At 35.9% G+C, this 239,230-nt stretch overlaps 3 protein-coding genes across 4 annotated transcripts; 1 reads left to right on the forward strand and 2 right to left on the reverse strand.

Annotated features, from left to right (window-relative positions):
* The first annotated feature begins 39,556 nt into the window (after positions 1-39,556).
* Positions 39,557-55,780, forward strand: LOC128987232 (BTB/POZ domain-containing adapter for CUL3-mediated RhoA degradation protein 3-like). The gene is made up of 5 exons (XM_054407982.1): positions 39,557-40,005; positions 46,298-46,557; positions 50,131-50,183; positions 51,353-51,551; positions 54,931-55,780. The coding sequence occupies exons 1-5, from the start codon at positions 39,840-39,842 to the stop codon at positions 55,129-55,131; spliced, it is 879 nt and encodes a 292-aa protein (XP_054263957.1). The 5' UTR covers positions 39,557-39,839; the 3' UTR covers positions 55,132-55,780.
* A 19,033-nt stretch (positions 55,781-74,813) lies between these two features.
* On the reverse strand, positions 74,814-214,212 carry LOC128987130 (uncharacterized). Of its 2 annotated transcripts, XM_054407848.1 has the most exons (14): positions 214,098-214,212; positions 208,355-208,589; positions 186,275-186,496; positions 185,821-185,915; positions 172,892-172,961; positions 152,587-152,751; positions 139,976-140,268; positions 138,444-138,640; positions 136,010-136,123; positions 134,521-134,843; positions 131,676-131,816; positions 95,262-95,356; positions 86,920-87,095; positions 74,814-80,066 (listed from the first exon to the last, which is right to left on the reverse strand). In XM_054407848.1, exons 1-13 carry the CDS (start codon positions 214,103-214,105, stop codon positions 86,921-86,923), a joined length of 2,133 nt encoding a protein of 710 aa, XP_054263823.1. In that variant the 5' UTR covers positions 214,106-214,212; the 3' UTR covers positions 74,814-80,066; position 86,920. The 2 variants fall into 2 exon arrangements, with proteins under 2 accessions (XP_054263823.1, XP_054263824.1); XM_054407849.1 differs by lacking the exon at positions 136,010-136,123.
* Positions 214,213-231,080: 16,868 nt separating this feature from the next.
* Positions 231,081-232,166, reverse strand: LOC128986764 (uncharacterized). Its single transcript, XM_054407279.1, has one exon. It carries the CDS (start codon positions 232,164-232,166, stop codon positions 231,081-231,083), a length of 1,086 nt encoding a protein of 361 aa, XP_054263254.1.
* Between the last annotated feature and the right edge of the window lie 7,064 nt (positions 232,167-239,230).

The following is a 239,230-nucleotide window of genomic DNA, read 5'->3' on the forward strand; positions in this document are numbered from 1 at the left end:
GACATTAATGCGTTACCAACAGACATACACACAACAATCCAAAAAAGGCCACGAACTATTGATACATAAACAATATAAATGCGTAAACAATTCATGATGGTTTGCCCAACAAATGTTTTACTCAAATAGGTTATCATTTTCTTAGCATACCGGGTAAGCTAAGATTTGGAATCCAGACAGAAAAAGCAAAACTTATACAGAGTTAAGACATCACTTAAATTGAATACGGACGGCTCTAATAAATAAGGTGCAACACCAACGATAACTAATTTGTAAACTACAGTGATGTGTTGGTACCTACGTAAAAATGATTCTAGCAGCTACCAACGGTTCTAAGGAAAAGAACCAGTACCTACGTAAGAACCTACCTAAGAACTATAGTACATCCGACCAATTAAATACATTAATATCTAGTCCCGAGGTTATTGATCTCTTGCTTTTGGATTTTCTCGTAAAAAGTTATAGCGTAAACTTATCGGTGTCAGTTTGAAAAAAAAACCTTACCCAAACAACTTTTTGTTATTTAATAGATTACGCATTCTCTAAACAATGATTAGTATATCTATTAACATTAGAAGGAAATGTGACGAAAATCACACAATGTTGGGGTTTTGGTCATTTGTAATTATATTTCTTAAGTAGGTAGGCCATGTATTCTATGGAAAAGTACCGGTATCAAGGATCGTCGTCAAAAAGGTTGTTATGAATAAATATGAAGGCTTACGTACCCAAGATATGAGCTATGGGCCTATTGGCTGTATGGTCCAGCGATTGCATCACACGGTGAGTAGAAACAGAAAGTGACACATTGGAAAAGCGAGTTTAGCACTTCCTCTGTTAAACCTCTGTTACAATCACCCACTGCAGTTGTGATTTTTTTACTTTACACTTTACACAACCGCCATTGAAGCGCCGTCAATGAGTGGAAACCTTTTTTGTAAGCTATTGGCGACGATCATTTCAGTGTCCAGCCCTATACAACACTGATTCAAGGTCTTCTTTCAGGTTGTCAAAACTCAAGAAACATTTTATACTCAGAGAATTTCTGGTTCCGATTTGGACGATGTCTAGTTATTTAATTTCATTTACGGTTACACTATTAGACTATATTATTGCACTTGCGATTAATTAAATCCGTTATGTAAGAAAAACTTTTTTATTCTCACTTGGTTGGGATTTGCTTTCAAAACGTGATTCGAAATGGTTGCGTATTTGTAAACAACATTTGTAAACATATCATTGACAGCTAGAAAAAATAATCTTGATCCGAACAGCTGTTCGTTATTTCATAGACGATTATGTGATAAAAATTGAACGAAAATTTGACCAAAATCGCACAAAACTGCATTTTTGAACGTCCGTAATTTTATTTACAAAGTAGTGAGGCTATATTTAAATATTTAAATCACTAAAGTCACTCTCGCCAATCCAGTGAATACATTAAAATGACTTGGATCTTGATAGGTACTCTGGTTTTCACGGAGAAGATTGCGTAAAATGCCATCTTGAGTGTTACAGACAAAGGGAAAGACAGACAGACAGACAGACAGACAGACAGAAATAGAGATAAGACTCGTTTCTGCTTCTTTAATGCATAAAACGTAAAAATAACCTTAAAGTATATAATTCTGAGCAAAGTACAGACAAAACTCTAATTTTATCTATCTATATACTTATTTAATACGCAAGCAGGTTTTTTGTGACAATTACTCCTCCGAAACTACTGAACCGATTTACATGTTCTTGGTGTCATTGGAAAGAGCGTAACGTGAAGTTGTGCAGGAAACTTTCTTTTTAGGGAAATAATTAGAGGGTGAGGCCCTGGGGCCCTTTAAAGTTTCGTATTTCTCCATAAGATTAACATGGGAAACAAATATTGTTATGAAACTCCAGCTGTTGTCAGAAATTAAAAGTGAGAAGATGAACATATGTTAATTGTAAACAGTCAATAAGTTTGCTAATTTAACAGTTAGTTTGCCACAAACATTTACTTACTCGGTTGAAATGAAATAGTTACTATTTGAATTTGGGTTAATTATTACAATGGGAAAAAAACGAGAGAGCCTGGATAAATTGATATACTAAAAAGAAAACTGAATTAACACTGTGCTGCATTTCTTAGTAATCATTGAATGAGACGATTTGCAAACTATGGAAACATAGGAAAGTCATAGAACACCACCAAGGGGAAGAAATAGAAATAATGTGTGTTATAAACACTAAAAAACAAAATCAGCTTTTGAAAAATGATAAGATATTTACAAGAAATGTTGATTATATCGATCTGTTATGTACATCTTGAGTATTCCATAATCTTTGAGTCGAATCTTTTATAGTCATAAAAAATATGACTGTTATTCGTTTTAAAATAACGCCTGTAATACTTAGCAATTGCTCGATTTCGAGCAACAGGGACACTAGTACTTATTTAATACGCAAGCAGGATTTTTGTGACAATTACTCCTCCGGAACTAATGAACCGATTGACATGTTTTTGGTGTCATTGGAAAGAGCGTAACGTGAAGTTGTGCAGGAAACTTTCTTTTTAGGGAAATAACTAGAGAGTGAGGCCCTGGGGCCCTTTAAAGTTTTGTATTTCTCCATAAGATTAACATGGGAAACAAACATTGTTTTGAAACTTCAGCTGTTGTCAGAAATTAAATATTAAAAATTGGTCTCCATGGAAGCATGAGAAAATTCACAATGTTTACATTTGCTTTGACATTTAAATGTAAACAACCAGAACCGTCAAATGTCTATTTCACAATTTCAGACAGCTGATCCAAAAAATAAAACAACTATGTGGTAGGTTTATTTATTTAATCTTAAAACTTTATGATGGACTAGCTGTACCCGCGGGCTTTGCCCCGTTTAACTTCATATGTGAGCTCGTTCGCATGGCTCAATCACGTCCTGGTTGAAGTTCGTTCGCTACGCTCACTCACCTTTACGGTTGGAGCTCGTTCGCTGCGCTCACTTGCCTTCAGGTTAGCTCGTTCGCTACGCTAACTCGCCTCCGGGTTGAAGTTCGCTCGCTACGCTCACTCACCTTTTGGTTGCAAATTAGCTGTTGTCATTAATTTAAAAAAAATAATAGTGCTGCACTCTGTTGGTAATCCTTGTAACTTTAATGCTATTGAATATCACAGAACAGAACCAACTTGTTAAATTGAAACAGCTGTTATGATTCATTAATTCCATTTAAATATGAGTACTCATTAGGTTAACATGGGAAACTCCAGAGCCACTGGGGCGGAGCCCGAGAGTCCGATCAGAATAAAAACCACTTAGTTTTCCTATTTAATGCCTAAAGAATCAGTGTACCAAATTTCAGCCTCCTAGGTAAGTGGGAAGTGGGAGAATTAGTGATGAGTGAGTGAGTGAGTCAGTCAGTCAGTCAGTCAGTCAGCCAGTCAGTGAGGGCTTTGCCTTTTATATATTTAGATTATTTATTATAAATCTACTTCAATGATTATGAAACATATTTTTCCCGTTGCGAACCAAAAATTAAAAGTGAGAAGAAGAACATTTGTTAATTGTAAACAGTCAATGTGCAAATGATCTATGTTGTATTAAAAATGGGCATAGTTTTGAATGTTGGTTTGTGTTTAATGATATAAGTTATTAATTATTGAATTTTTATTTTAATGATTTGGCATATGAATATGCTTATGATAAATAACACCATTTCAGAGTTCTTCCAGATTTTGCCTAACTCTGTTCTGTAGAGTTTAAAGTAGCCTACACCTTATTGTCTACAAATTGTCTAAATAACTTAGGTACGGTACATTATAAAAGCTGACAGCCTTTTTACGTTGACTTAAATTGTTAGCTTACCATTTCCCGTCCATGGACAGTTTGATAGTAAACAATTAACCCTTTAAACTGGAATAGGACTGTTATGTAAATTGTGAGTATTTCCATTAGTTAATAATCTTTTAGTCGACTCTTTAAAAAAAATCGGAAATTATGACTGTTATTAGTTTTTAAACAAGTCATTTGTTTATAGATAGCTCCTGTACTTCTTTGCAATTGCTCGATTTCGAGCAACATGTACACTAGTTTATATAGATACGCTACATGAAACTTTGTCGGTTGAACTCCTCCGCCATTTCTTAACCGATTTTATCCATTGACGTCTCATTGGAAAGAGCGTGTCACGTAGATTTGCAAACTGACCTTACATTTTTGAAAAAAAGTCCCTTGGGCTCTGCCCCAGTGGCTTTGAAAGTTCCCATGTTATCCTTATGAAGAACATAATTGTTTACATTTTGATCAGCTGTATAATGTAATTGCTGTTATTTATTTTTTAATTCAACGAAACGCGTTGAGCGAAACGGCACACGGAAGATTTCGCAGGTGCCGTTTGATGTCACTAACTGCTGACGTCACTTTGAGGGAACACCAATACCGCAACGATACGGTTTTGAGCCATCGGCCTCGGTGGTGCAGTGGATAGCGTTGCGGGCTGATAATCCGAATGTTCCGGGTTCGAATCCCACCAGTGGCACTAACTTTTTATCAACATTTTTTTCATATCAGCAAGTTTGGTTGGTTTGGTTAGGTTATTACAGTTTAATTTTATAATTAAAAAATTATAAAATTGAATTTTAGGCAATTATAATTTTATTTTATGAACAAAACTATTTTTTAGATTAGTAAACCTTTATTCGATTTTTCCATTATCAGCACGTTTGGTTAGGTTATGACAGTTTAATTTAATAATAGAAAATTATAAAATTGTCTGTTTCTTCAGACGCATGTTTTATCTATGGCAGCAGTTAGTGACGTCAGCAGTTAGTGACGTCAAACGGCACCTAAGAAATCTTCCGTGTGCCCCACCGACGCATTGAGTACTTTACTATTTGAGTTTGTGTAAACATAACCCCCAAGATGGGATCATGTTAGTATGGTTGTAGCTTAAATTTGTGTAATTATCGTTGTTTTGTGTCGCTATGACGGATCGTGTTGGGACCGCGCCGAACTTGGACAACGACACACGCGGACAACGTTAAAGTTGGACAGATTAAGTTTCCAGGGTTGTCGTTTGCGTTCAACGTTACCCTTGGACACATTTGAATGTGTCCAGATTCGTCGTGTCGTGCAACGCCACCCCTGGACAACTTAAAAACTTGTCCATGTTCGTCGTTTGCATGCAACGTTAAACTTGGATACATTTGAATGTGTCCAGATTCGTCGTGTCGTGCAGCACCACCCCTGGACAACTTAAAAACTTGTCCAGGTTCGTCGTTTGCATGCAACGTTAAACTTGGACACATTTGAATGTGTCCAGATTCGTCGTGTCGTGCAACGCCACCCCTGGACAACTTATAAATGTGTCCAGGTTCGTCGTTTGCGTGCAACGTTAAGCTTGGACACATTTGAATATGTCCAGTTTCGTCGTGTCGTGCAACGACGAATCTGGACATTTGTCTTAAGTCTCTTGTTTTGGGACCTGACTGTACATACTACCTGTCAAAGTCCATTGTTTGGGATTTCGACCAAGGCCCCACTAGAAAAACACGCCATGCTGAAGGTTCATGACGTCACACTAGTGGATAGATTCACTGCAATATCCCATATGTTTTAGGTAATAAAGCTGGCTGTTTTCAGATTTTACGGTTACATTTTCGTACAACTATCCACCACTGTGACGTAGTGTTGCACATAGTCGGTATTTTTGCATACATAAAAGTAAACGAATATTTTCTACTCCCTACGGACGGAAAAACTAACACTTGCTCGGAAAACAACACATGTGTGTTGTATAAGTCTACTTTTTAATCGGTGAATAGCAAGACAACTAAATCGCTGAACGTTAATATTTCGTGCTTGGTGACTGGCGCATGTCTGGAACCGCCTTTAGGATAAAGACAATGCATCCCTCAGGCTTTTGTTTTGCGTTGTCCATGTTCGTCGCCAATCTTTCAGATCAGTTGAACTATACTTTTTCAGTTTTCATAGCTTAGTATTATTTTTAATTTTCCGGATATTATGGATTAAATATGAATGAAATAATCATGACAGTATTAATAAGATTACATATACGTCTAACGTTGCCAATCGTAATATAGTTTCGGGCGACTATTTCAAAATATCTGTTTGGTTTTCAAGCCTCTTCATTTCACATAAAATTATTTTTGATTGGAATGTGTGTATTAAGACCAGACTTTCTATTTATTAGCATGTAAATATTGTATATGTTGTCCATACATAACTAATATGAAACGTAGCTTTTATCTTCAAACGTGACTTAATAAAAAATAAATAGTAGTTCAGGTTTATTTAAAAAGTATCGGTGCTATTTGCACATTTTCACACATTTTGTGTGACTGCACAAAAAACGAGTCATTCGTATTTCGTTCCTCTCAAGTTGAATTGAAAACCATTGTAGGCCTAAATAAACTCGCATTATTGACACAGCAAAAATTACCAACATAAAAATTCAGCATTTAAAAATGGTATCATTACAGTATTATAATTTTTAAAGCTGCACCAAATTATAGGCCTAAGACTTGATGTTATATAATGGTTAATCACATATTATATAGTTTATTGGCCTATATTTAACATCGGATTTCCTCTACCAATTAGACGCATCGTACAGTTTTGTGTTAGGCCAAAAAAGGTTACGTTCATTCAAAACTAATGAATTCCCCTCACTGATAATAAATCTAATGTTAGAAATAAGTATTTTTGTATACATAAAACTGCAAATAAACACTCCGAAGACTCTAAGATGTGATTTTCAGCTGTATAATGTATTTTCTAATGCTGATTTTAAGGACTTGCAAAAAAATGTCATGGTCTTTACTTTATGCTCTTGAGTCTGGAGCATATTTTTATACAAGTGTTAAGAGGTTAGTTTTCTTACTGAATCTCATTAAAAATATGTCTAACGAAAATAAAACAATCACGTTTAAGGTAAACTAAACTATTAATCTGGAACTCTAGTTAACCTATAAAACATAACCTTGTTTTACGTGTAAATCATGTTTATTTAAAACTAGCTAAGTACCCGTTCTACGCACGGCGATAGTGTAGTCCTCACCATTGAACACTTTATCCAATTTGACATTTTCATTAACAAAAGTGCTCTTGACTTTTTCGTGAAACACTGAGTAAAAAAGACATTAATGCGTCACAAACAGACATACACACGAAAATGCAGAATTTAATTAGTTAAGGAATTTGCTACGGTTTAACCATAGCAAAGTACATATAAAATCAGTAAGCGCCGTCAATGAGTGGAAACCTAATTTGTGTAAGCTAGTGACGACAATGATTAAAAAAAATGTAAGTTTCCCAGCCCTAAACAACACTGATTCAAGGTTTTTCCCGGTTATCAAAAATCAGGAACAATTTGATACCCAAAGAATCTCCGGTTCCTGCCGTGGATGATGCCAAGTTATTTAATTTAATTTGCGGTTACACATTATTGCACTTGCGATATTAAATCCGTTATGTAAGGACAATTTTTTTAATGTCACTTGGTTTGGCTTTTATTTCAAAACGTGATTGAAATTGTTGCGGTATTTGTAAACAACATAATGTAAACATATCAGTGGCAGCTATATTTACAAAGTAGTGAGGCAATATTTTAATGGCTAAAGACACTCACGCCAATCCTGTGAATACATTAAAATGATTTGAATCTTGATTTTATGTACTCTCGTTTTTCCGGAGATGGCCGCGTAAAATGCCTTCTGGGCCGTGACAGACGGACAGAAATCTTGCAACACTCGTAAGTAAGCTAGAAGCCCAAACGATCGCTTACCAGAGTTCCTCTCTGCGGCCAGCTACAGATAAGATCGCAATCGTCAGCGTCAGCAGAGGAGAGCTATGTCGAAGAGGAGGAGACGCCTGATGGCGAGGTTGACTTGGGGCCTTTGGACGCTCAATTGGAAACCATCCGTAAGTAAGAATAGAATTCTTACTATACTATTATTCTTTACTCTAGCAGACTACAGAGGAGTGACCTAGGTGGTCAATGGTAATCAATTGACTCGTTTACTAAAAAATTGTATTTACCTTTTGTCTACAGCTCAATAAGTTGTAACTTCCGTTACGGCCGTTTCGGCATTAACATGCCATCGTCACACGTCTTCGGCTGAAGTAGCGTCGTCACAGTAGAAACACATAGCACGAACACGAACACATTTTACGAATACAAATATACAAAAATAAAACTAACAGGCCTGTCGCACACACGTTACCGGTTGACATGATCAGAGCTAGATGCCGACACCTACCGACACCGACCTTTGAGTCGGCATCTAGCTCTGATCGTGTCAACCGGTAACGTGTGTGCGACAGGCCTGTTAGTTTTATTTTTGTATATTTGTATTCGTAAAATGTGTTCGTGTTCGTGCTATGTGTTTCTACTGTGACGACGCTACTTCAGCCGAAGACGTCTGACGATGGCATGTTAATGCCGAAACGGCCGTAACGGAAGTTACAACTTATCGAGCTGTAGACAAAAGGTAAATACAATATTTTATTTACATCACAGCTCAGGGGCTAAATATATGGATTTTAATTGACTCGTTCAATTTTCAAGTTCACGTTCTATTCAATTTACATTTTTAATTGTGTGAAGACTAAAAATATTTAAAGTACTTTTTGGTGTTTTTACAATTAAAACTTGGTATTTACCTTTGTATACAGCTCAAACTATTGTGACTCGCGTTATGATGCCGTAATCACAAAGAAGATTCAGCTAAAGCAGCGTTGTCACAGTAGAAACGCATTACACGAACATGGACTAATATTTTACACTTAACGAAACTACAAATATTAATTGTAACAGGTCTTTCACACACACGGCCCAACATTACACACGGTTGACATGATCTGAACTGGATGCCTACTGGTAACAAGTACAGTATTGGAGTGCTTAAATAAAAAATTGAAACATTTTATGATGTCTCCAATATTTATTTTAGCATTGTTTTTATGTATTTTTTGCTTTCTACAGTGCTATTAGTTATTTTTAGATGATTACCAAAGCAATTAACTATCATTGATAATTCTTTTTGGATTGAAATTAACAAGGACGAAATAAATAAAATAAAAGTAATCGAAATACTCATTTGAAAGAAATAATGTAACTCAAACAGATTATTGTAAGTGGTGACTGTGATACTGTTTCCATCATTGCATTTTTGACAACAGTTACCAATTCGGTTTATAATTGCTGCACGTTTAACAGAGGGACAACTATTTATTCATGTCTTTACGATTCTAAGTACTTAGTATATTCAAATGCTCTTGTATTAAATTATTTGTACGTTTTCAATTATTTTCAGAAGAAGCAATTTGCCAATCCATACAGTGACTACTTGGATGTCCCTACACAGCTTCGGGAAGATTTTATGTCCATTGAAGATGTGATTAAGCAGCGTTAACTTGATACGTTGTCTGCCGGCTGTAGAGGAGAGTGAACAGCCGGCAGAAGATGGAGGACCCGTGTGCCTAATTTGCACAACACAAAAACCAACGAGGTTATGCAGTACCTGTGGCCACGTAGTGTTGTGCAGCACTTGTGCCATGGGCCTCGCAGGGCAGGAGATGTTTTACCGTGTCACTCTGGCAAGTGGCGAAATTGGTGAAACAGACATTCGATTGCTAATCACCTGCCCGGCATGTCGTGCCATAGTGGGGAAGTTTGTAAAAGCTTTTATTTTGTAAAAATGTAAATATTTCTTTGTCTTTTTGTAATAATTTTTAGATATGTATTGATTTGTATATTTGTTTTTGTATTAAGATTTTTTTACGTTTTGGGAGAGGGAAATAAATTCTTTGATATTTAAAAGTCTATTCTTGAACTTCCACGCTGTTTTTGTCCAATATGTAAGATAAGTTTCTCTCAGTTAGTTACTGTTTTTTTGGCTAGGATTGAAAGTTTATACTTGGAATCTCTGATATTTCTCATAATTAATTTTACTTATTTAAGTTCTTCATTTTTGTGTTTGAATGCAAGCAAGACACTTCTCTCGCTACAATAGAAGGCCTAGTCGTAAATAATTATTAATTCTTCCAAATACATTATGAGCTATTTAAATGTATGATTAATTGGCCAGAAGTCAAACAGCATCTTAAAGATTTTTAGTCTCAAATGCAACATCTCTTATGATCTGGAACTAAGTTTATATTTTCCCCTACAATTTTCTTACAAATTCTAATAACCTTTTAAGCTTTTAGTATTTTGTTAGCCATTTCATGACTGACACTTTTACTTTTGTATGCTGAGGTGGCCACTTGGCAATGGTAGGTTTAAACTACTAGGTGGCGTTTGCAGAAGCATCCACAAAATTGAGCGGAATCGTCAAGGGTTCATAATATATTGTTTTTGTCATACTACATAAAAACTGTCGTTTTTAATGCATGCGTTGCGGGTCTTAAGTAGCATTTTTACTCTTTAGGGAGTAAGAATCATTTTTAGCCTTTGTGGAGTAAAAATCAGCTGTTGTCAACTCAGTTGTAAATTTCTATTGTTAACAATTGTATATATATCGAAAATATGTATCGATTCGTGCTTCGTAACCATTTTAACCTACAGTATACAGTATAGCATTGCAGATACATTAATCAATTCCCACACTCAACACTGCTCACCTTTATTACTTCCTTCACCACCCCCTACGTCCGTGCTATATCCGTGCTTCGCAATGAGAGAGATTGATTATTATGTTCCATAGATATACTGGATGAAAAGAAACAACGAATAAATAAACACAATGTCGATAGTTCAGCAGCCTGATCATTTTCAAATTACTTTTCGTATAAATTTATACGATATAATGAAATAAATTACGTTATACAATTTGAAAATTCCAATATTAAGCGTATAAGCGTAGAAACGTTTAAGGCAGGCAGGGCAGAGCCCTAGGAGAGTACTCTTATGGAGAATAAGTGAACTGTTATTGTTTATAAACAAAATTTGATCAAATTTGGAAAATGTATTTATTTATACTATACTGTCAACATTGAACTATAAAAACACCTTACAGCCTTCCCTGTAGCAACATACATAAAAACTCGTTAAACTAATGTTATAGTAATAGGGAATAAATATTTCATTTTTAAGGAGATATTTTATTGACAACACAGTCGGACTAAAGTAAAGTAGCTTTTAGTCTGCAGGATCGTTGTGGCGGGGTAGTTATAGTTACGTAACTGTTTTGCAAAGTATTACCCGTAGTGGATTCACTAACGATCTCAAATACACGCCTGATATGTTGTCATTGTGTATCACTGCTATTTTGCTGCTTTGTTCAAATAATCCTCAAACGAATCAGTATTATTATTTCAACCTATGTAGGTACGATATGTGATCGTAGGATACGATAGACTGCACATTGTGAAACAGGTTTAGTCGAGCAGGATCCATTTACACATAATTAAATAATCCATAACATTTTGACTGCTCTATTGCAGTTGTTTCGCCACGAAAACTTTAAAATCTAAGGCATTTGTTTGCTTCATTTTGTTAGTTTATCCATGTTAGAGGTCGACGACTGTTCAATCATTGAAAACCCAAGGACAAACCCCCAGACAAAAACACTCCACATATTTCGTTTCTATAAACCATTAACAAATTTTGATTTCAGCCGCAGCTCCATATTGCAAATGTATGTTTTGAAGATACAAATGTGCCAAAAACAATGGACAGCTAATTACTATTGAAGGGCACTAAAAATCACTAAAACATGGCAGTTTTAAAATGAGCCTTAATTAACTTTTCTACGACACTTAGCAACACGTATATTGAACAAAATCTGTAGATTTGAACCATCCATTTGGGACACGGTTTATCCAGGTCCCATAGGTTTTAATTTGTTATTAATATCCAGCAAACATTTACAACGACCAAATAAACATGCAATTAAATTTCCGAATTTATAATGTGCAATGTGTTTCGCGGACTATGAGTCACTACAACACAGTGTATTAGTAACAGTGTGTTAGAAAGAAGCCTTGTAGCAATAAGGCGTATTCACGGCATTTCTGTTTTAGGAAGCTCATTCAGAGTTTACCAACCGAGCGAGACTGAGAATTTGACGAGCCTGGTGTACAGTCTGTTAAAAAACTAAGAGTGTCCAGGTTCGTCGTTTGCGTGCAACGTTACCCTTGGACACTTTTGAATGTGTCCAGTTTCGTCGTGTCGTGCAACGCCACCCCTGGACAACTTAAAAACTTGTCCATGTTCGTCGTTGTCTGCTTTTATCGTTGTCTGATTGAGGCGGTGTCTGCTTTTAACGTAGTCCACGTTTAACGTTGTCCAACTTCGACATCGTCCCATCGTGTTAGCATGATTGTAAATCAAATTTGTGCATTTATCGTTGTGTTTTTGTAGCTATAATTTGTGTATTTGTTGTTATTTCTTTTAAATGCCTGCGATGCGACGAAAACGAAAGGGACAATGTCGAAAAACGAAACATTTTTTTTTTTTTAGGGAGAGGAGGGAAAATGCTTTTACGCACACAGGTAGCCAGCCTATAGTGTGAGACTCCTGAAAATTGTCAGACTACTCACTAAAAAACCCCCTCTACTCTGTTGGACACAGACCTGGAATTGTTTGTCACATTACTTCAAGTCAGGCCAACATGTGACCTAACACCTAAGCCCTCAGGGCTCGCACCGTTTCTGGCATTTCGATTCTTAATGACCTACAACCGCATCCCGGTCAAGGTCGATCTTCTTGGCGCGGAGAATACCCTGTATATAATGTGACAAACAGGTCCAATTGTCCTCACCCTCCGTCATAATCGGTATGACCGTGTCCACCGACAGCAGTCCTATTAATTGTTGAGCCTCCAGGCGGGGCCTTTCCCAGCGCTGGCAGTGGAAAAATGTATGTTCCACGTCATCGAGAATGCCTGGGCAGTATATGCAGTCGGGTGACACGGCTTTGCCCATCCTGAACAGGTACGACCGGAAAAAGCCGTGTCCCGTCAGAAATTGGGTGAGGTAGAAGTCCACCTCTCCGTACCGCCGATCAACCCAAGGTTGGACTTGCTGTATCAGTCGCCTGGTCTAGAGTCCCCGTGTCTCCTGTTCCCAGCCCTCCTGCCACAGCTGGTAGGTGCGGGTGCGTTCCTCTGTTCGTGCCTCGTCCTCCCCACGGCGCCGGTAAATTGCCTTTCTCTCCGCCGCCAAAAGTTTGACGGGGATGACTCCAGCAATCACCAGGACGGCGGGCTCGGACACTGTTCGGTAGGCAGATGCTACCCTCAGTGCTGCCTGACGCTGCACTCGGGCGAGCCGCATCCTGTATGCCTCCTTATTTAGTGCGTCTGCCCACACCTCCGCACCGTACAAGAGTACGGACTAGACCGAAGACATTAACAGCCTTCTACGACTGGACCGAGGCCCTCCGACATTGGCCATCAACCGGCTAAGAGAAGAAACCACCCTAGCGGTCTTGTCCGCTGTACGGAAGATCTGATCCCGCCAGCTAAGCTTGCTGTCTACCATGACCCCAAGATACTTGGCAGAACGAACAGTTTGAACCTCGACGGCTCCCACCCTCAACGGCACGATGGTGTCAATCCGTTTTTTTGTCAAAATCACGATCTCGGTTTTGCTCAGAGCAAGCGAGAGACCGTGGTCTGCCATCCATGCGTTTATGGTACGCATAACTCGGTTTAGCTGTAGCTGAGCCAGCTCAACGCTACGTGCAGCTATCAAAGCTGCAACGTCGTCTGCGTACCCAACCAAGACTGTTTCCTCAGGCATTTCAGACCTCAGAAGGCTGTCATAAGCGACGTTCCAGAGGTCTGGGCCGAGTATGGAACCTTGGGCAGCACCAGAAGTGACACTCATCGTCCGCGGGCCCTCCGCAGTGTCATACGTTAGGAGGCGAACCGGAGATAATCCTCTATGATGCGCATGAGGTATGCCGGCACGTGGAAGGTGTTCTCCAGAGCATCCAGCATATCGCACTACCTCGCCGAATTAAATGCATTTCGCACATCGAGCGTTACGAGCAGCACAACCCTGCGAGAGTAGTGGGTAAAATCCTCAGCTCTCATCATGGCTTGCTTCACCTCCTCAATCGCATCAATCGTTGATCGCCCCATCCTGAATCCATACTGACGAGGGGAGAGGTCCCCCGCAGCGACAACGGCTGAATTTAGCCGGGAACGGATCAATTTCTCGAGGACTTTGCCAGCCGTATCCAACATACACAGAGGTCTGTAAGAGGATGGCAGATCTGGTTCTCCCTTGCCCTTCCCAACAAGCACAAGCCTAGCTGTCTTCCAGCACAAGGGGAAAACCCCTTCAACCAGGCAGGCGTTATACATGCTCAAAAGGATCAAGGGGTTGGTAGTCAAAACCTTCTTGAGGACTTCACCGGGCACCCCATCGGGACCAGGAGCCTTGATGTTCTTCAGGGATATGACGGCCGCCACCAGCTCTTCAGGGCTGAAAAGTGGGACGTCGTCCACCCTTCCATAATCCCGCAGTGGGCGCAACGCGTGAGCCGGGAAAAGGGACTATCCTCTCCATAGTGACCCTGTCCATGACGGAAGGTGGAGAGCGGGTTCCAAGTTTCTTGGTTACAAGTTTGTAACCCAGGCCCCACGGGTTGGAATCAACATCGTCTCTTAATTCGAAAAACGAAACATAGACAGGAGGCGTAATCGTGATAACGACCGCAGCAACAGAACAGTGGCGCGTAGGCTTAACTCATCACAGTCAGCACCTGACCCTGGACAATCTCAACTACAGTATTAGGTTACAAATGCGCCCTAACACTACCACAAAACGAAAACTAAATTTTTGTTCTCAATTGGCCCTCTATCAATGACCTGTGTTGCCTGTACAGCGAAGCATTTTGAGAAGGAGAAAACCGACCGGAATGCTTTAGATTTATCAATAACGAAGATAAACATGGACAACCTTATATGGCTATAAGTTAGACGTTTGTACAAAGAGTAATACATGACATGATAAAGAGGAAAATCAATTTTAAAATCAGAAAATGACATTGCAAATACTTATTTGGTAGAATTCAGTAACTCCCAATAAATATGTGTTGTTTGAGATACAATTTAAAAAGGAACAGCTGTTTTATTAAAAAGTATTATTCACATGGCCAAAATGTAAACAACTCTGTGGAGGGATCTTTAAAGGCTTCTGGGGTAGAGCCCTAAGTGATTTTGCTTAGTTTTTCTTTTGATAACTCATCTACAGACCAAGACCTTTCTTTGGACACCCCTACCAAGTTCCTACGCCCAGCCGATCTCTCAAATTAGTGGGGACAACGTTTCCAATAAAATATTTCAATTCCCCCATGTTAATCTTACGACGGGAGAAAATCCAACTTTGATGGCCTGTAAGGCAAACCCCGAGGATTTGTATTACAGGAATTTGGTTAAAGGGGGCGTCTACACAAAAAATGCTTTATTTTGACACGTTGTTTGTAAAAATCCGTCCATTATTAACGGAGGAGTAGTGTTTTGTAGAAATCGCCTTCACGTATTATATATAAGGATTCCTTTGATTGGAGCCATCTCTATGATTCTACTACTTATCATACGCTTATAGGCTAAGTTTTAAATGTATGTTACATAACCACATAAGGTCTGCTGTGTTAATGTTCATGACTCTGTTACATTTTTTATTTTATAGTTTTCTTTGACAATGTCTATTGCACAACTGTGTCTAATGACAATAAAGGATTCTTATTCTTATTCTTAACTCATTTACTTAAAAACACACAAGTTTGCCAATTGCACAGTAAAATAATTGATTTCAACGTAACTAAAAAGTATTTATTATTATAGGTAGGCCTAAAGTTATCCCTGGTTTTATATAGTATACAGTACATTGCAGAATTGACTGGCAAATGAGTAATCCAAATTTAATATTGCTTACTGGTTTGATGATTAATCTCGATCAGCTGTATTGAATTAAACAGTAAACAAAAATGAGCAGTAAATGGCTTCTAATGCATTTCTTATGGAGAACATTTTACGTTAGTTAGGGCCGGTACGTTGGGTGTAACATGGGCTCTTATGGAGAATAGATTTACAGCCTTATCTAATGTAAATCAGGGGTGCCCATCCCCCCCTAGACTCATGACGCACCCCCCCCCCCCAATTGAGCAACAGCCCCCCCCACCATAAATTATGTACACAACAAATGAGAAACATTATTCCCCCGCCCAGCACTATTTGTAAAACTATAAAAGAAGTTTTATAATTTTTTTAGATATTTAAAATTCAAACCCAGTTGATATGAATAAAGTTATAGGTTTGTCTGTACATTGCTCAGAATTATACATATTTTGGGTTATTTATGTTTTATACATTGAAGAAGTTGAAACATGTCTTATCTCAATTTATGTTCGTCTGTCACGGCCCAGAAGGCATTTTATGCAGCCTACTCTAAAGAAAACTAGAGTACCAATTATGATTCTAATGGTTTTTGGCAAGAGAGTCCTTATAACCATTAAAATATGGCCTCACTATGGAAATAAAATAACGGACGATCAAAAACACAATTTTGTGTGATTTTTCTAGTTTATTTTCTCCATGTTTACTACATCGTCATTAATTTATGAAATACTAGCTGTAACCCGCGGGCTTTGCCCCGTTTAACTTCTTAATTTTCAAGATTATCTCGTTCGCATGGCTCAATCACGTCCTGGTTGAAGTTTGTTCGCTACGCTCACTCACCTTTAGGTTGGAGCTCGTTCGCTACGCTCACTCACCTTTAGGTTGGAGCTCGTTCGCTGCGCTCACTTGCCTTCAGGTTAGCTCGTTCGCTACGCTAACTCGCCTCCAGGTTGAAGTTCGTTCGCTACGCTCACTCACCTTTTGGTTGCAAATTAGCTGTTGTCATAAATGTAAAAGAAATAATAGTGCTGCACCCTGTTGGTAATCCTTGTAACTTTAATGCTATTGAACATCATAGAACAGAACCAATTTAATTGAAACAGCTGTTAAGATTCAATAATTCCATTTCTCATAAGTTTAACATGGGAAACTCGAGAGCCACTGGGGCGGAGCCCGAAAGGATTTTTGAAATAAGAATATGCCTATATGTTAATCGGGAATGTGAGCTATCATCATGCCAAATTTTAGCCCAATCCGACCAGTATTTTTCGAGTTTACTTTTCCCATACACACATACAGCAACCACCTCTTTTTTATAATAGTATAGACTAATAATCTGTTAAGAGAACACGTACTATATGAAATTACGAACAGCTGTTTTGATAAAGATTTCTTTTCCTAGCTGTCACTGATATGTTTACATAAATGTTGTTTACGAATACTGTGTAGGCCCTAACCATTTCCGATCACGTTTGTAAGCAAATCCAAAACCAAGTGAGATTAATAACCGTGTGTGGCTTTGGCTTACATAACGGGTTTGATTTATCACGGGTACTAATATGTAACTGTAAATTAAATTAAATAACTAGCCATCATCCAGGTCGGGAACCGGAGATTCTGTGTGTATCAAGTTGTACTTAAATTTTGATTACAGGGAAAAGACCGTGAATCAGTGTTGTACAGGACTGGAAAACTTATCTTTCTATATAAATAAAATTAGAGTTTTATAAGTCACCTCAATTTAAGGAATTTTTTATTGCCAGAATATCCATATAGCGTTCGTAACCTCTGCTTAACGAATTGTCAGCGTCTTTCTCGATATAACGATCCCCTCTCCCTCCCTTTAGAAACATCACAGCTCCTTTGATGAAAATGAAATGGAAACAACGCTTGCGCCAACAATCGTCTGCTCCGTTTTACACTTCTGTCTGTTGTGCGCTGTTACATCAGATTTCAGATACAACAGCTGGGGAATGATGACGATATAATGTTTAGTAAATTGTGATTGAGTGATTAGTAACCATGGTAACTTTAGTAAGGCTGTGATTGGCCAATGAGTAGGCCTAAATGTGGCGACTTGTTGAATTTGTGTATGAATTGAAGAGAAACCTAACAAAGAAAAAGAATAACAAGATTGTTCTCGTTACATTCTTTTTTAAGAGTGTTTTAATTATCTCTAAATATAATTTTACACTTTTTAGCGAATTTCCCTATAGGGAAGTAGCTATTACCGTAGGTCTCATGGTAAGACTTAGGCCTGGGACCGATTTACTTTTTCATTTTGATGTCCCCAGAGGCCAAAAACACCATTCGTTAAAATTTTTATATATATATATATATATATATATATATATATAGATTTATATATATATGTGTCCGTGAACACGATAACTTGAGTAATTTTTATCCGATTTTGATGAAATTTGGTTTGAAGGTGTAAGGCAGGATAAACTTGAATGAGTTCGCGATCCAGCATGATCGGACCATGGGAACAGGATTTTATGGGGGGTTTTATGGGGTAAAAATTGGTTTTTCTCACTTTTGACCCTCAAAACACAAAATTTTCCAATTTTTCTCCAAAACCTTCTTAAAGAGCTTAAAAAAAACAAACAATTCAGTATATCAAAGTGTTTTTGTACGGTTATTGGTTACGGAGAAAACTAAAAAAATTTTAAATTAAAAATTCCCATGTTATTCTTATGGAGAATATTGTAAAATGTTGTAGTTTGCTTTTTTATGGATATCTTTTGATCAAACTTGGCAAATATATTCATTTTATACTAAGCAATAATTATTTTACTTAAAACACACACTTTATTAGTTTCCTTGTAGCAGCAAACCTAGGTACTCGTTAAACCTAATGTTATTTAAATAGATCAATTGAAAATCAATTCAGCCAAATGGAAATTCGCTTAGACGGCAGGTTTGCTGCGGCGGGGGTATATTATTTATTACTTATATATCAATTCCTACGCTGTGATACAGCACCTATTGGTAGCCTATCTGTCTATCATGAGCAGTACCTTATAACACTTTCTAAAGGTTCCTTTAATATTTACGTTATTTATAGCAATGCAATGTTTGGCTGGTGATTAGTAGAGTAATTAATTATGCTGCTTAGTAATTAGAGCTGGTGATTAGCTATAATTTTAAACGTTGCCGTTTGTACAACTGAACCAAGATAAATGATATGAAATTTACAATAATAATGTTATTGCACAATAATAATGATTGTGCAATATTGAATTTTGTTTATAAAAATGATAATCGTGACGTTAATGGCTGTTTACAGCGTTTTAATGAGTTTGTCATCTGTTTTTATAATAATATATTGGATTAACCGTATTTTTCATTACCCCCCCCCCCCTCTCGCTATTAACTCAGGTAATCTAGTATCTACACAATAGTGTAAAGTATTGTAGCCTATGCTACTTGATTGTATTTTAACGAGATTTATGTCAACAAAGCGTTCTGTCACAGAAAATATGGTTCTGTGCTAAATCGCGGTGTAGCTGGACGTGTCTGTACCACGCGTTATCTTTTATCTATCACAGCAGTTGAGCCATTCCGTGCCCTCCCTCTTAGATCTCACGTCTTGCTAATCTTTAATAATAACCTCCTACACGAATCCTAAACTATCCTAAAATCCTATTTTAACTAATTGAATTCAATAATATAACTATTGTCATTAATTAATCAACTTACTATCTGGTGACTTCGTAATATATTTTGGATTGTCGTCACGTTGAACACTGTTGCAATTAGCTTCAGCCCCCCCTCCCCCCCATTTGAATATTTTGAGCCCCCCCCCCAAGAATTTCAATGACGCAGTCTGCGTCACAGCCCCCCCCCTTGTGGGCACCCCTGCCTTAATCTAATCGTCATAAACAGTTCCCACACTCCGAACTACTCGCCTTGACTACTTCCTTCACCACTTCCTACGTCACGGACCTGTTTTTCTCCCTTCCTATAGCATTTTAGGATTGCAGATACCCTAATCTTATCGTCATAAACAGTCCCCACACTCCGGACTGCTCGCCTTTACTACAGTACTTCCTTCATCACTTCCTACCTCACGGACCTGTTTCCCTCTATTCCCATAGCATTTTATGATTGCCTTTACTACTTCCTTCACCACTTCCTACGTCACGGACCTGTTTCCTTCCCTTCCCATTGCATTTTAGGATTGCAGATACCTTAATCTATTCGTCATAAACAGATCCTAGACTCCGCATTGCTACCCTTGACTACTATATATCGAGTAATCTTAAGTATAATCTTTGCTCAATATTAACAAGTGATGTTTTTCCTTTTGTACTGTATTTGTAATTTGCTAGTATACTGTGGGTAGTTGGCTTATGAACACATGCTACAACTTCAAGTCTTTTGTTTACTTTTTCCTTGTTATTTAATTCAGCCAACATGGTTACCTAGCAACCCATAAGACTAATGTTAAAAACATGTGATTTTCAGTTTCATTTTTCTACGTAATTAGATTTTTGTTGGCTTCTTCAGGCATTAAATAGGAAAACTAAGTAGTTTTTATCCTGATCCGACTTTTGGGCTCCACCCAAGTGGTTCTGGAGTTTCCGTGTTAACCTTATAAGTATCTATATTATTAAAAGACTTTGTTGGATTTTGTGTGCAGCAAATTGACCCATAAGTTTGAATGTTTAGAGGCATATTGGGTATCTATATATTAAATATATATACCCAAAATATTTTCCGGGGATATATATGTTGGTATATATATCCCCCCTTTTCCCCTACCCATAACTTGTTTTTTTAATAGCAAGGTACCCGCCCTTGTGACATATCAAATGAAAAATAAATTTCACCAAACATTTTCTTTTTTCATGCTCTTTTATTTAATACTAGTGAACCTGTGCGGCTCAATGCCCCGCAAAATAACAAATATGGATTTAGAAAACAAATTCATCGTATTAGGCCTATATATTGACTCGACGTCAAAAATTAAATACAGTAATAATGAAGCCTTGGAAGGGAAGCAGTCCAGCCATGTTCTAGCTGTATATGTATTATATTTAGTAAATTAATAAGTGTTCAAGTTCAAGTATGTTATAGGCAGCGAGCAAGGTTGTAGGGTAGTAATTTTTTAAAGATTTTTAAAACACATTTAACAAAACATTTGATCATATCAAACAAATAGGCCTATGTAGCATATTTTGAGGGTCATAAAAATGCTGCTTGAAGAAAACACACTTTTAAAAATAAACACTAAAAAACTATATTTTTATCACAAAAGCACTTCCATGAATACTACGATTTTAGCCTTAAAGTTACCTTCAGGAAGATTACCCTGGTCAGAGATTTCCGTAACGAATATGCATATCCTATTAAAAGATGTAGCCTTACTTAAAACAACACATAACATAGCGCTGCAAATGCCAAAGGTAACAGAAATTAGCATCTTTCCATGTTAAAAGGTAAGTTTGTTTCAGACGGTTAATTTTTATCCTCGAAATCAAAATATGTCCCAACTCACTTGTTCCACTTGTAAGACTTTACATTCTATTACGTTGTTAACCATTCTGATCTCATGAAGCCTTGTGCCATTATTGAGGCCCTTTTTGATGTATTGATATTCCTCATCAATAAAACCACTGCCCCCTTTTATTAGTCTAATCTGTGTCTTGGGAATCTACTGACCTCTATATTTAAACACTCAGTTGGATTTTCTAGATGGGTGTCTCCGCCTTCGTCTGTTTTCAAGGACCCACTATTCTTCCCCTTCGTATACTGACAATTAATTACCTGACTTGTCAAGTTCATGTAGTAATTCATTAATACTGTTAGTTTGAAAAGAAAATTAGATAAAATACTTGACTTGGTGCTTTCATAACTGCAAACTCAAAATACACCCACAAATAAAAAAGATTCAAGATATTGGTTAAAAAAAAAAACTATGTTTGTGTAATAACATTATTCACATGAAGTAGATGATTTGTTTGATTTGTCGATCAGCTGTTTAGTTTCAAATGAATTAATAATGTCAAAGATTTGTGATTTAAATACACAAATTATTATAGTAAAGTTTTCTAAATCATGGTAACTTATCCTCCACTAAATTTTACTATTCCCAGCATTAAAATAAAGTAGTAAGATCCATTATGGGTAAACTTTAAGGCACACAATCCTCGATTGAAATGTAGTAGATATACATTAAGAGTCATAATACACAGAAATTATTATGTAGTAGACTTTGACTATTTTCAAGTAACAAACATATGTTTCTGTAAATACAAATTATCTCCCATGTTATCCTTATGGAGAAATACGAAACTTTAAAGGGCTCCAGGGCCTCAATCTCTCATTATTTCCCTAAAATGAAAGTTTCCTGCACAACTTCACGTTACCCTCTTTCCAATGACACCAAAAACATGTCAATCGGTTCAGTAGTTTCGGAGGAGTAATTGTCACAAAAAACCTGCTTGCGTATTAAATAAGTATAGATGTCACAAGGGGTACCTTGCTAATAAAAAAAATTAAGTTCCGGGGGGAGGGGGGAAATATCTCACAAATTTAGGAACCGATTTTCAATTTTTTTTCATCAAACATTTTATTTTTTCATGCTTTTTTCTTTGATATGTCACAAGGGGTACCTTGCTATTTAAAAAAAATAAGTTGGGGGCAGGGGGGAAAGGGGGAATGTGAATATAACGTAGAATTCAAAAAAATGTGCCCCCTACGTCAATAGATGATTCCCGCCAACTGCATATTTCTATCTATTGCGGGTTTTACGTAAATAAAGATGCAAGATTAAAAAAAAACACCCTGTATATTGATCTACGGTATTCCCAAGTAGCACACATCAACATCGTTGGCCCAACGTTGGGAAATGGTCGGCACGGTTGGCAGAAATTTTGGGTAGACCCGTACTGCGCCAGGTCTAAATAATTCCTCTTCAGCAAACGCCCGTACTGCGCCAGCACTAGTCCAGGTAGGCGAGGGGGCGCCTTCTGGTTAACCCACACCCTTACGCATCATTGGTATTGCGAATGTAAACAAACATCACAGCTTTCGTTATTTCACCTAGGTCAACACCCCTTGTCGCTAATTTAACAAATCTTGCTCTTTACCTCAGTGCCATTGAGGAATCACAATTAGATACATGTTTATCAATCAACGGTGCTTTGGAAAATGAAAAAAGTACAAGAAAGAAAGCCACGCTTCTTCGACAACAGTTTGTCAAAACAAAAATTAATCAATTAAGAACCGGTGACTTGGACCTACTTTGTTTCTTGAAGTGTGTTGCTATCAATTTTGCACCCATTTAGGCCTAAACAAAAACATTACTTTTTTGCTACACTACTGTGAAATGGCCTTTACACCATATACAGAAGCAGGTACTTTTCCATCGGTACTTTTCTTACGACTATTCTCCATTTTTAGGCGTTTCCGTGATAGCAAGTAATAATATCGGTCGTTTCTGTCATCACAGAAAATTGTCACGGATGTTACGCACGCATTTGCTTCCCATTTTATCACTTTAGCTAGTGGGATGGTGCTCAGAATGTTTACTTAACTAATTTGCTTTAGTTGAACGCTTAATTAATTATTTTACCGTGGAAAGCGTGACATTATATCTCAATTGAAATTTTAGTTTTTCATACAACCGATTTATTTTTGTTACCATGGATATTGAAAACTGCATTTATATTAATTCAATCAATGCACGCAGTAATTTCAACGAAACATACTTTAATAAAAATATGCCTATATAAGTAACTTCTTTGTATAAACAAGTGGATCTGTCATCTCCTAAGAACATTGTTCAACCCAGAAGACATGGGATCTGACCTCTCAACGTTCAAGAGTAAGAGATTGTCACGTCACGTCAAATATTTGGATATACACGGCTACGTTGTACTATTTGATTGAGTAAGTACACGTCTATGGAGTGTTAATATAAGAGCAATAGCCTACATATAAATAGAATGTAATTGTTCAATTAATGTTAATAGAACTAAATCTAAAGCAATACAAATCGCTCGAAATGTATAGAGTAATTTGTAGTTTTAAATACAAACTTAGCACACAACATCTACAGAAGGAAGTAAAACGTTAGGAAGCAATACATTATTTTGAGACTTTGAAGTTGGACGACAAAGATACCAATTTGGTAAATTTGATGCGTAATAATAACGTAATCTATTTGATTAGTAATATCAATAAGGTCGTAATACTATGTGTTGGGCATCACCCTACACTAGATCCAAACATCTACAGTATCTAGAAAACAAAACAAGGATAGATATATTAGACGATAAGTTATTCCTAGATATTAGGTACTTAAGCCCCTCCATTATGATTATGTTGATTAAATTAAATCAAATATTTTGTTATCCAATTTGTAAACTCAAATCTCTCTGGATTTTGAAATTTGGATTACTTAACCACGTCGTATTGTCATCAGATTTCATGTTAAATATTATCCTTTTTTTAAATTGAGAGAAAATTTCCGGTTAAACGTTTGCATTATAGAAATAACTTAGTTCTAAGTTATTGTCAAAGGATATCTCATTGAGACATAAGAGGTCGACTAATGTGTGTGATATGTTTACTTCCGAATCTTTCATATTACCTTCAGTTGTAATATGTTACGAGTTGGGGAAATTATGCTTTATAAATGTAAACTGTTACTTCTAAAGGAAATATTGTTGAAAAAGATTACTAAATTTAAATGCTAATATAAACGTCAGAAATTAAAATAAAATATGATTTGTCTCAGATTTAACGCAGGAGTGGGATTGGACTAGGGACTTGAGGAGACAGTATACAAGTACGGTATATTATGTTATTTTCTCTAAATTATCATTATGAATTTTAAGCCGCTCCTCGACCCGGGCGAGTCAGAGTCACAGCTTGGCAGAGAATAAGCTTTTGATACCACGACCACACCAATGGGATGGACACAGCAATGTTATCCATACTCTCATATGGATGTATTAATTCACTTACATCCCTGCGAGAGGCAAATGCAATTACTTACATTTTATGTATTTTAGTAAAAAAAAACTTCTTATGAGTTTAATAAATATAATAGTAAAAAGTTAAGTAGCTTTTAAAATTTATATAAACGATAGCAGAAGTTTGTTTAAATTGTATAACTTGTATAAAACAGAGCTCTCACAATGCAAAATATTGCTTTGTTTACATTGGGCCTGCAATAGTCCAGGGGTTTACCACCAGATGGCATTGGGGTATATCTCTGGCGGCTAGTTTAAGAATTAGCTACCCATACAAATTACCATCTAAAGATTGATGTGGTCAATAAGGATTCAATTAATACAGAAACGAAGATATATATATTTATAGAAATATGAAATGAAACATTTTCTCAATTTGAGTAAACCCTAATACACTTTTATTATTTCATGTTTGTGTACGTATGTTGAGAGTTGCTAAGAATATTCACACCAAAACTGCAGCATCGATGGAAGTGTTGAAAACTTGACTAATGATGTAAATTTGAAAGCAACACATTTCTGAACTGAACCTTAGGTGAGTTACATTAACTTTAATCCTCAATTTTATTACAGATAATACTGATATAATTATTGTATTAAATGAATTAACATTCACACAACTTTCAGAAGTCAAACTTTACCTCCTTCCATAACCCATTCATGCGTAGCCTAAAAATACAATATTGAATGTTATCACAGCCAATAGACCATTGGACTATGCTATAATAGTCTGTGATGTGTTATATATTTACAGAATTTATATTAAGTTTACATTAGACCTGCATTTCAGCAGTTAAAAATAAATATGAGATAAAAATATATATATATAAATAAAAATAAATATGAGATAAATACGCACTATTAAACACTGTACAATTGTGTTTCGTATTTTAATAATGCTATTTTCAAACGCCTTCCAGTAAGCATGTTAATAACACTTGAGTTGCTTTTCTATGGTAAATTTAAACTTTACAACACATATTTAACACGACAAATGCAACAAAATGTTTAATAGTGGTGGTACGATTGGCGTTTCATGAACAAACAGAACAGGCAAACAATCACAAATTTTACAATTAGAACTACTGACAGGTTCTGTAAATCCATATAAGTTTAATTCTTAATATTTCAAAGCGCAGTAGCATCTATCTATCTATCTATATATATAATACGCTAAGCCGATTTTTGTAAACAGAACTCCTCCCTCATTTTTGGACCGATTTTGATGATTAAAGTGTCAAATGAATGGCCCTGACCTGTAGTTTTGCAAAGTCTTTTTCGTTTTTTGGAATCTTTATTAGTTTGGGCAGGATCTTCCATCAAAGTTGGATTTTCTCCCATAAGATTAACATGGGGGAATCTAAATATTTAATTGGAAACTTTGTTTCCAGAGAACGACTGGGCGTAGAAACTTGGTAGAGGGGTCCAAAGAAAGGTCTTGGTCTCTAGATGAGTTACCAAAAGAAAAACTAAGTGAATCCCGTTAGGGCTCTGCCCCAGAAGCCCTTAAAGATCCCTCCACAGATTTGTTTACATTTTGTCCATGTGGATAATACTTTTTAATGAAACAGCTGTTAATTTTTGAATTGTATTTTAAACAACACATATTTATTAGGAGTTACTGAATTGTCCAAAAGAAGTATTTGCAATGTTATTTTCTGATTTTAAAATTGATTTTCTTCTGTATAATGTCATATTTTGCAATATAACGTTCCATTACGAAATCAGTGGAAAATCCTTTTATCACAGTAACTCTTATTTAACAATAATTATTTCTTATTGAACTATCTTATATCTATTGTACGGGTTGGTGTCTGATTTTTTCACCACTTTTGGCTATATTTTATCATATTATTCTAGACAGATCATCATGTTCGTGAGATTATTGTCATACATGTTTTCAATCATTGAAAAATCTTCGATTGTGTAATACAATACAAAATAATACAATACAAGTGCAGAAGTGTCTTTTAGCTTTAACATTAACCCCACAACCGATTTCTCAAAACTATACTAGAGGGTAATTCATTGGCACAGAAGTACGATATGAACTGATGCGACGTGACGAAGGAAAACTCAAACTTACACTGTGACGGATGGACCTCCCTTTCAAGTTAGAACGTGTCTCCTCAACAAGCAGATACCGGTACTTTCTCTCAAATAAAATGATAGATTAATCTTTATTACACTGATGAAATCGGGGAAGTTTTTAACTAATAAAAAAGATCCACCAATACGGTTTTAATACTATTTAAAGGTTCTTCCAAAGTATCCTATGGGAAATATCTTATTCGTTGAATGATCAACCATATTTGGTAACTAACGCAATTAATATCATTATTATTTTTACACTTATTACTCTTTAAACGATGCTAAATGCTCAAAATATGTATAATTTCACTCAATTTATCGCAGTTAGATGAATTAGCGTAAGCCTTGAAAGAAACCGTCGATTTCGACGGGTTTCACCTAGTTGAAATTATATTACCCTACATAAAGTGTGTCCCCAGTGAAAACTGTGTTAATTTAGAAGATTAAACAGTAGATAGCTACTTGCGTACTGCTAACTTCTTACTGTGTAAATGATTTTCCCAAGATGGCTTTGTAATCGGACATTGCAATTGTATTGAATGATCCTCAATTTCAACGGAAACACCTAAATGAACCAGAGAAGAAATATTTCTTGAGCCATCACAGTCACTAGGTGGGTCGACAACTGGGCATGTACCGTACATACAACGGATTGTTGGGAATGAAATGAAAGGTTTGCCAAACTATACATGGTGTGTATAGCGTCTAGAGAAAGCTTCTTTCAAGAACTTTGAAAATCCTAGAACCTTGAAAAATTCAAGTTGAACCTTAATTTGTATTCCAAAAATGAAATATATGCGTTTCAATATAGTATCAAGGTATTGTTTTAGTCTAGCACTTAAATCAAATAGCATACTCTTCTTGGAATAAAATTCGCATTATCAAATTAAATTGAATCAAACCGACAACCTAATATCAGCCTGAGAGTGTACTGCTGTCCATAATTTGATTTGTGTCATTTTAACTGCAGTACTTTTTAACCTAGCCAATTCAGGAAAACATGTTGGAACTATAACTTCTTGTCAATGTCATCACCATAGTATAGAACTCAAGTGACAATAATATAATTTGTACTGTGCTCTCTGAATTTTTGTATTCGTTTCGGTAAATAAAAAGTAATTATTCCAATGAAAAATTTACATTTGTTTTCTAATTAACAATTCAAAACCAGCAACGTAAGTATTTCCATCCATTATTTCCATTATTTTGGAATACGGAATGGGCACACGGAAGGGACTAAGGCCAAAGGTGTAGTGACGTCATATCTCTAGTGGCTAATGTCTTCTCTTGAGGCGACACAATTACCGTAACGAAACGATGTGATTTCAGCGGCGTTCGTGGCATAGTTGGTAGCATCTTCTTGATTTAATCACAAGATGCGTTTAAAACTAAAGACATTGTCGTCACGACGTTAAGGACAATTTTTTGTAAAGAGATTAATACAAATGTGAAATAAGGAGGTGGATTTGGAATAAATTGAGAGGCAAAACATACACACACCTACGCGGTACCATGATAACTGCACACTTGTGAACAAATATAGAGAAGTAAAATATTCTTTAAGCTGGGTTTTCCTAGACGCGGAGTCGGCCAGCGGAGAGCGGACAACGGAGAGCGGAATTGAAATTAACATGGCATTCCGCTCCGCTGCTAGGAAAACAGTAACATTAAATTACCTAAGACAAGCTGAGTCCGCTCTCCGTTGTCCGCTCTCCGCTGGCCGACTCCGCGCCTAGGAAAACCCAGCTTTACTGGTGAGGATCTAGTGCTCAAGAGAATATACAGGGTGTTGAAAATGTCTGGAACCAACATTATATCTGGTGAGTGGTTAAAGAAAAACAACTGATATTTTGTGTACGGATATACTATGGTTTTACCTATCTTTTGGTGCCTTATGAAATTTTTTACCACTTATAGGGAACGTCCTGTGGAGGATGCAGTAAAAAGTTTTAATGGAAGCCTATGGTAAATGATACATCATTTTAAAGGCCATTTTTTTCTGAGTAAGGAGCCACAAGTTTCATCTCAAAAGGACCACCCTAGCAAAAATGGCGACTGCTTGAAATTTAAAAACCCACTCATATGGAACGTCCTGTGGAGGATGCAGTAAAAAGTGTTAATGTAAAAAGTATTTTTAAACAAATAATACAGTTATAAAACATAATTGTCTTGCTGTACATTTACTAAACACTTACTGAAAAAAAACATTTAACTAAATTGTTTGTGTTGTTTTACTAAACTTATTTTTAACAGAAATACCAATTATTAAGCTTTCTATTTTCAAAAACTTCAAACAGTCGCCATTTTCGCTAGGGTGGTCCTTTTGAGATGAAACTTATGGCTCCTTACTCAGAAAAGAATGGCCTTTAAAATGATGTATCATTTACCATAGGCTTCCATTAAAACTTTTTACTGCATCCTCCACAGGACGTTCCCTATAAGTGGTAAAAAATTTCATAAGGCACCAAAAGATAGGTAAAACCATAGTATATCCGTACACAAAATATCAGTTGTTTTTCTTTAACCACTCACCAGATATAATGTTGGTTCCAGACATTTTCAACACCCTGTATATGAGGGTTCTCCTATCTTGCCTGAATTTAACATGTAATTATTATAAGTAGACTTTCGGTCAATTGTGTCTTATTTACGCCGGGGGCATTTTTTATGCAATAACTAAAAGGATAAAGAATGCGTAGAAGGGGAAGTGGTTCAATCCTCTTAAGGTTTGTTGTGGCATTAGTCAAATTTTACCATTTTTTTTTTTAAATTTTGAAGTTGAGTAAGACTAGTTGAGTATTAGGCCAGTTGCTAGTAAATTTTCGAAAAATCTGATCCATCAGACAAAAAAGCTGGATGAAATTAAGCTATTTATTGAATAGTTTAAACGCTTAGATATGTTGCGAAATTAAAGGAAAAAATATTTCCCTACTGATTTGTTTAATTCGCTCTGAATATCTTTAGGTGAGGGATGATATCGTGGCAAAGCGCGGGGCTTTAGTCCGCAAGGTCCCAGGTTCAAATAATTTCAATAACTAATGGGATTTTGCTATGTAATAGAGCCATGACCATCATGGCCTAGCATAAATTAATAGGTGGAACTTTTCGGGTTCCAAAAGAAATCTAAGTTGCCTAACAGCATTGAGGAAACTAAACTAATGTGTTACAAACCTCAAATCCCAAACCTACAATTATTTATCTGGCTCTGAAAAATCAACTTCGAATCAAGCTCGAATCCAACAAATCATTAAAAAAATCATTAAAATCGATCCAGCCGGTCTCGAGTTACAAACTGTTGAACTAAAACGACTTTGTTATATATATATTATATAATATATTAGGATATATAATAGTTTAGTTATATAATATTAGTAGGATAAGTCACAGAGTGTTTATATAACACTAAATGAACTCTCAGATTCATTAGGGTAGTTTCTCTCAGAACTATTATTACAAAGAAAAGGCCGCTCTGGCGCAGTACAGGTCTGATTTTGGGTGGTAGATTTTAGTGCTGGCGCAGTACGGGCCTGCTACCTGGACTCTCTGTCGCAATACGGGCGCCCCGGAAATTTTAACGATTTGCCAACGTTGGCCCAACGGAAACTGGTATTCGTTGGCCCTACAAAGGAAAGAATCGTTGAGCCTTCGTTGGGTTTAAGTATAAAACATTCTAAAACGAATTTTAACGAATTGATTTATTTAAAAGTATATGTACATAAATGGCAGCAGAATATAAGACAAATATTGTAAAAATTTGGATCTATAAAAAATGTAGTCACATGATGTGTTGTGATACGAGATACAGTGGGGAACACCTGCTTAACATATAATAATTATTATAATTCCATTTTTTTAAAACAATATTCTTTAACTTATTTAAGCAATTTTTTAATAGTTATAGGGGAAAGATTAATTAATAACAATAAATTACAACAGTAGCCTACTAATCTAATGGTAATTAAATAATCTATATTCAAATACTAGTATCCTCTCCAACTACCAGAAAAACAATTCAACTTGAGGCCTAAACAGATTAACAGAATCATATAGTAGCATCAAAAATATTTTAAGTATTGTGACCATTGCACCTGTCAGCTACTCTTTCACCACTTGAAAACACTCATAAACAACAAGCACAGTTAGCTTGGAGGTAAGGCGTGAGGCTCACAAGGCGAAGTTACCGGGTTCGAGACCCGTTCCGGCCAAAAGATTTTATCTGGTTTTTTTTTTAATAAGTTTTAATGAACTATTTAATCAATTTACTCAACTCATAATTATGCTTTTCAGACAAAATCTTTATTATTTTGCGTTTTTTATGTTTAGGCCCAATGGGATGGTTGGCCCTTCCGCAAAAATTGGTTGGTTGGCCAACCGTAAGACTGATTGCCAAAACATACCGTTGGCCAACGATCGAAAGAAACGTTGGGCCAACGATTTGCCAACGATTTTTGCTACTTGGGAATACAGCTATTTCTCAATTACCTGTAAATGGATTTGAGTAGACAATGTAATTTTCGTGTTCTACATTAAATTTTGAATAAGAATAATATAAAATGACGGAGTATCAGTTGTAAAAACTCCATTGTAAATAGATTCAAAGATAAAAATTAAGATGTTTGGAAAAAATTTAAAAAACATTGGTCTATTGTATTTGTTCACACCCTGTATACAAGAAAGTGTCCGAATATGTTAAAAACTGCGCCATTTTATAAGCTTTCTAACCATATGCTACACTATTGAGGTTTAGATATTCTGTTGTTTGTTTTAGTGGTTTGAATACCAGAAAACAGGGTGTCTTTAACATTTAAAACATAGAAAGCCGGTATGTATTAAGCAGTGTTGGGAAGTAGCGCGCTACAAGTAGCGACGCTACAGTAGCGCGCTACTTTTTTTGTAGCGTTAGCTGTAGCTACGCTACTTTTAAAATTTTGTAGCTTTAGCTGTAGCTAGCTACATTTTTGAAGTAGTTGTAGCGGAATTTTAGCTACTTTTCTCGCTACATTAACATTGTTTGAGATAGTGATTTTTATCTTAACCTCAACCTTACGTGAAACAACCTCTTTCAAACTGAGATTTTCAAAAAAATTAGGCCTTACTTTCTTGGCTTCATACAGCTGGTTGCAGCCGTTTCATTCCCTATTAAAACGTTGTGTGGACATGGAGGCCATTAAATTAGTGTTATCCACATTTTTGGCTCTCATTTCCTTAATTTACTACTCTATGATTACTGTCAGATAAAATAAAATCGCTAGATGCAGACGACGTTTAAACGTTACCGGTGACAAGAGAAGCTATTGAATGCTTGCAAGTGATTGACAGGGAAATTAGTAATCAATTTAGTTAGTTTATTATACCGATAGTGTTTCAACTTGGATTTTATGGAAACCAACACTAAACCTTAAAATAATGAGAAAGCTGGTCTATCAACCTTTGCTTCTGCTGTTGATTGTGGTTTATCATCACAAGCTCTTCCTTGGTTAGATTACGAAGATTTTTCAAAGGTTTACTAAATTAACAAAGAGGAAATTACCTGATGTGATTTAAGATATGCCTAGACTAAATGATAATTGTAACGAAAAAATCTCCATATAACATGAAACTTACATTGAAAAATAGCATGGTTTGCTCCTGGTAACAGCTCTTGTATAGGACTATTAATTCCTAGGCTATGCTATGGTTTAAGACGAATACCCACTTCCAAATTCAATTATTAGGAATATATCTGTTTAGTCCTTGCAAGAACAAGCCTACTATAGCCAACTTGTTACATAGCCAAGTAGGCCTACATGTTATTTTTACTTTACAAATTTCAACATGTTTAAATTAAAAGCCGATTTCAGGATAAGTTACTGGATACTGCGTGTTCTGTACCAACTAGGTTGAAGCACAATTTGCCCTATGCATAATGACAATAAAGGACGATTTCTTGACATTGAAAAGTGTTATTCATAGAACAAGCAACTTATCACTTTAAAAGTTTATAGCAATGTCGTTTTTAACATTAAAAGTAAAAAAAGGCAATAAACTCCAATTTCAGTAGGCTAGGCTCTGTAACACAAAAAAGTATTTTTATGTTTGTTCAGTAAAAATGTAGTTGCAATTAATTTTACATTTACCTAATGTGCGTGGAATAAAAAGTAACGTCTTTGGAAAAGTAGCTAAAATTGTAGCTGTAGCTACATTTCATTGTAGCTGTAGTTGTAGCTAGCTACTTTTTCGGATCTGTAGCTGTAGCTGTAGCTAAGCTACTTTTTTGGAAATGTAGCAGTAGTTGTAGCTAGCTACATTTTAAAAGTAGCTTCCCCAACACTGGTATTAAGCACAAGTTGTATTTTTGTTTCAGCTTTAACAGTAAAAACAGTAAAAAAGTTCCCTGTTTTCTGGTATTCAAACCACTAAAACAAACAACAGAATATCTAAACCTCAATAGTGTAGCATATGGTTGGTGGAAAGCTTATAAAATGACGCAGTTTTTAACATATTCGGACACTTTCTTGTATACAGGGTGTGAACAAATACAATAGACCAATGTTTTTTTAATTTTTTTTCATACATCTTAATTTTTATCTTTGAATCTATTTACAATGGAGTTTTTACAATTGATCCTCTGTCATTTTCTATTATTCTTATTCAAAATTTAATGTAGAACACGAAAATGACATTGTCTACTCAAATCCATTTACAGGTAATTGAGAAATAGCTGTATTAAGTTTCAAAACATAGTTATTTTTGAAAAACATAAAATAATTCTTTGGGAAGCTAATTTTTGGACTTGGAACCTTTTATATGCATCATTACACTGCATTTACTTAGTACTTACGCCAAAAAATTTTGTAACACTGATGACCAGCCACCCTGTATAAACCTTCGCAAATGCAAATACAGTATCTGACAGTTACAAGCCAAAACAAAATGCTTCGCAATTAAATGTCACCCGGATCGTGTTAGTCCATATTTTAAATCCAATGATTAAACTAAAAATGCTTTATAGATCTATAAGGCATAGCCCTAGGGTAAGCATGTAATTGAAAGTTACTTTCCACAATGGTTAAACGTAGTTAAGCTACTACCTCAACCTCATAATTTAACATTTTATTCGTGTTGACATTTTCATTATCAAGGTGCTCTTGTCCTTTCCTTGAAACACTGATAAATATAAGGGCATTAATGCGTTACCAACAGACATACACACAAAAATACAGAACTTAATTAGGGAATTTGCTACGCGTTAAGCATAACATAGTACATATAAAATTAGTATTTAAAATCTTTGTTAATATCATCTCAGTGCCACTCAGTGCCAGCAGAATCAGAGCACATTCAGAACATTCTGAGATCGTTCTGGGAATAATATGTGCTGCTGTATGGGTTTTTATGGATCGCCATGACAACAACAACAGAAAACAAAACAATCAACAACAAAACAATCAACAAAAGAACAAGTTAACAAAAGAATCAAGGCATCTGCCGCACCTGTTGCCGGCTCTGTTGCTGTTTAGGCAAATTAACGCATTTTTTTTCATTTCCACATTTCCGGTGTAAGTTGCTGAAACAAATGTACTACGACTCATTTAATATTTCAATGAGTAACAATAAACAACGTAAAATTCATTCATTCATACATTCATTCATTCAATTCATTCATTCAATTCATTCATTCATACTTTCATACATTCATACATTCATTCATTAATTCATTCATTCATTCATTTGGTTAATCTGTTTTAACACTAAGCTAGCAAGTTAATGAAAAAGCTATGTACTACTATATCATTATATATTTCAAATAGATTTATGATTGAAAAAACTTTGGATGGATACGATGTCCATAATCATTTTCAAGCAAAGTTTGGCCTAGGTATGAAAAAAAAACAGTAAAATAAATCATAATACAAGTAGTGTGACAGATGTCAAATTATTGTAAAGCCTTCAAACGGCAGAACACATATTATATACACAAGATAGTTGACATAGCATTGACAAATTTGAAGGAGACTGCAAGTGCCGTGAATATAAGTCGTTCAGAGTTTAAAAAAGAACGACTCTCATTATAATATGCATCCGGACTCAACCGAGCTGTTCAGCAAGAACTGCTCCTTCAATTTGAATCTCCCGCTCTTTGTCGATCTATTTTGCTTGTTGACATTCCAGTGTCGATAAAGTGGGAAAATTTACACAACCATCCCACTTTGTCGACATCCCACATAACCGACATCCCACTTTACAGACATCCCATATTACCGACACTGTCGACATTTTGAGTTGTCGACAATATGGGACTATTTCAGTGTCGATCTTTTGGGATGTCGATAAACTTGGACCCCACGTGTTTTATCTATGGTAATATCGTTGTTATTTATTTCAATTTGTCTATGTATGGCCGTATGGTCGTGGATAGCGCTGGGTTCACAACGATATGGTAGGCATACGGTTAAGTATCGATCATCGTAGTATGAAAACAACTACTATATCGAATATCGTAAATCGATTGGCTTCCATTGCGAGCGCAACCAACCAACCAAAACGTGAACAAACGAGTTTAGCTGCTAACTCATGTTTTCAAATTTTTTATTATTTATTTATAAAAATGTCATCGTATCAATGTTATTGTTTAATGTAAGACAGATTGTAAAAAAACCAAACCAACCTACACCATACACCGACAGACAAAAGAAAGAGGACAGAGACAACAAAAACTACTAGCACTAGCCTAAAAGAAGAGGAAAATATTTGATTTAATTATGTTATTTAATTTATTCCAACTTTGTTCCTTTTGATCAGTTTCATGGTGCCTGCAAAGGCACCAACAAAAAAACAAGGCATCTAAACGTCATAAAGTAAGGGGCGGGGGGGGGGGGGCGGTAATTTATCTGGCGTTAATTGCGCAAGTTACTGGAATATTAATTTTAAAATTCCTCCGTAATTTAAGTTCTTATATATTCATCATGCTGGTTATTAGCCTTACTGTAATTGGATAATAAACATTTTCATTGGCAAATTTTATGCCAGGTTCAGATATTATGTTGTACTTATTTATTTGCATTCACTCTCACTGATTGTGAATTAAATTATGGCCTTCCGTCGTCAAGGCCACATTATGACGTTTGACGACAGACATATGAGCTAGGAGCAGCTGCAGCAGAAGGCACCAAGGCAATAGTTTACTTCCACCATGAGACAGCCGGTGAGCCAGAGCCGATTCGTAAAAGATTAACCCTTGCCGACAGACCGCCACCGCCCACCACCACCCACCACTGCTCGAGCGAACACCATTACCGCTAGCTCAGTGACCGCAACGATACGTTGAACAGCCGTAGGTCGGTGGTCTAGGTCTGAAGGTCTCGTCTAAAAAGTCGATGTCTGTCATCCGGTAGAAAACAAGCTCGATATTTAACCGAATGCCTACCATATCGTTGTGAACCCAGCGCTATCCTATGGTCGTCCGTCGTCTTGGTTTTGGTCCAGTTAGTGGTTAGTCGGTTCGGTATTCGGTTTCAGTTTGGGTTTGGAGAATGTAATGAATAGAATAATGAAGTGAAAATCAAAATGAATAGTTTTTTTTAGTTTTAGTTTTGTCGTATGTCTTGTTCATTGTATCGTATCGTATGTTTAGTAGTCGTAGAAGAGGAGACCTTGCCGTCAGACCGTCACCGCCCTTTTTTTCGTCTGTCTAGAAACGGGACAGCGGAATTTGAAATCGGAACAACGCTTCCCCCACTACTGCACTGTGCCGAACGCTTCCGAATCTTACCGAGCAATGCCGAACTTAAACGTCAAATTCAATGCTGTCTGTCGCGTGGTCGCGTGGTGTACTATCGTTTTGGCTTGTCTTGTCAACAATGCATGTATGCCAGTGCTCAGTTTTGTGATAAGAGTTTTGTTAATCGGTGGGTTTTGTCTCGACACCTTCGTGAAATACACGAATTCATTGAGGGGGAAAAGTATAAGTATAAGTAAAAAATAAGTACTCATACTGTGAGTACTTATTTAGGCTACCTACGATACAAAACCAATGATAGATTTTAAGGTACAATAAAAGAACGTGTTAAATGGTTTGCAATGTAAACAAAAAAACTATCACAACAGTTACAAACCGAAAAATAGAAACAAATAGGAAAATTGAAATAAATATGAAGAATAGGGTAATTTTTTTAACATATTTTATCGAAATTATAATCAGGTAAATGGAAATTCACTAAGTCTATAAATTTGCTGCGGAAGGGGGATTATATTGCTGTTTACACAAAAATAAAAATAAACCTCATAAAACTCAGGATAATGGCTTGGCAATGATTATAGAATCTTAATTATTTCCTATATCCATGAATGATTTCTTTTACAACGAATTATTGCCTGTAAAATATTATTACAGCATTTCACAAATATTAGAACAGACTCAGTATAATAGATCATAAACATAAACAAATGGTGTAACTGATGAAATTATATTAACATATTGTTTGACAGCTCCATTTAAGTAATGTTAAATAATGTTTACATTCTAGCTAGTGACATCATTATTTTAAATTTATAATCCTTACCCTCTCTGTTTTAATATTCGTGCAGTATTTAATATGTTTGAACCAGCTGTGTGGAGTGGAATTGTGAAATCAAAACTCATTTGACAGTTAGTTCTGCTTGTTTATATTTTTAAACTTTGTAGGTTTGTTCTTTGTTACCATGGATATACCATCAATCAATATTTACTTTTAAATCTCTCACCTCAAATTTTTGAAAGCCCACTGGGCAGAGCCCTAGGACAATATCGAAGCGGGAATAGTTCTATATGTATCCTCGGAACTGTAGCTTCATGTGTGTGCAATTTGAGCCCAGTCGGTTCAGTAATTTTTGCGTTATTGAGTAGCAGACAGACACACAAACACACACCATCTCATTTTTATATATTAGTATGGATAATACATTTTAATAATTTTTCCCCCAATTTTAATTTAATTTATATAAATGTCATCATATTTACTTACCGTTTAATTTAAAACAGATTGTAAATAAAACTTTACAAAAAAAATATATTTAATAATTTGTAATCATTAGGTAATAATCAACCATCAATTATAAATTAAATGAAATTGTAACAGCTGACACATTCTTATTTTCTAAGTTAAAGTTCTTGTTCTTCACATTTTTTTACTTGCCTTGAATTTTCATAATTTGAGTATTTACTTGAACAGAAGTGAATAAGCATGAGTATTTACTTGCACTTCTAAAAAAGCCTTTCCAAGGAAGTATATACCCTCATAAACCTATAAATTTGGTGTGAATAACCACCAGCAAATACTTGCCTAAAGAGTAAATACTTGTTTTTCAACTAGTTATCAATAACCCATGCTTGTTTAAATTTACTTGTTGATAAATGCATGTAACACATTCAGTATAGTGTAATACACTTATTTAAATTATGTGTGACTCTAGTAATTTCCGCAAAATAATGCTTGGGTAATTGAACATGGAACCTTTGTGGTATTCCTTCGTTATGTTCAAGCTATTTTGTTAATGAAAATCCATCCACAAGTCTCAATAATGCAAAACCTTCACATTTTACATGTTTAAATGAAGGCCTTAGACCTTCAACAATATATATATTTATCTATATTTATTTATTTAATATATATATATACTTGTACTGTATAATGTTTACTTTAAAATGGAGTACATACTTGCAAGTATACCCTCATCTCCGATAGATCAGTGAGTATACCATCTCATTTAGGAAGTATTTACTTGCAAGTAAAGAGTCGCTTTTATTCACAAGAGATTACTTGAACGACGAATACTCGCAAGTATTTACTCACAAGTAAATACTTGCTGTACTTGTATTCACTCGGCCCAGTGGTATGCTAGTGAAATCTTTTACTGAAATAAAAGCTTTTGAACTTGAACACACACACTGACATCCCAGATATTTTCACAGAGATACTGGTACCTACAAACATAAACGTAGACCCATGCTGAGTAACTTGTGACACTGACAAACAAACAAAATAAACAAGTAGGCCTATAGAAAATTCATAATAAGATATTTCTCATTTAAAATAGCCAAATTTTTGTGTTCATTTTGTTGTTACAGTTTCCAAGAGGAAGAAAATATGTTGTAAATAAATGTAAATATTATTTGTGTGTGTGAGTGTGTATCAATATATGTGTTAAATTGTTACATTTTAAGAAAAATTTATTTTGAAGACCAGGAATTTTAACACGAGGTATGTTACTAGTTTTAAAATGTTCACAGCTGAAAATAGGCCTACCTGTTAGCTATAATTTAGAACGACATGGAATTAAACTTTTTCTTTCTATACTTTTGTTATTTAAACAGTGTAAACAACAATTAATAATAGTTAGGATTTTTATGTAATTCATCTTTATTTGGACTTTCATAGTTTTTTGTAATTTTTTTATAATTATTCTAGAAATAATTTTCAATTAACATATTTAGACTTATATTTAACATTAAACGGCTACTGTACTTTGTTCCCGCGTAATTTAAAACAGGCTCGGTGATGACAGAAACCCGCGATCAGATGTTCAGTTCGGATTTCAATTCCGCTGTCCCGTTTCTAGACAGACGAAGGTGGGCGGTGACGGTCTGACGGCAAGGTCTCGTTAGTAGAAGTAGTATGAGCACTTAGATTTACATTTACATTTAGGCCCCAAGAAATCAGTAGAATTTAGAATTAGTGTGGTGATCTAAATAGACATATATTACTTTGTAATTATCAATCATTATTATGTTGTAAAACGGAATGCAATAGTTGGTATTTAATTGAATGTAAGTTCGGTTAAATCCTAATTTTTAGGCCTAACTACGATGAAGCATCGATCGATGAAGCAATATATTTCTACTGTTGAATCGTTGCTATGACTAGAGATTACCAAAGTATTTGTTTGAAAGATAATGTCTGGTGATCATAAAACTGTAATCAAAGGCAATCCTTCCCAGTACGTTAAACTAAATATTGGTGGTTCATTGCACTACACGACGATTGGAACACTAACCAAACATGACACTATGCTTAGAGCTATGTTTAGTGGAAGAATGGAGGTTCTGACTGACTCTGAAGGTAAGACAGGCTAGATTGGTAAGCATTAATTGGTCTAGGCTACTGCCAATTGGCCTATGTAACTTAATAGGCCAGTTCCTAAACAATAAGGTTAGGCCTAGGATTGGCCACTAATGTTGTAGCCTACCACTGGTACCTTTTTGGCCTAAATTTCTCTAAACTAGATTATTTTTCAGTAAAAAATGATTCAAATGATTTATTTGGCCATTCAGTTCATGCAGACAATAGGCTACGTCAAACAATAGGCCTACAATAAATAATAAATAAACATGCCAAGCTTCTTCTTGCACTCTTGACTAACAAAATTAAATTAAAAGCTGAAATAAACACATGCAGGATCTCAATCAATATAAAACATGCAAAGCAATGCATGCATACTAAAAATGAAAAAAAATGAAAACTACATGCTGCAAGCCATGCAAGGCAGAGAAAAATAAATACCCCCGCCGCAGCAAACCTGCAGACTTAGCGAATTTCCATTTGCCTGATTGGATTTAAACTAAAATGTCTCCTTAAAAATATCACATTTATTCCCTATTTAAACAGAATTAGTTTAATGAGTACTTAGGTTTGCTGCAACAGGGAGGGTGAAAAGGTTTTTTTTATGTAGAATATTAAAAGTTACTGTGGTTTAGTAAGAAATTAATGTATTTTCCAACTTTTATCAAAATATGTTCATAAACAAGCAAACTACAACAGTTGACTTATTCTCCATAAGAATAACATGGGAATTTTAAAATTACAATTTTTTTGAATTTTCTCCGTAACAATTAGGCGCATAATAATACTTCAATATACTAAATTATTTGTTTTTTTAAGCTCTACAAAATGGTTTGAAAAGAAATTGCAAAATTTTGTGTTTTTAGGGTCAAAAATGGGAAAAACCTATTTTTACCCCATAAAACCCCCCATAAACCCCCGTTCCCATAGTCCGATCATGCTGGTTCGCGAACTCATTCAAGTTTATCCCGCCTTACACCTTCAAACCAAATTTTATCAAAATCGGACAACAATTACTCAAGTTATCGTGCGGATGGACACATATATATATATATATATATATATATATATATATATATATCTATATATAGATATATAAAAATTTGAACGAATGGTGTTTTTGGCCTCTGGGGACATCAAAATGAAAAAGTAAATCGGTCCCGGGCTTAAGCCCCGTGTACACGTAGCTAGTTTACTAGCAGCTAGTATTCGCTGCTAGCACTAGCTGGGCACACTAGCGCGAAAATTCCCATCTACACGTGGCTAGTTACTAGCGCTTATTATTAGCGCTAGTCATGTAGAAGTGAAGTGTTCATTGGTCGCAATAGTCATTTTAGTTTAGCACAAAATGTCTTCTGTCCCCTTAAATCGAAATGTTTTGAGACAAATTTTAAGAATTGGTGTACAAGAGTTGTGTGAACATGAACTTAATAAAAAGAGACGATCTGTGTGGGTTCGAAAGTGGATTAGGAGGCGAGAACTTCTTGGTGCGTCCAATTCTCTTTTGGTATTTGGCAACAGGAGATTCATTTCCTTCTTTACAATACACAAACTGGCCACAACACACAACCACAACAACACACACAACAACAAACTGATCACCGGCGTGTGGCGAGTGGCGATTAGCACTAGCAGAAGTGCAAATGCCCCGCTAGTACCGCGCTAGTTCGCTAGCGCTAGTGGTCACGTGACCACCCCCACCACTTATTAGCGCTAGTAATATCAAACATGTTCAAAACGACTAGCAGCGAGTAAAATGCTAGCGTGCTAGTAATTTTTTACGCTAGTAGACCGTTTACACGGAGCGAATTTACTAGCGCTAATCAACTAGCTGCTAGTACTAGCCTCGTGTACACGGGGCTTTAGGTCTTACCATGAGACCTACGGTAATAGCTACTTCCCTATAGGGAAATTCGCTAATACAGCACTTCTCCCTTGTTATACTGTTATTAAGTTAAACAGGTCATGGCAATTATAGGCCTAGGCCATACCTTAAAGAATAATTCATAACTTACCAGTAGGCCTATGTTCAAATTTAGCTTTAGCTTAAATGACATAACATGAAAACAAATTATTTGTGTTGTAGCTTAACTTACAACCAGTGAATCCACACGACCAACACCTAAATCCTGATTACCGGGTCGTTACAAAAAATAGTTGGGTAGCTGGAAGGTCAATAATAAGGCATGTCTAGTTTACTTATCCATATAAGGTTGCTCGTTAGAACCTGAGAATATTATGTAGCTTTTTGATGGTTCGAAACTGGTTATTTTTATCAAATAACCTATCAACTTGATATTTACAAACAACAATCCCTTCCTTGATATTTATTTATTTATTCATATCAACGGATACACCATTTACAAAATATGTCGTGTTTTAAGCACATGAGCAGAATGAAAAGATAACAAAAAAAAATACAAGATAAGTAACATAATGACCATGAAACAAAGCAGCTTTGCAACAAAATTATAACAAGAAAACAACAACGTGGCAAAAAATTACAGATAATAACATTAACAAAGTATTGTACAGATAATAACAAAAAAAAAAATTAATATTAATTTGGACTTCAGAAAAAGCATATGATTTTGAAAGCAACAACAACAAATATCTCCTCAAGATTTAACAAAATATAAACTATGATGACATTAAGTTCAACGTGAAAAAATAACAACAAACAACAATAGCCTAAATCTATGAATGAATAACAAGAATGAAAGAGATTTAGGAAAAACAAACAAACATCAGCTACAAAACAGGCCCAACAAAGATAATGTTGGAGCATTTTCTTCTGAAGGAAGACAACTGTTCATTGAAGAAGTCAACTTGTGACCCGACTTCGTTTCCAAGACGCTGCAATCTGGCCAATCCACAATTGAGAGAGTAGTTAGTTGGTAAGTACAGGTGAGCAAATGTATCCGAAGATCGTGTTCCTCTCGGTATAAGGAAATTAATTCCCTCCAGTAGATCGGTAGAATCGATCTCACTACGGACCAGTTTAAACAAAAAAAGGATGTCGTGCAGCTTTCTTCTGAGATGGAGAGGTTGGACGTTGAAGCGCTCCTGAAGCTCCAAGATTGGTGGGGCACGATACTCATAGCCCAGTCGGACACCTAGGACTCGGAGGAAGCGTAACTGTACTTTATTTATCATTTCAATATGGCCAAGCTGATATGGTGACCAGATAATAGAGCCATACTCCAAAACTGGTCGCACTAGGGTCTTATATAACACTAGAAGTGACTGTGGGGACTTGAAGTCTCTTGATGATCTAAGGATGAATCCTAAGATGGAATTAGCTCTTGCGATAATATGAATGATGTGCTCAGCAGGACTCAAGGTAGAAGTAAGTATGACACCAAGATCCCTCACACGATCCTCACGTCTCAGAATATCACCACCAATTTTGTAGTCGAAGGTGCTACATGTTACAAGTCTTGTGAATGAGACAACATGACACTTAGAAACATTGAGTTCCATTGCATTTTCATTGCACCACGTCTCAACGTTGGTGAGAGATCGTTGGAGATGTTCATGGTCTAAGGATGAGGAGATCCGGGAAAATATCTTGAGGTCATCAGCAAACATCAAGCAGTCCGACGTCAGTACACCAATTATGTCATTTATGAATGTATTAAAAAGTAGTGGACCGAGGTGAGAGCCCTGAGGAACACCGGAGAGAACATTGAAGGGCGAAGAGAAGGTGCCACTACACTTGACAATCAAGTGACGAACTTTTAGGTAGCTTTCCAACCATTTGATCAATGGACCACTAATGCCATAACCAGCAAGTTTGGCGATCAACAAACCATGATGAACCTTATCAAAAGCCTTGGAAAAATCCAAGTATATGCAGTCAACCTGCCTTGAACTAGTGAATCCTGATGAAACATATTCTTGAAATGATAGTAGGTTAGTAATGGTGGAGCGGCCTCTTAGAAAACCATGCTGATTACGAGTAATATATTTTTTCAAATAAGCATAGAGATGGTCCAAGACCAAAGACTCATAAACCTTGGCCAAAGCCGATTGGATCACAATTGGTCTATAATTTGAAATACTACTTCGGTCACCAGACTTGTAGATCGGTACGACAAAGCCTTGTTTTAAGGCTGATGGAAAGATACCAGAGAAAAGTAGGGCATTGAATAGGACGGCCAAATGAGCGGCAAGAACAGGAGAGCAGAGTTTCAGAACAGCTGGGGGTATGCCATCTGGACCAGGGCCTTTGGATGGGTCGAGTTCGTCAAGCCTCGATTGAACCTCAGTGGCTGATATTTTGATCAAAGAAAGGGAGTCACTAGTAGCGAAATTGAAGACAGGAATTGGAACATCACTGACACCAAACACTGAAGAAAAGTGACCAGCAAAAAGGTTGCATTTTTCACTTGGGTCTTCAGCCACTCTATCATTTAGGGCCATCTTCGGTGGGAGACTGGATGCGCCTTTCAGGCTGGAGACATGCGACCAAAAGGATTTGATGTTATGAGGAATGCTGTCCTCAACCCTACCAATGTAACATGCATAGCAATTTCCAGCCAGGAGTTTGCATTGCCTCCGCATACATCGAAACCGTTCTAGATCAATAGGGTTTCCAGAAGTCTTGAAATTCCTATGGGCAATCTTCTTCATGATGACTAGATTTCTCAGGTCCTTGGAAAACCATTTAGGGAAACTAGATGTTTGAACTCTCTTCATGGGTGTATTCAGCGTTATGATGTGAGACAGCTGACTGCAAAAAAGGCTGAATGACTGTTCGCAGTCATGCAAGTCATCTAATACGGGCAATGTAAGAGCTTGCACTTGGTTAAATATTGATTCGTTGTTACATCTTCTAAAGTCATGAACAGTTTTTGAAAAAAAAATTTTACATCAGTAAGAACTTCATAAGACACTGGCTTGATGTCCATGAGTCCTAAGCCCAAAACACAAAAACTTTCTTCATATGTTTTTACTATGTTTTAAGCCTCACTTTTATTTCCGCCTGGGCCCATTTAACATGTGGAGATTTTACTTTGAGTTTTACTTTTACTGGCATAGAAGTGAGAACATAACCAAGTTAGCCTATAGAACTAACTTCATTTTACAATAAATTATTTAGAAAAAAAAATTTTACATCAGTAAGAACTTCATAAGACACTGGCTTGATGTCCATGAGTCCTAAGCCCAAAACACAAAAACTTTCTTGTTACAAATAAATAAATAGTAAAGTCTTACCTTAGCAATCCTTGTTATGGTGGTCCGACCATAACAAGGATTGCTAAGGTAAGACTTTACTATTTATTTATTTGATTATATAAGCAATCCAGAGGCTGAAATGATAGATTTCTCAGTTACTATGCAAAAACTTGCATTAATTTAATTCAAACCATATGTTTATGTGAAGTCCAAATGTAAAAATATAGGCTAAATACTATTTCTTGACATTTTTTGTTTAGGCCTTTATCCAATAGTCAATGCTTATGGTCTAATGGCAATTTTGGTAACTTATACCTATGAAATAAATAAATTTGATAAATTTTATCAAAATTTATCCATTAACAAGCCAACTATAGGCCTAACACTAAAACAGTTAACTTTTCTATAAGAATAAGAATTTTAAATGTGCAATTTTTTGGAATTTTATCCCTAACCTTAAATAATAACGCTTCAATATAATAGGCCTAAATCCTTTGTTTTTGTTAGCTCTACACGATGGCTGCAATGAAATTATATTTTTATATGTTAAGGGCATAAATTATGATAAAAACAATTTTTGGAAATTTTTAAATCCCCTATAACACTCCATTCAATGCCCAATCTTGCTAGTTCGCGAACACATTCAAGTTTATCCATCCTTAAACATTCATACAAAATTTAATCAAAATCGTACAGAAATTACTTGATTTATATTGTTCACGGACTCATAGGGCCTGTAGGCCTACATATATAAAAACTTAAACAAATAAATAGTGACATCAAAATGAGAAAGTAAATTGGCCCTGGGTCTAGGTCTAAACGTGCCAACTACAATAATAGCTTTTCCCTAATGGCAAAATTCTATAAAAAGGAAAGATTGAATTCTCCTTTTATTCTAACCCTGCTTATAACATTTTCTTCTAATCAAAGTTAGAAACTTGTAAACATTTAAAGTAAAATTACATTTAGCTCAGTAGAAGAATAATTGTTTTTAAATCACAGACATTTAAAACACAGCAGTCACTTCTCATAACCCTTAGAATCTATCTCAGCAAAGAATGCATAGCCTTTTGCATATTTGAACTATGCTATCATATAGTATATTTTGCAGGGTGGATTTTGATTGATCGCTGTGGAAAACATTTCGGAGCAATTTTGAATTTTCTTAGAGACGGTTTAGTACCACTTCCAGACAACTGCAAAGAAATGGCTGAACTACTTGCAGAGGCTAAGTATTACTGTATATCTGAGCTAGCTGGTGCCTGTGAACAAGCTTTGCTAAAAAAAGAACGAGAGGCAGAGCCAATATGCAGAGTGCCTCTGATAACATCTCAAAAAGAGGAACAGATTCTGATCAATTCAACTCCTAAAGTAAGTATTGAATTTAGACTCACAAAGTTATGGTAGATATACCTGGATTTTAGCTTAATTTCGTAGAGGTTTAATTATTTAGTAAGAATTAAACTGAGTTTTATACTGATGGCATTTATATTAAAGATCAAAACCATAAACATTTAATTGATCATTGTACAGTTAAATTAAAAAAAACACTTTTTCATTATTTTTTTATTCTCTTTGAATTACTTTGGGCTAGTTATCTGTTAAAAGTGGAATTGATAACAAAAAACAATAACATTTACTGTATCTTCATTGACACTGACATTTTGAAATACAGCAGTGTACGATTATTTCGTTGTACAAGGTTGGCAACGCTCCATGCAGTGGGCGCGGCCGGGTTAGCAACTTCCAGAGTTAGCGAATTCCGCTGCGGGACAAAATCGAGTAAGCGGGTTCCGGAGTTAGTAGTTTGTGCTCTCATTTCCATCTCGTCAACTTCACTTTCACTAACTGACATTTTAAAATTAGTTTAATCTACCTTCCTTTAACTTCCACCAACTTAGGTAAGAATACCCGAGTATCAACAGGAACAAGTCGGATCAACTATTAAAATTGTCAACTGATCAGCTGATCAATTGATTAATTGACGTTTGAAACATTACAATTTTACTTCTTTTCTCCCAAATCCTTGAACCTCATTGGTCCGTTACCCGTGTTGTTATGAGAAAAACTATGCTGTTATGAAATGAAACTATACTGTTATGAAAGTAAACAGCTGTTAAGTGAAACTTTTCAATTCTAAGAACTGGACTGAAATGGCTACTTTAAAAAACGGTCGTAGGTAAAATACTTTACTCCAGTAAACTTTTGTAATATGTCATCTATTCTCTCAGTCCTTTGACAATCATTAACTAAATTCTTATTCAAATTTCTGGCATCAATACATAACCTAACACTTAAATCGTTTTTAACTACACAAACCAAAGGATTTGAATATGGACTATTTGACTCTTCTATGACACCTATTTTTTTCATTCTACTCAATTCAGCTTCCACAGCTTTGCGTTTACTAAAAGGTACTGGGTAAGGTTTCCCCCAAAACACTTTATCATCTTTCAAATTTAAAACTATCTCTGTGTCTTTGTAACGTGCCTATTTTGAGGGGGGGGGGGGTCAAACTGGCCTATTTGTTGGTCTAGCCTATCCCTAGGCATAGCCTACCAGTCCTAACCAAGGTTATAGGTTAGAAGGCTAACCTTAGTTATAACATCATCAGTAAGGTATAGGCATGATACACTGTTGTGTTTGGTAATAATTAAGTGTAGAACGAGAGTTATTAATACTGTATGAGCGTGATATAAACCTTATACAGTGTTTTATAGCTTATTGACTCACCAGCTATGTGTTTCGCAAGCTAGTGCTCAACCCGGCTTGGTACTTCGAAGAAACTTTCTACACTTAATAAACCTTAGGCTAATAATCCGTCTCAAAGACGTGAGGAAATGCGGAGTGAATAATATAAACCGACAACTTAAAGTTAAAACTCATTGTCGTGTGAAACAAACACAATATAACCTACAGTCAACACAACAACAAGAAGCTCGAGTGTATGACTATTTAGCGGCTGCAGACAACGGCGGCCGGCTAGCTTTTTTCGGGTTAGCAAACAGCAGACGTTCCGGATCAGCTGAGCCCCCTACTTTGCTAGAGAGGGCAGCGAGAGGGATGAGCCGAGGAACCCTCAGACGGCAACTAGGAAAGTTAGTTCCTCACCAGCCACGAGATAGGAGAGTTCCTCACCAGCTACGATAGCGATCATGCAAGGGCTCTTACCGTGCTAGAGTACCGAGTTCGTAATAGTTCATTGGTTGGAAGTAATAGTTAGCTCGTGTGACACTTCAATACACATTGTAAGTCTTATATTTCAATAGATATAAGGTAAACCGAGTTATTTATTTCCAGGGTGTAAAATACTAGTTTTTAAAATCAGTTTTACTAGATTTTATATTTTCACTCCTGTTAAAAACCAATGGACTTAGGACGTAGACATAGACGTAGACATACTTTATTTGCTCAAAACATTCCATACATGTCATAACATTTAGAATAGGTGCATGGTCAAAAGTTTTTTTTTATTTTTTTAAAGAGGTTGGTGGCCTCTTTTAACCTTGCATTTGCCTGTCCACATAGACTACAGATCTGTACATAGACTACAGATCTGTGTGTGGAACATATCCAGCAAAGCAAGGGGTGAGCCGGTACAGTACAAAGGTGAACTGTACTGATAAAAGTTAGAGGAAGTGACCAGGATCCGAACCCACGACACTACTGCCTTGGGCCCGAATTCCGCGACGCTACCGACTGAGCCACCGACTCACCTAAAAAATTAAATCCATACATAAAATATTTAACATTAAAACTTAACTTAAAATTAAACACTTAAAATAAAAATACAATTTTCTAAATTGTAGTTCTGTAAAAATTCTTAGACACAGCTGTTAATTAATATAGCCCATACAGCTAATGGCAACTAAGGGACCTACAGTTTATTGTGGAATCCGAACCACATTTTTTCCTTGTAATTAACGAATTCGTCTAATTATTAGGATAGTACTGCGGATAGGCGTAGTACTCACTAGTGCGGATGTTAATCCACACCAGGTAGCATCGCATCCACAGTGCATCCCTATAATTATCCACAACTCATAGCCGCATTATGTTGTCCATAATAACGATTATAAATAATAAAAAAAACATTATACAAATTTCTTCTCTTTGGTGGTGTTCTATGACGTTCCTTTTTTTCCATAGTTTGCAAATCGGCTCCTTCAGTGATAACAAAGAAATGCAGCCCAGTGTTAATTCAGTTTTCTTTTTAGTGTATCAATTTATCCAGGCTCTCTTGCTTTTTTCCATTGTAATATTTACGCCAACCCAAATTCAAATAGTAAATATTTCATTTCAACCATGTCAGTAAATGTTTGTAACAAACTGTTGAATTAGCAAACTTATTGACTGTTTACAATTAATATATGTTCTTCTTCTCACTTTTAATTTCTGACAACAGCTGAAGTTTCATAACAATGTTTGTTTCCCATCTTAATCTTATGGAGAAATACGAAACTTTAAAGGGCCCCAGGACTTCACTCCCTAATTATTTCCCTAAAAGAAAGTTTCCTGCACAACTTCACGTTGCGCTCTTTCCAATGACACCAAAAACATGTCAATCGGTTCAGTAGTTTCGGAGGAGTAAATGTCACAAAAAACCTGCTTGTGTATTAAATAATTATAGATTATATTTTTATGATGTAAAAGGCAAATTAATTATGACATTAATGCCCATTTATATGCAGTTTTATGGGTTTGTATGTATAGGCCCTATGCCCTTATAAGTTTTGGATTAACTGGTTTTCAGTTACCCGTGGTCTCCCAACCTCTTATTACCCTGTACAATGGTTCTACTGTACTCTTATAACTAATGGTTTTACCCCACACATAGCTCAGTCTCCAGGTACTACATTATTGCAAACAGAAAAGAGTAAAAACAAGACACATTTATGAGAAATTGTTTTGAAATGGCTTTTTAACATTGAATGTTTTTTTCAGCCCGTAGTCAAACTACTTATCAACAGGCACAACAACAAATATTCATATACAAGGTAATGTGATATCTTAATTATAGGATTATAGGATAAGCAATAAGTTTATAGTTCATATGATTTCATGTCTGATCAAGTGGAAATATTGTTTAGATAATAGCATAGACTATTGGATACTGAAGTCTACAATCCCCAAATCTCCAAATTAGTTTGTTTTTATAAATAGATTAGCTTATGTAAAATATATATTCCATACACATTGTTAGTATATCTGATAGGTAATTTAAAGTTTATATGTTGTCTTGGTAAATTTACAAAAATTTCCAGTGTTTTTATTAATGTTGCCAAATAGCTAAAACTGTAATGATCCTGAACTTTGTTATATTATTCCTCAATAAAACACACCATATCACTATACATTTTGACGAATGCAAGACGAAGGGGCGTACGTTGCAGTCTGGTATCAATCAAACACAAGTTTTGCTAACACACCATTTATTAATTTTAACAGCACAAGCACATTGATGAACATTTAGCCATGATCACATATCAGACCGGAAGACCTCCGTTTCTCGCTCTTGGGTCTACATACCTACTACCATGATCAATTACATAATAATACACCATATAAAATATACACCAGCGTAAGTACAGATGATGATAAGCCTATGTACGTACGCCCTTCGTCTTGCAAGCCTTGTACTTCTGCTCCTTTTCAGATGCTTTCTCATAATTTTGTTGAGGTCCTTAACATTGTATTAATTAATTATTTATTTATAATTTTTAATCCTAACATTTTATTAATAGGTTTTTGCCTTGTGATACCATCATTGCTATATCCTTGTTACCAATCAGCATTAAAGAACAAAAAACGTAAAGCTTTTGCAACAATGCTTATTCCAATATTGCTGCCACCAATCGCTATTGTAATGATAAAATTTGATTACATTGTAAAGAGAATCCAAGTGTTAAAGACTCATTCCAGTAAACATAATTGATGAAAATGCACATGTGGTGATAACTTGGATTTCAAGATTTATATTGAAAATTTGATCCTCGTTATTTTAATAACTGAAATAACAAATTCCTTGTGTCTTTTAAGAATCAATATATTCAGATTTTATTGGATATGTTTTCCTCACAACTTTGGATTTTAGAGATATTTAGGTCATTAAACCCTCAGTAAATATTTTGTTTAATGTAACATTGTACAGTAACATTTTTTACAGCACATCTGATGACAATTTGCTCAAGAATATAGAGCTTTTTGACAAGTTGTCATTGCGGTTTAGTGGCCGGGTTCTGTTCATCAAAGACGTCATTGGATCCAGTGAGATTTGCTGCTGGAGTTTTTATGGACATGGTAAAAAGGTTGCTGAAGTTTGTTGTACGTCAATTGTTTATGCCACTGATAAGAAGCACACCAAAGTAAGTGATTCCATTTAGATAGGTCCTACTATTAAATAGGTCCTAAATAGGATTAAATAAGTCCTACTATTCAAACAATGTCACAAATTTCAAGTAAACACTATTTGCTAGTGTGCTAGCTTGTTTCTCATAAGACATCATTGTCGTAGATCACATGGATGCTTTTATGTGAAAACTGCACAACCACGCATAATGATAATGCCAATCAACCTAATAGCTGGCAAGCCTATTAACATGTTCAATGTGGCACCGAAATTGGCTATATCACTCGTACGGCTAAGATATTAAAACTCAAATTATTTCCCAAAGGTTGTTTCTTTTTGACTTGATATATTATGTCATCATTCGTAACAGGAATACTCGTCATGCGCCGCATCGTCTGGCTGCCATGTAGAACCAACGCACGTGACACTAAAGTAATCCTTGGTTTGTGTTGTAAACGGTTGTTGTCCGTATCTCCTAGTTCACCTTCTGTGAGAATGTCATCAATCCGTGAAAAATTAGCCACAATATAACATTCAATATTGCACAACACTTAGTCATAGCCTATAACACACTAAAACACAAAAACATACACACAAATAACAAAAACCATGCACGATGGAAACGACGCTGCCCGTGGTAAAAGTTGACTGTCAGAGATGGCTCTTAATATAAATTTCATTTTTATGGTATATCCTCTGGATCACTGATTTTTACAATAAAAGGTTAAAATTATCTGTATCTGTCAAGTGACCATGGTTTGTAGTTGGTTGACTACAGCTGTTTCATGTTAATATTAACACATCTTCAGATCAAAATGTTGCATTGATTTATTCCATAGAATGGTCGTCATAAGGTTTAAAGTTCACTAAATAACACAAACACGTACACGAAACATTTAACACTGATTGGCCAAAACACAAAACAAAAAAACGCGTAATAAACATCGGACACGTACGGCGCCGGTAGAAGGAAGGTCATGACTGCCGTGTGCCGGAAGTGATAGCCCCCCACCCACTATCAGCTGTTATCTATTGTGGTCTAAGATGCGTATGGCGGCACTGTAAATAATATTCGACTCGAACGAGAGTTTTTCATTTAAGATTTTTTCAGGCTGTTTTTGTTTTTGAAGCACGGTATATTTCGAATTCTTCTAATGTGTCCATGTATTTTCCTTTGTTGCATGAATAAAGAACGTTGAGATTATTGTTTATATCTGTATAATTGTGGTTGGAATTAATTAAATGGTTGGAAAATGCTGACTTGGAGGATATTTTAGGCAGGTGTTCTTTAAACGGGTGGTGAATAATCGTGTCGTCTGGCCGATGAAGCTTGGGCAGTCGTTGCAAGACAATTTATAGACTCCGGTTTTATTGAACTTGTTGTATACCCTTTCTTGTTTCTTTCTTAATTTGAGCATCGAATCAAGTTTATTTTACTTCTTGAATGCCACAACAATGTTGCTTTTTGTCATTTCGCTTCTTAAGGTGTTATTAAGAGCAACGCCATACTCAGCACTGACGTATTTTTTATTATTCCCACCCAAACTCGGTCTGGTTGTGTTGGTGTGTTTGTTAATGAGTTTGTCGATTATGGAAGGTTTGTAACCGTTGGAAACAGCGATGTACTTTAATATGCAAACCTCATTTTCGTAGTCAGTATTGCAGAGAGGAATGGACAATAGGCGGTGGATGAAACTATTATAAGCAGCAATCTTGTGGCTGTATGGATGGTGTGAAGATATGTGTATTGTCTGATCAGTCGTGGTTGGTTTCCGGTATATCTTAAATTGCAAACTATTTTCGTTCTTTGTGATAGTAAGAAATTTATTGAATTGTTGTTTTCGGTTCTGGAGTGAAGCTTATGTTGGGGTGGATACTGTTTAAGAATGTGCCAAATAGTTTTAACTGTCTCTCATTGCCATCAAACAAGATCAAAGTATCATCGGCAATACAATGAAAACTTCACTGTAAAGAAAAATAAAAAACTCTACAATAAACACATTCAAATATAAATATTTAAATATGTTTATTTGTCAAGAAAAAACCTTTGACTTCTATTTTTATATATTTAAATATTATTTAAATATATTTTTCACTCTCCTTGTTATCACCTCAATAACTCTCTAACAATTTAATCTTTACAAATTTTGGTTGCCCATGGGCTTGAAGAACTGAGAATAATATAAACAACAGAGCGTTGGCAGTGGAAGCTTAATGTTAAAATAATATTTGAGTGGGCCCTGTAGAATAAAATAATCCCCAGAAGTCCTTATGGGACGTCCCTGGCACTGTTTGAACGATTTGGTCAAACGAACGTGAATTTTCAATGGCGGTCTGTGTTTGCCGGTAAAGTTACGTTAACACTTTCTTGTTCAAAAACTGATTTTATTTACACCACGCGCGGCAAATATATCCCTGCGGGATATAGGCTTAACGATTGATGGAAATAATTTTGTCCGGACAAACACCGCGGATTGAATTTAATTTGCACGATCGATTTTTGATAGCTCAGCTAATACGCGTCGGAAGGGTAGAAGGAAACAAGAACGACTGCGAGACTAGAACTAACCCATGGCTGCCCAATTTACCCCCACTGGGTGCTTGCTTATTGTTCCAAACAGCTGATTATCTGTATAAAAACACGCAAATCGGTACATCATGTTTTGTGTTTTGGCCAATCAGTGTTAAATGCTTTGTGTACGTGTATGTGTTATTTTTTTGTGAACTTTAAACCTTATGACGACCATTCTATGGAATAAATCAATGCAACATTTTGACCTGAAGATGTGTTAATATTAACATGAAACAGTTGTAGTCAACCAACTACAAACCAGGATCACTTGACGGATACAGGTAATTTAAACCTTTTATTGCTTAATATAAATTTATTGTATCAAATTCTTTAAAATATCTTTTGAAACCTTGGTATTATCTGCTTATAGCTAGAGGTGGGCGTTATTTAACGTAGGAGGACAAATAATAGTATTACTGAAGAATCACCTTGGTAATAGATTACTGAAAATATCCTATTATTTTTGTAACTTCTGAATAGTTAGAACGAGCAATTGAAACAACACTGATCATGTATTTCTGATTTTCTATTAATAAATACAGTATATAAGATTTACTGACTTGTAAGTATCGAGTATTTTATGTATTGTACTCCATGCATTGGGCCGATGCCTCTAGCTCAGAATAAAGCAAGATGTCGAGCAACTAAGATAAATGTTTTAATAAAGCCCTACAAGTACGACTAGCCATATTTCACGGGGCGCAGTCGGTGAAAAAAATGTATTAGATGTATTAGACCCTTTAAGGGTTAGTTTTACCTGACCATTTTTTATACTCACTGGCTATGAAGCCAGATACAATGTTTTAGGATTTTTTTATTTCAGGTTGAGTTTCCTGAGGCTCGGATATATGAGGAGACCCTGAACATTTTGCTGTACGAGAACCGCAATGCCCCAGATCAGGAGCTAATGCAAGCGACATCCACCAGGGGCGCTGTCGCTGGCATGTCTTCTTACACTAGTGATGAGGAGGAAGAACGATCTGGTCTTGCGAGACTGAGGTCCAACAAGCAGAACAATCAGTGAGCGTTGTACAAGCCCGGGCGCTAGGAACAACAGTGCTTTGGGACAAGACCAATTCTGGGGGGCTAAATGGTTTTGATGAGTGAAGAACAGTGTTTTTCAGTATTTTTACATGATAAAAAGGGGTTACTAGTGATATTATGATTGAAATGGAATGAAGAGTTTATGATACAGTGTGATGGGTAAATAAAATAACCCGGTGATTTTTAGACTAAAATGATATTTTGTAAAATGCTGGATCATTACATTAAGTTTGCTTAAGTGTTTGGAGTTAAGACTCAGGAGAGTTTTGTATTGTCAGGATATACAAGAGCTCATCGTTATAAGTGAAGTTGGTATAGATCTAGTCTTTGTACAATCGTCTGTTTCAGTTTTTAGCATGGACAACATGAAAAATTGTAAATTGTTATAAACATATGGTTCATAAAAATAACTTAATATTGTGAGTGGTCAGTACAACATCAAACAGAGACAAATTAGTGATTCCAGGGGAATTAATTACTCCTATATAAAATTGAATTTTTATAAACATAAGATCTATAATACTAACTAGATTAAACGAAACCAGTGATTAATCCCTTGTAGGTATGATAAGATAAATAATTTAATCAAAAAAAACCTATCCTCAATATAATGATTTTATAATCCTGTAGCAATGTGTTTCATGTTTCCAAAATGCAATTTAAGTGTTGTGTCCTTGCTTCATTAAGTCCAAAACTAAATGTTTTGTAAACTCAGGCATTTTTTACTAAAATGGTCTGTTCTGATCTCCAACTCATGGTTTGTAAATGCTCAATCCTTAACTGCCAAAATCAACACATGTCGTGCAAATCTGTTGACTCAATGAACTGCTGGACATAATCAATTGAATTATTGTAACTACGAGGGCGGTTTTTTTACTAAGGGCCAGTTTCGCGTATAAATCTGTAGTTCGCTTGTACGCTGCAACAAGAATCATCACTATTTACTGGCATCATTTGTGAACAAAATGACACAAATTTCAGCTCTGTAGCTGTCATATACGCTTTGCTGTGTGTTTGAAATTTTTGTAAACAATCAAATCTCCCGCCGCGTCTAAGTTAAGGTCAGTGATAAGTTTTTTGATTACAATAAACATATCCGATGCTGACGTTCATCGCCAAATGACTGAAGGTGATGTCCCTAATACAATGAGTGAGGGTAAAGCACGGAAATGGGTGTGAAAATTCAAATTGCTGTGAAATCCTTTTTTCGTAGTGGTCTTCTTTGAGAAGTCTGGGTACCCACCAAACACACAATTCCCTTACGAAATGAGCATTTTCATGGCCATTTTTGAACTCCCTAGCCTATGTCTGCACTTTCCACTCTGAAAGAAAATTCGACTACGGGAACAAGAAACAAATTGTAAACTTTAAACTAAACTACTAAACTTTATTCAACTAACTAAATTTATATACACGCTTCCACAATGAAATTTCTTACTGGTCAAGAAAAAACTCAATCCTCACCTATAATTACGCTGACTCACCTTTGGGTTGGAGCTTGTTCGCTGCGCTCACTTGCTTTCAGGTTAGCTCGTTCGCTACGGTAACTCGCCTCCAGGTTGAAGTCTGTTCGCTACGCTCACTCACCTTTTGGTTGCAAATTAGCTATTGTCATAAATATAAAAAAAATTGTTCTGCACCCTGTTGGTAAACCTATTAACATTTTAATGCTATTGAACATCACATAATCAAACTGTTTAGTTGAACCAGCTGTTAAGATTCTTCAATTCCATTTAAATATGAGTACTCATAAGATTAACATGTGAAACTCCAGAGCCACTGGGGTGGAGCCCTTTTGACAGATCTGCACCAAACTTCACACAAACCATCCTTGAATAATGCTTAATAATGCCTGAAAGTTTCATTACAATCTGTCGAGTGGTTTCGGAGTCCATAAAGGACAAACAAACAAACAAACATACATTGGATTTGATATATACAGGGTGTATATAAAGTCCCGCACGGGCTTAATTAATATTTTCTAAACGACAACAGATAAACTAATAAGATTTGGTACATCAACACCACACCTAAAAATCTACTTTTTCAAGGAACTATGAATTTTCTGTCGTATCATGGGGACGAGGAGTCAGAAGGAAATCTTAAATAGGAGCATAGGTCAATATGCACATCAGTTTAAAGGTCTTTACTAGCAGAATATAATGCCGCAAATTTGAACTCAAACGGACAACCGAGCCAAGAATGACAGTTGTTCAAATATTCATTTAATTAGCATTCCTATTATACACTTACTCCTCAGGGGGCACAGCCCTAGGAATCGGAAGAAAATTGTTAACGTAAGCATAGGTCGATACGCACATCAAATTAAAGGTCTTCACTAGTAGATTACAATGCCGTAAATTCAAGCTCAAAAGAACGCCTGAGTAAAAAATGGCAGTCGTTCAAAGATTCAAAATGGCAGATTCAAGAAATCTTTGAACGGCTGCCATTTTGCGTAGGATCAACCTTTTGAAGTGCGATTTGCGGCATTGTATTCTACTAAAAAAGACCTTTCATTTGATGTGCATATTGACCTATGCTTCCATTTAAGATTTTCTTCCGACTCCTTGCGGGACGTCCCCATGATATGACAGAAAATTCATAGTTCCTTGAAAAAGTAGATTTTTTTTGTGTGATGTACCAAATCTTATTGATTTATCTGTTGTCGCTTAGAAAATATTAAGCTCGTGCGGGACTTTATATACACCCTGTATAGATAATGTCTAAAGTTATATCCTATACTCTAATACGAGCAATGTTTGCTTGTATGTATGTATGTATGTATGCTTGCTTGCACAAAGATCTCGAAAACGGTTCCGACGATTTTCTTCAAATGTTGTAAATAGTTTAATTCTGGCCTAAAAATGAGTTTACTGCAGTTAGAACAGCCAACAAAAATCTAATTACGTAGAAAAATGAAACTGAAAATCACATTTTTTTAACATTAGTCTTATGGGTTGCTAGGTAACCTTGTTGGCTGAATTAAATAACAAGGAAAAAGTAAACAAAAGACTTGAAGTTGTAGCGTGTGTTCATAATAAGCCAACTACCCACAGTATACTAGCAAATTACAAATACAGTACAAAAGGAAAAACACCATTTAGCAAAGATTATACTGAAGATTACTCGATACATTGTCTATGATTGTAGTCAAGGGTAGCAGTGAGAAGTCTGGGATCTGTTTATGACGATTAGATAAGGGTATGGGCAATCCAAAAATGCTATGGGAAGGGAGGGAAACAGGTCCGTGACGTAGGAAGTGGTGAAGGACATAGTCAAGGCGAGTAGTCCGGAGCGTGGGAACTGTTCATGACGATTAGATAAGGGTATGGGCAATCCTAAAATGCTATGGGAAGGGAGGGAAACAGGTCCGTGACGAAGGAAGGTGTTAAGGAAGTAGTCAAGGCGAGCTGTCCGGAGTGTGGGAACTGTTCATGATGATTGGATAAGGGTATGGGCAATCCTAAAATGCTATGGGAATGGAGGGAAACAGGTCCGTGACGTAGGAAGTGATGAAGGAAGTAGTAAAGGCGACCAGTCCGGAGTGTGGGGACTGTTTATGACGATAAGATCAGGGTATCTGCAATCCTAAAATGCTATGGGAAGGGAGGGAAACAGGTCCGCGACGTAGGAAGTGGTGAAGGAAGTAGTCAAGGCGAGTAGTCCGGAGTGTGGGAACTGTTTATGACGATTAGATTAAGGTATCAGCAATCCTAAAATGCTATGGGAAGGAAGGAAAACAGGTCCGCGACGTAGGAAGGTGTTGAGGAAGTAGTCAAGGCGAGCTGTCCGGAGTGTGGGAACTGTTTATGACGACTAGATTAAGGTTTCTACAATCCTAAAATGCTATGGGAAGGGAGGAAAACAGGTCCGCGACGTAGGAAGTGGTGAAGGAAGTAGTCAAGGCGAGTAGTCCGGAGCGTGGGAACTGTTTATGACGATTAGATAAGGGTATGGGCAATCCTAAAATGCTATGGGAAGGGAGGGAAACAGGTCCGTGACGAAGGAAGTAGTCAAGGTGAGCTGTCTGGAGCGTGGGAACTGTTTATGATGATTGGATTAAGGTATTTGCAATCCAAAAATGCTATGGAAAGGGAGGAAAACAGGTCCGCGACGTAGGAAGTGGTGAAGGAAGTAGTCAAGGCGAGTAGCCGGAGTGTTGGAACTGTTTATGATGATTAGATTAAAGTATTTGCAATCCAAAAATGCTATGGAAAGGGAGGAAAACAGGTCCGCGACGTAGGAAGTGGTGAAGGAAGTAGTCAAGGCGAGTAGTCCGGAGTGTGGGAACTGTTTATGACGATTAGATTAAGGTTTCTACAGTCCTAAAATGCTATGGGAAGGGAGGAAAACGGGTCCGCGACGTAGGAAGTGGTGAAGGATGTAGTCAAAGGCGAGCTGTCCGGAGTGTGGGAACTGTTTATGACGATTAGATTAAGGTATCTATAATCCTAAAATGCTATGGGAAGGGAGGAAAACAGGTCCGCGACGTAGGAAGTGGCGAAGGAAGTAGTCAAGGCGAGCTGTCCGTAGTGTGGGAACTGTTTATGACGATTAGATTAAGGTATCTGCAATTCTGAAATGCTATGGGAAGGGAGGGAAGCAGGTCAATGACGTAGGAAATGGTGTAGGACGTAGTAAAGACGAGCTTTCCGGAGTGTGGGAACTGTTAATAACGATTAGATTAATTTATCTACAATCCTAAAGTGCTATGGAAATGGAGGGAAACAGGTCCATGACGTAGGAAATGGTGTAGGACGTAGTAAAGGCAAGCCGTGTGGAGTTTGGGAATGGATCTATGTGTCTCCAATACAGTACTAAGACTGCTTTCAGAGTGGACTAATGATTTCCCCCGAGCAAAGCTCGGTCCCCAGGTACTATAATTTAAGGCTCTTGCTCCACAAAACAAAATATGTTGTAATTTTTCATAAACCTGTTTATATTTTAACTAGCTATTACCCACGGGCTTCATCCCGTTTGACTTCATAAGTATTAATTAAACTATTGATCGGTTATTTAAGCTGAAATAAACAAAACAGAATACAGTAATACAAACAAATAATCACACCTGATTTTAATAAGGTAATAAATTATTGAAAGAATAACATACAAATAAGTACAGCTGAGGTATTTTTAACATAGGTATATGGAAAGATCCCTTTAGAAAGGAATTACGACCTTAAAGGGCAATTTATGAAATAATGGATAGTTAGTTTTGCAAAAGGTTTCTCGCCATAACGAACATTTTAAGTATACGGTTTATGGGGGTGTGACTTGTAGTTGTTCAAAAGTTAATACTTTGGGATTTATATATGGATTTGAAAGGACAAGACTCATGTTTTGAAGACTACTAAACATGTTTTATTCTTCAAAATCCCTTAAAGGCCTAGGAAGGATAAGATTTGTTTCGGATTAAAATATTTTATCTAGGCTTTATAAATTATTATTTTTTATATTCCATTATTTTATCCAAATTAATCGTTCTTTATATGTTACATACTGTTCTCCAATTTTTGTAGTTTCCTATATTATGCTATGTTCTCTGGTCTTTTAGTTGCATTCATTTATAAAAACAATTCAATGATGTTAAAAAGAAATATTTGCACATTTTGTCAAATTCTTACGCAGTATGATATTCCTCAAGGACTCTAAACATAAAAATAATCTTGTGTGCAGATTTCATTGTAAAATATATTGTAATTATGTTTTTAGAGTTCCTTGTTTTATCTAACACTTTACTTACTTAACACCTTTATGTTAAAATCTAGTCGTTATGATTTTAATATATTAATTAAATGTATATCCGACGGCGACATGTATGTATAATTCTGTATAATAATAGAATAAATGTTTCATATGTGAACTTCGCCTGTTTTACATTGAGAGATTACAAAATAGTTAGCTATTGCTTGTAATTGAAGATTCTAAACATCTATATTATTAAAAGAATTTTTAGGATTTTTGTGTGCAGCAAATCAACCCCTAATTATTTTTTTTTTATAGGCACTAGTAGTGTGACTATTGAAAGCCTCTTTTATGTCACATCAAATTTCTGAGTAAAGAAAACTATAAGGTAAAAAACCTTTTTTCCTATATGGGAAATTCGCTAAAAGAATCTTGTACTATAATGCATTCTGTTAGTGGCTCATTAAACTATAATTTAAAATTGTTACTAGCAGCCTGCGTCACTTCGTGATTTCAAAATCCGTGCTATATTTCATACCGGTTAGTAATTTTCTTCTGTACATTTCAAACAAATAGCATTACAATTTTTTACTTGAATTCCCTAATACCTCAAGAAAATATACTATGCAAATCCTATCACAACACAAGATCCAACGTAAGTCATTTTCTTCTTTACATTTTATACAAATAACATTACAATATTTTACTTGAATATACTGAAACATCACCAACTACAGATAACCCAATTTTTGTATGGATGTAATGAAAATAGCGTGGGGTCCCAGATTATCGACATCCCATATGATCGACACTGAAATCGTCGCATCTTGTCGACATCAGTAGCGGTGCAGGGGGGCCCGTGAGCCTTGATCGGGATTTTCGGTAAATTTTACCGGCACACGGGCCCGCGATAGTGTGACAGGCTCAGCCACACGGGTCCCCTATCATAACAATAATTATATGAGAATTAAAATAGGCAACGTTTTTTTATGATGAAAATTTGTTCAAACCTATAGTTCAAGTAGTTTACAACAACTAAACTAACACTATTACTTGACCGATCAATATAAATTATCTACCAACCTAAGTAAAAGAATTGTCATCAGTCATGCGGGTTGCATTAAACTGTCCTCGTGGATTGTGTGAAGGCGCAGTCAAAATTGGTTGCATAATAATAGGGCCGTATTTATAACCAAATTGGCCTCTGTCATCGTCACCCGCGGGGAAAGGTTCTCGTCGATATCCGCGATCGCGGCAAAAGCGTAGGCCTAATCTTTCAATTTCGTGAGCGTGATCCTTACGGATATAAAAGCTTTTACTTTCAATTGTGCATTATTGTATTGAATACTGAGAAAATCGGCTCGTGCTTGATTTTCTGACTTTGTGCTTGATCTCTCAAGCTTGTAGTCCAGGCTCTGCTCGGCTCGAAAATCGACATTATAGGCCTATTATAAAAATCAACCGTTTCCAAAGCAACCCAATCTTGAACACACTAAAAATGTAACTAAGGGCCTCAGGACAAATCAGATCGGTTCAAAATCGGGTTGTTTTGGAAACGGTTGATTTTTATAATAGGCCTATAATGTCGATTTTCGAGCCGAGCAGAGCCTGGACTACAAGCTTGAGAGATCAAGCACAAAGTCAGAAACTCAAGCTCAAAAAATATTTGATTTTTTTCTCTTTGCCACCAGTTAATAAAACTATTAACTGACTATTTCCACAGAAAACATACTACCATTGACTATTGGACACAGAAGTTGTTGTATTAATAGTCAAAGATACTACTATAACCCAGAATGCCAACCGCATGGTAAAAAGCATTAAGTGTTTTGAGAGAGCTTTGCCTGTCAATCGTAGGCAGCGCCACCAACGTTGCCATGCACTCAGCATAGCAAAGCTGGTGGCGCTGCCTACGATTGACAGGCAAAGCTCTCTCAAAACACTTAATGCTTTTTACCACGCGGTTGGCATTCTGGGTTATAGTAGTATGTTTTCTGTGCTATTTCACTCCTAAAAAAGGTCCTTTTTGAAATATTTTATTTTAGAAAGTGTCGTCAAGCGGAAGCAGAGTCGTTTTAACTCTTTCTATTCGTGGCTAAGAACATTAGCTGAGAACTGTGAATTCAAAGACTTGGATTAGTCCAAGAGTTTTAGGGATAAAAATGCCATTCGACCTAACAAATTCGGACTAAGTGGAAACTTTTCACAGTTGTTTTGTAAGCCTAGATAAATTAAATTTTCAAAAGTCCCCATAAATCCTGGCTGTGCTTCAGCCGCCATCTTGGAAAATGGCGGCTAATTTTCACTTTTTGACATTATTTCACAAACTATTAGTAATAGAGAATTTTGGTAAATACAAAAGTTAAAGAACATCTAAAAATACATCTTTTAGCGAATTTCCCATATAGGGATTAAGCTATTACCGTAGTACTCATGGTAAGACCTGGACGCGGGACCGATTTTTTTTTTCGTTTCGAGGTCCCTAGAGGCCAAAAACACCATCCGTTCAAATTCATATATATATATATATATTTATATATTTATATATTTATATATATATATATATATATATATGTGTCCGTCAGCACGATAACTCGAGCAAAAATGATCCGATTTTGATTAAATTTGGTACAAACGTGTAAACGTACGTTTATTCGAACGAGTTCGCGATCCAGCATGATCGGACCATGGTAACGGGGGTTTACGGGGGGTTTTATGGGGTAAAAATAGGTTTTTCCCATTTTTGACCCAAAAAACATAAAATTTAGCAATTTCTTTCCAAACCATTTTGTAGAGCTTAAAAAAACAAATAATTTAGTATATTGAAGCGTTATTATGCGCCTAATGGTTACGGAGAAAATTCAAAAAAATTGTAAATTTAAAATTCCCATGTGATTCTTATGGAGAATAAGTAAACTGTTGTAGTTTGCTTGTTTGTGAACATATTTCGATCAAATTTGGAAAATGTTTTTATTTCTTACTAACTATTCACATTTTACAAAAAAAAAAAACAGTTTTACCATCCCTGATGCAGCAAACCTAAGTACTTGTTAAACTAATTCTATTTAAATCAAGAATAAATGTTATATTTTTAAGTAGACATTTCAGTGTAAATCCAATCAGTCAAATGGAAATTCGCTTAGTCTGCAGGTTTGCTGCGGCGGGGGTATTTTATATTACAATTAAGGTTTGCTCTATTTCCAACGGTTATTGAGATAAATAATAAAAAGTTAGTACTAAATTAAAAATTCCCATGTTATTCTTATGGAGAAAAATAAAATTGTTGCCGTTTGCTTATTTATGGATACACTTTGATCAAACTTATAAAAATTTATTTATTTTATACTAAGCTAATGATATTTAACATAAATACACACTTTATTACTCTCCCCATAGCAGTAAACCTAGTACTCGTTAAATTTAAAATTATTTAAATAGGGAATCTCTATCTTACATTTTTAGTAATGATCCAGTCAGGCAAATAGTAATTTATTTTTTAGACATATTAGCAATAGTTTTCCCTTTAGTATTAAAGTTAATAGCCCACTCACTATCTTTTCACTACTATGTAACTACTTACATGGTATTTTTACTCCCGGTATAATTATTTTCTCGGTGAATTTTAGGAAATTCAAACTTAAAATCCGGACTAAATGCGGCTGAGGCACAGCCGGAATTTGTGGGGACTTTTGTCATTTTCATCAACTAGGCTTACTGTGCACAATTTTAATTTAGTCTGTATTTTAAGGTTCAATTTCCTAATATTTACCGACAAAAAATTATACCGGGAGTAATAACATACCATGTGAGTTTTGAGTAGTTATATAGTAGTAACAAGATAGTAAGTGGGCTTTAAATCATAATACTAATCTATCTATACTTATTTAATACGCAAGCATGTTTTTTGTGACAATTACTCCTCCGAAACTTCTGAACCGATTGACATGTTTTTGGTGTCATTGGAAAGAGCGTAACGTGAAGTTGTGCAGGAAACTTTCTTTTTAGGGAAATTATCAGAAAGTGAGGCCCTGGGGCCCTTTAAAGATTCTTATTTCTCCATAAGATTAACATTGGAAACAAAAATTGTTATGCAACTCCAGCTGTTGTCAGAAATTAAAAGTGAGAAGAAGAACATATGTTAATTTTAAACAGTCAATAAGTTTACTAATCTTAAAGTTTGCTACAAACATTTACTGACTTGGTTGAAATGAAATATTTACTATTTGAATTCGGGTTGGCGTAAATATTACAATGGAAAAAAGTGAGAGAGCCTGGATAAATTTATATATTCTGTTATGTACATCTGGAATATTTCCATAATCTTTGGGTCGAATCTTTTAAAAGTCATCAGAAATTATGAACGTTATTCCTTTTAAAATAACACCTCTATAATACTTAGAAATTGCTCGAATTCGAGCAACAGGGACACTAGTACTTATTTAATACGCAAGCACGATTTTTGTGACAATTACTCCTCCGAAACTACTGAACCGATTGACATGTTTTTGGTGTCATTGGAAAGAGCGTAACGTGAAGTTGTGCAGGAAACCTTCTTTTTAAGGAAATAATTAGAGAGTGAGGCCCTGGGGCCCTTCAAAGTATCGTATTTCTCCATAAGGATAACAAGAGGGATAATTTTTATTTACAGAAACATATGGTTTTTACTTGAAAATAGTCAAAGTCTACTACATAATAATTGCTGTGTGTTATGACTGTTAATGTATACTACATTTCAATCAAGGATTGTGTGCCTTAAACTTTACTCATAATGGATCTCACTACTTTATTTTCGTGCTGGGAATAGTAAAATTTAGTTGAGAATAAGTTACCATATTTAGAAAACTTTACTATAATAATTGATGTATTTAAAATCACAAATCTTTGACATTATTAATTCATTAGAAACGAAACAGCTGATCGAGAAATCAAACAAATCATCTATTTCATGGGAATGGGCACACGGGAGGGACTAAGGCTAAGGTGTAGTGACGTCATTTCTCTAGTGGCTAATGTCTTCTCTTGAGGCAACACGATTACCGTAACGAAACAATGTGATTTCAGCGGCGTTCGTGGCATAGTTGGTAGCGTTACGGATTGATGTTCAAGAGGTCCCGGGTTCGAATTCCGCTGGCAACTCAAACTTTTTGTCAACAAATTTTTCATATCAGCAAGTTTGGTTGGTTAGGTTAGGTTATAACAGTTTAATTTTATAATACTAAATTTTAAAATTAATTTTATAATTAATTAAAAATTAAAAGTACTGTAATCATTGATTAGATTTGTATCTTATATAGTTGTTGTTACATGTTGGCTACATCTTTTAATAGTAGGATAAGCATATTTATTACGGAAAATTCTGACCAGGGTAATATTCCTGAAGGTGACTTTAAGACTAAAATCGTAGTATTTATGGAAGTGCTTTTGTGAAAAAAATATTGTTAAAAGTGTTTTCTTCAAGCAGCATTTTATGACCCTCAAAATATGCTACATAGGTATATGCTACATTCACTGCCTATTGGTTTGATATGATAAAATGTTTTGTTAAATGTGTTTTTAAATCTCTTAAAAAAATAACTACCCTGTAACACACTTGAACTTGAACACTTATTAATTTACTAAATATAATAGGCATACAGCTAGAAAACGGCTGGATTCCTTCCCTTCTAATGCTTTATTATTACTGTATTTAATTTTTGACGAGTCAATATATAACACGATGAATTTGTTTTCTAAATTCATAATATGTTTTTGCGGGGCATTGAGCCGCACAGGTTCACTAGTAAGAAAAAATGATCGACAAAAATTTAAAATAGCGGTGGAATGAAAAACATAAACTTGCTTTCAATGCTTCAAAAAAACTCCTTTCTTCCGATAGTATACTGGCTCATTACAATCCCTCCAGCTACCTTATACTCACTTGTGATGCATCTCTTAATGGTATTGGTTGTGTGCCAAGTCAGGTTCGAGGGGAAAAGGAAGTTCCAATTGCGTTTTATTCCAGGACAATGAGTCAAGTCAGAACGAAGATATGTAGATAGGGAAGCACTTTCCATCATCAGAGGGGTTAAAAAATTTCACAATCACTTATATGGGCGGCATTTTGATTGAAATGAGAACAGATCATAAGCCACTTCTGGGTCTTTTCACTGTGGATAAACAAACCCCAAACACACTGTCACCTCGAATGATTCGCTGGAGTATCCATTTAAATATGATCTTGTATGATCTTTGGATATGATCTTGTATACAAACCAGGGATTTCTATTCCAAATGCTGATGGTTTGAGTCGTCTCCCATGTTCCTTCTTTCAGACATGTCAGATCATGTTTCAGATCATGTTTATGTTTATGATCCATACTGAGTCTGTTCTAATATTTGTGAAATGCTGTTATCAGATTTTACGGGGAATAAGTCATTGTAAAATATATAGGAAATAATTAAGATTCTACAGGGTGAGTTTTAAATGAGTTCCCCCCCTACTTGTTTCTAAATTTCTTAAGATATCAACTCCGGAACACGTCAGATCATTGTAGTACTGTACTTAATTATTCAGTATGTTCTTACACAGTACTTCATTTTGACTGGGTATAAATTTTTGGCCGCCATCTTGGATCCGCCATATTGGATACAAAGTTTTTTTTTTCCGATGTTAAGGTAGGGTTGTGACCCATCGTTTCAAACTAGATTTTTACGCTGAATACGATGCTGCAATCCGTTTAAAAAAAATCTTTATCCATTCTAAAGTTATGAGAACTTTTTATAACTTTGTTTTTAGCCCATTTTAACAAAGTGCATTTACAAACTAAGACCATAATCCCAAAATATTGCTAGATAAAGATAAGTATACACCACCAGTCAACCTATTTTCACTTGGTTATAAAGGATGTATTTTGTTCGGGCGCCATCATGGATCCGCAATTTGAAATGAGATATATTATTTTTTATATGAAGGCGGAATTGTGACCTATCATTTTGAATTACGTTTTTATGGGAAACTCAATGGCACAATCCATTTTTCATTTTCATATTGTGTTTTTGAAATACTGAAATTTTAAATAAAATAATTGTAATATTTCATCAAAGAAAGCTTGATAACAAAAAACAGATTGCGGCATTGAGTTCAGCATAAAAAAGTCTTGTACATTAGGTAATATACAACTTACAGCTTAAAGGCAAGACAATATTTTCTAATGAAGTTTTTACGCATGCCATTTAGATTAAAGAACGCAGGTCAAACCTTCCAACGCTTCATTCACCATGTTTTGCGAGACCTTACGTTTGTATATTCCTATCTAGCTGACATCTTAATTGCTTCTGAATCAGAAAAGGAACACGAGCAACATGTTCACCTTCTTTTTGAATGCCTATCCAAACACGGCCTATGCAATAACGCATCATAATGTTAGTTTTCTGTCTCAAAGATTTCATTCCTAGGCTATCGAATCAACAAAAGTAGAATATTTCCATTGCCTGAATGTGTTCAAACAATACTAAACAGTTCCTCTTCCTGACGCACAGTTGATCAACATAGAAGAAATTTAGGAATCGTCAATTTCTATAGGAGATCACTACCAAATTCAGCAAAAATACAGCAAAAGAGGTTCTCATCGGTTTTTGACCAGGTCCCCGAGACACTAGTAGTATAACATGGGAACTTTGAAGCCACTGGGGCAGAGCCCAAGGGACTTTTTCAAAAATGGAAGGTCAGTTTGCAAATCTACACACCTAGACTAACATGTTGGTAAATAATATGTGAGGTTAAATCGTAAAACAAAAACGCCTTATTGTTTACAAAGTTTCATGTAGCGTATAATAATAATATAGACGGTAAACAGTATAGTGGACACAAACACACACACAGAAAGGACCAAGGGTAGCGACATGACTGATATAAGGTGAAAATCCAACACTAGACCTACATTATATCTCCTATAGGATTCGAGCCCTACATCTAATGTGTTGCCTCCTGGCTTAAAAGACACAACCTTAGATCACTTGGCCATTCATCAGATAAAAATAGTGTAGGCCTACTATATCAACACTGGTCAACCAAAACCACAAGCATAATAGTCCCGGGGCTATAGAATACATGAATGTATTCTATAGCCCCGTAATAGTCCTAAACTTGACGCCAGGTTGCAGTACATTAGACTCTTCATCCCATTGTAAAATTTGAAGCTTGTTTTTCGTGTCTAGTTCATGTACATCCACACTGATCACTGGGGTGGACGAAATTTTGTTTCTATTATTTTAGCATTATTTTCATGATTTGTGCTGTATTATTTTGCTTTATAAATAGGAGAACAGTTATTGTTTATGATTATATAGTTTTGTTTGGTTAAATGAAGTTTTAAATTACTAAAATAACAAGAAACAAATTGTAAACAAAACACAACCTCTACAGTTGGACGTAAAGAACTAACAATAAAATTGGCTTCGGCTGTTCCATAAGGATGACAAATCTACTGTTATACTAGCAAATATGGGACAATACGAAACCAACAAGTAACAACACTGGTCAACCAAAAGCACTGCACAAGCACAACAGTCCTAAACTTGACGCCAGAGGTTGCAGTATCAATTATCAATCAATCAATCATTGAGATGGGGACGCCACCTAGGTGCGTTTTACCAAAATATGAGTGAAGGATGAGTGTAGAATGTTGTGTGATGACCTGTGTAGCTTTCAGTACATTCAAGTATAGCTTTCAGCCGTTTTTGATGAGTTAAACTAGCAAATATGGGACAATAGGAAACCTACAAGTAACAACACTGGTCAACCTAAAGCTCAAGTAGTTCGGTGTTGAAGATAGGTACTTATTATGTTTTTTTTTTACTTATTGACTTAAATGTTGCCGATCAGTGACGGTGTGATAATGGTAACACCCCCGCCGCAGCAAACCTGCAGACTAAGCAAATTTCCATTTGACTGATTGGATTTACACTGAAATGTCTACTTAAAAATATAACATTTATTCCCAATTTAAATAGAATTAGTTTAACAAGTACTTAGGTTTGCTGCATCAGGGAGGGTAAAATTGTGTTTTTTTTTGTAAAATGTTAATAGTTAGTAAGAAATAAAATAATTTTCCAAATTTGATCAAAATACGTTCATAAACAAGCAAACTACAACAGTTTACTTATTCTCCATAAGAATAACATGGGAATTTTAAATTTACAATTTTTTGGAATTTTCTCCGTAACCGTTAATCGCATAATAACGCTTCAGTATACTAAATTATTTGTTTTTTTAAGCTCTACAAAATGGTTTGGAAAAAAATTGCAAAATTTTAAGTTTTTTGGGTCAAAAATGGGAAAAACCTATTTTTACCCCATAAAACCCCCCGTAAACACCCGTTCCCATGGTCCGATCATGCTGGATCGCGAACTCGTTCAAATAAACGTAGGTTTACACGTTTGTACCAAATTTAATCAAAATCGGATCATTTTTGCTTGAGTTATTGTGCTGACGGACACATATATATATAAATATATATATACTAGCTGACCCGGCGAACTTCGTATCGCCTAAGTTATAGGTTTCCCCTAAGACAGACCGATGGAAAGAAAGTACCGTTACGTTTAATTTTCAAGATGATCTCGTTCGCATCGCTCAATCACGTCCTGGTTGAAGTGCGTTCGCTACGCTCACTCACCGTTGGGTTGGAGCTCGTTCGCTACGCTCACTCACCTTTAGGTTGGAGCTCGTACGCTGCGCTCACTTGCCTTCAGGTTAGCTCGTTCGCTACGCTAACTCGCCTCCAGGTTGAAGTTCGTTCGCTACGCTCACTCACCTTTGGGTTGGAGCTCGTTCGCTGCGCTCACTTGCCTTCAGGTTAGCTCGTTCGCTACGCTAACTCGCCTCCAGGTTGAAGTTCATTCGCTACGCTCACTCACCTTTTGGTTGCAAATTAGCTGTTGTCATAAATGTAAAAGAAATAATAGTGCTGCACCCTGTTGGTAATCCTTGTAACTTTAATGCTATTGAACATCATAGAACAGAACCAACTTGTTTAATTGAAACAGCTGTTAAGATTCATTAATTCCATTTCTCATAAGGTTAACATGGGAAACTCCAGAGCCACTGGGGCGGAGCCCTTTTAAGAATTTCGAAACGGGAAATAGTTTACGTCCGATTCGCATACCTACAGAATTTACACACCAAATTTCATAACGATCGGTGAAGTCGTTCCGGAGGAGTTTGCAGACAAACACTGTGACACGAGAATTTTATATATTAGATATATATATATATGAATTTGAACGGATGGTGTTTTTGGCCTCTGGTGTTTTTGGCCTCTAGGGACCTCAAAACAAAAAAAAAAAAACGGTCCCGCGTCCAGGTCTTACCATGAGTACTACGGTAATAGCTTATTCCCTATATGGGAAATTCGCTAAAAAGAGCAATAATTTAGTTTAAACGAAATTCCAGCAAAAGCAGCTAACGTTAAGTGTTCAGTAGACTGGAAAACCCAAGAATTGTGCTTGAATTTTGATGACCAGAAAAAAGGCTGGGTAGCCGAGAGGTTGTGTACTCCCCTTCAAATATGAAGGTCGCTGGTTTGATTCCAAGCAAGATTGTTTCCAGACGGTTTGGACCGTTCCCTTTTTAAATCTAAAAAATTTGACTCGTAGAAAACCTCACAAAATTAAATCTGATAACTGCAGGTAAAAAACTATTCTGTTTCCACTAAACTAAAATTGTTTTGAACAAATGCCAGAGTTAAATTTAGGTGGATTCAGTTAACAATGACGACTGTTCTCAGCAATTGTAGTTCCCTGATAAGTTACCTAATAACCATTGAGGATAAGCCTTATATTTTGCACCTTCATCATGCTAATGCAAAGTTTGGTTAACAAGAATAGTGAACCATCCGTAAGAAAATGACAGTTGTTTAAAGATTTAAAAGTGTTTTAATTTAAAGAAATTGGCTAATTTTGAAAATCTTCGAACATCTGCCATTTTGCGCAGGATCAACCTTTTGAAGTGCGGTTTGCGGCATTGTATTCTACTAAAAAAGACCTTTAATTTGATGTGCATATTGACCTATGCTTCTATTTAAGATTTTCTTCCGACTCCTAGTGGGCCGTCCCCCTGAAGAGTTATTGGATCACTGAATATGTGTTAAAATAGAGTTTTATGCCCTGTAACTTTGTACCAAGTATTGTAGCTCTATCTGCATTATTTTTTAAAATATTTAACTGTCCAGGGACTTTTTTACCACCCTGTATATATGTATGCCCAAGGGTCACCCCCGGTCACCTCCTTCGCCTCCCCCCACTCTGGATCCGCCACTGTCCTCAATTTGATCCATTATTTATTTAAGTAACCCAACAGGAAAAAGATTGTTTAGAATTTTCAAGTTCATTTTAGAACAAACTGTTTGCTCCGCCTCCCAGTTAACTGAGAATTTCATGAAGTAGAAACATTTTAAATAAATAATAAGTGAAGTTAAATAAAACTCATCGTGTTTTTAAAAAACATTACACAAACTTCACGGATGCCAATATATTTCCAACCATTCTAGGAATTTCCTAAAATTGATATTGTAAGTTTAAATAGGTTTATCATACTAATATTATAAATGTGAAAGTTTGTGCGTTTGTTTGTTTATTTGTTTGTTTGTTTGAAGTTCAATCACGCATTAATTACTAGTCGGATTGAGTTGAAATTTTGTATGATAATAGCTCACATTCCCGATTAAACATATAGAGACATATTCTTACCTCAAAAATCCTTTCGGGTTCCGCCCCAGCGGCTCTAGAGTTCCCCATGTTAACCTTATGAGTATTCATATTTAAAAGGAATTAAATAATTTTGCCAGCTGTTTCAACTACACAATTTGTTTCTATGATGTTCAATAGCATTAAAAGGTTATACGGTTTACCAACAGGGTGCAGCACCATTAGTTCTTTATACATTTATGACAACAGCTAATTTTAACCAAGCAGCAACAAAACCTGAGTGTGTGAACTTTACTTCTTTCTATTGTTTAGGTGAAGTGGTAGAACATTATGGCTATGGTAGATGTTCTATATACTATAGTATACCGTAGATTATAGTAAACCAAATTTTCTCAAAACGTGTCCTCTCTCATTGCAAATGCAAAGCACGAGTATTTAACTACAATAAGTATTGTATACCATCCCCGTACGAAGGACGGGTACTCAGCTAGTTATTAATAAAGTTGAGAATACTAAAGGTTCTACAAAACAAAACATTGAATAATAGAAATACATTTGTATTTAAAGTAACAGATAGATTGACAAAATTGTAAAACGATTGTATAATATCAAGCAATATCAAATTATTTACAGTTTCACGGTTACAACTTTTAAACTACTCTTGTTATGACTCAAAGTTAACCTCTTTAGGACCTTTCATTTTATGCTTTTGTTAGTGGGGACTGGTTAAAACAGCACAGTAGGTTTTGCAAATATGATTGTGAGATGATATATAATCTGAACTAATTTATGCGTGTTGATAATAATATGTATTTAAATTTAAGTACTTAAATTGGTTCGATTATATGTTTACCTCATATAACATTTGAACATGGATTGAAACATTAGATGTCTTTGGAATACTCTGAGAGTGAGAAGCAAGACATAACTTTCAGCAATGATGCATCAAAATCTACCTTTACTGAGTGATTCAGAAATGTAATTGTAAAATATTTTGTCAACATGACTAGAATGTTAATAAAATAGATGTATCAGCACGAAATAGTTTGTAAGATAAAAAATTGCAGCATAGGGCAACTTATATAGTGATCTAACCAAAAACATTGTTATTGTTTCAATGTAAAAATTCAATTGATACAAAGTAACTACGTTACCAATTTATGTTTGTAAACAAAAATAAATTTTTTAATGGCGGCATAAAAACAATTTAAATAATAATTTACTACACAAATTATTTGTAATGTAAAACATTGTTCACCACTCGGAGCAAAAGTATATTATTTATGGTACTTAAACTGTTTTATAGTAAGTGGCAGTACAGTGTATTATTAGTTGCTTGTTGCACTGTTCTACACACTGCTCAAGCGCTACTACTCATTAAGTGGCATCCTGTCCACACACTGTTGATGTATACTGAATTGCGGCATGGTGCCACTATTTAGAGTGTAGGCTGGCGCGAGAATTGGCAACATAGCATTAGGGAAGTTATAATTCCGGCGGACGGCATGAGGCGCGCTAGCTACCGGTGTGGTTTCGTGTTCCACAATTCGGCGTGTACCTGCGCTGCTTAAACTCACATCAACGAGTTCAAAAATACTCAATTGTGGCATGTGATGTTTAAACTACGTAATAATGCTGGAAAACCCCAAAAATGATCGAATTAGCTGTGGCAGAAAAAGGTGCCACAATTTTTTAAGGTGCCACAGTACGGCCGTGTGCCTGTGAAGGATGCCACTATTCGGTGAATACAGACACACTCACACACACACGCTCAGAAATCACTTCGAAAACCACTTTTTTGCAGATATAAAACGGATATATCCACTCAAAACTCAAACTCGAAAGTTTTGACAAAAACAATACTTTCTCCATATACTATGGTATAGTGGGAGAAAGTAAAAATTCCTTATATTTATCTTTCTGTTTCTATGAGTTGAATACATGTTTTAGTAAGAGAAGAAATTGCTGTTAGATTTTCAAGTGAAAGCGTGCAGGTTCCCCTAGTACTTTAAGGATAAAAATCACCACATTTACTACTAAAATATAAATTTATTTTTCTAAAATATAAAAAAGTTCCACGTCCACATTTTTTAAATGTCAAAAACCAAAAACTAATAAGTAAAACTAATATGTAAAATATATTACAATAAAAGGTACTCGTAGTTAAATTTTATAAATGCAAATGAACAGTTCTTATAACTAAACTGTGGAATAAATAGAACACAGGAAATAGTAGTTTATGCAACAATTGCGTAAACATAGTCCTAAGAAACAAGTATATTTTTACCTTATAACTACTACAAGTGTCGTAAAAGCTAATTACGCAAGTTGCTTACACAACTTACCTATGACCGTTTATTAATTATGTTCGTAAAACTGTATTACCTTTACTCTTTTGGTTACTTTTTTCAGGTAACAGGTAATGCTAGCAGCATTATTACCATAGGTAACCTCTCAAGTACAAGTAGGCTAAATGTAATTTTTTAGCAATACTGAATGTATTGAAACCGTTCAAGAACAATCTTGCATTTTCAAAATCTTTTAATAAACCTTCCTGCAACTGTTGGTTAGCAAATCATTTAGTTCTCTTAGGATAAGTAAGGAATGTGTGAGTTTCCAGAGGAAGTCAGCAGCTCAACAATTGAATTGTTTGTTACCAGTTGATAAATTGCCATTCAAAGCATTAACATTTTACTTATTTTCTCTTAATCCTTGAACCCAATTGGTCCTTTTTATTGCACTAGGGCTGTAAAGAAAGCAAACCATGTGGTAAAGTGAATCTTTTTGATTCTAAAAATCAAACTGAAAAAGCTAGTTTGAAAAAAACGATCGTAGGTAAATGTTGTTTACAACACAGTTATTGTTACTACATCACTAACAAACTAGCACAGTTAGATTATACTAGACACAGTCCATAAATAGAGAATTTAGGTCTTGTACATTATGAGCAGTAGACTATTAGGATTGTGGGTTTCACCAAAGAGTTAATTCCGTAACTAAACCTTTATAGTCTTAACGTCATCGTCTCCGAACTGGGCAAATAAACACTGCTCTGATGAGCATGTAACAATGGAAATCCCAAACTTTTAGTAGGACTAGCTTGTAAGCTCAGAAATAAAGAAAAATCAACCTGTCCTCAGCCGAAAAATACAGAGAAGTGTGTGACAGGATACTTGGATTTCCATATTACATAAATAATTAAATAACATAAAAAAATTATCTGTTATAAGTTTCGTTTTTAAACACTTCATTGGTGTTTACAAGTTTCAAAAGTGTTCAATCTGTGGGTACTCTGTTCAACTTTATTTATGGTCTGTGATAGTATTAGCACCTATCTAATGCAATAATAATAATATGTCTTATAACTAACTGGTAATCTCGAAAACTTAATAAAATGTAATTCATATCACAGTGCAACTTAAGTATACTCAATAAGAATAAGTGTTTAAGCAAAAGGAAATGTGTTTACAAAACTTAATTTGGCACATTGTCTTATGTTTTGTAACTCTACCCCATTCCCATGTCTCCTTTAAGAACCCCTTTTTACAGCAAATCAAATAAATATCTGAAGTCAATCAATCAAGCATTTCACAAATGGTACCAAACTCCATGATTGCCTTGATAAAAAAAATCAGACAACACTAACAGGGAAGTAGACATCTAGATAAAACAACCAGCCCATGAGACAATCATCAACCCAAAGCATTCGATACAAATTCCAATAAAATGTGTTCCTATTACGATGGATGCCTATTGCATGCTATACTTTGAGCTCATGCAATACAACCAAAATAACCATTTTAGGACATTCTCTTGTGAGTAGAGGTTAGTGAAAAGTCCTATTCAAATTTCAATATTTTATTTTGAAATGTGAATTTGTTTTGAGAAATGTACAGACTTTGAAAAACTTGGATGCCTGCAAAATCGCCTCAATTTATTTATCGTAGGAGGCAAGTTAATAAGACACACTTTTGTTTCTTAAATTTTACATTTTTTGCTACACACAATATGTGAAATTTGTATGGTTAGCAATCTTGAGATCAACTCTTGTGAGGCAGCCCATAGCTTCATTAAGAATAGAGTAATCTATACCCTCTCTTTAAATCTCTTTAAAAATAAGTTGTATGATAATAAGAGTGCTCTCTTACTGTTTCTACAATTACACTACTATCCTTACCTCTAAACATAATTTAATTTAAGTACGGTACCTATAGTTCTATGTTTAGCTAATACATAGCTTCAGTGTTACAATTGCTGGAGCAGCACGGTTTTGGTGTACAAAATTACAAATTAAAATAAATCTACTTCAACCTATACTAATTATGTTTTAAAAGCATTGTTTGTTTCTGACTTAGAAAAAAGCACCTTTTTTTCATTCTAATTCCAATCATTTCTTTAACAACACATTTATTTTTCAAAATATCAACTATGTTTGCCTTTTTTTTCAACAGCAGGAAATATCCGTAATTTAGGGCACCTTGTTGTTGGACAGCATTGATAATCTTTTTGTGGCTTCATCAGGCCCAATTTCGTATATGAGCTGACTAGGCTGTAGCCCAGATCGCCAAAATTTTAATGGGCAAAAAATATAAAACAAGTTCTCAAAGTTCCATTATTTACTTATCACAAGTCCCATTGTTTAATTTTTTGTTCAATCTTTCTCACTGCCCAATGACAATTAATTGTTAGTGAGAAAGATTGAACAAAAAATTAAACAATGGGACTTGTGATACGTAAATAATGGATCCAAACTTAGGACCCAAAATTAATTGTTAAACAAAGGTAAAGACAGATTGACATGAGATGAAAAGGCTGCACAACTGACAAATACCTAGATACTGTGAAGTTTTGTTTGAGTAAACATTTGGCCCTAATCATAACCTTACAAATAGAATAATCATTGTAATGGAAAGCATTTAGTTGGTAACGGCATTATGCACGTAGAACAATCTCTGCCACATCGCTATTTCCTTTTAAATAGCTTTTTGATATGCATTGTACCTGTTATTAAATTTAGAGAAAGTACTGTGAATGGAAATATGTCTAATAACAATAACACTCTGTGAAACATATATTTACTCGTACAATCTGTTGGCCCATCCTACGTACGGGAATCGAGTAGTAATTAAAACTGAATATAATCTAATAACAATAACACTCTGTGAAACATATATTTACCCGTACAATTTGTTGGCCCATCCTACGTACGGGAATCGAGTAGTAATTAAAACTGAATATAATTCAGAACAGCTAGTTTACACTCGTACACAAATGCTGGCAGTTTTAATGGGGAAAATCATCTCATAAACAAATGTCTTGTGACCACCTATATCTTAAATCAGATTATACGCCTATACAATATGCATTTTAAATCTGATAATTTTAAAATAAAATAGCAATTGTGTTGATTTGAAAAGCCTTGAAGTGAGATTGGCGGCCAATTCACACACACTGGTCTTGAGTACAGTAGCTGCACACCAATATTTTACAACCCATAGTCGTGAGCGAAACATGTAGCACTCAAATCACCTGATTTGTTTACTCGCCTCTCGTGATATACAGCAGAGTTTTACACATCCTGTATGTTTAGATTGCAATCATTGACAGTTGTACATTAGAACAAATAAAAAATACATAGAACAAATAGGAGAAGCTTAACTGTAGGACTATACAATAGTGAAAGTATATTATACACACTTTTGGGACAACATAATGTACAATAACGTTTCAACCAGGTTTTCCATACAAAATATACTAAGACGAATGCGAGTTGTATAACTATACAATATACAGCGATGTGTATTATACACAGGTGTTGGACCGAGTGTGTGGTAACGGCTCAAGCTAGAGCTTCATCTCATTAACAGTTGCGAATATAAATCACTTCCGCACCCGGTGATCCCACCTCGCGAAATCTACAGCCTCTGCATTCATCGAGAACCATTCTCAACCCAGTGTGTGATAACACTATATGAAATGTATTTACATAATTCTTAAATCGATGGACAAAACTGCTCTCTTAATGTTGCCGATGACATGTTTTGAAAAAGTGCTCTAAACATAATATTTATCGAATAAAATCCATCGTGTTTTACGATATTGAGCTTAGATACTTACCGTACCTTATCGTACTTGATCTGAGGTACCTTACTATACCTCCATGGCCACTGAAATCTTAAGGGGATTCTGGCTTCCCATTCTCTTTTATCCCCTGCCTCTTCTAATGTAGATCCTAGTCTGGAGATGTATTTCATTACTTGGTCTTTCCACTTCATTCTTGGTCTTCCAAGTGGTTGTCTACCTTGTAGTACTCCTTGGAATACATGTTTTAAAGTCGTCTCCACCACGCATAGCCTGCATCCGAGCCTTTTACTTTTGGAAAGCACCCTGAATCAATTTTGGTTTCTACTGACATCCTGCAGCTAATTTGGCAGTTTTCTAGAGACCGGCTAAACCGGTTGACATTTTAATTACTAACAATAATTTTGGTTTTTTTGGTATGCCGACAAACACACATTTAAACATCAAGAAAAGAAGTATCAACACATAAACTACTTAAACGGTTAAGCGATAGTTTGCTTAGTAAAATATTTTAGCGTGAGTTAAAATTTTAGTTAATGACATAAACTTATACTTACACAGATTGCAGTTACGACGAAACTTGATTATACACAAATGTTTGAGATGTGTTGCTAAAAATCACACATTTCCTAAAAACGCAGATCCTTTACAGTAAGAAAAAAATATGTTTTTAAGTGAAATAGTATGTAGGCATAACTTTTAATATCTTGTAAAATAAACATTCCAATGAATGTTTGAAACCATCTGTCAGTTAAACCAGCACTGAAACAACTTCAACATTCTCTCCTCTCCCTCTTAAAATTATCTTTCTTTTAACACAAAATCTGTCAAGTGGTTGATTCAGAATTGTGAAATAAAAAATCCCTGTAATATATAAGAAGAAGATACTGATAACTGACAAGACGGTAAATACAGTACATATAAAAGATGGCGCAACCATGATCAGACGCAGTAAGCACCTATGGGTCTGATGATTGGTCTTGAGTGTCCAATTGAAATCAATCACACCTTACCATCTTTTGTAATATGTAAAGCCTTGCGAGTTAACAGTATAAGTAAAAATATATGTTTCAAGAGTGTTATTAGACATATTTTGATTACTTTCAGAATATTCTTGTAACATTTCAAACATTTTCTACCACTAATGTGTGTGATGAACACTTGCACATTTCTTCAATAATTTATCATGAAATTGTTTCTACAAGTAGTTAAAGCTTTATAAATAAACTATTCCGGGTTAAAACAATTTGTAACACTTACAACAATCTTACACTTGTAACTTAGCTTAGGAAATATAGCCTATTATTATCACATCATACACTGCGCTTTTAGTAATCCCAACTTACAAGACAAAATCCAATTTTTGACTGTAATAATTTTCCAATTCTAGCCTGGATGATGAATCTTCTTTTTTGCTTCAGCACGATTCACATAATCTTCTTAATTGTTTTGTTCATAATCAATCTAAAAATACAACATCTTTTTAAACAGAGGCACAATAAATTTATTTGATTTTATCAACAGATCATTTTAACATAACTTAACTCTTCCCGGTTGGGAAACTTGTGGCTGTAGATGTGCCGATTCTGCAGACAGCTGGTTAGTGATTGTTCAGTAACAAGCTGGTTTGTGCCACTTTGGCACTACTTTCCTGCGCTCTGCAGAATCACTGTGACCTTGTACCAACTATGCTTCACAACTTAAACTTGCATTTTTAATTTAACTGAAACATCTTTCTTCAGGGCATAAATCTTCCAATTTACCATACAAGGTTCCTTTTCAAATAAAATCTTGCCCAATAAATAATTTATTAAGACTTTTTATCCATTATTTATAATCTGTTGTAATATTTTGAAAGAAGAGTTGAAGATTTATCTGCCATTTTAATTTAAATGCACAACCAGGTAGCAGAAATAACTGTTTTAGTAAGAAAATATTTTATGCACTACAGTGCACTATTTTTACCCAACTTAAAGTAAAGAAGTATGGCCCGCAGACCCCTACTTAAAATTCACAAAAACACCCCATTTGCCTCTAAGAGCTACAAAACAAAAGCTAAATGAACTTGAATTAGAACTAAAGCTCTCAAACATCAAGGAAATAAATAGGGAAATATAGACTAAAACAGAACAAATCTAAATAACGTGCAGAAAAATACCACTCTACTAACTCATCTGTAGTGAACTCAACTTATTTACAACTAAGCTTAAAGTAATTTTATTTAACCCTTGAGGAGGCGCTTCACCAGTAAAACAGGAGCGGGCGCATGCAGAGTTTTATTCCGCAACACTAAATAACATAAATTTTACCCATTTTACTTGTTTTTATAACGAAATATAATATGTAAATGTTGAATAACCTAATCATAAACCTAGTTTCTTTGTTCATAACATTCTTATATATTAAAACGTGACAGGGTTTTTTTATTTCACGATTCTGAATCAACCACTCGACGGATTTTCATGATTTTTGTGTTGAAAGAAAGATAAATTTGAGAACTAAGGAATGTCGAAGCCATAATTTTAATTTAGGGACCCAGTTTTTTACAAATTAAGTTTTAATTTTTGAAAATTCTAGCAGCCGACGCTTAAGTTCTAAATTAGCTTTTGGTATATAATATAATTTGCTTAACATAACAGCGTTTGTGGCACAAATTCAGCATTTGGATAAAAATTTAAAGACATACTTAGGGTTGACTTATTTATCCTATGTGTAATTCTATAGGCCTAATGATTGATACGTTTATTTATTTGGTAGATTATTTAAATATACATAGTAAAATACTAGACGTTCAAAATTATTTTTTAAAGCAGTCTTTAAAGTCTTAAGTTTGTTTTAGTGGAATATCATTTGTTTTAACTCACAGCTGGTTGAATACAAAAATATTCTATATAACTATGAGGTTAGTTTCGTTACTCTGTGATTTGTCATTGATTATAGGAAATAAGTAATTTGATTATATAACCATTGCTGTATACAAATCGGAAGCTCACGAGTCTTTAAATGAAAGCTTTTGCAAATTATTGTGACGCAGGGCCCCATAATTTCCCCGCGTCTGGGCAATTATCCCGCCACCGGGGATAACTTCTGTACCTAGGAGTACCTGGTTGACGAGAGTCTACAGTAGTCAGTCGTCAGTCGCCACGGGGAGCTTGTAGAAGACGGTCCATGGACACGACGGGAGTGTCGGGTCGAGATGGTAACATGATTTGGGGTTGCCGGAGACCACAGGTCTAAATATAGTAAAGGAGGGTCCGAAGTAGAGCGTTAATTGATTAATATTTTGTGTGAGTTTTATTGATGATACGTTAAGTTGTTTTTTCTTGGTTTTGTGTCAAATTAAAGTTTGTTTTGAGCAACTGAGCGTCTCTTCACTTCAGTCCACCCCACGCCCCGAAGGGATAAAAGGTAAAACAAATATTTAATCTCATTGTAAGCCAAGCGAGTAGCTAAGGGGGGTGTGACAAGCTGGTGGAGGCGCCGGGTATTCCTGAGGTGTTTAGAATGTTTAGATCCTGAGACGGAATACGGACAGGTATATAAAAGAAAAATGGTTTGTAAGAGATAGAAGGAGTTTATTTTAAGGTCATTTGAATTAGAATTTAAGTAACAATGGTGGATGAAGGTCATTCTTGGTACCGGTAGGGAGGGGCAGTATATAGCCATTATCTTTTAAATTTGTAATATAAATTTGAGTTTTGTAGTTAAAAAGTAAGATAAATTGTGTTGAGTTTTGTTACTGCTGATATCAATTAGAGTGACTTATACCCAGGTCAAACTCCTTGAGAATGACTGCAATCTCCATCTCCTAGTAAATAGCTAATAGTGTAGTCTGTAGCTTTTGCCCACTCAATTTCTGGTGACTTTGAGGACGAAAGACAGATGAGTAGAGGTGTTGCTCTTGCCTTCAGAAAGAAATTTGGCCGACCTTTACGTTCAGAGTGCCTAAACAGCCATGTTACTCTCCAGAACAAGCAAGGTGCCGCAATTTATGGGCTTGTGACCAAGGATATTTATAGGAGTAAACCCACAGTCATGGACTATAACCTAGCTTTCAAGAAATTCACAGAGGAATTCAAAAAGAAAAACTGCAAAAGACTTCTTTGTTCTCCATTGGGCTGTGTGAGGGACAAAATATCACTAAATATTTTCTCCAAAAATATAGTGGATTTCCACTACATCACTGGGGCAAGGGTGGAAATAATTGCTCAGAAGGAGAAACCAACAAAAGTGCTAAAGAATGGGCTAGAATATGAAACATTTTTAGCTATGCTACGGAGCTGCATCACAAGAGAGATGAATTTAAGAGTTCCTGCGAGCCTACCTGAAGATGCTCAGACTCTATCTCAGAAGAGTGTCAAAATAGCAAGTACACCTGTTGCTGTTCTACATGACCACCCATCTAAGGAACAAGTGAACTGTAGTAATGTCATAATAGACCATAAATCACCTACATCACTTGAGCACAAAAACTCTGAAGATTGCCAGACACTTACTGGAATGTCATCTGATTCCCTTTTCCATGGATTCAAAACTCCTGACAAAAGTAAAGCTCGAGAATTTATGAGGAGACTACGCTCAATCGAAGAAAATTTCATAGGAACAAGAACTGAAACTGATAATGTAAATAATAAGTTAATTAATCATAAGAAGTATTTTTTAAGAAACAAAAAACCAAAACAAACACTAATTTAGCACCTGTTTCAAAAGCCAGTAAGAGTAAGAAATTATATATTTTCCATCAAAACATACAATGTTTAAGTAGCAGAATTGATTCTTTAGAAATCACAATTGATGAAATTAAACCAGATGTTGTTATTTTATCAGAGCACAAATTAACATTAACTGAAATTGAAAATTTTGAATTGATTGGCTATAATACTGTGAGTTATTATGTAAGGAATGTGAATCAAGGAGGCGGGGTATTAATTTTAGTTAAAAAAGAAATTCGATGTAAAAAACTAACTAATTCATTAATAGATCATTTAAACACAGATAAGATTTTTGAATCTTGTACAGTCGAATTAGAATTGAACAATGTTAAGGTTATTGTAGCTGGCATTTATAGAACTCCTTCAAGAAATATTGCTGGTTTTTTAGAAAACCTGGACAAACTTTTATGTTTTCTATCAAGTTTTAGTACTAATTTATGCATTGGAGGAGATTTTAATATTGATGTATTGACCGATGATTGTAAAAAATTTGATTTTGTTAGTTTACTTAAGACACATAACATGTATTACACAGTAAATATTCCTACTAGAATAACTGATAGTTGTGAATCGGCAATAGATAACTTTGTTACAAATATTAATAAGACATATGTAAGGGTAATTTGTCTTGTAACTGCACTCTCTGACCACGATGGGCAAATTCTTGAATTGGATAATGTCAAAAATACAAATAAAAATATAAGGCTGTGGGAAATGAAACGTTGTTTTAAAAAACCAAATATTGAAAACTTTGTGAATGATTTGACAAATGAAAATTGGGACAAACTATATCAAACACCAATTGATAACAAATTTTCATATTTTTATAATGTATTGAACTATCATTTTGATAAAAACTTTCCAAAAATAAATGTTAGAAGTAACCCCCAAAGAAAAAATTGGATTGATTGGGAAATAAAACATGAACGGACTAAGCTCATAGATAACTATAGACAAAAAAGGAGAAATAAAAATGTTTGTGTAAAAAAAAAACTTAAAAATGCAAAAAAGGAAATACAGAAATCTTGTAATACAAAAGAAAAAGCAATATTTTGAAAACATAATAAATAAATCAGATAACCCTACAAAATCTATTTGGCAATTGATCAAAAAGGAACTGTACAGTAGCAAGGATCAATCAAAAACAGAGCTATTTTTAAACCACGAAGGTAAATGTGTCACTGATCCTTATAAAGTAGTCAACATATTGAATAATTTGTATGCTGACCTTGTAGAGAATATAATTATTCCTGAAATTAAAATGAATAAGAGAATAATAAATAGACCAATAACAGATGCAGTATTAACTAATCATACTTTTAGGTTCAAAACCATTTCAGAAGAGGAGTTGATTCAAATAATAAATTCAATCAAAAGCAAATGGTCCTCTGGGTGTGATGATATCCCAACAAAAATAATTAAAGATGCTAAGTGGGCAATTCTCAAACCACTTCTTCATGTTATAAATGCATGCCTCATTTCAGGTGTTTTTCCTTCTCAGTTAAAAATATCCAAAATAATTCCATTATATAAAAAAGGAAACAAAAATGAACCGTCTAATTATAGGCCTCTTTCAATTCTACCCTCTTTGTCAAAATTCTTTGAAAAATGCATGTTATTACAATTGACAGAATATTTGGAAAATAATAATTTGTTATTTTCCAATCACACTGAACAGCATGGTTTTAGGCAAAAAAAATCCACTGTAACAGCTATAATAGCCTTTGTTGAAAATGTGATTAACAAACTGGATGAAGGTAACCAAGCAGTAGCTGCTTTTTTAGATTTAACAAAGGCTTTTGATAGTGTTTCCCATTCACTTTTATTAAAAAAAATAACTTTCTTTGGTATATCTGGCAAAGAATTAGCTTTGTTGGAATCTTATTTAACAGATCGCCAAAAATATGTAGAAATATCACACATTGAAAATAATAAAGCTTTTAAAATCAATTCAAAAACCAGATCTATTAATTATTCTGTACCACAAGGTTCTGTCCTTGGACCATTTTTGTTTCTTTGCTATTTGGGAAAGTTGCCAAACTGTCTACATACACTTACAGCTAATAACAATTTCAGTATTTTTGCCGATGATATTAATTTAACAATCTCTGACCGAAATATTAATAAAGTTTTTTCTGAAATTGGCACTGCAATCAATATAATTAATGACCAACTAAATAGCTTAAATTTATTAATTAATAAAAATAAAACAAAAATTATTAAATTTTCTTGCAGGAAGTCAAAATCTATTACTTCAACAGCGCCACCTTTCAACCTTTGTGAAAATACTAATTTTTTAGGTTTAGCGTTGGACTGTACTCTTAATTGGACAGGTCACGTTAATAAAGTCTGCTCTAAAATAAGTTCTGGGATCTTTGCTATAAAGAGACTGTCAAATTTCTGTGATTTGAAAACAATTAAATCGGTTTATTATTCAGTAATTCATTCACACATAACATATGGCATTGAAGTCTATGGAGCTACTTCAAATTTTAACATGAATAGAATTTTATATTGGCAAGAAAAAGCATTAAGAACTATGTTAAAACTAAAATATGACACTCCTTGTAAAACTTATTTTTCAGAATTAGGGATAATGACAGTTTACAGCCTTTATATTTTTAACACTATTCTCTATATAAAGAACATAATTGGCACATTATCAAAAAATCTCGACAAACATGAATATAATACTAGACGAAGACATGATTTTCAAATTACAAAACATAACAAAGAGTTTTTTTTAAAAGAAGCCAAGCTATAATGGGATTATCTTTTTTAACAGCCTACCAATTTCAATTAAAAATAAAATAACCTCTGGCAATTTTAAAAATGTTTTAAAATCTTTTCTAATTGAAGGTGCATTTTATAGTTTTAATGAATTCCATACAAAAACTAAGCAACACTATGTTAGTCTTTAAGTTTAGTAATAGTTTTATATTGACGCCATTTATGTATACATATTGTATATAAAAATGAATAAAGATGATTTTGATTTGATTTGATTTGATACAATAATGTTGTTCTGAACCACACGTTATTCATTAGTGTTGATTGAGTTATTTAAGTTTAATTTGTGTTGATTTTGATTCTGAGTAGTATATTTGGTCGATATTTTTGTGTTTATAAACTAAATAATACATTTAAACATGTTTATAATTTTGTATGTATAAAATATACACGCAGTTTGACAATAGCGCATGAGAAAATAAACTTTGCGCTAAGGACTTACGCGATAGGGCGCACGTGGAGTAAACCTCTGCAAACTGACACCGCGTCACTGAATTGCAACTGACAACAAAATGAGGAAGAATTCGGGGGTAAAAATAGCTTAGGGGCATTCCCAGGATGACGTGCGTGAAGTGTAGAGCTGGACACGATGCCGACACCCATTATGCATATTTATATTAACAAAAACTACAAGCGCCCGCTCGAGGGTTAATGATACATCACTAAAACAACTTTTCTGAATTTTAGATAAGTACGAGGATTGTATATAAATGGTATCTATCAAGATACCATCAGCTCCCCATTGTTCAGCATCTAAAATTTTATATTTTATGAATGTAAATATAAATAAATGATGATACATAAACTTGTCTCACCTTACAACAAGACAATGCTATGGTCCCTCTCCAGACGACGCTTGGCCTTCAGTGCTACCACCCCCATGAGATCTGAGGGAGCAGGCAATCCTGCCAACACAGCGCCACTACAAGGCTGGTGGTAGAACACCTGCATTCCTCCACAGTTGTAGCCGAAAGTTATACTGTCGTTTGCTCTGTAGACATGTCCCATTTATTAACTCAATATTGTAAAAATAATATCCAAGAGGTGAATTCAAAATCTTTGACTAATCAAAATATTGAAATGAAATGAAAAAGATACAATACTACATTATTGCCAAGAAATGAAATAAGTTGACAATGTCACAAAAAACTTAAGTACTTTTACTTGAAGTAAAATACAAAATACATTTACAGTACTTAAAATTTTAATACATTCAGAAAGTGAAAATTATTTTTTTAACTAACATGTTGAACGTCCTTTGTCCAAGGTTGGCGACATTTGTAACGTTCTTAATGCATTCGTTCTTTCCCATGCTTTGCATTAGCAATAGGGGGGGGGGGGGGGAGCGGGAAGAGGAAAATGTTCTTAAATTTACAGTATCAAATGGTTACACATATAATATTGATTTTAGACACTGTAATGACTCAAAAACCAATGTTTACAAATATATTCATTAGGCCTAATTAAATTCTAAACTAAATCTTGTTATATTTTTAATATCTATTCATGTTCATTGTTAATATTACTAAAACCATATTGTCTCAACATATATATAAATATACAGGGTGGTAAAAAAGTCCCTGGACAGTAAAATATTTTAAAAAATAATGCAGATAGAGCTACAATACTTGGTACAAAGTTACAGGGCATAAAACTCTATTTTAACACATATTCAGTGATCCAATAACTCTTCAGGGGGACGGCCCACAAGGAGTCGGAAGAAAATCTTAAATGGAAGCATAGGTCAATATGCACATCAAATTAAAGGTCTTTTTTAGTAGAATACAATGCCACAAACCGCACTTCAAAAGGTTGACCCTGCACAAAATGACAGTTGTTCAAAGATTCATTTAATTTACATTGCTATTATACGCTTTATCCTCAGGGGGCACAGCCCTAGGAATCGGAAGAAAATTGTTAACGTAAGCATAGGTCGATATGCACATCAAATTAAAGGTCTTCACTAGTAGATTACGATGCCGTAAATTGAAGCTCAAAAGAATGCCTGAGTAAAAAATGGCAGTCGTTCAAAGATTCAAAATGGCGGATTCAAGAAATCTTTGAACATCTGCCATTTTGCGCAGGATCAACCTTTTGAAGTGCGGTTTGCGGCATTGTATTCTACTAAAGAAGACCTTTAATTTAATGTGCATATTGACCTATGCTTCCATTTAAGATTTTCTTCCGACTCCTTGTGGGCCGTCCCCCTGAAGAGTTATTGGATCACTGAATATGTGTTAAAATAGAGTTTTATGCACTGTAACTTTGTACCAAGTATTGCAGCTCTATCTGCATTATTTCTTTTAATGTTTAACTGTCCAGGGACTTTTTTACCACCCTGTATATATATATATATATATATTTTTTAAAATCAAAATTTATTCATTGACTTATCAAATTATTTTTATTCAAAACAATTCCTCCATTTAAAATACAGTACATCTGGGTTCAAGATTATCACTAAAATTCAACCATGTTTTTATTTATGTGAACCCCATAATTTACAAAATTATTTACAACAATGAACAGTGACAGTGCAGTTAAGGCATCCAAGAAGAACATACAGAAACACAGTTGTGATAAATAAATTGTGAAATTATGAAATGAAGTATTGTCAAAATATCCAAATTAACTGAAGAAAGGAGGATTTAAGCCTATCCAGAAGAAAATTATTATTATAGAAGATTGGTGAGAACATTCCATTTATTATTAACTCAAACTATAGACATCTCCAGGATCCATTTTGGGACTAAAACTACCTCAATTTCATTAACAGTAACAAAAGAAAAGAAAATTAATAATCTTACTAAAATATTGTTTCAAAATTATTGTTCAATTTACATCCTTATTGTAGGTATTTTATAATAAATCTTTTGATTCACAGTCTAGACACGAATCCCACCCCCTGAAAAATTGTTGTAACCACTTATTTACCATTGAAAATTGTATTCAATAACATCTGTACCTCATCATTTCTATTATTAGTGTATGACAAAAATAAAATAACAACAACATATTTAGAGGTTTATTTCATCACAAAATTCAATTTTATAACTTAATTTAATCAAAGTCTGTTTTTTTTTTTTTTTTTTTTTTTTTTTTTTTTTAAAGTAAACCCTAGAAACTTATTTGCCAACTTAGTACGAAATATAGCAGATAGCCTACAGAAATGAAAAACTGTACTGATATGATTTAATTGTCAAAGATACACTGACTTATCCCTAGTTGGGTGTTGCATGTAAATTTGACGTAGGGCGAGTTATTTTTAGCGTCCACCCCCCCTCCCCAAAACCAATGCTACCCTCCTTCCAGCGGTGGTCTCAGCAGTCATTTGCCTTGTGATGGCTGCCTTGGTTTGGTCGTGGTGTATTCAGGCTGTCTAGTTTATTTCCATTTTCAAATTCAAGACTAATTCCTGACTTTTCAAGACTAATTCCAGATTTTTCAAGATTATTTTTTTTTTCAACAAATAGTGAGTGTTGATACCAAAATGTAACAATTCTCGTTTCTTGATACCAATACCAATTTTTATTCATAGTTTAACCAAATTTTCTAAATAATTTGGTTGTAATACACACACCCTGTCTTTATGTCATAACGATTATTAAGATAATGGTTAAAAAAAAGACAAAATGCAGCAATGCAAAATTCTAAATAGCCAATTATGGTTTTTTTTATCATGAAATCTTCCAGGGACGTGTAGACATCACCATTGACTGCCGCACTCACGGAAGCGTCATCGTCGTCGTCCCCGATCTCAGCAAAATCAGGAACATTTCCTGCGGCAGTTTAGACATCGTCGTCGTTTCAATACCCTTTGTGTATAGTAAAATGGCCGGCATTTCGTCAAATTTACGTATTGATACCCTTAGCGTCACACTGTATGACAATACATTACTGTATGCAATTCTTATGCACTTCAAACTTACGTATTGATACCCTTAGCATCATACTGTATGACAATGTCTTTCTCGAGTTTAAATTGTTTCACCTTGAAAAACCTACCTATATTTGAAGCCAACATGTAAAGAAGAATCTTACAACGTGTACTAAATAAATGTAATTGAAAGATTTCACTACCTTACACTGTTGACAAATATTCCAATTTTTAACTAAATCATCAATGTATTGTAAATCTAACATCAACCAACAACATATTTGTTATGGAACGTGTTAGGTTCACACAACACGTTTTACTTTTCTAGAGAGACCTCATGATCAATATGGTAGTGCTGTTTTTGCCAGGCCATACAATGACATCACCTCAGCTTCGCTGACTGAGAGGAACAATACTGAGATACTAATGGTCAGGACACCACAGTACAGTGTCACCTCTTTGTATAAGCCTCCCGAATCTTACAGAGCCCGATAATCTATGCAATGATGACATTAATTTCGTCTTGGGGGATTTTAATTGTCAGAGCATTGCTTGGGGATACAAAGAGACAAGTGAAAATGGGACAAAACTTGAAACCTAGGCTGAGGCAAATGACCTGCAGCTCATACACGATCCTAAGCTCCCTTGCTCCTTTAACAGCGGTAGATGGAAGAGGGGTTATAACCCTGACAACATCTTTTTGAGTAGCAGGATTGCCTCCCAGTGTGAAAAGTCTGTAAGTGATCCGATTCCCCGAACTCAACATAAACCTATAGTATGCACCGTTAGTGCTGTTGTTAAACCTTAAGTTGTTCCTCTAAGGCACAGGTTTAATTTCAAAAAGGCCAACTGGACGGGTTTTAGGGAGATCATTGACAGAGAAATCGCCAATATCCCTCCACAACCTGATATGTATGACTCCTTCGTTAAGCTTGTCCAGCAGGTCTCGAGAAAAATTATACCTAGAGGCTGTCGAACCCATTACATCGCAGGACTCTCTGAAGAGGCAAAGCCACTGCTAGAACGATACCAAGGTCTCTTTGACAATGATCCCTTTGCTGAGGACACACTTCTAGCAGGTGAAGAGCTTATGTCAGTCATTGCCGAAAATCGCAAAACTAAGTGGTGTGATCTTGTGGAGAGTTTAGATATGCAGGGGAACAGCACCCGATCTACTTAGTTTGCCCGTCAGACCCAACATCACTGCCAGGCCATCAGGGTTTCCCAAAAGGAGGCAGGTATAGAAGTGGAACCCACCCGGATGAACCTATCCACCAGAGGTGGCGACACCCTTGACTCAATTGAGGTTCCGGGAAGAACCCCCCACACTCAAGATAACCATACCGTCCGTGATCAGAGACAGGGATTGGTTTGCATAAGTGCCTACAAACCTAGCCAACAGCTGATCGGGGATTCGGTCTAGTTATCGTCTGTTATCGTCAATCAACAAACACCAGTTTTAGGTTATGTCGCCGTTGTCCGTGATAAATACTTGTAAAATCGGTCGGTTTAACTTTGTACGGTGAAAAAGAGTGCCATTATGAATAAATATGTAGTTGTGGGTGTGTTTGTGTACTTCACTGTTATTAAAAGTAGGCCTACGTTCTTTGGCCCATAGCCCAAGCTATGGCCAACACATAGGCCTAGGAGTAGGATGTTGTGGATAAAAATCGGGTAAGTTATGGTGTTTGTTGACTATCAATACGTTTTTTTACCCCCCTCAAAATTTGGTACCTCACAGTGCAGACGTGACATCCGAGTTGAAAACACTTCATTAGACACATACATCAACATTGAATGGTAAAACTGTCTATTTAAGACTTTCGCACTGCCCTAGATGCCGGACTAATAGGCGTTTTTGCGCCAAAATAGGTGTTTTTATGAGATTTATATAGTTTCTTAACGTATTCTTTTGAGTAAAACATATTAAATTTGGTAATTTTGTAAAGCTGTTTAAATGTTCTACAATTTTTTTTTATTGGTGGTTTTTGATATATTGTATCAATAAAAGGTTAAAAACAAAAATAACACAAAAATATTTAAAAAAAATACAGGTTTTTGCAAAATTACGAAAAATGTACTAAACATACAACAAATGTGTAAATGTAAAAGAGATAGCATTCAAACTCTTTCAAACAAAAAAAAGTTCATTCCGATCCAACAAATAATTTGCGAAATATACGCTTTAAAAAAATCAACGGCCGCCATTATGATGTCGTCATAGCCGGAAAACGTGGGGGGTAGGAGGTAAACACCCAGGTTTTTTAAACTCCCTAGACATCAAACTAAAACGTTATGCAAGAATATTGAGTATACGCAAGTTTGCACACTAAAGTATAGCTAGCTGCTGGACTAATGGGTTTTTTTTATGGGAAATTAACAGAATTTACAATAACTCTTGAACCATAATCTTTACAGCAATGTGGGGAGGGTTGCACTATGTTGTTAAGAATAAGGACCATCACATACTAATTTAAATCAAAACCGGCTTTTTTTAAATATGATATTCTCTTATTTTGTGGGTTTTTATGGGAAAATAACATAATTTACAATAACTTTGAATCAAAGAATGTGACTAGTATGAAAAGTAATGTAGCAGAACACATGCTTAATGAGAATCATAAATTCACTAAAGTAGAAACAGATATGACAGTTTTGGACTATGGATCAAAAGGAAATAAATTAGATACAAAAGAAGAATATCATATATACTGCAGCTACAAGAATGATCCAACAAATATAATCAATACGATGCAAGTTAAGAAACAAAATCCTATATATGAAAAAATTTTAAAATTAAAGAATATTTAACACAAACATCAAGAGGAGGATAAATTAAACAACCATAATAAAATTTTATATATATATATGACAAAATTCCATGACCAAAGATTATTTTACTATACATTTTAAGAAAAAAGAAAATCATATGTAAAGATCATCACATGATGTTTATTTGTTAATTAATTTGTTTGTGTTTGAAGTGAGGTTAAATGTTACTCTTTGTAAAGGTATTTACTCAGGGGAGGTATAGAAGAGGCTATGATGACAGCTGTGGGCTTCTTATTAGCTGAGGGAACGCCATTACCATAGCAAAACGATCAGTAGTCATCGGCCTCGGTGGTCTAATGGTTAGCGTGCCGGGCTGATATGCTGAAGGTCCCGGGTTCAAATCCCGCTCGTGGCATTAACTTTTTGTCCAAGATTTTTTTTATTATCAGCAAGTTTGGTTGGTTTGGTTTTGGGTATGACAGTTTAATTTTATTATTAAGTCATTATAAAATTTTAGTAGAGCAATTTCTAGTTTTATTATTTTTATAACAGAATTATTTTTTCTATTAATAAACTTTTGTTATATTATTTCATTAACAGCAAGTTTGGTTAGTTCGGTTAGGTTATGATGGTTTAATTTTATAATTAAAAAATAATAAAATTGAATTTGAGGCATTTATAATTTTATTTTATGAACAGAACTATTTTTGCGATTAGTAAACCTTCTTTGCCAAAGTACTCTCTACTACAGCGCTGTTCACGGAGGAATTTTGAACTAATGCCTCATTCGTACCTCCCCTAAGTCAGACCCCTTTGTAAATGGCCTAAAGGTCGAAACATGTAGAGTTTTAAAAATAAAAATAATTTCAGGGTACTGAGTTAATATGCTTTCTTCATTATATATATATATATATGTGTGTGTCCGTCAGCACGATAACTCGAGCAAAAATGATCCGATTTTGATGAAATTTGGTACAAACGTGTAAACGTACGTTTATTCGAACGAGTTCGCGATCCAGCATGATCGGACCATGGGAACGGGGGTTTACGGGGGGTTTTATGGGGTAAAAATAGGTTTTTCCCATTTTTGACCCAAAAAACATAAAATTTAGCAATTTCTTTCCAAACCATCTTGTAGAGCTTAAAAAAACGAATAATTTAGTATATTGAAGCGTTATTATGCGCCTAATGGTTACGGAGAAAATTCAAAAAAATTGTAAATTTAAAATTCCCATGTTATTCTTATGGAGAATAAGTAAACTGTTGTAGTTTGCTTGTTTGTGAACATATTTTGATCAAATTTGGAAAATATTTTCATTTCTTACTAACTATTCACATTTAACAAAAAAAAAAACAAAAAACAAAAAAACAGTTTTACCCTCCCTGATGCAGCAAACCTAAGTACTTGTTAAACTAATTCTATTTAAATCAAGAATAAATGTTATATTTTTAAGTAGACATTTCAGTGTGAATCCAATCAGTCAAATGGAAATTCGCTTAGTCTGCAGGTTTGCTGCGGCGGGGGTATTATTTTGTTATTTTATGGGTTTTTATGGGAAATCACCATTAAAAATTAAAATTTCTAAAAATGGAAAAACGCCTGGAGATATCATGGATTAGTACCTACATATCAAATTGGATTAGTACCTACATATCAAATTTTATTAAAATCGGACCACAGGTGTAGTCTGTAGCTCTGTACACATCCGCACATACAGACACAGACACACACACACACACAGAGAAGTAAAAAGGTGGAAGTCGTTTTGAGAGGTTATCTTTACATACTTTTTGTTTTGTGATTTTGTTTGCTCAAATATTCAATAACACAAAAAATATAGGTAGTTCTTCACATGGGCAAAAAGTTTCTTTTCAACTTTTTGCTCATTTTCAGTGAAACTGGAGCTTGAGATGAGAAGAAGTCATTTTACGCCCTAGTGGTAAATTATAACTATTACACATCCAACAACTCATACAAATGTAATAGCCATCATACAATAATTATTAATAACATTTGACATGATAAAGTATGTTTGAAATTACATGATTGATCAAAGGAACTACTAGTCTTGATTCAAGTACTTTTAAACACTTGAATAATTACTCAACCCTCCAACATGATAGGAGTGGAATGTCTTCAATCTAAAGTTGAAGATTCAACTGATTCCAAAAGTTAAGGGAAACAAGTAAAGTCAGCAGTACAAATAAAATTTTTTCGGCACATACATTGTTACTGTAAAAATAACATCATCTGTGGTTAGACAGTGATCCTGTTAAAGTAGCTTATAAAAGGAACTTTCATTAAAGGGTATCAATCAAGGGGGGTATGCAATGTTATCAGTGCATTCAACGTTTAACCAGCAACAGCATGTATTTGTTTCAATATTGTTTTATTGCGTTGTTACACTTAAGCTCTGGAGCGTCAGAACTACCACTACCGTAAAGTAGGTACTCCTTCAGGTATGAGCTTCTTTCCACTACAACTAAAACTTAACACAAGAAACACACCTAACAATTGTCTCGGTGATGTCCGACCTGGTGTTGAACTGGTTATGAAGGTCGGTCAACAGCTCCAAGTCAGGTCCCGCCCACACACCACCTCGCTGTTAAACAATAATGCTCATTACTAGGGCAAATAAATTCAGGGCAAATAAATTCAATGTTGTATTCTAGCAACTAGCTTATAAGAAATGTTATCCCCTGTGCATTTTTTTGGGTTAGAATAGGACCGCAGCCTTCTGAGGCTTGTCGTAAGAGGTGACTAAAAGGGTGACTGACTCTGTCACTGGGTATTGTAGTGACAGCTGGTTTATTAATTGTATTTAATTGGTCAACACATGTTTGGAATCTATTGTTTGCGGGAACTCCTTCAATAAAATTTCCCATCGATGTTGACCATATGTGTTGAAATTTGTTCCAACCACTAGTATATATTAGGCTACATCAGGTTAGACACCCACACTTTTTACCCCGTAATCAAAACATGTAGCTCTTTTACGTTGTGTCTTCTGTTGTAGTTTTGTGTTTTCGTTCGCTGAACTGTCCATTGCTTTCCAAGTCTGGCCACTTAGGCTTCAATGATTCGTCTGAAATAGGAACAGTGATCCTGGTTTTCCTATAAAAAAGGAGCTCAGCAGACTGTAACCGCAGCTTAGTGGAGTAGAACGATATGCTAATAAGTCCTCATAAGGATCTTGATTTTCCTTCAGAATGTTTTTAGCAATTTAACTGCACGCTCAGCCTGTCCATTGCTTTAAAAGTTTAGCAAGGTCTTTGTTCTCTTTGAAGAAATCTTGTTCATTCATAAAATAGGTTTTTACGAACTAAGAAATAGTCATTATATTTGTTTTTCACCTGTTCATAAGTCTTCCTTTTATCAGGAGTCCAAGAGATGTGAGTTATAAATCAGCTTCACTTCCTAGACCTGTTGGTTCTCCTCTTTCTTTGATAATCCCGATGCTGAGCGATAAACTTCAATTCCTTGTATCCATTGAGACCATTTTGAAGGTTCCTGGGTATCAAAAGGCTCTGGTGGCTCTAAATGAACATTACTCACAGGTGGAGATGGCTTCTGTTTTGTCAATTTATTAATTTCCGACAATTCTGACATTATGGTACTAAACCGCTGCCACCACATGAAGCGAGAAAATAAATGGAAATAAAATTAGAGAAGGGAGGGTGTATTGACAGCTGGTTTATTAATTGTATTTAGTTTGTCAACACATGTTATGATTATTGTTTGTTGTTATTATTTTAGTTTACATGGTAACTTAAATAAAGGTTGTAAACTTTTATTGTAAAATATTATTTGGAACTACTACAAAGTATCCCTGGGAGTGCCCTTGTTGTATTGCAGGGGTTGATTTAATCTATACTGCCGATAGGCATTCTCAGTGGGTCATGACGAGCCCGCCACTTCAGTCCTTGGTCAGGAAGTGCAGCATGGATGCAAAAATCAGGCTCTGCTTTGCGACTGGCGACCCCGCCACGTCAAGTATCCGGTGCTGAGCAAACAGAGGTTGGACCTCGGGGAATCGGGGTAGAGGTTTTTGTTTCCTGAGGCTATAATTTTTCCTGACTGTTTCCGGGCCGTCCCTAATTCTAATTCCTCAAAATCTTGCTCCCAGTGGTTATAATTTAAACATAATGGCAGGAAACAAATTGAGTTTTGTGCATTAATGAAACTCGCCTTTACAATATTATAATTATGAACCTTATTAACTTCTAAACATTCAATAAATTTGGACTTTTTATTGATAGCGATGATTTCCCCTCCACTATATCTCTTATAAATGAGAATGTAGGTTACATCCGTATCTTCTGGTATATGGGCTATGATTGACTTCCCGTCTCTACCCAGGGGATGGGCTCTATTAACCCACACTCTGTCTATTCCTAACATCTACTTGCAGAAGTTTCTTACCACCTCCCTAATATCTTTGCTGATAGTTGTAATACGGACTGTGGTGATAAAAAATACTCATGTCACCTACTTTTCAGGTGGTCGAGAACTTGGGAGGAGGGAGATAAAGATGGCGGAACGCGCTATGCATTGAAACGACTATATCTCGATAACGGTACGAGATGGGACACCGGTCAAAACGTTGTTTTAATAAAAATAATATGGCCAATAGAAAAGGTTATTAGGTACAAAGTTGTATCTTGAGTAATAAAAAAGTTATAACAAAAATATGTGTCACAAAATCTACAATATTGTCGTGGCCTGGTGTATGCATGCATATTTTGTTGACTTTGATGATTGAAAAATGTAGCTTCATTTTAAAATATTTATTTTACAATACATTATGTATTGTGTACAGTGATTGATACAAAATGTATAATGTTGTTGATGACTTATTTAACACTCTAATTATTAATAATAACATATGATAGATTTTGACTTATTGCCAACATAGAACATTGTATAATTATTAAACATGTGGTTGATATACTATAATTCTCCCACGCTTATTAGAAAAGATCATTTGTTTTGAAACTGGCAATATCTATACTTATAAAAGGCAAAGCCCTCACTGACTCACTGACACACTCATCACTAATTCTCCCACTTCCCATTTACCTAGGAGGCTGAAATTTGGTACACCGATTCTTTAGGCATTAAATAGGAAAACTAAGTTGTTTTTATTCTGATCGGACTCTCGGACTCCGCCCCAGTGGCTCTGGATTTTCCCATGTTAACCTTATGATTTTTCATATTTAAAAGGAATTAATGAATCTTATCAGCTGTTTCAATCAAACAAGATGGTTTTGTTCTATGATGTTCAATAGCATTAAAGTTACAAGGATTACCAACAGGGTGCAGCACTATTATTTTTTTTAAATTTATGACAACAGCTAATTTGCAACCAAAAGGTGAGTGAGCGTAGCGAACGAACTTCAACCTGAAGGCGAGTTAGCGTAGCGAACGAGCTTACCTGAAGGCAAGTGAGCGCAGCGAACGAGCTCCAACCTAAAGGTGAGTGAGCGTAGCGAACGAACTTCAACCAGGACGTGATTGAGCCATGCGAACGAGCTCATCTTGAAAATTAAGAAGTTAAACGGGGCAAGGCCCGCGGGTACAGCTAGTTGAAGAATAAAATTAAGACTTCTTTGTTTGAAGTTCATTGTTGGTGATGGTGAGTTAATGTTGTTCAAAGGTTTATTGTGGACATTTTCCATCACGAATGTAAAAAACAATACACAACGTTTCGGGATCTGGAATCTGATCCCGTCTTCAGGTGAAAAAAACTTAACTAACACATTACAACTAACAATACACAAACGCCCAACCTAAGTTGGAAACATTACAGAGGGTAGTAGTCAAAAAATATGCACTGTATAGCAGTCAAGTTATGATACAACATGCAATTAATAAACTTGATTTACTTTTGCAAAATTAAGACGTAACAAAGTCTTTCAAATATGGCTTTCAGGCTGGCGATATATTCTGTTGGATCTGCGCAGCACTGGACTTTAATTTCCTCTCTCATGTTGAGGTTGTTCATTGATTCGTGGGATGGTGATGAGGTCTTCAAATGGATGATGTGGTCTTGGTTCTTCTAAAGTGGCTTCTTGCACTGTGGGAGCAAATTTGATAGACTTTTTTTTTTGACATTTCCGTTTGTCGTAGTAGGTTGATGTGTCTCTTGAATACATATCCACTGTCGAGTCTAATTAGGTAGTGTAAGAGTCCGTACTTATTAATAGTGGTTCCTGGTTTCCACAGATTTTTGTTGTTTGAGCAGTACCGTGCTTGGACTCGGTCTCCAACTTTGTACTGTCTTGCTTTGGTGTGTATGGTGTATGGTGAGGATTTTTGATGATTGTCTATTTCAGATAGCTTGATTTGTAGATTGCGAATCCACTGACGTTCTAAGATAGATGGGCAGTTGTCTGGTACAGTGTAGATTTCACCTTTGGAGATGTTAGATTTGTATTTTATATTGACCTCTACCATAGGGTTTGAATACATCTTTTGTGTAAGATCTAAAAAGTAAGCCAGTTGGTTGGATTGAAAGATTTAGGTGTAATTGATTGAACTTGTCTATGGGAAGAAATGTATACCCTGAACCGGAGTCTACTTCAAATTCCACAGGTTTGTTTTCAATATTCACAACTGTAAGAATCGGTGGTGAGGCTTCGGTTTGAAATATGTCTACTATGTTTTGAATACCATACTGGTGGTCACTTGTGTCGTTTATCTAGTTAGTTGAGTGTGAGCTATTCTTGGACCTATTGTTCAAAAGTGTGCTGATGCAAACTTTACCTACATGTCCTAGTCTTGAGCATTCAGAACATTTTAGTTTGCTTTTGTCCGTTCGGCATTCTTTAGATAAATGATTAGATTTGCCGCATCACAAACATAACCCGTTGATTCCCAATTCATCAAAGTTTGGAGTTTGTTTGGGCTTCGATTTGGACCTGCTGGAGACATTGTTTTGAGAAGGGGAACGGTCATGCTGTCTAGATGTATTAGAAACCTTATTGATATCTGGTAGGTCTGATGTCGACGTAGGAAGATGTTTAAGGGAAATTAGTTTAGAGTCAAGTCTGGAAGCTTCTGCCTTCGATACAATTTCCTTGAACTCTGTTATATCAGATTGTTAAAGATGTTCACGAATAGAGTTGTCCTTGATGCCGCGAATGAACTGAGTGCGAAGGAAGATATTTGCTATGAATGATTTTTTTAGTATATTGAAACATAATTAACAAAACCAAATTTATTGAACTCACAAATCAGACTAAACTAAAAAGTAAACAAAACATAATAATATAAACAGTCATCTGACAGATGTTATAAATAAAACATATGTAGCCTACTTATTTCTTGATACGTAACACTCCTCCCCCCGTCAGGTAGTCCTTGAGATATGCCGGTGGTCGACGGATCCGAACAGGTCGAGGACTCATGCTCATTGAAGTGTTTTGGGAGTTTGATTTAGAGACACATGACCGAACAGGTTGTGGACTCGTGCTTATGCTAGTGGAGTCTTGAATTAAATCAGAAACGTTGAAACCAGCATCTTCTTGATGAGGGTTAATTGATCCTTCTATACTACTAAAGGAATTACGAGATTGTTGCATCACTGATGGTCGCATTGGTTGTACGTCTGGTATTCTCATCATAATAGGATTGCGGACCATTGATGGTGGTTGAACTGGAGTGATATGATGTGCTTCTGGTGTTCTCATTTGAATAGGATTCTGGAATATTGGGTGGAATGGTGGGTTTATTCAGGATTATCCAAGTGTGAGTTAGGAGATGCTTTTGATATTTCTGAGCGAGGTCTCAATTGGTCGATATGACGTCGTATTTCAATGCCTTCTTTTGTTGTCAAATGGTAGCTCCGCGGCCCGGTTTTTTAGTGACTTTAGTAGGAATCCACTTTGGTCCTCGCTGATTGTAGCTTCTTGCAAGTACGGAATCATTTTCTTTAAATTTCCTCTGAGGTGACTGTTGGTAATCGTGGAGCGCTTTATCCAAGCTTTTATCTTCTTTGTCATTTGAAGAATAATCAGGGTGAACTCTGTCTAAGATGGTTCTAAAACGCCTTCCAAACAGCAGTTCACTCGGTGACATATTAGTTGAACAATGTGGCGTTATAAGATGATATTAGGAACTGAGCCAATCTTCTTTGCCAATCTCCTTGAAGTATTCGTCGCAAAGAATTTTTTGTCGTTTGGACCATCCTTTCTGCCTGACCATTCGATGATGGATGGTATGGTGTAACCACGACGTGGCGGATGCCATTGCTTTCATTAAACGATCGTAATTCTTGTGAAGTGAAAGCCGACCCGTTGTCAGATACTATTGTGTCTGGAACACCATGTGTTGCAAAAAGGCTTCTGAGAACCTTTATAGTTGATCTTGAATCTGTAGAAGGCACCAAAACTACTTCTAACCATTTACTGAAAGAATCAACAACAATCAAAAACAACTTGTTTTGGAAAGGCCCAGCGAAATCTATGTGTAGACGAGACCAGGGTTGTTTTGTTTTCTCCCAAGGAAGGACCGTTGCTCTTGGAGGGTTGTGACAATTTTGTTGACATGCTTGACAAGAATTCCCCATGTTTTCTATGTCTTGATCAAGTTTTGGCCGCCAGAAATAGCTTTGGGCCAACGCCTTTGTTCAAACAATGCCCTCATGTCCCATGTGTATAAGCTTTAGAGCTTGTTGCCTGAGAGTAGATGGAATTATCAGCCTAGTTCCCCAAAGTAAACATTGTTTGTATTGAGAAATTGAGTTTTGACGAGAAATGAAAGGCGTAAGGTTGAGATCTGAGTTATGAGTTGGCCAACCACGTTGAGTCCATAAGATTACTTTTGATAGAAGTGGATCCTTTTCTGTTTCTTTTGCTATTATATTAGCTGTAATTGGTTTAACCTCATCGGATTCAATGTATAACACATCATTCAAGACTTCATTATTATCTCTTGATCAAGAGCATTGGAGGAACATGGAAGACGACTCAAACCATCAGCATTCGGAATAGAAATCCCTGGTTTGTATACAAGATCAAAGTCATATCCATTTAAAAGGATACTCCAGTGAATCATTCGAGGTGACAGTGTGTTTGGTGTTTGTTTATCCACAGTGAAAAGACCCAGAAGTGGCTTATGATCTGTTCTAATTTCAAAATGCCTCCCATATAAGTAATTGTGAAATTTCTTAATCCCTCCAATGATGGAAAGTGCTTCCCTATCTACTTGAGCATATCTTCGTTCTGACTGACTCATTTGTCCTGGAATAAAACGCAATTGGAACTTCCTTTTCCCCTCGAACCTGACTAAGCACACAAACAATACCATAAGGAGATGCATCACAAGTTACCAGGGGTGCCCATCCCCCCCTAGACTCATGACGCACCCCCCCCCCCAATTGAGCAACAGCCCCCCCCACCATAAATGATGTACACAACAAATGAGAAACATTATTCCCCCGCCCAGCACAATTGTAAAACTATAAAACAAGTTTTATAATTTTTTTTAGATATTTAAAATTCAAACCCAGTTAATCTATATAAATAAAGTTATAGTTTAGTCTGTACACTGCTCAGAATTATACATATTTTGGGTTATTTATGTTCTATACATTGAAGAAGTTGAAACATGTCTTATCTCAATTTATGTCTGTCTGTCACGGCCCAGAAGGCCTTTTATGCAGTCTACTCTAAAGAAAACTAAAGTACCGATTACGATTTTAATGGTTTAATTGAATCCACAGGATTGGCGAGAGAGTCCTTATAGCCATTAAAATATGGCCTCACTATTTTGGAAATAAAATAACGGACGATCAAAAACACAATTTTGTGTGATTTTTCTAGTTTATTTTCTCCATGTTTACTACATACGTCATTAATTAATGAAATACTAATAATCTGTTAAGAGAACACGTCATATATGATATTACGAACAGCCGTTTTGATAAAGATTCCTTTTCCTAGCTGAACTGATATGTTTACATAAATGTTGTTTACGAATACTGTGTAGGCCCTAACCATTTCCGATCACGTTTGTAACCATTTCCGATCACGTTTGTAAGCAAATCCAAAACCAAGTGATATTAATAACCGTGTGGCTTTGGCTTACACAACGGGTTTCATTTATCACGGGTACTAATATGTAACTGTAAATTAAATTAAATAACTAGCCATCATCCAGGTCGGGAACCGGAGATTCTGTGTGTATCAAGTTGTACTTGCCTTTTACCTTTTACCTTTTACCTCTTCTTTCTTCACCACAATCCTCAGATCGGGGAGTCGTCAAAATTTCTCCTTCTTCATCTTCTTGGCAGCCTTTCAGCTAGCCCAGTGTAGGTGTGTATAGGTGTGTTCTTGTATGTATTCCTTTGTTGAGTAATATGGTTTGTTTATAAGGTAGTTTTTTAGTGTCTTTACAAATGTGGTATGATTTGAAATGTTTTTAATTTTTTCTGGCAGAAGATTTATGTATTTAGATCCTGTGTATGTTGGGGTGTTGCTGAATTTTTTTAGTCTGTGTTGTGGCAGGTTTATATTGTTTTTGTGTCTGGTGTTGTGATTATGATAATGTGACCGGAGTGTTGGATTGGATTTTTTTGCTAGGAGAATGGTTTCTAGGATGTATTGTGAGAAAACGGTGGGGATTTTGAGCTGGATGAATAGGGGTCTACAATGTTCCAGATAGTGTGTCCTGCATATCGTCCGTAGTACTTTCTTTTGTAGGATAAGTAGTTTGTCCATATTGTTTGCAGATGATGATCCCCATGTTGCAATTCCGTAACTCAGGTGAGAAGCAAAAAGCGAGAAGTAGGCTATTCTGGAGGTTTCTTCGTCGGTTATGGTGCGAATTCGTTTGGTGCCATAGTGTGTGTGCCACTTGAATTTTGATTACAGGGAAAAGACCGTGATTTAGTGTTGTACAGGACTGGAAAATTTATCTTTCTATATAAATAAAATTAGAGTTTTATAAGTCACCTCAATTTAAGGAATTCTTTATTGCCAGAATATCCATATAGCGTTCGTAACCTCTGCTTAACGAATTGTCAGCGTCTTTCTCGATATAACGATGCCCTCTCCCTCCCTTTAGAAACATCACAAGCTCCTTTGATGAAAATTAAATGGAAACAACGCTTGCGCCAATAATCGTCTGCTCCGTTTTATGTCTGCTGTGCGCTATGTTACAACAGATTTGAGATACAACAGCTGGGGAATGAATGATGACGATATAATCATAGATAAATCATATTGCTTAGTTAACTGTGATTGAGTGAAATATTAGTAACCATGGTAACTTAAGTAAGGTTGTGATTGGCCGATGAGTAGGCCTAAATATGGCGACTTGTTGAATTTGTGTATGAATTGAAGAGAAACCAATTAAAGAACAGAAGAACAAAGAAAAAGAATTACGAGATTGTTCTCGTTACATTCTTTTTTAAGAGTGTTTTAATTATCTCTAAATATAATTTTACACTTTTTTATTACTTATCTATCAATTCCTATGCTGTGATACAGCACCTATCGGTAGCCTATCTGTCTATCACGAGCAGTACCTTATAACACTTTCTAAAGGTTCCTTTAATATTTACGTTATTTATAGCAACGCAATGTTTGGCTAGTGATTAGTTGAGTTTGAGTTAGCTAAAATGTTAAACGTTGCCGTTTGTACAACTGAACCAAGATAAATGATTTGAAATTTACAATAATAATGTTATTGCACAATAATAATGATTATGCAATAGGCTATTGAATTTCGTTTATAAAAAAGCAAATCGTGACGTTAATGGCTGTTTGCTGTTTACAGCGTTTTAATGAGTTTGTCATCTGTTTTTATTGGATTAACCGTATTTTTCATTACCCCCCCCCCCCCCTCTCCCTATTAACTCAGGTAATCGAGTATCTACACAATATTGTTAAGTATTGTAGCCTATGCTACTTGATTGTACGTATTTTAACGAGCTTTATGTCAACAAAGCGTTCTGTGCTAAGTCGCGGTGTAGCTGGACGTGTCTGTACCACGCGTTATCTTTTATCTATCACAGCAGTTGAGCCATCCCGTGCGCTCCCTCTAGATCTCACGTCTTGCTAATCTTAAATAATAACTTTCTACACGAATTCTAAACTATCCTAAAATCCTATTTTAACTAATTTAATTCAATAATATAACTATTGTCATTAATTAATCCACTTTCTATCTGGTGACTGTGTAATATATTTTTGATTGTCGTCACGTTGAACACTGTTGCAATTAGCTTTAGCCACCCCCCCCCATTTGAATTTTTTGAGCCCCCCCCAAGAATTTCAATGACGCAGTCTGCGTCACAGCCCCCCCTTGTGGGCACCCCTGCAAGTTACTATAAGATGGCTGGAGGGATTGTAATGAGCCAGTATACTATCGGAAGAAAGGAGCTTCTTTGAAGCATTGAAAGCAAGTTTATGTTTTTCCTCCCACCGCCATTGAACATTTTTGTCCAATAAGCGATGTAAAGGTTCTGCAACATTGGCTTTATTGGGTAAGAAACAGTGATAGAAATTGAGTAACCCTAAAAATGCCTGCAGTTGCTCCTTGTTAGTCGGCTCAGGAGCATCTTGGATTGATTTGACTTTGTCCGGGTTAGGACGAATTCCGTCAGAGCTCACAACAAATCCCAAGAAATCCACTGATGTAGACAACAAAGAACACTTTTTGCTTTGGAGTGTGATTCCTGCATCTCTAAAACGAGTGAATACTTGTCTTAATGTGGTAATCAATTCATGTATTGTTCCTGCTTTAACCAAAATATCATCAAAGTAAGGTATTACATCGTCTAAGCCCGAAAGCAAACCCTCAATAAAATGTTGAAATATAGATGGAGCTGAGCTAATACCGAATTGTAGTCTTTTTGGTTTAAAAGCACCCTTGTGTGTGATTAGTGTCTGAGCTAGCGCCGACTTCTCATCAACAACCAATTGTTGATAAGCTTGGGCTAAATCTAACTTAGCAAAATATTTCCCTTGGTTTAATTTGGCTAAGAGCTGAGATATTGGAGGAATAGGATACAGATGATCTTGGATAGCTTTGTTTAACGTTGCCTTATAATCACCGCAAATACGTATTTTACCATTGCTTTTTACTGAAACAACTATTGGCGTGGCCCAATCCGATACCTGAACAGGTTCTAACACTCTCTGATTAACTAACTTATTCAGCTCTTCTTCTACTGGGGCCTGCAATGCATAAGGTAAAGGGCGCGCTCTTAAATGAATTTTGTTATAATTCTGGTCAATTTTCAGTTTGATTGGAGGCCCTTAAGAACACCCTAAAGAACACTCTAAAGAATTAGAAAATACATCAGAAAATTCACCTTTCAGATGTTGAACATCCAGCTGGGCTTTACTTAGAACATCAGATTCATGGCAGTTGAGTGAAAATACCCCGTTTACTTCAATATTCAGACTTTGTAACCAGTTACGCCCCTATAAACTATTTCTATTACCTTCAGTTATGACTAACGGAAGGAATCCATTGAACTTACCGTATTTCACACAGGGCCAATTTACTGAATAGACACGGTAGGCACGTGCCTAGGGTGCAAGGCAATTGTCTTTTTGGGGGGCACCAAATAATTGGAAAATAAAAAAAAAAATTGTAGTTGGATATGCATGCGATCGTGGTAAACTTCTGATAATCCCTCGCGGCCATAGACATGGTAATCATCTCCCGCCATTGCAGAAAAATTCTGACTATTTTTCTTGGTCGTGTAGACATAATTATAGTCTTCCGTGATCGTGGTAATATATGAAAATATCCCACGGTCGTTAGAAGATTATCATCGTGTACGGCGAATGAGGCAAAATTCTGGTCTTTTCCCACGGTCGTGTGGACATTCTCATCGTCTTGCAAGATCGCGGCAAATTCTGATCACACCTCGCGTCCGTGAAGACATCATTATATCCTCCACTGTGGTCGTGTGGACATAGTAATCGCCTCCCACGATTGAGGCAAAATGGTAATAATCTCTCCGGTCTTGTTGAGATCATCGTCTTCCGCAAAATAGGCAAAATTCTGATCATACCTAGCGGCTCTGTAGATATCATCATCTTCGGCGGTCACGGCAAAACTCTTGCTGTTTCCCACAGTGAGGTGGACTTTATCATCTTCTGCCGTGATCGCGGCAATATTCTGATCATACTTAGCGGCTCTGTAGATATCATCATGATCTTCTGCGATCGCGGAAAATTCTGATCGTCTCTTGCGGCCGAGTGTAGACATATTATCGTCTCCCGCATTCATGGAAATGTCACTGTTGTCATGTGCGATCGCAGTAAATTGAAAATTCCTGGTAGGAATACAAAATTCATGTATCATTCCCGGTTAAAAAAAACTCACTCATAATTCCTGGATTTCCTGGTTGGTGGACCCCCTGTTATATATATTGCAAAGGGGAGCTACTATTAGTTGTGCCTAGGGCGCTAGCAGGGTCTTCTTTGTCATTTGAAGAATAATCAGGGTGAACTCTGTCTAAGATGGTTCTAAAACGCCTTCCAAACAGCAGTTCACTCGGTGACATATTAGTTGAACAATGTGGCGTTATAAGATGATATTAGGAACTGAGCCAATCTTCTTTGCCAATCTCCTTGAAGTATTCGTCGCAAAGAATTTTTTGTCGTTTGGACCATCCTTTCTGCCTGACCATTCGATGATGGATGGTATGGTGTAACCACGACGTGGCGGATGCCATTGCTTTCATTAAACGATCGTAATTCTTGTGAAGTGAAAGCCGACCCGTTGTCAGATACTATTGTGTCTGGAACACCATGTGTTGCAAAAAGGCTTCTGAGAACCTTTATAGTTGATCTTGAATCTGTAGAAGGCACCAAAACTACTTCTAACCATTTACTGAAAGAATCAACAACAATCAAAAACAACTTGTTTTGGAAAGGCCCAGCGAAATCTATGTGTAGACGAGACCAGGGTTGTTTTGTTTTCTCCCAAGGAAGGACCGTTGCTCTTGGAGGGTTGTGACAATTTTGTTGACATGCTTGACAAGAATTCCCCATGTTTTCTATGTCTTGATCAAGTTTTGGCCGCCAGAAATAGCTTTGGGCCAACGCCTTTGTTCAAACAATGCCCTCATGTCCCATGTGTATAAGCTTTAGAGCTTGTTGCCTGAGAGTAGATGGAATTATCAGCCTAGTTCCCCAAAGTAAACATTGTTTGTATTGAGAAATTGAGTTTTGACGAGAAATGAAAGGCGTAAGGTTGAGATCTGAGTTATGAGTTGGCCAACCACGTTGAGTCCATAAGATTACTTTTGATAGAAGTGGATCCTTTTCTGTTTCTTTTGCTATTATATTAGCTGTAATTGGTTTAACCTCATCGGATTCAATGTATAACACATCATTCAAGACTTCATTATTATCTCTTGATCAAGAGCATTGGAGGAACATGGAAGACGACTCAAACCATCAGCATTCGGAATAGAAATCCCTGGTTTGTATACAAGATCAAAGTCATATCCATTTAAAAGGATACTCCAGTGAATCATTCGAGGTGACAGTGTGTTTGGTGTTTGTTTATCCACAGTGAAAAGACCCAGAAGTGGCTTATGATCTGTTCTAATTTCAAAATGCCTCCCATATAAGTAATTGTGAAATTTCTTAATCCCTCCAATGATGGAAAGTGCTTCCCTATCTACTTGAGCATATCTTCGTTCTGACTGACTCATTTGTCCTGGAATAAAACGCAATTGGAACTTCCTTTTCCCCTCGAACCTGACTAAGCACACAAACAATACCATAAGGAGATGCATCACAAGTTACCAGGGGTGCCCATCCCCCCCTAGACTCATGACGCACCCCCCCCCCCCAATTGAGCAACAGCCCCCCCCACCATAAATGATGTACACAACAAATGAGAAACATTATTCCCCCGCCCAGCACAATTGTAAAACTATAAAACAAGTTTTATAATTTTTTTTAGATATTTAAAATTCAAACCCAGTTAATCTATATAAATAAAGTTATAGTTTAGTCTGTACACTGCTCAGAATTATACATATTTTGGGTTATTTATGTTCTATACATTGAAGAAGTTGAAACATGTCTTATCTCAATTTATGTCTGTCTGTCACGGCCCAGAAGGCCTTTTATGCAGTCTACTCTAAAGAAAACTAAAGTACCGATTACGATTTTAATGGTTTAATTGAATCCACAGGATTGGCGAGAGAGTCCTTATAGCCATTAAAATATGGCCTCACTATTTTGGAAATAAAATAACGGACGATCAAAAACACAATTTTGTGTGATTTTTCTAGTTTATTTTCTCCATGTTTACTACATACGTCATTAATTAATGAAATACTAATAATCTGTTAAGAGAACACGTCATATATGATATTACGAACAGCCGTTTTGATAAAGATTCCTTTTCCTAGCTGAACTGATATGTTTACATAAATGTTGTTTACGAATACTGTGTAGGCCCTAACCATTTCCGATCACGTTTGTAACCATTTCCGATCACGTTTGTAAGCAAATCCAAAACCAAGTGATATTAATAACCGTGTGGCTTTGGCTTACACAACGGGTTTCATTTATCACGGGTACTAATATGTAACTGTAAATTAAATTAAATAACTAGCCATCATCCAGGTCGGGAACCGGAGATTCTGTGTGTATCAAGTTGTACTTGCCTTTTACCTTTTACCTTTTACCTCTTCTTTCTTCACCACAATCCTCAGATCGGGGAGTCGTCAAAATTTCTCCTTCTTCATCTTCTTGGCAGCCTTTCAGCTAGCCCAGTGTAGGTGTGTATAGGTGTGTTCTTGTATGTATTCCTTTGTTGAGTAATATGGTTTGTTTATAAGGTAGTTTTTTAGTGTCTTTACAAATGTGGTATGATTTGAAATGTTTTTAATTTTTTCTGGCAGAAGATTTATGTATTTAGATCCTGTGTATGTTGGGGTGTTGCTGAATTTTTTTAGTCTGTGTTGTGGCAGGTTTATATTGTTTTTGTGTCTGGTGTTGTGATTATGATAATGTGACCGGAGTGTTGGATTGGATTTTTTTGCTAGGAGAATGGTTTCTAGGATGTATTGTGAGAAAACGGTGGGGATTTTGAGCTGGATGAATAGGGGTCTACAATGTTCCAGATAGTGTGTCCTGCATATCGTCCGTAGTACTTTCTTTTGTAGGATAAGTAGTTTGTCCATATTGTTTGCAGATGATGATCCCCATGTTGCAATTCCGTAACTCAGGTGAGAAGCAAAAAGCGAGAAGTAGGCTATTCTGGAGGTTTCTTCGTCGGTTATGGTGCGAATTCGTTTGGTGCCATAGTGTGTGTGCCACTTGAATTTTGATTACAGGGAAAAGACCGTGATTTAGTGTTGTACAGGACTGGAAAATTTATCTTTCTATATAAATAAAATTAGAGTTTTATAAGTCACCTCAATTTAAGGAATTCTTTATTGCCAGAATATCCATATAGCGTTCGTAACCTCTGCTTAACGAATTGTCAGCGTCTTTCTCGATATAACGATGCCCTCTCCCTCCCTTTAGAAACATCACAAGCTCCTTTGATGAAAATTAAATGGAAACAACGCTTGCGCCAATAATCGTCTGCTCCGTTTTATGTCTGCTGTGCGCTATGTTACAACAGATTTGAGATACAACAGCTGGGGAATGAATGATGACGATATAATCATAGATAAATCATATTGCTTAGTTAACTGTGATTGAGTGAAATATTAGTAACCATGGTAACTTAAGTAAGGTTGTGATTGGCCGATGAGTAGGCCTAAATATGGCGACTTGTTGAATTTGTGTATGAATTGAAGAGAAACCAATTAAAGAACAGAAGAACAAAGAAAAAGAATTACGAGATTGTTCTCGTTACATTCTTTTTTAAGAGTGTTTTAATTATCTCTAAATATAATTTTACACTTTTTTATTACTTATCTATCAATTCCTATGCTGTGATACAGCACCTATCGGTAGCCTATCTGTCTATCACGAGCAGTACCTTATAACACTTTCTAAAGGTTCCTTTAATATTTACGTTATTTATAGCAACGCAATGTTTGGCTAGTGATTAGTTGAGTTTGAGTTAGCTAAAATGTTAAACGTTGCCGTTTGTACAACTGAACCAAGATAAATGATTTGAAATTTACAATAATAATGTTATTGCACAATAATAATGATTATGCAATAGGCTATTGAATTTCGTTTATAAAAAAGCAAATCGTGACGTTAATGGCTGTTTGCTGTTTACAGCGTTTTAATGAGTTTGTCATCTGTTTTTATTGGATTAACCGTATTTTTCATTACCCCCCCCCCCCCCTCTCCCTATTAACTCAGGTAATCGAGTATCTACACAATATTGTTAAGTATTGTAGCCTATGCTACTTGATTGTACGTATTTTAACGAGCTTTATGTCAACAAAGCGTTCTGTGCTAAGTCGCGGTGTAGCTGGACGTGTCTGTACCACGCGTTATCTTTTATCTATCACAGCAGTTGAGCCATCCCGTGCGCTCCCTCTAGATCTCACGTCTTGCTAATCTTAAATAATAACTTTCTACACGAATTCTAAACTATCCTAAAATCCTATTTTAACTAATTTAATTCAATAATATAACTATTGTCATTAATTAATCCACTTTCTATCTGGTGACTGTGTAATATATTTTTGATTGTCGTCACGTTGAACACTGTTGCAATTAGCTTTAGCCACCCCCCCCCATTTGAATTTTTTGAGCCCCCCCCAAGAATTTCAATGACGCAGTCTGCGTCACAGCCCCCCCTTGTGGGCACCCCTGCAAGTTACTATAAGATGGCTGGAGGGATTGTAATGAGCCAGTATACTATCGGAAGAAAGGAGCTTCTTTGAAGCATTGAAAGCAAGTTTATGTTTTTCCTCCCACCGCCATTGAACATTTTTGTCCAATAAGCGATGTAAAGGTTCTGCAACATTGGCTTTATTGGGTAAGAAACAGTGATAGAAATTGAGTAACCCTAAAAATGCCTGCAGTTGCTCCTTGTTAGTCGGCTCAGGAGCATCTTGGATTGATTTGACTTTGTCCGGGTTAGGACGAATTCCGTCAGAGCTCACAACAAATCCCAAGAAATCCACTGATGTAGACAACAAAGAACACTTTTTGCTTTGGAGTGTGATTCCTGCATCTCTAAAACGAGTGAATACTTGTCTTAATGTGGTAATCAATTCATGTATTGTTCCTGCTTTAACCAAAATATCATCAAAGTAAGGTATTACATCGTCTAAGCCCGAAAGCAAACCCTCAATAAAATGTTGAAATATAGATGGAGCTGAGCTAATACCGAATTGTAGTCTTTTTGGTTTAAAAGCACCCTTGTGTGTGATTAGTGTCTGAGCTAGCGCCGACTTCTCATCAACAACCAATTGTTGATAAGCTTGGGCTAAATCTAACTTAGCAAAATATTTCCCTTGGTTTAATTTGGCTAAGAGCTGAGATATTGGAGGAATAGGATACAGATGATCTTGGATAGCTTTGTTTAACGTTGCCTTATAATCACCGCAAATACGTATTTTACCATTGCTTTTTACTGAAACAACTATTGGCGTGGCCCAATCCGATACCTGAACAGGTTCTAACACTCTCTGATTAACTAACTTATTCAGCTCTTCTTCTACTGGGGCCTGCAATGCATAAGGTAAAGGGCGCGCTCTTAAATGAATTTTGTTATAATTCTGGTCAATTTTCAGTTTGATTGGAGGCCCTTAAGAACACCCTAAAGAACACTCTAAAGAATTAGAAAATACATCAGAAAATTCACCTTTCAGATGTTGAACATCCAGCTGGGCTTTACTTAGAACATCAGATTCATGGCAGTTGAGTGAAAATACCCCGTTTACTTCAATATTCAGACTTTGTAACCAGTTACGCCCCTATAAACTATTTCTATTACCTTCAGTTATGACTAACGGAAGGAATCCATTGAACTTACCGTATTTCACACAGGGCCAATTTACTGAATAGACACGGTAGGCACGTGCCTAGGGTGCAAGGCAATTGTCTTTTTGGGGGGCACCAAATAATTGGAAAATAAAAAAAAAAATTGTAGTTGGATATGCATGCGATCGTGGTAAACTTCTGATAATCCCTCGCGGCCATAGACATGGTAATCATCTCCCGCCATTGCAGAAAAATTCTAACTATTTTTCTTGGTCGTGTAGACATAATTATAGTCTTCCGTGATCGTGGTAATATATGAAAATATCCCACGGTCGTTAGAAGATTATCATCGTGTACGGCGAATGAGGCAAAATTCTGGTCTTTTCCCACGGTCGTGTGGACATTCTCATCGTCTTGCAAGATCGCGGCAAATTCTGATCACACCTCGCGTCCGTGAAGACATCATTATATCCTCCACTGTGGTCGTGTGGACATAGTAATCGCCTCCCACGATTGAGGCAAAATGGTAATAATCTCTCCGGTCTTGTTGAGATCATCGTCTTCCGCAAAATAGGCAAAATTCTGATCATACCTAGCGGCTCTGTAGATATCATCATCTTCGGCGGTCACGGCAAAACTCTTGCTGTTTCCCACAGTGAGGTGGACTTTATCATCTTCTGCCGTGATCGCGGCAATATTCTGATCATACTTAGCGGCTCTGTAGATATCATCATGATCTTCTGCGATCGCGGAAAATTCTGATCGTCTCTTGCGGCCGAGTGTAGACATATTATCGTCTCCCGCATTCATGGAAATGTCACTGTTGTCATGTGCGATCGCAGTAAATTGAAAATTCCTGGTAGGAATACAAAATTCATGTATCATTCCCGGTTAAAAAAAACTCACTCATAATTCCTGGATTTCCTGGTTGGTGGACCCCCTGTTATATATATTGCAAAGGGGAGCTACTATTAGTTGTGCCTAGGGCGCTAGCAGGGTCTTCTTTGTCATTTGAAGAATAATCAGGGTGAACTCTGTCTAAGATGGTTCTAAAACGCCTTCCAAACAGCAGTTCACTCGGTGACATATTAGTTGAACAATGTGGCGTTATAAGATGATATTAGGAACTGAGCCAATCTTCTTTGCCAATCTCCTTGAAGTATTCGTCGCAAAGAATTTTTTGTCGTTTGGACCATCCTTTCTGCCTGACCATTCGATGATGGATGGTATGGTGTAACCACGACGTGGCGGATGCCATTGCTTTCATTAAACGATCGTAATTCTTGTGAAGTGAAAGCCGACCCGTTGTCAGATACTATTGTGTCTGGAACACCATGTGTTGCAAAAAGGCTTCTGAGAACCTTTATAGTTGATCTTGAATCTGTAGAAGGCACCAAAACTACTTCTAACCATTTACTGAAAGAATCAACAACAATCAAAAACAACTTGTTTTGGAAAGGCCCAGCGAAATCTATGTGTAGACGAGACCAGGGTTGTTTTGTTTTCTCCCAAGGAAGGACCGTTGCTCTTGGAGGGTTGTGACAATTTTGTTGACATGCTTGACAAGAATTCCCCATGTTTTCTATGTCTTGATCAAGTTTTGGCCGCCAGAAATAGCTTTGGGCCAACGCCTTTGTTCAAACAATGCCCTCATGTCCCATGTGTATAAGCTTTAGAGCTTGTTGCCTGAGAGTAGATGGAATTATCAGCCTAGTTCCCCAAAGTAAACATTGTTTGTATTGAGAAATTGAGTTTTGACGAGAAATGAAAGGCGTAAGGTTGAGATCTGAGTTATGAGTTGGCCAACCACGTTGAGTCCATAAGATTACTTTTGATAGAAGTGGATCCTTTTCTGTTTCTTTTGCTATTATATTAGCTGTAATTGGTTTAACCTCATCGGATTCAATGTATAACACATCATTCAAGACTTCATTATTATCTCTTGATCAAGAGCATTGGAGGAACATGGAAGACGACTCAAACCATCAGCATTCGGAATAGAAATCCCTGGTTTGTATACAAGATCAAAGTCATATCCATTTAAAAGGATACTCCAGTGAATCATTCGAGGTGACAGTGTGTTTGGTGTTTGTTTATCCACAGTGAAAAGACCCAGAAGTGGCTTATGATCTGTTCTAATTTCAAAATGCCTCCCATATAAGTAATTGTGAAATTTCTTAATCCCTCCAATGATGGAAAGTGCTTCCCTATCTACTTGAGCATATCTTCGTTCTGACTGACTCATTTGTCCTGGAATAAAACGCAATTGGAACTTCCTTTTCCCCTCGAACCTGACTAAGCACACAAACAATACCATAAGGAGATGCATCACAAGTTACCAGGGGTGCCCATCCCCCCCTAGACTCATGACGCACCCCCCCCCCAATTGAGCAACAGCCCCCCCCACCATAAATGATGTACACAACAAATGAGAAACATTATTCCCCCGCCCAGCACAATTGTAAAACTATAAAACAAGTTTTATAATTTTTTTTAGATATTTAAAATTCAAACCCAGTTAATCTATATAAATAAAGTTATAGTTTAGTCTGTACACTGCTCAGAATTATACATATTTTGGGTTATTTATGTTCTATACATTGAAGAAGTTGAAACATGTCTTATCTCAATTTATGTCTGTCTGTCACGGCCCAGAAGGCCTTTTATGCAGTCTACTCTAAAGAAAACTAAAGTACCGATTACGATTTTAATGGTTTAATTGAATCCACAGGATTGGCGAGAGAGTCCTTATAGCCATTAAAATATGGCCTCACTATTTTGGAAATAAAATAACGGACGATCAAAAACACAATTTTGTGTGATTTTTCTAGTTTATTTTCTCCATGTTTACTACATACGTCATTAATTAATGAAATACTAATAATCTGTTAAGAGAACACGTCATATATGATATTACGAACAGCCGTTTTGATAAAGATTCCTTTTCCTAGCTGAACTGATATGTTTACATAAATGTTGTTTACGAATACTGTGTAGGCCCTAACCATTTCCGATCACGTTTGTAACCATTTCCGATCACGTTTGTAAGCAAATCCAAAACCAAGTGATATTAATAACCGTGTGGCTTTGGCTTACACAACGGGTTTCATTTATCACGGGTACTAATATGTAACTGTAAATTAAATTAAATAACTAGCCATCATCCAGGTCGGGAACCGGAGATTCTGTGTGTATCAAGTTGTACTTGCCTTTTACCTTTTACCTTTTACCTCTTCTTTCTTCACCACAATCCTCAGATCGGGGAGTCGTCAAAATTTCTCCTTCTTCATCTTCTTGGCAGCCTTTCAGCTAGCCCAGTGTAGGTGTGTATAGGTGTGTTCTTGTATGTATTCCTTTGTTGAGTAATATGGTTTGTTTATAAGGTAGTTTTTTAGTGTCTTTACAAATGTGGTATGATTTGAAATGTTTTTAATTTTTTCTGGCAGAAGATTTATGTATTTAGATCCTGTGTATGTTGGGGTGTTGCTGAATTTTTTTAGTCTGTGTTGTGGCAGGTTTATATTGTTTTTGTGTCTGGTGTTGTGATTATGATAATGTGACCGGAGTGTTGGATTGGATTTTTTTGCTAGGAGAATGGTTTCTAGGATGTATTGTGAGAAAACGGTGGGGATTTTGAGCTGGATGAATAGGGGTCTACAATGTTCCAGATAGTGTGTCCTGCATATCGTCCGTAGTACTTTCTTTTGTAGGATAAGTAGTTTGTCCATATTGTTTGCAGATGATGATCCCCATGTTGCAATTCCGTAACTCAGGTGAGAAGCAAAAAGCGAGAAGTAGGCTATTCTGGAGGTTTCTTCGTCGGTTATGGTGCGAATTCGTTTGGTGCCATAGTGTGTGTGCCACTTGAATTTTGATTACAGGGAAAAGACCGTGATTTAGTGTTGTACAGGACTGGAAAATTTATCTTTCTATATAAATAAAATTAGAGTTTTATAAGTCACCTCAATTTAAGGAATTCTTTATTGCCAGAATATCCATATAGCGTTCGTAACCTCTGCTTAACGAATTGTCAGCGTCTTTCTCGATATAACGATGCCCTCTCCCTCCCTTTAGAAACATCACAAGCTCCTTTGATGAAAATTAAATGGAAACAACGCTTGCGCCAATAATCGTCTGCTCCGTTTTATGTCTGCTGTGCGCTATGTTACAACAGATTTGAGATACAACAGCTGGGGAATGAATGATGACGATATAATCATAGATAAATCATATTGCTTAGTTAACTGTGATTGAGTGAAATATTAGTAACCATGGTAACCATGGTTGTGATTGGCCGATGAGTAGGCCTAAATATGGCGACTTGTTGAATTTGTGTATGAATTGAAGAGAAACCAATTAAAGAACAGAAGAACAAAGAAAAAGAATTACGAGATTGTTCTCGTTACATTCTTTTTTAAGAGTGTTTTAATTATCTCTAAATATAATTTTACACTTTTTTATTACTTATCTATCAATTCCTATGCTGTGATACAGCACCTATCGGTAGCCTATCTGTCTATCACGAGCAGTACCTTATAACACTTTCTAAAGGTTCCTTTAATATTTACGTTATTTATAGCAACGCAATGTTTGGCTAGTGATTAGTTGAGTTTGAGTTAGCTAAAATGTTAAACGTTGCCGTTTGTACAACTGAACCAAGATAAATGATTTGAAATTTACAATAATAATGTTATTGCACAATAATAATGATTATGCAATAGGCTATTGAATTTCGTTTATAAAAAAGCAAATCGTGACGTTAATGGCTGTTTGCTGTTTACAGCGTTTTAATGAGTTTGTCATCTGTTTTTATTGGATTAACCGTATTTTTCATTACCCCCCCCCCCCCTCTCCCTATTAACTCAGGTAATCGAGTATCTACACAATATTGTTAAGTATTGTAGCCTATGCTACTTGATTGTACGTATTTTAACGAGCTTTATGTCAACAAAGCGTTCTGTGCTAAGTCGCGGTGTAGCTGGACGTGTCTGTACCACGCGTTATCTTTTATCTATCACAGCAGTTGAGCCATCCCGTGCGCTCCCTCTAGATCTCACGTCTTGCTAATCTTAAATAATAACTTTCTACACGAATTCTAAACTATCCTAAAATCCTATTTTAACTAATTTAATTCAATAATATAACTATTGTCATTAATTAATCCACTTTCTATCTGGTGACTGTGTAATATATTTTTGATTGTCGTCACGTTGAACACTGTTGCAATTAGCTTTAGCCACCCCCCCCCATTTGAATTTTTTGAGCCCCCCCCAAGAATTTCAATGACGCAGTCTGCGTCACAGCCCCCCCTTGTGGGCACCCCTGCAAGTTACTATAAGATGGCTGGAGGGATTGTAATGAGCCAGTATACTATCGGAAGAAAGGAGCTTCTTTGAAGCATTGAAAGCAAGTTTATGTTTTTCCTCCCACCGCCATTGAACATTTTTGTCCAATAAGCGATGTAAAGGTTCTGCAACATTGGCTTTATTGGGTAAGAAACAGTGATAGAAATTGAGTAACCCTAAAAATGCCTGCAGTTGCTCCTTGTTAGTCGGCTCAGGAGCATCTTGGATTGATTTGACTTTGTCCGGGTTAGGACGAATTCCGTCAGAGCTCACAACAAATCCCAAGAAATCCACTGATGTAGACAACAAAGAACACTTTTTGCTTTGGAGTGTGATTCCTGCATCTCTAAAACGAGTGAATACTTGTCTTAATGTGGTAATCAATTCATGTATTGTTCCTGCTTTAACCAAAATATCATCAAAGTAAGGTATTACATCGTCTAAGCCCGAAAGCAAACCCTCAATAAAATGTTGAAATATAGATGGAGCTGAGCTAATACCGAATTGTAGTCTTTTTGGTTTAAAAGCACCCTTGTGTGTGATTAGTGTCTGAGCTAGCGCCGACTTCTCATCAACAACCAATTGTTGATAAGCTTGGGCTAAATCTAACTTAGCAAAATATTTCCCTTGGTTTAATTTGGCTAAGAGCTGAGATATTGGAGGAATAGGATACAGATGATCTTGGATAGCTTTGTTTAACGTTGCCTTATAATCACCGCAAATACGTATTTTACCATTGCTTTTTACTGAAACAACTATTTGCGTGGCCCAATCCGATACCTGAACAGGTTCTAACACTCTCTGATTAACTAACTTATTCAGCTCTTCTTCTACTGGGGCCTGCAATGCATAAGGTAAAGGGCGCGCTCTTAAATGAATTTTGTTATAATTCTGGTCAATTTTCAGTTTGATTGGAGGCCCTTAAGAACACCCTAAAGAACACTCTAAAGAATTAGAAAATACATCAGAAAATTCACCTTTCAGATGTTGAACATCCAGCTGGGCTTTACTTAGAACATCAGATTCATGGCAGTTGAGTGAAAATACCCCGTTTACTTCAATATTCAGACTTTGTAACCAGTTACGCCCCTATAAACTATTTCTATTACCTTCAGTTATGACTAACGGAAGGAATCCATTGAACTTACCGTATTTCACACAGGGCCAATTTACTGAATAGACACGGTAGGCACGTGCCTAGGGTGCAAGGCAATTGTCTTTTTGGGGGGCGCCAAATAATTGGAAAATAAAAAAAAAAATTGTAGTTGGATATGCATGCGATCGTGGTAAACTTCTGATAATCCCTCGCGGCCATAGACATGGTAATCATCTCCCGCCATTGCAGAAAAATTCTGACTATTTTTCTTGGTCGTGTAGACATAATTATAGTCTTCCGTGATCGTGGTAATATATGAAAATATCCCACGGTCGTTAGAAGATTATCATCGTGTACGGCGAATGAGGCAAAATTCTGGTCTTTTCCCACGGTCGTGTGGACATTCTCATCGTCTTGCAAGATCGCGGCAAATTCTGATCACACCTCGCGTCCGTGAAGACATCATTATATCCTCCACTGTGGTCGTGTGGACATAGTAATCGCCTCCCACGATTGAGGCAAAATGGTAATAATCTCTCCGGTCTTGTTGAGATCATCGTCTTCCGCAAAATAGGCAAAATTCTGATCATACCTAGCGGCTCTGTAGATATCATCATCTTCGGCGGTCACGGCAAAACTCTTGCTGTTTCCCACAGTGAGGTGGACTTTATCATCTTCTGCCGTGATCGCGGCAATATTCTGATCATACTTAGCGGCTCTGTAGATATCATCATGATCTTCTGCGATCGCGGAAAATTCTGATCGTCTCTTGCGGCCGAGTGTAGACATATTATCGTCTCCCGCATTCATGGAAATGTCACTGTTGTCATGTGCGATCGCAGTAAATTGAAAATTCCTGGTAGGAATACAAAATTCATGTATCATTCCCGGTTAAAAAAAACTCACTCATAATTCCTGGATTTCCTGGTTGGTGGACCCCCTGTTATATATATTGCAAAGGGGAGCTACTATTAGTTGTGCCTAGGGCGCTAGCAGGGTCAAAAACGGGCCTGATTTCACATAAACATTAGTCTGACCTAAAACACTTACAGGTTTACCATTGTAATCCTTGAGTTTCCAGGGAGAAGGTTGCAGTTTACAGTTTTTATGAGAAATTTTATTCCATAGTTCCCCTCCTATGATAGAAACACCTGCACCAGTATCAACTTCCATTAGAACTTTGTGATAATTAATGTTGGCAGTTGTACACAGTTCTGGAACTTTAGAGCAATTAACTTCCTGGACGTACTGAGTTGTTTCGTTACTTGATTGAGGTGGAAACGTTTCTTCTTGTTCACAATTGGTTTCCTCTGACAAAACTTCATGAGCCCGTTGTCCCTTTGATCCGTGTTTTTGGTTGAAATATTCTTTGGGGCGTGGTCTCCCTCCTTTACAAACTCGTGCTAGATGCCCGATTTTCTTGCAAATATTACAAATAGTTTGAAGATGGGCACAATCCCTTCTAAAATGTCTTAGTCCACAACCAAGACAAACATTAGGTGTATCAGAGTGAGCTGGATTGTTGTTAAATGCAAATTTCTTGTTTGAATGGCCAATTTTATGTGCATTAACAAAACTTGAGCTACTAAAAGAAAGTTCCTTACTTTGAGCTTGAAATAATTCACTTGACTTAGCTGCAATAACAACATCCTGAAGTTTAATAGTAGGTTCTTTCAAGATTTTATTTCTTAACTCATCACTCCTACATCCAATCAAAATTTGCATAATTAATTCCCTATCCAAGTCTTTGAATTCACAGTTCACAGCTAATGTTCTTAGCCGAGAATAGAAAGAGTTAAACGATTCTGCTTCTGCTTGACGACACTTCCTAAAATTAAATAATTCAAAAAGGACATTTTTGGTAGGAGCGAAACAGTCAGTTAATAATTTGATCACATTTTTGTATGTTAATTCATTAGGTTGTGGTAAGCTGTCAAAAATGTAAGCCACATCCTCACCAGCTAGATTAAGTAGTAGTGCTGTTTTCCTTAAACCATTGGTAATGTCTGCAGCTAAAGCACACCTCTCAAATTGCTTAATCCACGTACCCCAACGCTGTGCGACACTTGCAGGATTTGTATGGGGGTCAAAACAATCAGGCTTATTGAGATCCATCATTATCCAATTATCCTCGTCGCCAGTTTAGTATATTGACACATAATTAACAAAACCAAATTTATTAAACTCACAAATCAGACTAAACTAAAAAGTAAACAAAATACCCCCGCCGCAGCAAACCTGCAGACTAAGCGAATTTCAACTTGTCGGATTACATTTTTACTCAAATATTTCCATAAATAAGACATATTTATTCCCTATTTAAATAACATTAGATTTAACGAGTGCTTAGGTTTGCTGCTACGGGGAAGGTAAAAAGTGTTTTTTGACCATACGTGAATAGTATGGGATGAAATAAATAAATTTGCCAAATTTTATCAATATATATCCATAAACAAGTAAACTACAACAATTTTCATTATCTCCATAAGAATAACATGGGAATTTTAAATTAAACTATTTTTGAATTTTCTCCGTGACCGTTAGGCATACAACAGCGCTTCAATATACTAAATTATTTCTTTTTTTAAGCTCTACAAAACGGTTTAGAAAGAAATTGCAAAATTTTTTGTTTTTAGGGTAAAAAATGGGGAAAACACATTTTTACCCCATAAAACATAAACCCCTGTTCCTGTGGTCCGGTTATGCTGGATCGCGAACTCGTTCGAATAAACGTAGGTTTACACGTTTGTACCAAATTTCATCAAAATCGGATCATTTTTGCTCGAGTTATCGCGCTAACGGACATATATATATATATTAGTGATTTATCAACTATCGTGTAAACATTGTACAAAAGATTATATTGGCCAGACTTCAAACTCTTTAAGAGTTCGAATGACAGGCCATCGTTTTGATGTGGTACATGAAGACAAAAGAAAACCAATCTATAATCACCACAACCAAAATTTTGAAGGCTGCTATACCCTTAAAGCCCTTCACAAAGTAAACCCACATCAAAACCCTAAATGCAACCAACTGGTTTTAAGAAATTCTGAATTGGCTCACCAGTTGGTACTAAAAACAAGGTTCCCCTCTGGTTTAAATTTAAGATAGAAAAAAAGTGATTCAACTCAGCTGAATTTCAATTTCCTTTTAGGCTGATTTTATTATTATTTTCTTTGATCTGTACTCAATCATATGTTCTCAAAATTCAACTATTTGTAAACAGTTCATATTAATTTGTTTTGTTCATCTTTACATTTTTCATTTCTCTTTGCTTGAAAACGTTTGTATTAAACGAAAATTTGCTCTGTTTCATGTTTCATTCATCATAAACTCTATCAAGATCTCCCCAAGAATATATATATATATATCTAATATATAAAATTCTCGCGTCACAGTGTTTGTCTGCAAACTCCTCCGGAACGACTTCACCGATCGTTATGAAATTTGGTGTGTAAATTCTGTAGGTATGCGAATCGGACGTAAACTATTTCCCGTTTCGAAATTCTTAAAAGGGCTCCGCCCCAGTGGCTCTGGAGTTTCCCATGTTAACCTTATGAGAAATGGAATTAATGAATCTTAACAGCTGTTTCAATTAAACAAGTTGGTTCTGTTCTATGATGTTCAATAGCATTAAAGTTACAAGGATTACCAACAGGGTGCAGCACTATTATTTCTTTTACATTTATGACAACAGCTAATTTGCAACCAAAAGGTGAGTGAGCGTAGCGAACGAACTTGAACCTGGAGGCGAGTGAGCGTAGCGAACGAACTTGAACCTGGAGGCGAGTGAGCGTAGCGAACGAGCTAACCTGAAGGCAAGTGAGCGCAGCGAACGAGCTCCAACCTAAAGGTGAGTGAGCGTAGCGAACGAGCTCCAACCCAAAGGTGAGTGAGCGTAGCGAACGAACTTCAACCAGGACGTGATTGAGCGATGCAAACGAGATCATCTTGAAAATTAAACGTAACGGTACTTTCTTTCCATCGGTCTGTCTTAGGGGAAACCTATAACTTAGGCGATACGAAGTTCGCCGGGTCAGCTAGTATATATATATATACATATATATATATATATGAATTTGAACGGATGGTGTTTTTGGCATCTAGGGACATCAAAATGAAAAAAAAATCGGTCCCGCGTCCAGGTCTTACCATAAGTACTACGGTAATAGCTTATTCCCTATATGGGAAATTTGCTAATATAATCAGTCATCTGACAGATGTTATAAATAAAACATATGTACTTATTTCTTGATACATAACAGATTTACATTCGCAGGTTGAGATAAATTCACAGCTGGCAGTGGCGGTTCTAGGACCTTGTCAAGGGGTGGGCTACCGGGGGGGCTTGGGGGGTGTGAAGCACCCCACAATAAAGCAGGGGGGTACAATAAACTGGAAAATACAATAAAAAAACTGGAAAGTAAATCTGAAGAGAATTTAATAAACTATGAGGCGATCCTAAAATCCCTAACAAGTGATAATGAGATTTTAATTTCCACAACTCGAGATTTACGGAATGAAAATATCTTTTTGAAAAGGGAAAATAGAGAACTGTGCGAGGAATTTGTTGTTGTTAAGGGAAGAAACATTCTGCTTAATGACAGTAACTTTGACAGCTCAATAGATCTTTGTAACAGATTTGACATCCTTTCCCAAAATGATGACACCCTCTGTTCAGACAAATTGAATGCTAATAAAACTCAAGAGGCAGAGAAGAACAAAAATGGCAAAACTGGAGAAACTCAAGAAGCAGAGAAGAGTAAAACTAAAATCCAAGAGGTGGTGGAGAGTAAGAATAGCATAGCTGAAAGATCACCAGGAGCAAAACTGAGCAAAGCGGAGTCGACAAATCAGAACAAAGCTGAACTCCAATTTGTAGAGCAAAGCAAAAACAAGAATCTTGAATCCCAAAAGATGGAGCAAGGCAATGAAAGTGAGACAGTTAGTTCAAAAAAAGCTGTGACAAATTCACTAAATAACCCTAGTAAACGCATCCATCACAAGCACCAAAGAAAAGCAAAGGAAATATTGATTCTTGGGGATAGTCATGCTAGGTACCTTGTGCAAAATCTTATGGACTTATGGCCCGAAAATAAATTTAGGATAAGCAGCATCTTTAAACCTAATGCGATGACGGCAAACGTCATAAAGGATGTAAAGGCCTTAACAAAAAACTTTTCTAAGGAAGATACATTAGTCTGGTTAGGAGGGTCGAATGATGATATTGCTCAAGCTGAAAGATGTCTAAGCAATGAAATAGAAAGTCTGCTTGATCAAACCAAACACACCAATGTTATCATTTCAGGCTTACCGTACAGACACCATAATCCAGCCTTAAATAACAAAATAAGCTACCTCAATTGGGATATGGAGGAAATTGCAAAAAAATATGACCATGTTTCCTTCCTAGCTATAAATAGACTAACAAGGGAATCATATACTAGACATGGATTGCATTTCAACAGGCACGGGAAAAAGAAGATAGCCCTAATGATTAAAGAAATATTTCAAGTGAAGTCAACTGTTAGGCAAAATCAATCCATCACATTGAACTCAGTGAATGTGATTGCTGCTGACATGAACAAAGTTATTGATAGTCACAAAAATGACCCGTCTGTGGCTTTTGCCCATACAATTTCAAGTGACCTTCAGCATGAAAGGAACATGAGCGCGGGTGTCGCGGTCGTATTCCGAAAACAATTTGGAAGACCAAAACAATCTGAATTTGTATGCTCCAGATTGACATGCCAGACTAAACAAAATGGTGCGACAATTTATAGCCTTGTCACAAAAGACTTGTTCAATGGGAAACCATCGAATGAAGAGTATGACGAGGCATTTGATCAACTTGTTCAAGACTTCAAAAGAAAGAAACTTAAAAAATTGATTTGTTCCCCCATGGGTGTTGTCCGTGACCAAATAAAGTTGGAGCATTTCACGAGAAACATTACTAAATTGCAGAATGAGACCAATGCAACCGTAGTCGTAGTAGCATATGATCAACCTACTGCCAGAAGAAAACTGTGGAATGGGCTGTCGTATGCAGAATTTCTGAAGCAGTTGCAGAACCTTCTTAATTCCTATCAACCTACCTCTGTCCTGCCTTCTGCTGAGAACAACTACTCTGAGGATCCATCAAAGCAAACCGAAGAGGGCTCCCAGTTCTCTAGCTCGACAAAACAGGATAATCTTGTCAGACCTCAACCTGCTGCCTTGACTTCTTCACAATCTGTTGGTCCCATAGTACACCTGGAAGAGAATCCTTCTAGACCTGTCAGCCCTGCGGTGGTAACTGTTCAACCCAGCTACAGTGAGGCACTGAAGTCAACACCAGTGTGTGCAGTGGAAAAGCAGAGTAAAGTGTCTTGCATTCAAAATAGTGATTTATTTTCTTCAGTAAATTTAGATTTAAACTAAGCTGTACTGACAAAGACCATAAGTCTGCCAGTCTCCAAAATTTTACAGTAACAGATATTAATAATTTTGATATTAATAATTTTGACATAAATTCAACTGAAGATAATAAAAATCCACAACTTATTCATCCAGGATGTAATTCAGATCTTATAATGTTTTATAATATTCAAAATTTAAGCTCGTCAAAAATATCAGAACTCAATTTGTTTTTAACTCAGTCTGCTTTAAAAATTAAAGTAATATCACTTGTTGAACATTGGCTTGACAATGACTCTATTAATCTGGCTAACACAATCAATAATTTTTGTTTGGCAGATTTTTATGTAAGAGAAAATGGTGTAAGAGGAGGTTCATGTATTTTAATTAATAAACAATGTAAATTTATACCTTTAAAGGATTTCTCTGATTTGAATGAAGATTTTATATTTGAAGGTTCAGCAGTTGAACTCCCAGATTTCAATTTAATTGTTATTTCAGTCTATACAATTCCAACCTACAAAATGAATAAATTGTTTCTGGTCAGATTCGAAAAGCTGTTTTTGCTTCTGCAAAAAAGAGTAAAAAATAAGTCTGTTTTCATCACTGGTGATTTTAATATTAACATTTTGGAAAACAATCCTATATCTTGTAGATTTAGAGAAGTGGTTGAGTGTGGTGGGTTCTGGCTGCAGTTTGAGGAGCCCACAAGGATAGACCCAAATCGCAATTCAGAAACTTGTCTAGATAATATTATTACGCAAAAGAAATATGAGGTAAACTTTAAGCTAAATACTAATTTATGTATGTCAGACCATAATGCTATTTTCTTAAATCTCCCCAAGCCAACTACCTGTAAGATTGCTGTAAATAATCCGGCACCTTCTAGTAAAAGAATATTTTCAAATGAAAAAATTAATTACTTCATAGATTTTTTTAAAACTAAATGCAATTTTAATTTTGATCCGAGCTTGAACCCAAGTGAAAACTATTCCAACTTTCTGCACCAATTCCTACTAGCATTCAATCACGTTTTTCCTCCAAAAACTTTGAAAAAAACACGTAAATGTAAGCCAACAGTTTTGAATTGGGTGACACAAGGCATCAAAATATCTAGTGTGAGGAAAAGAGAACTCCACTTGCAAGCTAAGTATAATCAAGATAGACAGTTTTTAATGTATGTGAAACAGTACAAAAAAATCTTTAAAAAAGTAGTAAAGAAGGCAAAAATAATTGCAAATGGTGACTACATAGAAAAGTCTGAAAATAAGTCTAAAGCTGCTTGGCAAGTTGTTAATAAAGAACTTGGTCACGTAAAAAACAAAACTGATGGCAAATTATTTTTAATTAATAACGACAAAGATATATGTAAACCTCAGGATATAACTAGAATATTTAACACTTTCTTTGCCGAAACAGCTTTGAACATTAATGTACCAAAGGCCACTGTGCAAGGAGTTCATGAATCTGTTCGAGACTATTGTAGAGATGAAGGAATTTCGTTGTGTAATCTGCAGCAGATTAGTAAGGGTGAAGTGAAAAAAATTATTCTTTCCCTAAAAAACAAAACTTCTGTGGGTTGGGATGAAGTACCGATCAAATTAATTAAAGCTGCTGTAAATTTAATTTCTGAACCCTTATCTATTATCATAAATCAGTGTTTAACAAATGGAATTTTCCCAGACAAACTTAAATACTCACAAATAACTCCAATTTTCAAAAAAGGCTCTAGGTCAGATATCAACAATTACCGTCCAATATCAGTTTTAAGCAATTTTTCTAAAGTCTTTGAAAAAGTTATAAATAACCAATTAGTTTGTTTCTTTGAACATAATAATCTGTTTTATCAAAATCAATTTGGTTTCAGGAAAAACCTTGGAACAAATACAGCTCTTGTACACTTTATTAATGAAGTATCGGAGGCTTTGGATGGGTCAAGGAGTGCAGCTGGTGTCTTCTGTGATCTATCCAAGGCCTTTGATTGTGTTGATCATTCGCTTTTGCTTCAAAAACTACATGACTATGGAATTTCAGGAAGTTGTCTTTCCCTAATTAGATCATACCTTTCAGATCGGAAACAAAGAACTGTAATTTCTGATGAAGGAACTAGGCATTTCTCACATTGGAAATGTATAAAGCTTGGGGTGCCTCAAGGCTCCATTTTAGGTCCCCTTTTCTTTTTAATCTACATAAATGACCTCCCTAAAGCTATTAATAGAGATTTGATTCTGTTTGCTGACGATACTACTGCAATCATTAAAGAAAATAGTAGAGAAGAGCTTCTTACATCTCTCACAGAAGTTATGAAAGAAATGGAAAATTGGTTTAACTAAATGTGGATAAAACCCAAATTATAAAATTTTCAGCCAGAAATGAAAGAGAATTAAATAGTTTTTCCAATTTAGTCCATACAAATAAATTCCTAGGCATTCATCTAGATGAAAATATTAACTGGAAGGTGCATCTAGATGCTATAAAGAAAAAAATTAGATCTGCAATCATCTGTCTTTGTCCACTTGAGAGAATGTGTCACCATTGAAGTACTTAAAATGGTTTATCATGCCTATGTAGAATCCATCTTGAGGTATGGTGTGATTTTGTGGGGACAGGCAACTGATGCAAAAACTATTTTCAGACTTCAGAAAAGAATCATCCGAATTATGACTAATTCCCACCCCAGAAGTCCTTGTAAATTACATTTTCAAAATTTAAAAATCCAAACACTCACAGGACTATACATATTTGAATTATTAAACTACATACACAATATAAAAAATAACCTCCCGGATTCATTCAAATTCACACACAACTATAGTACAAGAAACGAAACAATTTTCAGATTACCAAATCACCGTTTGACCTTATTTGAAAAAAGTCCTTTGTATGCAGGTTTAAAAATGTATAATAAACTACCGGTATATTATAAAATAATGAGTTCAAACAAGTTTCAAGAAACATTGAAAAATGGACTCCTTGAACGTGCGTTTTATAAAATAGAAGAATTTTATAACCATCCCTTGAGTTAATTTTTTGTTTTTAATTTGCTTAACTACTGTACTGTATTAACATTATTTGGCTAGGTATTTTTTCCTGTTACTTTGTACTTTGTATTTTTCTAGTCTAGGCTCAATTTTGACAATGCACCTGTTCTATATGTTATCACATCTAAAAGAATGTTATGTGCAAATAAATAATGTCTAAATGTCTAAATGTCTATAGACATTTTAAAATTCATTAAACTATGACGATTGCATTAATGAATTTTAAAACACACTGTAGACTACGGCCATATTCTCTTAAAAGCAGTTGGGTGACTTTCTACAGCCAGTTTTAACGTCTAGAACTGTGTGGAAAACTTCCGATTTCCCCATTTATTTGTCATGAATAAGTAGAAATTTTTAAAACTAACTATGACGATTGCATTTATAAATCTCAAAACATATTGTAGGCTACGGTCATATTTCCCTAACAGCTGTTTACTAACTTTCTAAAGCCATTTTTAATGTTTATATCTGTGTCCAACTGTCCAAAAACCTCCCATTTCGGCCATTTCACCTGTGTTTTTTGTCTTTGTCATGAGCAAGTAGACATTTTAAAAATCAAACTATGACGAACTTGCATTCATGAATTTCGAAACGTAGGCCTATTGTAGATTACGAATCCATATCTCCTAAAAGCAATTTGGTGACTTTATAAAGCCATTTCTAACGTCTAGAACTATGCCCAATTGTCCTAAAACCTTCCATTTCACCTGTTATATGTCATGAAAGCAAGTAGACACTTTTTTAACCTTTACGTTTTTCTCCATTTCATATATCTGTCACAATTATATAGTATCGAATTCAGTAATAGCATTGACTATATAAACTTTAACACTAGTGTTTATATATTCAATGGTAATGACAATTTGACAACTATGGAACATCAGGAAATCAGCTGTTTCCCCGTCCTCGCTCGCGCGCTCGGCACCCGCATTTGCCCTAGCATGTCAACAGCTGACTGCTGTAAAGGTTGGATGATGCGTACAACACTTTCCATAGCGTAATATTGTTTTATTCGTTGTGCTATATTGTCCAAAAAGTTTATCTATGTGGAACTTAATACTACTCCTGTCATCGCTTATTAAGTTTAATAAAAACTACATTGATGTCTGTTTTATGACATTGCGTTACGGACAAAATGTACGTTTAAATTTTATTTTTCCAAGGCCACGGGGGGGGGCTTTAGCCCCTGTAGCCCCCCCCCCTTGGAACCGCCACTGACAGCTGGTTGCTTTATCCCTTAGGTTACTAACAAACTCTGAAATTGATTGATTGTCAGTTTGATAGATCGATTGAAACTGGTGCTGTGAAACAAGTACATTTCTTTTAGGTTCTGGATGTTTTCTGGATGTTCTCTTAGAATTTTTACCAGGTCATCGTAAGTTAATTCGTTCGGATTATCGGATTATTTGGTGCAGATAAGGATGAAACTATTTTTAAATTGCTTGTTCCAATTGAGTTCAAGAGCAATTTAGCACAGTAATCTTTGTTAGATGCAATATTTTTCATTTGAATGTAATTTTCAAAGCGTTGATAATTATTTGAAAAAGTTTCCTTTTGATGGTCAAAAATTTCAAAGTTGGGCACATAAGAATGAGTTAAGTTTGTTTTGGATTGATCAGTATCACCATGTGGCTTTACGTTAGAACGTTGTGTTGAAAGTTGACTTACCAATGTTGTTATCATGGCTTGTTGCATTTCCAAAAATTGCTTGAATTGTTCTGGATCTATATTGATGAGATTATAGTTGAAATGTTTCTAATTGATATTAGAAAATGCAGCTAGATGAAAAAAATGGTTGATAGTCTTGGCCTAGATTGCTTACAGGTAATGTTCATGCAGTAAAAGTCACTCACTTGAGGTTTACTCGTCGCCAATCAACTTGTCGTGGCCTTGTGTATGCACGTGTATTTTGTTGACTTTGATAATTGAAAAATGTAGCTTCATTTGAAAAGATTTATTTTACAATACATAATTGATTGATAAAGCCTTCAAACTCCGTATATTGGGGTTTCACCGTAATCACACGAATAAAACAAACTACAGAGTATGCAGTAGATGAACTGCATTAATTTTTTTAATAAATATCTGATTCAGCCAGAACTGCATCCTTCAAGGTATTCCAATCTAAATTTTGTGAATAGTTGATAAGCAATCCTTTCTATGGCATCCATGAATTTCTTAAAACAAAAGTTGATATTGAATTTTGATGTGTATCTACATGATCAATATTCTCTAATCTCTAGACATGACATATTTTAATTAACTAAGTATTTTGTAGACTTTGTATTTTTTTTGTTAATTTAAAATGTTTTGTATGTGTTTTGACTATGTCTATTCCTTTGTACAAAGAAAGGTCAGTGGCAATAAATCTCTTGATCCTTGAACATCCTGTACCTACAAGTGTACCAAATTTGGCTTATACCCGATTTTTTCCTCTGTTTTGTCTTTTTTTGTCTTCGCTGCCAGAATTTGATCAGGACTATTTAAGATAATGGGTAACATTTCGCTGCGACTAATTACAATAATAGGTAACATCAACTGCTGATTAACTAAAAAATCAGCTGTTTTAGTTGTTAGTGACCCAATGAGAGCAAATATTGATGTACGTACAGTCGGTCGTACACAGTATCTTAAAAACAAGTTTTCTCTCTTATTTAATTCATTAACCAATTTTCTTAAAATAGGGTATCATTAGAATAATTGTAAGGCAATTGTCTAAATAAAACATTACAACAGTATTTTTGTTTACCTATGTAGCATTATTTCTGTTATCTCAGATATTTTAAATTGCCACCATTTTTTAACTAAACATAATAAAAAATAATATTTTTTCTCAGAATAGGTCTTTTACGTAATTAATCTAAGTACCAAATTTCATCTCAATACAAAAACCCATTTACAAATAAAAAATAGTTTTCTGAGAAAAACATTGTAGCTATTCAAGTAACTTTTTGGAAATTTTTAGTTTGTCTTTGGCTTAGGAATGGTACATTAAAAGATCGGTTCAAAGACAGCCTGTATATTACAAATCCTATACATAAATCATTGTACCTGTTAATGGTCGGTAACTTATTAGCACTTGTTTTAATAATTCACATGGATTTTTTCAACATTACTTTATTCAAAAGATGAGGTAAAAAGGTCATACCTGGGTGGTACCCCACTGGGGGGCCACGGTGAGGTAGCTGTAGGACTCACAGGCCCCACCACCCCCACTGGCTACTCCATGCTCTAGACAGTGGTGGAGATGTGTCTCTATCTCACTCAGAGCACTCACACTAGTCTCCCACTGCAAATAAACACATTCAAGTAATAAAGGCAAGGACAGAAGTTGTAGGACTCACAGACCCCCCCCCCCCCACCCACTGGCTACTCCATGCTCTAGACAGTGGTGGAGATGTGTCTCAATCTCACTCAGAGCACTCACACTAGTCTCCCACTGCAAATAAACACATTCAAGTAATAAAGGCAAGGACAGAAGTTGTAGGACTCACAGCCCCCCCCCCCACCCACTGGCTACTCCATGCTCTAGACAGTGGTGGAGATGTGTCTCTATCTCACTCAGAGCACTCACAATAGTCTCACACTGCAAATAAACACATTCAAGTAATAAAGGCAAGGACAGAAGTTGTAGGACTCACAGCCCCCCCCCCCCACCCACTGGCTACTCCATGCTCTAGACAGTGGTGGAGATGTGTCTCTATCTCACTCAGAGCACTCACAATAGTCTCCCACTGCAAATAAACACATTCAAGTAATAAAGGCAAGGACAGAAGTTGTAGGACTCACAGCCCCCCCCCCACCCACTGGCTACTCCATGCTCTAGACAGTGGTGGAGATGTGTCTCTATCTCACTCAGAGCACTCACAATAGTCTCCCACTGCAAATAAACACATTCAAGTAATAAAGGCAAGGACAGAAGTTGTAGGACTCACAGCCCCCCCCCCCACCCACTGGCTACTCCATGCTCTAGACAGTGGTGGAGATGTGTCTCTATCTCACTCAGAGCACTCACAATAGTCTCCCACTGCAAATAAACACATTCAAGTAATAAAGGCAAGGACAGAAGTTGTAGGACTCACAGCCCCCCCCCCCACCCACTGGCTACTCCATGCTCTAGACAGTGGTGGAGATGTGTCTCTATCTCACTCAGAGCACTCACAATAGTCTCCCACTGCAAATAAACACATTCAAGTAATAAAGGCAAGGACAGAAGTTGTAGGACTCACAGGCCCCACCACCCCACTGGCTACTCCATGCTCTAGACAGTGGTAGAGATGTGTCTCAATCTCAGTCAGAGCACTCACACTAGTCTCCTATTAAATACAAATTAATACAAAATATATGAGCACAACTCTTGATACATGTTTATTTCTTAATAATGAAAGATAAACATTGAATCATTTACAATGTAAAATTATTCCAGTCATATGAATAATATTAAAAAAAAGATAGATTTTTGGGATATATAACATCTCCCATTACAAATAAACACATTCAAGTAATAAAGGCAAGGACAGAAGTTGTGGGACTCACAGGCCCCCCCCCCTCACTGGCTACTCCATGCTCTAGACAGTGGTGGAGATGTGTCTCTATCTCACTCAGAGCACTCACAATAGTCTCCCACTGCAAATAAACACATTCAAGTAATACATTCAAGTAAACATTGAATAATTTACAATGTGAAATTATTCCAGTCATATGATTAATATTAAAATAAAAGATAGATTTTTGGGATATATAACATCTCCCATTGCAAATAAACACATTCAAGTAATAAAGGCAAGAACAGAAGTTGGAGGACTCACAGGCCCCACCACCCCACTGGCTACTCCATGCTCTAGACAGTGGTGGAGATGTGTCTCAATCTCACTCAGAGCACTCACACTAGTCTCCCACTACAAATAAACACATTCAAGTAATAAAGGCAAGAACAGTAGTTGGAGGACTCACAGGCCCCACCACCCCACTGGCTACTCCATGCTCTAGACAGTGGTAGAGATGTGTCTCAATCTCACTCACAGCACTCACAATAGTCTCCCACTGCAAATAAACACATTCAAGTAATAAAGGCAAGAACAGTAGTTGTAGGACTCACAGGCCCCACCACCCCACTGGCTACTCCATGCTCTAGACAGTGGTAGAGATGTGTCTCAATCTCACTCAGAGCACTCACACTAGTCTCCCACTGCAAATAAACACATTCAAGTAATAAAGGCAAGAACAGTAGTTGTAGGACTCACAGGCCCCACCACCCCACTGGCTACTCCATGCTCTAGACAGTGGTAGAGATGTGTCTCAATCTCACTTAGAGCACTCACAATAGTCTCCCACTGCAAATAAACACATTCAAGTAATAAAGGCAAGAACAGTAGTTGTAGGACTCACAGGCCCCACCACCCCACTGGCTACTCCATGCTCTAGACAGTGGTAGAGATGTGTCTCAATCTCACTCAGAGCACTCACACTAGTCTCCCACTGCAAATAAACACATTCAAGTAATAAAGGCAAGAACAGTAGTTGTAGGACTCACAGGCCCCACCACCCCACTGGCTACTCCATGCTCTAGACAGTGGTAGAGATGTGTCTCAATCTCACTCAGAGCACTCACAATAGTCTCCCACTGCAAATAAACACATTCAAGTAATAAAGGCAAGGACAGAAGTTGGAGGACTCACAGGCCCCACCACTCCACTGACATGTGATGAACAAGACCCAAAACTTTGAGATTTGTTTATCTCGAAGCTTTGGGCGGGATTGAAATACTAACGGGATATTTTCGATTAGGATGCATTCCACGACATCCAAGTGCCACAACGTCCAAAATACTATAAATATTTCTGAATATAAAAAGTAGATATAATTTTTTTTTTAACTTTCCATTAAATCTCGTCCCAAAAAACACAGCCACGGAGATCAGGGCAGCAACCCTAGGTTCGGCCCTGGGTTAGTAAATACATGGCATTGGCGCAAATTGACTGTATTTTACTCACCAGAGAATGGATCTGATCAGGGTCCTGGCTAGTGGTGGAGTCCAAGAGCAACAGGAGAGTCATGTCTTGGTACCCACAGACGTACAACACGTTTTCTTCCACAGGTTCAAGGTCTCGTTTCTCCCTTTCTCTCTCGGCCCGGGACTTTCTAAATGGTTGTGTTGGTACCAGAGGTGTGGCAGGGTTGGCGGCCTTGTCCGCAGGTGTGGGAATCTCCCCCACTCTCTGCTCCATTGCCAACAGACTCAGCTTGGCCATTAATGGAGTCAATGGAATCGAGATATTTGGTTTTTTTGATCTCAGTTCAATCATTGGGACCATATCTGTTAGGATGACAAACGCAATTACAATCTATGCCAATATATAATAGACAATTTACTGTATTGTAAATATTTAAACAACTATGATGATTGTTTTGAAAAATTGAAAAGAGTTAGATGTTGATTTGAGTTTGCTACAAGTGAAACAGTCCCTCATGGCTTTGTTCTGTTTTGTAGATTTTAGTTGTTAAAGGAAAGGCATAAATAAATTATTACATCTCATAACATTTTAGAAAAATAATCCTTATAAATGTAGGCCTAAGACAATCCTTTCAATAACTAAAAACTAAAAAGTAACATGCGTTGAAAACAATGAAAACATCATATAGCTTCGTTTATTTAGAGTTGGTCAACACATAAACCATAAAGAATTATAAGTAATACCAAACATCAATCAAAACCACACCCATTCAATAGATAATAATTATTTTCAAAATAAAACTAGTATTTTTAACAATGAAGTACAACAATAACAAATCTAGTTGGAAAACAGATGACATCTAGAAGGATTTAAGAAAAATAGATAGATCAAACAAGATAATTCAAACAATATATTGAACCCCTTGAGTGCTACAAATCCTTTAAAATATAATTTTAATTACTACTTGATGGAATGGCTAACCCATCAAATCATTCAAATCACCATTGAAAACACTACAATTAAGTATCACTAGTGGTTCAATATTTCATGATCATCATGTACTAACCCATTAAAGCATAACTGTTTTTTAATATCCAAAATAGGCACTCAGGAGGTTATAAAAGATTTTTTGAAAAGGGAGAGTGTTCAGCAAGCTTGCTTGAGCTTGAAAGAATTGAAGTCCATAGGCTAATAGATACCTAAGGAAGGCAAAAAATAACATTGATTTCTTCCTAGTACAGTACATCTTCAGAGAGTTGGTAAAAAGAAATTTACAACAAAATATCCGTGTTATATTTTGTAAACTTTTTCTTATATTCAACAGCCCCTTGACTCTAATTTTCCCAAGTAAGCTAGCTGAACTCTATTCCTTTTCATAAAATTACTCGTTAGTTTAAGAGAAATGGAGAGCAGAGATCACACAGATAAGGGGATTTTAACAAGACAGTCTGCAAGTTGCTGAAACAGAGACATGTTTTAGAGTCATGCAGGCAGGCCATGCTGAGTGTGACATGCAGCTTTGCAGTACCCTGGGTGTCAGTGTTGGACGGGCCTAGTGGCAGGTTGAGTGCTCGTCTCACACGTTCCTTCTTGCTCCGAGTATTCTCGCCAAAACCCAAGGCGAAACTCTTAGGTCGAGGCTCTAACAACCAGTACAGGTTAAGGGTCTAAGGTATAGCTGTGCTGTAATGTTACTATTGAGTTGGTAAATGATTCAAATGTGTTATTATATCAAAATAAAAGCAGGGATGTGTTGATTACAATTCACTACTCCATTTTACAATATTTTACATTGAAAAATTATTCGTATTCTCTTCAAGCTCTCTTCTTTTAAGGTTCGTATTTTCTTTTCTTTGTAGATTGTGCCTTTGTATAAATGAATGAAGATAAGAATTTTTATAAAAATAATTTTTAAATAAATTCATTGGTACTTGTAGATAATGGACGGCTTGAACTAATGGTTTTAAACCTTAGAACTTTTCATTTCAGATCCAGCCATTTAGCTTAGCTTTTTGATCAAATTTGGAGAAATACCAATAGAGTAGAGCAGACCCTATTGTATTTTTAATTGTTGTGCATATTCAAAAACTTGTTTATTAAGTTAGTAGGTGATGTAATTTATGAGATAAATAAATAAAGGTCCTTAAAATAGTCATGTCTCTAACAGTTTTAAATATAAATCACATATCTGTTCTATTTGAAAAGCAGGGGTGCTGCAGCTTGGACACATACAGGAGGTCCCGTTAGTGAACAGGCAAATAACGGGAAATTGTTCTCTATGGGCCAAAAAAAAAAAAAAAACAAATCAAGAATTAGAGATTTTCCAAAATTGCTTTGTTAACAATATATCGGCCTTTTTGTAATTTTACACAAAATGTTTTATCTTTGAATTGTTCTAACTGATATTTATGAACCTTGGTATGGTAAAAATGATCTAAGTTAGAACAACAAATTAATTTTGACTCCAAGGGAAGCAGACAAACCCAGCCATCAAAAACTGTGACACTCCCATGAATATACACCACACAAACCAGACATAACAGCCTAATGTCTTAACCAGAACAAAGCCCAAACATTATAAAAGTCCAGCCAGAAATCCATAGGCATCTAAATGGAACTGAACCAGAGCAACCTTCACCTAAAAACCAAAGACTACCAACTCTCAATCTGGAAAGAAACATGAATCTTACGGATAAAGACCCACACTCCATAGATACTATAGACACTCTTGAGATAAACATGCCCTCTAACATGAGTTCTGCTCAAATAACAAACCTATGTAGGTCAGACGCTATGATCCCTTTTTTTAGGAACAGGACATCGAAAATGGAGGAGAAACAAACACACACCATTCATCCAAAATACACGAATTTTATGGAACTCCATTCTGCCGAAAATCGATTAACCCCAATCTCAATATCCCAAAACCACCCAACTTCTATCAACATTATATCACAACTGGTTCATAACCAGACCATTTCTGTAACAAAACCTAAGACAAAAGAACAGGCCACAAACTGCTCAAAAGGCAAAAAAATTAAAGCTGGCAGAAAAAAATCCAAAATAACTCTAATGCATAAAAACATAAGGGGGTTGATCAAATAAAGTTGATAGATTAAGCCACACACTATCAACCATTCTGCCTACCATATTGATTCTTACTGAACACGGATTAAACTCAGAAGCCCTGGCCAACACAAGACTCCCAGGATACAGCCTGATAGCTTGGGTCGATCATGGTTTTGCTGCGATCATAAAAGACGATGTTGCTGTGACCGCAGAAGATATTTACGATTTTGATGCTACCGCAAGATGCTTACAATTTTGCCGTGACTGTGGCAGGTGTCATCGATTTCACCGTGACCACGGGAAATGTTTTTGATTTTCCCGTCACCGTGGAAGGTGTTCTCGATATCTCCGTGATTGCAGGAGGTGATCTCAATTTCAACTTGACCATGGGAAACTTTGAGTCACTGTGGAAGGTATTCACAATTTAACATTGACCATAGAAGATGTGCATGATTTTGCTGTGATCACAGAAGATATTCTCGTATTGGCTGTGACCACAGAAGACGTTCACAATTTTGCCACTACAAGAGATGATGATTCAACAGCCGGTTTTTCATGCGCTTACAGAGATTTGTGAGGGTTTACGCAAGCAAATTCAACACTTGGCTTTAGGTGAAACCTTGTAAATTCGTCCTAGATCCATATTACACAAAAATGGCACTAAAATCAGGGTGACCTGGTTACATATTACAATTCACGCATAATTCCCAGTTTTTTTCTTACTCGTAAAAAAAGTTTACAGTATTTTTGAACGTGCTAAAAATTTACCTTTTGGCTGTTCTGACCATGGTACAATGCGTGGTACAATGACCTCCTCGACGTAATATCGTCATAGTGGGATATGAGAGGTTCTACTGTACGTCGATGTGCAATCAAAATAACATGATACTCACTTTTTTCTTTTGTTGTTTCCTGTGAAAGCTGTCTGTAATGTCTTGTAACGCGAGTGTCATAGAGAGCTTGTGAGGCTGGGAGTCCGTTTCGTCGAAAAAGTGGAAAGGAAGGATCAGCTATTGTGTTGCAATACTTCATAACTGTTTGTTTCTCTTTTTCTTCACGAACTGAATTTGCCACTCCTAAACTGAGATACCTAAAGTTTAAAAAGAAGGGTATTAGCTAGGGGTCTGCGGTACAGAAAACTTAAGGTTGGTACGGTACAATATTTTGTACCTCGGTTATCGGTACAAAATCGGGATGGTACGTGGCTACCAGTAGTTTTGCGGTTTTCTCCTCAGAATTGTATTGAAACCATTATTTGTAATTTAAATACATTGACATTACTATGAAAATGGTTAGTATCCTGCATTTATGGTTTTCTTTTTTTTTCTAACAACAATTACTGTCCCACACATTATTAAAACTTAACTTCTAACAGTGTCAAGAAATAAACAAAGTTAAGATAAAGGCTTCACCTATTTTACTACTAAGTTAAGCCCTTGCCTTGATAATAGGGGTCTGCCAGTCAGACTTTTTTTGGTTTGGGTCGGGCCAAAAATTGTTAATTAACAGATTGTTTTTGTTTTAACGTCAATTTATAGTAATACTTGATAATAAAATATGAAAAAAATTTATTTATGTATATTACCTATATCATTTCATATCTTATTTACAGCTTGGGAATTTCCTCAACTGCATGAAAGAAAAAAAATAAAAATATTTGTATCAAGACATTCTTTCCCATTTTTATAACTAACTGTTGAAATAACTAAATAGCTAAATTACAACAAGTTTTGAATGGAACTTAATATAAAAATATCATAAACAAATAAATGGACATATCACAATTTTAGGGCCTGTTGACTGGCTTCAAGACTGCAAGAAAGAAGAAAATAAAAATTCTATGTTTCCACCATGCAATATGTATCATTCTCCCTCCCTCCTAACTACCAAAACCTACTACTAACCACCAACCCTACCTACCTACCTACCTACTACTAAGTACAAAACCTCACACTTGCAATAGCATTATTAGTTACATCATCATAAATACATAATTGATCTATTATTGGCATTAGTAGGCCTACAGCTTTACATAAGAATTATTTTTATAGAGCCTTAAATAGTACACACACACATTGATAATGGTATAATTAGTACAGACTGTAAAAATTGCATATCATGTCATACAGTAGTATAGATAGACCTACTGCAAAAGATTAAATCTAAAAACAACAGATATTGATAACTAATAAATAAATAAATGAAAAGAATTAAAAATCTATATACTCAAGTCAAACAATAACACAATTAAGCGTGGGGTGAAAATAGAGAATTCTGTACATTAAATATTTTTGGTTGAGTTTTCGACCACTGGACAACTTCTAGTATATATTATTGTGCACTTGTGATGTTTTAAGGATTGAAAATATGTATCAGTCTTTGACACCTCAAAATGTGAACACACTGCACACACCAAACTACTTACCTTACACAGATTTTATTGTCTTCATTAAAAGAAATGTCGTCAGTAGTACGACATGTGCTGATGTTGTCATTGGTTGGATCGGGAACAACAAATCCAGACGGAGCCACAGACAGCAGTCTAGCTGCTTTACGAGCCTTTACTGCGTCTTTCACTACATCTGGAACTTTTTCCCTCTCCACTTCACCCTCTGCCTCCTCCACAACTGTAGTGAACATCATGGAAACATCTCGCTTCATGCCGAATGTGGAACCTATAGGAGGTTCTTTGTTGTTATTTTTCATCGCACCTTTATCCTGAGAAAAAACACATGATGAAAAACCCATTGCATATTGTTGTAAATAAGAAGAGAATATTTAAGTTATTAATTGGACAATGTTAGACTAAGATAGGAAATTAGTGAACTTTGGACCTTGGGTTCAGAGAAAGGCCCCTCCCCTACTAGAATGAGACGCCGCTTCAGTTCCAGCTGAGATCCAGGTATGGCTAGACGTGTCTATCTGTTCTGATCATAAGATAATAAGATAAGATAGTAAAAATCCTAATACAGTTTAAAGTACTTAAACATATGTTTTCTGGGTTGAAACACATATCAGTAAATAAATTGCATTTCAAAATCCCAGACAAACACTGTAAGTCTACATTTCACAACAAATTAAAACTCTTGCCATAGACTTTGGACACTGCAAGTAGACTTCACTTCTGTTTGCAAATCTGACCTCCGTTATGATGTGTGTTTCATGTCTTGTTTTTTTTTTCATATGCTGTTGTAAAAAAATGTAGTTTTTTTTTATTTTAAAGGTGATTTTACAATGTGAGCTTTACTTTTAATATATTATGTTTTTGCTTACGTTACGTTAATTGAAATTACATTAGGTTAACTGAAAGTCCAAATTATTTACAAACAAGTTTACTAGGAACACAAACCACACAGTAATGGCAAAAAAAAACCAAAATGGCTAAAGTGCACGTGACTGAGAATCCACACATCTCATCAACTTCCACCCGAGCATTGACTGATTATTTTAAGTAGGCTGGACAGGTGAACTCCTTATTGGACACCAATACAGAATCCAAACCCTAATTTCACATTGTAGTCTACATAGACTGCTTGGCCACAGACTTGACAGTGTACTACACTCACCACTAGCAACACTGATCAAGGACAAGTCCAAGCACACTAGTTTTAAAATTAACTCAAAGGTCCATTCCATCGTTTGATGAATGTCTTACTCCTCACTGTAGAGTTATTCTTATGAGGTTGCAAAACCGAGCCCTAAGGTTTGTTTTCAATCTGAGGAAGTTTGATCATATATCTACCTATCGCAAACAGGCTAAGGTGCTCTCTTTGTGAAAGCAATGTTTTCCACAAACTGTTTTGATTGTTCACAAGACCATGTCTTCTAATTTTCCTTATTTGAAAAGAAAACTTATGCCTCGAACATAAGTTAGGAATCGCTGTACTAGGCAGGACGGCTTGCTTGAAATGCCGAGTGTGGCGTGAGACAGGTAAAAAAAGGGTTCTCATACTTTGGACTCCAGGCATACAATACCCTCCCAAGAAACATGAAAAGACTGTCATGTAATTCGTTTAAAGCCAAATTAAAGCTAGTTTAGTTTCACTTACCACATCTTGTACTGTTTGTAATTATTGTATGTAATTGTATTTTTATGACTTCAGTTGTCTTGAAAACCAGTTTTTACTGAAGACCTTATATTCAGGTTTCTGTAATGTATACAATAGTTTACCGTAATGTTGTAATTTTTACCATATGTATAATTTTGTTATAAAAAGTTGGCAATATGTTTTGCATTTGTGACCTGACTGCAATCAGGTGACTGTCACGTAATATCGTATGTTTCTGTAATGGAATGACATGTGATTTAGTAATTATTTGTATGTTTACTCATATGACTATGTTTACCAGGGGTTACTATGTTGTTGACTTGTTTTGATGTGAGTTGTTAAGTTAGTTGAATGTTGAATAAAAGTTCTTAGAAGAATTTGTTTTATTCTATCTTTACATGGTGGCAGTGTTTAGACTGAAGAAGAATATTTTAAAATGGAATTGACACCAGAATTACTGAAAAATATATTAAACTCTGTTCTTAATACTAAAATGAGTGAAGAGGCTAAATCTAGGCAAGAACCTATGTACCAAGTCAAACCTCCTGATCCTTTCAACTTCCAAGATCCAGCAACATGGTCAAACTGGATAAAGGTATTTGGAATGTTCCGTAAAGCTACTGGGTTGGCTTTAAAATCTGAAGATCAGCAGGTGAACATGTTATTGTACTGCATGGGCCAAGAAGCTGAGGAACTCCTAACGTCACTAGGAATGTCTGAGGAAAAAAGGGTTTCATTTGATGTGGTAGTGAAAACTTTTGATGATTATTTTTCTACCAAGAAAAATATATTTTATCATCGAGCTATGTTTCTACAGAAAGACCAATGTCCAGGCGAGAAGGTTGACTCTTACATTAATGATTTACATAAAATGTCAGAGAAATGTGAATGGTCATGCAGCAATTGTAAGAGTAGACATTTTAATGATGAAATGATACTTCTTAAGCTTACAGGGATGTCTAATAAGAGTTTATCCAAACACCTACAATTAAAAGATGGGATAACGTTGACTGGGGCAGTTCAAGCAGCAAGACAAGCAGAAGCGATGGAACAACAGGCTGCTAACTCGGAAGAGATAAGCAAAACATCAGTCATGGAAACAAGAAAGACGTTTTCATCAAGGTTTGCTAAAACCAGCGACACACAGCAGTTTGGTAAGGCCTCAGCATTTAATCAAAATAGTCAGAAATGTAGTCGGTGTGGTTCAAATCAGTTTCATTCCAAGGAAAAGTGTCCGGCAGTTGATAAAGTTTGTTTCAAATGCGGATTAAAGGGCCATTTTAGTCGGTCATGTAAACGAAAAAGTTTCAATTCAGTAGTTCAGGAGGTTGAATCTGAACCATCATCTAGCAAAGTTAATCCATTTGCTCTGAGTTCTGTTACGATTGATGAAAGGGTGTCAAATATAAGTTCCTCCCAGCCGTTTTATGTAAAACTTTTGGTTAATGAGACTGATTATCTTAACTTCAAAATTGACACTGGTGCTGATGTCAGCTGTATTGGAATTCAACATGCACAGATTTTGAATCTTAAGATTAAAAAAACTAGTATCAAGTTGAAAGGTCCTGATAGTATACCACTTAAAGTAATTGGTAAGTCAATCGTGAGCTTAAAGAAAGATGGTATAGATCATATGGAGGAAGTGTTCATTCTAAGCAGCCAGAAAGAGCCCCTCTTAGGGAGGACAGGGATATTAGCATTTTCATTGCTTAAGGACATTGGTGAAGTAAGTTTAAAAAACGAGTGGGAAGCAAAATATCCAAAGCTTTTTTCAGGTCTAGGAAGGTTTACTGAGCCCTATACGATCAAGTTAAAAACTGATTATAACCCAGTTTCTATTGAGACGCCACGAAGGATCCCTATATCGCTCAGGGATAAAGTAAAGATTGAGCTTGATAAAATGGTAAAAGCTGATGTGATAGCACCTGTCACAGAACCAACAGAGTGGTGCTCTCCCTTGGTTGTTGTCCCTAAAAAGTCCGGCTCAGTAAGGTTGTGTGTTGATTTTACAGCTCTCAACAAATATGTAGAGAGAGAAAGACTAATTTTGCCATCTGTGGATGAGACCTTAGCTCAGATGGCAGGAGCAAAAATATTTTCTAAACTTGACACAAACAGTGGTTTCTGGCAAGTAGGCCTTGACAGTGAAAGTGCCAAGTTGACAACTTTTATAACGCCTTTTGGTAGGTTTTATTTCAAGCGATTACCTTTTGGGATCAGCTCAGCTCCTGAACATTTTCAAAGGAAAATGTTTGCATGTTTGGAAGGTTTAGAAGGTGTTGTAAATTTAACTGATGACATATGTGTGTTTGGTAGTACGAAGGAAGAACACGACAAAAGACTTAACTGTGTTCTCTCTCGTCTATGTGAAACGGGTATCACTTTGAATCGGGAGAAGTGCGTGTTTGAAAAGACAAAGATAACTTTCTTGGGACATTTTATTGAAAATGGCCAGCTTATGCCAGACTCAGAAAAGACCTTGGCTGTGGAGAAGTATCCTGTTCCAAAAAATCAAACCGAGTTGAAACGTTTTCTTGGAATGGTAAACTATTTAATGAAGTTTCTTCCCAACCTTTCAGAACTGACCAAGCCATTAAATGATCTTTCAAAAAGAAATGAATGGTACTGGTACGATCTTCATGAGAAACAGTTCAAGCAGATAAAGGAGTCATTGATTCAGGCTCCCGTTTTACATTTGTATAATCCTGAGAGGAAAACTAGAGTGTGTGCAGATGCATCGAAATTTAGACTTGGAGCCATTTAGGAACAAAATGTGGATGGTCAATGGAAGCCAATACAATATGCATCAAGAACTATGACTAACACAGAATCTCGGTATGCTCAAATTGAAAAGGAGGCTCTTTCCCTAACTTGGGCTTGTGAGAAATTCTGTTCTTTCATTTTGGAAAAGAAATTTGAACTGGTTACTGATCACAAGCCCCTTATCCAAATTTTAGGACAACAGTCTTTGTGTGACCTGACACCTTGGTTGCAGAGATTCATAATGAGACTCATGCCTTTTGATTATGAAATGAGATATGAAACAGGAAAAAGCTTCTTTGTTCCTGATGCACTGTCTAGGGCACCATTGCAGACTGTTTCAACTGCGGAAAGTGATATACTAGATGAAGATGTTGAGGTGTTTGTTAATTCAGTTGTGTCTACCTTACCTTGCTCAGACAGTAGATTAGAAATAATTCGTCAAAGTGTGAAAGAAGATGTTATATGTAACATGTTGAGGAAAGAAATAGAATCAGGTGAGTGGACGGACTTAAAGAATACAGAATTTTTCAGAGAACGAGGGAATTTGTCTTTTGTTAATGGACTGATTTTAAAAGGATTAAGGATATTTATTCCAAAACCTTTAAGAAATGAGATTTTATCCCAGATACATAGTGGACATCTAGGAGTAAATAAGTATCTGGCTCGTTCAAGCAGGGTGTCCACAAAAAATTTGTCATTAATTTCCATGACTTTCCATGACTATCCATGACCATTTACCATTGATTTCCATGACTCACAAACTTTACACGCAAATTATAATATAACATACACACACAAATAATACTGCCTGGACATGTTATTTTGCAGAAAATACTGAAATATGTAATAACAGATAACAATGGAGAACAATAGGTACAACAATGAACTAAAAGAAACCGAAAACTCATAAAATAATACAACTAAACAATAAATTGAATTGTCGAACATTTGTGAAAAATCCTGAAAAATGCTACAACAGTCCGGGTTACGGCTGACTAGAGCATTGAAAGGTCCCCTCAAATTCATCCATAATTGGAAATTTCCATGACTTTCCATGACTTCTTGCCTATTTCCCTGACTTTCAATGACCAAAATTTTTTTCCATGACTTTCCATGACTATCCCTGACTTTCCAGAATGTGGACACCCTGGTTCAAGGGACACAGTTTGGTGGCCTGGACTATCGGTGGATATAAAGAGAATGGTTGAGAACTGCTCTAGTTGCTTGGAGAATCGGGTTAATCCTGCCGAACCACTGATCATGTCTGTGGTTCCTAATCAACCCTGGGAAGTTGTTGGGACAGATTTATTCGTGTATAATAGAAGAGTATATATTTGCATGCAAGACTATTTTTCAAAATATATTGAATTGTTGTCATTGGCCAGTATAAATACGGTTGCTATAAAACAAGCTTATTTGTCAATATTTTCCAGACATGGGATTCCACGTGTTGTAAGGTCTGATAATGGAACTGCTTTAGTCTCTTCAGATATGAGAGCATTTGCAAAAGAATTGGGTTTCGCTATAGAGACCTCAAGCCCTCACTTCCCTTAGTCTAATGGACAAGCTGAGAGAGCGGTTGAGACATGTTAAGGGAATTAAAGGGAAATAAAGAGCCATATCTTGGTCTTTTAGCACATCGCTCTTCTCCTCTTGCATGTGGAGTATCACCTGCAGAATTGATTTTTGGACGGAAAATACGCACAACTCTTCCGTCAGTTCCAGAGCAGCTTCAACCTCGTTGGCCTGATCTAGATCAGTACCGAAATGAACAAGAAAAACAGAATCAAAAGAACAAAATTTACTATGATCGTAGGCACAGAGCTAGGAATCTCGACATATCGTTTTTTTTTTTTTTTTTTTTTTGGGTGAGGAGGGAAAATGTTTTTACGCACACAGGTAGCCAGCCTGTAGTGTGAGACTCCTGAGTTTATCACAGACTACTCACTAAAAAACCCCCTCTACTCTGTTGGACACAGACCTGGAATTGTTTGTCACGTTACTTCAAGTCAGGCCAACATGTGACCTAAGCCCACAGGGCTCGCACCGTTTCTGGCATTATTTGTTTTTTTTTTACCTACACCACATCCCGGTCGAGGTCAAGCTTCTTGGCGTGGAGAACACCCTGGATGTAAAGTGACACACAGGTCCAATTGTCCTCACCCTCCATCATCATCGGTATGACCGTGTCCACCGACAGCAGTCCTACGAACTGTTGAGCCTCCAGGCGGGGCCTTTCCCAATGCTGGCAGTGGAAGAAAGTGTGTTCCACGTCATCGGGAATGCCTGGGCAGTATATGCAATCGGGTGACACGGCTTTGCCCATCCTGAACAAGTACGACCGGAAAAAGCCGTGACCCGTCAGAAATTGGGTGAGGTAGAAGTTCACCTCTCCGCACCGCCGATTAACCCAAGGTTGGACCTGTTGTATCAGTCGCCTGGTCCAGAGCCCCCTTGTCTCCTGTTCCCAGCTCTCCTGCCACAGCTGGAAGGTCCGGGTGCGTTCCTCAATTCTTGCCTGGTCCTCCCCATGGCGCTGATAAATTGCGTTCCATATCGCACCACCTCGCGAAATTAAATGCGTTTCGCACATCAAGTGTTACAAGCAGCACAACCCGACGAGAATAGTTGTTAAACTCCTCAGCTCTCATTACGGCTCGCTTTACCTCCTCAATAGCGTCAACCGTTGACCGTCCCTTCCTGAAACCGTACTGACGAGGTGATAGATTTCCTGCAGCAACCAAGGCTGAATTCAGTCGGAACGGATCAACTTTTCCAAGACTTTCCCAGCAGTGTCCAACATACAGAGAGGTCTGTAAGAAGAGGGTAGGTCTGGGTTTCCTTTTCCCTTCCCCACGAGCACAAGCCTAGCTGTTTTCCAGCAGAAGGGAAACTTCCCCTCGGCCAGACAGGCATTGTACGTGCTCAAAAGGATTTGTGGATTTATTAGAAAGACTTTCTTCAGGGCCTCACCAGGTACCCCATCCGGTCCAGGAGCCTTGTTGTTCTTCAGGGATAGAACGGCCGCCTCCAACTCCTCGAGACTGAACAGCAGTACGTCGTCCACCCTTCCGAACTCCCGCAATGGGCGCAGTGTGTGAGTCGGGAAAAGGGACTTAACGATCCTCTCCATAGAGGCCCCATCCATAACGGAAGGTGGAGAGCGGGTGCCAAGCTTCTTGGTTACTATCTTGTAACCTAGGCCCCACGGATCGGAATCGACATTGTAACTACATCATATACTACCACGGATCTCAGTAATCCTATCCATGACTTCCCGTCCGTCTATACATTTCCTGTCCCACGGTGGTGTAACGTTCAGCTGCCGATGCATCAATCGTGGAGAGAGACAGAAGACAATCTGCAAGCTATGTACTTTTTGACATCTGCACATCAAGTCCACGTGGACTGTCTTAACCAATCAGAGAAGATTAACCAACGATCACACCCTCTGATTGGCTGTCTCTATAGGCGGACAGGGGGACGTCTATTGCACCAAAAACCCAGGAAAGGCAGTCTCCAGGAAGTCTTTGGTCGGGTCACCGCATTCGGGAGTCGAAGTTTTCGGTCGCGAGTGATTCGCGAAGTGAAGTGTGTTATTTTAACCATGGCCTGTTGCCTTTAAAGGCAGATTAAAAATTATTTTGTGAAGTGTCCAGTGCATCAACCCATAAAGTATGTCAATTTTATAATTATTTAAACTAAAAATGTAAGTCCTGCTCGCTTAATCAGGGATAAATAATTTAAGGCTTTAGAAGTTAGATTTTCAAACTTTGATTAAATTCTATTCAATTTACTTCCTTAAATTTGAAGGTTAATTAATATTTTATTTTTTGTTTTACATTTTTAATTCATTTAAACTCCAATTACCAATTTATTTGTTAGGATAAAGTATAATTTACCTTATTAATTTGACTATTCACTGTGCTGGTTCATTTCCCCTTGTTTAACTGTATTCGATTTATATATTATCATTGTATTTTGTTTGATTGACTTTAGCTTCTCCTTTTTTTTAAATAAATTGTAAATTCATTTAGTAACTCTAGTTTTATTCACAGTCCCGGCCCTCACGTAATAGCCAAGCGAGTACATTAACTTATCTTCTATTTACTATTCATACAAATTAACAACAATGAGTTACAACATCGTCCCTTAATTTCTCCCAGCAACTGCGTTTACTCCGATTAATGGCCCGGCGAAGAGACTTCCTAGCCACCTTGTAAGCGTCAGACTTAAGACGTCTATCTTCAGGTTCTCTGGCCCTGGTAGCAAGACGTCTGGCTCTCAATGCTGCCCGTCGCAGTTCTGCGATCTCGGTTGTCCACCAGTACACAGGTCGCTTATCGCACCGGGATCTCCTGCAAGGCATTGACTCTTCGCAGGCCGAGACTATCAGCCTCATCAATGATGTAACTGATGTCTCTGCAAGAGCCACGCCAGATGCAGCAGGTACCACTGGCTCTCCCCGTAGTATGACTTCGGTGAATTTGGCCACGTCCAGCTTTTTGGTGTTCCACCGAACGGGCACCTGCCGAGACATGGTAGCTTGTCTCTGATGACTATCCAGGACATCAAAAATGATGTACTGGTGGTCACTTGCCGTATAATCCTCTAGGACTCTCCAGGCTCGTATCCTCGGCAAGAGGGACTCAGATGCAAGCGTGATGTCTGGGATCGTTCCCCTCATTCCGGGACGCTGGAAAGTTGGCGTGTTGCCCTCGTTTATGACAACAAGTCCAGCCCTGGCAGTAAAGTCCAAGTACTTCCCCCGGGAATTAGTGAGAGTCATTCCCCACTCAACAGCCCTAGCATTGAAATCCCCCGCCACGACAACGTGCCCGTCGGTATCGCGCACGCTCTCTTCCAGGCGGTCTATCTTTCCACGAAAGTCACGGATAGCCTCGTTGGGGGTGAGGTATACACTAAAGTAAGTGACATCCCCGCACCGGACCCAAACGAATCCTCGGCCTTTCGCATGACTCCTCACCTGCACTTTAGCTGTATTACGAACCCAGAACGCAGCAGTACCAAGTGTATCGGGAAACCAAAGAGATGGGTCCCTGTCCCGGTACTGGTACTGTTCGCTGACCAAGAGCGCGTCAACACCGTGTTCGAGGGCAAGCTGACTGAGAAGCGCGTCAGCTGTCTGGATCGATCTACATTGCACTGGAGGATCCTTATCTTCGTGGTTGGGCTTTCGCTTGTTGTAGTGCGCCTTTAAATGCACTGCACACCTCAGACCCAGCTATTAGCGTTTTTATCATTGAGGCCATTCTCCTTACAGAGGAAACAGGTCTCGACTTTACAGTCCCTACGAGTGTGACCCACCTCCCCGCATCGAAGGCAGTTCTTGCCTCAGTCGAGCCCTTCGCAGTTTCGGGAGGAATGGCCGAAATCAAGGCATTTAAAACACCTCGTTACTTCCACCCTCCATCTCAACCTGCAATTAACCCATCCAACCCTCAAATGCTGGAGTGCCAAAACCTTACTGGCGTTTGTGTCTGCCATTTCGGCAACCGCCATCTGCTGTTGACTCCGGTTTGGTTTCGTGAGCCACACCCTCAGACTAGCCGTTTGTCCGGCAAGCTCGAGGACAGCTTTTTTTAGGGCATCAATGACGTCATCCTCCGTTGACACACAATCCATATCCCGAACCTCGACGGACATCTTGGGTTCGAGAGCACGAACGGTGCCCTGACCTTCCACAGCTGCCTTTAGTTCGGCAGCAAAGGCGGCTTTATCTTTAGACTTACCCAGTTCGAAGAGGACATCCCTGTCCCGGGTTTGTCTAATCGACCGTACAACCGTGTCGGTTTGCTCTGGCTTAGCCTTGGCCTTGATAACACCCAAGACTTCGGCGAATGATCTTCCCTCCAAAGGCTTGACCAAAATTGCCTCAGTCCTGGGCTTTTTGGGCCGCGACTCTTTAGAAGCGAGTGCCGAGCCAGGCACAGCTTGGGCAACGCCGGTCGACTGCGCCCTCACTGCCACATATGTCTTGGAGCCGACTTCCGCGTGCCTCAATTCCCTCTTCTCCTTTTTCGTAAGGCGCTTTTCCCACACAGTCCCAGATGGTGTTTCTACGACTGACCCCTATAGGGAGCTACCCTCAATGGGTGTTGCAGGTTGCTGTGGCTGTTGAGGTTTCGCTGGAGCGGCAACTACGTCAGAGAAGGACCTAGAAGTCTGGGTCGCCTTGACCTTAACTTTAGGCTTTGCTGTCTGAACAATCTCTTCTCTTTTTGGAGGGCTTTCTGATGTAGGCCTCCTGCGTTTCTTGGAAGGTCGCGCATTGCCGTCAGGTAGGGACACCACCTTCTCGGCGATCCTTTCCATGGCTGACTTGCTCACCAGCCGGCAGGCGAAGACAAAACCAAGGTCGTCCTCGAGCTTAGCCATACCATTTTTAACCACTTGGTTAACTCCTCTATGCGTCTTAAAGGTTTCAAGCATTGCCTTTATGGTCTGCTCCATGTTTCGAAGCCGGTTTTCAATGTCATTTTCTGCATCAAGATATTGCTGACGCAGAAGTACCATTCCCGACACTTCCAAATCTAACGCTGCTGTTAGGGATTCCTCCGGCATCCCTTCACCAGACTTAGAGGGTGGTCCACCGTTTCCTTCTCCACTTGTCAAGGGAGATCCCAAAGTCAAGTCTTTTGTACACCTGAAAGTTGCAGATGGTGGGGACGTCTTCACGCCTTTCAATGTTGGCGATCTCTGGACCTTGGAGCTTCGCCCAAAAGGGTCTCGCTCTACTTCCGACTTCTTTTCTTGCTCATCCGAGCTACTTATCAAAGATGTGTTCAGGGTATTTGTTTTAAAAGCCATCTTGTGTTTACCAGCGCATCGTGCGGCAAGGGGCGGCCCGGAATAGTCAGGAACGGGTATACCCTCGGGGACAGCGCCCCTACCCCAGATCCCCGAGGCCCAACCTCCGTTTTCCCAGCACCGGATACCTGACGTGCCGGGGGTCACCCGTCACAATGTAGAGCCCGACCTCTACATCCATGCCGCACTCCCTGACCAAGGACCGAAGTGGCTGGCTTCTCACGACTCACTGAGAATTCCCATCGGCAGTGCAGAGCACACATCAACCCCTGCAAACACAACAGGGGCACTCCCAGGGACTCCCAGTGAGAGCGTCGGTCACCCTTTTAGTCGCCTCTTACGACAAGCCCGGGAAGGCTGCGGTTCTATTCTAACCCCGAAACCGCAGGGGGAAGGAATCTCGACATATTGGAAAAGGGGGTTAATGTATGGATAACTGATTTGAAGCGGTACGGGACTATAGTAGATAGAGGTTCCAATGATAGAGAATACATGGTGAAGTCTAATGGAAATTGTTTAAGAAGAAACAGGAGGTTTCTTATCCCGACATGTAAACAATCATATATCAACATGTATGATTCATGGGATCGTTACCCGGATGAAGGAACCCCTAATATTTGTCAAGAGAGAGAAGATAGCCTTAGCAACGGAAAAGAGAGCGAAAACACAGATACTTCTAATGGAAAGAAAGAAGAAAATAGAGTGGAATGGGAAAGAGGCAGAAAAGTTAATGGACGGTATTTCACTAGGACCGGAAGAGAAGTTAAACCTACATTGCGGTATCAGTTTTAACATTTTATCATGGGAGAGAGGATGTAATGGAATGACATATGATTTAGTAATTATTTGTATGTTTACTCATATGACTATGGTTACCAGGGGTTACTATGTTGTTGACTTGTTTTGAAGTGAGTTGTTAAGTTAGTTGAATGTTGAATAAAAGTTCTTAGAAGAATTCGTTTTATTCTATCTTTACAGTTTCCAATAAAGTTCCCGGATTGGCTACACCCCATCACGCTACTATTCCCTCCACGCATCAACTGCCGATCCAAAAGTTTCCTTGCTCTCCAGTCCTCAAGATTCCAGCAAACTGTAAACATTTTGTCGGCCAGGTTTTATTTTATTCCCCTAATGGTGTTTTTATTTGAATTATTGCACCCTAAACTTTCAAGTTTCAGCACATGTCAAGAGCAGCTTTCAAGCTTTATTGTTGAGTTATCCCTAAGAAAGATGTTGGCCAAAATGGAAGCTTTGTTTAGTATTCTAATGTAACTGTTATACACAGTAAATACAACTAGTTTAAAAACATCAGAAGTAACTATTCACAAACTACTAAGTTGAATAAATCATTTCAGAATGTGGAAATGAAATGTGTAATGTCGCTTGTATATACCTTTCCCGCAGTGCTCTCCCGTCGCAGCTTGGTGGCTCTGAGTGCTGCACTCAACTGAGATGATTCCTCGGCCAACATCTGCACCTCCAGCTGTTCTACAAACACTGTCAACAGCTGGACACCAACCGGCAGACGGAACTGAGTGCTTACACTCGCTCCCGGCAACTGGGTCATGAACAACATGGTCAGAGGAAGCCAAGGCATATAAAGGAAGGTGTGTGCACGTACATCCCCCCCACTAACTACGGACATAGTGTGACGTAGTATGCTGGTCTTGCCAGCCGACCAACTATAAGCCAAAACCATAAACTGCCATACTTGTCCCACTGTACGTTGTTTTACTTTCTCCCCCTATACCATAGTATATGGAGAAAGTATTGTTTTCGTCAACAATTTTGAGTTTGAGTGGATATATCCGTTTTGGGTCTCCCTGGACCCAAAAAAGTAGTTTTATTACACCCGTGATCAGAATTTGATGAAATTTTGTATGTAGGTACTAATCCATGGTATCCCAGGAGTATATTTAATTTTTTAGAAATTTTGATTTTTAATGGTGATTTTCCTGTAAAAACCTAAAAAAATAACCTAAAATATAAAATAACGGAAAAGTTGGATTTTCTCAAAAATGGCTAGAACAATTTTGACAAAAATTTAGTATGTTGTAGCCTCTTAAATTCTGAACAAAATTGTATAATTCCCATTTCTGTAAAAAATATGGTTCAAAAGTTATTGTAAATTATTTTATTTTCCCATAAAAACAACCCAATAAAAAAAAAATGAATTTTAGTATAAAAGCCGGTTTTAATCAAAATTAATGTGTTATGGTCCTTATGATTCTAAACAAAATAGTGCAATCCCCCATGGCTGTAACAATTACGGTTTAGAAGTTATTGCAACTTTTGTGATTTTTTCCTATAAAATATCATAGTTACTCCCATAGCTTACCCATGATAAAGGTTGTTGACAAGCTAATGTGAGAAAGTACGTGTCAGATTGCTGATACCGTTTTTTTTTATGTTGTATATGTTACACATATAGGTATTTTAAACTTGATTATGATTTGGTAAACTAAAAACACGTTTAGCAAGCAGTTTGTGTGAGTGGCGCCGGTGTGGTGCGGCAGGGAGACACGCACGCGAGGTAGCAGTGCAAACTGGACGAATTTATTCCTCACGAAGCACACACCTTCCTTTATACCCCTTGAGAGGAAGCAGTTCACATATGACTATGATGTTACAGTAGGCCTACCGATTATTTGAAAATTTTTTTATCAGATTCAAAAATTTTAGCTACACATGGTTGGTAACTGGTACCGTTCACTTAATATATACCCATGCATTCCAAAATGTGTAAAAAATGTTAAAACGAATTCAAGACAGAGGAAATGTTAAGTAGGTAATAGATTACGGAAGCAATATATTCTAGCCTACAGTGGAATTTAAATTAAAATTTTAAAAAGTGAAATAAACCTAGATAACATTAATAATTCAGATATGTGTGAGCCTGAGATTTTCAATTGATTTTGGAAAAAGCTGATTGTAAATAAAATAACTTAACACCAACATTGAACTTCTTTACAGTAAATCAGTAAATTTTTGGGACTCACGATATAAGATAATTCGACACTTTGCACTCTGGCAAAAAAACTGTTGGTGTTGGTCCTTGCCAAAATTGCCGGTACCTACCTTATAAGATGGTACTAGCTGAAAACTTCAAGCTATTTAGTAACTTTTGTACGCATTTGATAGAACTTGTATGTCTGAACAGTTGGATGCGTAATTATTTTTCCCCTTTATTCTTTATGAAACCCAACACAAAGTTAATGTAAAAATAATCCAAGTTAGATGGACACAAAACTATTCTTCAAATATATATATATATATATATATAAATAATATATATAGATATATATATAGATAAATTAAAAAATAGTGTAATTTAAAATTCCCATGTTATTCTTATGGAGAAAATGAAAATTGTTGTAGTTTACTTGATTATGGATATATATTGATAAAATTTGGCAAATTTATTTATTTCATCCTATACTATTGACGAATGGTCAAAAAACACTTTTTACCTTCCCCGTAGCAGCAAACCTAAGCACTCGTTAAATCTAATGTTATTTAAATAGGGAATAAATATGTCTTATGTATGGAAATATTTGAGTAAAAATATAATCCGACAAGTTGAAATTCGCTTAGTCTGCAGGTTTGCTGCGGCGGGGGTATTTTAAAGATGAAGCTGGTCTTTATGTTACTTACTTGTTGTATGTTAATTAATGTAAAACTGTTTAGGTTTTCAGAACCAAGTAGGGAATTTGAGAATACAAAGCATATATATAGCCTCAATGTTTATTTTATTTTATTATATTTTTTTTCTCTTTTTTTTCTTCGGTATATATATATATATATGTATATTTTTTACATATATGTACATATATGTAACTTATATGTATATATGTTTATTTTATTTTATTAAATTTTTTTCTCTTTTTTTTCTTCGGTATATATATATGCCGAAGAAAAAAAAGAGAAAAAAAATATAATAAAATAAAATAAACATTGAGGCTATATATATGCTTTGTATTCTCAAATTCCCTACTTGGTTCTGAAAACCTAAACAGTTTTACATTAATTAACATACAACAAGTAAGTAACATAAAGACCAGCTTCATCTTTAAAATACCCCCGCCGCAGCAAACCTGCAGACTAAGCGAATTTCAACTTGTCGGATTACATTTTTACTCAAATATTTCCATACATAATACATATTTATTCCCTATTTAAATAACATTAGATTTAACGAGTGCTTAGGTTTGCTGCTACGGGGAAGGTAAAAAGTGTTTTTTGACCATTCGTCAATAGTATAGGATGAAATAAATAAATTTGCCAAATTTTATCAATATATATCCATAATCAAGTAAACTACAACAATTTTCATTTTCTCCATAAGAATAACATGGGAATTTTAAATTACACTATTTTTTAATTTTATACGTGACCGTTAGGCATACAACAGCGCTTCAATATACTAAATTATTTCTTTTTTTAAGCTCTACAAAATGGTTTAAAAGTAAATTGCTAATTTTTTTGTTTTTAGGGTCAAAAATGGGAAAACCCCTTTTTTACCCCATAAAACCCCCCATAAACCCCTGTTCCCATGGTCCGATTATGCTGGATCGCGAACTCGTTTGAATAAACGTAGGTTTACACGTTTGTACCAAATTTCATCAAAATCGGATCATTTTTGCTCGAGTTATCGCGCTAACGGACACATATATATATAGGGTGTCCCACGAAGGGGTTTAAACGTTTGATTTTATATTACGCGCCCATTCATGCACCGAACTTTTTGAAACTTTACACAGTTTACAAGGTAGGGTTTAAAAATATTCTGGAAAAATTTCAACTCCCAAACCTTAGAAGAAACAAAATGGCGGCATATTGAAAAAGTTACTTTAAAACATTAAAAAAGGTATTTTTGGTTTTATAAAATATTTTTTTGTTACTTTCCAGGGCAATATGACTTTAAAAAAAGAAAAAATTAGAACATAGCCAAATGGAAAACTAAAAATTAATCAAATAACTAATAAATAATAATAATAAATAAATAACTAATAATAAATCATGAAAGTAGTTTTTATAGAAAGCACATTGGTAAATTTGTCAATAAGCCGCCATTTTGTTTCTACTAAGGTTAGGGAGTTGAAATTTTTCCAGAATATTTTTAGAACCTACTTTGTAAACTGTGTAAAGTTTAAAAAGGTTTGGTGCATGAATGGGCACGTAATATAAAATCAAACGTTTAAACCCCTTCGTGAGACACCCGGTATATAAACTAGCAGAGTACCCGTCCTTCGTACGGGGTTGGCATATAAGTATAAATTGCTTATTGCAGTTATACTCAAGCTTTGCCTTTGCAATGGGGGGAGAACACAATTTGATACAATTTGCTTCTTTAAATTTACAGTTTACTATAGTATTACACATCTACCATAGCCACAATGTTCTACCAATTCACCTAAACAATAATGAGAACATTATAAAAAATTCGCAAAATATCACAAATGATTCTTGAAATTAAAAACATAAACATAACTGTAAACAATCCTACTTAGACTGTTCTCATTGCATATTACAGTTTTTTGCTGCTTAGTTAAAATCATCTGTTTTCATAAATGCAAACAAAATTAATAATAGTGCTACACTCTGTTGGTAAATGTTATAACTGTTTAATGCTTTTCATGTCATAGAACCAACTTTTTTAGTTGAAACAGCTGACTAAATTCTTTAATTCCCTTTAATATGAATACTAATAAGGATAACATGGGTAACTACAGAGCCACTGGGGCGGAGCCCAAAAGGATTTTTGAGATATGAATATGTCTATAGCTATGTTAATCGGAAATGTGAGCTATCATCGTGCCAAATTTCAGCCCAATCCGTCCAGTTAATGAGTGATTGAACTTCAAACAAACAAACACACAAACTTTCACATTTATAATATTAGTAAGATATATATATATATAAAATATACATATATATATATATATATATATGAATTTGAACGGATGGTGTTTTTGGCCTCTAGGGACCTCAAAATGAAAAATTAAATCGGTCCCGGGTCCAGGTCCTACCATGAGTACTACGGTAATAGCTTATTCCCTACCTATATGGGGAATTCGCTAAAACTTTTACTCTCTCTGTTGCAGCAAACCTAAGTACTTGTTAAAGTAATCTATATATTAATTTGAAACTGTTTTTATTTGTCACAGCTATTTTGAGAGAATGGCTGGGCGTAGAAACTCGGTAGAGGTGTCTAAAGAAAGGTCTTGGTCTGTAGATGAGCCATCAAAAGAGAAACATGGTGAATCCCCTTGGGGCTCTGCCCCAGTGGCCTTTGAATTCCCATCCCATGTTATTCTTATGGAGGAAAACGGGGTTTTTGTCACAGCTAATTTGAGAGAACGGCTGGGCGTAGAAACTTGGTAGGGGTCTCTAAAGAAAGGTCTTGGTCTGTAGATGAGCCATCAAAAGAGGAACGAGGTCAATTCCCTTGGGGCTCCGCCCCAGAAGCCTTTAAAGTTGCCTCTTCAGATTTGTTTACATTACGACCATATGCATAATTCTACCCTACTTTTTAATTAAACAGCTGTTAATATTCAAATTGTGATTTATTGAATTTGTCAAAATGAAGTACAGTATTTGCAATGGGTTTTTCTGATTTTAAAATGGATTTTTCCTACAGTCACCCGACAAAGTTGGCTTCCTTGTACTGTTTATAGTACAGAAAGCTGCTAATTGCTGCATATTTATACTTTGCCGTACGATTTATACTTTGCCGTACGGTTTATACTTTGCCGCACATCAGGATTCCAACGAAACAACACAAAACAGCGTCGTTCCATTATGCACGTAATCCGTGTACGCTTGGAAATAGGTTGGCAACACTTAAAGATAATTATACTATGATCAGCTGATTGACTATTATAACTATGATTTAACCTGTCATTTCGTGTTTATAGTTTCGGTATTTCTGAACTTTCTGGACTTTTCTTTTAAACGTTTTTAAAACCTTCCTACGATCTTAATAAACAAGAAAACACCTTTTAAGCATTTTTTTTAGGCGCGGAAACCACTTCAAATTACAAAAACATACGGAACTATATTCTCAAAACGTGGAGCACATTTCTTGCCGAGGAAAAATAGCGGAGTGATATGGACCGCGGGTACTACTTTCTCTAGGGCACCATTTGTGTTGCCAGCTGAACCTAAAAACGTGTTGCATAGTGTTTGAAAGACTAATTATTTATATGCTTTATAGTGACTGTAGGAAAAATATAATGTGTAACACGAGTGAAAAAGGCCTTTGCTGCACTCGAGATCATTCCACACTCGCCTGCGGCTCGTGCGTAAACATTGCTCTCGTGTGCAGCAAAGTGCCACTTTCACCACTAGTTACACAAATAACTATTCTACTGCAACGTGTCATGTTTTGCAATATAATGTTCTATTACCAAATCAGTGGAAAATCCTATTATCACAGTAACTCTTTTCTTTTGGAGTTAACTTATATCTATTGTATGGGTTGGTTACTGCCTTTTTTACCACTTCTTGGAGATTGTACGTAGGTGATATTCGTTGGCATATTGCATCTGTAGACGAAACTTGGGTTGGTGTATAGAATGGAAAAGGGTGAGAAATCCTGGACAATTTGATATAGGCTAAAAATAAAACTGAATTAACACTGTTCTACATTTCTTGAGCAATCATTGAAATAACCGATTTGCAAACAATGGAAACATAGAAAAAGTCATAGAACACAACCAAGTAGAAGAAATATAAATAATGTTTTTTTTTTAATTTATAATCGTTATCATAGACAACCTAATGCGACTATGAGAGGGAAAAATTTGTAGAAAACACTAAAAAAACAAGATCAGCTTTTTTTTAAAAAAAAGATAAGATATTTACAAAAGATTTTGATTATATCTAACTGTTGTGTAGATTGTGAGTATTTCCATAATCTTTGAGTCGCCTGTAAAGCAATTGCTCAAATTCGAGCAACAGGTACACTAGTTCTATTTAAATAGGGAAGAAATGTGATATTTTAAAGGAGACATTTAAGTTTTTTTTAATCCAATCAGGCAAATGGAAATTTCATTAGTCTGCAGGTTTGCTGCGGCAGGGATATTTTGTATTTTCACTCTCTATTTTTAACCTTCTGCATGATCCTGAGACTACATTTTATAAGACTGGGCTGAACAACAAAACTGTCGTTCAACTCTTGCATGGGCACTCCTCTCTAGTTAAAATCTTAATACCAATAAAGGTGTGAAGTCTAAATCACCACACTAACATAGAAAATTTCACAATTTTGCAATTATGTCATAGCAGTCTCCAAAACACATCCTTGTTCAGTGAATAAGTAGATATAAGCATGGATAATACCATAGACTAACCAACACAAGTAGACTTCTCATCCCATTGTAAATTTTGAAGCACGTTTTTCGTGTCTAGTTCATGTACGTGACACATGGGCGCTAGTGTCGACGAAACTTTGTTTCTATTATTTTAGGGTTAATTTCTTGATTTGTGCTTTACTGTTTGGTTATATAACTAGGGGACAAGTTATTGTTTATGATTAGATCGTATTATTTGGTTAAACGGGGTTTTAAATGGCTGTAATAACAGGAAACAAATTGTAAACAAAACACGACCTCTGCATAAACCGTACAGGAACTAACAATAAAATTGTCTTCAGCTGTTCCATAAGGATGAGAAATCTACTAAAGGAGTATGTTTTATCTATGATAATACTTATACTATACATCCCCTGAAGCAAGCTGTGATGATTTCTAATATCCTTGATATTACAACTTTGATCAGCTGTCCTGGTTACCATGCAAATTTAACTTGTTTATTTGTGTTGTTCTGTAATGTTGGTTTTTACTCAAATAAAGCCTTAGAATTTGTAAAAGGTTTATTCATTAATTCAACAATTTATTTGAGTAAAAACAAATCAAATGGAGAAAATACTAAAACCACAACTTCTAGATTTCAATCCGGTTTCTCCAACAGCAAAAAAAGAATTTTCTCACTGGATCAAGACTTTCCAAAACTATGTTAACATTGCTAAAGTTTCAAATGAAGATGTTTTAAAAGTACTTATCAATGCTGTGTCTTATAAGACATTTGAATTCATTGAAGAATGTTCAACATACGAAGAAGCTATCAAGACATTAAAAGAGATATATTGCAAATCTCCTAATGTAATTTTTGCAAGGCTCAAACTAGCTACAAGAAAACAGATTTCAAATGAAAACATTCAACAATATGTCCAAGCTTTGAAATCATTAAGCAAAGACTGTGAATTCAAATCTGTAACTTCAGAACAAAACCGATGCGACTACATACGAGATGCATTTATAAATGGTTTACTATCTGCTGACATTCGACAACGGCTCTTGGAAAACAAACAATTAGAACTTCAAGATGCTATCAATCAATCTCTAGCTCTACAAATGGCTCAGAATAATGCACAAGTTTATGATAAATACATAAATCATTCTACTAGTGAAGTACTAAATGCAATTCCTAAGGCAAGTCAGAGTATTAAGGAGGAAGAAAATGTAATTAAGTCAGAAAATTCAAAAATGTTAGCTGCTGCACAGTCTAGGTGCTTCTTCTGTGACCATCAGCGTCATCCACGTTCCGTATGTCCAGCAAAAGATGTCACTTGCCATTGTTGTGGTAAAAAGGTCACTTCTCAAAGGTATGTAAATCCAAAGCTATCAACAGAGGTTTTAGTCGAAACAATAAAGTCTCCGCTTTTTCAGATTCGTCTGAAAATACCTCAGCTAATATTACTGCCGCTGGACCTGCTTGCTTGTCAAAAGCTGTCGTCTCAGCCAGAGTAAATGGTAGACATGCTAACTCTTTAATTGATACTGGTAGTTCTGATAGCTACATAAATCATGATTTTGTTTTAAAACACGGAATTAAAGTAATACCTGGAAGTGGACAGGTTTCTATGGCTACTACAACTTTGACATCTAAAGTATTCTAGGCTACGTATTAGTAGACTTACATATTCAAGGTCATATGTACAATGGTTTTAAGTTGTCAATTTTGCCTCAGTTATGTGCAGATGTATTACTCGGCCATGATCTCATGAAGTATCACTCTCATGTTGACGTATCTTTTGGAGGACCTAGATCACCACTTTCTATATGTAGCTTACTATCGGCTGATGTTGTATCTCCAAAATTGTTCAGTAATTTAGTTCCTAATATACGACCCATTGCCACTAAGACTCGAAGATTTTCAGACGAAGACAAACAATTCATTACCTGTGAGGTACAAAACATGCTATCTGAGGGCATTATTGAAGAGACTAACTCTCCCTGGCGAGCTCAGCCACTAATCACTGTGAATGAAAACCATAAGAAACGTCTAGTTATTGACTATTTACAAACAATAAATAAATATACTTTACTTGTTGCTTACCCACTACCCCGGATTGACGACATTGTAAGTAAAGTGGCTAGTTATGCCATATTCAGTACTATTGACTTGAAATCAGCATATCATCAAATTCCCATTTCTGTTGAAGAAAGACCTTACACAGCATTCGAAGCTGATGATGGTAAGCTATACCAGTTCACTAGAATCCCCTTTGGTGTCACCAACGGTGTAGCCTGCTTTCAAAGAGTGATAGACTCCATAATATCAAAAGAAAATCTTAAAGGAGTGTATGCTTATTTAGATGATATAACCATCTGTGGCGGCTCTCAAGCAGAACATGACGAGAATTAACAAAGGTTTCTACAGGTACGGTAGCTAAAAAGTATAATTTCACCTTGAACAATAAGAAGTCCAAGTATTCTCTTAGTTCAATAAAGCTATTAGGTTATTTGATATGTAATAAAACCATGAGACCAGATCCAGACAGACTGAAACCGTTGTTGGAAATGCCTCCTCCCAAAGATGCAACATCTCTTAAGCGTGTTGTGGGAATGTTTGCCCATTACTCTAGGTGGATACGTAATTTTTCAGACAAAATACAAAACTTGGTCCGTTGTAAATCTTTTCCTTTGCCTCAATCTGCAAAATCTGCCTTTGATGAACTGAAAAAGGACATTGCCAGCTCGATTATTACTACCATTGACCCAGAAAGTCCACTACTGGTAGAGACTGATGCATCTGACTTTGCTGTTGCTGCAACTCTAAGTCAAAATGGAAGACCTGTAGCATTATTTTCCAGAAGTCTTTCTGACACTGAAAAAAGACACTCTGCTATTGAAAAGGAAGCAAGTGCCATTGTAGAAGCTGTACGGAAATGGAAACACTTTCTTATCGGTCATCATTTCAAACTAATGACAGATCAACAAGCCCTTTCCTTTATTTTTGATATGAAACACTCAAGTAAGATCAAAAATGACAAAATTTTGCGGTGGCGACTTGAGTTGTCGTGTTACAGTTTTGATATTGTGTATCGTCCAGGAAATAAAAATGTCGTAGCAGATACATTCTCAAGAGTCAGTGCCTCAGTTACTGAAAGGCCTAATCGTCTCTTTGATTTACATCAAGCACTAAGCCATCCGGGTGTGACTCGAATGTACCACTGGATTAGGAGTAAGAATCTCCCTTATTCCCTACAGGAAGTAAAGAATATAACAACGTCGTGTCCTGTTTGTGCTGAGGTTAAGCCACGTTTTTACAAACCTGTTGATCAGCACCTAATCAAGGCTACTTCGCCATTTGAAAGATTGAACATTGACTTCAAAGGACCTATTCCATCTAGCACAGGAAATAATTATTTACTTACCATCATAGATGAGTATTCCAGATTCCCATTTGCATATCCGTGTAGGAATACTAGTTCGTCTACTGTGATTAATTGCCTTAGTAATCTATTTCCAATGTTTGGAATTCCAAGTTACATCCACTCCGACAGAGGATCTTCATTTTTGTCTCAAGAACTAGTATCGTTTTTACATTCTCGTGGTATCGCCACAAGTAAAACAACACCTTACAATCCAGAAGGAAACGGACAAGTCGAGCGCTTCAACAGAACACTTTGGAGAACAATAACCCTTGCACTTAAGACAAAGAATTTACCAATTAGGCAGTGGGAGCGTGTTCTCAATGATGCATTGCATGCTATTAGATCTTTACTGTGTACGGCTGCCAATGCAACTCCCCACGAATGCTTTTATGTGCACTCTAGGAGATCAAGCAATGGAATTGCTTTGCCCACATGGCTAAGTTTTCCTGGACCAGCTCTACTGAAACGCCATAATCAGTCAAGCAAGTACGATGAGAAAGTGGATGAAGTAGAGATTATCGAAGCTAACCCTCAGTATGCTCGTGTTCTAAATCAAAATGGACAAGAATCGAACGTGTCTCTAAAGCATTTGGCTCCTCGAGGGGATGTGAGACTTCTAAGAGATGAAACCGACACTGCTATGGCCCAGACATCAAATTCTCAAGAAGAACAAGATGAGGCACAAAATGGACAAGAATCGAACGTGTCTCTAAAGCATTTGGCTCCTCGAGGGGATGTGAGACTTCTAAGAGATGAAACCGACACTGCTATGGCCCAGACATCAAATTCTCAAGAAGAACAAGATGAGGCACAAAATGATGATGTACAAATAAATGAAAATCCAACCGATGATATGGAAACAAGTGAAAGTGTACCTAATTTACCAGTAACTTCTCAAAGACCATTCAGGGAGAAAAGACTACCAAAATACCTACTGTACAAGATTATGCACACAATTTTAACCAGGGGAGAATGTGATGATTTCTAATATCCTTGATATTACAACTTTGATCAGCTGTCCTGGTTACCATGCAAATTTAACTTGTTTATTTGTGTTGTTCTGTAATGTTGGTTTTTACTCAAATAAAGCCTTAGAATTTGTAAAAGGTTTATTCATTAATTCAACACAAGCCTAGATGTATAGATGTATAGATGAATGTCCCAATGGTCCCCTAATAGAATAGCCGCCACTGGCTATATATTAGAATACAGGGTGGCTTGCAACCATATGAACAAACTTTGTCACGTTATTCAACGTATCAAAAGAAACAAAAATGTGATAAAACATGTGTCCTATCTCATTCCGTTTTTGGTATATCTGTCTGTTTGTGATTTTTACAAAAATATTCATAACTTATTAACTGTTTGAACTACGGCGTTAACATTCAATGAAAATGTATAGACCACTATGTTTGTGCAAAGTGTAAATAAAAACTCTATCACCGTTAACAAATTGTGGTTTTTTAAAATATTTGAATCAAAATTCAATGAAAACAGTTACGAGTAATTTATAAAATTTTTTTTAAAACCGCCATTTTTTAACGGTTTAAGCGTTTTTATTCATATTTTGCACAAAAATAGCAAAAGACCTTATAAAAACCTAAAAAAAAACTTATAGATCATGTGTCTTTGTGATCTATAAGAAAATTTTTTTTACAGAAATTCAACGCCATATAGCTCAAATTGTTAATAAGTTATGAATATTTTTATAAAAATCACATACAGACAGATAGACCAATACCCCCGCCGCAGCATACCTGCAGACTAAGCGAATTTCCATTTGCCTGATTTGATTTTCAATTAAATCTATTCAAATGACATTAGGTTTAATTAGTACCTAGGTTTGCTGCCTACAGGGTAATAAAGTGTGTTTTTTAGTAAAATATTAATAGCTTAGTATAAAATAAATAGATTAGCCAAGTTTGATCCAAATATTGCATAAATAAGCAAACTACAACAGTTTACTTATTCTCCATAAGAATAACATGGGAATTTTTAATTTACAATTTTCTCTGTAACCAATAACCATACAAAAACACTTCAATATACTGAATTATTTGTTTTTTTAAGCTCTTCAAAATGGTCAAGAGGAAATTTGGGAAATTTTATGTTTTGAGAGGACAAAAATGAGAAAACCTATTTTTACCCCATAAATCCCCCCATAAAACCCCGTTCCCATGGTCCGATCATGCTGGTTCGCAAACTCGTTCGAATAAACATAGGTTTACACGTTTGTACCAAATTTCATCGAAATGGGATCATTTTTGCTTGAGTTATCGTGCTAACGGACACATATGTATATATATATAAAAATATTAATAAGCAAAATAATAAAAACCAGAGTACCCTGAAATTCATTTTTTATTTAAACTTAAAATAGTTTAAATAAAAAATTAATTTCAGGGTACTATGGTTTTTATTATTTTGCTTATTAATTGAAAAAGTAGCCCTAAAAAGTGAACAGAACTATCAAGATATATAAATATATATACCCAATATTCAAGAAAATAAAATTCACAATGGAAATACAAAAAGATGAAATCAATTTTCTCGACTTAACAATTGGAAAAAACAATGACAAACATTATTTTAAAATTTATAGAAAAGCCACTCAAACAGATCTAGTTATTCCTGCTGACTCAAATTCACCGTGGCAACATAAAATAGCAAGCTTAACTCTATGGTACACAGAATGTTACGAGTACATCTAAATGAAAATGATTACAATTTGGACAAATGCATTATAAAAGACATAGCTGCAAGAAATGGATACTAAACTAGTTAAATAGACAAATTAATTAATAAAATACAAAATAAGAAAACCCAAAATTCAGACAAAGAAGATAAGAAGGAGGATATTTGTCTTCCGTACAGTTCGGTATTAAACAAACCAATCAGAAAAACATTTCAAGCATCTAAATTAAAAATTAGCTGTAGATCTAGAAACAACGCATTCAAATTAATTAATAAACTATCTAACAAGAACCCACATACAATTGACAAATATAACAAACCCGGAATATACAAAATTAAATGTCTAAATTGTCCCAAATTCTACATTGGTCAGACTGGAAGAGCATTTTCATGCAGATTCAAAGAACATATCCAAGCCGTAAAATCTAACAATCAAACATCTCAACGTTCAATGTACGCAGAACATATATTAGAAAACAATCACAATTATGGCAAATTAGAAAAATGTGTCGAAATTCTAAATTATGAGAAAAAGGGTGAAAAAATGGATATAAAAGAATAACTACAAATCTACCTACACTCAAAAGAACACGGCAACCAAATTCTCAATATAATGCAAAAACAAATACCCCCGCCGCAGCAAACCTGCAGACTAAGCGAATTTCCATTTGACTGATTGGATTTACACTGAAATGTCTGCTTAAATATAACATTTATTCTTGATTTAAATAGAATTAGTTTAACAAGTACTTAGGTTTGCTGCATCAGGGAGGGTAAAACTGCTTTTTTTTGTAAAATGTGAATGGTTAGTAAGAAATAAAAACATTTTCCAAATTTGATCAAGATATGTTCACAAACTAGCAAACTAGAACAGTTTACTTATTCTCATAAGAATAACATGGGAATTTTAAATTTACAATTTTTTGGAATTTTCTCCGTAACCATTAGGCGCATAATAACGCTTCAATATACTAAATTATTTGTTTTTTTAAGCTCTACAAAATGGTTTGGAAAGAAATTGCTAAATTTTATGTTTTTTGGGTCAAAAATGGGAAAAACCTATTTTTACCCCATAAAACCCCCCGTAAACCCCCGTTCCCATGGTCCGATCATGCTGGATCGTGAACTCGTTCGAATAAACGTACGTTTACACGTTTGTACCAAATTTCATCAAAATCGGATCATTTTTGCTCGAGTTATCGTGCTGACGGACACATATACAGGGTGTCCATAAAAAACGTTTCAGGACTTAGGGAAACGAATCCTCAAACTAAAAGGAAGGAAAAAAGTTTATGGGAAGGTATGTCCGAAAATCCATATTTACCCAGATATCCGCCATTTTGTTTTTTATACAAAAATATTTTTATCTGTGAAGTTTTTTATTCGATTATTATGAAACTTGGTAAACATGTTACCATACACAAGACCTATAATAGAAAAAATAATAAAGTTGTTCCGATTGTAAATTTCAAAATGGTGGCCGTTTGAATGTTTCTAACTTAAATAACTCGAAAACGGCTAATTCTATGAAAAAATGTCAAGGATACTTTTTTTTAGCATTTTTAATTTCCTATCTAACGATACCAAGACCAAAAAGATCGGACAAAAGATAGGCCTAACTGAAATATAATGGTTTTTGTGTAAAAATAAGGCAAAAATTAAGGGTTCCCCGACAAACTTTGCCTTATTTTTACACAAAAACCGTTATATTTCAGTTATCTTTTGTCCGATCTTTTTGGTCTTGGTATCGTTAGATAGGAAATTAAAAATGCTAAAAAAAGTATTCTTGAAATTTTTTCATAGAATTAGCCGTTTTCGAGTTATTTAAGTTAGTAAAATTCAAACGGCCACCATTTTGAAATTTAAAATCGGAACAACTTTATTATTTTTTCTATTATAGGTCTTGTGTATGGTAACATGTTTACCAAGTTTCATAATCATCGAATAAAAAACTTCACAGATAAAAATATTTTTGTATAAAAAACAAAATGGCGGATATCTGGGTAAATATGGATTTTCGGACATACCTTCCCATAAACTTTTTTCTTCCTTTTAGTATGAGGATTCGTTTCCCTAAGTCCTGAAACGTTTTTTATGGACACCCTGTATATATATTTAAATATATAAATATATATATATATATGGGTATATATATATATATATATATGAATTTGAACGGATGGTGTTTTTGGCCTCTAGGGACCTCAAAACGAAAAAAAAAATCGGTCCCGCGTCCAGGTCTTACCATGAGTACTACAGTAATAGCTTATTCCCTATATGGGAAATTCGCTAAAACAAAATCCAATTCATGAAAAAATCAGACAAATCAGGGAAGAATCTTATACATTCACATGTTAAAAAAATACACCTAACCATTTAATCGAAATTTACTATGCATTCAAAACATGTTGTTAACTATTTATTTATTTGTTTGTTTACGTACTTTTATAATACTGTGACCATGGCCTTAGTGCTGAAATACGTATTAGTTGAATAAAAATGAATTTCAGGGTACTCTGGTTTTTATTATTTTACTTATTTGTATATATAAATATATATATATATGAATTTGAACGGATGGTGTTTTGGCTTCTAGGGACATCAAAATGAAAAAGTAAATCGGTCCCAGGACTAAGTCTTACCATGAGACCTACGGTAATAGCTTATTCCCTATATGGGAAATTCGCTAAAAAGGGCTAATGATCCCACTAACCTACAATTTATACCAGTGACTTTTAATGGATGCACCGGCGTTAATAAAAGGTTCTTAATTGTATTTTCTTCACTCCAAATCCGGCAGTTTTAAGGGCATACGTAAAGTAACTAGTCTATGCCGATAAACCAAAAGTGTTGTACAATTTGAAAGTAAACCTCCGTCGTGTGATTTACCTAGCTGCTGGGTAAATCAACTAGACTTCCAGATTGTGTTTCATTTGAACTCTTATGCATGACATAAAAGTACCAATGAATAAATAAATTCATTGCCATGGTAATAAGCAAATTGTTAAAGCATTTTAAAGCTGTATTCTTGTCCACTCAAATTAACGGAAGGCCTATTTACTCACCAGCTCCATTTAATTTTAGCTAAATTTGCACACTTCATTTATTTGCCAAAAAATAAATACTGTCTTTATTTGTAGAATGCTAGTAATTTTTTTCCTAATTCTGTATGACTCAAAGATCATATTTAGGTAAAGAAACCCGTATTTATAATTTAAAAAAAATTATTATACATAACTCATCAAACAATTTTTTTTTAAACTGGAATAACAAGATTTTTGATAGATTTTTTATAGAAATAAGAGTATAAAAGTGATTTATTTACATTGTGTATGTCCTTATACAATATATATTGAAGTGATTTACATAATTAAAAGACACAATTTTATGTGTGAAAAAAACTTTATTAAAAAATAGGAATTTTTGTAAAAAAAATGGACAATGGTTTTAGTGAAAATTTCAGTTTTTGTAGCAACTAAATATCATTATAGGCTAACTTAATTTTGCTGTTGCTTAGAAACTAAATATTTATGTTGAAAATAGTAATAAGTATTTTTTTCTTCAAAACTGTATTACCTAAAAAAACATAAATAAACAAGAACTAAATATTTTATATCGCTTGTACACTACTACAATTCAATCAGAAGCAAGAATAGGCCTAAAATAATAATAACATAAAATGAACACAACTTATATAAGGATTGAAACAGTGTTTTTGTCAATGAAATAGACCTACCTCATTACACCTTATAGTTTTTCAGGGTATGGTAGCATTTAAAGCACTGCCCTGGGTGAAGGCCTGGTTTTCTTGCACAGAAATGCACTGTTTCTTTTCTCTGTCCAGCTTTCCTGTTGCTGCAAACAGCGCACTTTTTGCTGTTGCTTTTTTCATTGGCATAAATAAAATAAGGTTTTTTATCTAACCTATCTTCTTGGTCAGCCGAAGAAGGACGACCTCGCTGAGAATAAGATTTGTTACGTACACCAGAAACAAGTTCAGTGATCAGCATTTCCCTAAATCTCTTTGAATCGATGGGAGTCCATGTTGTATAGAAGGAGACTGTTGACAACACATACTTCCATAAGCCAGAACCACAGTTTCTCCACCACACTTTAGATTTCCGAACAAACATGTAGGACGATATGTAATGGTCGGCAGTGTCGACTCCTCCTATTCTCTCATTGTAATCACATACAACAACTGGTTTGGAGACAATTTCATCTCTTTTTCTTCCTTTTTCTCTTCTTTTCACCAATTGCATATCACAGTTATGACACAAACTCATCATGATGACATGTCTCTGGTCCCGCCACATTAACACCAAAACATTGTCTTTGTGACGGTAGGCTGCTGTCTCAAGTTTCTTCAAAAGACCCTTTAGCCTTTTCTTATTTACATGACTGGGATTACCTTGTCTATTTGAATTGACTGTACCAGTAAGATGCATTTATATCTTTAGAAACTCTTTAGCTAATGACAAACTTGTATACAATCGGTCAGTATATATGTGGAAACCGCAATCTGGCCCACATACTTGCCTCACTCTTTGTGCCAACAGCAAAACAATTTTGGTTGTGAATTGCAAGTCAGGATAAGGTAAGATCTCAAACGTGAAAATGTATCCTGGCCTGGCATCAGATACTACAAAAACCTTTAGACCCCCTTTAATCGGCTTTTTTGGGGTTGTACTGCGTGAAGTACCTTTGAACGAAATAGTACTTTCTTCCATAGAAATCTCAGATGGATGGAGGTACAATGTACTCTGTAAACTTAGTCTGAAGGTAAGCAATTATATTTTTTAGCTTGTCCCCTCGTGATCCGGTTACCACCGAACATCCGGTTCCGGTTACCGGTAGGTACCACCGGTACTCGAACACTTTCAAGTCCAAAATATTTGGAAAATCTTTTCCTGGAAAATACCTGGCTAAAGAATGGTTGATTATAAAGCCAATCTTGAGCAAAGTCTTGAAGCGAGGGTTTAGTATTGAGTCCCATGTTTAGGACCACTCCGATGAATGCTCTTATCTCCTCTAACGTTACATCAGTCTATGAGTGCCAGATTGAATTTTTTTGCAACAGCCTCTCATTAGAAATGACAACCTTAGCATTGTTTATTTGTCTCAGTAACAATAGTTTCTGTTTCTAAAAGTTCATCTGTCATAAACAGTTGAAAAAACTGTAATGGGCTATTAGGTTTGTAGCCTATTGGTGGTTTGTAGCCAGATTCCAAAGTGTAAGGGAAATGGGGAAAATCTTGGTCAGTATTTGTGTAAGTCCCATAGTTATGATCTTCATTAGGCTTGTTCTCGGTTTGGATAGGCCTAGGCCGAGACCTTTTACCCTGAGTGCTAAGACTAGACTTCTTTTTGGTTTTGAGACTTTAGTTTTTCTCGATCCATGCAAATGTCTACCTGTTGCAAGTTTAGTGCACTACAAGCAATTACAGGTAGAGGTGGGAATGAAGTACTGGAATCGTTACTTTGTAATCGTTACATGGTTGGTGCTAAAGTAATTGTTACTCAAGTATCAGAGTACCGGTTCCGATTGCTTCGTTATAGTAGCAAATCGATGTATCTGGAATCGTTTAGAGAAGATGATTCCATGCCGTTTCGATTCCGTAAATGAGTCCAGCTACCAGCTTGCTTGACAAGCGAGATAACCCCATTTCACAGTCCAGTCCAACACTTATAAATATTGCATTGAAGTTGATCCCAAAGAGCTTCGCTTCGCTCCGCTTAATTAACTCTGCCGCCGCCTCGCACCCGTGGGTGAACAGTTGATATTTTTGAATGAGAAATCCAGTATGATTTGAAAATAATGTTAGTTAAAATTGTGTTGATTACAATGTGCAAAAACATATCTCGTAGTTTTGTTTATTCTAACCTTCCTTAGAATGATTTAATTGTTACAAATTGCTACAGTAATTGATTGTATAAATTTGTGTAATAATATACAAATTTAAATTAATTAATGATAGATTAGATGATTGATTGATGATTAATAATTCATGAATACTATATATTGGAAACTCATTTAAATTGTATTTATTGCGATACAAACCCAAACAAATATTTATTTGGCTTCAGTAAACTTTGATTCAAAAGGCGTTACTGTAACTGGAATACATCGGAGTATCAATACCATGACGATTACGAGTGCAATCGGTCGATTGCGGCTACTCTGTAACGGCGGTAACGAAGTAATCGTTTGGAATCGGAACGGTTACTTGTAATGAGTCCACGAGTGTAGCTGGAATCATTGTAGCGGCTACATCGATGGAATCATTTAGCCCATCTCTAATTACAGGTAATTCGGTAGGCCCACCGATACTTACATTATGTATTGTTGAAAATATGGATCATCAATATGTTCAACAGGCAAGTCGGTACTTACATTATGTATTCCAGGTCCATCTAATGTCCCAAAGTTTATATCATCTTGAAGATAAAATGGATCAATATGTTCAACAGGCAAATCGGGATCACTATTATCACCATCTTCATCACTATTTTTGTCGGTTGTCTACTTCTGGATCGGTTGGATCTGAACTGCTATTTGATAATAAATCGTCTTCAAACAACAAACCAGCTATATCAGAATCACTTATATTATTTGTTCCATCAGCAATTTTGGGATTTAGCAACGAATCATCCATTTTATAGGCTTACGTGACAAGAACTAACTCAAATCATAACAGTTAAGTAAAACACGAAAACAAACAACTAACTGAAAATATCTGATTGTATGTAAACAATAATGAAAAGTAAAAGTAAAGCACGCAATTCGGTAATAACAACTACATTCGGTAGTAAACAAACCAAGCAACATTTAGTAAACAGCTGCCGTGCAGTCAGTCAGCTGCCGCTACAGACAGCAGTTCAGTTCAGCTAACGAGCCAAGACGACTAACATAAGTTCTAAGATTAAATTGAGCATTGAATATGTGTTCAAACGGTTCTGAAAAAATTCCCCAGATGGCAGCAGATGTCAAACATCAACCCTAGTGGTGAAATAAAATATCTATGTTTGTCCAAATACAAGCACAGTACGTTGTCATATCTACGGCGGGCCTGGCCCGACATTAGAGTTTGTGCGACCATGATGCACGGCGGGGCTCCCCGCCACTTGAGCGGAAAGGGTTTTAAAAGAAAATCTTTACTATATAGGTGTTAATCAACTTAAGTCAGATTACATCAAAACCTGTCAAATTAACTAATATAGGAGTTAAGTGATTTTTTTAAATTATACCTATAAACTATTTTAAAATACATAAACAGCTTACCTTTATTCTATAAGGATCAGAGATGACTAGGAGTTTTGTTAGTTTTGCACTCAGTTGTGAAGCAACTACTCTGAAAATACAAAAATCTGTGCTTAAACTCTTCTAGCAGGGTTTTTTTTATACCTACATGGTGTTTTTTTATAACATAACCCAAATTAAAAATTAGTGATGGGCGGATCCAAGAAAATGTCGGTACCGGATCCGGATCTTGAAAAATTCGGATCCGGATCCAGACCCACACACTGTCAAAAGGCGGGTTAAAAAAAACCTAACTAACAGAATGCCAATTTAAATCATACTGTTTGAAATTAAATTGGTAATGTTAAAGGTTAATATATCTTATATATAAAGTAATCTCCAGTTGAGCCCATAATCCCTCATTTTTTGGGGACACTAAAACTTTTCAAAATCATAAAATGAAACTTTGTGCTAAGTTTGCACGACCACCAAAAGGGTATCTGTGTATATTTTACTATAGTTCGATCTTGAGTATGCTATATCGTGGTTTTTGCATGCAGCATCCAATTTATTTATGCCTGGATCACCTCTTGTTAATCTCTTCCTTATATTCGTTCCAGGTCCACAGTACTGATAGCTGGGTATGTGAAGTTCTACCCTGTGTCTGAAGAGATAAGCAACGGGTGATCCAGTCATAAATAAATTGGATGCTGCACGCAAAAACCACAATATAGCATACTCAAGATCGAAGGATAGTAAAATTAGATCAGTGGCTGACAGCTTATTAGCTTGGGAAAGGGTAAAAGCTTCAGACTCAAGTACTGGTGAGAGAGCTGCCGCCTGGGCAGTTACTAACATAATGAAAACTAAAGCAAAACTTGGTAGGGGAAAAGAATAAAAACAAATAAGAAAGAAAAACCTGTTGGGAAAAAGAAAAAAAAATCCTAAATGGAAAAATAAAAGTGGTAATTTTTTTATATTTTTATTTATTATCAATCATCACATTACATCAAATTAATTGACAGGTGATTTGTCCATAAGTCTTAATTAATACTAAAAGTAGACTAAAATTAAAAATGAGAAAATTAAAATCTATTTTTGCTCTGATAAGAATTCATCAACACTGTAAAAAGCCTTCTCCAATAACCATTTTTTCAAGGTTTTTTTTAAGCTAGCTACAGACTCTGTGTTTTTAATGAACGTGGGTAATTTGTTGTAAATTTGTGGTCCCATATATTGAGGGGAGAGGTGGAACAGTTGAAGCCTATGTTGAACCGGTTTGATTAAATTTTTAAATCTCGTGTTATGAGAATGGTTTTGTTGGCTATCCATGAATAATCCTATATGAGGGGGTCAGAAGCCAAGGGGTACAAGTGACGGTTTCTTAGTTTTGAGATAAAACTCTTCAAAGTTAAAATGCTATGGTAAAACAACCAACCTGTTTTAAAAATTAAATTAGTTGAAGTTGTGTTGTACACATCATAACTTAAATTTAGATACTAATTTTGTGAAAAAATCTTAGGAAATATGGTAGTTATTAAGATAATAGTGATAGCAAGCGTCACTTGTACCTCTTGTCTTCCAAAGGACAATAAGTTGAAGAAAAAAATTAAAATAGTGTATAAGAGAACTTTTATTAAAATACAAAATGTAAACAAAAATAGTGAGTTGAATACAGAGACATTGTATTGTCCGTAATAACGTCTGAGTTATTACTCAGAATCAGTTTCCCAAACGGCATCAGGTTCTTCGTCTTCAACTTCAGTACGGTCTTCCTCAGCATCGGTTGGCACTGTTCCTCCCCTTCCAGGCTGTTGTCTTTCTCGCTGAATCTTCAGATTTTTGTAGAAGGCATGATATGATGGAGGAATGAACTGAAGCAGGCTCTGTAAGTCTTTGTACTTGCTTGCTTTAATTCCTGGGGCAGCATTTTTGGCTGATAGTTGTTGAGGAAGGCGTTGTTTTGGAGCCTCCTTGGGCTTCATATTGTACTGCGAAAAAGGCATGTCAGCATTGAATGTGTTTTTATAAAACAGTGTATAGGGATCTGACTTTTGAAAACGTAGCCATTGCATACTACGAATACCTGTGACTGACTTAACGTAATGCTCTTCCAAAGATTTCAAAGAAATGAAATCCTGGTCTTCCATGTTCACTACCATGAATCTGCTAGACGATTTAGCAACAATATTCATCCAATGTTCTGGTGTAAATATCCCTGTACCTGAATTCCTGTGGGCTCTTTCAATGACTCCAAAGTTTTTGTCGCAATCATTATACGAATGACCAGACAATAAGTACTTATGGTCCACCTCCTCAATGTGGGTAGTACGTACTATATACAACCAGAACTTCACTGTGAAACGGCTCTTATTCTGCCCACCTGCATTATCACTAAACATTGTAATTTTTTTTACTCTTGTAGGCAGTGTCTTTACAAGTCGCAACAGGCAAGAGAGCATCTCCTCACAGCCCCTAGCAGCCTGAGCCTCATGCCACATGAACATACTAGCGTTGTTACTTACCAAATTGTGTATACAAAAATTATACGTCCACAGTTGTCGCGCGTAGTACACTCTGGAGCAGGTAAGGACCGGAGAGGGTAGCATTTTTTGCAGGTCAAAACAAATCACAAAGTGACTAGTATCATCTTTGGCAGTTTCTTGAGCGTCCTTTATTTGTTGTCGTGCCGATTCTGCTTTCCGCAAATGTACTTCCTTTTGTGTAATAGCGCTTTGTTTCTCATCTGGAGTTCCATTGTTGATGGTATTCTGCAGTGTGTCACAAGTAACACAAGTGTCGGTATGTGGTCTGTGAAAGCTCAAGTTAAATTCCGTATTAAAGATGTGGCGATAATAGCTTTCCTTCACAGGCTCTACCATGTGTTCAACGCAGCTTTCTCTGTACAAGTTGTACATCTTTTTGATGTTTAGGCCAGGAGATAAATATTTTTTATTTGGAGCTTGACTGCGTGAATAATGACTTGTGTATCTTGGAAATCTACGAATATGCTCTTTAACGAATGCAACTTTGTCTTCAGAAAGTTTGTTTCCAGGTACTTTATGACCCCTCTTGTCCCTAGGAGAAATCCCAGAAGTAGAAATCGTCTTCTTGTTGATAACATTTGTCACTCTTTTGTTAGAGATATCAAGAGTACAGAGAAAGAATTTCTTGCATACTCTCTTGTCAAGAAAAAAATATTGGGCGCTGAGAGATTTTGATCCTTGTCCAAATAATTTCTTTCTCCTTGGTTCTACTGTTTTTATACATGAATGCAAGTAGGCAGACTGAAGCTCCCAATTTCCAAGATTCCAGTATTGTTCGAAAATGTTTTGCCTATCCTGTTCACTGAGATTGTCATTGCACTTAAACCTACAACGGTGGATGCACTCTCTTAATTGCTTCTTGTCATGATGTACGCCTTTCCTATCAACATAAGATTTACCTTCATTTCGTTTCTTTTTAGAAATATTTCTTTTCCACAAATCATATCTTCGTGTTTTCTTACGTCCTTCATGTTTTGTCCTCTTTGGTTGTGGCTCATCTAGCGCACCATCATCTGAAAAAAATAAAAATGTTGAAATTTTTTTGTAGCCTAAGTATTATGAAGTAAAGGAGAAAGACAATAGTGAATAAAAGGTATCAGTAGACTGACACATACTTTCTCCCTTATTTATGCTTAAGACAACAGATTTCCTCAAGCATACTCCTGAAACAAACATAATCCCCATAAGAATAACATTGATCACCCATAGCCTACCTACATACCAAATCTCATCCGAATTGGACCAACGGTGTACAGAGAATTCTCTAGCTATGTACACACCCACACTCACATACAGACAAGACACAAATCCAAAAACCACTGAAGCGGTTAGCTCTTTTGGATTCAGGGAGCACCAAAACAAATAGGCCTACTTCCACTGCCAACTCAAATTCGAAAATTTTGACAAAAACAATACTTTATCCCTATACTATGTATATAGGGGGTGAAAGTAAAATTAGTATAACTTTACACCACTTGTTAGTTTAGGTTTGTTATGTTACGTTAGTTTGTTAGTTCGTTAATTATTTTAGTTTAGGTTAGTTTAGTGTATAAAGTAGTTAATAAACCCACCACTATCTCTTTGAGAGCCAATTGAATCGTCAGATTCTGCACTTTCTTCTTCATACGTTGGATCCTCGTCTGTATCGTCATCTAAAAAAATACAACTCATTGAAATTTACAAAACCAAATTATTGAGTAAGGAACCATAAGAATAAAATATGGCTATGGTATCATAATATTATTATTATTATTGGCTGTTAAGTCTATTATAAACTTTAAGCCTATGCATAACTAAATGCGCACTTTTTAGTTATCTTTGGAAATACATGGGCAAATACCCATTCTGGGACAGATCTGTTTACATTTAGTAAAATATTTTGCCAAAAAATAATAATTAATTCTAGGCCTACTTGTTTAAAAACTACTTGGTCTATAAGGGTCTTAAAAATACCCTGAAATGGATTGAGGTTATGCTGTAGTCAGAGTTGTGCCATAACAATATTCTGTTTTATAATGTACACAAGATTTACATAAAGGTAATGAATCATTTAGTTAATTGGTTATTTAAGTATTTTCCTAGTCATTAAAATTATCTATTCTCATACAAAACACTAAATAATGGTGTAAAATTGGCACTTACCACCAAAGAGGTTAGGAAGTGGATCATCTGGATCTGAATCACTCATAATTAAAACTTAAAATATTCACTGGATAAATTACCATACAGACTTAATAATCTTATCTTCCTTTAATAATCTTGAAAAATAACTAATAGTAAGTTATATTACTAAATGAGAAGGGTAGAGGAAACACACTGTTACAAAACAACACTCAATAATAACCTACAACTTTGGAGCACAACAGGTATAAGTGCCACCTATACCCCTTGGCCACCAAATGTTTGAAAACAGCTGACAAGACATTCAGCTGTTGTTTAGTTTCTCCACCAGAGAGCAGCACTATACAGAGGTTTCACTTGTATCTCTTTACCACCAAATTTATTTTTGAATCTTCTATCCAAATCTGTACTTAACTCAAAATTTTTTAAAATGTCACTTGTACCCCTTGGCTTCTGACCCCCTCATATCACCCTTCACCATTAAAGCGAGTTGATAAATATATGAACTGTATAAGGTTAAAATTTTAAATAATATGAACAAGTCTTTACAGTGTGCAGTCTTAGGAACTCTTGCGATCAGTCTGATAGCTCTTTTTTGAAGAGTAAATATTTTTTAGCCTGACAGGAAGATCCCCAAACAATTAATCCATAGTTCATAATAGAAGAAAAATAAGCGTGATATGTCATTAATTGTGTTTCTAAATTTGTGGTATATCTAATTACACGAATAACAAATGTGGCAGAGACTAGTCATTTTGAAACATTTTTAATTTGTTGGTGCCAATTAAGATTTGAATCAAGAGCTATTCCAAGGTAGTCTACAGAGTTTTCAGTGTGAATAAGAGACGAGTTACAATTTACTGAAATATTTGAACTTAAACTAGAGGGTGAAAACTGTATTAATTGTGTCTTTGACATATTCATTGAAAGCCCATTTACTGAAAAACAGTTCTGAAGCGATTGAAGCTCTTTGGTGATAATGAGATGCATCGGCTCGTCGGTTATGCCTTTGCAGATGAGAGCAGTGTCATCTGCATATTGAAAAATACTCATTTTTGTACTATTGCAAATGTCATTAACGTAAATAATAAATAAGCAAGGGCCTAAAATTGATAAGAATAGCATGGTAATTTTAAATTTACACTATTTTGCGATTTTTGCCGTAACCAAAAATGCTTCAATGTACTAAATTATTTGTATTTTTGAGCTCTACAAAATGGTTTGGAAAGAAATTGCAAAACTTTATGTTTTCAGGGCAAAAAATGAGAAAACCCCATTTTTACCCCATAAAACCCTGTTCCCGTAGTTCGATCATGCTGGTTCGCGAACTCGTTTGAATAAATGTAGGTTTACACGTTTATACCAAATTTCATCAAAATCGGATCATTTTTGCTCGAGTTATCGCGCTAACAGACACATATATTTGTAGAAAACATTAAAAAACAAGATCAGCTTTTGAAATATGACTAGGTGGCGTTCGCAGAGGCATCCACAAAATTGAGCGGAGTCAAGGGTTCATATTATATTGTTTTTGTCATACTGCAGTAAAAACAGTCGTTTTTTTAATGCATGCGTTGCGGTTCTAAAGTAGCATTTTTACTCTTTAGGGAGTAAAAATCTTTTTTAGCCTCTATGGAGTAAAAATCTGCTGTTGTCAACTCAGTTTTAAATTTCTATTGTAAACAATTACATGTATCGAAATATGTACCTATCGATTCGTGCTTCGTAATCATTTTAACCTACAGTCTACAGTCTCTTCCCACAGCATTTTAGCATTGCAGATACATTAATCCATTCCCACACTCAACACTGCTCACCTTTACTAGCTACTTCCTTCACCACCCCCTACGTCGTGGACCTGTTTCCCTCTCTTCCCATAGCATTTTAGGATTGCAGATACATTAATGTAATTGCCAAAGACAGTTCCCACACTCTGCACTGCAAGCCTTACTACTTCCTTCACAATTTCCTACGTCATAGACCTGTTTCCTTCCCTTCTCATAGCATTTAAGTATTATATACATTTATCTAACTGCCCAAATGGTTCCCCCACTCTGCACTGTCAGCCTTTACTACCTCCATCACCACTTCCTACGTCCTGAGGCCTGTTTCCTTCCCTTCTCATAGCATTTTAGGATTGAAGATACATTAATCTAACTGCCATAGACGGTTCTCACACTATGCTCATAATTTACTACTTCCTAAGCCACTTCCTACATCGTGGACCTGTTTTCACCACTTTTCATAGCATTTTGGTATTTTAGATACGTTAATCTAATTGCCACAAACAGTCCCCACACTCCGGAGAGCTCGCATTTACTACTTCATTCACCACTTCTTACGTCACGGACCTGTTTACCTCCCTTCCCTTAGCATTATTGGATTGAAAATACCTTAATCTATTGGTCATAAACAGAACCCACACTCCGGACAACTCGCCTTTACTACTTCATTCACCAGTTCCTACGTCACGGACCTGTTTTCCTCCCTTCCCATAGCATTTTAGGTTTGTAGATACCTTAATCTAATCGTCATAAACAGTTTTCCCTTCACCACCTCCTACGTCGCGGACCTGTTTTCCTCCCTTCCTATAGCATTTTAGGATTGCAAATACCTTAATCCAATGGTCATAAACAGATCCCATACCCCGAACAGCTCGCCTTGACTACTTCCTTCACCACTTCCTACGTCGCGGACCCGTTTTCCTCCCTTCCCATATAATTTTAGGAATGCAGATACCTTAATCTAATCGTCATAAACAGTTCCCACACTCCGGACAGCTCGCCTTAACTACTTCCTTCACCACTTCCTACGTCGCGGACCCGTTTTCCGGCCTTCCCATAGAATTTTAGGAATGCAGATACCTAAATCTAATCGTCATAAACAGTTTCCACGCTCCAGACTGTTCACCTTTACTACTTCCTTCACCACTTCCTACGTCACGGACCTTAATCTAGTGTCGTCATTTGATTATATTTATGATCCATACCGTTTCTGTTCTAATATCTGTGGAGTAATGCTATTAGCTATTTCTTTATCTACTGCATTCAAAAGTCAACAGCTGATCATATGTTTTTGTTTATGTGTCTGCTTCCATTAGGATTACATTGAAACTTTGAGACCCAGTGGGGCGGATTCCTGAGAGACTTTTTTAACGCTATATAGATGTTGGCACTCACCGATATGGTCTTTATCACGATGCAAAATTTGAAAACGATTGATTCAGCCGTCTAGGAGGAGTTTGCGTATTACGAAATGCATAAGAGTCGACGTATAAGAGCTTCGCTCGCTCCGCTCAATAAGATACGGTATTTACAAAAAAATGTTGATTATATCGATCTGTTATGTACATCTTGAGTATTTCCATAATCTTTGAGTTGAATCTTTAAAAGTCATCAGAAATTAAGACTGTTAAAAATAACGCCTGTAATACTTAACAATAGCTTGAATTCGAGCAACAGGTACACTAGTATAACATTAATGCATGTGTGTTGCGCGATTATGTAGTATGGGGACATATTTTATGATGTGAACGAGTACTTATATTAATTAAGGGTAATGCTTTAATTAATTAAATAAAAGTTGAGCTCCCTTTATTTGCATTTGAGTTCTCAGTTAATCCAATATGTGTGGTAATTAATTGTATAACAAACGCATGAAAACAACATTAAACATTACTGTCTCCATTTGTACTTTTACATCAATAAAACAACAGTATATCCTAGAGGTTAAATACTTTTTTGTGCCAACGTAATCCATTGGTCGTCTGCTTAGTAACCGGTTTCGACACCCAAGGTGTCATTGTCAAGCCTAAGACGAATTGTTGCTCCTATACTAGGAGGTCGTCAAGAAGTCGTCAAAACATAAACACGGACCCAAACAAACATTTGAACAAACAAAACACTAATGATTATGGCACGGCTGCAGGTACAGGGTGTAGGTCAAGACCGACCGTCGCCGTGTCCTTCCCCTCCCCTCCTACCCCTCGTATTGTTATCAGCTCCATTGCCTTCTGATAATCTTTCTATGAATGAGGCAGCTTTGAAAATTATGGCTGACTCAAACGACGTTTTTTTGTTGAGAACGTGTTGAGGATTTTTGCCGGCGATGAAAATGTCAAACGCTTCAATTGTATCTAGAAAACGACTTCTATTTTTATAAAAAATGCAATACATCGATGGTTTTGTCAATATTTGAGACGTCGTGGTTATAATTAGTCAAATGATCTAAATACGGAATTGGGTTTGTGGATGGAAGATTTCGGTAGATGTTCCTTATATCTCGTTTAAAATTATCCGGAAGGCAACACCTCAAAAAATGAAGATAACAATGTTGAGCAAACATATTAAGTAATCATGATATTTTAGGTATGTTCTGCAATTGATTTGAGTTTGGTTAATATATACAAACCTCAATATTTAAAATGAGATCTAACAAACTCTAAAAATAAAACAAACATTGTCATACAGCAATAAATCATATAATGAACAAAACGGCTCATTTTAGACATATAAGTTTAAACAATTAAAATGGCCGCCATTTTGAAATTTTAAGTTGAATCAACACTTGTTGACACACAAGTTGTATTTTTTAACACGGGGCTCTTCTACCTTAACTTACATACCAAGTTTAATAACGATCGGTTGAAAAAGTCCAAAAATAAAAATGTTTATGTAAAAATACAAAATGGTACATTTTTTCCAAAATCGCTTCGTTAACTAGATGTTAACGAAGCGATTTTGGAAAAAATGTACTCTTGATTTTCTTTTTTTGTTGACCCATAGAACCATTTCCCGGAGTTTGGCTGTTTACTTATAGGGCACCCTGTATATACAGTATAGTAGGATTTAAGTGTTTTATCGGTTTAAAAATGATTTATTTATAATTACGGTAACATGTATGGCAGTTATAATTTTATTATCACCAAAATGCATCTGTTTTGAAACAGCACGTTCCGGTAGCCAATGATAACTAGCAGAAGCTAACAAGAGTAGGTTTTTTCATTATGATTTATTGCTGTATGACAATGTTTGTCTAATTTTTAGAGGTTTTAAGCTGTTATTTTAAATTGAAGTTTGTATATCTTAACCAAACTCAAATCAATTAACTTACTGAAAATATCACGATTACTCAATATGTTTGCGCAACATATTAATTGTGCCTTTATTTATTAGAGTACTCGTTCACATCATATCATATGTTCCCGTACCACATAATCGCGCAACACACATGCTAATATTATCATCGTGAGCTAGGCCTACATTAACGTAGGGTTTGACGAGCGCCAGCTTGTATTCATTGTCCAAGCAGTTGTAATGTAGTTTGTAGTGTAGCGTAGCAGTGTAGCAGTGTCAGTCACGTGCACACGTGGTCGGTGGGGAAGCGAGACAAAGAGAGAAGGAATGTACAAGTGAGAGCGATGCAGAGTAGGCCGCGGGGGGAGGGGGGAATGTGCGAGAGAGAGCGCAGATAGCCTACTATCGCGCGCCTACCGGCACCTTACATCAACTACTTGCTCCCGAGACCTGGCTCACACTACTACCGGTCCATAAGCCTGGGATGTCTTCTGTAGGTATATATAGTCAATGATAGTGACTAAGGCCGACATATTCCTTAGATACAGCTGTTAATTAATAGCCAATATAGCCAATGGCAACTAAGGGACATGCAGTTTATAGTGGAATCCGAACCACATTTTTGCCTTGTAATTAATCAATTAGTCGAATTATCAGGATAGTAAAAATGGATAACATGTGTGATAAATTAAATGTAAATTCTCCTTGATATAAACATTCTGATACTGATTAAGGTATTTTTAATTTTATTTAAAAACTATTTACAAACCCTGTTATTGATATAATGATGTAGTGATGTAACTCTTTCATCAAACCATGACTGAAATACTTAACACACCCTTTTAAGGAACATAACCTATAATTTATTTACTACTCTATTTATGATTAATCTGTTTAATCATTGTACAGGTTGGTCCAAAAATAACTCATAAGAGGGGGGCCCAAAAAATAAGTTTGTAGGGAGGCCCGTAAAAATCTGTTACGCCACTGGGGGAGGCCCCAAAAAATTTGAAAATAAAAAAAATGTGGTTGTATTTGAATGCTATTGTGACAAACTTCTGATAATCCCTCATGGTCATGTAAACATCATCATCATCTCTCGCGATCACGGCAAAATTCTGACAATTTTCCGCGGTAGTGTACACATAATTATCGTCTTAAGACATAAGACATAAGATCGTGGCAAAATATGAAAATGTCCTGTGGTGTTGAGTAGATTATCATCGTTTACAAGGAATGAGGCAAAATTCAGATCTTTTCCCCCGATCGTGTGGACATTAACATTGTCTTGCACAAACGCGATAAAATTTTGATCATACTTCGCAGCCGTGAAGACATGATTATATCGTCTCCCGCAGTTGTGTGGACATAGTAATCGTCTCATGCGATTGCGGCAAAGTGGTAATTATCCCCGGAGTCCCGCGGTCGTGTGAAGATCACCATCGTCTTGCGCGAATGAGGCAAAATTCTGACCTTTTCCCGCGGTTGTGTGAAACATTATCAACGTCTTGCTTGATCGCTTCATAATTCTGATCATCCCTTATGGCCTTCTAGACATGATTATTGTATCTGCAGCGGTCCTGTAGACATCGTGATCGTCTCTTGCAATTACGGCAAAATGTTTATCATATTCTGCAGTCGTGTGGAGATCATCATCATCTTCCGCGATCGCAGCAATATTCTGATCATCCCTCGTGGCCGTGTGTAGACATTTTATTGTATCTTACGGTCACAGAAATGTCACAGTTGTCATGCGCGATCGCGTTTAAATTGATAATTCCAGGTAGAAATACACAATTCGCGCATAATTCCCAATAAAAAAAAAATTCATGCATAATTCCCGGTCTGTGGACACTCTGTTGTATATACAGGATGGCTGAAAAGTAACTTGCACCCCCTTTAACTTTTTTACTATTTGAGATATTTGAAATCGGTTTGCAGCAACTTGTTTGGATATGAAGGGCTACAATAATTATGGTCAGTTTTGAAAATGTTGCCCTTAGGGGTAGCGGAAGTAGGGGGTAGCTCAAAATTTTCAAATAGCAAGTATAGTCGAGTTTGGTATCATTTTGCAGGTCTTGACGAAACATAACAATTAACATAAAGCATTGCAGCTAAAAATGATTAAGACAATGGTCATTAAAGGTAATTTTGAACTGCCATTTTGTTTATTTATGGTCCAATTTGTATTTTCTTTATGTTAATTGTTATGATTTGTCTAGACCTGCAAAATGATACCAAACTCTATACTCTAGACTATACTTGCTATTTGAAAATTTTGAGCTACCCCCTACCCCCGCTACCCCCTAAGGGCAAAATTTTCAAAACTGACTATACTATTGTGGCCCTTCATATCCAAACAAGTTGCCGCAAACCGATTTCAAATATCTCAAATAGTAAAAAAGTTAAAGGGGGTGCAAGTTAATTTTCAGCAACCCTCATGGTTATATGGATTTGAAACGTTTTAGGGCGCCATTTTGTTATTAGTGGGCCGATTTTGGTTTTCTTTATGTCAATTGTTATGTTTCGTCAAGACCTGTAAAATGATACCAAACTCGACTATACTTGTCATTTGAAAATTTTGAGCTACCCCCTACCCCCACAACCCCTAAGGGCAAAATTTTCAAAATTGACCATAATTATTGTAGCCCCTCATTTCTAAGAAGTTTGCCGCAAACCAATTTCAAATATCTCAAAAGGGTCAAAAGTTAAGGGGGGGGAGTGCAAGTTACTTTTCAGCCACCCTGTATAATCTATTGCAAACGGGGCCTTTTTTCGTTTTGCCTAGGACGCTGACAGGGTCAAAATCGGCCCTGTGTGCCTGATAGATATCAAAACATGAAGACTGAGCCAGACATGCAAGTACATTGTCTACTTTGGTTTGTTTATCATGTTTTCAGATACCACTATGAAATTTTCAGATGTCATTTTCTGGTTGCCTCGTAAAATTACACAGCTTTAAGTTCCAAATTAATAGCAAGTTTAGGCCAATTTTTTTTTATTACAAAAATTTGTACCTAATCACTTTTGCTCCTTAATAGGTTGTCTGTCTTGTCCTTCTTCTTAAACAAGTTGCATTTCTTTCAAGAAATCTATTTGGAGGCAATACCTTCTACAGTGATTAAAACAGTTGTAGAAGATTATGTTGTAGAACTAAAATTTTCAATCAATTAATGTGATGGCAAGACAACTTGAGGGATCCAGTATTAAAAAACAAAATTTAACTAACTTGTTTTGGTATAGTAAAGCTCCACCCATGACACCTTCCTTGTCTTGAAAACACTGTAGTATCTGCATAGCTTCCAAAAATACGCTACTGGCACTCTGAAAACAAACCATAAAATATGTCAAGTGGTATAAATACTCCTGATAAAACGTCAACAAAATATCTTGCAATAAGGTGTTGTCAGGACATGAATTATTATTCTTATATTTTAAGTGTAAAGTTAATAAAAATGTGTTTAAAGACAATTCTGACTAGGAGTTTTGAATGATAGCATTTTGAACATAAAGTAAAAATAAACTGTACATGTTGAATTTATTAATCTTTGTTTATGCATGAACTCTAAAATCTTACTCTTTGGTAAGAAATGCTAGTGTTTTGAAACTCTTGCCTGAAATGTGTTTGAAATATTTTAGCTTAAGAATTAACCTAATGTAAAAAAGAATAGTATGCTACATACCTTTGGTAAATTGAAAGTAGTAATGTTGCCAAAAATATTGCTAGAATATTGCAGAATTGGCAGATATGTTTCAAATATCTGGTTCAACTTTTCTGAAAACTCACTTTCTGCTTTTATTGATATAGTTTCAAAGTCTTTGTGATAAAACCTGAGTAGACGGAAAAGTGTGTTTATTCTTGTATCTAGGACAATGTCAGGGATGTTGCGGTCAGTTCCAACACACTGAAACATTAAGTTCCATGTTAACCTTTCAGAGGGCGCAGCATTGGTTTTTAAAACGGGAGAGGGCGCACCTGGAGGTTACTTCCAGGTCAATAAAAGCAAACATTTATGAAGTAAAATTTGTATTTTAGTGCAAAAATTAAGTTTTATTTTTAATTTTAAACATCAAAAATGTGTTTAGTGAACTCTTAATTATAAAATAACTTAATTACATTTTATAAATATAAATATAAAATTAAACTACTATTCTATCTAATGTTCTAACATAAAAGTATATGAAGAAATCTTTTACAAGAATATATTCAAGAAGTTCATTTTAATTTTCACCACAATGTCCTATAATGCGGTTCTAGATAATAGCACTCACAATACCTGATGTTTTAAGTAAATTAATATAATGGGTATCTTAATACTAAATTACTCTGTACATACGTCGTTTGTGAATCTTCCTTTCAGCACTGGCTAAGAGTGTTGCAGTTTGAAATTTAACTTCTTCACTCATTGTTTAAAAACTATATATTTATTAAATAATGTCATGAATCGTAAAAAAATTATTATTTACACTCAATAATCAACGCACACACTACACTAGAGGTCGCACACGGAAGTTGCCTCAAGGCTGTACGAGAATCGGCAGGGCGCACACGGAAGCTACTTCCAGCCTCTTACAAAACTGAACAAAACTAACAAATATAAAATAGTAGGGGTGAGTTTTGACCTTCACCCGATTCTAGGAATGAGGTGCGTGAGGTACAGTGACAATCACACTGCCGACACCACTCAAAATAATATAATCGTGTAAAATAAAACATCCCTGGAGGTTACTTCCGTGATGCGGCCTCTGGAAGGTTAAGAAGCAATCTTGATTAATTGGGGTGGAATGGTTGGAATTTCATCTGAGTAGATATTGGCTAAAAAGTGATCGTGTTCTAACCCAAAATGTTATTTCCTATGCCGCAATGGCACACAGTATTACAATGATCCAAGGAAAAAGTTAAGGCAACAAAAATAAAATGATATGTTCAAAAATATATAAATCTTTACATTTGTATACAAATAATGAACAAAAGATAACAGCTACAACGAAAGTTAACTGAACATGATTGTAGGAAATTTTATAACAAAGACAATAAAACTAATTGCAATTTAATATGTCGTTTAACAATCGAGAAAAACGTGATTTACGAAACCCTTACACTTTATATGTTTAGGGGGGCACAGGGGGGGAAGCAAGAGGGGTAGGGGCGGGGACTTTTGTCTAAACTCTTTTCTAAATGGTAGTAGTCGATGGGCAAAAAATCAGCTTTTTACTAATTTCCCCTCCCTAAAAACACAGGTTGACTTGACTAACTATTCTCGCGGATCCGCGCCGCGAGCGCTCTTGCGCCCGACGCCGCCTCCCGTTTTCGGACTGATTCTGTCAACTGGCTCCAATTAAAATACGTAAAACCTATATCAATTTAAAGATTAAGAAATACGCCAACTTTTTATATTAAACTTTTTTTTCTATCTCGTCTCATTTCAATACAAATCAACTTAACACACGAAGGTTGAAATTTAAAAGTGAAGAAATTTACATTTAAACTTAAATTACAAGAAAACTACTGAGTATATCGATTACACTCTTATAACGTTTTTTGTAGAGAATATTTTAAGGATTGAAATGGCGAAACAAAATTTATTCTATTGCTGTTTGTTTCTGAGATATTGATAAATTGATAAAAGATTACACAAATACACTTAAAAGGGTGTAGGGGGGAAAGCAAGAGGGGGAGGGGCGGGGACTTTTTAGAAAATGTTCCTTATATGATCTACTAACATCCATGAAAAAATCAGCCTTTCACTAATTACTTCCGACAAAGCACTATTTTGTCCCTTTATTGACTGGGCTAATAGGGAAATTCACTGAAAAATGGAATAGAAAGCCATAAAACTGGTTAAAACTGTAAAGGCTGGCCAGCACTATCTTATCACTGTAACTGACTAAATAAAAGTGACTGAATCATAATGTGTCTTCATATCTCCAGTGCCACCTGTATTTCAGTTTGTTTTGTTCTTCTTATTTAATACTTGTTTGATTTGTAGCTTGTCAATATATGTATCAAAGAATGGAAAGAAGTCTGATAATTTAAAATGTTAAATGGGTCGAGTTTTTTAGCTTTGTAGATGGTGAATTCTTCTTTAACATCAAGCTTAAAACTTTTTGGTAATACTTCATTTATTTCCATGTTCTTATCAATAGATGTGTAGTTGTTTGATTCCGATATTAAATGTTCGGTATAACTGGATTGCTGATTTTGTGATCTTTTAGGTATATGTTCTTAAAATCTTTGTTTCTTCCAGTTTGGCCGATGTAGTACTTTGGACAGTTGTTACAGTTAATTCTATAGATGCCTGATTTTTCATAGTTGTTTGTGGCGACAGGTTTGGCTACAAATCCCAAAATTGATGTTTGGCGATCCCACGGATTATAAAATTTTAACGATGATCCAAACAAATGGCCCGAAAATAAACATATTTGTATTATTATTTCAATGCAACTGTCAAAAAACGTTTAAATACATGTGACATCATTCTTTTATGTTTTTCCATCTATTCTACTATCCAAGGACGATCCTATTGTTTGACATTCTGCGATCTAATGACAAGCATGTCGCAACCAGAGAGCGCATAATATTTGCAACTCGCAACAATGCTGGTCAACAGCTGAGATGTAAAATATTATCATGAGCTTGTTATTGAACTTTATGGTAGATATTTTCAATATTGATTGATCATCTGTATGGAAATGATTGTTACTTAAATTTAAGGAAAGTCTACCCAGAGAAATTGGCTTTACTACTTAATTAAACACGGTAAAATTGAAAATGGAGATGATTTCCACATATAACAAATAAGTTATGGTATATAATTTTATATGTGACTGAATTAGAGTTCCAAATTTATAGTTTTATTTTAAGATTATTGTTTTATTTAGACACTAGCTGTGTGCCCGTTCTACGCACGGGGATCTTATAGTAGTCAGTTGAATGTGACAAAAATGACAAAATGCGTTGGGTTTTTGGACATTTGTAACTTTATTTCTCAAGTAGGCAGGCCATGGATTCCATGAAAAAGTACAGGTATCAAGGATCGTCATCGAAAAGGTTGTTATGAATAAATAGGTAGACGTACGTACCCAAGAGATGGGCTATGGGCCTATTGGCTGTATGGTCCAGCGATTGCATCACACGGTGAGTAGAAACAGAAAGTGACACATTGGAAAAGCGAGTTTAGCATCATCCGTATACCTCTATTACTTACAATCACCCACTGCAGTTGTGATTTTTTTACTTTACACTTTACACAATCGCCATTGAAGCGCCGTCAGTGAGTGGAAACCTTGTTTGTAATCTATTGTCAACGATCATTATAAGTGTCCCAGTCCTATACAACACTGATTCAAGGGGTTCTTTCTGGTTATCAAAACTCAAGAACAATTTCATACACAAATAATCTCTGGTTCCTGACCTGGATGATGCCTAGTTATTTAATTTCATTTACACTATAATATTGCACTTGCGATTAATTAAACCAGTTATGTAAGAAAAACGTTTTTAATGTCACTTTGTTTGGGATTTGCTTTCAAAACGTAATCGGAAATGATTGCGGTATTTGTAAACAACATTTGTAAACATATCAGTGACAGCTAGAAAAAATAATCTTGATCCGAACAGCTGTTCGTTATTTCATAGATGATTATGTGATAAAAATTGACCGAAAACTTGGCAAAAATCGCACAAAACCGCATTTTTGAACGTCTGTAATTTTATTTACAAAGTAGTGAGGCCATGTTTTAATGGCTAAAGACACTCTCCCCAATCCAGTGAATACATTAAAATTACTTGGATCTTGATAGGTACTCTCGTTTTCATGGAGAAGATTGCATAAAATGCCATCTTGAGTGTTACAGAAAGACAGACAGACAGACAGACAGACAGAAATAGATATAAGACTTGTTTCTGCTTCTTTAATGTATAAAACGTAAAAATAACCTAAAAACATATAATTCTGAGCAATGTACAGACAAAACTCTAATTTTATTTATATAGATATTATTTATGTGATTCAGTATAAAAACTCACCTCTTCACACTTGTTTAATATGCTCTAGACTGAAGAGCATAAAGTAAAGGCTATTACTTTTTTGTCTCACAAACCCTTAAATTCAGCCTTTGAAACTACATTATACAGCAGAAAACCATATCTTAGAGTACTCGGGAGTGTTTATTTGCATTTTCAACTAACTATTTTGCCATTTTAGCAAATTTGCCATATAGGGAATAAGCTTTTACCGTAGGTCTCATCGTAAGACCTAGACCCGGGGCCGATTAATTTTTTTTTGTTTTGAGGTCCCCAGAGGCCAATAACACCATCCGTTCAAATTCACATATACGAGGGCTATCCAGAAAGTAAAGAACGTTTCGTTATGACGCTACTCTGCGCGCAATGATCTTATACATTTTGGTGAGTTCACACTTGTTGTAAAAGGAAATAAATTGTGTTAATTGTGTAAATAGACTTAAATTGTGTAGAATGATAAAGAGAAAGGTGTATTAGGCACAAGTTTTACTTAATACAAAACACAACATAACTTTTCACAAAACAACATCTGGTATCCATGACAACTAACTTATACAGAACACATGTGATACCAAAATGAACTATTCTCACAAATCATATTTCAACACCCTCCTTATTTGTGGAATCCCTGGAACTTAATGCAGTCTCTGAATTTTTCACTGTCAAGTGCCTTTGTTAAAGAATCAGCAACCATCTCTTTAGTAGGAACGTAAATTAAGGAAAGCTGTTTGGCTTGATGTTGTTCAGATAGGTTTTTGTTTCCCTTAACTGTGAACAATAATTAAATCCTTCAATGAAAGTTTTAGTAAAGGGGTTTTAGATGTAATCATATTCTTAAAAAATCACTTGACTTTTATGGAAACAGATTAATGTCCTTGACGTACCAGTTTCATTTAGCCTTAGATGAGTTTCCTCTGCAATTATCACATAGTCAGTAAAATTTAATGTTTGTATCACGCCTTTCCTTTAATTGCAGCTTAAATATTATCCAGCTGATCATAATGTAAACAAATATTTTCTTCATAAGGATAACATGAGAACTTTAAAAGCCACCTGGGCAGAGCCCGAGGGACTTTTTGAAAATTAATTAAGGTCAGTTTGCAAATCTACGTGACACGCTCTTTCAAATGAGACATGAATGGTCACATTCGGTAGAGAAATGGTGGGGGCAAAAACTTGAAAACAGGACAATTGCTGTCCCCAGCTAATTATCTCTCTTCTGTCATGTATTTCTTACTTCTAATGGTTTTAAATAATTTATCATACTTTACTTTATATAAAAATGTGTAATTTGTATTTGTTTTTGTTGTATTTAATAAAGAAAAGTGTGTTTAAAAAGTTCATGTTGTCTACATTTAATGAAAACACCCTGTCCCCAAGATTAGAAGTTGGATACAATAACCCTACCTCTTCAGTAGTATTAAGACGATATTGTTGTAATATTTGGTTTTAAATTGATGAATAATGTTAAAAGATTATAAAAATACATCAAACGGACTTTTTAATTAAATATAACGGCAATAGCGGGCGTTAAAAGTCGCGTCCCCAGCCGGGAACGTAATGCTGGGTTCGAGGGTTGGGACCGGTTCTCTTCGGGTCATTGAACCTTCTCGACTTCGGGTGGAACAAGACTTCGCCCTCTCTCAGTTCCTTGTTAGATGTGGGTGTGGTAGGTCAGACGCGATGTGACTCCAGGCTTTGCAGGTTAACAGGTAAGTCGTTTTTTAAAACCTGTTTTGTTAGCGTTAAGTTTTTGCGTAATGCTCGGTACCCTTGATAACTGTGACAATAAGGTGAATAAGTTATTGAAAACTAAGAAAATATAAGTAAAACAAATATTAAATCAAACATAATAGCTTGCGAAGGGAACTATGCCACCATGTTTCGTTTTAGTCAATGACGAGAGTAAAAATGCTAATATCGGTCACGCTAATGTCGGTCACAAAATCTGAGGATCTGAGGTGTGACCAGCATTACTTTTCGTACATTTTGTGACCCAAATTACTTCTCTTATGAGTTTTCAATGTCGAGAATTTTTTTTTTCCAGTAACCCACGATATGATTGGTGATTGCTTATATTTATTTTCTTTACGATAAATATTCCGATTGTGGAGACTATATGACAATCTGGGCGGCCAGAGTTTGGCTGCGAGATTAGCGAGAAAATTACGAACCTCGCTCAGTCTGATGTGACCTATCATTAGCAGACGATAAAATCAAAAGGTAACACAGCGTTACTAATATTATGCATTACTGTAATTAACAAATTGCTGACACCTCTGTTGTGATGTTAGTTAATGGATCCAGCTGAAAATTTGTAAAACGTATTTGAATCAACAAACGGAAGTAGTTTTAAAGTTTTTTTTTAAGTTCCACTGAATGAAACAACGTTGGAATTCAACGATTCCCAGTCCTAAAAATTGCCATTTTCTGACTTTGTTAATAAAATTAAACAAAGTCAGTGGGTATTTAAATGCCAATAATTTCCAATCTAAAACGTATCCTAAGCTTCCTGTTTAGTTAATTCAATATTTAACACAGATTTTTACATTTTCGGTTTTATTTTTTTTATAAATTAACTACAGTAATAACAACTAGTTGGCTGGGTGTAGGCATCTAGTAATAGCCTACACGACATATGATACAGTGGAGCCCCGAAAGTCTGAAACTCGGTAATCCGAAAATCCATTTAATCTGAGACTATAATGTTGATGCTGTTCATCAGGAAATGGAAAGAGCGGGATTGTTTTACCGATCGCGGGAAAGAGTGTGCGTAACTTTGCAAATCTTCTTCTTTTACTTATATATTAAAAGCTGAACGGGGGATTGATATTGAGTATTTTGCACATCCCGTTAACGGACACCCCTAAACTCTATACTTGAATTGAGGCTCTTGACGAGAAAACGCAAGGAAAAATTAAAAAACGTGACATTTCTTAAATTTTAATGCAGTTTCTTGGACTTCAAAAATTACACTTTTTCAATTCTTCCACTTCGAACGCGTTTTGTAAGAAACCTATAAGATATGACGAAAAAAGTTAAATACGAAAGTTGTAGAAAATTTAATTCCACACTGACGATTTTTCGACAGATTTAAGATTCGGCAAAACATTTAGCCGCGCTTTATAAAAAAATATTGGTCCATGGATTTTTAATGAGCTATAGAGACGGGGTGATATACTCATTAACCGTTTCACATTTCATGATATCGGTTTTCTTATTTAGTTCTTTTAAGAAAAGAATAATTCTTTTCTTAATTTTTAGGTAAATCTTTGCTTACTCAAGGTTATTTTTTCTCATTTTTGGCTTTTTTCCAACCTCAATTTGTAATGTACGATATGGCCGAGTATCGCGATACGGCGATACGATAAGGATCGAAGGTGTGTATCGTATCGTCCGTATCGTATCGCCCCTAAATATCGAAAACGATACGTATCGCATTGTATCGACCAAAGTAGTAAAAAATAAAATAACAGGCAACTAAATACTGTAAAAATTATCCTGGTTCTAATTACTTTAAATATCGGCCCTCTATGTGCCGATACGTGATCTAATATCGTTTTTGGCGATACGATATGTATAGTTTTCAAAATATCGTATCGAAATATCGTATCGTCTCTTGTGTATCGCGATATCCCGATACGATACGTATCGCACATCACTAACCTCAATAACTGTTACAAGCACAGCGCAGGTAAACGACGGAACTTCGCAAAAAATTAAACAGCCGTGAATTTTGGTTACGCTTATTTCCCGATCGCGGATAAACGACTGGAATAACGTTGCTATGGAAGCGAACGACCGTGAAATGCAATCTCGCGTATTTACCGATCGCGGTTTGACGGCGGGATTCTTATGCAATTATTACACTTTGTATTCCGTAATTTCGGATTATTAGGGCTCCACTGTTTAGGGCATTTTTGATTGATTTCCCACTTCCTTACTTCCTAAATAGTAAGAAAATAAATAACATTTTCTCACGGCGGTCGCACTTCCCCCCTTACCCTACAGTAGGGGCCACGTAAGGAGAGAAAAGGTTCAGCAGGTAGCTGAGCTGTCCGCTGGCCCTAATCCTATGTTTTCAAAACATCGCTATTGTTGCGAAGCCGGGGGCCAAAGCCCCCCCGGATTGTCTAACAGATCACCATCCCCAAAACCACGCAGAGCCTATGATGACTAAGACAGGCCTGCATATTTCCCCATGGGCAATGACCGCTGGAATCCGGGGGTAGGCTGCCCCCGGCTTCGCAACAATAGCGATGTTTTGAAAATATAGGATTAGGGCCAGCGGACGGCCCAGCTACCTGCCGAACCTTTTCTCTCCTTACGTGGCCCCTACTGTACTACCCTACTCCCTTCCCCCCGCACTTCTCCCCTATCTACTTTCCCCTAGGTCCATTTTTCCATAGTTTTAGAGATACCTACCCCCAACTACCCGACTCGCCCCTCCCCCTCCCCCCTCTCCCTACTTCCCCCCTATCTAATTTCCCGTTGGTCTCCTCTTTGGAGTTTTATAGCGGTCGTTTTATATGTTCTTATGTTTTGGTTACAGAAACAAAAACGACAACAAAAATGGACAATAATAGTTTTCAAGAACACTCAGATCCAAAGTACTTAGACCCAGGACACTCTAATTTAATTACAGAAAACACAGAAGTAATTCTTTCCGAGGATGTTAACTTGCAAAACAATATCGAAGGAATTAGTTCATTTAATACAGAAAACTCATTGAATTTAATTGTAGAAACAGATAATGGATTAATTTTGTCAGACACCATTTTGCAAAACTTTAACTATGATACTGAGTTGATGCAGAATTCCTTAATTGAAGGCCTCATTCCCAACTCAAATTCTACTGTGATTCGAAATCAAGATGTAACTTACTGTATTTTGGATGTTGATGAAAGTTTATCTAACTGTAATTTAGATTTAAGTATTGAAAATACAGGAATTTCAGACATTGATACCGGTAACGAAAAACTTGCACATTTAATTTTAGATTCAGCTCAAGATACAGAAATAGCAAATGACCAAAAAGATAATGAACTTGAGTTCAAAGCAAAATTAAAGAAAGAGAGCCAAGAGGCTTACAAAAGAAGATTAAAGGTAGAGGCTGAGAAACGTGAAAAAAAGAGAAAGAGACAGAGAATACCAAAAAAAAAGATACCAGAAACTGAATGAATTAAAAAACAAAACCCAAGGAAAGGAAAAATCTCAGGAAATAACTAGTTCATTGCATTTAGAATCCAACCAGGATTCTTTTGGACTGCCAGATACTGTTGACCTATTCAGTGAAGAAGATAATAGGCCTAATGATATTTTTCCTGAAGACCATAGTTACTTTCAAAGCTGTGATAGTAGCCCTAGTGTAAATAAACCTAACTCGTGTAATAAACGTAAAATACAAACTGATGATGAGACTGACTTAGTTCCTAGTCCTAAAGTTCCTAAGATAACTAAGCGCTTAAAAGAGAGTAAGATAGATTGTAGCACTCCTACAGTTAAACTAGTTCCTAAGACTGATGAAAGCCCTAGTTTGAGTAAATTAGAAACAATCAGAATGAAGGCAAGAGAGAGGCAACGGAAAAGAAGAAGTTTAATGACGGAAGAACAGCTGGAGTTGAAGAGAGCCAAATTCAAATTCAAATTCAAATTCAAATTCTTTATTTACTCATCACATCTTATAATGCACAAGGTACAAAAGATTGGAGTGTCGTCAGAATATAAGCTAAAACTAAAAATAATAAAGTTAACATAAGTAAAATATCTCATATAACTAGAAAAGACCTTATCATTCAGCGTATCATTTTAAAAAGTATCCTTAAAAAACTCTTCTACAGTGTAGTATGGTTTTTGTAAGAGAAGTTTAAGTACAGATGTAAGGGCTAAGTTTTTGGAATTATTTTTTTGTAAAATGCTGTACAATTTATTATAAACTTTTACTGCCATGTATTTTGGAGAGTTTTCATAGAATGAAAGCCTATGCCGAGGAAATTTCAATTTGTTCTGATGTCGTGTTGGATAGGTATGGTTGAATTTACAGTCATCAAAAATTTTAATGTCATTAAACATTAGTTTAACAATTTCAACTATGTAAAGATTTGTAAGTGTTAAGATACCAATATCTTTAAATAAAGATCTGCAGCTTTTTCTTCTTTTAACTCGAGCCATAGTCCTCACTATTGATTTTTGAGCGTTAAAAAGGATTTTAGTTTGGGGCTGACATCCCCAAAGTACTATTCCATACCTAATTATTGATTCGATGTAGGCGTGGTATACCATTTTACATACATCCATTGATGTTGTATTACTAATTACACTGAGTGCAAACCTAAACGAATTCAACTTTTTGGACAGATATTGAATATGATTTTCCCATTTTAGTTTATAATCAAAGTGTATTCCTAGAACCTTGTGGGTATTGACTGATTTTAGCTCTCCACAAGATAAATTCTCCAACTTGTTTTTCTCACCATTTCTAATTTTAAAGTGCATTAAGTGGGTTTTAGAATCATTCATTAAAAGACCATTTTTGAAAAACCATTTTTTTAGTTCATCCACAGTTGTTTTAATTGATTTTTCTAATTGCTGAAAATCATTGTTTTTTACCACGACATTAGTATCATCAGCATACAAAAATAAACTACCACTTATATTTTAATCAAGGTCATTAATGAAAATCAGAAATAGCAATGGTCCCATAATAGAACCTTGAGGTACACCATAATGGACCCTATCCCATCTAGACGGAAACCGTTTGTTTTGTTTGTAAACTACTGTGCGCTGTTTTCTATTTAGTAAGTAGTTTGAGAGAAGACCTAAGACCTTTTCTCTTATACCAATGTTTTTTAGTTTGTAGATTAAAAGTTGATGGTCAACACAATCAAAAGCCCTGGACAGACAATACCTAAGCGTTCATGTTTAAATTGGCGCTTCAAATTTAATTACATATAAAGGATACAAAAAAGCTTACCAAAAGACTGAGCGGAAACCTTCTGCTAGAAGACTGAGTAGCATAACTGTTCATATGGTAAAAAAGTTTTATCTACAAGACAATGTATCTAAAATGTTACCTGGTAAAAAGGACTTCAAATCAAACAACAAAATAAGAAAACAAAAAAGACTTCTAATGGGCACCTACAATGAACTACTACAAAAGTTCAATAAAGAACACCCGACCCACAAAATAAAGAGTGTCGACACCTTCCGTAGGTTAAAGCCCTTTTGGGTAGTACCTTCAAAACTAGAACATAGAAATACATGCGCTTGCATCATTTGCAGTAACGTCAAGTTAATGATGGATAAAGTCATTACTTTAAAAGTTACCAATCTCAAATTAGGGGAATTGGTAGAAAGATCTGTTTGTAAGAGCAATTCAAATACATGTATGGTTAACAAGTGCCAAAGGTGTGATGACAAATTAAAGGCCATCCTTGGAATAAATTAAAATAAAGCGGATGAAGTCATGAATGATGAAGTCGTAACTTACTTTCAGTGGTTGAAATCGAACAAAACCATTGCTGATGGCAAAACTATAAAAGTTGTCACAAAAGCTAAGCAGACTTGCTCTAAGAAAGATTTTCTTGAAATATTCTATAGAAAAATGCTATTGTACAGAGAACACGTGTTTAAAATCAAGCACCAATTCTCAGAATTAAAAGCTTTAAAAGAGAACCTGAAAGAAAAAGAGGCCCTAGTCCACATGGACTTCTCCGAAAATTACGTTTGCAAGGGCTACACTGAACCACAGAGCATGCACTTTGGTGGTTCAAAAAATCAGTTGTCTCTCCACACTGTTGTCATATACAGGAAGGATTGTATAAAGTCAATATGTACAGTATCAACCAACACTGACCACAGAGCATACGCCGTATGGGCTCATTTGAGACCAATATTTGACCAATTACAAGAATTAGAAATCTTACATCTGCAGTCTGATGGGCCTTCCTCCCAATATAAAAACAGATTCAACATGTACTTTATAACAAAAGTTAAAGACTACCTGCCGAACCTAAAGCACCTGACATGGAATTTTTCCATCAGTGGCCACGGAAAAGGGGCATCAGATGGCGTAGGTGGGACAGTGAAGAGGTCAGCTGATCTTCGAGTAAAGAATGGCAGTGACATTTTTGACGTGGAAACATTCATAACAGAAGTCAGAGAAGCAACCAAAAAAATTGATATAATCGAAATTAAGTCAGAAGAAATTTTAAATGAAAAAGAAAATCTTAAATCTTTATCTTTGGAAGCAATCCCATCTTGTTCTAAAGTCCATCAAGTGACTTGGTCCTCAAAACATGACAACCTGATCCATTTGAGAGAACTGTCTTGCTTTTCCTGCAAATATGACAGCTGTTGTCAGCACCACGGACTTCAACAGGAGACACACTCATTTAAAACTGAAAAACCCAGTATCCTTTTCAAACTTATTTCATTACTTAATATAAAATTAATTGCATATACTGTATTGTAACAATGTCAGACAGTAAATATTAGGATAAATCATGATTCAATGTATACAATCTAATTTGTCTATTTCAGTTTATATGCGCTACCCACTGTTAAATATGGATTCACATTTTAACATTACTACAGACAGAGTTCATAACATTATCTAGAAGAAAATCAATTAAAATAAAATGGCAATTTCTTAAATGTAAAGAACATACTACTGTATTGTTTTTGCCCAAACTATTTTATCAGCATATAATTTTTTACATTTTTCAATTAACAAGTTTTAAAACCTATCTTTACATTTTCCTTAACAGATTTTTCCAGGTAAAACTTCAAAAGGTAAAAAGCAAAACAAAGGTGAAAATCAGGTGTTGACAACTGTAGACCCACAACAGGATATGATGCCAGTTTTTAATGACCCTAAAGAAAATGATTGGCTGCTTGTTAAATTTAAAGGAAGGAGGAGCGATCAATACTATGTTTGTGTGGTGGAAAACGTCACTGAAGATGGCCTGCAAGTACACTGTGCCAGAAACATGGGTAACAACTTGACATTCAAATGGGCAGTACCTAATGACAAGTGTATTATAGACTACGACCAAATTCAAAAAAAATTGCCCTCTCCAACCTTTAACTATAAAAATGATAGAATGGTTTCATTTCAATTTCCAGTTAACGTCTCAGACTCAGTTACCATCAACTAATTTAAATTACAAAAGCAGTATAATTGGCTTACCTTAGGAAAATATAAGAAATGCTTTTTTAGTATTAATTTCTCTTTATGGACACTAATTTGACCTTACCTCCTTGGCCACTCAAATCCAAATTTTGTTCTAAAAAATTTGTTTTTATGATTTTTGCCAATTTCCAGGTTTCTGAGTTATAAAGGACTGGTTGAATTATAGTTTTATAAATTATAATTTATTTTTTTTACAGTTAGTTGCTGCAATTGGTCTCATTTCTATTCCAATTAAAGATCTCAAAAAATTCAGTTAAGAAGTCATAATACCTTACAGTCGGAAGTACCCAAATTTAAAGAGGCAACCTTTGAGGATCAATAATTATAATTTTGAAAAAGTAGCCCAATTTCAATACCTATAATTTCTAATTTTAAGGCCAATCTTATTTGCTTCCTTTAATCTCAGTGACCTTACCTACGTCCTCTTTTGATTCTGGAATATTCAACACACACATCTCAGTCAAATCTATCTGTTTGTCGGGTATGCCAATTTTCTGCATTGTTTCCCAGAGTGTGGGTCTTATTATGATATCAAAAGCTTTTACAAAATCAATGAACAGGATGTAACATTCTTTATTATACTCCCAATACTTTGATATTATCTATCTTATCACATAAATGTGGTCTGTTGTTGAGCATCAGAGCAATAGAGGTTATAAAATATTTCATAATTTATGAAACATTTCATAATTTATTGAAGACCATCAACCCGGTTTCATCAAAGGATGTCATTGGTCATAAATAATTATGACTTGATTTATGATTGAAATCCTATGACTATGAGCATTTACCATGCATTTAGGTTCACTTATTTAAGTTTAAGCTTACACATTTAGTGTGTTATTTTCTTTATGTACTCATGTTTAACTGCACTTATTAATTTGCAATGACAATGTGTTACCACATATGTGTTACCTTTTTACTTTGAACTTTTGTTCTAAGTGCAATTTGATCATAAGTTAGTATAGTTACCGTACATTTCTCTGTTGTACACTGATTTTAGGTTTACTTAATTCAGTTTTCTGTTATAGTACTCTATGTCTAAATGTACTTTATTTATTTGCAATGATAATGTGTTTATTCTTAAAAAAAAAGACTTTTTGGTATGCAATTTGATCGTAGTAATATGATTTGTAATTTGCATATAATTTTTCCACATCCTGGCCGGTACTGATCCTAAAACTGTTTTCCCGTAAGGAATAATAGTAAAATACTGATATTTGTTCATAGTTATTAAAAACCTATTATCTTGATATTATATAAATTTTGAGTATTTAACTGCATATTTCATGATTTCAATTATTCATTGTATTTTAGGTTTACTGAATTCAGTTTTCTGTTTGTACTCTATGTCTGAATGTACTTATTTATTTGCAATGTTAATGTGTTTAATGCACAAAGACGGTTTACTTTGACTTTTTGGTATATGCAATTTGATCATAGTAATATGATTTATAATTTCCATATAATTTGTCCACATCCTGGTCAGTACTGGTCATACAATTGTTTTTACTGTATGGAATAATAGTAAAATACTGATATTTGTTTATAGGAAGTACAATAAATTTTAATTTGTCTTTGTGTATTTAGTCTGAAAAGTATTTATCATTGTCAGCCTGAAGAAATTGATTTGTCTTGATAGTATATAAATATTGAGTATTATACTAAATATTTCATGATTTAGATAATTAATTGTATTTTAAGTTTACTTAATTCACTTTTCTGTTTATACTCAATGTCTAAATATACTCATTTATTTGTAATGTTAATGTGTTTATTGCACAAAGACTGTTTACTTTGACTTTTTGGTATATGCAATTATTGATCATAGTATTATTTGTAATTTCCATATACTTTTTCCACATCCTGGTCAGTACTGGTCATAAAATTGTTTTCCCGTATGGGAAGATGGTAAAATAATGATATTTGTTCATAGTAAGTACAATAAATTTTAATTTCTTGTTTTGTATACCATGTAATTAAATTATTTACCCTTTTCATTCTAAAGAAATTGGTTTTGCTTGATATTAAATAAATAATGAGTATTAAACTAGATACTTCATAGTTAATTAATTGTAGAAAATAATTTTTCATTTTTAATAAAAGAAATGTCATTTCTCAAAGAAGATAAACTGTTTATTTTCAGATTGCAAGAGTTTGCCTGTAATTTTTCTTTCAATTTTATTATCTATTTTAAAAATAAAACATAACAGTTTTATAATGCTTACGATCTCCATTATTGATGCATTTGAGGCAATGTGTTATGTCAGTCACGTTACCTGCATTACATGTAATGTCAGTCACGTGATGCATTTGAGGCAATGTGTAATGTCAGTCACGTTACCTGCATTACATGTAATGTCAGTCACGTGACCTACATTAGCTGTAATTTGGGTCACTCTTGTAATGGTGGGTCACAAAGTTTTTGTTGCCATATAATAAAAACCACTAATTCAAATGGTCGTTTTATAATTGGAAATTGTACTTATAAGTACATTATTTGAAAAAACCAAAAAAACAACCTATAATAAGTATTGTGTGTTGGATAAAGGAAAAAGAGAGATCCTGAAATCATGTCCACAAATTTATTACAGTTTTATTTGAGCTTTTAACATCAAATATATTCATAAACTATTATATTTTTCACACTTGACTGTTATTTGGTAACCTAAAAAGCTAATGGAATCATAATTACCATAATTCTTTCAAGCTAACTGTGTCAAAACTTAGGATTTTGTGTGTGACCCACATTACACAAAAACCTGTCCCCAAATTTCTCTTCTAGTAATAATTAATTATATAAATTAATTTCAGACTTAAAAACATTATATTTATGAACTACAAAGACCAAACTTTCAAAAAATATAAGATTTATTAATGTAGGTAAGTATAATTTTTTTCAAATGCTGGGGACAGCAATTGTCCTGTTTTCAAGTTTTTGCCAGTGGAGGAGTTAGTTCAAAGGAAAAATTTCGTGTTGGCGTATTAATTATATAGATTTTTGTAACATATCAGCATATGGGTTTTTGGATTTTTTAAATCCCATACTAAATTTCATGAAGATATCTTAAATGTTTTTTTAAGATATAGGCCTAAATTTAAAATTGAAAAAAACAAAATGGCAGACATCTTGTTAACCAAATGTTTTTCAAATTGTTATCCTTCATTTTAGCGAATTTCCCCTATAGGGAATAAGCTATTTGTTTTATTTTGACCCATTTAATGTATTCCTGAAATTTGTGTACTTATGGGACACTCTGTGTACCTATATAACCTATATAGAAGTTATTTATAAATATATATATATATATACAGGGTGTTTTTTTCAAAGAAGGGGGGGAATGTGAATGTAACGTTGAATTCAAAACAATTGGGCCCCCTACGTCAATAGATGATTCCCGCAAACTGCATATTTCTATCTATTGCGGTTTTTACATAAATAAAGATGCAAGTTTTTAAAAAAACACCCTGTATATATATTTTTTTTATGTGATGACGGTTTCTGAGCGGGTGATTAAAGGGTAATATAAATTTGCTTAACATTTACTGACAATTTATTTAAATAGGCTATATGGCAAATTTTGGTACAATCAAAGAAGTAAAATTATATAGGTAAACTAAAATGAATCAAGTGCATAGGCTATAAATGACATGTAACACTGCAGTCTTAAGACAAAAAAAAACCAGAGCTGATAGGCCTACATTGTTTCTGAGGCGTTGGCTTGATCATTCTTCTAAAGAGAGATCTCAAACTGTCGTCAATTAACAGAATATTTCAAACAAACTAAAGTTAAGTTAAGAACTTAAGTACTTTATAGCATTTTTTGTTCATTGCAGTACACTGTTTATCTTTGAAAAGTACTGTACTGTTAGGTTTTAGTACCGTACATGCTGTAATATACATATTTACTGTTCCTTCTCTTTTTATTCTGTAGTACCTGGGGACCGAGCTTTGCTCGGGAAAATCATTAGTTTGCTCTGAAAGCAGTCTTAGTATTGCAGATACATAAATCCATTCCCAAACTCCACACTGCTCGCCTTTACTACTTCCTTCAGCACTCCCTACGTCGTGGACCTGTTTCCCTCCCTTCCCATTGCATGTTAGGATTGTAGATACATTAATGTAATTGCCACAGACATTTCCCACACTCAGCACTGCTAGCCTTACTACTTCCTTCATCACTTCCTACGAAGCGGACCTGTTTTCCTCCCTTCCCATTTCATTAAAAAATTGCAGATACCTTAATCTAATAGTCATAAACAGTTCCCACACTCCAGACAGCTCGGCTTGACTACTTCCTTCACCACATCCTACGTCGTGAGCCTGTTTTTCTCCCTTCCCATAACATTTTAGGATTGGAAATACCTTAATCTAATCGTCATAAACAGTTACCACACTCCTGCTAGATCACCTTTACTTCCTTCAGCACTTCCTACGTCGCACACCTGTTTTCTTCCCTCCCCATAGCATTTTAGGATTGCAGATACCTTAATCTAATCGTCATAAAAAGTTCCCACACTCCAGACAGCACGCTTTGACTATTTTTTATACATAATTTGCCTCCAGGATTGATCTATTGACATAAAATGAGGTTACTAACCTGTCGTCAATCAGTCCTCTATTGTCTTTGATGACTATAGTTTCGGGGTTATAACCCCATTTTCAAATCTTCTCTTCAGTCGTCAAATGTCAAACATATTATCTTGCGTAAGCCGTCGTCAAAATTACTTTACATATACACATAAACACACACGAAAACATTTATAAATACAAAGCATGTACATGCGCGTGAGGCCGGCCAAGGACAAAACCAGACTGCAGGGTTTGATAAGACTGTAGGTTAGCCGATGCCTACTTGATGGTGTTGACCTTGGGGGAGGGGAACCAGCTGTTTATCTCCTCTATTGTTCTGTAGTTTGGTCACTCTGTCAAATAAAATGTTTGATCCAAAATTTAACTTCTCGTTCAAAACGTCATTTGGGGAATTTTTGATTGCCTTGTAAATTTCAAATGTTTCCAGAACGTTCATTTTATTACCTTTATTACATTTGTGTAATATCTCTAAATTATCTATGCAACTGTTGACATTGTGATTTTCGTTCATTAGGTGTTCTGCAAACTTAGATTTTTGTGTTTGCAATTTAGGCTTGGGAAGGTGTTCTACATACCTTTTCCTAAATGAACGTTTTTTTAATTCATTTTTCAAAGTGAAATGTAGATTATTGCCAAACTCAATTGATACGAATTTAGAATTATGTTCATCTGGAGACTTTTTGTTCTTCTGTTTATTAATACAGACAACATTATTACATATGTATTAATAAACAGAAGAACAAAAAGTCTCCAGATGAACATAATTCTAAATTCGTATCAATTGAGTTTGGCAATAATCTACATTTCACTTTGAAAAATGAATTAAAAAAACAAAACATCATTCTGGCATGTAAGACTACCAATAAATTAGAACAACAATTGAACACATCCCCTCCTGATAATAGTAACAGTCTTGAAACATCTGGCGTGTACAGATTATCATGCAACGATTGTCCCAAGGTATATATAGGTCAATCAGGTCGTTCATTTAGGAAAAGGTATGTAGAACACCTTCCCAAGCCTAAATTGCAAACACAAAAATCTAAGTTTGCAGAACACCTAATGAACGAAAATCACAATGTCAACAGTTGCATAGATAATTTAGAGATATTACACAAATGTAATAAAGGTAATAAAATGAACGTTCTGGAAACATTTGAAATTTACAAGGCAATCAAAAATTCCCCAAATGATGTTTTGAACGAGAAGTTAAATTTTGGATCAAACATTTTATTTGACAGAGTGACCAAACTACAGAACAATAGAGGAGATAAACAGCTGGTTCCCCTCCCCCAAGGTCAACACCATCAAGTAGGCATCGGCTAACCTACAGTCTTATCAAACCCTGCAGTCTGGTTTTGTCCTTGGCCGGCCTCACGCGCATGTACATGCTTTGTATTTATAAATGTTTTCGTGTGTGTTTATGTGTATATGTAAAGTAATTTTGACGACGGCTTACGCAAGATAATATGTTTGACATTTGACGACTGAAGAGAAGATTTGAAAATGGGGTTATAACCCCGAAACTATAGTCATCAAAGACAATAGAGGACTGATTGACGACAGGTTAGTAACCTCATTTTATGACGCTTTGACTACTTCCTTCACCACTTCCTACTTGGCGGACCTGTTTCCCTCCCTTCCCATAGCATTTTAGGATTGCAAATAACTTAATATAATCGTCATAAACAGTTCCCACACTCCAGACAGCTCGCCTTGACTACTCCCTTCACCACTTCCTACGTCACGAACCTGTTTCTCTCCAAACACAGTCCAAACACACTCCAAACGACTCGTCTTGACTACTTCCTTCACCACTTCCTACATCGCGGACCTGCTTTCCTCCCTTCCCATAGCATTTTAGGATTGAAAATACCATAATCTAATCGTCATTAACAGTTCCCACACTCCAGACAGCTCACTTTGACTACTTCCTTCACCACTTCCTACGTCGCGGAGCTCTGTTTCCCTCCCTTCCCATAGCATTTTAGGATTGTATATACCTTAATCTAATCGTCATAAACAGTTCCCACACTCCGGACTACTCGCCTTTACTTTTTCCTTTATCACTTCCTACGTCACGGACCAGTTTCCCTCCCTTCCCATAGCATTTTTTGATTGCAAATACATTAATCTAATTGTCATAAACAGATCCAACACTCCAGACAACTTTCCTTTACTACTTCCTTCACCACTTCCTACGTCACAGACCTGTTTCCAAACCTTCCCTTCCTATAGCATTTTAGGATTGCAGATCGTAAACAGATCCCATATTTCGTACTGCTTACAATGCCTACAATGTATCGAGCAATCTTCAGTATAATCTTTGCTCAATAGTAGCAAGTGATGCTTTCCCTTTTGTACTGTATTTGTAATTTGCTAGTATACTGTGGGTAGTTGGCTTATTATGAACACGTGCTACAACTTCAAGTCTTTTGTTTACTTTTTCCTTGTTATTTAATTCAACCAACATGGTTACTTAGCAAACCATAAGACTAATGTTAAAAAAATGTAACTTTCAGTTTCGTTTTTCTTCGTAATTAGATTTTTGTTGGGAGTTCTAACTGCATGAAGCTCGTTTTTAGGCCAAAAATAAACTATTTACAAGTTTTGAAGAAAATCGTCGGAGCTGTTTTCGAGATCTTTCTGCAAGCAAGCAAGCAAGCAAGCATACATACAAGCAAACATTGCTCGTATTAGAGTATAGGATAACATTGCTTTGTTTTGTTCACAACACTGTCTTTACTATAGGATTTGAAAAGTAATGTGTAACTTTTAGTACCGTACATGCTGTAACACACTTTCTCACTGTTCTACATTTTAAAATTTAAAATATGCTTCCTTGTAAAAAAAATCAAAGAATTACTTTTTTGATTTTGGATTTTTAAGCGACTTCTGGATAACTGAAGTTCGGATAATCAGGACTACACTGTATTGTTATTTATTATTATTGCCCCTATTGAATTTAAAGTTTTGTGTAAAAGCGTCTTTATGTCAAGGGGTTTGTTTAGGCTACCAGGTATGTTGAATAAATTAATTAGCTGTTTATATTGAGTTAGGCCTATATAGGTTGCACTGTACTCATAAGCTCCAGAGTAAAGTGTTACATACACGGACGAGCATGTTCGCGATTCTGTTGGCGGACACGCTCGCAAACATGCTCGGCGTTTCCAACAGACAGTCGAGCATGCTTGCGAACTTGCTTGCCGCCACCACTCACTACTCTTGCTTCTCTTGTGCTGTGACAATTCGACGAGCCGAGCGCCGAGCCCAACATGCGCGCCGGTACGAAGGCTCGCAGACCCCTCACACGGGCGAGCATGTTCGCCGCCAACACCGTCACGAACATGCTCGCGAACATGTTTGCCCGTGTATGGGGGGTCTTAATAATAAATACTAGAGGTCGTCCAGTGGTCAAAGACTCAACCAAAAATATACAATCTACCGACTTCTTTATTTCCACCCCACGCTTTAAATAAAACATGTGATTTGAATTTCTTCCATTTGTTTTGATTTTCTATTTATTTATATTTCGTTGTCATTTTGTCACCAACATGGCAACCCATAAGGCCCATGTTATTTTTTTAATTTTTAAATGAATTCGATGTGCTTATTTTTGAGCCTATTTTACTTTATTAAGGGATTCTGCACATCAACAGGAAAATATCTTTCTAACAGTATGCGTAGAATTTTCCTGCAATGTACACAAGCTGAGAAAAAAGGTTTTAAAGAAACATGCTTGCCTATTAATATATTTAACTTGGATGAGTTTGAGTTTTCCTCAACTGAAATAATAACAAAACAATCGTTAGTAGGCCCTATCACCAACCTTTAGTCAACAAGTTAGAATTTAAAAAAGCTAGCCTACTGACAAAAGAATTTGTAGTAGTCTGCCCTAAAAATTTTACGTTTAACTTCTACTTAGGCCAATTGAGTTTTAGACAACTTACCAATATAAATCTTCCAATCGGTTTTATTGCAAACTTTCCAGTTTGCAAGGCCAAAATGTTAGGTGATGAAAACATAGAGCCTAGGCACTGACTAACTCCAATAAGCTGTCCACACAAAGCGTGGCGTTGCTGTTCGCTGACCCAACTTGGATAGAAATAAACAACTGCATCTTGTGGATCATCTTCTTCCCGTTGACAACGCTCACAATCGTAGACAAAGACTATGAGCAGTTCTCTAAAACAAATTGGGTAACCAAAGTTACTTTAAGCTATAAATACTATCAATACTGAAATTGTGAAAGATGAGATCTGTCTTGCTTTCAGAGTTTGTAGTCCAAAGCGCTGTAGTGTTAATGAAATCGCCTATATAATTATGAATAGCATGAACAGTTTTTTAATGTATGTAAAAACCAATAACTTATATGAGGCTCAAAATTTCCAACCAAACACAACTGTGTAGTGCTACACAATAAATGTTATGCCGATATAAAAAGGTTGAGCATGATAATATTCCCGCAGCAAGTTAAAATTTAAGTTAGGACTAAGTAAACTTATAGTTTAATCATATGAAACGTTATTTTTTTTTTAATAAACTAGGCCTATACACAGAATAAGAATATAGAATAAAGTACGGTAACTAGCTAGTCTTTTCAAATTTTATATTTTAATATAACTTTGCATAAGAAACACACTTCTTAACATTAAAACATGACATTTGACATTTTTAAGTTATTAATTTTTAATGAAAATTACTTGCAGCCTGGACAGAATCTTTTTAACCTTCCATCGGGCGCATCACGGAAGTTACCACTACCACAGAAAACATACTACTATAACCCAGAATGCCAACCGCATGGTAAAAAGCGTTAAGTACTTTGAAAGAGCTTTGCCTGTCAATTCGTAGGCAGCGCCACCAGCGTGCATAGCAACGCTGGTGACACTGCCTACGATTGATAGGCAAAGGTCTCTCAAAGTACTTAACGCTTTTTACCATGCGGTTGGCATTCTGGGTTATAGTAGTATGTTTTCTGTGCCACTAGGTGACTACATTTTTTGTTATAAAAACCATAGTTTGCATTCAGCAGAGCTGTCGCCTGCCGCACCTCTTTCATGGAATCGGTTTTAGCTACTCTTACCCCATTCCCACAGGGTTTCCACCTTAGGTCAGGAAAAAATAGGGACATTGCCCCCCTCCCTCCCGGATAACATAGGCTTAAATACGGGCATAAGGAACCAAAATCAAAACTGTCCCGGCAGAATCGGGACGGTTGGCAACCCTGCATTCCCAGTTGTCAGTCGACATTGGGGAGTGGTTCGCGTCACTACTTTAAGTAGCTTCCGTGAGCGCCCTGTGATGTAACGGGTTTCCCGGAGCCTATTTCCGTAACTTATACTTCCTTTTGATTGATCTTATTTTGCGGTATTATAAAATGGATGAAGAATTGTGACGAATTGTGCGATCGTTGGCTAGAGTTGAAAGGAAGGACAGGGAACAACATTTAAGTTAGTGGAAAGACCTAGCGGTGTGCTTGTTTGGGAACTTTTTTTTAAAAAAAGAGCTTTGACAAAATTTGTAGTCCTTTTAACAAAAGTTAATTTTTTTCATTAGACCATAGTTGTTTTAGTTTACACACTATTGCAATTTTTTAAAGAGCTTTGACAAAATAAGTTGTCCTTGTAAAATGATTTTTTTCATAAAACCATCTAGGTGTTTTTATGCTATACAATAACTTAATGCAATTTTTTTCTAAGAGCTTTGACAGAATGAGTTGTCCTTGACACAAATGATTTTTTTCATTGGACCATAACTTAGGTGTTTTTAGCGAATTTCCCATATAGGGACTTAATAGCCCCTAACATGAATGAAGCATGAATTATATATATAAGTTTTCTTTTTTATAAGTTTTTTTTTTTAGTTACATATATATAGAGTGTTTATTTGAAAACTTTCCATATCTGTTGTGTGCAAAGGTAAGGCTTTTAACACTTGTTTGTTCTCATTTCCCCCTAATTTGGACATGCCAAATCCAATAAAATTATTTTCAATTTCAAAAAATGCCCCAAAAGGGCCCAATTTGGTGGGTAAGTTAGGGGTGCTTTTTGAGAAATTTTCAAATGTAAACATGGGTTGAGTGATACATCAATTTAAAGGTCTAATCATCCCTACTATTTTGGTGCAATAAAAATGTAATTATCTTGAACCGTATTTTCAGGGTGGGTCAAAACGTTTTAAAAAAGGACTTTGAAGTTAAGTACCGTATTACCCGAACTACTGAACGGAACAGCGCCAAATTTCTTTAAAAGCTTATTCTTGATCTACTCTTTAAGATAACTTGTAATAAGGGCATTTTCCATGTTATTTTCTAGTAAAAAAAAAATCTGAAATTTGAAGAATAAAAGAAAGTTGAAAACTCAAAATTCTTATATAGCAAGGTATAACAAATTTCATACCACGTGAAAGGTCCTTTTTTAACAAACATTTGACGTATTTAAGTTTTCTTTTATCTCTTACCGTTTAAAAATTGCAGTAGAAAAACTGAATTTTCTATGGTAAAATTTAAATAACTAGTTTTCTAACAAAACACATTGCACTTTGTTCAACGATGTATTATGATTAATTACAAATTGATCAACTACTTTTACTTATGTCAGTTCATCTTGGACCCTTCATCCTGTTCTTTTCTCATTGGTAACTGAGCCAGTCTCAGAAATTTCTTAACTAAATCATTTATAGCTTTATGACTTAAGGTCTTACCTGGATATTTATTGTTAAACACTTTGCAGTTATCCTAAAACACTTTTGTTCCGTCCAATAAGTAAAAATAAAGTCTATTTTTTTAAGTGCACACCATATTCGATTAGATACTACAGAAAATAGTACTTTTTGAAATTAGTACTACCATTGACTAGCCAATGGTAAGTTACTACAGAAAGCGGCCCACATGTAGGTTGTCCTCATCAGCTATAAGACTTGTTTTTCACAAAGTAAAACGTAATGACTTGTTTGTCAATCACGGTATCAATAATTATGAATTGTTTCCTTCAGTTAATGCACCATTAAATGTGTCTAGAGACGAATTTTGGCTGTTTTATTAGAAAACTAGTTACAATATTACTATGGAAAATTCAGTTTTTCTACTGCAATTTTTAAACGGTAAGAGATAGAAAGAAAACTTAAATACGTCAAATGTTTGTTAAAAAAGGACCTTTCACGTGGTATGAAATTTGTTATACCTTGCTATTTAAGAATTTTGAGTTTTCAGCTTTCTTTTATTCTTCAAATTTCAGATTTTTTTTACTAGAAAATAACATGGAAAATGCCCTTATTACAAGTTATCTTAAAGAGTAGATCAAGAATAAGCTTGGAAAGAAATTTGGCGCTGTTCCGTTCAGTAGTTCGGGTAATACGGTACTTAACTTCAAAGTCCTTTTTTAAAATGTTTTGACCCACCCTGTAAATACTGTTAAAGATAATTACATTTTTATTGCACCAAAATAGTAGGGGTGATTAGACCTTTAAATTGATGTATCACACAACCCATGTTTACATTTGAAAATTTCTCAAAAAGCACCCCTACCCCCCGAATTGGGCCCTTTTGGGGCATTTTTCGAAATTGAAAATAATTTTATTGGATTTGGCATGTCCAAATTAGGGGGAAATGAGAACAAACAAGTGTTAAAAGCCTTACCTTTGCACACAACAGATATGGAAAGTTTTCAAATGAACACCCTGTATATGTGTCCGTTAGCGCGATAACTCGACAAAACTTATCCGATTTTGATGAAACTTGGTACGTGTAAACCTACCTTTATTGGAACGAGTTCGCGATCCAGCATAATCGGACCATGGGAACAGGGGTTTATGGGGTAAAAATGTGGTTTTCCCATTTTTTACCCTAAAAACATTTAAACCGTTTTGTAGAGCTTTAAAAAAGAAATAATTTAGTATATTGAAGCGCTGTTGTATGCCTAACGGTCACGGAGAGAATACTAAAAAAGTGTAATTTAAAATTCCCATGTTATTCTTATGGAGAAAATGAAAATTGTTGTAGTTTACTTGTTAATGGATATATATTGATAAAATTTGGCAAATTTATTTATTTCATCCTATACTATTGACATATGTTCAAAAGCACTTTTTACCTTCCCCATAGCAGCAAACCTAAGCACTCGTTAAATCTAATGTTATTTAAATAGGGAATAAATATATGTCTTATTTATGGAAATATTTCAGTAAAAATGTAATCAGACAAGTTGAATCGCTTAGTCTGCAGGTTTGCTGAGGTGGGGGTATTTTTATTGTTTATTATAACATTACCGTACCGGTATCTATTTTATAGGTTATACAGCATAATAGTATAATATATTTTTTGTACTCCCGGAGGTAACTTCCGTGAGTGCCCTTTGGTGTTTGAAAATCAATGCGCCAGACAGAAGGTTACTTCATGGCTTGTAAATGAAATATTCTATAAGTTTTATACCTATAATAATTAATCAGGTAAATGCATAAACATTTCCCTCTTTATTCAAACACACACGGAAAAATTTGCATTGTAAGGGTTGTTTCGTTAGCTGGTTACATATTCACGGTGGCGTCGTCCTGTAATCCACCTACTAGGAGGTCACGAACTGTGAATATTTATAGGCATGCACTGTGGATGCAATACTCCCTGGAGTGGATTAACGTCCGCACTAGTGAGTACTTTACTACTATCCGCAATACTATCCTGATAATTAGACCAATTTGTTAATACCAAGGCAAAAATGTGGTTTGTATTCCACTATAAACTGAAGGTCCCTTAGCTGCCATTAGCTGTGCTGTATGGGCTATTAATTAATAGCTGTCTAAGGAATATGTCGGCCTTAGTCACTAACAAAACCAATTATAAGATGCGCCAATCATCCTTCACTCATATATGGGTTAAAATATGCACATAGTGGCGTCCCCATCTTAAACTTAATTGATTGATTGATTAAGGATGTTATTATGAAAATGAAAATCTTTAACTTATTTTCCATTAAGCATGTAGGCCTACATGCAATAGGCATCGACGCTACACTATAAATAAATACACTGAGGATACGCGTTCGGTAATCGGACGTGGATTAAGTACTTAAGCGTCCGACAGTGGTGTCACCGGGTTGTGAAGGCCCGGAACGCCATTAAATACCACAACGATACAGCCATCGGTGTTTGTGGTGTGGATAGAGTGTTTGGCTGATATGCGAGAGGTTGCTGGTTCGATTCCTATCGGTAACTTTTAACTTTATGTCAAAGATTTTGCTTTGAATGCCATTTCTTCTTAACTGTACATCTTTTCTGTAGAACTTTTGGCATTTATAATTTTATTTCATGAACAGAATTTAACCTTTATTCGACTTTTTCATCATCAGCAAGTTTGGTTAGTTAGGTTAGGTTATGACAGTAAATCTGCCGACCCGACCCCTAATTCAAGTCCGGTTACCAAAATGAATAATATATTAGGATTATCATGGACATTTTAATCCTCAAAAAGAAACTGTAGGCCTACCAATATATTTAACTGTATTTCTGAATTATATTTACTCGAACATGTAAGCTAATGTAAAAAGATGACAATAAAATCAAAACTTCAGGATCAGTTTAGTTATGATCAACAACTGTGTGTTGATAAACTTAATCAATCAACTAACTTATCAACTAAATTAATATAGGCCTAGCCTATAATCCTGTATCAAACTGTATAATTATACAAATACTTACTTAGACATTGTAGTAAAGCAATCTCAGATGAGCACCACATCAATAATACAGACTATTTATTTATGTTACATAACTGCAACTGCATCCTTTCCATGTTATACAATATTTTGGATGGTTGATTGGTTGGTTTCGTTTCATGGTTTGGTTTGGTTTGTATTTGTGTTTTTTGTGTGACTTGAGTCGCAGTCGGTATTTACTCAGGGGAGGTATAGATGAGCTTACGGTCGATGACAGCTATTAGCCCAGTCACTTTAGGTAAAAACCTAGACATGAAAGATGTAAAGCTGATTTTTTGCATGGTGATATTATATAATAGGAAGGATGTTTTCTGAAAGTTCCCCGAATTTCCCCCCTTGCTTCCCCTTAAAGACCCCCCCCTCCCCCCAAACACGAGGTTGAAAGTGTAGTGTTTAATAAATCACCTATATCTTTTTATGTAAACAAGCTATCAGCATAATTGTTTTTTCTTTGAACTCCTTGTTAAATTTACATTAATAAAATAACCTTACATGTAGCATTATCTTTATTGGATGGGGTTTTATATGTGATACAAAATAAATATTATTTTATTTAAAACGTTAAGTTGTAGATTAGGCCAAACGTTAGTTTTGCAGTAGGTAGTACGTCATTGTAACACAACTTTTTACCTATTTTATGAACTTTCCAAAAATGTATAACAATATATATTTTAATTTAAATTGTTACCGAATGAAGCAATTTAAATCCATGCTTCAAACAGCCACAAAGCGCACTTAGCCCATCAATCAAACTTGTCCAGTAAATATTACTATCTATCTTTCTAATATATAAAATTCTCGTGTCACAGTGTTTGTCTGCAAACTCCTCCGGAACGACTTCCCCGATCGTTATGAAAATTGGTGTGTAAATTCTGTAGGTATGCGAATAGGACGTAAACTATTTCCCGTTTCGAAATTCTTAAAAGGGCTCCGCCCCAGTGGCTCTGGAGTTTCCCATGTTAACCTTATGAGAAATGGAATTAATGAATCTTAACAGCTGTTTCAATTAAACAAGTTGGTTCTGTTCTATGATGTTCAATAGCATTAAAGTTACAAGGATTGCCAACAGGGTACAGCACTATTATTTCTTTTACATTTATGACAACAGCTAATTTGCAACCAAAAGGTGAGTGAGCGTAGCGAACGAACTTCAACCTGGAGGCGAGTGAGCGTAGCGAACGAGCTAACCTGAAGGCAAGTGAGCGCAGCGAACGAGCTCCAACCTAAAGGTGAGTGAGCGTAGCGAACGAGCTCCAACCCAAAGGTGAGTGAGCGTAGCGAACGAACTTCAACCAGGACGTGATTGAGCGATGCGAACGAGATCATCTTGAAAATTAAACGTAACGGTACTTTCTTTCCATCGGCCTGTCTTAGGGGCCTGTCTTAGCCGGGTCAGCTAGTTTCTATATATAATTCAGTTTTAAAAATATTTGTAAATCTAGAGTTCTACTGGACCGATTTTATTAATTATTGTGACATTGGAAAGTTTAACTCGTGTAGATTTGCAAATAATTATGAAAGTTTGTTTTTGTTATGATTTATGGCAAAAAATCAAAAAATGCTTTCCATATGAAAACTGTGTTTTAAACACTTTTTGTTTGGGTGCGAATTTTGGCTGCTTATTTTGAGTATTTTCAAGAAGTGCATGGTACCAATTTGTAGGAAATTTTATCCTCTTTCAGAATATCACCTTCCACTCTGATCGATTTCCTCGCTATTTAAAAGTTATTTGCAAAAAAGCTAAGCAACCTCTGAATTTATAGTAATGATGAAATACTGAGTAAGGGATATTTTCAGGGCCGATTTACCGAATAGGCACGGTAGGCACGTGCCTAGGGCGCGAGGCAATTGTCATTTTTGGGGGGCGCCAAAAAATTGGAAAATAACAAAAATTGTGGCTGTATTTGCACGCGATCGCGGTAAACTGATAATCCCTCGCGGCCGTGTAGACATCTTAACAGTCTCCCGCAATTGTGGCAAGATGTTAATTTTTTCTGTGGTTGTGTATACGTCATCATCGTCTGTCTCCCGCGATCACGGCAAAATTCTGACTATTTTCGGCGGACGTGTGGACAGCATAATTGTCGTCTTCCTTGATCGCGGCAATATATGAACACATCCCGCGGTCGTGAGGAGATTATCACCGTCTACCGCGAATGAAGCAAAATTCTAATCTTTTCCCGGGGTTGTGTGTTGTGTGGACATTATCATCTTCTTGTGTGATCACGATAAAATTCTGATAATCCCTCACAGCTATGAAGACATCATCGCCTCCCGCGGTCGTGAGGCATTGTGATCCCCTCCCGCCATTGTGGCAAATGGTACTCATCTCCCGCGGTCGTTTGGAGGTCTTCGTCGTCTTTTGCGAATGAGGCCAAATTCTGATCTTTCCTGTTGTGGAGTGGACATTAACATCGTCTTACGTGATCGCGGTAAAATTCTGATCATCCCTCGCAGCCGTGTAGAGTAGCCATCATTATTGTAACTCCCACGATCCTGTAGACATCGTAATCGTCTCCCGCTGTCGTGAAGACATCGTAATCGTCTCCCGCTGTCGTGAAGACATCGTAATCGTCTCCCGCGATTACGGCAAAGTGTTAATAATATCCTGCAGTCATGTGGAGATCATTATCGTCTTCCCCGATTGTGGCAAATTTCTGACTGTTTCCCGTGGTTGTGTGGACATTATCTTCGTCTTCTGTGATCGCGGCAATATTCTGATCATCCATCGCAGCTCTGTATATCTTATTATCGTTTTGCGCGATTGCGGTAAAATCATTATCATATCCCGCGGTCGTTTAGATATTATCATCGTGTCATGCGATCGCGGCAATATTCTGACCATCCTTCACGGCTCTGTAGATCTCATTATCATATTGCGCGATCGCGGAAAATCATGATCATATCCCACGGTCGTTTAGACATTACCATCGCCTCATGCGATCGCGGCAATATTTTGACCATCCTTCACGGCTCTGTAGATCTCATTATCGTATTGCGCGATCGCGGTAAAATCATGATCATATCCCGCGGTCGTGTAGACATTATCATAGTCTCTCATGCGATCGCGGCAAAGTTCTGATCATCCCTCGCGGCCTTGTGGAGACATATTATCGTTTCCCGTGGTCACGGAAACGTCGCTGTTGTCATGCGCCATTGCGGTAAATTGTCAATTCCAGGTAGAAATACAAAATTCACGCATAATTCCGGGTTAAAAAAATTCACGCTTAATTCCCAGATTTCCCGGTAGGTAGTCACCCTGTTATATATATTGCAAAGGGGCGCTAGTATTTTAGTTGTGCCTAGGGCGCTGACATAGTCAAAAACGGGCCTGGATATTTTTGTTAAACTTTGTACAACTAAATCTAGACTTCTACTGGACCGATTTTGTTAACTAATGGGTCATTGGAAAATCTAATTCATGTAGATTTGGAAATAAGTATGGAAGTGCGATTTTATCAAATATCTGTGGTGAAAAAGTTAAAATTTATTAAAAACTGCTTTTTAAGTTTCCGTTTTCAAGTTTCTATTTGTAGCCAGCTTTTGGCTGCCTTTAATAAGTATTTTCAAAAAATGCATAGTAGTTATTTTAGTACATTTTATTCTCTTTCAGAATATCACATCCACTTTGGTCGATTTTCCCTCCATTTAAAAGTTATTGGCAATAAGCTAGGCGATCTCCAAATTTTAAAGGGTGAGAAAATTCTAAATTAGATATGTTTTTGTTAAACTTTGTACAACTAAATTGATTGTATAAAGCGCTGATTGTATAAATTCACTCCCACCCTTCATTGACGAAGGAGCTGACGATGATGAGGGAAAAGAAAGTTGATATGTACTGTATCTGATAGTTTATTAAACTATCAGATACAGTACATATCAACTTGCCTTACTCTAAGTGTTTTTTTTTTTACTGTAATTAAATAAACTTGTAGAGCATATACTGTAGAAGGTGATTGGTACTCAGTGTGACAAACATTTTTTGATGTAAGTACAAAGTCAATGAAGTGTGATGATGCAAATAAAAGGTTCCAAATCTAAAAATTATTCTATGCTTTTAAACTTAATACAGCTATTTCTCAATTACCTGTATATGGATTTGAGTAGATTATGCCATTTTCGTGTTCTACATTAAATTTTGAATAAGAATAATAGAAAATTACGGAGAATCAGTTGTAAAAACCCCATTGTAAATAGATTCAAAGATAAAAATTAAGATTTTTCATAAAAATAAAAAAAACATGGGTCTGTTGCATTTTTTCACACCCTGTATACAAGAAAGTGTCCAAATATGTTAAAAGCTGGGCCATTTTATAAGCTTTCCAACCATATGCTATACTATTGAGGTTTAGATATTCTTTTGTTTGTTTTAGTGGTTTGAATACCAGAAAACAGGGAACTTTTTTACTGTTCAAGCTGAAACAATAATACAAGTTTTGCTTAATACATGCCGACTTTCTATGTTTGAAATGTTGAACAAAGACACCATGTTTTGTAGTCTTCAAACCACTAAAGCGTACATAAACAGATATAAAGCTCAATGGTGTAGCATATGGTTGGAAAGCTTATAAAATGGCGCAGTTTTTACCATATTTGGACACTTCTTGTCTACAGGGTGTGAACAAATGCAATAGACCAATATTTTTTACATTTTTATCAAACATCTTAATTTTTATCTATGAACCTATTTACAATGGAGTTTTCACAACTGATTTCCCGTAATTTTATATTATTCGTATTCAAAATTTAATGTAGAACACGAAAATGACATTATCTATTCAAATCAATTTACAATTAATTGAGAAATAACTGTATTAAGTTTAAAACATAGTTATTTCTGAAAAAACACAAAATAATTCTTTGGGAAGCTAATTTTTAGACTTTGAACCTTTTATGTGCATCATCACACTGCAATTACTTTGTACTTACACAAAAAAAATTTTGTCACACTGAGTATCAATCACCCTGTATTTGCCTTTTCTTATAGTTATAAGAAAATGTAAAAAAATGTAAGAAAATGTAAGAGAATGAAGTAATCGGTAGTTACCGATTACTTCATTTTCAATCCTTGTAAGTACTTATTTTCTTACTATTTTTTTTTTATTCAGTGTTCTTAATTTGCTTGTTAAACATACTCACAGGGTGTATAAACAATAAATAAACAAAAAGTAATCATTTAGTAATATTTACTAGACAATTTGGAATGATTCGCTAAGTGAGGTATGTGGCTGTTTGAAGCGTGGATTTAAATGGCTACATTCGGCAACAGCTTAAATTAAAATATATATTGTTATACATTTTTGGAAAGCTCATTAAATAGGTAAAAAGTTTTGTTTCAAACACATTGACGTACGACCTACTGCAAAACCAGAGTTTGACCTAATCAACAATTTCATAAAAAAAAAAATATATATATATATATTGTTATATCACAGATATAAACCCACCCAATAGAGATTCTAAGTTATGTATGGTTATTTTATGAAAGTAAATTTAACGGGGAGTTCAAAGAAAAAACAATTATGCTGATAGCTTGATTATATCAAAATATATCGGTGATTTAGTAAAACACTACACGTTCAACCTGGTGTTTGGGGGGAGGGGGGGATTTAAGGGGAAGCAAGGGGGGGGAATTCGGGGAACTTTCAGAAAACACTCTTCCTATCATACACCATCACCATGCAAAAAATCAGCTTTACATCTTTTATGTCTTTGTTGGCCTTGATTTTGAACTAAAGTTACTGGGCTATATGGGCTTCTCATTAGCAGAGGGAACACCATTACCGTAACAATACGGTTTATCAACAATCGGCCACGGTGGTCTAGTTGAGCGGAGCGAGCGAAGCTCTTATACGTCGACTCCTATGCATTTCGTAATACGCAAACTCCTCCTAGATGGCTGAATCAATCGTTTTCAAATTTTGCATGGTGATAAAGACCATATCGGTGAGTGCCAACATCTATATGGCGTTAAAAAAATCTCTCAGGAATCCGCCCCACTGGGTCTCAAAGTTTCAATGTAATCCTTATGGAAGCGGTGGGGCACACGGGAGGGACTAAGGCTAACATATCTTGTAGTGTCAGCGTTCGCCGCTAGAACTGCTAAGTTGAAATAATTTAAATTAATTTTTTTTTTAGTTATAAAATTAACTTTTTAATTATAAAATATTGTTTTAAAATTATAAAATAAATTTTTAATTTTTAAAATTAAACTGTCATAACATAACCTAACCAACCAGACTTGCTGATAATATAAAAACTATATAAGATAAAAATCTAATTAATAATTACTTATAATTTTTAATTAATTATAAAATTCATTTTAAAATGTAGTATTATAAAATTAAACTATCATAACCTAACCTAACCAACCAAACTTGCTGATATGAAAAATTTGTTGACAAAAAGTTAGTGATACCAGTGGGATTCGAACCCAGGACTTCCTGCACACCAATCCGAAACACTACCACCTATGCCACGAACGCCGCTGAAATCACATCGTTTTGTAACGGTAATCGTGTCGCCTCAAGAGAAGACATTACCCACTAGAGATATGACGTCACTACACCTTTAGCCTTAGTCCCTTCCGTGTGCCCATTCCCTTATCGAAGCAGTATTTGACACGTAAACAAAGACATATGATCAGCTGTTGACTTTTAAATGCAGTAGATTAAGAAATAGCTTATAGCATTATTCCACAGATATTAGAACAGAAACGGTATGGATCATAAAAATAATCAAATGACGACACTAGCTTGGGGTCCGTGACGTATAAAGTGGTTAAGGAAGTAGCGAGCAGTCTGGAGTGTGGAAACTGTTTATGACGATTAGATTAAGATATCTGCATTCCTAAATTCTATGGGAAGGGAGAAAAAAAGGTCCACGACGTAGGAAGTGGTGAAGGAAGTAGTAAAGGCGAGCTGTCCGGAGTGTGGGAACTGTTTATGACGATTAGATTAAGGTATCTGTGTTCCTAAAATTCTATGGGAAGGGAGGAAAACAGGTCCGCGACGTGAGAAGTGGTGAAGGAAGTAGTAAAGGCGAGCAGTCTGGAGTGTGGAAACTGTATATGACGATTAGATTAAGGTATTTGTATTCCTAAAATGCTATAGGAAGAGAGGAAAACGTGTCCGCGACGTAGGAAGTGGTGAAGGAAGTAGTCAAGGCGAGCTGTCCGGAGTGTGGGAACTGTTTATGACGATTAGATTAAGGTATCTGCATTCCTAAAATTCTATGGTAAGGGAGGAAAACAGGTCCGCGACGTAGGTAGTGGTGAAGGGAGTAGTCAAGGCGAGCTGTCCGGAGTGTGGGAACTGTTTATGACGATTAGATTAAGGTATCTACAACCCTAAAATGCTATTGGAAGGGAAGGAAACAGGTCCGTGGTAGGAAGTGGTGAAGGAAGTAGTAAAGGCGAGCAGTCTGGAGTGTGGAAACTGTTTATGACGATTAGATTAAGGTATCTGCATTCCTAAAACTCTATAGTAAGGGAGGAAAACAGGTCCGCGACGTAGGAAGTGGCGAAGGAAGTAGTAAAGGCGAGCAGTCTGGAGTGTGGAAACTGTTTATGACGATTAGATTAAGGTATCTGTGTTCCTAAAATTCCATGGGAAGGGAGGAAAACAGGTCTGCGACGTGAGAAGTGGTGAAGGAAGTAGTAAAGGCGAACAGTCTAGAGTGTAAAAACTGTTTATAACGATTAGATTAAGGTATCTGTGTTCCTAAAATTCTATAAGAAGGGAGGAAAACAGGTCCGCGATGTAGGAAGTGGTGAAGGAAGTAGTAAAGGCGAGCAGTCTAGAGTGTAAAAACTGTTTATGACGATTAGATTAAGGTATCTGTGTTCCTAAAATGCTATAAGAAGGGAGGAAAACAAGTCCGCGACGTAGGAAGTGGTGAAGGAAGTAGTAAAGGCAGTACGGAGTGTGGGGTTGTTTGTGGCAATTAGATTAACGCATCTAAAATACTAAAATGCAATGGAAAGTGATGAATACAGGCCCACGACGTAGGAAGTGGCTTAGGAAGTAGTAAAGTATGGGCATCAGCATAGTGTGAGATCCGTCTGTGGCAGTTAGATTAATGTATCCTCAATACTAAAATGATATGAGAAGGGAAGGAACCAGGCCCCACGACGTAGGATGTGGTGAAGGAAGTAGTAAAGGCTGGCAGTGCAGAGTGGGGGAACCGTTTGTGCAGTTAGATAAATGTGTCTGTAATACTTAAATGCTATGAGAAAGGAAGGAAACAGGTCTATGACGTAGTAAATGGTGAAGGAAGTAGTAATGCTAGCAGTGCAGAGTGTGGGAACTGTCATTGGCGATTACATTAATGTATCTGCAATCCTAAAATGTTATGGGAAGAGAGGGATACCGGTTTAAAACGTAGGGGGTGGTGAAGGAAGTAGTAAAGGTGAGCAGTTTTGAGTTTGAGAATGGATTAATGTATCTGCAGTGCTAAAATGCTACGGGAAGAGACTGTAGACTGTATGTTAAAATGATTACGAAGCACGAATCGATACATATTTTCTATACATCCAATCATTTACAATCGAAATTTACAACTGAGTTGACAACAGCTGATTTTTACTCCATAGAGGCTAAAAACTATTTTTACTCCCTAAATATTAAAAATGATACTTTAGACCCGCAACGCATGCATTAAAAACTACTGTTTTTACTGCAGTATGACAAAAACAATATAATATGAGCCCTTGATGACTCCGCTCAATTTTGTGGATGCCTCTGCGAACGCCACCTAGTAGTTAGCGTACCGGGCTGATATGCTGAGAGTCCCGGGTTCGAATCCCGCTGGTGGCACTAACTTTTTGACTAAGGTTTTTTCATTATCAGCGAGTTTGGTTGGTTTGGTATGGTTATACAGTTTAATTGTATTATTAAGTCATAAAATTATAATTGAGTAGGCTATTTTTTTTAAATTTGTAAATTTTGTATTATTTATTTTTTAAACAAAATTGTAAATACGTTAAAGTTTAGGCATTCTAAAGGGGTTTCATCACAAATTATTGGATAATTGTAATCTTGTGTTTAACGTATAAAAAATAAAAAAATTAAGCCGTGTTTTTTTCCGAATGTAAAACATGTGTCAAAACTTTAGCGTGGTAGAATTTTGAGTTATTTTTTATATATTATGTGAATTTATAATCATACCAAAATGTATTTTTTGACACATTAAAGGTTTAAGCAATAGTTTGTTAGGGCTTTAAAATTTAAAATAAAATTAAAAATTAATTTTATATTTTTTTTAAAAATGGGTCCCAATTACCCCGTTGTGGGGAAATGGGACCCATATTTTTTTATCCCACATATAATCAATATTAATATTATAATTAATACCACATATAATTAATCAATAATTATATGTGGCTGCAATGGTGATTATCATGTATTATGTGTAAAAACAGAATTTTGAAGTAGGTCCCAATTACCCCAGCATGGAGTAATTGGGAACCAGTCTCATCGCGTGGTTACATCGGGTTGGAATCACATATGTACAGAAAAGTAAAAAAAAATTTTACAACCACTTGAATAAGAAATTAGAGCCTAAAAGAGTGAGCTAAGCCCATAATTGGCCTATTTTAAATTATATTTTGACTGATAACTACCATTTATTAGAAATTATTTCGGCCGAAAAAGCGAAATTCCGTAAAGTTTGCATATGACCAGAAAAAAATTTTGACATAAAATATACTTGTAGTTTTTTTTATTTAACTATACATGTCTTTTAACAGTTTAAATCTATATTTCTGGCTGTTATCTGCTCTGGTTTATTTTTCCTATTTTATTAAGAAAAAAGTGTAATGTTTTTGAAAAAATAGTTTGAACTGTTGTAATGTCCTAAAGAAAATATTTTCCAATAAAAGTATGTTGCATTTTGTTTATTATGTTTTCATTTTTAGAACCCTATTACCCCCACAAATTAATATTAGGTGCTTATGGGTTTATAAGCATAGGTCCCAATTACCCCATGTGGGGTAATTGGGTTCCAAATTATTATTATTTATTTTTTCATAGTAAAATTTATAAAAAAAAAAGAAAAACATGTGATAAGAAGACAAATTACAGTTGGAAACCTTGTGCATGCTCATATTTTGATTTTTTCTGACAATAAACATATAATTGAAAAAAATAAAAACATGGGTCCCAATTCCCCCACTCCACCCTAAATTCTAGTTTCATTTAATGAACAGAATTATTTTTTCTATTAATAAACTTTTTTTATATTATTTCATTATCAGCAAGTTTGGTTAGTTCGGTTAGGTTATGATAGTAATTTTATAATAAAAAGATTATAAAATTGAATTTGAGGCATTTATAATTTTATTTTATGAACAGAACGATTTTTGCGATTAGTAAACCTTCATTGACAAAATGCTCTCTACTACAGCGCTGTTCACGGAGGAATTTTGAACTAATGCCTCAATCGTACCTCCCCTAACGTCTTGCTGAGTCGCGGATCTATCTCTGAAACTCCAGGATCTATAAGTCCTGGACCTATTTGAGTCCAGAACTTAAAGCAATAAACATTGAGGGAATCGTAGAGTATTTGGCGTTGTGATGTTGGCAATGGGTGACAGCCGAGCCGGGCTGTCTGCTCCGCGCTTCGTAAACAAGGTACGTCCACACCGAACGCGCAGAGCTGCGCCGCGCTGCGCAAAACATGTGCGCGCCGAGCGGCGCACTTGGTGTGGACGGCGAACCGCGCAGCTACGCGCACTCGAGAACATCCGCGAACACGATCCGACTGATGGCGGTATTTTGACGAACATCTTTGAAGTTTGTTCGCCTTTGCGCGCTCAGTGTGGACGGGCATTTGGTCAGTTGTTGCTGCGCGTCGTTTCGGCTCGAACTGTCACTACCTGTGTATGATCAAAATGGCTTTTGAATGGAGTCGTGAGTGCATCGAGACTCTGGTGAATGCATATCGAGTTCGAACGGAGTTATGGGACCCAAAAGACAATAACTACCATATTAAAAATGTTGATTCTTGCAGACATAATGGGATTTGCCTATAGCCCAGGATGACATAATTCATAGGCGGCCATTTTTTGTGAAATAGTAAATAACAACTAAATATCTGATATGTTTACACATGGAGGAAATAGCCGCAATACTGACATGACATCGTTGAAATAGCCCGCGTGTAGCCCGCGCAACACGGATCACAGCCGCGCAACTATGAACATGGCGCTCTGTTCCGCCCAGTTTAGCGCAGTTTCGCGCAGCGCAATATGCTTTGCACAGCGCGGCGCAGCGCGGCGCAGCTCTGCGCGTTCGGTGTGGACGTACCACATCACCCCACGATACATACTCACGAGTGGCTAAGGCTAGAATTTCAAAGTGACACTTTCTTCAAAACTACTTATATCGTGCGTTTTTGGTCACTTTTGACAGTTAGACCTATCAGCTGAAAGTGACGGAGAGAGTGACAGCGACCGAATCATAATGTTTTTTTTCAATTAAATTGAGTGGCAAATTTATTTTTTTATTTTTTTTAAAATATAGGGTCGTAATATTTGTAAAGAAAATATTATAGTTAGAGGTAATGGCTGAGAAAAGCGTTATAATAAGGTTGAAATAAAACATCACGGCAAATCCAGTTAAATGCGATTTGGAGTACCACAAAGGTCAATACTAAGCTCATGTTCATTCATAATATAACTTCATGTATTTATAGATGTTATTAGATCAATTATTATTTTTATAAATTATTATTTAGATAAATTATGTATATTAGATAACCAAAATCGCAAAGAGCAGTTTTATAATGTGTTGCACTTTTTCCTGATGCAAGTTCCTATCAACCATATACAATTTGCCATATAACTTCGTAATTTAGGGGACTGCCTCAATCATACTCATACTGATTATTCTACACATTGTATATTAACCATTAGAATATATCAAATTTGATGTGATGGGCTTAGGGTAAAGATTGTGCACTTTTTCCTGATACGAGTTCCTATCAACCATATACATTTTGCCATATAACTTGGTAATTTAGGGGACTGCCTCAATCATACTCATACTGATTATTGTACATGCTTTATATTACCATTATAATAGCTCAAAGTTGATGTGATGGGCTTAGGAAAAAGATTGTGCACTTTTTCCTGACCTAAATTCCTATCAACCAAATAGATTTTGCCTTATTGTAGTGATAATGGAAATGCTTCTTTTTTAAGCTCAACCAGCCAGACTTTAGGCAAAATTTAACTCCTCAAGATGTTATAGAGTCAGCTGATTTTTCCAATACATTTAATTCCAAAAAAGGGGTTAATATTTCTTTCTGGAATGTTCAAGGGCTAGTGAACAAAATCTATATAAATAAAATTACAGTTTTGTCTGTACTTTGCTTAGAATCATGCAGTTTTTGGTTATTTTTACGTTTCATAGCCTAAGAAAGCCGAAACGAGTCTTATCTCAATTTCTGTCTGTATGTCTGTTTGTCTGTCCATTCTGTGACTTCGTCTGTAACGCCAAAATGTCATTTTACGCGGCCTACTCCTAGAAAACTAGAGTACCGATCAAGGTTCTAATCATTTTTCTGTATTTACTGGATTGGTGAGAGTGTCTTTGGCTATAAAAACATGGCCTCGCTTCTTTGAAAACAAAATAACGACCCACCAAAAACCCAATTTTGTTCGATTTTTGTCAAATTTTCTCCCAATGTTTACTATTACATTTTATGAAATAACGATCAGCTGTTTGGATTAGTTCTCACTTCTAGCTGTCACTGATATGTTTACATTAAAAGTTGTTTACAAATACCGCAACCATTTCCGATCAAGTTTAGTCAGCACATCCAAACCAAGTGAGATTAAAAATGTTGTGCCTTACTTAACCGGTTTAATTAATCGCAAGTGCAACGATTGATTGTTCTTGAGTTTTGATAGCCGGGGAAAATACCATGAATCAGGGTTGTATTAGTGCAAGGAAACTTACATTTTTTTAAACATCGCCACCAATACCGTAGCTTACAAAGGTTTCCACTCATTGACGGCGCTTCAAGAACAGTTGTGTAAAGTGCAAAGTAAAAAATCACAACTGCAGTGGGTGATCGTGGATGTTGCTGCGATCTTGGAAGATCTTTCTGATTTGTGATTTCGCTGTGATCGTACCGTAACGGAGGTTTAACTTAACAGTTGTAGCTAAACTCGCTTTTCCAATAGGTTATGTCACTTTTGGTTTCTACTTACTTACATTTCGACAACGATATCGGTACTTTTCCTACTTAGGAAATAAAACTACAAACGTACAAAACCCCAGATTTGTGTGTTTTTTGTCACATTCCCTCCGAATGTTTGCTAGATATATGTACCGATTATCGTTTAGAGATTACGTAATCTTTTAAATAAGAAACCTTTGTTTGGATAAAGGTGGTTTCTTCAAACTGCCATTAATATGTTAACATTAAAAGCTGCTTACAAATAATGCTATTAATGAGAAATACCTTTGATTTTCGATAACTTAAAAAAAAATTTAAAACCAAAGGAGATTAATAACTTCGGTACTGCACCACATCAAGTTAAAGTTTTTTTAGCAAACCATAGTAAGTTTTCAAAGCTTTGTAGTTGTTAAAGTTACATGTTACATGTTTTGTGGCCTGTGTATTTATTTATTTATATATTTGCCAAACAGATTAATTAACACCTATAATACAGTTTGATTAGAAGGACGGTTTGAATAAGTCGTAAGTACTACAGTTCTTTTCTCAAATGTAAACGTTGGTTGTTGGTACTACTACTTTTCCTTAGAACCGGTGGTAGCAGTTAGAATCATTTTTACATAAACACATCACTATTTTCACTATTTATTTATAAACACTGCACCTTATTGTTTATTAAATTTAATTGATGTCTTACTGTATAATTTTTAGCGTTTTCTGTCTGTACTCAAAAATTTGTGGACTCAACTCTGTATTTGTGTGTGTATGTCTGTTGGTAACGCATTAATGTCCATCCATGCATTAATTTTTCGTGGAAAAGACAAGAGCACCATTATTCATAAAAATTTCAATCCGAATAAAGTGTGCAGTAGTGAGGTTGAGGTAGTGTTTTAACTACTTTTAACCAGTGTGAAAAGTAACTTTAAATTACAGGCCTACCTTAGGGCTATGCCTCATAGATCTATACTGTAAAGCAATTCCTTTCATCGTTTGATATAAAATATGGACTAACACGATCGGGTGACATTTAATTGCGAAGCATTCGTTTTGGCTTTGAAACTGTCAGATATTGTATTTGAGAAGGTTTATATGTATTCCTAAACAGTTATGGTTTTGCCATCATATCTGGAAAAATGCACACTACATATGCAAACCAACTCCTGTTCTGAATATAAGGTTTTAACTTACTACTAGATTCCCGTACGTAGAACGGGCAAACAGCTAGTAGATATACTAAATGTGCATCTTAACCAATTTAAAATTGATGTTGTCTGCATTGCAGAACACTGGCTGGGTTTGCATGAAGGGGAGCATGTTTCATTACCAGGTTATAAGAATGTCAGTTCCTTTTCTAGGTCTTCAAAAAATAGAGGGGGTACAATAGTTTTTGTAAAAGAAGTTTTTAAAAGTAAATGTTTAAATAAAATAAATAATATGTCCTTAGAAATGATATGTGAGGTTTCAGCTGTAAAACTTATATCATGCAATGTAATAGTTCTGTCCCTTTATCGACCTTACACTAAAGAAAAGGAGAAGTTTTGAAATTTTTACATGTATTAGAAAATATTCTTCAAGAAGTGATCAAATTTAAATGTGAAATTATTCTGGCTGGGGATTTTAATGTGGATTTAAATTCTAAATGTTCCAATAGTTTAGATCTTATCACTTTATGTAAAAGTTTTCACTTAAAAAGTACCATATTTGATGTAACCCGCCCTGGTAATGTAAATGAAGGTTCTTGCATTGACAATGTTTTTACTTCTCTTGACTCTTTTATGTTAGACTAGCTGTACCCGCGGGCTTTGCCCCGTTTAACTTCATATGTGAGCTCGTTCGCATGGCTCAATCACGTCCTGGTTGAAGTTCGTTCGCTACGCTCACTCACCTATAGGTTGTAGCTCGTTCGCTGCGCTCACACGTTCTGGTTGAAGTTCGTTCGCTACGCTCACTCACCTTTACGGTTGGAGCTCGTTCGCTGCGCTCACTTGCCTTCAGGTTAGCTCGTTCGCTACGCTACCTCGCCTCCGGGTTGAAGTTCGTTCGCTACGCTCACTCACCTTTTGGTTTCAAATTAGCTGTTGTCAAATATTTAAAAAAAATAATAGTGCTGCACTCTGTTGGTAATCCTTGTAACTTTAATGCTATTGAACATCATAGAATAGAACCAACTTGTTTAATTGAAACAGCTGTTATGATTCATTAATTCCATTTAAATATGAGTACTCATTAGGTTAACATGGGAAACTCCAGAGCCACTGGGGTGGAGCCCGAGAGTCCGATCAGAATAAAAACCACTTAGTTTTCCTATTTAATGCCTAAAGAATCAGTGTACCAAATTTCAGCCTCCTAGGTAAGTGGAAAGTGGGAGAATTAGTGATGAGTGAGTGAGTCAGTCAGTCAGTGAGGGCTTTGCCTTTTATATACAGGGTGTAAATTAAGTCTGGCACACATTTTTTATCTTTTTTTCTATAGTAGATAGAAGAAATCAATTTGCGGGAATGATTAATAACAAATGTTAGGCACTTTTTACAAATTTTGAAAATAATAATTCCCTTAAGGGCAAGGGGGGGTGGGGGGTAACTAAAAATTTTCAAATGACAACCCCCATCTTGTGACCCCTCATTTTAAAGGTCATTGGAAGACAAATCCAAAGATGTGTCTAAAAAATTTTTTTTTGCACCCTATCCAAGATGGCGGTTTAAAATGTACTTAGGGTTGAATGGGTAAATTAGGTATGGCACACATTTCTTATCTTTTTTACTCTTTGTAGATAGAAGGAATTAATTTGCGGGACTGAGTAAGAACAAATGTTTGGCACTTTTTCATAATTTTGAAAAAAAATCCCCTTAAGGGTAAGGTGGGGGTGGGGGGTAACTAAAAATTTTCAAATGACAACCCCCATCTTGTGACCACTCATTTTCAAGGTATTTGGAAGACAAATTTAACGATGTGTCTGAAAAAAATTTTTTTGCATCCTGTCCAAGATGGCGGCTTTAAATGTGCTTGGGGTTAAACGGGTGGGGTCTGGAACACAATTTTATCTTTTTTGCCATTAATAGATAGAACTTATCCACTCGTGGGACTGAGCCAAAATCAGGCACATTTTTATTTATTTGAAAAAATCCCCTAATGGTAAGGGGGGGGGGGGCAACTAAAAATTTTCAAAAGACAACCCCCATCTTGTGACCCCTCATTTTAAAGGTATTTGGAAGACAAATTTAACGATGTGTCTGAAAAAAAAATTTTTGCATCCTGTCCAAGATGGCGGCTTTAAATGTGCTTGGGGTTAAACGGGTGGGGTCTGGAACACAATTTTATCTTTTTTGCCATTAATAGATAGAACTTATCCACTCGTGGGACTGAGCCAAAATCAGGCACCTTTTTATTTATTTGAAAAAATCCCCTAATGGTAAGGGGGGGGGCAACTAAAAATTTTCAAATGACAACCCCCATCTTGTGACCCCTCATTTTAAAGGTATTTGGAAGACAAATTTAACGATGTGTCTGAAAATGTTTTTTTTGCATCCTGTCTAATATGGTTGCTTAAAATGCATTTAGCGTTGAACGGGTGAATTAAGTCTGGAACACCTTTTTTCCTTTATACTCTAATGTTTGATAGTGTAAAAATTGATTACCAATACAATAAAATAGAATACCAAATAATTACAATAATACTACAACCCTACAACAACAAAAACACAATAGCAATCAAAATTAATAGAATTCCTAAACTAAATAATAAATGTAATTGCAATAATCAACTTTACGTACTTGTTAATATTCACAAATGCTCAAACTGATGCCCAAGAGAAACTTGACAGAGCCCCAACCGATTGTAAAATTCGTTTACCACCCTGGACAGCGTTTCTTCATTAATAGATCGTGCTTCCATTATTATTCTTGCTGTGAGATCCTGGATGTTTTCTGGGCGGTTAACAAATACTCTACTTTTTAGGTGGCCCCACAAAAAGTAGTCTAACGGCGTCAAGTCGGGTGATCTGGCAGGCCATTCAATAGCTCCCCGCCTCCCTATCCAACGATCTGGAAAAACTTCGTCCAAGTAATTTCGGACTTCAGCATTATAGTGAGGTGGTGCGCCATCTTGCTGAAACCAAATGTTCTCGTTGACAACATTTTCTTCGTCTTCCGGAGGAAACTCATGGGCAATGGCAGGTACTATCGACTCTCGCAGTAACTCCAGATAACGGTTTCCGTTTAGATTTCCTTCGATCACGAATGGCCCTATTAATTTGGTCCCGACAATGCCTGCCCAAACATTGACTTTTTGGGGATTTTGAGTATGGCATTCTTGAGTCCAATGAGGATTTTCAGGAGACCAATACCTATAGTTTTGTCTGTTCACGTGACCATGAAGACTAAATGAAGCCTCATCTGAAAATACAATTCTATTTTTGAACATTGGATCCAAAGTACACCGTTGCATCATGAGTTCACAGAATTCAATCCTGCGGTCAAAATCGTCCTCGTTCAATTCATGTATTAACTGAACCTTAAAAGGATGAAACTTCTCGGCTTTAAGGGCTTTGTGGACCGACATGTGACTTATCCCAAAGTCATTTCCAATCCTACGTGTCGATGTGTGATGATTTTCTTCAACGCTAAGAAGTATATTCAGTCTAGTTTCTTCAGTGAGTACAGATTTTGGCCTACCACTTCTTGGTTTACTTGCAACATCCCCCGTTTCAGCAAACTTATTACATATCTTAGATACTGTAGCTCGATTAATTTGGCGATCAGGGTACAAGTTGTTAAAAATATCACACGCTTCAAGTTGAGTCCGTTTTTTATCTCCATAGCCAACAATGACAAGTATTTCTATCTTCTGTTTTGTTGTTAACAACGCCATGTTAAATAAAAATAATAAAAGATGTACTTACGAACTCCAAAGAAACTACCTACACAGACTGAAGGGGAATAAGGAAAAACTGATAAGATTGTTACCTGATTAGCCTGCAGTCTTAAGAAAGAGGATAGGAATTCCAAGTGAGTGCAACGTCCAAACCTGGAATCTCAATTATCAGATTTATTTACTAAGTGATAAGAGCTACATAAGTTTGTTTATTGCAGTTCGTCCTATTGTCCAAGTTTTTCTGATATAAACTATCAAATCTATTATAACTTTATTTTTGGTAAAAAAAAATAAAAATGTGTTTCAGACGTAATTTACTTGTTCAACCCTAAGCACATTTTAAGCCGCCATATTGGACAGGGTGCTTAAAAAACATTTTTAGACACATTGTTAAATTGGTCTCTCAAATACCTTTAAAATGAGAGGTCACAAGATGGGGGTTGTCATTTGAAAATTTTTAGTTGCCCCCCCCCCCTTACCATTAGGGGATTTTTTCAAATAAATAAAAAGGTGCCTAATTTTGGCTCAGTCCCACGAGTGGATAAGTTCTATCTATTAATGGCAAAAAAGATAAAATTGTGTTCCAGACCCCACCCGTTTAACCCCAAGCACATTTAAAGCCGCCATCTTGGACAGGATGCAAAAAAAATTTTTTCAGACACATCGTTAAATTTGTCTTCCAAATACCTTGAAAATGAGTGGTCACAAGATGGGGGTTGTCATTTGAAAATTTTTAGTTACCCCCCACCCCCACCTTACCCTTAAGGGGATTTTTTTTCAAAATTATGAAAAAGTGTCAAACATTTGTTCTTACTCAGTCCCGCAAATTAATTCCTTCTATCTACAAAGAGTAAAAAAGATAAGAAATGTGTGCCATACCTAATTTACCCATTGAACCCTAAGTACATTTTAAACCGCCATCTTGGATAGGGTGCAAAAAAAATTTTTTTAGACACATCTTTGGATTTGTCTTCCAATGACCTTTAAAATGAGGGGTCACAAGATGGGGGTTGTCATTTGAAAATGTTTAGTTACCCCCCACCCCCCCTTGCCCTTAAGGGAATTTTTATTTTCAAAATTTGTAAAAAGTGCCTAACATTTGTTATTAATCATTCCCGCAAATTGATTTCTTCTATCTACTATAGAAAAAAAGATAAAAAATGTGTGCCAGACTTAATTTACACCCTGTATATAGATGCTAGTACTGTACATACCATTGTTTCTGATCACAATGCAATAATTTGTAAAACACTACTACAAGGTTCAAAGAATAAGAGTAACTGTAAAAATAGCATAGTCTCACGTATTATTTCAGATCATGCATGTCAAGGTTTCAAGGGAGATCTAAAATGCTACAATTGGCTTAATACATACAGAAATTGACATAAATACTATGGTTAAAAATTTTCATACCAATTTTATGGGGTTAGTTGATAGAAATTTTCCGTTAAAGACATTTAAGTTAAGTAAAGCTAAATCAGATAATAAGTGGTTTAATATGGATCTATTTGAAACTAAAGAAAGATGTTGTATGTTATATGATATGTATAAGCAAACAGGATCATTAAAAATTAAAGAACCCTATAAATCACTCAGTAAAACATATAAACAGAAAATTAAGAAAGCCAAAATTGAATACAACAATAGTTTAATATCCAAAAGTAAAAATAAAACAAAAGCTGTGTGGTCGCTTGTTAAAAAACTATCCAACCATTCCAGGATGTCCTCAGGAATTTCAGAACTTACAGCTGAGGGATTCAATAATAAGTTTTTTATATCAAGTGTCAACGAAATTGCAAAAAACATACATAAATCATCATGAACCTGATTTCACTTTTTTTCTTGGAAAAGTAGATATGAGACAGCATATTTTTGAGTTTAGATTTCTGTCGGTTGAAGAAGATTTTAAAACTATTAATAACTTACGTACAAGTAAATGTTTGGATATCTATGGATTGAATTCAATTATTCTTAAACAAGCTTCTTTTAGTATTTGTGAAGTATTGACCACAATATTTAATAGGATGATAGAAAAGGGTGTATACCCAACAGTACTTAAAAAAATTAAAGTGGTTCCAGTTCCCAAGAAAAATAATGATAGTTATGAAAGCTTCAGACCAATATCAATTGTACCAACCATATCAAAGTTGTTTGAATTACTAATGTATAACCAGGTGTATGAATATTTTGAAAGTAATAACATGTTTACTGATAGGCAGTTTGGGTTTTGCTCTGGGAAGAGCACAAATGATGCTGTTGTTAGTTTAGTTATAGATGTGGTTAACAATATAGAGAACAAAAGATTGGTTTGCTTTCGCTCTTTTGACATGTCAAAAGCATTTAATACTGTTAATCACAACATATTAATACACATTTTATACACATTTTATAATACATATTTTATGGTTTTCAAGACAATTCAATTAAACTTATCAATTCGTATTTAAAAAATAGAGAACAATTTGTTAGTTTAAAAAATGAGTTATCTCTTAAAAAAAATATAGACGTTGGTGTTCCTCAGGGATCTTCTTTAGGGCCACTGCTATTTAATATCTATATCAATGATCTGCCATACAATTTTATAGGTGAAAACATTAATAGTTTTCTTTACGCTGATGACCTAGGCTTGAATGTATGTTCTGAATCTAGAGATCAAATGAATCACATCCTGCAAAATGCTACGGATCTGATTTATCAGTGGTGTAATCACTGAGCTAAAATTATAACTGGAGGTAGCACTGCCATGGCAGAAGTCTGTCAAAAGCGTGTCGCTGATTTTGTTAGGTTGGTATAGCAGTAAGTTTTCTTATCATAGCAATGACATGGCTTCTTATAACTAGGTTGGTATAGCAGTGAGTATTTTTGTCATACTTGAATACTTTTAATACTTTAATAATTTTCTTTGAAATGGCGACCATACAAAGTAGGTATTTTAAGCCAAGTATAATAATAGTTATAGCAATAATATGGCTTCTTATGACACCAGACTCACGCAAACATGGCGGCTGGCGACACGCATCTTTGACATTCAGTGCTACCTCCAGTTAGAATTATAGCTCAGTGGGTGTAATGCAAATAGATTATCCCTAAATCTAAATAAATTGCAAGATTTAGAAATTTGTTTCTCAAATAGGCAGCCTCTATTAAATGAGGCAAAACCTTTAAAATTTCTTGGAATTAATCTAAATGCAAAACTAGATTGGAAGGATCACATTGACATAACCTCAACCAAAATGTCAAAAGGTGTATACTGCTTATAGCCCAGTCAATAAAGGGATTGTGTCGGAAGTAATTAGTGAAAGGCTGATTTTTGGCCCATCGACTATTACCATTTAGACAAGTGTTCAGCCAAAAGTCCCCGCCCCTACCCCTCTTGCTTCCCCCCCCCCCCAGTGCCCCCCTAAACATATAAAGTGTAAGGGTTTCGTAAATCACGTTTTTCTCGATTTTGAAACGATATATTGAATTGCAATTAGTTTTATTGTCTTTGTTATAAAATTTCCTACAATCATGTTCAGTTAACTTTCATCGTAGCTATTACCTTTTGTTCATTATTTGTATAAAAATGTAAAGATTTATATATTTTTGAACATATAATTTTATTTTTGTTTGCCTTAACTTTTTTCGCTGACGTTTTATGAAAATATGTTTAGAACAAAAGTTGTAGCTGCTTTCATTAGCTTTAAAATGATGTATAGTAGTACTTACTTTAATGGAAATCCTGCGAGATTCAGCCGGTGTAATGGAGTATGCGTACTCAATCAGTGAGCTAAGTTGGGCTGGCGCGGCGTTACAATACTATCATTGTTGTAATATGGAGTGTTTTTTTTGGGAGACGGACAGCGTCCCAGATCTTTGTTTGGGTTAATCCCCTGATTTATGGCCTGAGGGTAGTGGTCACCAGAGGAGGGGTGGGGAATCGAGAATTCTGAATCCCACCGGAGGCGTTAACTTTTTGTCAAAGAACTTTTTTTCGCTTATAATGCGATTACTTCTTAACTGTACATCTTTTGTTATAATTTATAACTTTATGACCAAAACTATTTTCGATTATTAACCATTATTCGATTTTTTATTATCAGCAGGTTTGGTTGGTTTGGTTAGGTTATGATAGTTTAATTTATAATTTAAAAAATTATAAAATTAAATGTTAGGCATTTGTATTTTTATTTTATGAACAGAAATATTTGTTTATTACTAAACCTTCATTCGATTTTTCATTATCAGCAAGTTTGGTTAGGTTATGACAGTTAAATTAAATTTAAATCCAACCTACAAACGATACGTTTTGACAGCGACGGTGATAGAGCTTAAGCCTCGGTCATGTGCCTACACCCGTTTTTTTTTTACTTAAGGTACACTATAGCAATATCTCTATTCCCCACAGCAGCAAACCTGCGACTAAGCAAATTTTCATTTACCTGGCTGGATATTCACTCAAAAACTCCCTTAAAATCGTCAGAATTATTTCCTGATCAGATTATTTTAATGAATACTTAGGTTTGCTGCTACAGCCAAGGTATTGAAGAGTGTTCTTTTATTGATATGTTGATAGCGTTTTATGAAATAAATAAATCTAATTAAAAAAAAAAATATATATATATATAGCCTATATAAACAAGCAGACTACAACAGATTTTAGCGAATTTCCCTTATAGGGAATAAGCTATTACCGTAGTACTCATGGTAAGACCTGGACGCGGGACAGATTTTTTTTCGTTTTGAGGTCCCTAGAGGCCAAAAACACTATCCGTTTAAATTCACATATATATATATATATATATATATATACTTTTGTGCCCACCCGGTTTGGCAGTCAGTGCGCTGGTAATTTACTCGGTGTGGCAGTCACCCGCCCGAAAGCCAGTCAGCTCTCCCATAAGCCAGTCAGGTATGGCTTCCCGTGCACTTTATACGTATGAAAACAGCAAACCGGTGCTGCTGCCTGTGTCGATAAGCGTAACTGCAATACCAATGCGGAGACTGTCTCATCGTGTGTTCTATCGTGGAGTAGTGTAGCCAGTACGGCACCCTACCCTACTTTGTAGCGGTAAAACCCAGCGGTCTGTAACCTTCGTTTACTCCTTGTTACTATTTGTGTTGGGATAGTGATTAACTACGTGTTAATGTTTAAACATGTTCATACTCCAAATAAATATGATGCACCTCTAATAAGGATCGTCGAATATTAATTAATTATAATTGGTTGAATCTTGATCCTACCCGTTCATCATCTCATATTTTAAGTTATTTTGATTTTTTTTACCTTCAGTTGAAATTTTAGTCAACTTCTCCTTTATACTATATTTTTTATCCTAGTATTTACAGTGTTTCCACGGACCGGGAACTATACGGATTTTCTTTATCTCGAGAAATATACGTGAATCTTGTCCGAGATACTGGAACTGTTTTTTACGCAATTGCGTAACGTGAAGGAGTAACTATTACATATGACAACGATATTATTCTATCTGATAAGAATAACCATGAAACTACACTCGAAAGATAAAATATTTTTATAATAATTTCAATTTTACAAACAAACTATTACAGGAATTATATTTTGGGACGGATGAATGATAAGGAAGCAACAAAAAGTGGTCACGAATGCAAATACGGGGGGGAGGGGGGTACAATATAACGAACGCCAGAAACGATTATTTGTTTACTTTTCAGATTCCTTATCAAATCTCTCTCTCTATCTCTCTCTCTCTCTCGCTCTCTAACAATGTACAGATTGTGGACTTTACTATTTAAGTTTTCCTGCAATTATTTCAGTTCAATCCCATACCTATCCTTATGGTTTCCTATCTATTTTTTTTTCAAAATAAATAGTAAAGCAGGTTAAACTATTTTTTATTTTATTTTCTTGAAACCAAACACTCTTTACCATCCGGTATTCTGCAGAGTCAAATGTTTAACACTGTGTTTATAAAAATTGAATGGCCACACAATTTTGTGTTTTATTTTTTTTTTACTAATAGTAACTGGGATATTTATATATACCAATAAGTGCTGCAAGCTGTAATAAATGCTGCTGATTAATATCAAAATAAGTTATAATTTATTTTGTATAATACATCGGTCATTGAATACAAACCATATAATGGGTTTTCTATTTGTAACTTTAACTTGCAAATACAGTAGAACCTCGCTTAACTGGAGTCGCATCATCATGATGCCTATATATTATATAACCTCACAAATCCCAAGAAAATGTTTTATTAACTGTGTTTTTCAGTCTTATATTTCGATATGAACGATATATTTAACTATTTACGGTAATTTTTATGTGCAGTAGGTTCCCAATTATTGAAATATTACAGTTCATTTAACAAAAATAAGATGGAAGCAAAACGGAGAAATATCGATCAGTATCGTCAAGGTCAACCTATACGCTCGCACCTACAGACTGACAATTCTGCACTGACACTGACATACTGACAATCGTCTGCTTCTGTCTGCTGTCACAACACTACAATATTTTGTGGTTGGGTCGTTGGGTGATTAGTAACCATGACAACTTGTGGATGTAGAGAAACCAAAGAAAGAATAGAACAAAGAGAAATAATAAGAGGTGTTTTACATCATTTTTATCTTATTTTTATCATTGTTATTATTACCAGAAAGACTTAAGTACAGTACTATGATTTTATGGTGTTTTATGAGTTATTTAATATTTTGATCCCCATACTTCTGTTCTGAAACATCATGTAGTAGTAGCCTAGGATGACTTCGGTATCAGTAGTCTTCTAGTCTACATTTTCATTTTGTTTTGTTCTTTACGTGATTTATTGCTGTACAGTAAGCAAGTTTTGTTTTGTTTGAGTAAGCATACGGTGTATTTTTTATTAGTAAACCAAGGTTAATGACTTAACATATCACGGTTGCGCAATACCTATTGTATTTTGACTATGTAAAATGCAAATTTATAATCACGTTAACGTCCATTTATATAGTGTCCCGGAACGGCATTGTTCCTGAGTAAGAAATATATAAATATCATATTTAAACTATCCAGAAGTCCTTAGTTACTCACACGGGGAAAAAGTTTTAGGCCT

Source organism: Macrosteles quadrilineatus, unplaced genomic scaffold (assembly GCF_028750875.1).
Source record: "Macrosteles quadrilineatus isolate MER2022 unplaced genomic scaffold, UCM_ALF_1.0 Scaffold_2__2_contigs__length_208266976, whole genome shotgun sequence".
Taxonomy (NCBI): Eukaryota; Metazoa; Arthropoda; class Insecta; order Hemiptera; family Cicadellidae; genus Macrosteles; species Macrosteles quadrilineatus.

Coding starts and splice junctions, on each gene's coding strand:
- LOC128987232 (XM_054407982.1), top strand. CDS start 39,840: ATGTCTGGTGATCATAAAACTGTAATCAAAGGCAATCCTTCCCAGTAC. Junction 46,558..50,130: donor TGATCAATTCAACTCCTAAA/GTAAGTATTGAA, acceptor TGTTTTTTTCAG/CCCGTAGTCAAACTACTTAT. Junction 50,184..51,352: donor AACAAATATTCATATACAAG/GTAATGTGATAT, acceptor CATTTTTTACAG/CACATCTGATGACAATTTGC.
- LOC128987130 (XM_054407848.1), bottom strand. Junction 186,497..208,354: donor CGATTGGAAGATTTATATTG/GTAAGTTGTCTA, acceptor TTAATGTTTCAG/TGTGTTGGAACTGACCGCAA. Junction 134,844..136,009: donor GTCCAACACTGACACCCAGG/GTACTGCAAAGC, acceptor TCATCCTAACAG/ATATGGTCCCAATGATTGAA.
- LOC128986764 (XM_054407279.1), bottom strand. CDS start 232,166: ATGGCGTTGTTAACAACAAAACAGAAGATAGAAATACTTGTCATTGTT.